The sequence below is a fragment of the Dasypus novemcinctus genome, chromosome 3 (genome assembly GCF_030445035.2).
Source record: "Dasypus novemcinctus isolate mDasNov1 chromosome 3, mDasNov1.1.hap2, whole genome shotgun sequence".
NCBI lineage: Eukaryota > Metazoa > Chordata > Mammalia > Cingulata > Dasypodidae > Dasypus > Dasypus novemcinctus.
Window position 1 is genome coordinate 32,043,468 of NC_080675.1, and position 288,358 is coordinate 32,331,825.

Below are 288,358 nucleotides of genomic sequence, written 5' to 3' on the forward strand. Positions count from 1 at the left end.
AAGCTGCCAACATATCCCTGGGATTCTTGGGATCCTCCAGTACTCTCATTATGTGTGTAATTCTTTTCATTATATGATGCTGTTCCAATAAAATGTTTTTTTTAAAAAAAACATTATCTCATACAATAAGAAAGTGGAAATTTAATTTCCTCATCTGTAAAACAGGGATGACAGTTACTAGGGTTGCGATGAGAATTAGAGGGGTAAATACCTAGGAGGGCACCTCCTACAGTGTCCATCACATAAAGGTGTTACTCTCCCCCTCTCTGTCCCCATCCTCATGTCCTATTCCCAGCACTGAGAATTTAATGACAAAATGGCAGAGTGGGATGACTGTTGTGGAGAAGTCATTACCCAGCCAAGGTCTTCCCAGTTCCCACTGGAAGGAATACAGTCAAGTAAAGAGCCTGAAAGAAGCAAATACGTAGCTTTTCTGTGGAAGGACAGAAAAAGGTGGGGGTGGAGGGGGAAAAAGAAGTGGAAATCACCATTATCCTTAATCATTACATGGTGCATTAGAATAATATGATTATTCAGTGGTATTCCAATTAGACCTAATGAAGAATAATGGGTTTGAGAGAAGGCCTGGAGCATATATAGTTTATGTGGGGTACATATTCCCAGAGCAGGAAAGCACTAGGACCCCACAGCAGGACTGCAGGTTCAGAGGCTGGAACAGATGCAACCTGGGCCAGCTGGGGTCCAACTCTGACTCCTGACATGCTGGGTTGGCACAACTGGTTCCTGGGGGAGCCGTGTCTACTCAGTGCATTAAAGAACTGACCATCCTTGGCAGGTGAGGGGGGGCTAGCAGAGGAGACCCGATTGCCTACATGGTTGGGAACTCAGCACCCTTCACCATGCTTGAAGGCCAAGCCTGCCAAGTGGCCGTTAAGCCAGATTCCTGGTTACCAGTGTGGTGGCCAGTCTCCCTCCCTCCCTCCTGGGTAAGAGAGGGTATAATGGTTAATTTTATGTTTCAACCTGATGTCCAGTTTTTTGGTTAAATGCTGGCCTAGTTTTTACTGTGGAGGTATTTCATAGATTGTAAGTGGGCTTCACCCAATCAGATGGTGGCCTTAACAGTGAACTCCAGGGATCGGAAGGAATTTTGCCTCAAGATTATACCTCCACTCCTTCCTAAATTTCAAGCTGAAGGAATTTGGATTAAAGAATTCAACATCACTCTTACCAAAACTCTCAGCCTCCAGCCTGCCCTACAAATTTGGACTTGCCAGCCCTGACAATCACATAAGCCAATTCATTATAATAAATCTTTGTATATGTGTATTTGTATGTGTTTGTGTATTTATGTGTCTGTGTGTACGTATATGTTCATATATTTATGCGTGTGTCTGTGTATGTATGTATATGTACTATGCATATGTTTGTGTATGTATATGTGTATGTGTATATACACATATCCTTTTGGTTCTGTTTCTTTGGAGAACCCTGACTAATAGGGGATTAGTTAGGGTATGTCACCAGGTGCAGTAACCTAGACCAGGAAGAAGGAACTAATATAATTTAGATTAGGTCCTTAGAGTCATATGGGTTGGATGGGCTGTCAGTTGGGACAGCCTAGGTTATGCAGGTTAAAAAGAAAATCTCAGAGGTATAGTATAACAAAGCTTATTCCTCATTTGTCCTGCATGTTATTTACAGGTCAACTGGGGCTCTACTCGGTGGTGGTGTTGCTGAAACAGCCACCATCTGGATTATTGCAGACTGTCACAGCAAAGGGAAAGAGAGTTCTGGCAATTAAACACTTCAGTCTGGAAGTGTTACTTGTTACTTGCACTCAACACATTGATTAGCACAATGACATGGCCCCCATCTAACCACAAGGGGGGGCAGGAAGTGCAGTCCTTCTATGTGCCCAGCATGGGCCCAAGCCCATGTGGCATGACCTTGCCCAGGCCTGTGGCCATCATCTACTCAATTATCAAACATTTGCTGAGGGCCTATTCTCAGTCCATCAGTGAGGGAGGGAGCGAAAAGGGGTGGCAAGGTCTTCAGCTTCCAAAGCCCAGCCCTGTCTAGTGCTCTGGTTTGGCTGAAGGAGATGAAGCCAAGGATGGAGCAGCCAGCACAGGAGCCAGCAGCCTTTCTGGCTTGTCCTCTCTACCCTTAGGCCCTTACTTCCAGTGGTCTGTGGCTCCATGTCCAACTTCAGTCCCAAAGCTGATACAAAGTCTTCCCACCTGGGAATGACAAATGGGAGCCAGGAGCTAGGGCCCAGGGGCTACCATGCAAAAAATAAAAAAACAAAACAAAACAAAAAACCCACAAAGACACAAAAAATAACAAGATACAAAGATGACTATGTCACAATCCCTACTCTCAAAGACCGTATAGACTCATGTTGCAGATAAACAAGTAAACGAACAATTAGAACCTATCACGGTACATGTTATGACTAAGCAAAAACAATTGCTGTGGGTTCATAAAACCCAGACCCAGAAGTCTGGATATACTTCGTGAAGGAGGTGATGTTTGAGTGGATCCTGCAGGTTGAAGAGGAGTGAGGCAGGAGAAGAAGAGAAGAATAAAATATTTCTGCTGTGTAGGGTATGAAATTCAAGTGGTAAAAGATAAGGCTGGAGAGGTGAGCAGGGGCCAGGTCGTGAAAGGTCTTGTATGCTATTCTAAGGACTTTAGATTTTATCCTACGAGCAGGAGGACATCATCAAGGGAAGAGCTGCATTTTAGAAATATTCATTGGTTGTTGTATAAAAAAATCACTTAGATGAGGCAAGCCTAGAGATAGGCAGGACAGTTGGAATATTGTGGCAGACAGCAATTCAGGTGATAGATACAGGTGACTTGACCAGGCAGGGGAATGGGAATGAACGGCAGTGGACAGGAGGTGATACTAAGCTACCTACCCAGTGGACAGGATTGGTTGACCAGTTGGACAGGGGAAGCATAATGCAAAGAAAGGGCTAGATTTAGTGTCATGTTTTGTTTCTGGGACAGTCTGCTCTGTGTTGACTGCTTTAATTATTTTCCAGGTTGAGGCAAAGTATAAAACAATCATTCAGTCAGTCAACACTTTCTATTTATTGGCTCTGGGCAGACTCACAGGATCCAACGTGAGCATGACCCAACCTGTGTCCTGGAGTAGCTCTTGCTCTCAATGTAGACTCCTAGCGCAGCTGAGGAGGGACAGGGATGCTTGAGAAGGGGAGAGTGGAAGAGGAGGAGAGGACTCCAGGTTTCTCTTACAGAAATCTTGCCCTGCTTCATTTATTCCAGCCCCACTTTCATAAAGTTCACCATGTCCTTGTCCCACCTATGTTATTCATTTAATATTTTTATTTAAACCAACTCATGTTTTAGACTATGACCTAAGCAAAACATCTGTGCAGTCAATAGGTTTGGGCATGTTAGTTTTTCTAATAACCATTGAAATAAATGCTCTTACTACAAAATAAAACTAAGAAAAATTTAAAATGTCCAAGCACCATCAAAAGTCATCTCACAATCTAACTTTGAAGAACACTGTCCTGCAAGGAAGGGCCTAGATAAGCCTAAAACTGGGTTCCTTTGAAGATTTGCTTTATAAGTGGCCAGATGACTTCCTTCATCATTATTAAACTCAAATCCTTTTAGCAAAGATGATGCCCCTGACCTCGCCTCCTGCTCAAATTCCTTTCTCTCCAGCTGCCCAAGGCTTTACATACTCAACGATATTCTTGTTAAGAGCCTCCTCTGGGCAAGAGAGGCTCACTCTGCCAAGCACGTGGAGAGCACCCAATGACTACTTCCTTGCTGACTTGCTGGATCTGATTGGACAAACAGCACTGGGTCAACAGCAACTGCTAAGGTTATGTGAGCTGCTGATTATGGGGCCCCCACCTGCCAGGAGGGGCAGCATTGTGCAGGTCTGGGCACGGGCACAGAGGAATTCACTTGATGCGAAATGCCAGGAATTGTTAAAGCACATGGCATTCTCTGGGGGGGCCTCAGAGGTCTCTTGGAATTCCCCTGAGGGGGTCTCTGGTGGATGGATATGTGCCTTTTTCTCTCAGGAAGCAGGCAGTGAGCTCAGCAAGGGCATTCCCTGTTTTTTCACTAAAGCCTCCCCAGTTAGGCAGCAGCTTCAAGGACAAGCTTACCCATGTTCTAGACAGATGCTTCCTGATCCTGGAGTCAGGGCTCTAAAAGAGCTTTATCTAGGGTAAGTATCAGAAATAAACCCTGAGGAAAGGTGATTTTTGTTACTGCCAGACCAACAGCGGTGAGGGGCAATCAGACCTCAGGAAGGGCAGGAACCTGGCAGCTCTGAGGAGCTCAGCAGCCTACCTACAGCCCCGCGGGGGGCTGCCGTCCTGGCTCATTGGCAGGTCCTGGCCCCGCCCCTTGTGCGTTACAGCCTCACAAGGACCAAGTGAAAAGGGATTGGAGAAGAGGGGTGTGCTATCAAAGAGCAAAGGGATGCTAGACGTGAGGGAAAACCCTCAGGGGTCCACTCATTGTCACACAAGGAATAACAAAATGAGAAAATTGGAAGATAACTCAAGTTCATTCATTCAACCCAACAATTTAGGGATAAGGAAATCAAGACCCCAAGAACTTCAATGACTTGCTCTGGGTCCCCAGTTCGTTATTGGCAAAGCTGGGCCCTAAATCCAGGCAGATTCCCAGCGTTCTGAGCAGAACGTCTTCTACCTCCACACTCTCTATGGACAAAGCAAGGAAATATGAGACAGTCAAGTCTCTGGAATCTTCTCGTTGTCCCTGATAGGTGTATTTCAGCTTCTTTATGCTTAAAGCATAACTTTACCATTTTAGGGCCCCATGAAAGAGGGTGGGACAAAACCTCCTAAACGCAAATGGAAGCCAGTCCCATCCAGCTGACCCTTGGCAGAGAAGGGGGTCAGTGGAGTCACAGGAGACCGCTATTGTTCCGGGGAGGAGATGTGGAGGGAGACAGCTGGCTCAGGTTGACTTCCTCCCCCTCACAGACCCCAGGGTACCTGTCTCCCCCCAGTTTCAGAAGACACTCCAAGGAAGATGAATTGGGCTGTTGACTCTGAGCAGGAGGGGACGGAGAGCCTGCGCCTCTTCCGAAAGCTGGGCCCTGCCTGGTGCCTGTGTCTTGCAATATGCCAGCTTCATTGCTCTGACAGCATGAAGGATGTTTGGTTTTGTTCCCAGCACTGTTACCATCTATCATGCTCTTGTAAAAGCTGGCACCCTCTGACTGTTCCCCTCTCCTTCTCCCTCTCTCCCAATCTCAACTGCAGCCAAACTCCCCATTTTACCTGCTCCCCCAGTCACTGAGGGGCATCCTCTTGTATTTGCCCCAGAGGAAATTCTTTTGTACTGGTTCCCAGAAGCCCAAGGGACACTCAATTGAATTCATCTCAGTAAATGATGGCTGAGCAGTTCCACCGAGCCAAGTACTGTGCCTGGGGCTGAGGGCCATGAAGCACAAGTAGGACAAGAGCATCCCTTCAAGGACCTCACACGGAAATAACTACAAAGACCCAGGAAGGTGGTGTTAAAGGCAAAAACACAGGCATGCCCGAGAGTTAGGGAGACGTGAACCACAAGTTTGGAAAGGCTGGGACAGGCAGCAGTGCTGTGCTTTGAGAGACCAGCCTCGGTTGGATGGAGGATGGTGGAAGGGAGAAGGCATGAGTAAGTGACTAGGGGATGAAACAATGAAAGAATCAAACATCTTTAAAAAAAAATAGTTTGAGACCAGGAAGAGATAAAATCATAGCTGGAAGAGGGAGTTACCATATTTGAGCTGGTTTGAAAGTGAAAGAGCAGTATCTAGTGAAATGGGCAAGGCTGAACGTACGGGAGATGTGAAATAATTGATGAAGCAAAGTCCCAAAAGGGGAGTCCAGCCAGGAAGAAGGATTGACTGTGCAGTGAAATCAAAACAAAATGAAATGATAACAAAAATTGAGGGGGGAATTTGAGGTAAAGGGAAGCTAAGTTGATCCCACTTTCTCAGTGAACCAGGAAGTGAAGTCACCTGTTGAGCATAGTTAAGGTTTTAGACCTTTAAAATATTGGAAGTTGGAATACCCTTTAGGAACTACAGAGAATTAAAAGGGCTAACTAGCAGATTGAGACCACTGCTGATATTCAGTCTCACCCCAGGGCCTTTGCACATGCAGTTTCCTCTGGAACACACTGCTGCCCACTCTTTTTGTAGTTAGCATTTTCTCATCTTTTAAATCTCAGCTTAAATGTCACCTCCTCATGGGGGCTGTATTAGTCAGTCAAAGGGGTGCTGATGCAAAATACCAGAAATTGGTTGGTTTTCATAAAGGGTATTTATTTGGGGTAGGAGCTTACAGATGCCAGTCCATAAAGCATAAGTTACTTCCCACACCAAAGTCTATTTTCACGTGTTGGAGCAAGTTGGGTGCCAATGGCTATGAGGTTTCAGCCTTCCTGGGGTCCTCCCTTCCAGGGTCTTGCTTCTCTTTGGGTTCAGGGTTCCTCACTTCCCAGAGCTTGCTTCCTCCTGCACTCAGAGTTCCTCTCTTCCTAGGGCTGGCTTCTCTTTCCTCTGTGTGCTTACTTCCCAGGGCTCCAGCGTAAGTCTTCAGCATCAAACTCCAACATCAAAAACCCTCAACTCTGTCCTTTGCCATGTCTTTTATCACCACCAAGGGGTGGGGACTCAACGCCCTAACGATGTGGCCCAATCAAAGTCCTAATCATAACTTAATCATGCCCAGGTACAGACCAGATTACAAATATAATCCAATATCTATTTTTGGAATTCATAACCACATCAAACTGCTACAGGGCTCTTGCCCAATAATTCCATCCAAAGTAGGTTTCCCCCTGCCCCCACCCCATGATTCTCTATCTCAACTCCTTCTTTATTCCTTCATAGCACTTAAGCTTATAATTACTTGGTTCCTTTTTCTTTCTGTCTACCCAAGTAGTATGTAAACTTTAGGAACCAGATCTTTCTTGCCTACTTTCCTGTGTCCTCAGTGTATAGCCAAGGGCCAGGCAGAGAGCAGAGACTCAGTGAATACTTGCTGAGCACAGAAATGAATATTATTGAATAGCATGTGTTTGAATGGAGTGATTCAGCCAGGCTGAGCAGTTTTCCCCAGGGCTGGGGACTGCAGGAGGTCTCCAGAAGAAGGTTGACTATACTAGGAATTCAGAGTCCTAGGGAGAATTTATTGAAATGTTTGACAACAGGGAAGCTAGAGGAAAGCTAAGGCTGGGAAGGGGAATGCCGGCCCAGGCAACCATGGAGGTTCACAGCTCTCAGGTGCCTTCAAGAGAGAATTTGCTTTTCTGCAGCAAGGGGAGCAGTCAGCTGCCAGCCTCCAGCTGCAGGGCCTTTGGGACCTGCCACGTAGTTTGGGTTAAGGCCACTGTCTTCCCAGGCAGCCCTAGCCAATGACTTAGCACTGTGGGCACCTGGCCATTTTTCCCAAATGTGAGGCTTCCCTAATGGACTATCTGCTCCACAGCTCCCTGTTCAGTTGGCCAAGACTTCGCCAGTTCAGGTCTTCCAGGGAGCAGAGGTTGAGATGGAATTAGGAGAGCAAGAAGTTTGTTTGGTGTGGAAGTGGGGAGGATCCCGTGAAAGATGAACTGTGGGGGAGCAGGACTGGGCAGGGAGAGCCCAAGTCGCAGCCTGAAGCTCTCTCTGCCCAATACTGCTTTCCCCCCTTTTACATTTCACGGGGGTTAACCCCCCAATAAACCGCTTGCTTCCTCACTCCATCTCAGCACCTGCTTACAGATAGAACCAAACGGACCCACTGGCAAACAGAGAGCTGTGTTTAGAACCAAGAACAGACCCCACAAAACTGCAGCCCAGCTGAGAGATGGGAAGATGGGAGGTTTCCTTACCCATTCATTCCATCAGTATTTATCACCTATGGAAACTGCAGCGTTTGCAGTCTTGGTGGTAAGTTTCCAGGCGGCACTGAGGGTGGGAGTGGGGGGGGGGGGCGGGGAGGATGGTTTGCTATAGTGAGCTGGAGTAGGATGATGAAAGCAGGAGCAGCAGGAGGGCTGAAAGGAGTCACCAGCGTTGACATCCCCGGAGAACCATCTGATCTTGCCTGGTGGCTGCACTCTTCTTGGGAAGTCACAAAGAACTGTGACTGGTCACCGCTGGACTCTGCTTCTCTCCATCCTCAACCCCTGGGGAGAAGCAGGGACTTGGGCACAATCACATCAGCAGTGTCAATACCCCAGGAAGATGGGCTCCTCAATGAAACTGAAGGAAACTGGTGAGTCAAGATCTTGTCTTTGAATCTCCACAGTGAGTTGGGCCTCTCCTGTGTACTGGGTAAGCTGCTGGGAACAAGCGAGCTGGAGAAGCACTGTCCCTGGAAGGCAAGACCTGGATGGGAAATAAGTGCATATTTACAAGAAAGCCCCTTCCTTCCCCTTCTTGCTTCTGGAACCTTGTATTATTTGACACATAAAGTTGCCCTTATTACAAATGGGTGGAGCACCCAGAATTTGTAGCCATACCTCAGAAATTATCCCCTTCCTGTTGGTTGGATTATTAATTTAATTCAGGGGATCAAATGCGATTTCCGTAGAAGTTGCTACTGCTTGCTTAAAATGGTCTTCAGAGATGTGCCCTCGCCTACAGCAACGCTTCTGAAGGCAGCTGCAGGTCAAACTTAGCACACTGGAGGCATCCAGACGACATCCAGACAGATGGCTGCTCAGAGCTTCGGAGAAGGTTCCACTGATTACCTGAAAATAAGAAGGATTGTATTTGTCTTTACTCTTGATTGGCAAATGGCTTGTTTTTAATGCTCAAAAGCACGAAGTGCTGTCCTACTCATCAGTTTCCCTAAAGTGATTTTTTTCTATAACTTATGGCATTTGCCAACAAATTTCTAGACTATTATAGGAGTATGTTTGATTGTCAGGAGTCTACGTGGGCATAGACCACGCTCCTCAGGCTGAGAGACTCACCTAGGTTTCCACATTCAGAAGGTAGCCAGGTGAGGCTGGTGAGTCCAGACCAAAGTTGATGCCCAGGAAATAACCAGAAGACAGTCTGAGATCTCAGGACAGCAGAGCACTGGAGTGCCGGGCTCCATTTCTGAAAGGTTGTGGGCAGAAGAAAGGGAAGTCTCGTTCTGTGTGGCTGCAGAGGGCAGAAACGGGGATAGGGTAGGATGGGTAGAAATGAAAGGAAAGCAGAGGGGTGGGCTTAGCCCATGAACCAACGTTTTAATGATTAGGTATGTACAAAAAATGGAATGGATTGTCCAGGGTGCATGGTTGCCAGAAGTAGTAAATAAAAAGGCAGTGCACCCAGTTAAATTCGAATTTCAGATAAACAATGAATACTTTGTAGTGTAAGTATATTCCAAATGTTGCACTGGGTTATGTGTTACCTGAAATTCCAATTGAACTGGGTATCCTGTATTTTATCTGGAAATCCTACCCATGTGAGAAGTTTTTGTCACTGAAGGTGTATACAAGCCCAGTCTGGAAAACCACCATATTGCACGGTGATTGATTGAGATATCAGATGGCAGGCTTGGGTTTTAAGAGTCTTCCCTTCTCCCACCACCTCCTCTCCCTTTTGTCTGACCAGGGATTTGATTTCATCACTTTCCCTGGGACAGAGTGTTCAGGCAAGAGATATCCTTGCTCATGGGAGAAAGCTTTTAATTCTCTGTCCCTGAGCCCAGCAGCTCTTAGCTTAGAGCTCTGTCCTACGGTCATCTACAGCAACAGCCGCATCTGCACTGAGGAGCAGGCAGCCCGAGGGAGGGGGAGGCACAGCGCAGATGCCTGAGCTCCTTACCCTCCCAGGCGCAGGTGCCTGGGCTCCCATGCAGACCTACCCCAGCCCCCGGGGCCTGGCGCTCTCCTCACCGCCCCTTAGCCAGCGTCTCGTGGGTGGCGAGCTGTCACCGCCCTGTGCTGCTCCCTTGGCCTGCCACCACCACCCCCACCCTCGATTAGAGGATCGAGTGACTTACAGGGGCTCCTCTTCCCAGGGTCGGCATTTGCATAGGGTGATGGATGCTGCGGTGTCATCTAAACACATCCACACTTTGCATTTTAAACAAAGCAATTTCCAGAGGAAGCTGGTGGAGCTTTGCCTCCTTCCAGGAATATTTTCTCAGAGTGAAATTCTCTCCTTTTGGCCAGTACTTTCCACATCTGCCCTAGGTCCCTCTCCACTCCTGGCCCCTTGCCCGGAGCCTTTCTCCCCAACCCTCTCCTCCCCTCCCCCCACACAGGTAGGGACCCCGGTCTGGAGCAAGGTATTGCAGGATTGAGCATAGGAAAAAGAAGGCCATAGGACCCTGGCCAGGGCCAGACATGGACCACCTTCTTCTGTCCTGAGACTGGTATCCCACACTTCACCCCACCCCCAACCTGTAGGGTGACCTTAGCCATGACCAGCCTCTTAGGAACACCACCAGGTATCCCTAGCCTCCCCCACCCACCAAGGTGCAAGCCAAGTGGATCGAATCACATACCTCAAAAGACACCGTCAAGTTTTAATGTGTTGTTTCTCTGGGCTTGAACCCATTTGTAGAAAGGACCTTGGGGAATGTTAGCACTGAAGTTACACACTCATTTGTAAAGGGGGTTTCAAAGAGCCTATTTACAGGAGGTCAAGTCAATCAGGGAGGGCCTTAATCCAAATGGCTCAAGTCCTTATCAGGAGAGACAATCTAGAGAGAGACACAGATGACCGCGCAGGTGAAGAAGAAGACAGAAGAGAAGCCTTGTGAGGGAGGCAGGACCAAGGAACCCGAGGAGGACTGCAAGCCAGCTCCAGAATGCCCCGTGCTTTGGGAGAAAGCATAGCCTGTTGAGACATTGATTTTGGACTTTTAGCCTCCAAAAACATGAGATGGTCAATTCCTTTCTTTAAGTCAACCAGTTAGTGGTATTTGTCATAGCTGCCCTGGCAAACTAAGATGTCCCCTAACATCCTTCCTGGTTTGTCTTGGAACAAAGGCCTCCTATGAGACCAGGCATGTCATTTAAAAGAAAGGTCGGGGGGGGGGGGGGTAGAACAGATGCTTGTTGAGTGCTTACTCTGTGCCTGATCCTTTAGATTTTTAGTCTGAAATATGGTGTGGCCACAACGAGAACAGACTTTAATCAAAGCCATTTAGATCTATGTGACTTTGAACAAGTTGATTAACTTTTCTGAGCTATAGACTTCCATAAAATCAAGGCTGGGGCATTTATGTCAAGCACTTGTAAGGAACAAGTGGGGTAATATGTGTCCAGTGTCTGGGATATAGCAAGCTCCCACTAAATGTTACCTGTGACCATCATCACCAGATATGATTGGCTCCATCCTGCAGAAAGAGACTCGAGGTGCTTGCCCCATGACCACACTGTGAGTCAGCAGCAGAACAGGGACTTCTGAGCTTGTGCTCCTCCCTGTGGAAGACAGAAAGCTTGACCTACTGTGTCCAGGTGGAAGAGACAGATCTGATCATGTCACTCTCCTGCTTAAAACTCTGCTAGGCAAGAATAAGAACAGACATCTCCACACCAATCATAGAGGCAATTGCCAAAAAGATGATATCAAACCAAGTGCCCATCAACTGATGAACAGATAAACAAAATGTGGTATATACATATGATGGAATGTATGATGGAATAGCTGTAAGAAGAAATGAAGTCCTGATGCATGTGACAACATGAATGAACCTTGAGGATATTATGTTGAGTGAAATAAGCCAGGCACATAAGGACAAATCTTGTATGATCTCAGTACTATGAACTAGCTAGCTATGTTAGCTATGAGCAAACTCATGGACTTAATGTCTAGAATATAGGTTGCCTGGAAAAAGAATGAAGGGGTGAATGGGGAGCTGATGTTTAATTTGTGCAGAATTTATAATAAGGTTAATTGTAAGTGTTTGGAAATGGATAGAGGTGATAGTAGCACATTATTGTGAGTATGCTTAACAGTGTTGAATTGGGTGTGAATGTGGTTGGAAGGGGAAGTTTAGGTTCATGTGTGTCACTGAAAGGAGAGCTAGAGGATAAAGCAAGGGACTATATAATACAGCAAACCCTGTGGTGGACAATGACTATGGTTAATAGTACAAATATAAGAATGCTCTTTCAGGAACTATAACAAAATATGCCACTATTACAAGGTGTTAATAATAGGGTCATATACAGTGAAAAAATATACCGAATGCAAACTATGGACTATAGTTAATGGTAATGTTTTAATATTCTTTCATCACTTGTAACAAAGGTATCACACCAATGCTAAGTGTCAGCAATAGGTGGATATAATGGGTCTGGAGTATTTTGTTTTGTTTTGAAAAATAAAAATGTTCTAAAATTGGGGAAGATGGTGTTGGATTAGGCAGACAAGGTTCAGCTCTCTCACAAAAACAGTGGAGAAAGAGCCAAAAGCTGCCCACGGGACCTGCTTTGGAAGTCAGCTGACCAGGACAGTGCTTCACAACTCCCAGGAGGGTGAGAGACAGAGAGACAAAGAGGCAGAAACAACAAACTGAGTTACTAAACCTCCTGGCTGCCAGGAAGGGTTCCATCCCCCACCCCCAACATATTAAAGGTGGGCTGATGTAAGACCCCTGGTTCATTGCAGTCGACTGAGAGGAGAGCAGACAACTTCTTCCCTGTCACCTGTTCCAAGGGAAAAGGGAGGGGGAACTGGGGGCTTTTCTTCAGGGAATTTGGCCGGCAGAACTGCTTTGAATCTTGGCTCCAGACCAGACCAAAACAAAAGAAATCCAAGAGATAAACCTCTGTGGAAAGGTGTGCCAATGAGCATCATCTACTGGCCAGTCCAGAAATTGAATGGACAAAAACTGCAATCGGGTCTCTCTGTTCCCTAACTTCTGGGAGAAAATCTGTACCCCATTAGTGAGTCCCTGGCACAATTTTGATATCTTAAACTGGGAAACTTTAAAAACTTAGGGTAAGTTGAACCAAATATCAAAGATGAGCTGTGAAAAAATAATAGCAATAAGCAAGAGAAAGAAATTGGTCATTAGAGTAAATTCATCAACATATTTAGATGCCTAGACATCAGCAAAAAATTACAAGCCATGCTAGGAAACAGGAAGAGATGGTCCAGCCAAAGGAACAAACTAAATATCCTGAGATAAAAGATTTAAAACAGTTAGTCAATGATAATCATATAACTCTTCTAAATCAATTTAATTGATTAAAAGAATTGAAAGAAATTGAAAGAATTGAAAAGAATTAAAAGAATTGAAAGAAAATATAAAGAAATAAAGGTTATTAAGAAGACACTGAGTGAGCATGAAGAACAATTTGAAACCCTGCAAAGAAAAGTAACAGATCTTATGGAAACAAAAGACACGTTGGATGAGATTAAAAATACATTAGAGGCATATAAGAGTATTGTTCAAAGACAGGATTAGTGATTTTGAAAACTGAACATCTGAACTCGAAAAGACAGGAGAACAGAAAAAGAAGAGAATGGAAAAAAAGGAACAGAGTCTCAGGGAATTGAATGACAACATGAGCTGCAAAAACATACGCATTATTGGTGTCCCAGAAGGAGAAGAAAAGGGAAAAGAGGCAGAAAGAATATTTGAGGAAATAATGACTGAAAACTTCCCTACACTTATGAAAGACATAAATATAAATATTGCACCCCAAACAGAATATATCTGAATAGACCTATCCCAAGACATCTACTCTTCAGAATGACAAATATCAGAGATAAAGAGAAGATTTTTAAAGCACCAAGAGAAAAGCAAAGCATCACATACAAGGGGACCTCGATAAGATTAAGTGCTGCCCTCTCATCAGAAACCATGAAGGAGAGAAGAAAGTGGTATGATGTATTTAAGATATTGAAAGAGGAAAACCACCAGTCAAGAATTCTGTATCTGGCAAAGCTGTCCTTCAAAATTGAAGGGGGATTCAAAGTCTTCACAGACAAACAAAAACTGATAGAATATGTTACCAGAACACCAGAATTACAAGGGAGATAGTAAAGGGAGTGCTGCAGCCTGAAAGGAAAAAACAAGGGTGAGAGACTTGGATAAGAGCTTAGAAATGAATATTATTAGGAAGGGTAAATTAAAGGTTAAAAAGACAATAGTGTGATTTGACAACAGAAAGTCAAAGTCAAAATGGATGAAGTAAGTAATGCCTTTACAGCTTGAACTCCTCAAATAAAAGACATAGACTGATAGAATGGATTTAAAAATATGAACCATCTATATGTTGTCTACAAGAGACTTTTCTCAGATGTAAGGACACAACCAGGTTAAAAGTAAAAGTTCGGAAAAAGAGATTTCGGTTTTCATGGAAATAGTAACCAAAAAATGAACTGGAATAGTGATACTAATTTTGGACAAAATAGATTTTAAAGGTAAAACTGTTATAAAGGATGATGAAGGTCATATATATTAATATAAGGGACAATTCAGCAAGAAGAAATAACTATACTAAATATTTATGCACCTAACCTCCATGCCCCAAAATACATGAGGCACACACTGGCAAAGCTGAAGGGAGAAATAGATGTCTCTACAATAATTGTTGGTGACTTCAATACACCACTTTCAGTATTGGAATCAGAGAGCTTGAATAATATAGTAAGTGAATTAGACTTAAAAGACATCTAGAGAGCACTGCACCCCCAAAAGAGCAGGATATGTATTCTTTTCTTGGTTCCTTCTCCAAGATAGAGCATACAGTGGGTCACAAGAAAAGTCTCAATAAATTTAAAAGATTGAAATTATACAAAACACTTTCTCTTATCATAACAAAATGAAACTAGAAATCAACAATGGATGGAAAAAGGGAAAATTCAGATATATATGGATATTAAATAACACACTCTTAAATAATTAGTGGATCAAAGAAGAAATTGCAAGAAAATTCAGCAAATATCTTGAGATGAATGATAATGAGAACACAATGTACCGAAACCTATAGGACACCACAAAGGCAGTGTTAAGAGGGAAATTAGATAAAAAACAGCAAACCAATCCTAAATCAAGCTGAAGGAAAGAAATAATAAAGATCAGAACAGAAATAAATGAAATTGAGAACAACAACAAAAAAAAAAAAAACAGAGAAAATCAACAAAACTGAAAATTGGTTCTTTGAGAAGATCAACAAAATTGACAAACCCTTAGCTAGACTGACAAAGAAAAAAGAGAGAAGATGAAAAAAATAAAATCAGAAATGAGAGGGAGGCATTACTACTGACCCTGCAGAAATAAGAGGGATCATAAGAGGATACTAGGAACAAATGTATGCCCCAAAAAACTAGAAAATGTAGGCGAGATGGACAAATACCTAGCAACACACAAACCACCAACACTGACACTAGAAGAAATAGGAGACCTTAACAAACCAATCACAAATGAAGATATTAAAACAGTCATCAAAACCTCCCAAAGATGAAAAAAAAAGCCCAGGACCAGATGGCTTCACAGGTGAATTCTACCAATCATTCAAAGACAAGCTAATACAGATCTTGCTCAAGCTCTTCAAAAAAGAATGCTACCAAACACATTCTACAAAGAGTTTCATCCTAATACCAAAACCCAATACAAATACTATGAAAAAAGAAAATTACAAACCAATCTCTCTCATGTATACAGATGCAAAAATCCTCAACAAAAAATTTGCAAAAAGAATCCAAAAGCACATTAAAAGAATTATACACTGGGAAGTGGATGTGGCTCAACTGATAGAGCTTCTGTCTACCTTATAGGAAGTCCAGGGTTCAATACCGAGGGTCTCCTGGCCCATGTGGCAAACTAGCTCATGTGTAGTGCTGCTGCATGCAAGGAGTGCAGCCCTGCGCAGGAGTGCAGCCCACCCAGGAGTGGTCCTGCCCACACGGAGAGCTGATGAAGCAAAATGATGCAACAAAAAGAGACACAGAAAGGAAACAATATGAGACACAATGAACTAGGGAGCTGAGGTGGAACAAGAGAATAATCACTCTCTCCCACCTGGAAGGTCCCAGGATGGGTTCCTGGAACTGCGTAATGAGAATACAACAGACACAGAAGAACACACAAGGAATGAACACAGAGAACAGACAATGGGGGTGGGGTGGGGGGGAGAAATTTAAAATATATATATATATATATTAAAAAAAGAAAAAAGAATTATACACCATGTTCAAATGGGTTTTATCCCAGGTATGCAAGGTGGTTCAACACAAGAAAATCAATTAGTGTAATAAACCACATTGATAAAATAAAGAAGAAAAATCATATAATCCTCTCTATTGATTCAGAAAAGGCATTTGACAAAACAGAACACCTTTTCTTCATAAAAAATCCCCAAAAGATAGTAATAGAAGGAAACTTTCTCAATGTGGTAAAGTGCATATATGAAAAACCTACAGCTAGCATTGTACTCAATGGTGAAAGACTGAAAGCTTTCCAGCTGAGATCAGGAATAAGACAAGGATGCCCAACGTCACCATTATTATTCAATATTGTGCTAGAAGTTCTAGTTAGAGCAATTAGGCTACACAAAGAAATAAAAGGCACCCAAGAAGAAGTAAAACTTTCATTATTCATTGATGACATGATCCTATATCTAGAAAAACATGAAAAATCCACTGCAAAACTACTAGAATTAATAGACGAGCTCAGCAAAGTGGCAGGATACAAGATTAATATGCAAAAATAAATAGTGTTTCTATACACTACTTATACACAATCTAAGGAGGAAATCAGAAAAAAAAAGTCATTGTTAATAGCAATCAAATATTTAGTAATAAATTTAACCAAAGACATAAAGGATCTGTATTCAGAAAACTACAAAACATTGCTTAAAGAAACCAAAGAAGGCTTAAAACAAATGGAGGATATTCCATGTTCATGGATTGGGAGACTAATTTTTTTTTCCCAGAAATTGAAAAGCCAATAATCAAATTTATTTGGAAGGGTAAGGAGCCCTGAATAGTCAAAACTGTCTTGAGAAAGAAGAACAAAATCTGAGGACTCTCGCTTCCTGACTTTAAAGCATATTACTTAATTATAGTGGTGAAAACAGTGTGGTACTCACATAAGGACAGACAGATTGACCAATGGAACTGAACTGAGAACCTGGAAATCGACCCTCACATCTACAGTCAAGTGATTTTTGACAAGGCTGTTAAGCCCACTCAGCTGGGCCAGAGCAGTCTATTCAAAAATTGGTGCTGGAAGAACTGGATAGCCATACTAGAAGAAAGAGGACCCCTGTCTCACACCTTATACAAAAATTAACTCAAAATGGGTCAAGGGCCTAAATATAAAAACAAAAACCATAAAACTTCTGGAAGAAAATGGAGGAAAACATCTTCATGATCTTGTTGTAGGTGGTAGTTTCTTAAACCGTACACCCAAATCATGAGCAACAAAAGGAAAAATAGGTAAATGGGACCTCCTCAAAATTCAAAACTTTTGCACCTCAAAGGACTTTGTCAAAAGGGTGAAAAGGCAGCCAATTCAATGGGAGAAACTATTTGGCAATCTCATATCTGATAAGGGTTTAATATCCACGATATATAAGGAAAGCATACAATTCAACAATAAAAAGACAAACTATTCAATTGAAAAATGGGCAAAATTCTTGAAAAAACAACTGTCTAAAGAAGAAATACAAATGGCAAAGAAATACATGGAAAAATGTTCAACATCAACTAGCTATTAGGGAAATGCAAATCAAAACTACAATGAGTTCACACCTATTAGACTGGTCACAACTAAAAAGTTGGAAAACTGTGTATGTTGGGGAGGATGTGGAGAGATAGGAACACTTATTCACTGTTGGTGGGAATGAAGAATAGTGCAGTCACTGAGGAGGACTGTTTGGCAGTTCCTAAGGAAGTTGAATATAGACTTGTCATGGGACCCAGCAATTCAATTGCTAGGTATGTACTCAGAAGAACTGAGAGCAGTAACACAAATAGACATCTGCATGCCGATGTTCACAGTAGCATTACTCATGATAGCTAAAATTTGGAAACAACCCAGGTGCCCATCAACTGAGGAACGGATAAACAAATCATGGAGTATACACATGATGGAATATTATCCAGCGGTAAGAAGAAATGAAGTCATAAAACATACGACCACATGGATGAATCTTGAGGACATTATATTGAGGGAAGCAAACCAGACACAAAAGGAGAAATATTGTATGATTGTACTAGTATGAACTAAATGCATTATGTGAAATATAAATATATTATGTGAAATATGAATACAGGTTAAATTGCATATATAAGATCATTTTTCTTGAAGTTGAACAAATGTAGGGTAATATTACAAAATGTTAATATCAGACCAGAAAATAAACCACATTATACTAAGTGAAGGAAACCAGACACAGAGTACTATATATTGTATGATTCCATTTATATAAAATGTAAATATAAATCAATTTATAAAGATAAAATTAGATTAGTGGTATATAGATCTGGGGAGCGAATGCTAAGGTGTGTGGCATCTTTCTTTTTGGAGTAATGAAATTGTGCTAAAGTTTTTGAGATGATGAATATACAACATTGTGATTATAATAAAAGCCATTGATTATACACTTTGGATAGGTCATATGGTATGTGGCTATATCTCAATAAAACTGCTTAATAAACAAATAAATAACTGTGCAAGAATAGCCAGAAATAGCAGCTAAGTACAGCAGGGGAAATATGGAGAGATTGAGAGGTAAAGAATTTTCTTTGTTTTTCTGGTTTTTTTTGTTTATTATTATAATTATTGTAATAATGACTGAAATGATGAACGCACAACCATGTGATTATACCAAATACCATTGATGGTACACTTTGGATGAATTGTATGTTTTATTAATATGCATCAATAAAATTGATTTTTTTTAATGTTCTAAAATTGATTGTGGTGATGAATATGCAGTTCTCTGATTATCCTGAGAACCATCCATTGTGCACCTCCTGGAAGGATTGGATGGTGTGTGGATATATGCCAATAAAACTCCTTAAAAACAACAACAACAAAACAGACAAAGCCTCTGCCAGGGTTTCCCATTGCTCTTGGGAAGGAGAGCAGTGTCCTCAACACCGCGGACAAAGCCCTGCACAGTCTGGCCCCACCCTTGTGCAGCCTCTTCTTCTTCACACTTGGTCACCAATCAGATCGGTCCTCTACCAATTTCCTGAGCAAGCCTGGGGCATATCAGCATCTCTCTTGTGTTCTCTGTCTCTGTTTCTCTCTCTCATTTTAAGGCAGCTATTTTCTCTTCCCAAAACTCTCTCCCAGCCTAGCTCCTCTCCTTCAGGTCAACCTGCTTCCTCAGGGACGTCTTTGTGGACAGCGCTTCCCCCTCGTCACCACCACTACGAGCCAGGTTGCCCTGTCACATGCTCCCCTGCAGTGCGGAAACTAAGCCATCTAAGACAGACACTCGTAAAGCACTAACTCCTCGTCTATCTTCCCTGCTAGACTATGAGATCCCACCACACTGCCCCTCATCCAGCCCTGTGCCAGCTGACGCAGGATGAGAAAAAGAGAAGCCACCAAAATGACCAGAATCAGGCAGGGTGGACAGGATTTGCTTTTCCAGATCTTTGCTGAAATGAGACTTTAAACAACTGCCAGCCGTGAGCCTCATGGTGGGTCTGCCAAAGGGCTCATCCTGGTGCTGTGGAACCACCGTTTGCATGGCCAAGCCACCGGGCCGGGACAGGGCTGATCTCTTGGAATTCCAGGTGGCATCTGAGACAAAATAAAATACATGAGGTGGTGGTGTTTTCAGTCTCCTTTGGCTGCCCCCACCCCCAAATCCTCTGCTAAATTAGAGTCATTTCTTACTGGATCCGTTTCTGACCCATCTTTAAGCTGTGCAGAGAAATGGAAAGGATTGAGAGAGGCTAAGTTGACGTAGATAATAAAGAAGGGAATCAGGGACGGAAGGGAAGAGAAGAGAGGGGGCCTGAGAGGTCTGACGGGGAAAGCTGGGGCTGGTTTGGAAAACCAGGAGAGAGATTTTCAGCAGCAGCCATTATGTGGGTGAGAGAAATGAAGAAAGAGGTTTCTAATGAACTTTTTTAAAAAGAGAATTTGTAGATTTGCAGAAAAATCATGCAGAAAATACCCCCATATACCCCCCTGCCATACATTCAGTTTTCCTTATTAACACTTTGCAGTAGTACGCTAATTTTGTTACAATTGATGAAATAACATTACTTTAATTATACTATTATAATTATAGTCTATAGTTTACATTAGAGGTCACTGTTTATGTTGTACAGTCCTATGGTTTTTTAATAAAAATTTTATTCTAGTAACACATACATGACCTAAAATTTTGCCCCTTTAACCACATTCAAGTATACAATTCAGTGGCGTAAGTTACATTCACAATGTTGTGCTACCATCACCACCACCCATTAACAAAACATTTCCATCATCTCAAACCCTTAATTCCCTATCTACCCAAGCCCCTGGTAAACTATTCTAGTTTCTGACTCTAGATTCGCTTGTTCTAATTATTTCATATCAATGTGAGACCACACATATTTATAATTTGTGTCAGGCTTATTTCATTCAGCATGGTATTTTCAAGGTTCATCCACATTGTTCAATGTATCAGGACTTCATTCCTTTCCTATGGCTGAATGATATTCCTCTGAATGTTTACCTATTCATCATTTGATGGACATGGGTTGCTTCCATCTTTGGGCGACTGTAAATAATGCTGCTGTGAAAATTGGTGTGCAAATAAATGTTCAAGACTCTGCTTTCAACTCCTTTGGGTATATACTTAGACACATGGGAGCAGGTGGGGCTCAAGTGGTTGAGTGCCTGCTTCCCACACGGGAGGTCTTGGGTTTGGTCCCTGGTACCTCCCCAAAACAAAAAAAGACAACAAGCAAACAAACGAAAAAACCAACTCAGGGGAGCCAATGTGGCTCGGTGGTTAAGTGCTGGCTTCCCACATATGAGGTTCCGGAGTCAATGCCCCAATCCCAGTACCTAAAAAGAAAAAAAAAAAAAAAGGAAGAAGAAAAGAAGTGTGATTGTGGTAATTCTTTACTTAACTTCCTAAGGAAACTGCCAAACTGCTTTCCACAGCAGCTGTTCCATTTTACATTCCCACCAATAATGAACAAGTGTTCCAATTTCTCCATATCTTGTTTAACACTTGATATTTTCCATTTGTTTAATAGTAGCCATTCTAGTGGGTGTGAAATGGTACCTCATTATGGTTTTCATGAGCATTTTCCTTTTTTTTTTTTTAAGATTTATTTATTTATTTATTTATTTATTTATTTATTTATTTATTTATTTAACTCCCCCACTCCCCCGGTTGTCTGTTCTCTGTGTCTATTTGCTGTGTCTTGTTTCTTTGTCCGCTTCTGTTGTCGTCAGCAGCACAGGAAGTGTGGGCGGCGCCATTCCTTGGCAGGCTGCTCCCTCCTTCGCGCTGGGCGGCTCTCCTTACGGGCGCACTCCTTGCGTGTGGGGCTCCCCTACGTGGGGACACCCCTGCGTGGCAGGGCACTCCTTGCGCACATCAGCACTGCGCATGGGCCAGCTCCACACGGGTCAAGGAGGCCCGGGGTTTGAACCGCGGACCTCCCATGTGGTAGACAGACGCCCTAACCACTGGGCCAAGTCCGTTTCCCTCATGAGCATTTTCTTGTTGGCTAATGATGTTGAGCATCTTTTCATGTGCTTATTGGCCATTTTTGTATCTTCTTTGGGGAAATACCTATACGAATCTTTTGCCCATTTTTAAATTGTTTTGTCTGTCTTTCTGTTGTTGAGTTGTAAGAGTATATATTATATAATTATATATAATATATATTCTGGATGTTAAACCTTGGTGAGATGGATGATTTCCAAATATTTTCTCTTTTTCTGTAGATTGTCTTTTTTTCTTTCATGGTGAAGATCCTTTGATGGACAAAAGGTTTTAAATTTGATGAAATCCCATTTATCTATCTATCTATCTGCCTATCTATCTATCTATAATTTAAGTTGTGAATTTACAAAACAGCCATGCATAATGTGTTGCTTGTGGTTTTGGAGTAAATTCTAAGACACCATTGCCTAACACAAGTTCTACGTTTTCTTCTAGGTATTTTATAGTCCTGGTTCCTATATTTAGGTTTTGATCATTTTGAGCTAATTTTTGAACATGAGGTAGGGGTTCTATTCCATTCTTTTGCATATGGATAGCCAGTTTTCCCAGCACCATTTGTTGAAGAGACTATTTTTTGGACATGGCACCCTTGTCAAAATTCAATTGGCCATAGATATAAAGGTTTATTTCTGAACTCTTAGTTCAATTCCATTGATCTACATGTCTGTCTTTATGCAAGTACCTTGCTGTTTTGACCTCTGTAGCTTTGTAATAAGTTTTTTTATTATCTTTTTTTTTAAAGATACATAGGTCACACAAAATGTTACATTAAAAAATATAGGAGGTTCCCATATACTTCACTCCCTACACCCCCCACTGCTCCCACATCAACAACTTCTTTCATTAGTGTGATACATTCATTGCATTTGATGAGTACATTTTGGAGCACTGCTACACAGCATGGATTATAGTTTATGTTGTAATAAACACTCTCTCCGAGTTCGTTCAGTGGGTAATGGCAGGATATATAATGTCCTGCATCTGTCCCTGAAATATCATTCAGGACAATTCCAAGTCCTGAAAATGCCCCAATATCACCTCTTTCTCCCTCTCCCTGCCTTTAGCAACTCCCATGGCCACTATCTCCACATCAATGATATAATTTCTTCCATTGCTAGAATGGAATTCTATAGTAGAATACCAGTAAGTCCACTCTAATCTGTATTTTATTCCTCCATCCTAAGCTCCCTGGGATGGCATGTCCCCTCCACCTCTAAATTGAGAGGGGGCTTAGATCCCACAGGGCTGATGGATTTTCCTGCTTGCAGCTGTAGACTCGTTCAGTTTCCTGGTGTGGTTGTTGACTATCCTCATCTCCCTGTTAGCTGACCTGGGTAATTCCAACGAACGAGAGAGCAGGTGTTGCAACGCTGCTGACGCTCAGGGCCCAGCTGGCACATAGACAGTCCAGAGATTCAAATCTCCTGAGCATACACCAACCCCAGCACCAACCACAGATTCAGTAAAAGTGACAGAAGAGGCATGTGTAGAGAGGTCACATCTGAGTCCAATTCCATCACATTCAGAAGGACAAATTCCAAAGTAGGGCCCACTGAAAAGGCACTGAACTCCAGAGCCATGTCATGACCGTAGGACCTGGGTGTCTCTGTAGCCCTTAGGAGCAGGGGTGCTCCTTGGCTGTCTCTGAGATCCTGCTGAGACATGCGTAAGCATGACCCCTCCAATGACCTCCCAACCCATTTTGAAATCTTTTAACCATATAAACTTATTTGTCTTTACCATTTCCCCTTTTTATTCAAGGTATTTTTCTAGTTGCATCACTGTAATAAGTTTTAAAGTCAGAAAGTTTAGGATTCCTCTTCTTTTTCAAGGTGGTTTTGGCTATTTAGGACCACTTGCACTTTCTTATAAGTTTTTTACATTTCTGCAAAGAAGGCTGTTGGAATTTTCTTTGGGATTGCATTGACTCTGTAAACCACTTTGAGTTGAATAGACATTTCAACAATTTTTAGTCTTCCAATCCATGAACAGGGAATATCCTCCTATTTATTTAGGTCTTCTTTGATCTCTTTCAGCAGCGTTTTACAGTTTTTCATGTGCATGACCTTTATATAGTTTATTCCTAGGTATTTATTCTTTTAGTTGCTATTGTAAATAGATTTTTTCTTGATTTCCTCTTCAGATTTTTCATTCCCATTGTGTAGAAACCCAACCGATTTTTGCATGTTGATTTTATGCCCTGCCACTTTGCTGAATACATCCACTAATTCTAGTAGCTTTGTTGTGGAATTTTCAGGATTTTCTCTGTAAGATCATGTTATCTGCAAATAAGAAAAGTTTTATTTCTTCCTTTCCAATTTGCTTGCTTTTCATTTTTTCCCATTGCCTAATTGTTCTGGCAAGAACTTCCAGTACAATGTTGAATAACTTCCAGTAAAATTTTAAATAATAGTGGGCATCCTTGTCTTGTTCCTAATCTTAGAGGGAAAGCTTTCTGTCTTTTACCTTAGAATATGATGTTAGCTATGGATTTTTCATATATGCCCTTTATCATGTTGAGGAAGTTTCCTTCTCTTCCTAGTTTTCTGAGGGTTTTTATTTAAGAAGCGGTGCTGGATTTCGTCAAATGCCTTTACCATGTCAATTAAGATGATCATGTGCTTTTTCTTTTCCATTGTTCTGTTGAAGTGTTAGTGTATTACATTAATTGATTTTCTGAAGTTGACCCACACTCGGGAAGTGAACTTGGCCCAGTGGTTAGGGCATCCGTGTACCACATGGGAGGTCCGCGATTCAAACCCCGGGCCTCCTTGACCCGTGTGGAGCTGGACCCTGCGCAGTGCTGATGCGTGCAAGGAGTACCGTGCATGCAGGGGTGTCCCCACGTAGGGGAGCCCCATGCACAAGGAGTGCGCCCTGTAAGGAGAGCCGCCCAGCGCAAAAGAAAGTGCAGCCTGCCCAGGAATGGCGCCGCACACACGGAGAGCTGACACAACAACAAGATGATGCAACAAAAAGAAACAAAGATTCCTGTGCTGCTGACAACAACAGAAGTGGGCAAAGAAGAACAGCAAACAGACACAGAGAACAGACAACGGGGGGGGGGGGGGGAAGGAGAGAGAAATAAATAAATCTTAAAAAAAAAAAAGTTGACCCACATTTACAAACCTGGGATAAATTCCACTTGATCATGGTATATACATCTCAATGTGCTGTTAGATTCAGTTTGCTAGTATTTTGTTGAGGATTTTTGCATCTCTATTCATAAGGGATATATTGGTCTAGTCTTTTCTTGTGATATCTTTATCTGGCTTAATAGTAGGATGATGGGGCCTCACAGACTAAGTTATAAGTGTTCCCTTCTCTTCAAATTTTTGAAAGCGTTTGAGCAGGATTGGTTAATTCTTAGAATGTTTGGTAAAATTCCTTAGTGAAGCTATCTGGTCCTGGGCTGTTCTTTGTGTAGGAGGTTTGTTGTTTTTTTTTTAATTTTTTTAAAAGATTTTTTTTATTTATTTCTCTCCCTTTCCCCCCTCCCCGCAGTTGTCTGCTCTCTGTGTCCATTCACTGTGTGCTCTTCTGTGTCCACTTGTATTCTTGTCAGCGGCACCAGGAATCTGTGTCTCTTTTTGTTGCGTCATCTTGCTGCGTCAGCTCTCTGTATGGGCGGTGCCACTCCTGGGCAGGCTGGACTGCCTTTTGCGCTGGGCAGCTCTCCTTACAGGGTACACTCCTTGAGCATGGGGCTCCCCTATGCAGGGTGCACCTCTGCGTGGCATGGCACTCCTTGCGTGCCTCAGCACTGCGCGTGGGCCAGCTCACCACACGGGTCAGGGGGCCCTGGGTTTGAACCCTGGACCTCCCATATGTTAGGTGGATGCTCTATCCATTGAGTCAAGGCCACTTCCCTGTGGGAGGTTTTGATTACTAAAGCAATAGCTTTACTTGTTATTGGTCTGTTTAGATCTTCTTGAGTCTGTGTAAGTAGTTTGTGAGTTTCTAGGAATTAGTGCATTCCATCTAGGATATCTAATTTGTTGGCATACAGTTGTTCATAATATCCTTTTAAAAGCCTTTTCATTTCTGTGGTATCAGTAGTAATGTCCCCCTTTTTGTTTCTAGTTTTAGCTATTTGTGCCCTCTCTCTTCTTTCCTTTGTCACTCTAACTAAACATTTGCTAAATTTATTGATCTTTTCAAAGAACCAATTTTTGGTTTTGTCTATATATTATTTTTTTATACTTTATATCATTATCTCCATTCTAAGCTTTGTTAGTTCCTTCCTTGTGCTAGCTTTGGGTTAATTTGCCCTTCTTTTTCTAGGTCTACGAGTTTTGAGTTTAGGGATCTGAGTTGAGATCTTTTTTCTTTTTTGATGTAAGCATTTAAAGCTATAAATTTCCCTTTCGATACTGCCTTTGCTGCATCCATAGGTTTTGTATGTTGTGTTTTTGTTTTAATTCACCTCAAGGTATTATTACCTAATTTCTCTTATGATTTCTTCTTTGATCCATTGGTTTTTAAAGAGCATATGGATTAATAATCACGTATTTGCAAATTTTCCAGTTCTTTCTTAATTATTGATTTCTAGCTTTGTTCCACTATGGTCAGAGAAGATACATTGTACGATTTTGGTATTTTTTAATTTATTGAGGTTTGTTTTGTTACCTAACATATGGTCTATCCTGGAGAATAACCCATGTGCATTAGAGAAGAATGTGTATTCAGCTGCTATTGGTAGAAGTGCTCTATCTATGTTTGTAGGTTGAATTGGTTTACAGTATTATTTGTCTTCTGTTGGTTTACAGTATTATTTGTCTTCTATCTCCTGTCTAGATTCTCTATCCATTATTGAAAGTGGTATATTGAAGTATCTTACTGTTATTAAAGAACCATCTATTTTCCCCTTCAAATCTGTCAACATTTGCTTCATATATTTTGGGATTCTGCTGTTAGGTGTATATGTATTTATAATTGTAATGTGTTCTTGTTGAATTGACTCCTTTATCAGTATATAGTGAACTTTTTGTCCCTCATAATGGTTTTTGACTCAAAATCTATTTTATCTGATATCAGTGTAATTAGCCCAGCTCTCTTTTAGTTACTTTTTGCATGGTGTATTTTTTCCATCCTTTCACTGTCAACCTATTTGTGTCTTCGAATTTAAGGTAAGCGTCTTGTAAATACATATGGTTGAGTCATGCTTTTTTATCCATTCTACCAATCTCTGCCTTTTGACTGGAGAGTTTAATTCATTTATAATTAAGTAACTACTGACAATCCAAAACTTTCTTCTGCCATTTTGCTATTTTCTGTTAGTATTATATCATTTTTTTCTCTTATTTCTTCCATTAATGCCACTTTTACTTCTTTTTTTCAAGTATACCATTTTAAGTCCCTTTTCATTAGCTTCCATGTATCTTGTTCAAGTATTTTCTTTTGGTTACCATGGGGTTTACATTTAACATCCTTAAATCTATAACAATCATGTTTGATTTAATACCAATTTAACTCAAATAGTAAACACATATACTGTGCCTCTATCCTTCTGTCCCCCCACCTTTTTGTTGTACTTGTTAATATTTGTATCTTTATACATTGTACATCCAAAACTATAGGTTAATCATAACTTTTCAAAATCAATTTGCATTTTAGAAACTGTAATAAGTAAAAAGTGCAGGTATATACCAAAAAGCACAATACCATAGTCCTGATAGTTATAATTACCCATATGGTTACCTCTGCCACTTTTATCCACTCTCTAGAGTGTCCTTTCCTTTCAGTCTAAAAGACTCCCTTTAGCATTGCTTGTAGGGCAGGTCTAGTAGTAATGGATTAACTCAGCTTTTGTTTATCTCAGAACGTATTGGAAACTGAGGCACAGTGGTCTCACAAGGAGAGAAGTGCTGTTTCCAAGGCTATGCTTGCTCCCTAAGGAATGTTTTAATTAAGAGTTCCTGGCAAACAGGATGAAGCTGTTAAAGGCTCAAAGAAAAGATGAGCACATACCTTTTGCAGTAAATAGAACACTTAGACTTTGTACCTTGAGATAAGATTTTTTGAGTTCCTTAGTAATGCTAATAGTTAATTGCCTGTTGCTGCTTGTTGTCATGTAGAGGTAGACTGTATGTTGCTGCTTGTTGTCATGTAGACTGGGGTATATAGAGAGCCCCTTGTAAACAATAAAGTTGTCTGATGAGTTTCTACTCGCAGACCCCTGATCCCAGCTCTCTCTCTTTCTTTCATTCCCGATACCCTTTGGGCCCAAATATCCAAGAGGAATGTCTTAGTTTTTCCCTCATTTTTGAAAGACATCCTTGCCAGATATAAAATTCTTGTTCAACAATTGTTTTCTTTCAGCACTTTAAATATTTTGTCCCACTGTCTTCTTCCCTCTGTGGTTTCTAATGAGAAATCAACACTTAATCTTACTGGGAATCTCTTATATATAGTATGTTGCTTTTCTCTTGCAGTTTTCACAGCTCCTTCCCTGTCTTTGGCACTTGATAGTTTGAGTACTATATGTCTGGGCATGATTCTCTTCGAGTTTATCCACTTGGAGTTTGTTGGGAATCTTGAATGTTTATATTCATATGTTAAATTTAGGAAGTTTACTGCCATTATTTCTGTGAGCATTCCTTCTGGGATTCCCAGAACGTATATATTGGTACACTTGATGGTGTCCTACTGTTCTCCAGGTTGTCTGTACCTTAAGTTTATATCCAGCTAGTAATAGGACTGAGATTTCCTCCTTTTGTACCAGGAGGTAACAAAAAGCAAATAAACAAATGCAAAAACACCTTTCACTGTCTTTGCAAATTGGCTTTCACTGTCCTGTGCCCTCCTTCAGAGTTTAGCTCTCTTATCAAGGAGATTAGCCCTGCAAATGCGAATGTGAAGTGCAAGGTCCTCTCTGTCTTTTCTGATCCCATGTCTTGTCCTGGGTTTGTGCTTGCTCCTGGTTTTGGGAAATTTTCCCCATTTACAGATATTGGAATGCCCCCTCTGCTCCTTATAAAATAGACTCTTCCCTCCAACACTTCTGGGAACTCTATTGTGTTTCTTACAGCTGGTAATCCTTTGTCCCAGGTCACTTTGACTTACTTGTTTCTTATACTGCTTTAGTTGTCTGCAAGCTGCTTCTGCTTGTATGGCAAGTATTGGGAGAGTGAGTCAGAGATGAGTCTCCTGGTTCTGTTTTCAGGCTGCCACCCAATAGATTGGTATGTACAGGCATCTCAGTATGCATATAGGGGTTACTCTGCTCTGTCTGTAACAGGGCCAGAGACCTACAATAGGACCAAGGGCTGACTCCACAGCATGCCAGGGAGAAGGTGCAGCAAGATCATCAGGAGCTTCTCCTACCATTTTTAAAGCTGGGTTTTCTTGATTTGGCACTCATCCAGTTACTGCAATGCTTTAACTGCTTTGGGGATTTTTGAGGAAGACTTGGCTTTACCAGTTTTTGCTAGTTATTCACAGATTCAGTGGGGGGACAATACCCTGGAGTGCCTTATGTCACAATCTTTTGCTCCAGCTCTGATGAAATTTTACCATGCAGAAATAATTTATTATCCCACTGGTGGTGTTAATAATGCCAGAATTAAAGATGTGGTCACTTTCAGTTATTTTGTGCTTGCTAGACTGCTGTTTCTTTGAAAGTGACTGGCCAATCATTGAATGGGGCATTGGGGCTTTACCTGGGACATGTATTTAATTAGGTGCCCTGAGGAGAGTGGATCAGGGTGGAAGTGCAGTGCCTGTGAGGGGTGGGTCATTCTCAAGTCTTCCTGGGTCAGCCAAGGAGTGTACTGGCCACCTTCATTACACCCACCTCCTGTCCTAATCTTGCTCCAAGCTTGGTCATGGGGGCCTGTCCAATCCATCTGTGGGAGGAGGATGTGGAGGCTCTGGTTGTCCCTCTTCCCCAAAGAGGAAGTGGAGAGACCCCTAGGCACCCAAGTGAGAGCCCAGTGACTGTGACTTGCCTTGGGCCAGTAGCTGTTGCAATGGAGTCTTTGTAGAGATGGGCTAGGCACTCAGGCTGACAAGTGTGGATGCCTGCAGAAGGGAGACCAGTTTTCTGGATAAAGTAAGTAGGGAAAAGATCTCAAAAGACCCCTGACTCTCCTCCTTTAGAGAAGGAGACTTGGCTTCTGACCATCAGATACTGAGTGTGGAATGCCTAAACCCCAGGTTTCCCTGCCCATCTCAGGTTAAGGATGGATGTATTAGGAGAAAAACGCTTGCATGGAGCAGAAACATAAAGACAGTCAAGGGCTAGGGCTCCTGGGGGTGAGGAAGAGGAGGATATAGAGTCACCTTCACTCTTAGCTCCCTTTAACGGGGAGCACACAGGCCTGCCACGGAGGGATCCCTCCTACCACACATGAAACCACAAATACTGTCTTGCTTCACAAAACCGAAAGTTAACACATAAAAGGAAACCAGGTCTTGGCCTCACCATAAGAAACGGAAGGACCAGAACACTCTCTCCTTGGACCTATAGGTTGAGTTTGAACAGGAACCATGTATGTAGAATGTGGGGGTTAGGTAGTGGTGGTAACTGGTTGTGGGAAGAGTTTGGTATTGGGAGTAGAGACACCCAAATTCTGTTCCCTGGAAACCTGGGTGAAACACAGGGGCCCTTGTAGAAGAATGGCTTCAGTTTTTCCTTGATAATATCCAGAGCACACCTAAATCAGAGTTTCTCAATCCCAGCACTATTGACATTTGGGTCACATAATCCTTCATTGTGTGGGGATGCCCTGGGCATTGTAGGATGTTTAGCAGTAACCGTCATCTCTACCCACTAGATGCCCAAATGCCTCTAGACATGGCTAATATCTCCCGGGGTGGCAGAGTCTTCCCCAGTTGAGAACCTGTGGTCTAAATCAGGTCAAGTCCAGTCCAGAGTGCTTTCCAGCACCCACACTGTTTTCTGAAATCAAGGATAAGGTGATAGTTCTAATTCTTTCATTAAGGCTCTTTTTCCCCCAGAAGCAGCTCCCTTTAGGTTCATTTCTCTCAACCATCAAATAATGACATTAAAAGGTGATTATTGGGGACCAGGTGTAGCCCTGTGGTTGAGCGCCTGATTCCTATGTACAAAGTCCCAGGTTCAATCTCCAGTACCTCCTAAAAAAAAAAAAGTAATTACTAAGATCCTTCTGCTCTAAAAATCTGTGTTTCTAAGATGCATTTTACTTGCTGCCTTTGAAGTTAGGTAGATTACAAGGGAGGGTATTGACGGGATATGAGAAAGAATTCCCAGCTTGTAAAGATCACCAGAACTAACATCTGGTATTGAGGGGAACTCATTCCTTGTTTCCTATTTAGCTGATCGTCCAGCCTTCCTGTGATTCCCCTCGGATGTCCAATAGCCATCTCAAACTTAACATGGTTGATTCTCCCACCTGGCCCCCAAACTTGTCTACCGTCGGTCTTTTCCATCTTATTGAATGACAACCCTCTTTTAGTTGCTGAGACTGAAAACATTGGAATCACCCATGTCTCCTTTCTCATATCCCACATCCCATCCATCAGCAAAATCCTGGTGGAGGTCCAGAATGCAACCACTCGCTAACACCTGCGTTCTGACAGCCTTGGTCCAAGCCTGATCACCTCACCTAGATGGTCTTCTAGTTGGTCTTCCTGCTTTCACCCTTGCCCTACAGTGTTGTCAACACAACAGCCAAAAGATGCCTGTTGAAATGTGTTATCACATTCTTTCTTTACTCAAAACCCTCCACTGGCTCCCCGCTTATACTGGCTCACATCCCCTACATGATCTGCCCACTCCCCTTTATTCCACCTCAGCCACTCTTGTTTCCTCATGTTCACTGTACACACCAGACACTCTCCCACCTCAGGGCCTTTGCACTGGCCAGTCTCTCTGCTTGGAGAGCTTTTCCTCCAGACTCCACAGGACTAATCCCCTTACTTTCTTCAGCTTGTTGTTCAATGTGATGTTCTCATTGAGGCTGATCTGCCCATGCCTTTTAAGATTATATCCACCATCACCCCCACATTCCTGATCCCCCACTCCTTGCTTTTCCCCTTCATGGAACTGATCACATTCTAATAAACTATATACTTATTTGTTTATAGTGTTTATGGTTATTGTCTCTCTCTTCTTTCCACTAGAGTGTGGGCTCCATTAAGACAAGGATTTACAAACCCTCTGTAAATATTTGTCAAGTGAATAAATAAAGGAATGACCCTTAGTTCTTTGTGTGCTTACCCTCTTTGAAACTTCACTTCTTTTTCTAACAAAAGGAGAGAACATTTTGAGAAAGAATGACAAGAAATGAATGAGCAATAAGTCTGAAAAAAAGTTATTAGCTAGTCTGATCACAGTTATCTATAAGAATGGAAGTTTCAGAGAAAATCCTAAAAACAGATAATCCAAGAAATAGTTCTACTTTGTTTGCATTACATGATGTTATGGTTGACTTTCTTCCCAAATTAGTTTTTCTTAAGGTAGCGATATGAATACCAGCTGGGTGTGTGCATATGTACACATGCATCAAATGTAGTAAAGATGAACTGGGAAATAAAAATAATCCCCAAACTGGATATTTTCATGTCATGCATTAGACTTGCTGGGTGTTGAGTACAACCATGTGATTCTTATCTTATTTTCCAGGATCTTTAGGAAGTTTATTAACAGCTTGTCAAAAGTTGACCAGACCCTGAGCTATCCATGCATGTGGGTTCTGAGGCATCATAGTTTGCTGGCTGGCTCCTAGACTTTCAGCCCATTCCTATACTCTTGTGTACCAGTTAGGCTGTTGGGTGGGGTTGGTGCCACCCTTAGCTGGTCACAGTGATTTGTTATGGGATAGGCACAAAAAGTCACAGAATGAAGCTCAGAAACTTTCCGTGGTTACAGGAAGCGCTCTCCATCTCTCTTCCTAGGATGTGAAATAAAAATCTGGTAACCTTCTTGCTCCTAAGAGGCTAGCCTGAGGACAAAGACAGCAAATCAGAGGGAGGACCTGAGAATCAGAGGAGAGCCATTGACTTTGTGAACCTCTGGATCAAACCCTGCCTGAAGCCTGACCCACTTCTGCCCTTCACATATATCCAAGGCAATAAACCAGGTCAGTATAAACTGGGGGTCTCCTTCTTGTAACAGAAGGCATTCTGATATAGTCCTCTTTGGTCTCTCTCAGTCCCTCACCATCTGGTTCTCACTCATCCTGCGTCCTGGGGCATGTGGCGTCTGCACTGCCACGCGCTGCATGCATGCACACATGCATTTCAAATCCTAAGGCAACGACTTGTTTTGGTTCATTGTTTTGAATGTGTAGCTGATGCTCCATTTCTCTGGTTATTTGTAAAAATAAGAGCATCTCATGATTAATATTAAAAAGTATAAAGCACCAGGGGAGATTTTCCGACCTGCATTGCACTCAAGTTGCATTCTTGAGCTTGGCTATTCAGTACACTTTAAAACCTTGTACAGCTCATCTGAATCCCCAGAGAACTCTGAGCCGGGTTTGTTCTCCAGATAGCCTCTCCTAGCATCAGTCTGAGACCTGAGGGTAACGCCCGTCCAGGGCACACAGAGCCCAGAAAGAGAATGTACCACGAAACTCTCCAGTCAGCCTTTCCTGATTTATTAGATTCCAGATACACAGGACGAGGATAGAAGAACGCTAGGGCATCTGATTTACATAGGGGTCTTTGGGAGAACATATATGGAGGCAGGACTATGTACAGGTGAGATGCTGCCACAAGGGACTGCCATTTGAAAAAATATATACATCTTAAGAAGCCATTCCAGCCACACTATCATTATTAGAAAATAAAACCATCTCTCCACATAATGCTTTTCTTTGGTGCTGTTCCGTGGGCACGAGTTCCGGGCCTTCGGTTTCCGAGGTCTGCTGCCCTTCACTTCCCCACCTGTACTGGGGGAGGGAAGGGTGGCCGCGGACACGGGGTCCAGGTTCCTCCAAGGCCCACCTGTGGCCTCCCCACCGACGCCCTGCTCTGGTCTCGAGCTTATTACTTTATCCTTCAGTTGTGCCCTGGGCAAGAATTGAAGTTTCCTGTATGCAAACACCGGGAGACACCATAAAGGTTCCCTGTGCCAAACCAGTCCCGAAGCTTTAGGAAGGATGGGGATGAGGCGACCAAACAACACCCAGCCAATACCATTTCTCCATGGTGGGATTTCCAGATTTTATTCTTGGTTGGTTTCAAATGACCTGTATCATATCATGAGCGTGTGAGGGAGAAGGGCTGTTTCCTCTTTACAGGTTTTCCAGGAACGGCAGATTTCGGGGTAAACTTGAGTTCTGTTCTGTCTGGGGGTGGAGAGGGGGGAATGGGGACAACAGGCTCCCTTCACCGTTTCCCACTAAGCTGTCAGTCTCCCTCCCACCCCAGAGGCCCCTCGTCTGGCCAGGCTGCCAACCAAGAAGTTAGCCCCTGGGATTTCTTTCTGAATGTCTGACGGCTCCATCAAGCACAAGGGGCTTCCTCCTTGGATGGAGCTCCCCGCCTTCCTGTTGCAATGGGGCTTTCTCAGCGTAAAGGCAGCTTCACCTCATTGGCACCAAGCCGTCAGGACCTTCCCTGTCTCCGTCCGAAGGGGGCCACAATTCTGGGGCCCTACAGGAGCCCCAGGTGCAGCGAGGCCAGGCCATCGTGTGGAGAGACCACCCACCCACTCTGATCCTGACTGAGCTGGCCCCTGCCACAGGGTTAGCCAGAGATGCCTTTTCCTAGAAAAGAACGCAAGCGCCAGTTGTGGGCAAGCCCCTGCCTGGACTGGCTGGCAGCCAGGGTGCTCGCGGCTGGGCAGGGCGCGGTCTGCAGGGAGCGGGGCACGGGGCGAGGAGATGCGCACCCCCCCTCCCATCGACTGCCTCCTCTTGCCGGCAAGGCCACAGTGAAGAGGCCAGGGGGTGCCCCCAGGCCAGACCCGAAGTTGGCTCCCTGGGAGGTCTCTCCAGTTCGGAGCCTTAGGGCCCCACCCCTCAGAGGTCGCCCAGGTTCCTTGATGCCGAGGAGGAGCCTTTCCCTTGCAAGGGTGTCCTGGATCAGGGATGCCCCTGACCTTGGTGGGGGCTGCCCGGAGAGCTAGGGGATGAAGCATTGGTATTAGAGTCCGTGTGGATGTGGTGAACGTCTCAGGCCTCAGCTGTCCCCCAGGCAGAGGGAAGCAACACGCTTCACTGGGCTGCGAGGTCTCTGGAGCCTGGGAACTCTGTATGCGAGAACATCCAAGAGCCGCCCTGCAGCTGCCGGGGCCCAGCAAGCCCGCCTGCGTGGGAGGGCCCGGCCCGGCCCAGCACCGCAGTGCAGGAGGACGCGTTGCTGGGGGGTGGAGAGACGGGGAGGCAGGAGCCACCAGCAGCTGTTTCCGATGGAAAAGCCGTGGATCGGGGCTTCGGGCCGCCCGTGGGTACATGGTGCTCCCGGCCCGTGCTCGCGTGCCGGGGCAAGAGCTGTCTGCCCTTGCAGGGTGGGTTAAACAGGGTGTGGACCAGGGACTCCCCAGAAAAGGTGTCGCAGGTGGGACTGCTCTGATGCCTGCTCTAGCAGTGGAGCGGAAGGGGCATGCTCCGCCCCCATCATGGCTCAAAACCTCTTCATCCCAGAGTGATCCTCCAAGCCAGGGGTTCTTAACCAGGGTCCGTGAGCTTGAATTGAAATTCAAAAAAAACATTGTTCTCGTGGGGACGTGTTGGTGCAGGTGTGAGATGTTTATTAAATAATACACAGTAGAGTGTGGGCTTAGGAAGGGGTCCGTGGTTTTCACCTGTTGGCAAAGGGGTCCATAGAGTAAAAGAGGTTAAGCACCCCTGCTAAGCCATCCTTGAGCCACCCACGAGCACGGGGCTGGGTGTTCAAGGCCGCCTCCAGCAGGTGAAAGCTGACTTCACAGCCACTCAGAGCTGAGGTGACCAATGGTCCCAGTTTGGAGGGACTCGGGTGTTTCCCAGCACGTGAGACTGTCAGTGCTATAGCCAGGAGGGTCCTGGGCAAACGGGGCTGGCCTTACACCACAGCCAGGAGGTCTGTGGAGGTGCTGCCACAGAGCCCGGCCTGCTCAGTGCACCCCGGGGAGCTGAGCTAGAGCCAGCACCTCAGCCCAAGGGGCTTAAGAGGCACCCCTCCTGGTGGCACTGCTGGGCTCAGCCTTCTGGAATGCAGGAAAGGGGTGTCTCTGGATCAACTGCCCCTGGAAGCCGGGATGGATCAGCCAGGGTGGTGACCCACACTAGGCTCTGCCTCTTCAGGGCGCCCCTGTCTCTGGCTCGTCTCGGCTTCTGGGCCTTTCTGTGCTCAGCAGAGACTGGGTTGGGCCTCACTCCCTCCTGCCCTCATCCCCCCAGGACTGCCGGCCAAGAACTGGGGTTCCCACAGTGCCCTCAGATGGAGCCGTGCACCTGAGCACCCCCCACTGCCCTCAGGCCCACCTGGTCTGACTCTGCCCTTCAGGCGGCTGGGGGGTGGGGGGTAGGTGGCAGAAGGAGCAGCAGAAGGAGGGGTGCTGGGGAGAAAACGGAGCCTGGACCCTGCTCTTCTCTGAGCCAGTGCTGTTCCCTTCTGAAGACCCTGAAGTCACCTTTGCTGGCTGAGCCCAGGAGTGAGCTCTGAGGTAGGGGCAGGAAGCAGCAAGGGGGCTCCTGGCGGGGAGAAGAGGACAGGTGAGCACTGGTGCAGGTGGCAACTTGCAGGAGGGTGTGTGCCTAGGGGTGCTCAGGAGGACACGTGAGCCCTGGCTGGGAGCTGAGAAGACAGAGGGAGGGAGGGAGCCAGTGGACAGTGACCTCGGAGCAGGTGGGCCCTCTGCATGACAGATGCCGTCGCTCACGGGCACCTGCCCTCTGGGAAAGGAAAACCTCCAGGTGGTACCGAACCTGAGCTTGCCGGAGTCCTGAGCCCTGAGCACGGCCCGCCCTGGCCGTGGATGGAAGGCGGGAGGTGGGAGTTAGGAGATGCACATGCTGCCTCTTGGTGGTTTGGTGGGGGAAAGGGCGTGCTTCCTCCAGCGGTCTCCAGTCCCAGCGGGGTTAGCCCTGGCCCAGGCCTCCACACTGCCCGTGGACAGGGAAAAACATACCAAAGAAAAAGCAGGTTACACCTGAGCCCCGTGCCCTGCCCTCCCACACCTACCGCCCCCGGGAGTCTGCACACATGTGACTGGGAGGCGAGGCCCCTCTCCCTGCTCGTAGCCACGAGACAGGGGGTGAAGGTCGAGGCTGGTGGCCGTGGAGCTGTCGGGGGCGGTCCGTCCGTCCGTCTGTGGGTGGGAGCCGGTCTGGGTGCCGGGCCATCAGACCTTGGCCTCGAGCATCTCCAGGAAGAGTTTGTGCATGGGCACCTTGCCCTGCAGTTTGATGCTGTAGAAGTGCTGCACGGCCTTGGCGGCTGTCTGTCGCAGCAGCGGCAGCGTGAGCAGCAGCTTGCCCGTCCTCCGTGGCTCCTCGTGGCGCTGGCTCAGCTCGTAGTCCTGCAGCGCCTCGTGCAGCAGGTCCTGCAGCTTCTGGACGGCCTCCAGGTCCTCGATGTACATGGAGTCTGCGGGCACGAGTGCAAGCGTTAGTGTGGAGGCGGGGTGCTGCGGGCCCCGGGGTCCCCACCCTTCTTTGGATCCAGGGCGGGCGGTGCTGCGTTCAAAATCTTCATTTCACAGAGAGGAAAAGAGAAGCTCAGAGAGGTACCCCTGCCAGCCCGAGGTCACAGAGGCTGACGACAGAGCCGGGGCTCAGACAGGCGTCTAGGGAGGACATTTCCTGACAAACTGCCAAGAGGTGGCAGCAGAGACCCCAGAAGGCTTGAACATGAGCAGGCCCTGAGGTCACCCAGGAGGGGCAGGTGGATGCTGGAACCAGACTGCCCAATGGGAGTCTTGCCTTCCTCAGTGGTTAGCTGTGTGGCTATAAGCAATTTTTTCACTTCTCTGTGCCTCATTTTCCTCATTTGTGAAAGTGGATAATAGCTCTACCTACCTCAGGGGTTAAAAGAGTCACGTGCTTGGAATACTGCTTGGCACAAAGTGCCTGGCTAGTAGCAGCAGCAGCAGCAGCACCACCACCACTGCCATCATCACCACCATCACCACCACCATCATCATCACCACCGTCACCACCATCACCACCACTACCATCCTCATCCTCATCACCACTACCACCATCACCACTACCAGCACCATCATCATCGCCATCACCGTCACCACCACCACCACCACGACCCCCATCACCACCACCACCACCATCCTCATCACCACCATCGCCATCATCATCGTCACCATCACTGTCACCACCATCACCACCACAACCCCCACCACTGCCACCACCACCACCATCACTACTACCACCACCTCCACCACTACCATCATCATCATCACCACCGTCACAACCCCCACCACTGCCACCACCACCACCATCATCCTCGTCACCACTACCACCATCACCACTATCATCATCGCCATCACCGTCACCACCATCACCCACCACCACCATCCTCATCCTCATCACCACTACCACCACCATCGTCATCGCCACCACCACTACCACCACCCACCACCCCCATCACTCCCACCACCACCACCACCACCACCACGACCCCCATCACCACCACCACCACCATCCTCATCCTCATCACCACCACCACCACCATCGTCATCGCCATCACCACTACCACCACCACCACCCCCATCACTCCCACCACCACCCCAAACACTGCTACCACCACTACCATCATCACCACCACCACCACCATCCTCATCCTCATCACCACCACCACCACCATCGTCATCGCCATCACCACTACCACCACCATCCTCATCCTCGTCACCACCACCACCACCATCCTCATCCTCATCACCACCACCACCACCATCCTCATCCTCATCACCACCACCACGACCCCCATCACCCACCACCACCATCCTCATCCTCATCACCACCACCACCACCATCCTCATCCTCGTCACCACCACCACCATCATCTCTACTGCTGCTGCTGCTGCTACCAGCATCACCTCCTCATACCTTCAGTGCAATCACTAATGTTACACAGTGCTGGTTAAGGTACAGACCCAGATAAAAGACCTCAGCTTGTGTCTGTGTGTCAGTGGTGAGATAGAATGGCTAGACATAGGGCGTGGTATGGAGGGAGCCATTGGGAGGACTCTGAAATCTTAAGGAGGGCTTTGACTCAGGCCATAAATAGAAAAGCTCAAAAGAAATCTATTTAGGGAGCAGAGGTGGCTCCAGCAGTTGAGTACCCGCCTCCCACATGGGAGGTCCCGAGTTCAGTCCCCAGTGCCTCCTACAGGAAACAAGCAAACAACAAAAAGCAAGCCACAAACAACAATGAGCAAGCAACGAGCAAATAACAAGCAAACAGATGAAGGAGCCAACACAGGGAGTTGCTATGTGGCTCAGTGGTTGAGTGCCAGCCTCCCGCATATAAGGGGTCCTGGGTTCAATCCCCGGTCCCAGTACCTCAAAAAAAAAAAAAAAACAAACCTATGTAAATATCAGAGGGGCAGGGAGTTGCCAGCTAAGGGCTGGGTTACAATGAAGTCAGAGCCTAGAACCCACTCCCTGGCTTGGGGGAATATAGTCATAGGCCACTACCCCAAACTGCATGGCTCTATGACACACACCCCCTCCCCAAAGCCAGGAGAACTGGGACACATGGGTATAGAGTGAACTTGCAGCTGTGGGGTGGGTCCCTAAAGAAAGCTGGGTGAGTTTACTGAACTCTTCAGAAATGTAGGGCCAATTCCTATGCCTGGCAGGTTGGTCTGGACCCCCTGCCCCGGGCAGCAGCTGGCTGGCCCAGTGACTTCTCCTGACTTTCTTGGGGCTACACCTGGCCTGCACCTCTTTTTCTCTGGAAGACAGCAGCAGAACGGGGTAGATAAGCTCTGGGGTCTTGGCAGCTGTGTGACCTTGGCCAGATTACTTAGCCTCTCTGAGGTCATTTCCTCTTCCGTAAAATGGGTCCAAGAAGGGTATATACCTCTTAACGTGGCGGTGAGGATTAAAGGAAATAGATTCCCTGGCACTTGGCAAGCTCCTACAAAATGTTAGGTATTATTCTCATTATTATGGGGCTCAGACTGGGAACAGTGCCCTTGCAGGGCTGGTGTCACTGGCCCCATACCCAAGTCTCCTCCCCACTTTTTCTGCTTTCTGACACCAAGGACTCCTGCTTTGCCAGTTGGATACGGAGCACGGCTCCATGCCTACACTCTTAGCACTTACACGGCACTAACCAAAAATGCAGCCTGGTCTGTGCAAGGCCCAGAACTGGCCATCCAAACTCCCTGCCTCCTGCTTGCCCCCTCTCCCATCCTCCCACCCTCCCCCGCCTCCCAGGGAGGCCAAAATTGGCAGCTGCCTTCAACTAAAAATGAAATAAATAACACTGCAAGATTAATTTCTTTGCAATCCATCAGCGAGTCTGTATCGATGGCATTGATAAAACTGTTAATTACAAAATCAATGGCTATGAATTTTTCTGCTGTCAGGGAGCCTTGAGAAGGCCGGGAACCAGGGTGAAAGACGGCCAGCAGGCTCCCGGGTGGCTGTGGTCGGGGCCACAGCCTGTCTCTGGGTGCTTGCTCTTCGGCCTAGCGTCAGCCCCTGGGCCACGGACGGCCCCATGCGTGGCTGAGTCGACATGCCCACCCACTCAGCCTCGGCAGTGGCACCCACAGTGGCCCTGGGGGCTCTCAATTGTCTCCTTCCTCCCACCCCCTCTCCTCCAGCCAACGCACTCTCTACTGCTGCCTCTGATATTTCCCATCTTGCTTCTTGGCACAGGTCACTCCTCCACAACCTCTTATGGCTCCCCTCTATTGCCCCTGGTACGGTCCAATCCTGGGTCAGCCCTGGAGCCTCCGACCTGATCCCAAGCTGCTTTTCTCGGCCTTACCTCCCAACAGGCTTGTCCTTCCCCCAGGCCCTTGATAGCTCTGCTGTGAACTCTTAGGCTCTCTCCACCTGTCCTCCTGAAAGGCTCTGTGCTTTAAGGGCCACTCGGATTCTATCTCCCCTCCTTGAAACACCCTGAGCCGTTCACCCGAGCCCCCCTTATATGGCAGCTCAAGCTCTGCCTTGCAGGTTGTGTTCATGCTCTGCTCACATCTTATCTCCCCCACTGGACGGAGGGCTGCCTGAGGGTGGAGGCTGCATCCAACCAGCCCCATGTCCCAGGCCCCCAGCACGATGCCTGGCATCGCTGCACAGAAACCCTGCAAGCTGGGTGGCCTTGAGCACCCAGTGCCAAGCCTTGGGCCCAGGGTCTTACAGGCGTTATTTTATATCTCTCTTTGTAATGAGCTGTTATGCTCCCAATTTGACAGATAAGGAGGTTAAGGGTCAGAGAGGTTATGTTGCCTGACACTCAGCAAGTAGGTAGCAGAAGCAGAATTTTAACCCGGGTCTAATCAATTTCAAAGGACAGGCTTTAGTGGGTGCTACTCAAGGCATGGCGTGCAGCTCTGTTTGCTACTGTCTGTGATAAGATAGGTACAGAAATTGAGAGTATGCATTTAGAAACGTTGCAGCCATTGGACAGAATAAATTACATGCCTGGGGAATCTAATCTTTTAAAAACTGGGCTTGTTTTCTACCTGTGTTTTTAATTTCATTTTTCTAATTCATTTTTACTGTACTTTACAAAGTGGTCGGTTCGTGATGGGTCGGAAGTTTTTTAAAAATTTAAAAACTGGTTCTTCATTACAAGTCCTTCGAAAAGCGCTACTTTGCACCATGATCTGAAAAGCGTGAATCAGCCGGCAGGGTAGGGCTGGCCTTGTAAGGGGCGCTGCTGGGCCGGGAAGGGCGCGTTCGCCACAGGCCTGGCTCTCCGGAATAGGAGACGTGACTGCTCTGCAGGCAGTGTCCACCCTCCAACTCGAATCGCCACTGGGAAAAGAAGTCCGAGTTCCTGGAACCTCGGCCTCCGTGATGGAGCGTGCCCTCGGGCCAAGTGTGATGTGATGGGTTCACATCAGGTCACCAAACCGTCAACCCTCAGGCGAGTGTGTACGTGTGCACATCAGCAGGAGTGCATCGAAGTGCATGCATGAGTGTGCGTGAGGGTACGAGCGTGTACAAGTGAGCGACAGTGAGAGTGTATGAGGGTGTATGTGGGTGTGTGCATAAAGGTATGAGTGTGTTTGTGTGAGGTGTGTGCGTGTGTCATGAACGTGTGCAATCCAGGAAGACCGGCGGGTTGAGCTGAAGAGCCACCCGGCAGCCGCTGCCGGTTTGCGTGGAGGGGCGCAGTGGGGCCAGCCAGGTGGAGCTCAGCGGTCATACTCCTCTCTCTACATGGTGAGCTGTCTGGTAGAACAAAACTGAGAACATGAGCTCCCAGGCCTGGCCAGCCTTGCGGGTCCCCCCTTCCCAGCTCTTCGCTCCCCTCCCTGGCTTCCTCCATGTTAAAGGCTTTTCCTCTCCTCTCCCCATCAGAAACCCAAACCTTCTCTGCAGGTCAGGTGCCCCAGGGGCAGAGCCCGAGACAGGGCTGTGGGAACGTGGGGTCTGCCGGGCAGGCAGGCCAGGCCTGGAGCTCTGGCCCCGCCTCTGGTTCGCCTGTGGGGGTCCTTCCAGGGCTGAAGGCACAGAGGAGGGGACGGAGTCCCTGCCACCCCCCACCGTCCCAGCACCGCAGCTGGGGTTATTGTCTGGAGAAGAGGGCACCCTGAGCTGAGACGGCAAAACTCAGCAGCCGGGGGGTGGGGATGCAAGTTCAGGCCATCTGAGTGGGGTGTCAATACTCTCTACACCAGGGGTTTTTAACAAGAGGTCCGTGAGGTTGACTTAAATTAAAAGAAAAAAAATTATTCTTGTGGGGACGTGTTGGTGAAGGTGATGTATTTACTAAATAATACACAGTAGAGTGTGGACTCAGGAAGGGGTCTGTGGTTTTCACCTGACTGGCAAAACAGGTGGAACAAAACAGGTCAAGAACCCCTGCTCTATACTCTCAAAGAAGCCGTTTGTGAGGGGACCAAACGTTCTGGTTTGCCAGAGACTCAGGAGTTTCTTGGGCCATGGGGGTTTCAGTGCTAAAAGCAGGACAGTGCCGGGAAAATGGGAAGGGTGGCCTCCCTGTCTTTATCGTCTCCATCTGGGAATCAGCTCTCCCTCTTCCACAGGAGGTGAACACTTTTCCTGTAATATAATACTGATGAGAATAATTAGTATTAACTGGACATATCCTGTAGGCCAGGACTGGGCTAAGTGCTTTGCCTTCAGTAGCTCATTTCATCCTCACAAAAGTCCCTTGAGGAGGTACAGGTACATCCCCATTTTACACACACAGACACAAAACTAAGGACAGTTGGCCAATTTGCCCAAGGCTGCACTGCCAGCAAGCCTCAGAGCCAGAATTTGAACTTGAGTCCTAACTGCAGACCTGAGTAATCAACTCTACCACACCCCACCCTGCAGCAGAATTATGCGTGCATTCAAGACTTCAGGGTCTTTTGGACAAGGGCCTCCTCCTCCTGCATCCCCTAGCACTCAGCACCGTTCCCAGTGTAGAGTAGATGCCCTCTATGTGTAGACATGGATTAATTCAACTCGTTCACCGACATCACCTGAGGCCCAATCCCTCTCCCCAGGTCATCCAGCCAGAAACTGATAGGCCCTAAGGAATCAGGGTGAGTCCCTGTTTTAACGCCAGACTAAACAACTCAGTTGGGGAGGTTTTCTCTTGTGTGCCGGAGCAATTTTGGTTGGGAGATTCAAGGAGCAGAGATACAAGCTCGAGTTGATTTTGGAATCAGGGGACCTTGGTTCAAGTCCCAGCTCTGACACTTTTTACTTGTGTGACCCCGAGCAATTTGCTTCACCTTTCCCAACCTCAGTTCCCACACCTGTAAAACACGGTCAAAATAACAGAACTTGGCTCAGGAGAGCTGTTCGTAAGAATTAAATAAGTCCAAAACTAACGAGGATTAGGTACTTACATGCCAGGCACGTTGTAAACACAGTATGATTATAAACCAATAAATCCCTTCAATAATCTCTGGGGGCAGGGACTGCTTATTGTCCCCATTTTTACTGATGAAGAAACTGAGGCACAGACTGACGCAGTTAGCCCGAGCACCACTAAGTGGCTGGAGCAGGATTTGGTCCTCTGCAGCCTGGCTCCAATGTGCTGGCCTGCATCTCAAGGACTCCCCGTCTTGCCCTGTAAGTGGAGGGCTTGGGAAATGCTCAACCAGCGCCAGCTGTCCCCACCATCTCGCAGAACCCTCGTTTGGTGGCAAGGAGCTCCATCTTTATCCAGCTGGCCCCAGAGCCGTGCCCCCCAAGTGCCCACACCTGCCCTTACCTGAGTTGGCCAGGGCCAGGGCCTTGAGCGTCACGAACTCCTCCTTCTCCACCTTGAGCTTCTTGTACCTGCGCACCAGCTGCAGGATGGCCCGGTAGAGCTCGAGCAGCCCGGCGAGGCGCGAGTGCTCCTCGTCCATGATGTAGTCCTCGGCGTACACCAGCTTGTCGTCGTAGGGCAGCGAGCGGTACACGATGCCCAGGATGAGGATCTCCATCCAGGCGCTCTGCAGCAGGCTCATCTGGTCCCCCAGCGAGAGGTTCGAGAAGCCTGCGGGACGAGGGGACAGGGAGGTCGGCAGGGGTCTCGGGGACGGGTCGGGCGCTTCCCCGGGGCTGACTCGAGGGCGGGGGTGGTCCCGGGCATCTCTGCGGCCTGCCCGGGTGCCCCTCCCGGTTTCAGCTCATGGCCCTTCCCTTGGTGAAGGAGTCAGACATGGATTTCACAGGATAGATGGACACAACAAGAGCTCAGCCAGGGCTGGCAGTTGTTGTTACTCATTGGCGCTATGGTAGTTTGCAAATGCCTGTTGAGGCGTTTGGATTAATTAAATGCATTGGTAAATTAAGGAGTTCTTGAATTCATAGCAGGATCAAGAGGTGGCAGTAGAGGGTCCCTTCCACTCTGGGGAGTCTCTAGGCCCCGCAGCCACCCCCTTCCCTGTCAAAACAAGGGAGGCCCCGTGTTTTAATTGACACTCGGACCTTGACGCAGAGTCTCAGCTGTGCTCAGACTCATGGGCCACCCAGGAACGAGGGCTCAGCTGTTTCTGGCAGACACAGGTCCCAGTGACACCAGCCTGGGGCTGCTCAGCGCTCGAGTCCTGGCATCAGGGGGCCCTCTCTGAGAGCCCTGGCACTCCAGGTGTCAGACCCCCTTTGCCTGGGCCGTCACTCTGCACCTAACGTTCAGCAGCCGGGCATTCTGTGAGCTCAGAAGCATGCCCCGCCTTGCTGGTGAGAAAGAGGCGACCCCCTAGAGGAAGGAGGCCGCGGCTGGGGACAGATCCAGACTTATGGCACTGTCTTGTCCATGTGCCCTGGAGAGTTCCTGGGTTTCTATCCCGACTGCCCATTTACCAGCTGGGAAAGTGGCACAGCTTCTCACACCTCAGCTTCCTCATCTATGAAATGGGTATAAGAGTAGTGCTTGCTTCAGAAAGAGGCTGTGAGTCTAAATGAGACAATGAGGCTAAATGAGAACATACAAGGCATATACTGGGCTCTTACTGTTATTATTAATGATGAGTTAAAGTCTTCATAAGTAAGATGAGAATTAGATTCTGGAATTGCATCATATATGCACTTAGGCAAAATCAATGAACATCTTTATGTACAAGAAACAAAAAGGGAAAGATGCACAGAGAGAAGGAAAGGAGAAAGGGATGCCAAGAGGGAGAGTAAGAGGGAGGGAAAGAATAAATTTTCAGGCATCAAGGCCACTGAACACAAGACAGTAACTTCATCAGGGGTTCAACCAGAAACTCAGTGATTGGTTCCAACATCTGGGTGTATTGAAAGAAGGAAGTGTATTCACAAAATCATTTGTACCTTACATCATGGGCAACTAAGGAGATTTTTTACAGGTAATTTTGCCTGTTTAGGACTTTTTCCTCCATTTGCTGACATAACCTCACCCTGCCTGGATGCAGCTTGATGGTGCACCTGCCTCAAGGGGGTGTTCAACAAATCTGGCAATTGTGGTGGCCCTATGCGTCCCTTTGCCAGAGATGCTATGACAAATACCACACACTGGGGGTGGCTCTAGAGCAGGAATTGATTGGCATGCAGTCTTTGGAGGCTAGAAGCCCAAAATCAAGGTGTCGCCCAGGCCATACTTTCTGCCTCAAAGTCTGTAGCTTTCGGGTGCTGGCTCGCCAGGCCATTGGGGTTCCTCGGCTTGCATCGCTGCCCCGGTCACCTGCTGACTCTGTCACTCCTTGAGCCTGCTCTTCCGAGTCCCGCCGCCTCTGGCTTCTTCCTGTGGCTATCTCCTGCTGACTACTCTGGCTTCTTCCTGTGGCTGTCTCCTGCTGACTGCGTCCAAATTCCCTCTTTACAAGGCTTCCCTCTCTTTATAAGGCCTCCAGTCATGTGGATTAAGGTCCCCCTTGAGTCTGCTGGGCCACACCTAAATAGGACCTTGAAGATCCTATTCACCAATGAGTCCACACCTCAACTGATAATACATCTCCAAAAGTCCTATTTATAGACGGTTTCAGGAGACTTGGACAAAGTCAGAGTGAGCCACAGGAAGACGTGAGAAGTCGAAGGAAACCAGACCAGCCACAAGGAGACTCGCCTTGTGTGGCAGGCGGAGAGGTAAGCCAAGGAACCCCAAGGATTGCAGCAGGCCAGCGCAGAGCGCTGTGGACTCCAAGAAAAAGCCTAGTGTGAACAACACCTTGCCTTTGGATTTCGAGCCTCTGCAACTGTGAGCCAATAAATTCCTGTTACGTTAGCCCATGTGTTATTTGTCACAGCAGCCTGGCAGACTGAGACACCTGAGACATTACTGGCACTCGACTGGCACCACCCTGACCATCTCTGAACAAGCCTGGAGGTCTGGGGTGGTACTGAGCTCCTGGACTGGCCGGTCTCTCGGCTTCCGTGGAGTCTACCCCACCTCTCATTTTGGTGCCCTGTCCCTAACCGTTTCCACCTGGTGCAGGACAGTTCAACCCCTGGGGCTAATTCCCCTTCGCTCGGCAGCTGCCCTTTACCAGGAGCTTCCTCCTAGTCTGATCATCACGGCTCCCAGGTCCCATCTGGGCAGCCTGGGCCTTGGATCACCCACCACGTGGCTGCTGGGGGATCAACAAAGAGCTGGAACAATTATACCGACACGCCGGGGGCCAGGCTTTGATTGATGTGCCATCCCTGGGGAGCGGCCACGACACAAGGCAGTCAGGTGTGTGCGCGTGTGCGTTCTCGTCCTGATTCCAGCCATAGGAGAGGGGGTGTGGCTGCCAGCGGTGGCCGCTGGGGCCGGGAGGCAGTCACAGATAGATAGAAATGGACATCCAATTTCCCTTATCAGCTTCTGAGTAGGAGACGTTAATTAACAGATACCAATCAGCTGGCACATGAGGGTGTGTATATGGAGGGACGTGTTGGCCTGGACTGGGGAGTGGGGTCTCAAAGCAGACAGACTGGGGGGGGAAGATGTAGGAGGTGGACAGGGGAGAAATTAGTAGACAATTGGACTGGAAGGTGCCAGAGAGGGAGGTTGAAGAATTAAGTTTCTAAAAATGCAAGAGGAAAAGACCCCTGTGAAGTTCATCATGCAGACATGATCTTTAGATGAATGTTACCAGGATGCTTCTGCCTTTCATTCATTTGGCAAACATTTACTGAGTACCTGCTCAGTGCCAGGCCCTGTGTTAAGGCGCTGGGAATGGAACAGTAAGCTGGAAGGTTACTGCACGATGTATGAACTGCTTACCCTTCCTATGCACTGAGCTCTCGGAAGCATGGACGCTGTGCTGTCCATCAAACCCTCCACTGCCCCGTACCATGCCTGGTGCAAAGAAGGTGCCCCAGAAAATTTGGCAGCTCAAAGAACTGAATGTGCAAATGCCACCCAGCCTTGTCCCTGGGGCCAAAGAAAATATGCCAAAAGAGTCTGATTGGTTCCTCTTGGTCATTTGGACTCAAGTTTGGCTTGGCCCACTTTTTGCCTCTTATTTGTGTCTATAAGAGACTTAGAAAGTTTTGTGCCACAGTCCCAGGATGTACCTGTGAGATCTGTGCCAGGACCTCTGTGCCAGGGTGGTTTGAATCACGACATGGCCTCGGATTTCCTCCTCGAGCATCTTCAGAAAGAACTAGAACTAGCTTTGAAAATTCAAATATATGCTTCAAATAGTGTACATCATGTTTATAGTCTGCTTCATTTTTCGCAAGGAAAGGAAGGGAATATTTGATATTTTCTAATATTTTAAATAGTTCAAATGTTTTCAAATATCTGAAATAAAAGAAACACTAGAAGGAGAAATGAGATATAAAAAGGTTACCTCTAGGAAGTAAGAGGGGGAGGGAACAGAGATGGACACAAGACTTTGTGTATATATTTTTGTCTAGTTTTGCCTAAGATGCATGAAAATAAAACCAAGTCAAAAGTAAAATACAAGAGGGAAGCAGATTTGGCTCAACAGATAGGGCATCTGCCTACACATGGGAGGTCCAGGGTACAAACCCAGGGCCTCCTGACCCTTGTGATGAGCTGGCCCATGCACAGCGCTGATGCGCGCAAGGAGTGCTGTGCCATGAAGGGGTGTCCCTGTGTAGGGGAGCTCCACATGCAAGGAGTGTGCCCCATAAGGAGAGCCACCCAGCGCGAAAAAAAAGTGCAGCCTGCCCAGAAGTGGCGCTGTATACACGAAGAGCTGACGAAGAGCTGATGTGGCAAGATGACGCAGACACAAACTCCCGGTGCCACTGACAAGAATACAAGTGGACACAGAAGAACACACAGCAAATGGACACAGAGAGCAGACAATGGGGGTGGAAGGAAGAGAAATAAATAAAAAATATATCTTTTAAAAAAAATTTTTAAAAGTAAAATACAAGAGGGAGCTGATGTGACTCAGTGGTTGAGTGCCAGCTTCCCACACACAAGATCCCGGGTTTAATTCCCAGCCCCAGTACCTCAAAAAAAAAAAAAAAAGTACAATACAAAGCATGCTCCCTTCAACTTTGCAATTCCACTGCTAAGAATTTCTCCCCCAAACAAAAGTATGCATAAATACACAAAGATAAAAGCGTGTTTGTTCAATCACTGTAGTGACTCAAAGCAGGAAACAACCTAAATGTAATTAATGTAATTCATGTATATATTACATAATGCAATTGATATCACTCCTAGTTGCACGCATGGCACACTTAGAAGCCAAAGAAGAGCCACACAGAGCTTTCATGTGGATGTGAGAAGATATCCAAGGGCGAGGGGACTTAACGGTTATGAGAACAGATGCCAGGGCCAGGTAGTCTATTACAACCCCAGCTCTGCCGATCCCTGGCTGTGTGTAACCCCGGGCAAGTCAAACCTCTCTGTGCCTCATTTTTCTCATCTGTAAAATGTAATAAAAACAGTTCTTAGGATTAACTGAGTTAGTGTGCACAGAACTTAGGACACTACTTAACAGATGGTGAGTGCTATTGCTTCACATAATTAAATGAAAAAAGCGGAAAAAGCAGGGCTATAATATGATCTCATGGGGGGCAGAAAGAAAGAAGGCACACCCCCACACAAAGGTTTGTACATACACAGGGAATTCTCAGAAGGACACTTTAGAAAGTTAGGATGATGCTTCCTTCTGGGGAAGGGGAGTGGGGAGTTAGGAAGTCTTAATTTCCGTTCCTCTGCCATACCTGCCACCTTTACCTGGAGCATATACTTTTAAAAATTCAAAGCCAAAACAAAGGAGCCAGGATACTTCCCTGTCCTTTAGGAAAATACTCCTCACTGTTTTTCTGTGATGGGCTGAGTCCCCTTCCCTGAGGGGCCCTTAGGGTGGGATGGGGGTAGCTGGGAGAGGCTGGGGTGTGGCCGGCAGCCCGGCTGAGCCCGTGCCATAGCCCCTCGGGTTTCAGATGCCCACGCCGGCTGCTGTAGTCCAGCACCAGCGTCTCGCACCTTGAGATCTGCTGCCCCAGGAAAGTTGCTTTATCTGCACCAACTCATCTAATAACATTCAGGCTCTTCCCAAGCCCCCCAGCCCCCAGTGATGTGGCAGCACAAGCACCTTTAAAAAAAAAAAAGCATATAATTTGTGGCAAGTGGAGTTCATAATCTGTTAATTTATTATCGTTTCTGTCGACCTGGAGGGCCATTAGCAGAGGTAATAAAGGGAGATGTAATTATAGGATCTGAGGCCACTCCAGACACAGCTGCTGTCACTCGGCAGCCCATATTTCATCCGACGCTGGTGTCCTTCTCTCCCCAGTGTGAACCAGACGGTGGTTACCTGGGCGCGGGGCCTGCCGAGGGACCCCCTAGTGAGGTGGGCTCTGGGGGTCCGCGAAGGGGCCGTGCAAATGTCAGCCGGCAGCCAAGGTGAGGGCGACTCCCCGGGGACCCGGCAAGAAAAGCCGCTCCCGATGGGGGTAGCCTCCAGGCTACCTGGGGAGGGAGGATAACAGACTAATAACACTGTGAGGCTGCAATTCATTAAGTGATACCCACTGCCTATTAGGGGTGCCTGGCTCCTGTTCTGATCTCTCAGGGGAATAAGAAGCTGAACGGGAAAGACTTGGGCTTGCCCGCTGGGAAAACAATACTTGCAAAATTCAACTCAAGGTAAAAACCTGGCACTGGGGGCAGGGCAGGTTCAGACTGACTGGAACAAGCAAGTGGCTGCTACTCGGGAGCAAATCCCACTCTGCACCAAGCTCCCGGTGGAGCTCAGGCATATGCAAGTGTCCCGCGTGTTCACAAATAGGGGCAAAAGGCAGTGGAGTCCTGGGACATAAGCGTGCCTTCTAGTGACCCACGCTGCTGGCTAAGCTGGTCTCCTGGGCCCCTGAATGAATGTGCCAACTGCTGTGCTGCAACACGAGAAGTTGGGTTTTCAGTGTTTCACTGCCCATTCATTTTTTTTTAAAGGTTTATTTTTATTTATTTCTCCCCCCCCCCCCCCGCCCCCCCCCCCCCCCCCCCCCCCCCCCGCCACCAGTTGTCTGCTCTCTGTGTCCATTCGCTGTGTGTTCTTCTGTGTCTGCTTGTATTCTTGTCGGCGACACTGGGATACTGCGTCTTTTTTTGTTGCGTAATCTTGCTGCCTCAGCTCTCTGTGTGTGCGGCACCATTCCTGGTCAGGCTGCACTTTTTTTTTGCACTGGGCGAGTCTTCTTATGGGGTGCACTCCTTGCATGTGGGGCTTCCCTATTTAGGGGACACCCCTGTGTGGCACGGCACTCCTTGAGCGCATCAGCACTGCGCATGGGCCAGCTCCACACAGGTCAAGGATACCCTAGGTTTGAACCCTGAACCTCCCATGTGGTAGACGGACGCTCTATCAGGTAAGCCAAATCCACTTCCCTGTCCATCCATTCTGAAGGCTTCACTCACGTTCTGTGTTCGCCCCATACAGCCCATGGAGGCCCTTCTGCCTCTGAACTTGCTGTCTTTTTTTTTTCTAAAGGCAGTACCGGGGACTGAACCTGGCACTTTGTATATGGGAAGCAGGCACTCAAACCACTGAGCTACATGTGCTTCCCATGAACTTGCTGTATGCTAAAGATCTGCCTTGTCATGCATGAGATACAGGAGGGAGGAGATGGCTGGGGGAAGAGGTGAAACACAACTGGCTGTGGGTTGGTGGTGACAGAAGCTGGCGCTGGGTATAGGGGTTCATTAAACTGTCTACTTGTGTATGTGTTTGAAGCTTTCCCTAATAAAGTTTGTTTTTTTAAATATCCATCTTCTTCCCAAATGGGATCCTCGGGGCAAAAATTATGTAATTCTTGGTATCAGCCACAATTCCCAGCAAGAGTCCTTGTACACAGTGAGTGCTCAAGTAATGCATACAAAGGCAAGTGTGAAGGGCTCTCTCCAAGCCAGGCACTGGGCTGGAGGCTGCAGGATGTTGAAGTAATTAATACATGGTAGGAAGGCAGCCCGGGCTCCTCCTCAGGGCCTACTCCTGAGCAGTCAGAAGTGGCCAATTCATCTTCCTACCAGTCCAGAAACCAGATGGTCTAGAGCCAACGAGAGTCCAGGGGACGGCCCCCACGTGCAGCCTCCCTTCCCAAGCGGCCCTCATTCGCTCCCTCTCAGGCTCTCTCTCTGAAAGGGCTACTGAGCCAGTCTTGGGATAAGGTTTCCATCTAATCTGAGATGGGATTAAGTTGATTAGTTTAAAAATATCAGGCACTTGATTTGTCATTGCCCTTAATATGAAGTTTAGATGCAGTGGCAGGAGGCTCTACTAATTAATTTTATCTTAAACACTGGAAGGTCAGGCCCAAATAATTCAGTATGCAGATTTATGCAAAAGAGGCAAATTAGCACTGGAGACAGACAAATGAGCCCCTATATTTATTTTTTAATCAAAAAGAATTCAGCTTTGGACAAGGAGAAATGATGATATGAGAAGAGGCTTTTATTGCAATTAACAATGTCAACAACCGTGGTTAAGAGTCTCTGCCATTTATCAAGCGCTCACTCCTTGCGGGCGCTGGACTCAGTGGGTTCCATCCTCCCAGCAATTGTGTGGGGTAGAGGGGACTCTGTTAAGACTCCCATTTTACAGACCAGGACACTAAAGTTCAGAAAAACAACATACCTTGCACAAGGCCAGTAAGGGCAGAACTGGGATGGGAATGCAGGTCTGCCTGATTCCGCCGAAGTCGGTGCCCTTGGCCATCACTTGGCTCCACCACAGGTGGGGATGGAGCTGGGAGGTGGGAAGGCACAGGGGTGAATGGGTGCAGAGAGACAGAGCCCGTGGGTCTCATCCCATTCCCTGGATGTGTGGCGAGGCTGGGGGAGTGGGAGAAGGGGGCAGTGTCCTCCGGGACCGCCAGCAGCCGCTCCTGAGCCATTGCTGGGATGCAGAATCTGCTCGCCCCAGAACCGGAGTGTGCGATGGTGGGTGGGGGCGGGGGCGGGGTGGCTGTACCTGATTTGGCCCCGGGTTAGTGGAGCAATCCAGGCTGAGGTGTCTTAAGCAGTGGCCTGACCCCGCATCTGTGCTGAACCAGCACTGGGCAAATTCAGAAACTCCTGAGTGTCTAATCCCAAGAGGCTGAGCTCCTTAGTAAGGACACACCAGCCCAGATCCGCAGCGAGCCCACCCGAGTCGGAATCGGAATCGCAGAGGCCACCGGGAGCTCCCAGCAGAGGGAATTCCAGGCTTCCTGCCAGCGAAGGGCCAGCCAGCACCGGCGCTACGCCGCGGGTCTCTCTGTGAACCCCCCTCCCCAGGAAGGCTCCGCCTGGGAGCTGTGCCACAAGCTCTTACAGACATGGAAGGACTTTCCTTCCAGCTCACCTCAATCACCTGTGGGCTTGGCGTCTAAACGGCAGGAACCCTTTGTTGCATAATCATGCGTGCCATACCTGTCTTTCAGAGCCAGTGACAAACAAGCAAAAGGTCTACAGACAAGATAAACTGCCCCATGTCCCATGGCTAGTAAGAATTCGAGTCCATGGTGGGTCATTACCAGGACTACAGGGGTCTCTAACACACACGATGAGCCAAGGTGTTAGAACCTTAAGGGAGGTAAAGAGTAAATGGGGGAAGCGGACGTGGCTCAACTGATAGAGGGTCCAGGGTTCGATACCCAGGGCTTCACGACCTGTGTGGAGAGCTGGCCCACGTGCATAGCTGCCGCGCACAAGGAGTGCCGTGCCACGCAGGGGTGTCCCCTGTGTAGGGATGCCCCACGTGCAAGGAGTGTGCACTGCAAGGAGAGCCAGCCCACATGAAAAAAGCGCAGCCCGCTCAGGAGTGGCGCCGCACATACGGAGAGCTGACGCAGCAAGATGATGTAACAAAAAAGAGGCGCAGTTTCCTGGTGCCACTGAGGGTGCAAGAGGACAGAGAAGAACACACAGTGAGTGGACAAAGAGAGCAGACAAAGGGGGTGGCAGGAAGGGGAGAGAAATAAATAAAATAAATCTTTAAATAAAAAAAAATACAAGTGGTCTGACATCAAGGCAAGCACTTAAAAAAAAAAAAAAAAGAGTAAATGGCACCAAGCTTTCGGAAGTTCCTAATATGTGTGTAATGCAGAATAAGTAGGGGTTGGTGGCTACGAAAATAAAAATAGAAACTAGCTCACACTGCTCCCAGAATCAGAAAGGCCAAAAGAAGGGATCTGGGGCCACATGCAATGAAGAGAAGGCCACATTGCCTCAAACACATTACATATACTTTGTGTTCCAGAAATGTTCATCAAATCACAGAACCCAAATAAAGAGACCTTCCTTAGAGATCAGACAAGGGGCAAGAGTGAGCAAGTACTTGGTGCTAGCTCGGGTCAGGCACCAAATGTTTATACCAGCATGCTCATTTCAGCTGCACATCAAACTATCCCCATTTTACCCGGAGATCAGGTCACCCACTCAGGGACACACTGCTGGGAGGTTGCAGGTGCAAAATTTGAATCTTATCTGCTCTATTCTACCTGCCTAATGTGAAGAAAGAGAGTCAATCCTTTGTCCGTGTTGTTTTCTAGCCTAATTCCAATAAAGTCTGCAAAAAAAAGATCCTCCTCTTTCACCTTCAAAGTTCAAGGAACTTGGTTCTTTCATTATTACCTATTACAGATCCAATCATAATAGCCCCTTCTAAAGTGGTAACACGTTTCAGACAGCCCTCCCACCCCAGTCCACTTCCACACTTCATAAACACTACGGGATCTTTCCAACATCTACTCTCCTCGATTCTCACAAGAAGGGAAGAGAGCCCCGAGGAAAAACAGGCTTGTCAAGACTTCCAGGCACCCTGGGTGCCAGGCTCCCATTCATCAGAACCACGGCCACTGAGCAGGCAGTGGGGAGACTGGCTGGGGGCCCCTGGCCACACTCTCCCCTGTTCCTACATGTCTCACCTGGGATGTGTTTGGCCCATCCAATGATGACTACGAGTTCCCTGTCCGCCAGGTCGCAGAGCGTTGTCAGGGCCTTGATGTCCCCCTCAGGCATGCCAGGGGGAGGCATGGCATAGAGCTTGTCCGGCTCGGCCACCAAAAGGTATGAGACAATCTTGGTCACTGCAAGGACCAAAGAAGGAAAGGTAAATGCCTTCAGGTCAGGGGTACAGCCCAGGATGGTCAAAGAATTAGTCAGGTTCCAAAGTCCCCCCAGAAAGGTCAAATGTGCCCCCCTTTCCGATTCCACAAAGTTGCAGGCAGAAGTGATTTGGGCTGTTGAAAAATATTGCCTCTCCATGGGAAGTTACCAGATAAATTCTCCTAGGAGGATACTGCAGAGCAACTTTGGGTGAGTGGTGAGGGGGGAATGTTCTGGGTGTCAGGGCCTGTGGCTTCCATGCTTCATCTGGAGCACATTCTGTATGGAAAGGCATTCTGAAATGAAGCCTCAAATATCCCATATGGGTGCCTGGTGCTGATGTCATCTCTGCAAGATCCACAGCATCCCATAACCCAGCAGTGGGGAGATGGCATTTCCCCTAGCAATGCCAGATGTCCCAGGTATGGATTTTGGGAAAAGTACATGGACTGCCCTGGCACTTACATGGCTTTTTAGCAGGTGGAGAAATCTGTAAGCTCAAGTATGGGCTGCTCTCTGAGTCCAGCCGTCGCTTGTACTTCTGGCGACCTCCACGCACTCGGTCAAGACGCACACCTATTGGGGAGGAAAGGGAAAAGGTCTCAAGAGTTGTTAAACACCAGTGGTACCCAACCTGACTTTTATATTTCAAAAGTGGCTAAGTTCTTAGCCTACTATTATATATTTCATAAGAGTTACCTCCTGAAAGCCTCCTTGTTGCACAAATGAGGCTTCTCTCTAAGTCAAACTCAGCATATAAATGTACTACTTTCTCCCCACCCCCCATCCCCAGCGCGTGACATGACTCTAGGGGATGAGCCTCCCTGGCACCAAGGGATTATTACCAAGTGCCAACTATTGATGCATTTGGAAAAAGACCTTGACCAAAAGAGGGAAATATTAAATACAAATGAGTTTTTATGGCTAAGAGATTTCAAAGTGAGTAGGGAGGTCATTCCAGAGGTTATGCTTAGGCACATCTCAGCAGCAGGATCTCATTGACTGCCACAGTAAACAGTGCATCAAGCAGCAGGACTTTCAAGGTCTCTAGAAATATCTAGACACTATAGGCAGGGCAGACAATCTCAGGAATTTGGCACCTTGTCAGTGGGCCTTACCTTGGAATATATATTCCCCGATGTTACAGAGTTAGACTCATTTCTAATTTCCTTACATATGACTCTTTTGCCCTTTTATTTGAACCTATAATTAGCACTATACGCATTAAACATATGTCCCAAAGACTTAAATCTTCTAGCTGTTCATATGCTAGTTGCGCCCTGAATTAGAGTTACACCTCCTACTCTCCAGTTCACTGGACTTGCCCAGGACAACTAACAAAAGGATGATAACGAACAATGTCCATTCCCAAAGTCAGAGAGTATCTACAACTGCAAGCAAGGCTGTTCCATCCATCAGCCCCATGGGATCTAAGCCCCTTCTCAATCAGAAACAGAGCGGGCATCACCATCCCAAAATCCTTACGACTGAGGAATGAACAAACATAAGGGGCGAATGCAAATATGGACTAAAGTAGACTTATTATTGTTCTAGGAATGGAAGAACTTGTATCATTGATATAAAGGCAGTGGCCACTAGAGGTTCTGGGGGGAGGGCGAGGGAAGAACAGGTATAACATGGGGCATTTTGGGGACATTGAAATTGTCCTGCATAACATTACAATGACAGATACAGCCATTATATATTTTATCAAAACCTGTAAAACTGTGCGGTGCTAAGTGTAAACCATAATGTAAACTATAGTCCACAGTTGGTAGCAATGCTTCAATATGTGTTCATCAATTGTAACAAATGTACTACACTAATGAAAGATGTTGTTAATGGGAGAAAGTGAGGGAGGGGAGGGAGGGGGGTATTTGGAAGTCCCCTATAATTTTAATGTAAACTTTATGTAATCCAAAGTGTCTTAAAAATAAAAAAAAAATTTTCTTAAATGACTAAGTTTTTCAGGGCTGAGCCCAGCAGGTCTTTTCTAGCTGCCCCATGCCAGTCTCAAGCCAGGTGGCCGGATGTTCCTAAAACACTGGTACAGTCATGGCCCATCACAGTTGTTCCAGGCCTGGTCCTGCCTCTCTGGATTCAGCACCCTCATGAAATCCATCCCAAGCACCCTTCAGCCCTTGAGTCTCTATGTTTCCAAAAGGAAAAGCACAATAAAAGCACTCCATCAAAGTGTTGGGAGAAGTACCATTGTTTTAGATTTACTTTGAATCCAGGGAGGATTGAGTGATCTTGTCCAGAGAAAAAAGGAGTCTATGCCATTGACAGGCACTTTGAAAGTGCAAAAACAAGGATTTTCAAATTTCTCATGTAAGAAGCATCTGGGCAAGTGCTCATTGAAAATGGCCATTTCTGGGAGAGCAGAGGCACAAGATGGTGGAGTAGGAAGTTTTACAAATCACTTCCACTGCTAGAAAAGTGAAAAGGCTGGAAAAAGAGCCTAGGATTAACTAGTCAGTAACTCTGGAACCAGAATGGACACTTAGAACAACTACAGTCTGCCAAGAGTTCCTAAGTGAAAACAACCCAGTGACCAGCCCTGTTACTCAGTCCCATGACAGCAGGTGCTGAAACAGCTGTGGCTGCAGCCACATCGTCTGGATTCTGGGAGTGAGTGGCTAGGGTCAGGACTCATAGAGGAAATCTCCTCCTCTAAATATCGGGGTTGAGCAATCCTTGACCAATGTGGAAGCTGGCCTCAGTTTGACCCTCTGGGCAGCAATGCTTCCAACCCCATAGTAGTTTCTCCCAGTACTTAAAGACCTGGCACACCTTCTCATTGGTTGGGTTTCTTTTTTCTCTTTCTTGTGTTATTTGGTCTGCTGGATTCCTGAGAGCCCAGCACTGACACTAGCCTCAGTTTCTCTTAGAAGTAGCATCTTCTGGCCTTACACCAGCATCTACAGGGACATAAAGAGCCAATGCATCTCTTTCCTTTTTTTTTTTTTTTTTTTTGTTGCTTTTGGTTGTGTTGGGTTCCCATCCTTCCCTCTCTGTTTTGTATATCTGGGTCTGGCAGATCCCTGAGGGATGAGCAGGGAGGCTGGCTAAGGTTTTGACCTCAAAAGCAGCAGTTTCTGGCTTCCCACTAGCATAAACAAGAGATTTGGAGAGGCAGTGCATTTCATGACTTCTTCATTTTTTGTTTCCTTTTATGTATGTGTGTGTGTGTGTGTGTGTGTGGTGGGATGTTTTGTATGTTGGTTAGTATTTATTTTTATTTTTTCCTCTCCATTTCCTTCTTTTTTCTTCTTCTTGTTCTTAGTTTGGTGGATTGGAGAGTAGGCAAACTAGATTTCCAGAATGACTACAACATAATTTTCAGAATCACCAGCTCAACAAAAAACATTATAAATCATACAAGGAGACAGGAATGTACGGCCCACTCAATATAATGGAAAATATTCTGGAAGTATAGTCTTTGGGATATAGTCAAAGTTCAAATAGGATCAAGGAACTAAAGGGAAGCATGGACAAAAAACTAAACAAGATCAGGGAAACAATATATGAATGAAATGAAAATTTTAATAATGAGGTAGAAATTATAAAGAAGAACCAAATGGAAATTCTGGAATTCAAAAGTTTAATAACTAAAGTGAAAAATTCAGTAGAGGGGTTCAAGAACAGATTGGAGGAAGCAGAAGAAAGGATCAGTGAACTGGAAGACAAAACAATTGAAATTGCCTAGGCTGAGGAGCAGAAAAAGAAAAGGAATGAAGAAGAAGAAGAAAAAAAAAGAACAGAGCCTGAGAAATCTGTGGAATACTATCAAGTGTACCAATATATGTATCACAGGAGTTTCAGAAGGAGAAGAAAGAGATAAAGGTCCAGAAACAATATGTGAAGAAAGAATGGCAGAAAATTTTCCAAATCTCATGCAAGATATGAACATACAAATCTAAGATACTTAACAAATACCAAGCAGGATGAACCCAAACTGATCCATTCTGTCTGAGACACATTATGACCAAATTGACCAATGCCAAGACCAAATTCAGAATCTTAAAAACAGTAAAGGAAGTGATGTGTCAGATATAAGGTATCCTTAATAAGATTAACATCTGATTTCTCAACTGAAACCTTGGGGCCAGAAGATAGTGGGAGGACATATTTAAAGTGCTGAGTGAGAAAAAACCTGTTACCCAAGAATAACATAACTGGCAAAGTCATCCTTCAAAAATGAAGGAGAGGGAAGCAGATGTGGCTCAAACTCAGGTGCCCACAAACCACATGGGAAGTCCTGGGTTTGGTTCCCTGTGCCTCCTAAAAAAAAAAAGAAAGAAGTTGAACAGACACAGAGAGCACACAAAGAACAGAGAGCAGGCAGTGAGCACAAACAACAAGGGTGGGGAATAAATAAAGATAAAACTTTTTAAAAAAAGGAGAAATTAAGACATTTCTAGACAAACAAAAACTGAGGGAGTTTGTTACTGTTAGACTGGCCTTACAGGAAATGCTAAAGGGAGTCCTCCATGTTGAAAGGAAAGGACCTTAGAGAGTATCTTGATGTTTGATGAAGAAATAAATATCTCTGGTTCAAATAAGAATATGAGGAAATAAGTACGCCAACTTTTTTCTTATATGTAATGCAGTCTTTTCCTCCTTATAAGGCTGCAAATTCAAAATCATGAAAAACAAGTGCAAATCTTTATTACTGGGCACACAATACATAAAATGTAATTTGTGCAATGAAGAACCTAAGGGGAAAGGATTGAGGGGCATAGTTACTGTGTATGTTCAGGTTGTTGAAGTCAAGTTGGAATCAACAAACTAAATTCTAAAAGATTTAGTTTGTTAAATGTCATCCCATGGTCTATAAAGAAAATATCTAATAAATCTACACAAAAGAAAAGGATAAGTGATTCAAATGGCTCATTATAAAAGATCATCTAAACAAAAAGGAAGGCAATAATAGAGGAAAGGAGGGACAAAAAAAGGCATGATTTTATAAAATCTATTAGCTAAATGGCAGAAGTAAATTTTGCCTTCTCAATAATTTCTCTTAATGTAAATGGATTAAACTTTCCAATCAAAAGGCAGAGATTGGCAGAATGGATAAAGAAACATGACCCAACTATATACTGTTTACTAGAGATATATTTCAGATCTGTAGATAAAAATAGGTTGAGGGGAGCGGATGGGGCTCAAGCCATTAAGCACCTGCTTCCCACCTGGGAAGTCCGGGTTTGCTCTCTCCTAAAAAAAAAAAAAAAAAAAAAAAAAGGTTGAAAGTGAAATGATGGAAAAAACACTCCATTCAAATAGTAATCAATGGGAAGCAGAGGTGGCTCCCGTCTACTATATGGGAGGTCCTGGGTTTGGTTCCTGGGGCCTCCTGGATGAAGGTGAGTTGGCCCACACGGAGAGTTGATACAATAAGATGGTGCAACAAAAAAGAAACACAGAGCAAAAGACAATGAGAGACATAACAAACCAGGGAGCTGAGGTGGCTCAAGCAATTGAGTGCCTCTCTCCCATGTCAGAAGATCCCAGGATTGGTTCCCGGTGCCTCTTAAAGAGAAGATGAGATGAGAAAACAAGCAGACACAGAAGAATGCAAAGAGAATGGATACAGAGTGCATACAGCAAGTGCAAGCAGTGGTGGTGGTGGTGGTGGTGGTAATAAATAAAATAAATAAATCTTAAAAAACAATAATCAAGGGGATCAAAGGGTGCTGATGTGGCTCAGTGGTTGAGCACCAGCTTCCCACATAGAGAGGTCCCACGTTCAATCCCTTACCCTGATACCTCAAAAACACAAAATGAAACATGTAATGGGATATTATTCAGCCATGAACAGGAATGCAGTTCTGATACATGCAACAACAAGGATGAACTTTGAAGATATAATGTTGAGTAAAAACGCCAGATACGAAAGAACAAATATTGTATGATCTCACTGATATGAAATAATTAGAATAAACAAACTCAAGGTCAGAAACAAGAATATAGGTTGCCTGGGGAGAGGATAGGGATAGAGAATAGGGAGTTAAGGCTTAAAATGTACAGAGTTCCTATGTGGAATGAGGAAAATGTTTTCGTAATAAGTGGTGGTGATGGTAGCACAACATTGTAAGTACAATTAGTAGCCCTAAATTATATATCTGAATGTGGTTAAAAGGGTAAATATTAAGTTGTATACATGGTAACGGAATAATTTTTTTTTAATCCATGAAACTGCACTATACTAGTGAATCCTTAAGTTAAACCATGGGTGACAGTTAATAGTACAATTACAAAAATGTGCTATCATCAATTTTCACAAATGTACCACACCAATGCAATGTGTTAAAATAGGGTGGGGTATATGGGGAACCTGAATTATATGTTACTGTTCATAAGCCCACAATTTCACCATAAATTTTTTTTAAGAGAGCAGAGATGTGGGAAACAGATGTGGTTCAATCAACTGGGCTCCCATCTACCATACAGGAGGTCCAGGGTTCAATGCCCAGGGCCTCCTCGTGAGGGCCCACGTGGAGTGCCGACCCACTCAGGAATGCGGCCCCACACAGGAGTGCTGCCCTGCGCAGGAGTGCCGGCCAACGTGGAGAACTGGTGCAGCAAGATGACACAAAAGACACAGAGGAGAGAAAAATAAGAAGACATAGTAAACAGGAAGCTGAGGTGGTACAAGAGAGTAATTGCCTCTCTCCCACTCCAGAAGGTCCCAGGATTGATTCCTGGAGCCACCCAAAGAGAGTACAAGCAGACACAGAAGAATCCACAGTGAATGGACACAGAAAGCAGACAATGAGGAGAATGGGGGGGGGGTGGATAAATAAAATAAATCTTTTTTTAAAAAAAGAGCAGAGATGGCTATATTAATATATTAATATCAGACAAAACAGACTAAGTCAAAAACTGTTACAAGAGACAAAGCACATTATATATTGACAACAGGGTCAATTCAACAAGATGACTTAACAATTATAAACATACATACACCTAATAAGAGAGTCCCAAATTTATGAAGCAAACATACACAGATTTGAAGGGAGAAAGAGACAGTTCTATAATAATAGTTGGAGATTTCAATATACCACTTTCAACACTGGATAAAACATCTAAACAGAAGGTCAATAAGGAAATAGAGGACCTGAACAATACTACAAACCAGCTAGATCTAACCAACCTATACAGAACACGACACCAACACGAGCAGAACACAAATTATTTGCAAGTGCATATAACACTACACCAACACGAGTAGAACACAAATTATTTGCAAGTGCATATGGATCATTCTCTATAATGGATCATAGGCTGGGGTACAAGAGAAGTCTAAATAAATTTTTAAATATTGAGATCATAAAATGAAACCTCTCTGACCACAGTAGAATGAAGCTAGAAATCAATTAGAGAAAGAAAACTGAAAATCGTACATATGTGAGAAAATTAAAGTCTGCTCTTAAACAACCAATGGGTTAAAGAAGAAATTACAAGAGAAATTAGAAAATACTTAGATTCAATGACATAACATACCAAAACTTCTGAGATATAGCAGAGGCAGTGCTCAAAGGGAAATTTATAACTATGAAAGCATATATTAAAAAAGAAGTATGTCACTATAAAACCATTGTGACGAGTAATAGAAGACATTTTAGCATTGAGGAGGAGAAAGTGGCCATAGCAGTTGCTGAGGGCAGGGAGAAGGAAGATGAGATATGATGTGGGGGCATTCTTGGGATTTTGAGTTGTCCTTAATGATATTGAAGGGTCAGATGCAGGACTTTATATATCCTGCCATAATCCACAGAAAGTACTGGGGGAGAGTGCAAACTACAGGGTAAACTATTATCTGTCTAGTGCAGCAGTGCCCCAAAATGTGTTCACCGAGTGCGATGAGTGTGCCACAATGATGAGGGAGGTTGTTGGTGTGGGAGGAGTGGGGGGAGGGGAGGAGTATATGGGAACCTCTTATATATTTTAGTGTAACATTTTTTGTGTGATGTATCTATCTTCAAAAAAATACAATTTACAAAAATGATTGTGGTGGGGGGGGTGGGGAGTGGGCTATATGGGAACCTCTTATGTTTTTTGTTTTTTTATGTTTTTTAATGTAACATTCCTTGTGATCTATTAACTTTAAAATAAAGGAAAAAAATGAAATATATCAAATCATTAACTTTACATCTTGTGGTACTAGAAAAATAAGAGCAAAGTAAACACAAAGTTAGCAGAAGAAAGTATTTAAGATTATGGCAGAGATAAATGAAATAAAGAGTAGAAAAACAATTGAAAGAATAAACAAAACAAAAAGTTGGCTCTTTGAGGGGGAAAACCAATAAAATTGATAAAACCTTTAGCTAGACTAACAAAGAAAAAAGAGAAAAAATATCAGTAACTAAAATCAGAAAGAAAAATAGTTCTATCACTTCTGACCTTACAGAAATAAAAAGGATTATAAGGCATTATGAACAATTGTATGTCAATAAACTAGATAATATAGAAAAAAATGGAAAAATTCCTAGAAATACAATTATCCAAACTGACTCAAGAAGAAATAGAAAACATCAACAAATCTATAACAAGTATAGAGACTGAATCTATTTTAAAAAAAAAAAAACTTTTACTAAAGAAAAAGTCTACGATAAGATGGATTCACTGGTGAATTCTACCAAACATTTAAATAAGAATGAATACCAATCCTTCTCAAATGCTTCCACAGAATTCAAGAGGAGAGAACGCTTCCTAATTCATTCTATAAGGCCAGCATTACTCTGATACCAAATCTGGTAAAGACATCACATGAAAATTTCCCTTATACTATAGATGAAAAAATCCTTAACAAAATACCAGCAAACTGAATCCAACAGCATATTAAAAAGATTATACACCATGACCAAGTGCCATTCACCCCAGGAATGTCAGCGTGGTTCAACATACAAAAATCAATCAATGTAATGCACTACACAAATAGAATAAAGGGGGGGAAACACATGATCATCTCAATAGAGGCAGAAAAGGCATTCAACAAAATCCAGCACCATTTCTTGGGGGAAAAAAAAAACTCATAAAAGTGGGAATATTTTTCAATATGATAAAAGCCAGTTATGAAAAACCTATAGCTAACATCATACCCAATGGTGAAAGATTTAAAGCTTTCCCCCTGAGATCAGCAATAAGACAAGGAGACCTACTTTCTCTACTACTGTCCAATACTGTACTAGAAGTTCTTGCCAGAGCAATCAGGCAAGAAGAAGAGGCAAGAAGTATCTTCAAATTGTAAAGAAAGAAGTAAAGCTATTTCTATTTGTAGGTGACATGACCTTAAATTTAGAAAACCCAAAGGAATTCACAAAAAAACTATTAGAGATAATAAATGACTTCAGCAAAGTAGCCGGGTTCAGGATCAACAAACAAACAAAAATTAAGACAGAGTGGATATAAATAAATTGCCCTATATTTAAACAAACAAACAAAACAGTTATATTCCTAAATACTAGCATGAAAAAATTGAAGGTGAAATTAAGAAAACAATTCAATTTACAATATCGCTTAAAAGAATAAAATATCTAGGAATAAATTTAACTAAGGATACAAAACACTTGTATAATGAAAACTACAAAACAATGCTGAAAATAATTAAATGCCTAAATAAATGACAAGACATATCATGTCCATTTAAAGAGTTAATATTGTTAAGATGTCAATATTACCCAAAGCAATATACAAATTCAGTACAATCCCTATCAAAATTCCAGCAATCTTTTTACAGAAATGGAAAAATGGATCCTCAAATTTATATGGAAATGCAAAGGACCTTGAATAGGACTCATACTGCCCAATTTCAAATCGTATTACAAAGCGACAATAACCAAAACAGTGTACTTTGGATTAATTGTATGCTTTATTAATGTGTGTCAATAAAAGTGATTTCTTTAAAAAACAAAACAGTTTAGCACCAGCACAAAAACAGACAAATAGTTCAGTGAAACAGAATTGAGTCCAGAAATAGATCCACACATCTAAGACCAATTGATTTTTGACAGGTGTGTTAAATTCACACAGTGAAGAAAGAATAATCTCTTCAACAAAGGTGCTGGGAAAACTGGATATCCACATAGAGAAGAATGAAGTTAGACCCCTACCTCACACCACACACAAAAATCAACTCAATATTTTTTATGTAACTTTTCTCTAATCTAAAACTTCTTTAAAAATAAAGTTTAAAAAAATTATCTTAACATGGATCAAGGGTCTAAATGTAAGAGCTAAAACTATAAAACTCTTAAAAGATAACAGAGGGGCAAATCTTCATGACCTGAGATTTGGCAATGGATTCTTAGATATGACACCAAAAACACAAGCAACAAAAGAAACAATAGATAAATTTGATCTCATCAAAATTTAAAAACTGGTGCACTATATAAAATTATTTAAAAAGCGAAAAAATAACCCAAGGAATGGGAGAAAATAGTTTCAAACCATGTATCAGATAAGAATTTACTATGCAGAATATATAAAGAATACACAATTCAACAAAAAGACAAACAACCCAATTTAAAAATAAGAACAGGACCTAAATCAATATTTCTTCAAAGAGATATAATTGACCAATAAACACATGAAAAGATAAGTCAACATCATTAATCATTAGGGAAATACAAATTAAAGCCACAATGAGATACTACTTCATACCCATCAGGATTTTTATTATTTAAGAAATGGAAAATAAGTGTTGGAGAGGAGGTGAAGAAATTGGAACTATAGTGCCTTGTTGGTGGGAATGTAAAATGGTGCAGCCACTGTGGAAACCAATATGGTGGGTTCCTCAAAAAGTCAAATATAGAACTACCATTTGACCTGACAATTTCACTTCTCACTAAATACCCAAAGAGAATGAAACAGGGTCTCAAACAAACACTTGTACACCAATGTGTATGGTAGCATTATTCACAATAATCAAAAGCTGAAAACAACCCAAGTGTCTGAAAAAAATGAATGAATAAACTGGAAACAGTTTCTATTGGGTTTTTCTTATTTGGCCATAAGAAAAAGCGGACTTGGCCCAATGGATAGGGCATCCGCCTACCACATGGGAGGTCCGCGCTTCAAACCCCGGGCCTCCTTGACCCGGCCCATGCGCACAAGGAGTGCCATGCCACGCAGGGGTGTCCCCAGTAGGGGAGCCCCACTCGCAAGGAGTGTGCCCCGTAAGAAGAGCCCCCCCAGCGCAAAAGAGAGTGCAGCCTGCCCAGGAATGGAGCCGCACACACGGAGAGCTGACACAACAAGATGATGCAACAAAAAGAAACACAGATACCCGGTGCCACCGATAAGGATAGAAGCGGTCACAGAAGAACACCCAGTGAATGGACACAGAGAGCAGACAACTGGGAACTGGGGGCGGGGGGAGGGGGGAGGAGAATAAAAAATAAAAAATAAAAAAATTTTAAAATCTTTAAAAAAAAGAAAAAGCAAACAGTTGAAACATGCTGCAATATGAAAGAACCTTGAAAACATTAATGTTCAGTGAAACAAGCAAGACACATAAGGACAAAAAATTGTATGGTATCACTTCATTAGAGATGACAAGAAATAGCAAATTCATGAAGAAAGCAAGCAGATTAGAGCATTCTGATAAGGTGCTGACTCACATTTGCTCCCCCACCTCAGTACTCCTGACTGACCAATCCAAGCCCCTTCACTGAGGAGAGAAGGCACAGGCAAACACAGGAAGGAAAATTCCTCCCCTGAAGGATTTTTGGGGGAAGAATTCCTTTTTGGGGGAGTTTTCTTGGCCCCACCGTGACAGAGCTCCACAGTAGACCACCCCTGCCTACTACGGGAGGTGAGCCACATGGCCACCACGCTCTGCTGCCCCTCAGAAGGCTGGCAAGAAATGTCAATTTCTCTCAGAAACGATGGTGAGGACCTCCATTTACTGAGCACCTACTTTGTGCCAGGGCCTTCCTGTACTCTTGAGACTTCACTGACCTTCTCTCCCAGAAGCCAGTCTAAGGAGCTCGCCCTCCCACACGTCTGCCTGACCCCAGGCAGCTGTTAACCAGAGAAGGAACTGTCCAACAGAAATAAAACGGCGCTCATTCCCTCAGAAAGGCGAGATGGGCAGCTGCTGCCACTGCTGCAGGCTCCATCTGATATGTCCGCTGTCCTCATGAGAGTTCAGGGAAGATCTGATGTCCTCAGGACTGGACGTGCCTCCCCCTTCCCTCCCTGCGTGCGTGGGTGGAACCTCACGTGCTGCTCTAGCACACTGGGTGTCCCCTCCTGATGAGGCACCCCAAAGGCCAGGGGCTGAGCATGGGCCTGCTCCAGGGTCTTTTATGGGACTGGAAGCAGTTTCTATTGGGTGCTTAGGGAATGGGAGCTGTTATTACTATTATTATTAGTAGTAGTATTACTCTTCCCATACTGTGTCCAACTTTCAGGCAAGTCATGTTAATGAATGTAATGATCACAGCATTTATTGAGTACTTTCTGCATGTATGACTCTACTTAATCTACAGAATAACTTTAGAAAGCAGATGCTAGTATCCCCATTTCACAGATAAGAAAAACCAATGTGCTGGGAGATTCAGTAATTTGTCTTTGGTCACACAGCTAATAGAAAGCCATTGCCCAAGCTCTTTGCTATTCCAGGATATGACCTCCCGATGCAGGTACAGGCTCTCCTTTAAATGTTCTCCTCCAGATCTTCACAGCATAGTGGCCAATAGCTCCAATCATTAAGTATATCAATTTTGAAGTTATTGGGGGAAAAAAGCAGCCTGTTGGGTTTAATTAGACAGGGTAGCAGACATATTTGCTTGCTTCCCCTCTGCTTTGCCAAGCCTTATTCTATGCACCAGCCCATAATCACTCCAGTCCAAGAGACCCAAAGGTGAAGATCCCAGGCCCGTCTGTGCCTCTTCTGGGTTATTTCATCTGGTAAGGAAGAGAAGGCAATGATCTTACCAGCTGTGCTCACTGCATACGATGTGGTTTTGGTGACACACCGATGATGTAACTGTGGGAAATGCTTGGTAAACTGGGAAGCGGGTCCAGTAGGTGGGGGGTGGTTCTACTCTCAACGCCACTCCACAGTTTGGCATCTACCTGCACTTCACATGCCACAACACTTAACTGGGTTCTTAGAGGACTGGGCCCATGAACCCCCACCCCAAGGTGAGGGCAATGCCATCCAGACGTGCCACAGATTTTGCCAATGACCGTTTGGGGGCTTGGCACGGGAGGAGGCAAGGTCCGTGTGCTTCCCATCCCTGGGGTTGGGAAAATGTGGCCTTAAGATGTGGCCCCTCATCCTGGCCAACACAATCAGGATTTTGTTTGTGGAAGCAAAGGGGGCTAGCAAGCCCTGGTGGCCAGGGGTGGTCACATGATCTGCTTCTGACCAATGGGGTGAGAGGGGAAAGCCCCAGGGGAGGGGAGGGGCTGCTGGGAATGGCTTTGCTCGTCTGAAAAAAGAAACAGGTGTGAATGGTGCGCTCCTTCTCCCATTCTCCTCCCCTGCCATGGCCAGCTGTGTCAGCCCCGTTGAGACCACAAGGCAATCAGGCAAAGTCCCCAAAGGACACCAGAGCAGAGAGACAGAAAGAGCCTGATTGTTTCTAGAGCATTGGCTAAGATCAAGGGTAGAAGGAGCCTGAGCCTTTGGTGATACGGCTGGGAGAAGCCTGTGCCAGGCCGGCAGCCGCCCATCCGCAGCCTTCTTGTGAGGTTGGGAATCAAACTCATTTATTGACGCTTGAGCCACCAGCAGTCAGGTTCTCTGAAACTTGCTGCAGAAAGCAATTTTCACTGATCCAATGGGTAATTGCTTTTTAAATTAGGATGCTTATAAGTCTTACAAACTCCCAGGTAGAACAAAACATGAAATCAAGAGTTGCCTTATTATTTGTGTTCTTATATTAGAAAAATATTTTTAAAAGTAGACAAGAAGCACATTAAAATACTAATTAATTAATTTACAATTAATGTCTGGGATTATTAGATTGTATCATTTTATGGATACTTTCTGGATTTAAAAAGCATAATAATACTCAACTTCTGTAATAAATACACATGCTTTGTTTTAGTCACAGTTCAACATTTAATCCCTTTATGTGAGTAGGCCGAAATTTTTATATTCCAAATGGACCATGAATAAAAAAAGATTGATAATCCCTGAAATACATGACCCTGTGCGGACTGAGTCCTTGAGCTGAGCCCCCGATGGTATAGAGAGCCGGCGTCTTTCTTGGCCAACATGACGTACCCCCTAAGTCTCGTCAGTACAATTGTAATCACGAGCTCACATTTACTGATCAGTTAGCATGTACTGGCTCCTGCTCTAAGCACTGTATGTTTATTATTCCATTTAGGGCTGGCAAGAACCCTGTGAGGGAGGTTCAGTTACGACCCCACTTTACAGATGAGAAAAGTGAGGTTAAGATAGGTGGAATGGGGAAACGGACTTTGGCCCAGTGGTTAGGGCGTCCGTCTACCACATGGGAGGTCCGCAGTTCAAGCCCCGGGCCTCCTTGACCCGCGTGGAGCTGGCCCATGCGCAGTGCTGATGCGCGCAGGGAGTGCCGTGCCACACAGGGGTGTCCCCGCCGTAGGGGAGCCCCACGCGCAAGGAGTGCGCCCATAAGGAGAGCCGCCCAGCGCGAAGGAGGGAGCAGCCTGCTGAGGAATGGCGCCGCCCACACTTCCCGTGCTGCTGACGACAACAGAAGCGGACAAAGAAACAAGACGCAGCAAAAAGACACAGAAAACAGACAACCGGGGGAGGGGAGGGGAATTAAATAAATAAAAATAAATCTTTAAAAAAAAAAAAAAAGATAGGTGGAGTGACTTGTCCATGGTCACACAGTAGGAATGCAAGTCTGACAGCAGAGCCCAGGCTCTCAACCAGCCTGGCATCCCGCCTCCCTCAAAGTGACAAGAAGAGTCCCTAGGGTAGGGGACAAGCAGCCAAGAGACCCCGAACCAGGGCCCCAAGTGCACACCTCATGGTGCCGCCGTTCTGGCCAGCTGGGACGCAGTGGAAAGGGCCTCCGCACCGCCGCAGGAGGGTCCTGCCCGGAGCCTGTGGGAGAGCCACAGGTAGGTGGTCTGCAGAAGACCCCTGCTACGGATCCACGCGCCGGGGCCAGCAGCAGCATGCTTCCCAGGGGGCGGGCTGGATGTTCTTTGCGGGCACTGCGGTTCCACGCTCGCCCAGGGACCCTTGCCTTCTGGCTTCCAATCAGGTCGACTGCTGGGAGGCATGGGCAGAAGACCCCAGAACAGGGAAGTGGCCTGGACAGAGGTCTATGCCTCTAAGGCAAGAGAAGAAGACTACCCTAAGGTAGACCTGACGCTATCTCTAGCAAGCAAGTTTCTCATCTCTCTGTGCCTCAGTTCCTGCATCTCTAAAATGAAGCCAGGCAATGGATTTGGCCCAGTGGTTAGGGAGTCCGTCTACCACATGGGAGGTCCGCAGTTCAAACCCCGGTCCTCCTTGACCCGTGTGGAGCTGGCCAAGTGCATTGCTGATGCGCCCAAGGAGTGCCGTGCCATGCAGGGGTGTCCCCCGCGTAGGGGAGCCCCACACGCAAGGAGTGCGCCCAGTAAGGAGAGCCGCCCAGCGCGAAAGAAAGTGCAGCCTGCCCAGAAATGGCGCCGCACACGGAGAACTGACACAAGATGACGCAACAAAAAGAAACACAGATTCCCGTGCTGCTGACAACAGAGGCAGACAAAAAAGACACAGCAAAATAGACACAGAGAACAGACAACCGGGGTGATATAAAAAAAAATGAAGCTAATAATAGAACCTATCTTTATAGGACTATTGTGAGGATTAAATGAACAAAAGCTCATAACACATTTAAAACGGTAGATAGCACATAATATTACTAGTACTAAAAATACTTCACCTTTCTCAGATTAGTGGAATTAAATAACAAAATTTGTGATATATGTGCTTGGTACACAGTAGGCACTCAATTCTTTTCATCTGTCCCCATCAAAGCTGGTAGATTCTAGCTTGAACTGTGCCCATTTACTTCATAAGAGAGAAACTCATCCGCAGTTAGAGCTACTACGGGTCAAGTGCTTAAGAAAAAAACAAAACAAAACAAAACCCTCAAGGAACTAAGGTTCAGAGAGGTTAAGTATTGCGCCTAGGGTCACACAGTACCCACGCGAGTCTACCCTATTCCAAAGCAGGTGTTCTCCTGAATATGCTAACAGGGTCGAGTGGCCGTCTCTGTCCAACCCGAGGACAGAGGACCTGCCCCGTGTAGTGGTACCCCACCTCCTAGACGCAGCATCAGGCTGGTGCCCTGAGCCTGCAGGTCCAGTCCCACTTCCCAGCTCAGGCACAGGAAATAGCACAGAGGCGGTGGAGCCATGCGGGGGGCAGAAACTCCTTGGAAGGAAGTGAGCGAGGCTCTCCACATCTCTCCAGGCCACGCAGGATCTGCTGACATCCCAGATCCACCCCTGCAGGCATGTCCCAGGCACCCCAAGCCAGCTGCTGCCAGGCTCTGGGCCGGGAATGCACTTGCTGACTTGATAAGATCAGGCTTCTGACTTTTTTCTTAATGGAAGTCAAATAATTCCTGCTCCCCTCCCTCCAACTCCCTCCTTTCTTCCAGTTTTCCCTCTCTCAGCTGGACAGATCCCAGTCTCTCGGAAATAAAGCCAGCCGAGTGTGCGGGGGCAGCAGCACTGGGTGGCAGTTTAAGTTTCTTTTAGAGCCAGGAACTAAACAGAGCCAGCAAAGCTCTGCAAGGCGTGGCCCTGCACGTGGCCCCGGGCCTGCCCCAGGCCCTTTTCTCTACCCACAGGAGAGGCTCAGAGCAGGCAGAAGGCTCGAAAGTTCTGAGCTGTCGTCTCCTTCCACCTCTTTGCAGAGCTGATGCTCCCATCCCAGGGCAGGCTCCCTCCTGACAGCCAAGGTTTTCATAGTCCAGACCCTTCTCTTCCCCTTACCCAGAAATCCCACCCCCCAATTCAACACCCTTAGCTTAATAATATCAGCATGGCCACATGTGTGCACTGCTTCATGGTTTACAAAGCTTTTTTCAGACCCGTATTTCATTTGATCTGCATATCAGTGTTGGGGATGAGGGTAGAATACATGATTATTTTCACTCCCATCTGAGAACAGAGGATCAGAAAGGTCAGGCGACTTGCCCAGGGTCACACAGCCAGGGAATGTCAGAGGGAGATCTATAGATCTCCAAGTCCTACCCCCTTTGCCCTAAACTTGAGACAGATAGCCCGTGTGATCATCAGAATCCCCTGGAAAGCCTCCAACAACACAGATGTTGAGAACTTACCCTCAGGGGTTCTGAGTCAGTAGGCCAGGGGTAATGTCCACAAATCTATATTTTCCAAAAGACTCCTCTGGGGACTCTGATTACCTGCCTATTGTCTTTAACACTTTCACCTGACTCTGTTCTTCCCAGGGGACTTGGGAAATGACTCTCTGCCCATACGTTCTTCCACACTATAGTAGACCTACCTCCAGAGGGAGGACAAAACTGGCGAAAGGTGGCCTGGGTGCCCCCACCCCCACGTGCCCTCCGAGATGCTCGTCCACATCCCCTGCAAATGCTGGGCTTTCTCCAGCCCCCTGTCCTGGGGAGTTTCTTTGTGGCAGGTGAGCGGGCCTTTTTGCCTCAGACACCATGACTATTTTTGGCTGCCTTTGACCCCGGTTACACACCGTATCGGTGAAGAGTGGCTCAGGCCTGACTCTCTGAAGACCCAGGGAGAGTCTCGTGGGTGGAGAAGCACACACACCGCCTAAGTTCCGGGGCCAGTGCCAGTGCTCTGCGGGCTGGGGGCACCAGGTGGGGAAGATGGTAATGAGGGACGAGCAGGGGCCAGCGCCCGCCCCTGGCGTGCTGCTGGTTAGAGAGGTGTCCGCACTCATGCTGCCTGCTCCTCTGGCCCCTTCTCACCCAGGGCACCAAGTCCCCAGTCCCAAGGACACTTCTACAAGCCTGTGCTATCCCTGATTCTCAGACACCAAGAAGTGTCCCGAAACGGTACACCCCACAGGGAAAAATCTATTTCAGCCCAGCCTTCCCTCCTGTCCTGTCCTCTCTCTCTCCCATTTGAGGAAGGGCTAAGGGCTTTGCTATGGGCCAGGGCATCTTCACTGAAGCTGGAATGGGCTTGTTAGGAGAACCCACAGGACTGGAGAGGCTCAATTCTACCCAGCTTTGTCACTTAGATCACTTAAATTCAGTTAGACCAGATCAGGCTTACTAGTCTGGGGCAGACATTGCTGATCAGTTACAGCACTCTCACTGGTTGATCCCACACACTAAAAAGCCCTTTCAGTGGCGCATCCACCCAACAGCTGACAGTCCAGCTAAAAACAACTTGCCATCCTCAGGCAGAATGCTTCCTGAGGTCCTGTCTAGTTCTAGAATTTTAACTCTGCAGTGACAGATGCTGATCTGGCTTTAGAGACCTCTGGGTGGGTGTCAGGAGGTCTGTGAAGCTCCCAAAATTGTCAGCAAAATTTCATGTGTATGTACTTGTGTATGTTTTTCAGTCGTTTTCATTGAATCTTCCAAAGGATTTGCGCCTCTACATCTAGAACAATTTTGCTAAAGGCTGCTGGAATAAACAAATGAGTGAAGCAAATAAATAAGATAATTTCAGAGTGGGAGATGTTCAGTGAGGAAGTAAACACGGGGGCGTTTCTGAGATGACATTTCAGTTGTGATTGGAAGGATGTGAAGGAGCCAGCCATGGGAAGAGCATTCCAGGCAAGGGAACAGTAGCAAAGAGTCTGTCATGTTCGAAAGTCAAAAATAAGCCAGTGTGGCTGGAGCAGGGGATAAGGGCGAGGGGACAGGAGAGGAACAGCAGATGATACTGGAGAGGCAGGGCTGGGTCATGCAGCGTCAGGTCTCGAAAACTAGGGTTAAGTGTTTGCACTTGAGTGATGGCAAGCCAATGAAAGATGCAAGCAGGACAGAATCTTATCAGTGCTTTAAAAAGATCACTTTGGGGAAACGGACTTTGGCCCAGTGGTTAGGGCGTCCGTCTACCATATGGGAGGTCCGCGGTTCAAACCCCGGGCCTCCTTGACCCGTGTGGAGCTGGCCATGCGCAGTGCTGATGCGCGCAAGGAGTGCCGTGCCACGCAAGGGTGTCCCCCGCGTGGGGGAGCCCCACGCGCAAGGAGTGTGCCCGTGAGGAAAGCCGCCCAGCGTGAAAAGAAAGAGCAGCCTGCCCAGGAATGGCGCCGCCCACACTTCCCGTGCCGCTGACGACAACAGAAGCGGACAAAGAAACAAGACGCAGCAAAAAGACACCAAGAACAGACAACCAGGGGAGGGGGGGAAATTAAATAAATAAATAAATCTTTAAAAAAAAAAAAAAAGATCACTTTGGCTGCTACAGGGGTTGGGTTGAATAGGACCAAGAGTGGAATCAGAAATTCAGTTAGGAAATTGTTGCAATGGTCCAAGGAAAGAGATGCTGCTTCCTAGGGCTGGGGTCATAGCCCCGAGATGAAGAAAAGTGGGAGGATCATCAGACAAGGAGTGAAGGATAACTTTCCAGGTTGCGCTTTAAGCAACAGGTAAACAGTGGCGCCATTCCTAAGATGGGGAAGATGGAGAGTGGTGGATGGAGGGTGGTACAAATCTACAGTGCCTCAGTAAGGGGCCTGAGTGGAGATGCCAGGATGGCAGCTGGATACTGGAGTCTAAAACTCAGGCTGGAGGTCTAAGATTGAGAGTTATCTGCATCTAGCCGTGGGTCTAGAAGAGAATATCCACAGGATGTAGGTAGACAAGAATACCCAGTTCCAATCTTAAATGACTCCAAAATGTAAAGAAAGAGGAAGAGTCTTCAAAGGAGACTAATATGCATGGTCAGAGAAGGAAAAAAACTAGGCCAGTGTGCTCTAAGAAAAACAAAGAAAAAGGGGTTCAGGGAGGATTGGTCGACTGTTTTTGAATCCTGCTGAGAGGCTGAGCAAACTGAATCTTGACAAGTACTGGGTTTGGCAACTCAGAAGCTGCAGAGGGCCTTGACACGTGCAGTTTTAGGGTGTAGTCAGGATCGAAGCCCATCTGGAGTGGGCTGAGGGATACCAGCTCATTGCATCTAAAATCAACTCCAAGGGGGATGAAAGACCTAAATATGTAAAGCAGAGTAAAAAACCATTTTCACACCATCAGGTTAGGATTTTTAAAGACAAGACATAGAAGCACAAACTATAAAGTGAAAGAGTGATAAATTCAATTTATTAAAATTACTACCTTCTGTTCATCAAAAGACAGCATAAAGAGAAGGAAAAAGCAAGCAAACAAGGTGTTTGTAACACGAACAACTGAAAAAAGACTACTATGTTGAATAAAGAACATCTACAGTCAATGGCAAAAAAATAAATGAAATAGGAAAAAGGCACCTCATGGAAGATGAAGGCCAAGTGGCTAATGAACATATGAAATCTGCTTATCTCATAGGTGAGAAAATGCATGCTAAGGTCATAATGAAATACCACTTTATACGACCTGGCAAAAATCAAAAAGAGTTGGTGGGATGGGAAGTGGATGTGGCTTAAGCAATCGGGCACCCGCCTACCACATGAGATGTCCTGGCTTCGGTTTCTGATGCCTCCTAAAGAAGACAAGCAAAACAGGGAGCTGACATGACAAGATGATACAACGAGATGATGCAATGAAGAGACAATGAGGAAACACAATCAGAGACAACAAGCAGGGAGCAGAGGTAGCTCAGGGAGCAGAGGTGGCTCAAAGCGATTAGGCTCCTCCCTCCCACATGGGAGATCTCAGGTTCAGTTCCTGGTGCTTCCTAAAAAGAAGACGAGCATACAACGAACAGACACAGAAAGCGGACAGTAAGAGGAAACAATGTGAGGGGGGAGATAAATAAATAAAAATAAATCTTAAAAAAAAAAAAAAGAGTTGGTGGGGATATGGAGCAACCAGAACAACATGTAAACACTGGTGGGAAAGCATAAATCAGTCAGCACAAGCAAATCAAAGAGAGTCTGACACCATCTCATACAGTTGAGGATGCATCCAGCTGCTACTTCTACTCCAAGGCTTTTAAGTTCTTGCACATGTGCTCCAGGAAACGTGCACAGAATTATCTGTAGTAGCAAATAAGGCCCATCAACAGTACAAAGGATAAACAATCTCCACTAAACTCATACAGTGATACCATGCAGGCAGGAGTCAGCAAATGATGGCCCAGGGGCCAAATCAGCCCTCTCCTGTCTTTCTAAACAGTTTTATTGGAACACAGCCATGTTCATCCATTTACATATTGTCTGTTACCGCTTTCCTACTGCCACAGCAGAGTCAGGAGTGGTAACAGAAACTGTGTGGCCCCAAAGCCTCAAATATTTGCTCTCTGGCTGACCTCCAATATACAGGAATGAAAATGAATGAATTACAGCACTATGCAACAAGAAGCATTAATCTCAGGAATATTGACTAAAATATTCAAGATGCAGAGAAATACGTAGAGTAAAATTTCATTTAAAATGAAAACACACAATATCATTAGAGATATAAACATATGGTAAATCTCTAAAGAAAGACAAGGGGAAAACAATGCAAACTCCAGGATAGTGGTTACCTCTGGAGGGTGTAGAAAAGGGAAAGAAATTGGGGAGGGAGGCAGTGAAACTGCAAAGATAATGCTAATTTTCCTTTTCATATACCGAGCAGAGGACATCAGCAGTCTTCATACTTTACATACATTTTTCGTAAACACCAATTCTTGTCCCCTGAAATATATTGTTCCATTTTTCTGTACTACCAGAGTTTTAGCTGAGCAGACAGCTTCCCAGCTAAGGGCTGGACTTCCCAGATTCCCCTCCTGAAAGCTGTGGCCACACGACTAGATTCCACCAAAGGGCTGCGAGTGAAAAGAATGTGCGCCACATCCCAGTCCTGCCCTTCAAGTGGTTGGGCCAAGACTTCCTTCCTTCTTCCTACTGTAGATTCACAAGTGAAAGCCACATGCTGAGAAAGAGCCCAGGAGCCCCTGCCAACTCTGGGACTGTCACAAGAGACAGAACTAAACTTCTGTTTTTGTTAGGAAGGGGGTTTTCTTTGTTATAGAAGCTTAGCCTTACCCTAATATAAGAGACCATAAATATTGTCCTGGATTTACTCAATGTTTACTTTTTAAGGAAATTTTAGAAAAAGAGTTGGATGGCATAAGGAGGTGATTATTGCAGGTGCTGTCAACTCTTTGGACAGCCAGGACAGACAGCAGCGTCTGGGTGAAGGGATGAAATACAGGCACGGTGTCGTCTTTGTGTTTCCTTAGCTTTGTTTTGTTACCTCAGCTAAGATATGGCCCAACCCAATCAAGACGGGTCTTAACCCCGTGACTGGAGTCCTTTATAAGTGGAATTAAACTCAGGAAGTGAGAGGCTGGACATGACAGAACTGGAGGAGAAGGGAGGGGCCCGGAGAGGCCGCCATGTGCGTTGCCATGCGACAGAGGAGCCCAGGACCAAGGATCACCAGAGCCAGCCCCAGAACGCCAGCCTTTGGGGAGAAAGCATCACCTTAATGAGGCCTTGTTCAGCCCTTCTCTTGGTCTCAAAACTGTGAGCAAATAAATTTGCATCACTTAAGCTGACCCACTGACTGCATTGAGCAGCCAAGGAAACTAAAACAGTACCGTAAGAATGAAATAATAAAAAAGGAGGAGGGAGGATTCAGAGGCCAGGGGGGGAGAATGGTTGTTGATAGGAGCAGAAATCTCTCCATTCTAACAAGAGGGAAGACACAGCCATAAACACTTAAGTACATACACTTGTGGCTTTGATGGTAGGAAGGTAAAGAATCTCACACCGGAAATATGAAGAAAGAAAATATGAAGCAGTATGAAGTCAGCCAAGGAATGGGGAGAATGGCTACGGGAAATTCAAAATTGCCTTCTGGACCACATAAGAAAATCACCTAGGGAGTGGGTATAGCTCAGTGGTTGAGTGCCTGCTTCCCATGTACAAGGTCCCAGGTTCGATCCCTGGTTCTTCCTTAAAAAAAAAAAAAAAGAAAACCAATTTTATAACACGATGAAGAATAACTATCTCAAACCAATGACCAACATCATACTTGGTGTGGTACAACTCTAGGGACTTTCCCTGAAGAGTCAGGAGCAAGATGAAAATGGCCACGGTTATGACTTCCATTTTGCAGAGGAGGAAAAGAGAGGCTCAGAGAGATTTAAGTGACTTGCCCTAGTTGCTAAGCGGCAAAGTTGAGGTTTCACCAGGTCCACATGACTCTTCAATGTTGAGACACTGAAAGCTCCCCAGTGAACAGGAATACAGATTCAGCACAGATAAGACCATCTCCTGTGCATTCATTCAGTCAACGTTCAATATCTCCCCAGCCTGGGGTCGACGTGCTTGGGTGGCCCGAGGCCTCAGGGCATGTGGGAAGATCTCACGAGCTGTTCCATGTGTGTATAAGAAAGAGTGGAAGGGAAGCAGGAGGGGGGATACTGACGTACATCAGAGTTCCTGGGTTGGAGCTGTCATTCCAAAGCTATTCTCTGAAGTGCTAGTGCGTTTCAGAACCCTAATGTATTTTGGAAAAAGAAAAGCATTTTTAAAGGCAAGTCATCTCTCATTCTCTTTCTTCATTCACAGGGCCAGAAAAGTGGTATTTCTGGCATGGGCTAGAGGCAGAATACTCTATAAATACAAAGCCATTAAATCCCATGCAGCAGGAACCTGATCAGGGCCTCCTTTTAATTTCCTGACATGAGCTGGCCACTAACCCAATTATCCAGAATCCCTGGAGGAGGCCTCCGCCTTCCCAACAAGCACAAAGACAGAGAGAGTGCATATTGCATGGATGTCAGCCCAGCTTTCACTGAAATCAAATATCTTTTAGAAAACACCGGGGAAAGGAAGGTAGGGGCTGAGGGGAAGGAGATGGAGCGGGGCTGGGAGCTGGGGGCTGGAGTGCCGTGAAGTGAGGTGCAGGGAAGCGGGGGTCTGCAGAGGCTGTCTGGGGAGAGTTGCTGAAACCTTACAGCTGTCTTGAAGACTAGGGGAGCACCCCAAGAAACGCAGCAAAGGGGTGCCTGGGTTCTTCTGGCTTTGCAGCCACGTCTGTCCATATTCTCGCCAGGCTGGGAAGCCCACCAACCTGGGGAGCTTTTCCACCTTCTTCCTAGAGGTACCTCTCATCCTGAGTTTAGAATGAGAGATGCCACCTTCTAAGATCCTCACCTTCAAATCCATGAAGAAGACTAGGGCATCTGGACACCAGTGTGCCTCACCTAACATGACGGGCAGGCTGCTGCAAAGTCAAGTGCAACTAAGACTATCTTTGGATCACAAAATATGTTTGTTCCAAAACTGATTGTGGTGGTGAGTGCACAACTCAGTGACTGTACTGAGAGTCATCGATTGTACACTTTGGGTTGACTGTATGGTGTGTGAATGAAACTGTTTTAATAAAAAAGATTTTTAAAATTTAAAAATACAGAGAGAAAATAAGTAAATGGGAGCAGACGTAGATCAAGTAGTTGAGTGCCTGCTTCCCATGTACGAGGTCCCAGATTCAATCCCTATACCTCCTAAAAACAAAACAAAGAAACAAAAATAACAACGCTCACTGGCATATGGATGTAGCTCAGTGGTTGAGCACCAGCTTCCCATGTAGTATGAGGTCCTGGGTTCGAACCCCAATACCTCCTTAAAAATATATATGTTAACATACCCAGAAAGCTGACCTCTTTTAAAGCAATCCCACAGTGGATGTCACCTGAGGAATTGTCCCACATGGTCACCGCCTTGACCTGGGAAGTAGGGCAGGCATCAACATCCCTGTGTTACAGATGTAGAAACGGAGGCAGGGATGGAGGGGGTGAGGTGTTAAGAGAGAAACAATATTACCCAGCAAGAACACCTCAGAACCAGGGGTGAACGCAGGGCACCAACTCCTAACTCCAGATTTGTTCACAGCATTATATTTTATAAAGAGAATGATCATATTTTCCCTGAAAATGCCGATTTTTACTCACTAGATTTGCCTAAAGCAGGACAGACCTTTAGACACTGCCTTCCTCCCACACCCTACTGTGGCTGTCGAAGGAGAGGGCAAGGGTGGGCCCCCATTGGGCGTATCTAGTAGGGTCTGGTCCCTGAGTCTACAGCGACCCCAAGGGAGAGGGGAGCCGGGGAAGATGCGTGTCTGACCTTTCCCCCCGAATCAGGATGCCGTGCCTCATTATTTTACTTGAGAAAGGAAAAATTATGAAGGACCTCTAGAGCTGCTGGATAGACGAGGGAAAGCAGCTTCCGGCCGTGTAGGTGAGGTGGCGTAAGAGGGAAGAGAGCATTCACGGTCTCTCCTTCCCCGGCCTTCCCACCCACGCTGTGACCCCCCGGCCCCCCGCGCCTGGCCCCAGTGCCTGAGGCCCACTGTGAGACCAGGAAGGGAGAGCAGCCTCAGGGAAGGTAGAAGTTGTCCTCTCAGAGTCAAGTTGTCCTCTCAGAGTCAAGCTGAGGAGGAAGAGGGGAGGGAGGCACGGAGCCGGGCTGGTCCCGGGGGTCTAGGCCCCGCAAGCGGAGGAGGGGAGGGGACACCCAAACAAAAGCAGGAGCCACAGCAGCTGCCAAGAGCCCCCGCCTGGCAGGGACCCAGGCTCCTGAATGCCACGCGCTCCTCCTGAGGGGACCAGTCCCCATGGAGCTTCAGATCCCAGGATCTCTCTCCAGGCTCTGTGGGGACACAGACTAAATGGAGGCGCTCTGCTTTGTCAGCGCCCGCCCGGGGGGCCTTTGTGTGGTCTTTCCCCCTTTGGATTTGGAACTGCCAGCACAGCGGGGGCGGGGGAGCGCTGCTCTGGTGGCTGTTCCTTCGTCCTGGAGTCTGAGCTCTGTAAAGGGCCTCCTCAGGCTGCGCCGCAGGAAGAACAGGAAGTTTACCTCAGCACATCCACCAGCTCCAGCCAAGGGCCTCAGAGCCCGCCCAGGCTTTCACCCTGAGGCGGAGCAGCCACAGGACTAATGACAGCCGGCTGTGGTGAACAGGAATGTCCTGGGTCAAAAACAACGCCCCCCACCCCGCTGAGGCAGGTTTCCTCTGACAGAGAGCCCCCAGAACCCCACACCGGTCACCCCAGGACACGCAGCACCCGCCACGCTCCTCTCAAAAGGGGCCCGCGGGGTACCGGAGCTGCTGCTGCCTAAGGACTGTGCGCTGGGCAACCTGCTTCCCTCCTTCAGTGTATTCTCTTCATTTCACCCTTTCTGGGGGGGTCATTAGAAAGTATCGCCACTGGGCAGCCCCCAAAGCAGGGGTGCTTAACCTTTTTTGTTCCACGGACCCCTTTTCCAGTCAGGTGAAAACCATAACCCCTTACTAAATCCACACTATACTGTGTATTATTTAATAAATATATCACACCCGCACCAACAGGTCCCCACAAGAATCATGTGTTTTTCAATTCAAGCTCACTGACCCCTTGTTAAGAACCCCTGCCCTAAAGGGACTTTCTGTCATTGTTGCAAGGAGGCCCAGGTCCAACTGCCCCCCACAAAGCAGGGTGGGGCTGGGGGAGGGAGGGTCCTCTCACCCCAGTCCTCCAGGCCCAGTTTCGTCAGCCTTAAATTTACATTTTACATTCTGGCATATGGACGGCAATAAGGCATCCTTCTGCCCCAGTTCTTCATGTGCTGAAGTCTGACCTGGGTCCTCACATCCCAGTTTCTGAGAACTCCATTCTCACGGACTTTAAGGAATACCTCCAAAGTTTAAGCAGCCCTCAGGTTCCCAGGGACATGCAGAAAGGAAAATCATGAGATAGGAGCTTAAGGAATATTTCCGTGGGACTGTGCCTCAGTTTCCTCATCTGTGAACACCAGGATGCACTGGAGGAGCAGAAAGAGCCTGGCCTAGGAGTCGGCAGACTTAGTTCAGCCACTAGCTTGGCCAGCATTCAAGGGGTCCTCCCCTGCACAGAGGTAAGACCAAAATTGAGTCCAGTCAAAATGAACCTTAAATTTCCTTATGAAGGGACCAGAATAGAGATCGGCATACAGCCTTCTAGCAGGTCCAGTAAAGTCCATTTCGCTCTGGACAAGAGGGAAACTTGTTTCTTCAGTTGATTCCCCAACGCAGTAACTGGCATTTGTCTAATTGTGAGTGGCCCCACAAGGGATTAAATGGAGCCACTAATGAAAATGTGTTTTAAAGGCCAAAGTACTATGGCCAAAGGAAGAGCTTCCAGAGCTTCTGTTTACAAGAGCAGAAGCAAAGCCGAGCAGGGATGAAGAGGGGGAGGCAGACTGGGACGGAGGACCGGAGCGCTCTGGTTTCCAGAGCACATGAAGGCCTAAGCTGTCCTTCTGACGAAGCACCTTACGCTGAGGCCATCAACCCCTGGGTGGGCTTGGAGGGGGTGGGAGGAGTCCCTGGGGCTGCTAAAGGCTGTGGCGGGGGCTTCAGGAAGCCCACTTCCCAGCCTCCCTCCTTCCAATAAGGGCCTTCGTTACAGACCTGTCCCCCGCCCTCTTCCAGAAGCTCCTAATCGCCTCCCCACAATTGCGTTCCTGCTTCCTCCATTTCCAGAAGGATCCCAGGGCCCAGAAGCATAAAAACTAAATTGTAAGAATTTCTTCAGGCTCTGCTTGAAACCTGGGGAAGGGGAGAAAATACACACATGCACACACTCATATACAGACACGCACAATCCCCGTCACAAAAATGGTACCCAACAAGGTTCATAAAATGAGCAGATAGGCGGGGAAGGTGTGGAAGGAGAAGGCCTAGAACAACGCTGTCCAACAGCAACGTACTGGCAGCTAAAGACGTCATCTTACACTTTCTAGTAGCAGCCACATGACAAAAGGTAAAAAAATAAACATGTGATACTAATTTCATACTGTATTTTATCTAACCCGACATATTCAGAGTATTATCATTTACATGTCACCATTGTTTTAAAATTATAATTGCAATGTTTTTACACTTGTCCTTCTAGTAAATCTTTCAACTCCTGCGGGCATTTTACAGTCAGGGCACATTTCAATGGGCACTAACTACATTTCAGGTCTCAACAGTCACATGTGGCTCATGGCCACCATATGGGACTGTGTAGCTCTAGAAGAAAAAGAAGCAAAAGGGAGAGAAAAGAGAGAGAAGTGAGAAGATGGGGAGGGCAGGTGGCAGGGAGGGGGGCAGCATTCCCAAGGTGAGGGCTCCATCTGCCCGCTAGGATACCAAGGCCTGCTATTCGTGGGTAGAGAGTCTGTTATTTACCATTCTGAGCCTTAAGGTCTTTGCCTTTTCCCCCCTAAACCCTAGGAGGGCCCAGTATCTCAAGCCTATCCCTCCCCAGGGGAGAGGGGGATCGTCCCAGAAGGAGGGCCCTCCCCAGAGCACCAGGCTCGCTTTCCTGGGCCCAGGCTAGCTTGGGGAACTCTCAACTCCTGCCTTCCTGACTCCACATCTCTCCTGAAGCAGGAGAGCTACGTGGGAGCTGTCAGCTCAAGACATGTTTGCCGGGTGTGTGAAATGGGGAAGAGGATCATGTCAGGGCGGGGTCCGGACCTGGGATCCACAGCGTGTGGCATAGCCTCGCTCCCAAAAGAGAAGGGCCCGGCTGGGGCCAGGCCTGGCAGGGCGCGGGGCCTCTTACCTTCCTTCAGCATGCCCACCTTGAGGCATTTCATAAAGCGGCAGGCCTGGCAGGACTTGCGCCTCCGTTTCGTGATCTCACACTCGTTGGTGGCCGGGCAGCTGTACTCGATGTTCCCTGCAACCAGACACGGAGAGGGCTGTCAGGTGCTGTCGCAGGGCTCGCCTGCTGGCCGGCTCCCAGCACGGAGAGGGATTACCCCGCAGGCCTGCAATTCCCCACACCTGGAGGTTCCCAAAGTAGGTGCTCTGATGCGCTTGATGCGCTTTCAAACCCTCTTACACAGAGAGAGCCCAATTCCACAGGTGTGGGTGGGCCAGGCAGAAACTGGGGAGGTCACCCCTGGGCCAGGACCTCAAAACCCACTTAGCAAATGAGTAAAGCACTTGAACAGACATTTTTCCAAAGAGAATATACAAATTGGCCAATAAGTTTATGAAAGGATGCTTAACATCATTAGCCACTAGGGAAAAGTTAAATCAAAACCACAGTGAGCTACCACGTCACTCCCACAAGGGTGGCTGTTATGTGAAAAAATGGAAAATAACAAGTGTTACTGAGGATGGGACAATTGGAACACCAGTGCATTGTTGGTGGGGATGGGAGTGTAAAATGGTACAGCTATTGTGGAAAGCAACATGGCAGTTTCTCAAAAAGTTAAATATAACCTGGCAATTGCTCTTCTAGGTATACACAAAGAGTGAAAACAGGGACTCAAGCAGACACTTGTACACCACTGTGGAAACAGGTAAGTGTCCATCAACAGACAAATGGATAAACAAGTTGTGGTACATACACACAGTGGAAAACTGTTCAGCCATAAGAAGAGATGGAGTTCTGAGGCATGCTGCAACATCGAGGAACCTTAAAAACATTTTACTGAGTGAAATAAGCCAGACACATAGGATAAATATTGTTATGATGTCACTTTCATGGGATAACTGGAAATAGCAAATTCACAGGGACAGAAAATAGATTAAAGATTACCAGAGGATGGAGGGAAGGGGGAAGGGATAGTTTTGCTTGGTGGGTATAGAGTGTTTATAAATAAAAATTAATAATAATAATAATAATAACTCTCACTGCATGGGCAGTTCTTCCCAGGAAGAGAACAGACCCTGTACTGGCCAGAACACATCAGTGCAGACCACTGGCCCCTCCGGCCTCTGGGTGAGTGCTCGCAACAGCTCAGTAAGGGTGCTACCCTTAATGCCCATTTTTCCTTGTGAGGAAACTGAGGCACACAGAGGTTGATGTCCAGGGCACCGTAGAGTTCCACAAGGTCATTTTCTCTCTCCCTCTCAAGTCTGGCTGCCCCACCTCCTGCAGGGAGGGGGTCTGCAGGCAATCCAACATGTTGAGTAGGGGGTGATGGAGGGGGGAAGGGATAGAGAGTCTGTGTCTCTCCCCCTCCAGCCCCTTATCTTATCCTAACCATTTCTGATGTCTTCTGGCTTGTGCAGCTTCTTGGGAAAGAATTTGAATATTCACATAAGTGTGGTCAAAGATAAACAGGCAGAAGGGAAGAAAATGCACATAAACCAATTCACCCAGGTTTTTACCTTGGCTTAGAAGGCTCTATAGGATTTGCCCCCTCCCCCACCCCCACCCCCACCCCCACCCCAAAGCCTCAACATGCCTGATTTCTTCCACTTCTCAGTCCTACATAATTTATCAGTTCTCAGGACTCAGTGCTCTCGCAGGCTTCCAGGCTTTTGTTGCTTAGCACAAGCCCACTGCACTCCCTCTACCCTTTGCCTAGCCTTGAGGAAAGCTCCATGCCCTCCTCGGTGCCAACTACCCCCGACCCCCCTCACCTGAGTTGCACTGTCTGTCTCCTCTCTGTACCAAGGGCTTGGCACACAGTAGGCGCTCAATCTACAGTGAGGTAACAATCACCAAGTGCTTCTTATGAAGCAGCTACAGTATGCATTACATAAACTGAATCTTTAATTTACCCAACAACCCTGGAGGTAAATACTTTTACCTCCGTTGTATAGATGAGAAAGGTGAGGCAGAGTCCAGGAAGTGGTGGAGCAGAGACTTGACCTGGGCAGGCTGGCTCATGTCGGCATGAGCTTCTAGGGCCCAGGGTATGGAGCTGCCCTGGGAGGCCACGTCAGTGTCGACCTCTCACGGGTCCTGGTCTCAGCGGTACAGCCAGCCTGCTCTCCCCCTGGGGCTGCTGCACAGAGCACAGGTCAAAAGCGACTGCCGTTTGGCCCTGCCCTCCCCCATGAACGAGAGGACGAGCAGCTTCCCCCCAGCAACGTTCTTGACCCTTCGGGATTGTGTGTGCGTGTGTGTACGCGTGTGGGCGCGTGCGTGTGAGCGAGAGTTCTAATCTTATTTCTTTATTTTTGGCCCTTTCAATTTGTTTTATGGTCTCAGAGGCTGGCTGCCAGCAAAGCCAGGCTGGTGGCCTTGCCTTGTAATTTCCGTAAGTGCTTCCTTGATAAAGTGGTGAGATTAATTCATCAGAATTCCTGGGGTCTCTTGAGGGCAGTCGAGGCGAGCTCAGAAGCAAAGAGGGTGTAGGCACCTGTGACCTGTGGCACAAGCACAAACACTCATGCCGCTGAAGTGTGGCAGGAACGGGCTGGGCTCCCACAGGACACGGGCATAGCCATGGGTGAACGGAAGTTCAGGGGCCTTACCTGGGAGTGTGTGCAGTGAAGACATGTGCAGACTCCACTTTGGGCAAGTCACCTAAACTCTCTGCACCTAAGTTTCCTCATCTGGAACATGGGTACATAAGGCTGTGCAGATTCAGTGACAGAAAGCACATAACAGGCTCAGAGAAGCAATAATCAAGGCTACGATGCTTCTTATTACATCCAGGCAGGGCTGCCTGGGGCACATGCAGCCAGAGGACACCAGAAATCTTTTCTAGATGTCAGATCTGAGGTTAGTCACCCAGTCTGACATTTACAGGTATTAAAATCAGCCTCCCAGGAAGCGGATGTGGCTCAAGCAATTGAGCTCCCGCTTACCACATGGGAGGTCCCGGGTTTGGTTCCCAGTGCCTCCTGGAGAAGACAAGAAAGACAGCAAGCTGACGTGACAGGCAGGTGTGGTGAGCTGATGCAACAAGATGATGCAACAAGGAGAAAAACATAATGAGACACACAACAAAGCAGGGAACAGAGGTGGCTCAAGTGATTAGGTGCTTCCCACCCACACTGGACATCCCGGGTTCGGCTCCAAGCGCCTCCTAGAAAAAAAAACAAAGAAGACGAACAGACACAGAAAGTGCAAACAATGAGGTGGGTAGGGAGAAATAAATAAATAAATCTTGAAAAAAAAATGACCTCCCACAGCTAGATCACAGAGTCAAAGTTGGTTGTGTCTCTCGGAGGGAGGTGAAAATGCCCAGAACTTGGTTTTCTGTGTGGTCTCAAGGCTGAGCGGAAACTGCCACAGAGAGGAGAGGCTCCAGGAGGTTGACTGTGGCAAGCTCACTGCCCTCTGCCAACTCCCTTTGGTCCTGGGTTGCCCCAGGTGAAGGAAGTCCCAGGGACACCCCCATCAGCTGCCATGAACAGCTGGCCTGGGCTCCAGAATGGGGGCTGCTGGCTTTAGAGGAATAGTTTTGGGGGAGCCTGTGGGCTCAGAGGCAGGACTGAAATCTGGTCTCAGGCAATAAGTTCAACATCTGAGTCTGAGTGGGTGCCATTTTCAGTCACTGGCGAAAGAGATTGATATTATCTATCTAAAGATTGGCAGGCACTTGGTTCCACTCCCTTAATTATCTCACTCCTGGAAGACAAAGACCATCCCTTCCACCTGTGTCCTCCACTGTCCTCAGCTGTCTGCCCTTCCTGCCTCCTTACACACCAGCTGGCTGGCCTCTTCCATGCCACTGGCTTCAGTAGCATGCACTTGGCAATGATCTGCAGCAAGAGCCACCACCCATGCCTCACACCCTTAAATTCCCACTTGCATGTTCCCTGAGGTCCTCACTTCATCAAACTGAACTCATCCTTACCCATCTGGCTATAGTCCTTATCACAGTGAAGGGACCACTAGCCACCCATAATAAGCTGAGGCGGCAGCCTGGATACTTCCTTCTCCTTTACTCCAAATGTCCTTTCCATCCTGCTTCCTTGATAGTCCCTCCCCCTTCCCCCTCTGCCACTGCTCTAGTGCTGATATTCATCATCCCTTGCCTCACCTATAAAATTTCCCTTTCACATGGATCCTCCACCCTGCCCCTGGAGGAACTTGTGCAGAATTCAGTGGACTTCTGTTACATCATGGCAGACTCAACACTCCAATCCTTCCACAGGCCTCCCCAAAAGCCCCCTAACTGGCTACACAGGAGTGATAAGAGCTGTCTCAGAACAGAGGAGGTGGAAACCTAGTAGCTAAAGAGGGGGCTACAGATAAGAAATAAGCCATTTGTACTGCAGATCCTCAGAAAGCCTCAGGCACTGACTGAGGTCTCCAGGCAGAACGGAAGACTGAGGCATGGCGCTGAAAACAGCATCTGGTGGAAACCTTATTTAAGGAATGCTTAGCTACCAGATCTCCAGGCCCACTGCACATGGTTACCAAGTATCCCTCCACAACCCACACAAGAGGAAGCCAATTTAATATCTTGGGAAATAGAACAAGTGAGGTTCTGGGCTCTGGGACTTAGGCTCAGCTGAGGGCAGAAGGGAAACTGAGGCTGAAAACGGTGATTGAATATTGCATATCAAGCCACGAGACCACCCAGCCTCATCCCCTGAGCCTGTTCTCAGAACCCCAGCAGCCAGATGGTACCCCCAACCCAAAGACCAGAAAATAATCCAACGGAAAGCCCATGCCTGTCTGACCTCCTTCCCATAGTGCACACACACATAAACACACACACACAAACACACTGCTTCCCATAAGCTTTTTCAGCCCTCTTTTGTATTTAAGACAAGGATTACCATACATTTAAGGAAAGCCTTCAACAAGACTAATTAAAAAAAAAAAAAAAAGCAGGAAAAGTAAGTGAGAGGAAACCATGGCAAAGAAAGCAGAAATGAGCCTCAAAAAAAAAAAGCAATAATCATTATAATGGCAAATAGAGAAGAAAAATACACATTCATGAAACAACAACAGCATGCCATTAAAAAGTAAAATGCAACTCAGAAATTAAAAATATAAAGGCCATAATAATTTTTAAAAAGGAGCTGGAAGAGGACCTACTCTAGAATAGAACAAAGAGACAAAGAGATGGGCAATAAGCTAGGAAAGATATTTAAAAATTAGAAGATGGATCCAGGAAGTCCAATATGCAACCAATAGGAGTTTTTAAAAAAGAAAACCACGGAGAACAAAGTTATTACAAAGGGAAGGAGGAAGGGAGGAAGAGAAGGAAGGTGGGAGAAAGGAGAGAAGAAGAGAATGAAAAAGAGGAAGAGAGAAGGAAGGAAGGGAGGGGGGAAAGAGAGGAAGGAAAGGAAGGGAGAGGGAGGGATAAGAGGAGCAAGGGGAGGAGGAAAGAAAGTATCTCAGACCTAAAGAGTTTCCAGACCAAATAACTGCTGAAATGTCAGGAGAATGAATGGGAAGATTGGATGGATGGACGGACGGACGGATGGATGGATACACCTAGACAACATTTTAGAGACGGAAGAACAGATCAGTGGTTGGGACTTTGGGATGGCCTGTTCTATACCTTGCCTATGGTGGTGCTTCCATGACTCTTCACAGTGATAAAGTTGCACAGACCCAAATACACACATGCACAAATGAGGGCACATTAAACTGGTAAAATCTGAATAAGGTCTGTGGGTTGTATCCACATTGATTTCTGGTGGTGATATTATCCTCTGCAGTTAAGCAACATGTTACCATTGGGAGAAACATGGGAGAGCATGGGCTCTCTCTGCATTACTTCTCACAATTGCATGTGAATCTACAATAATCTCAAAACAAAGTTAAAAATAATCATAAATAAAAACGAAAAGACCACGAACCACACACTAGGTTTCTATCATGAAATTCCAATCCCTGGAGATAAAGATCCTAAAAAATTTCAGAGAGAAAAATAGGCCAAATACAAGAATCAAGAATAAGATAACCAACCATACATAAAACTGCAAGGGAAAGAACACATATATGCACACACATCCCTCACATACATACTTGCTGTTGCCTTCTCTTTCTACTTAGCACTGACTGAATACCATCTGACATATGATATACTTCGCTCATTTATCTTGTTTATTGTCTGCTTTTCTCACTAGTTTCCTTAGCACCTACAATGGTGTCTGGAAGAAGAGTAAGCTTTCAATATATATTTTCTCAATGCATGAATCAAAGTTCTTGTTAGCAGCACTAGAAGGTAGAAGATATTGCAGCAAGGACATACAGATTCTGAGAGAAAATTATTTTCCACTAGAATTCTATATGAAGTCAAGACATGAATCTAATTTAAGTGTTGAAGGGTTGAATAAAGACATTTCCACACATACAAGTTATCAACAATTTTACCTCTCCTGAACCTCTCCAGCATGCCTCTGGAGCTTGTGTCTTTCACCCCGCCAAAGACTAAAACAAAAAGGAAGAAGAGGTAGGATCCATAAAACAGGAAATCCAACCCAGAAGAGTCAAGAAGATTTCAAAGAAGAATTGGCAATAGGCAAATACGTTTAAGCAAAATTTGTAATATAACCCTATTGGGGGGCAATGCGAAGATGGAAAGTGTGTGTGTGTGTGTGTGTGTGTGTGTGTGTGTGTGTGTGTTAGGATGGGTTGTCTAATTGGAGCTAATTCTCAGTGTTAACTAATAGGAAGCCAAGAAATAATGTCAGGGAAATGGCTATGGCTCAAGCAATTGGGCTCCTGATTAGCATATGGGGAGGCCCCGGGTTCCATTTCTAGGGCCTCCTGGTGAAGGCAAGCTGGCCTGCATCACGGGGAGCTGGTGACCGGCATTCTAGAGAGCTGATACACTGCGTCTTGGAGAGCGGGCACAGCAAGATGACACAACAAAGGGAGATGAATGGACAGAGAGCAGACAGCGAGTGCAAAACAGCAAGCAGGAGAAATAAATGTTAAAAAAAATTTGATAAGTCAATAAAATAGCTATACAACTATACTATTAGAAACTAAGAAGATATGTGCCAGAACAGGGGTTCTTAACCTTTTTTGTTCCACTGATCCCTTTGCCAGTTCCATAAAAACCACAGAATACTACTGTAATTTATTGCATATATTTATAAATGAAGGAAATGCTAGATTTCAGTCAGAGGTCAGAGAAAATAGATATAATAAGTTGATTTTTTTCAATTCAAGCTCACAGAACCCCTGAAATCTTTCTAAACTCCTGGTTAAGAACTCCTGTGCTAGAAGGACGATTCTTTAAACGGTTAACTCTGAATTGGGGTGGAAGAAGAGGAAACGAGCAGGCCCAGGGACTGTTATGTTTCATTAGAATATTTATATTTTTACTACATGTTTTAAACTGTGTGTACACATTGTTTTGATAGGAGTTCAGGTTATTTTAAAATTTAAGTTTCAGAAATTCTCCAACTGCTCCCCATTGTGTAGAAAATGAAATCTAAACTCCACTGCAAAGCCTACTAGGTGGGCCCCTTATGATGTGGCCACCTATCAAAAGTGACCCTGGACACCCAGCAAGATGGTGGCATAGTAAGGAGCTCCTAGAGTCAGCTCCTGCTACAGGGCAGTTAGTAATCACCCAGAGCTCTCTGGAGCTAGCTGAAGCACCTGTTTGGGTACTCCAGGAGACCAGAAGAGCATTGTCTCATCCTTGAAGGAATGGAAGGAGGACACTGCCCATCTGCAGAGAAGACTCGTAAGTAGAGCGCTCCATGCCCTGGAGGCCAGTGCCCATCCTGCACTGGAGGCACAAGCCACCTCAGGAGCTGTTCTACAGCTAGAATTGAAAGCTCTGCTTTCCAAAAATAGGGGAGGAAGAGATGGTTGGGCACCAACTGTAGCTACTGATTATGCTAAAGCATAATCCTAAGAAGAGCTAAGCTTCGAACATGTCCAAGTCAGAAAGAGGCCGGTAGCCACCATCTTAGCTCCACTCCTGGCACGAGAGGAAATGGGGAGGACTGAGACTCACAGTACTGGTAGGGACCAGCTTCTTTCCATCCAGGTCAGATGGCAACTCTAGCCTAAGCCCCAGCCCCAACCCCAACTCCAGCAGGGAGGAAGCTGGAGGGACCTGTGCCAGCCTCTCTGGGAAAGTACCAGTCAAGCTGCAGAGGCCAGTGATTATCCCACTTTGGCAGGGCAAGCCGCCCCAGGAGCTATTCTGTGGCTGGAATTGGAAGTTCCAGTTCTTAGAAACAGGGGATGAGGAGACAGCTGGCCACTGATTTGGCTACTAATTAGTAGACTTGGCTGGCTAAGGTATAACCCTAGGAACAGCTGGAGTGTGAATCTGTCCAAGTCGTAAAAGAGATCAGTGGCCGCCATTTTGACTCCACCCCCAGCGTGAGGGAAGCCAGGCTAACCAAAAATCACAGTGCAGGTAGGATCAGATTTCTTTCACCCAGATTGGCCTGCAGCCCTAGGCTAGGCTTCAGCCCCGCCTCTGTCAGGGAGGAGGCTGGCAGGCCCTGCACCAGCCCATCCAGGTAACTGCAGGTACCTTTGGCTGGCCGAGACTGAATAATCGGAAGTCTTCTAGGACAACTGTGGTCATCTTGGACCCTCACTGGACAGATTGCTGCCCACACCTACAGCTCCATCCCCACCCCAGGCAGGGATGAAAGGGGCATGAAGCTTCATCAGTCTCCTTGGGCAACTACAGTGTAGGCCTGCACAACTTGGATTATTCCAAACAGCATGACTGTGTCCTACCCCTGGCAAAGGGGAAAGTTGGGAGAAGCTTCATTGGTCCCTGGGGCAATGAGGGCAGCTTGAGCCTCCACAGTTTACAGCACCAACTATACACTTGTCTCCTACTGCGCAACCAGCAAAGGAAGAAGGGACAGGAAACCCTAAACTAAAGAGGAAAACTACAACCAGAATACATACTCTAGTAAGTCAGATACCAAGACACCAACAAAAAATTACAATCCACACCAAAAAACAGGAAGCTATGGCCCAGTTAAAGGAACAAGATGACATAAAGGAGTTGAGCCAACTAATCATAGATGTTCAAACAAATCTCCTTAGTAAATTCAATGAGATGGCTAAAGAGATTAAGGATATTAAGAAGATATTATATGAGCACAAAGAAGAATTTGAAAGCATACAAAGAAAAATAGGAGATCTTATGGGAATGAAAGGTGCAATAAATGAAATTTTAAAAACACTGGAGGGAAGCAGACTTGGCCCAAGAGATAGGGCATCCGCCTACCACATGGGAGGTCTGCAGTTCAAACCCCAGGCCTCCTTGACCCGTGTGGAGCTGGCCCATGCGCAGTGCTGATGCGCACAAGGAGTGCCCTGCCACGCAGGGGTGTCTCCTGCATAGGGGAGCCCCACGTGCAAGGATTGCACCCCATAAGGGGAGCTGCCCAGCACAAGAAAGTTCAGCCTGCCCAGGAGTGGCGACCCCACACACAGAGAGCTGACACAGGGAGATGATGCAACAAGAACAGACACAGATTCTTGGTGCCGCTGACAACAATACAACAATGGAAGCGGTCACAGAAGAATGTGCAGCGAAAAGACAGAGAGCAGACAACTGGGTTGCAGGGGAGGGAAGGGGAGAGAAATAAATAAAAAATAAATCTTTTAGAACAAACAAAAAAACATTGGAATCATATAATAGGTTTGAGGAGGCAGAAGAAGGGATTGCTGAGCTTGAAGAAATGGCTTCTGAAAGTGAACATACAAAAGAACAGATGATGAAAATAATGGAAAAAATTGAACAAGGTCTCAGGGAACTAAATGACAGCAAAAGATGTGCAAATATATGTGTCACGGGTGTCCCAGAAGGAGAAGAGAAGGGAAGGGAAAAGGGACAGAAGGAATATTTGAAGAAATAATGGTAGAAAAGTTCCCAACCCTATTGAAGGACATAGATACCCATGTCCAAGAAGCCACAACTTACTCCCATCTGAAAAAATCCAAATAGACCAACTCCAAGACATGTACTAATCAGAATGTCAAATGCCAAAGACAAAGAGAGAATTCTGAGAGCAGCAAGAGAAAAGCAATGCATAACATATAAAGATACCCAATAAAATTAAGTGCTGATTTCTCACCAGAAACTATGGAGGCAAGAAGACAATGGTCTGATATATTTAAGATACTACAAGAGAAAAACTTCCAGCCAAGAATCTTATATCTGGTAGGACTGTCTTCAGAAATGAGGGCGAGTTTAGAATATTCACAGATAAACAGAAACTGAGAGAATTTCTAACCAAGAGACCAGATTTTCAGGAAATTCTAAATGGTGTGCTAGAGCCTGAAAAGAAAAGATAGGAGTGAGAGGCCTGGAATAGAGTCTAGAAATGAAGATTATATCAATAAAAGTAACTTAAAAGTGTCAAAAGAGTGGTGTAAATAAAATATGACAGATAAAACTCAAAAAGGAATAAACTTAACCAAGTTTAAGTAAAATAAACTTAACAAGTTGTAAAGTACTTGTGTCCAGAAAACTGCCACTGAATGTTAAAAGAAATCAAAAAAGGCCTGAATAACTGGAAGATCATTCCATGCTCACGGATTCGAAGACTAAATATCATTAAATGTCAATTCTACTCAAATTGATATACAGATTCAATGCAATCCTTATAAAAATTCCACCAGCATTTTTAAAAATTGAAAACAAAATTACCAAATTTATTTGGAAGGGTAAGGGGTCCTGAATAGCCAGAAACATCTTAAAAAGGAAAAGCAAATCCTCATCTCCAGATTTTAAATCATATTACCTAGCTATAGTGGTAAAAACAGCATGGTACTGTCATAAAGACAGAAACATAGACCAATGGGACCAAACTGATGGTTCAGAAACAGACCCTCACATGTATGTCAAGTGACTTTTGACTAGCCTGTCAAACCCACACAGCTTGAGAAGAACAGTCCATTCAATGAATGGTGCCTACAGAACTGGATATCCATAGCCCCCAAAAAAGGAAAGAGGACCGCTTTCTCACACCTTTTCCAAAAATTGACTCAAAATGGATCAAAAACCTAAAAATAAAAGCAAGAACCATAATCTAGAAGAAATTATAGGAAAATATCTTCAAGACCTGGTGGTAAGAGGTGGATTCTTAAAGGAGATAATAGGATGACTGACATGGACTACTGATGTTTAATATATGTAGAAGTTTTAATTAGTTTTACTGTAAAAGTGTGGAAATGTATAGAGTGGATGGTAACAAACGGTGAGTAACAACTAGTTTATAAATGGGGATGTGGCTGAAAATGGCAGTCTAGGTATTTAAATGCCAATTGACAGAATGCTAGAAAATTATCTAGGAACTGAATAGCACAGTAAACCAAGAGGTGGATGAGAATTATGGTTGAGGCACAGATGCAAGAGTGTCCTTTGTGAGCTAGAGCAAATGTATATCACTACTCCAGGATAGTGGGAATGTGGAGAAGCATGGGAAAAATACAACTGGAGTGACCTTAGAACTGTGGTTAGCAGTAATAATATAATATTCTTGCATCTACGCCAAAGATGTACTGTGTTGATAATGGAGCAGTATGGAAAACGTGTGCCAAATGTACACTATGGACATGGTAACAATCAGATGATATTATTTTATCTGTAACAAATATTCCACCACAGTGTCATCTGTTGATAAAGGGGTGTTGTTTAGAATTCTGTACATGTGCATGATTGTTTTATAAGTTTACAACTTCTGTCATAAAAAATATACATTTAAAAAAAATAATAGGGTGGGTTGGGGGAAAAATAGACCAAATGTAAGATAAGGACTATAATTAGTAGTAAGATTTTGACAATATTCTTTCATAATTTGTAACAAACGTCTCATAACAATGCAAAGTATCGGTGCAGGGTTGATGTATGGGACTCCTGTATAATGTTATGCATATTTGCTTTGTATGTTCACAACTTTTACTATACACTTATAGTTTAAGTATGTCCATAAATAAAAGATATAAAGATAATAATAGGGTGGGTTGGGGGAAAATACTTTGGTTAGCAGTAATATTTAGACAATGCGCTTTAATTATTAGTTAGAAATGTTTAACAATAATGCAAGGTATTGGTGGTAGGGTGAGTTATGAGAGTCCTGTATGATGTTATATATGTTTGTTTCATAAGTTCACAACGATTATGTTTATGTACATTTATGTATGAGTGATATACTTAAGTATATCTTTTCACTTGTAGTCCCCCAGTTTGTAGGTTCCAGGAACCAGAACTACCAGTAAGTAGTTCATGGATCACATGGACCTTAAAGGAGTTCTCTCACACCTCCTTATGCTTAACAACCCCCCACTCATCTTCCTAACACTCTGCAATTCATCCCCTTCAAGACCCCGCTCTCCTGTGCCTTCTTCCCTTCTGCCCTAGGCAGGCTTACAAGCTCCTTCCCCTTTGCTCCCACGAGGCCTCATCCACCCCTCCCCACACACATATTATATCTGCTTAGGGTTCCAGAAGCAGGATTTTGCATATAGTTCTTCCTACTGAACTGTGTGTTTATTGGGGATAGAGACTGCCATGTCTTTCATCTTTATATCTCAAGCATAGTGCCTGGCACATGATTAAATAGCTGTTGAATGGATCAAAGTGAATGAATTGAAAGCAAGGATGCCCACCCAGAGATCCCTGGAATTCCGAATGAACTCTGAATTATCAAATGCAATAACCTCCTCTTGATCCTTCTCCCAACCATAACCACCTCTTGAAATAGACTCCTCTGTTACTTCATCTCTCTTCTCCCTTCTCCCTTCTCCCTTGAAGGGATGCTTGACCCCATTTATATTTATTTCATGGATTCTAAGATGCTTCGATAGTAAGATGCATCACTATTCTATGTATTTCCAAGAGAGAAAATTTAAAAGGCTGCAAATTAAATTATGACTGTGCTCCCTTGTCACTGTCATTTTCATATTTTCTTATTAAAGACTTATTTAAAGATTTGATCATTTGGCATTCTTGTGCATATAGGAAAGAGAAACTGGGAGAAAAATAAATTGGTTAAAATAGTGAATCATTTTTTGTTCAAAGTCATAGTTTTCATGTTTTTGCACAGTATCTTCCTCTCTGCTAACAAGAGAGTTGATGATGCTGCACTTTTAAGTGTTGTCTCCAGGATTTCCTTCCAGGCCACTGACCCCTCTTCTGCAAGTTTTGATGCACATGTGAGGGCAATGACAGCCACTGTACAACTGCCTGGCCAACAATAACTGACACGCAGCCCAATTCAGAGATGCTAAAATGGGGGGAAATGTGCATCTTAGAACTGATGAAATATGGTGCTTCTCTGTCTCCTTTGAAAGCTCCTCATACTCCCCTTCCTTTCACCAGGACCCCTTCTCCCTATGCCTCGTCCCCTCTCATTCTGATGAGGTTTTCCTAGAATAGCATTCTCAGGTTTTCAAACTTGAGCATACATCATGCTCACCTGGAGGGGTTATGAAAACAGATTGCTAGACTCTGTCCCCCCGGTCTCGGATTCAGTAGATCTGCAGGGGGAGCCAAAATTGCATTTCTAACAAACTCTCAGGTGAAGCATGTGCTACTGGTCCCAGGACTACACTTTGAGAACCATTGCCCTAGAAGATCACATTAGAAGCCAAACTCCACTCAAATTCCATTCCTGCGCTCTACACCTGTTAACCAATCAAACTGAACATGTCCAAACCTTTATTATCCCAATCCACCTCCTCTTCCCCACTCTCCCACTCCTCACGTCCAGCAAAACTCTTTCTTCTGGGTTTCTTTTCCCCTAATGACCTTACCATCTCCCTAGTAGCCCAAGTTAGAAATCTGAATCTTCGTTCCCTCTCCACAATCTAATCACTATACTCTTATTACTGAATCCACTTTCAGAAGCTTCTCAAGCCTAACTTTTTCTTTTAATTCCTCTGCCACTGCCATGGTTTGGATGCCCCTAACTTTGTTGACTAGAGCTCTAAACTGCACTATTAAAATTGCCTCAGGAGTGGATGTGGCTGAAGCAGTTGAGCGCTTACCTCCCACACGGTGCCTCCAGTGCCTCCTAAAGAAGACAAACAAACAATGAGCAGACAACAAGCACAAATGACGAGCAAAAACAACAAACAGACAAGGGAGTTACAGGGGAGGAGGACTGGCCCAACTTGTCTCCCAGCTCATCTTCCCTATTGCCAGAATTATCTTGCTGAAAGAAGATCTGATTCCTTATTCAAGAATCTTCAATGGCTTTCTGTTGCCAAGGATAAATAATAATGACAGGATTTATTTCATGGTTATCATGTGCCAGGCACTAAGCAAAACACTTTACCTGCACTGTCTGATTTACTTCCTCCAACAATACTCTGGTATAGGAACTATGTGTTAATCCCATTTTACTGAAAAGGAAATTAAGGCTCAGAAAAAGGACGTAACCTGCCCAAGATGACACAGCTAAGAAATTCTAAAGTTGGGATTCTAAGCCAGGTTAAACCAGCCCCAAATCTTAAATATTACTCCATGCTCTTTCTTAACACAACCTCAGAAGCCCTTTGTAATCTAGCCCCTCACTCTTTTCCAGCCTAAAACTTTCCTGAGCAAAGCACAGAAAACCCCACCAGGCCCTCAATCCCACTATTTTTTTCCTGTCAACCGTGTTCACTGCCAAGTCCTGCTGCAGTGACCCTTGTCCTGGGAATCCCTCCGAGCCTCTCAGACCCCACTGCCTTGCTGTGTACTTAGCAAACCGCCCCCTGGACTGTGCGTGCCTCCAGAAGAGGAATTGGGATTTGTTTTTCCTTGCACTTCTGGAGAACCCTACAGAGAGCAAACGTTTTGTGGGTTTAATCAACTCTTCTTGTATAGACCAGGACCCTGAGGCCCGGGGCTCTAAGAGCCTGCCCAAGTTTGGCAGGCCAGCAAGGGGCAGGGCTGGACCAGCACATGCTCCTCACTCCCACTCACTCCACTTTGTCTCTGCCTGGCTGCTTAGGTCCCCAGGGATCTGGCCATTCTCTAGGACAAAAGGCCTGGAGGCGGGCCCAGGCTCGGGTAACCCATCAATCATCCCCTGCCCCTCTCCTTCGGGAGTTTCCTTCAAGCCTGCACCTGGGCCCCTGGTGAACGATGCAGCAAGTGGTGCCAGGGCTTCTTTCTCACCTGCTTCTCCTTGTCATTAAGTCACAGACCCAGAGCTGCTCGAGGGGCCGCCCAATGCACTGGAAAGGGTGCAGGCTGTGTCACAGTCTGCAGTCCCTGCCCTTCGTCCTTCGTTGTTTATTAGCCAAGGGCTTCCATTCCGCCAAGAAGATCCAAGTGCCACAGGTTCAGTAACCCTGAGGCTGTGCCCAGCTTCTCTAGCCCCGTTTCCCTCCACTTGGTTCTCACCCCCTCCCTCGTCCTTTCTGGTCCTGAAAAACACAAACACACACACACACACACACACACACACACACACACACACACACACACACACACACACACACACACACACACACACACACACACACGGTTTCCTCTCCCTGGAATGCCATTCCCAGGCTTCCCTCACGTACTTTGGCTTCCCTCGAGTCCATCTCGGCCTTTCCTAACGGCTTTCTCTAAAGGAGACTTTTCCCTCCATCTGCATGGGTCTTACCAGCGGCTTTTATCCTTCCTCAAGCCCAGCACAATCCGTCATTCTGTCTCTATTTCCTATCATACTTATTGCCTGGCTGCCCCGACCAGGTGCAAGCCTCCCCGGGCAGGGGCCATTGCTCTAGCCCTGACTTCTGAGTACCAATGGTTGGTACTCAGTAAATATTCACCAAAGAACTGAACGAGTGCTTCACGAGCTCAACTCTAATGTAGGGGTTTTCCCCAAACACTGCCCTTTAGAAGGACACCGCTCCCTGAGTCTTGAGCAGGCTCCTACCTCGGGGGCTCCATCGATCACTCAACACTGAACAAAATACCACTTGGGAAGGCACGTGGCTGAGGGGGCCTCACTCAGTGCGAGTCGCCTGACTGGGCCAGTAACAAAGGGGGGCAAAGAAATTTAACACAAATCCAGGTATTCCCAGGACTAGGATCTCACCATTACAAATGTCAATGTCAAAAGCAACACAGTAACTGATACGCTGTGGGAATAACTATTGTAAATCTACTAGTAAAAAAGAATTGTCCTAGTGGTATAGGCAGTGCACTTGTGACCTGAAATAAAATTTGTAGGGAGAGCAGCATACATCTCCTCATAAAGTGCTGCATCTCACTTCACTAAGATGCAAGTGAAGACAGCATGTTGAAACCACATTGTGATTCAAAAAGTGACTCGAGGGAAGCAGACTTGGCCCAGTGGTTAGGGCGTCCTACCACATGGGAGGTCTGCAGTTCAAACCCCGGGCCTCCTTGACCCGTGTGATGAGCTGGCCCACGCGCAGTGCTGACGCGCACAAGGAATGCCGTGCTACACAAGGGTGTCCCCCGCGTAGGGGAGCCCCACACGCAAGGAGTGCGCCCCGTAAGGAGGGCCGCCCAGCGCAAAAGAAAGGGCAGCCTGCCTAAGAATGGCGCCACCCACACAGAGAGCTGACACCGCAAGATGACGCAACAAAAAGAAACACAGATTCCCATGCCGCTGACAACAACAGACACAGACAAAGGACACGCAGCAAATGGACACAGAGGACAGACAACTGGAGGGGGGGGGGGGTGTCGGGGGAAGGGGAGAAAAGTAAATAAAATATAAATCTTAAAAAAAAAAAAAAAAAAAAAAAAGTGACTCGAGAGAAGACCAAGAAAGTTTTATCAAAGATTCATGTGAAGAAAAGATGGATAAACCTTGCTACACAAAATGGGATTCAAAAACAATAGTTTCATGTAATGTGGTTTTAAATATGCAAGTATAACTAATACAAGTAAGTTCATATACTCCTTTTGTTTTTTTTTGGGTCGCAGAAGTGTCAGCAGGGGGCTGAAACCCCCAGCAGGGCACAAAGGCAGTGAGGCAGCCCCCAGGCCCTCTAGGGAGAAGAGCAGAAGAGGTGATGCCCCTGCAGCTCCTCCCAAGGCCAGCCCCTTCCCCAGGCTCCCAGGCCAGGGAGGGGGTTCTGAGGCAGTTGAGGCCCTACACCCCTGAACTGGGGCCAAAGTTCATGGGCAGGGCGTGTGTCACCCTAAGACATGGTACTCAGGCAGAAGTGCTCTTCCCACCTAGCAGCACCCCCAGGGTGATTGCTGGTCAAGGAGCCAGAGGCACACTTAAGACATCACCCACTCATATACTCCTATAAGCAGACTTTCGACTGTTCTATTTAGATGCCTATGTGATTTTTAAATATGTAGGTTCAACTAATATTAATAAATTAATATTATTGTAAGTAGACTTTTGACTGTTTTATTTAGACCCCCTAAAAGTTCACATATACAAATTGGCCAGTCATCTCTGGTTTGTCTCCACTGGGAAATGGGGGATCACTTTGTGTTGGGGATCCCCTTGTTTTCAGATGTATCAAGAACGTCCTAGGTGCCAGAAACTGGGTGAGGACGTGGGAGTCTCTGAAAATCAAGGTAAACATGATCCTGTCCCTCCTGGACTGTATAACCTACTTGGGGTTAGCTAGGTAACAGGCAACAGCACTGCTGTGTGACAAGTTATGACGCCAAGTAGTACACGGTTCTATGGGAGCATCTGGGCCAGGCACCTACCTACAGCCAACGGGAGTCAGAGAAGGCTTCCTGGAGCAACTTGAGACCTAGCAGGTAACAGAAGGGCTGTGGAGTGGGGGGCAGAGGAGAGGGCAGAGTATGTGCGAAGTCCAGAGGACGAAAGTGTGAGACTCGTTCTGGGAAGTGGAAAACAGAGCAGTCAGGCTGACCCAGGCACTCAAGACCTCCCAGAGGGCTCCTCAGGCACGTTCTGGAGCTTGGGTTTTATCCACAAGCCATACACAAGAGTGGCATGACCACGAGTGTGCTTAGAAGGGTTCCTCAGGGAGCACTGAAGGAGAGCAGTTAGAGGCAGAGGGGAGAGCAGTCAGGAAGCTGGTGTCGTCAGCAGTCAGTGGCCTGGACTGAGGCCAGGAGAAGGGACAGCAGCAGCGGGTCAAGAGTAGGGAGGAGGTACAACAAACAGGACTCAGGGCTGCTTGAATGTGGGATTTGGGGTGGAGGGTGGGCACCGTGGGCGGGAAGAAGAGGCAAGGAGAAGACCCAGTTTTCTGGCTTGAGTGGTGCAGGGGGACGATGGTTCATGGGACAGACGTGGCTTCTGTTTTAGACTGTGGCGTGCGGGGTGCAGTTGAAGCCATGGGCAGGGGATAAATGAGAAGGGAGACAGTGAGCAGGAAATGCGGGTTCAGAACTGAAAGGAAGAGGGTGTTGGAAGCCAAACGTTGAGGGCCTTTTTTTTTTAAAGGTTGGAAAGAATAGAGGTATTTAAATTATTCAAAAGCTGATAGGAAGGAGGACACTGCAGCTGGAAAGAAGGGGGAGATAAAGCAGAGATAACCAGTAAGAGTCCCAGAGAAGGTGGGAGGAGATGGAATTCAAAGCTTGAGAAGAGCTGAGCTGGCGACACCTCTACCAGCACCGAATGGGTAACAATAAATATTTGTGTAAGGGATGAATGAAAGATTCCAAAGCATGAGAAAACCTGGGTAGGTTAGGTGACAATGAGCTAAGGGAATTCCCACCTGAGGGTTTTTAGTTTTTCAGTGAACCAGGATGCAAAGTCATTTTTAAGAATGAGAGGCAGGGTGGAAGGGTCAAGATTTGGGGGTACAGCTTGGAGAAGGTCCTAGGATGCTTCCCAAAAGGCTGCCCCATGTGGTATTTATTTGCTCAGTACCACAGCCCAGAATCTGACAGTCGGTCCTTAAAGTCCAGAAGCCATAGAAAGGGGCTCCATTCTCAGGGGGCAGATTCATATCGCCCAGATTCAAGAGCCTGATGTACAGTCCCAGGGATCCTGGCTCACTCAAGCACAAGGAGAGGTTGATCTGCCACTCAGTCTGGTAGCCTGACTACCAAGTTCTCTCCACAGAAGACCTACTGGGAAACCAGATCAACAGCAGAAAGTTGTTAAAACAGATACACTGAATACTTAATCATGTCAGATGGTCTACAGACTAAGATTCCCTTTTCCTAGGGGTGGAGCCTCTGGCAAAGTTTGCCTTCTTTTTCCATGCCTCCAGGGCCAACCAATCCCAGGTTTGTTTTGTTTTTTATTTTGATATGCAACTACTTTCTGTCAGGTGGAGGGCAAGCTCCCCTGCTAGGAAGCCATTCTGCTTTCTGGGAAGGTGCCTTATCTGCCTCTTATCTTCATCTATTCTGCAGGAGCACAGCCACAAACCCTAGCACCAATAACAGCTCCCTTTCTTCGCACAGAATTGGGCAGAGCTGTAATAAAAACTTAAAATTCACTGTTGGGGATTGATTCTAAGGCCTGTGAGGGCAGCACCTGCCTAGTTCAATGCCCAGTGCAGGCATTGGCAACTTTTTGGTTTAAGGGCCAAAGAGTAAATATTTCAGGCTTTGCAGGCCAGATGGTCTGTTGTAGCAACAAAGCAGCCATCAGCAATGTGGTGGCTGTGTTCCTAAAAACTTGATTTGCGAAGCCAGGAGGTAGCCCCCAGGCCTTACAGCCTGTAGCTTCTGGGGGCAGTTACCACGGGGACCCTTTCTCTCCCGCTTCCCTCCAGCCCCTTAGTCCCAGCTTGGACTCAGTAACTGCTCCCTCGGTTCTTAGCTTTTCTCTGGGGTTGTCCAATTATAGGCATTTTTTTTCCTTCTGTATACTTGTCCTATTTTCCCAAATTTGCTATCATGATCACATCCAGAAACAACAAAAACAAAATATTTGTTAGAGCAAAAACCAAAGGGTTAAGAATCCGTTGCCCTTAAGAGTTTCCTTTTCCCTGTTTATATATAAACCTCTTTCTCTTATAAACCTGCAAATCCCCTTGCAAGTCAGAGAAGAGACAGGAGGAGCTCAGTTTTGACTGCACTCCATGCTGTTGTCATCTTTTGAATTCTGCGAAGAGATCATTATCCTATTCACGGTAGCAAATAATTAAGACTATTTACAGATCCTCTATGGGGACTCCACAGATGTGCTGAGAACACTTCCAGCTCTTGGGCCTTTGCTAGGAGTGCAGTAGATTTCTGAGTTTACACAGGCCTCTGCTTTCAGAAAATTTGATCCAGAACTCCCCAGTCTACTTAAGAACATACGGAAAGAAGAAAATGAGATTTCCTCCTAAAAAGCCTTTTTTTAAAAAAGTTGACCTCAAATCGTCTAAAACAATAACTTCATCAAGACCACTTCCCAATTTGGGGAAAAAAAACACTTATTTCAGTAACTTAAACTGGCTTAAACATTTTATGCTTATTAATAAAATAGTCAATGATTTGCATGAAAAACACTGGATTGGTGATTCTCAACCCTGGCTAAGGCAGACTTAGAGTTACCATGCAGTGCTTTTCAAATTTAGAGATCCCAGGGCTTGGCCCTGACTCGGAAATATGAAGCTGGCAACCCAGGATGTGTTCATCGTTATGTCCAGAGGCTAGCACAGTGCCTGATTCAATAAATATTTGCTGAAAGAAACTGGTAACACAGCTCCTTCTGGGGAAGGTATACAGAACCTGTGATCTGGAGTTCTAGGAAATTTTCCTTTTCACTATTTATTCTTTTGCACTTTTGAATTTTTACCATGATTTTTTAAAGAGTTCATTTCAAAAATAAATATATTATTATAACTAACATGGCTAAAATACTTTAAACCCTGTTAAGTCAAAGTAATAATTATACTGCTTTATTTAAATATATGCAGATTATAAATTTTGCTCTGTAGATAAAACAAAGTATATGTCTGTTGTTTTAATAAAAATATTTGCCATAAATGATTCTGTGAAAGTAGAAATAATAATTGCAAACATTTAGTTAGCACTAAGTGCCAGGCAATATCCCAAGCACTTTATGTGTATTAACACACGCTCTGTTGTGAGGCAGGGACGATATCATCTCACTTCACAGATGAGCAAACCGAAGGGCAGAGAAACTGAGGCAGCATGCTCAAGGTCATTCAGCTGGACGGAGCTGTCTGGCTCAGGAGCCCACGTGTTCAGCCACCATACCACACTGCCTCAACTATTACACAGAATTGGAAACAAATCCAATCCTACTGTCCTCAACTAGTTTAACAAATAGATTATCATCTGGAGAGGTTTCAACAAATAAATATTTGTCAAATGACTACGGAGAATCCTCCCAGGGGACCTCAGCCTGCTTCTTCCAAATTAAAGGTTGGGGGAGGGGGTGGCAGAGGGTCACTCTCTGGATAGCCAGGTAGGGTCCTGAATCAAAGGGAACCTGGACAGGGACAGAACAGAGGGCCCCTGGGTTTTCTCCAGCCCGGTTTTCAGTTTCTGTCCCAGTGGGAGGAGTCAGCTCAGCTCCTCTCCTGCTGTGAAAAGGGATTTGTCTACCTTATCTCCTGCACCCAGGAAGTGCTCAATTAATACTGCACTGAATGGAGCAGGCACCACTCCTGGGTCGTCTTCTCTCCGTGCAGGGCCCCCAAGCCCTGCACTTGATGCCAGCCCTGAGGGGTCGTTATCCCCTACCCGCCAGGGTTCTCCTACATGTTTATTATAGTGGCTCACTCCAGAACTCACTGAGCACCACCTGAAGCCAGAACCTCCCCAGCTGATATGCAAATACACTGAAAAAGGCCTAGAAGATAGGCAGACCCCAGGGAGGGGAGAGGCGGGGAGTGGTCGGGAGTGGTCAAGGAAAACTTTCCCTTCTTCTGTCTGACTCTTATTTACAATGAGAAAATATTCATGTTTCACTTGCGTAATTAAAAAAAAAAAAAAGGAGATAAAATAAGCAAGCAAAGGGCGTTTTGTACTTCAGCTGGTCTGGGGTCCCTGACCCAGTGATCTTTTTTTTAATTTTTCCCTCCCCAAAATAAGGTTTTTCAGGGACACACATTTCAACAGCGTTCCCCATGCCCGTGAGAGGCACACGCACGACGAGGCGTGCCGGTGGGTTTTCTTCAGCTGATACACAGGCCTGGGAGCAGGTGGGTCTTCCGGGGTGCGGTCTTGCCGTTCAGAGCCCTCGTCCGGAATCTCAGAATGAGAAACCCGCGGAGAAAGAAGCAGAGCCGCGGCTCGGCCTGCGCCTGCGCCGGCCCCGGCAGCTCCCGGCAGCACCCGGGCTTCCCGTCTGGCCCGCCCCCCGGCGCCCGGGCCGCCACGCACCTTGGATGGTCCTCTTGAAGAAGGCCTTGCAGGCCTCGCAGGAGGCCACGCCGTAGTGGTAGCCGGAGGCGATGTCCCCGCACACGAGGCACAGGCGCTTGGGGATGGCGTTGAGCATGTACTCGCACTTGATGGCCGAGTCCTCCAGGAGGCCGCCGGCGCAGTCCTCGTAGCCCTTGCGGCAGGGGGCGCCGCCCAGGCCCGCGCCGGCGAACATGGGCGGCGAGTCCAGGCCATTGGCGTGGGAGCCGAGCGCCAGGCCGAAGCCGCCGCTGGCGTCGGACGAGCCGCTCGGGCTGTGGTGGCTGAGCGCGTCGATGCCCGAGGACGGGCTGGACGGCTCAGTCTTGATGAAGGAGCCGCAGCTGGAGCCCAGGTGCCGGTCGTCCGCGGACATCCTGTTCAGCAGCCTGTGGACGGAGAGCGAGGGGAGTCAGCGCCCGGGAGGGTGCGGAGGGTGGGGTCCCGCACCTCAGGGCCGGGCGGGACGCTGGGTGGGGCTCCACTGTCCGGCCCCGGTGAGATACAGAGATGGCTGGAAAGGTCGACTGATCACAGAGCCGCACCGCCCGCAGCGAGTTCCTGGCTCTCCCCCCGGAACCTTCTGAGTCATCACAGAAACTATTTTTGATCAATAAAGTTCAGAGTAGGCACCCCCACATTTTGCAAATCACTGGTTTGAGGGGCACCAACCGATAACCCTTTATTCGGCCAAAATCCAAAATATTTGGCCAACCTTCTTAAGTTAATAGACGGTGGCTACAACTTAACTCTTCTGGCCTGGATGACTACAACCTGACAACCTATTGCACAGCCTTTGCCCAGGATGGTGCTGCCCCCGACCCTGGGGTGGGTACCAAGGAAGTCTGAGCTTGGAGCTTCACCACCCCCTCCCCATCCCACCATCACCAGTATGGGGTCCCCAAGAGCCAAGCAAGAGGGGCAGCTTGTGGCAAAGGCTGCGGCCAGCCCGCCTGGGTTCCTCCTCTGCCCCAGGCTTGACATCAGAAGCTTACCTGTGGCGTGACTGCCCGGCCTCCTCTCTCATTTAATCCCTTCCTAGCCTCTGAGCAGAACAGCTTCCACCAGCCCCCAAGAGATGGTCCCTCGATCCAGCGGCCTGAAGGGACCCCAGCCCCAACCCTCTGCAGCCCCTCTTCCCAGAACCATGCCCAGTGAGGTCACGGCTGGACAAGGTGTGTGTTCTGGGGGATCCCGGCCCACACTCGAGACTCGGGGGCCAGCCAGGACTGAGGTCCGCCGTCAAGAGACATGGGTTGGGTCCATCTGCCCCTGTCACTTCACTCTCAGAGCCTCTGCTAGGGGGTGGAGTAGATGCTAATGGCCGTGCCTGAGAAGCAGGTAAAAGGAAAGGGGGGAAGAGCATGGAGAACTGCCAAGGACTGCAGAAGTTCATGGAACATCCTCACTAATAGAAAGAGGACTCGTAGGAGGGAGGGTCTCAGTGCTAGAGGCCCCACCAGTCACCACGGGGCAAAGGAGCTGCCTTGTCACACCCCCAAAGCCCACCACCACGTCACAGGCCTCAACCACCACCCAGACTACCAATGGTGTCTGTAGAATCTTAAGATGGGGAGGGGTCTCCAACGTCATGGATTCCATCAACAATTTCAGTTAATGCAACTCCCAGGCAGTCATCCCATCTGCACTTGAACATGACTGGTGACGGGGAACTCATTACCTTCCTCCTAGTTCTAATCAGAAAGCGCTTTCGTGTTCTCTTCCCCTGAAGATCTCACCCATGTGTCCCAGTTCTGTCCTTCGGAGCCACCCAGAACATATCTGCACCCCTCTTCCCTGTCGGCGCTGCAAATGTTTTACTCTTTTATTCAATCACTCATTCAACAAAAGCATATATTGAACATGGGCTCTGTGCCAGAGCCTGAGCTGGATGCTGTGGGTACAAAGGTAAAGATACTTGGAAGGCTCCTACTCTCAAGATGTTTATCATCTATTGGAATGTAGTGTTTGGAGATGAGGCCCCTGCCCCAGTCTCTTCTCTTCCAAATGGAATGATCCCCCATCCCGAGACACTTACCTCTCCTGCAAGCCCCAACCCGCCCTTGCATGGCCAGAGACCCCCCTCCCAAGGGTCCTCACTTCAGGGTCTCCCCCGAGCCCTCCTGCATCTCTGGCTGGTGCCCTGCCATCGCCCTCGGCCCCCGCACTGCCCCCTCCCCCCTTAAACAATCCGGGGTGTCCGGTTTGTCCGCAGGAAATGCCCAGGTTCTGCCAACAGCCTTCCAGAATGTACTCCAGAGGCAAACCGTTCTGAGCAGGGACACGTGCACCTTTCCACATACAGGGCCGGCAGGGGAAAGCCAACCAGATGGTCTCTGGGTTTTGATGCCCAGCTGCTTGCCATCGTAGGCTGGCTGCCCACGGGACCCTCCCAGGCCTGCTGTGTCGTGCCCTGTTTGGTGAGAGGATCCTAGACCCCAGCCCTCCACCCTGCCCTGCCCCCAGGCTCAGGAACTCTGGGGAGATTTTAGGAGATACACTTGGCATAAACAGTAATTAGAGCAGCTGCTATTGTAAGAATGCATGATATCCTCCCTCCCCCCAACACACACACACACACACACACACAACATACACAGGAGCATTTGCCCGGACGGCAGTGGGCTGAGTTCTGCCCTCTCCAGCTTCACAGTGGAGGAAATGCGGGGCTAAGAGCTTACGCCACAAGCCTTGGTCTCTCCTCCCGCCCCTCGTCTAGATTCAGGAGAAGAGCACAAAGCATCCTACAGCCAGCTGCAGCCAAGCTGTGCCCCACCCCAGCCCCTGGCCAGAAACCCTGGGGCTGAGAAGGAAGCAAACTTGATCGTTCCAGTCAGAGCTGGCTCAGGACGTACTGTTAATTTGGTGCCTGAGTCCCAGCTGATGAGGGTTTAACGATTCCATCCCCTCAGCCTTCTCATTTCCACGTCATCTTTGTGACCATTATTTTGGTCCCACTGGAATCTCTTTTCCTGTACTGAGATTTCTAGAAATTCTGGCAGTGCCACGAGCTGCACTGGGGGTGTATGAGGTCGTGGCCTGGGATGGGAGGGAGGCCAGTCAACATGTTTTGGGGGCAACTATTATGTGCCAAGTGCTGGCCAGATAACAGTAACGTTAAGGGCACAGCATCCACCTTAAGTTGATACTCTCATAGGAATGACAGGCATTAGACATACAGACGTGTGCGGAGAGCTAAACGGGGTGTGGGATGCCGGGGGCTGCTCTCATTCATTCACTCATTCACCCATTTTACAGACTGTACGAAGACCCTCCGGGAGGCCACTGCTGCTTTTCTGTGCTTAAAGTTTCTCCCAAGGTCTTTGGTTCGTTTTGCACTCTCAGAGCTGCCCGCGCTGAGCAATGCTCGCGGCCATCCATCAGCCCCAGCCACCTGCTGGATGCCTGCCTTTGTACCACCGTATTCAATCCTCATAACCTAAGAGATATTATTTTCCCCACTCATCGGAAAAGCTTGTCCAGATACTTGAGTGAGAAGAGACAGTGGGTCTCAATGAGCCCAGGGCCAAGCTCTTGGCTTCAGAGTGCTCTGCCTCCCCCTATCAGGCCACAGAATCGCTGCCCAGGGCAGAGGTCTCAGCTCTACAGTCCTCTAAAAATGCAGGTCCCACCCATCTGCCTATGGCCACACAACCTCTGACTCACCCAGGAGCACCCAATCCCTGGGACCCGTAAAATGTGAGTCTAGAAATCTCTAGAGACAGAGAGAGACACAGCCTGGTTTTTGATGTCGCAAACAAGGAAGAGGGAAACCCTCCTGGAAACCTTCCCTCCCTGCTCTTCTGTTTGACCTTGAACTTTCAGGATGGCATTCATTCATTCATAGGCAAACTTTCAAGCGAAGACAGGAGGGAAAGAAGTCCAAGCAGAGGGCAGAGAAGAGGCTGGAGGAGTTGGAGGAGGGTAATGTGACAAGAATGGACCTAGATATGGGATGGGGCAATGGGTCATGTCCAGCTACAAAGTCAGGTAAAATAAGGAGGGACAGGTGCCCACTGCACTTCCCAGTCAGGAGGTGGCTGGGGCCCTTCACGGCTTGGTGGGGACGAATGCCATATGGCAATGCACGGAGGAGGTCGGGGGCAGGCCGCCCCCACGCAGCCCGTTCACTGTGCACACTGCGGTAGCCGTCCTGGGTTTGGGGGATGCCAAAGTGGGGAAGGAATGTTCCTGCCATTTTTGTCAATTTTCTTGGCTTCTTTGATGGGTGGGGTGAGGGGGCATTGTTTAAGAATGGAAGGAATTTTAGATATTTAAAAATTACAAACTTTCCATTTGCCTTGGGTCATCCAGGTCCCACCTACTAATGCAGCATAATTTACCAAGAGCTCCGGCTTTCTCTCTCCAAAGTGGATAATGAATTACATGGTTGCTTTCTTTCAAATGAGAATGGTAAAGAGTAAATCAAGGTGGAAAGATTGAAGATACAATATATGCTAGTCCCGTTTTCTCGAATTGGAGTCTGATAAGGTGATTGTTGAGCAGGTAGCTCCCTGGACCTGACCCCAACTCAACCAGATTTTGAGCAGGTATCCTTTCAGATGGGACCCAGGAATCTGCTTTTTTTTGTTTTGTCTCACCAGTTGTGATTCTCATGGGCACTAAATTCAAGTACCACTGGGATAACTAACAGACAGAGGGAACCTGGTGGGCTTTGGAAGGAATCGGGTGCAGGTAGAGAAATGAGCTTAAGCAGGAAGAGGCGAAGCTTGTGGGCAGCAGAGGGGAGAGTTTAAAAAGGGCCCCCTCCTCTGCCTCCCAGATCAGCCTCTACCGACGCTGTGAAGTAGGAGGTGGAGGGAGTGAAGGCTGAGTGAAGAGCGCAGGAGGTCCAGGCAAAGGAAGAAAGTTTGAAATAGCAACTATGGGAGGAAGGGAAAGCAGAAATCAGGGGCGCCATAACTTGCTCCCATCTTCCCCTGCAGCTCAGATCAGGTTTTTTTCAACCTCGGCACTACTGACACTTTGAGCCGAAAAATTCTTCCCCGTGCTTTGTAGGATGTGCAGCATGCTGCATTCCTGGCCTCGACCCACCCTAGTCCCTTCCCCCCAGATGAGACAAAAAAATGTCTCCAGACATTGCCGCATGACCCCTGGGGGACAGCACAAAGGGCATGGAGAGAATGAGTTGTGTAGTCGCTGGCTGGAGGGGAGGACAGCAGAGGAAGGGGCAAGGAAGCTAGAAGGACGGGGGTGGGTCGGGGCTGAGAATCAGGCACTTGGGCTTTCGAAAAGATGCAGAGCCTTGACACCAAGGTCCAGGATGTGGTCACGGAGTGGGTGGCCTAGACGGTGCCCAGAAAGAGTGTGGCCTGGGGACGGGCATGGGGGCAGCTGGCACGTGCACTCTGGGGAGGAGGGAGTCACGTCCAGCCCATCATCTGCGGTTGCTGGAACCCAGTTCCCAGCTGGATCGATGGCTATTGACTCTTTAAGAGGAGGGGACAGATGCCCCATCCAAGCAGCCTTTGAAAGAGCAATAGCCAGTGGTCGAAGCCCCTGGAGGCATCGTTTTCCCTTTGATCTGGAGCATAACTGGAGCTCTGCTACTGCTAACTCAATTTCACCGCCACCTGATTAAACAGGGGCTCCCTTCGGCATCCACCCAGCTTCACCCACTTCAGTGGGGGGCCCTGTTCCCTAGAGGGGCCAGACCTCCAGGGGCACCCAAGCTTCCCGGGGAAGGGGGTCTAACCTGCCTCTGCTGGACACCACCCAAACGAAGTGAGTTACAGGTTTCTCTAACCTGGGGACCAATGCAATTTTGTTTCCACCCTTGAATAGCGTCTCCGGAAGTTCTAAATGAAATCCAGGCTATTGAACTATTTTGCCAAGGACTTCCAGGAAAAAAAGAAACCCCAGGGTATCAGCAAGAGACAATTATAAAAACTTTTTTTTTTTAAGGTACCGGGGACCAGGGATTAAACCCAGGACCTCCTATTTGGGAAGCCGGTGCTCAACCATTGAGCCACCTTGGCTTGCCTGACTTGGTTTTCTCATTTGTTTTGCTTATTTGTTTTTGTTTTCCAGGAGGCACCAGGAACAGGGACCTCCTATGTGCGAGGCGAGCGCTCAACTGCTTGAGCCACATCTCCCAAATCCTAAATTCTTAAGGTAGAATCCTAGGGATCTGACTCCCTCTCGGAGGCCTGCAGGTGGGTGGTGGAAGGAAGGAGATAAGCTTCTCCATGGACAGAAGGACAGATGGACAGATGCACCCGGGGGGGAACTGGGATGGCCTGGCCCTATTAGCTTAGGGCTAGGCCTGCTCTCCTCCACAGGCAGAGTCCACCTGCCACACATAATAATCCAGGGCACATGCAGAGCGAGCGCCCCAGAGTCCTCCTTTTGCTTTGCTAGAGCCACCACGTGAAGGCAGAAGCAAGCAGCACGTACGGCTACAAGCTTGTGTCTGGACTCAGATGCGTCCGTTCTCCTGTACATTGGCCGTCGACTTTGAATAACAAGCACCCTTTCTGAGTCTCCAAGTCCCCAACTGTCCCTAGTGGGTTTGTTCCAGGGGAGAATGCGATCATGCAGGGGACGCCTTTACCACCGCGCTGGTGCCAAGCAGCTCCGTGAGTGCTAGCTGCTGCAGGGATTCTCCCCAGAAACCGCGTCCGGAAAATCCCTCAGCTGCCTGGTCTGTGGTTAAACCCAGCAAAGCCCTTCCCTCAGCCTAGCTCCCCAAATCTACAATGGAGGACAATTCCAAAGGGACTTGCCATTTACCAGGAGGGGAAGGAGATGGCTTGGCAGATTAAGAGGATAAACAGGGAAGCGGACTTGGCCCAGTGGTTAGGGCATCCGCCTACCACATGGGAGGTCCGCGGTTCAAACCCCAGGCCTCCTTGACCCGTGTGGAGCTGGCCCATGCGCAGTGCTGATGCACGCAAGGAGGGCCCTGCCATGCAGGGGTGTCCCCTGCTTAGGGGTGTCCCTTGCTTAGGGGAGCCCCACGGGCAAGGAGTGCACCCGTAAGGAGAGCCGCCCAGCGCGAAAGAAAGTGCAGCCTGCCCAGGAATGGCACCGCACACACGGAGAGCTGACACAGCAAGATGACGCAACAAGAAGAGACACAGATTCCCAGTGCCACTGATAAGGACAGAAGTGGTCACAAAAGAGCACGCAGCGAGTAGACACAGAGAGCAGACAACTGGGGGGGAAGGGGCGAGAAATAAATAAAAAATAAATCTTAAAAAAAAAGAGGATAAACAAACCTGAGACAGCTTCCACTCTACAGAAGAAAAATGGTCTCTGAATACTTGAAACTCTAGTGTGTGCTTAAATAATTAATTGGCTAACCAGGGGTCACCAAAGCTACTTCTCAAAGCAGATCCTCAGATCTGCAAGGTGTTTATTTGTCAGGAATCAGCTCCTCGGGCACCTGAAAGAGCACAGCTACACTTCCCCTTAAAAATCTACTGAAGAGGGAAACGGACTTTGGCCCAGTGGTTAGGGCGTCCGTCTACCATATGGGAGGTCCGCGTTCAAACCCCGGACCTCCTTGACCCGTGTGGAGCTCGCCATGCGCAGTGCTGATGCGCGCAAGGAGTGCTGTGCCACGCAAGGGTGTCCCCCGCGTGGGAGAGCCCCACGCGCAAGGAGTGCGCCTGTGAGGAGAGCCGCCCAGCGTGAAAAGAAAGAGCAGCCTGCCCAGGAATGGTGTCGCCCACACTTCCCGTGCCGCTGACGACAACAGAAGCGGACAAAGAAACAAGACGCAGCAAACAGACACCAAGAACAGACAACCAGGGGGGGGGGGGGAATTAAATAAATAAATAAATCTTTAAAAAAAAAAATCTACTGAAGAATGTGGCAATTCTTTTATAGGGGGCTGGATGGGCCGCACCACAGGGCTTGGTGTGAATTATTGTCAAGGGCTCAGCTTTCCAGTTGGGACGCAGATTCATGGTATTTGTTCTACGGAAGGAGGGAGGGAGGGAGAGCAAGTCATATATGGACCAATGATGAGAAGTGTCATGAACCGAGGATTATAATTAACCCAATTCTGTGTGTCCAAGATCCATTCATCATATATTTAAATTCTTAAACTCAAGTATGTCCTAATTCAAGCTGACCTTTCCCTTGAGTAGTCCAAATTGTTTATTTTAATAAATGGTGTTGTGTGTGGTTTTTTTTAAAAAAATCATTAATGTACAATTGAAACCTTGCATATGTCTCACTTTCAACTTTCAGTGGTTAGATCTACTTCTGGACAGACACACCAGGACAGCTGGAAGCATCAGCTCCTAAGTTCCCAGAGATCGTCTTGCCTACCCTGATGACTTCTCAGGTGAGGGAACCCAAGCCCCAAAAGTTGAGGGATGTGCTGGAAGCTACCAGCTAGAGAGCCAGGCTGCTCCGGGGACCAGCTGGGGGTTAGGGGCGCATGAGTGAGAGAACGGCCCAGGAGGTGGGCTGACCCGGGAGCAGCCCGCCGGCCACTCTCCATGCTGCTCCCAAGGCACCTTGCCCTGCGGTTTTCTCTGGTCTCCTCAGGAATACTCTCCTTCCCCTCCCGGTCCCTTCTTCCTCTTGGGGGCCCCTCTGCATCCCGCAGCTGCAAAATGACCCAATAGCACACCCGCTTCGGAGAGAACCCGCCTCCCCGTGGGCTGCTGGAACTCGGGGAAAAATCTGTAATTCAGCATCTTGCAGTTAGAAAGATTAGTCAAAACCAGGCTGATCCCGGACAACTGATTGAAATCTCGTTCCACACAAATTGCGGCATGGAAAATAATGATGGGTAATTAGTGCCTTTCAATCAGGGTTTTTATCCATGATTTTCCAGGCTGCATCCATCATAGTGTGACGAGAACGGCTCCGGCAAACCAGGAGGAGATGCGCTGGACGGGGTGGAGCTATACCCAGGGCCCAGTTCCCAAGCAAAGCCCAGAGCTCAGGTGCATGGGGGACGGTTGCTGCTGGCACATACTGTGACTCGGTGCAAACCAGGAAAAGGTGCCCCCTTTGGGGAGCCGATCTGAAATTTCAGCCCTCGCCTCGGTCCCCTCAACCGCGAGGTTGCAGGCAGGATACCCAGCTACCGCCTACTCTTACTTTAGCCCACTTGACCAGCTTTGGGCTCTGACCACCACGAAGGGGTGTGTTTAGGTGAGGACAGCACTAAAAAATGCATGATATTCCCTCAAAACACATCCAGTGTCCTTCCCTTCAGTGGCTATTGGGAAACTGACATCTGTAAATTCATCTTAACTCCTCTGTTATTTTCATCCTATACCAAGCAGTGATGTGGCATAAATGCCCCACCTACTGTCATCGGACAGACCGAGAAGCTTCCAAATAGCCTTTAATCCTCACGGGAGCCACGGTGCTGGGCCATATGACCTAAGTTTGACTTAGGGACTGCTTGGGTTTGAAAGCCAGACTTTCCCTTACAAGTTACTTAACCTTTCAGACCTCACTTTCCTCATCTGGAAAATGGGGATGATAATTATAGCACTCATCTCATCTCATCAGGTCGTCTTGAGGATTAGTGATTTAATATGTAAAATAACTTAAAACAGTGCCTGGTATACAATAAGTGCTCAATAAAAGTTAGCAGTTGTTATAGCATCCCCGTTGGGTAGATGAAGAAATGGCTTCCACTGACCTCAAGAGTTCAAGCCAGATGGTCTTCCCTCTCCTTCTGTCACTCCTCCATCCATGCTTCTACCCATCTCCCCATCTTGTCACATATTTGCATGCCTGTTCTTTGTCCTGGAACTTCCACCTAGAAAGTCCCTTTTCAGGCAAAGTGGCCCCTTATTCAGGCACCACTAGAGCTGACTTCCCATCACTAGCAGACACACAGCGCTGCAGGAATTGCTACGAGCTTACAGACCTCCACCCCACTGGCCCAGCTGATTGGCCCGGGGGCGTGCACCTGACACAAGCCGGGCCAATGAGTCTCTCCGATGAGATCTTTGCTATCAGGGCTGCCTCTCCAGGGACAGAAACTGTAAAATGGACAGCTCAAGGACTGAACAAGTGGTGGTCAATCGTAGCACAACATTATGAATGTAATGAACACCACTGACTTATATACTTGAAAGTGATTAAAACGGGAGGTAGTATGTTGTATATATGCTACCACAATAAACTAAAAATTACACAGGAGCTGAACATGGTCATACTTCCCACCAACATGCAGCAAGAAACAAGAATACACAACTCACCCCTCAAGACCTCCAGATGGCTGAAGCAGCTTCTTCCTCCCCTGTGAGCCCTCTAACCCCCAGGACCAACATTCCCACCTAGAATCATTCCTCCTTGCTCAGACTGTTGTCCTCCAATAGTCATCCATCTGGTCTGTCGACTCTTCTCTTAAAGATGGGCAACGAACTGAGCACAGTCCCCAGGGTAGTCCTGACCAGTGCAGAGCAGAGCAATGCAGAAAGCTCCCTTATCCCAGACACTATACCTTTGTTAGTGCAACCCAAGATGGAATCAGTGTTGAAGGAGCTTGACTCACACTGCTAACTTCCACTCTGCTCCTTGTATGGTCAGACATCTGTCTTTTCTGTATGCTGTTGCTGGGCCCCCTGTCCCACTCCCTGAGTGTATTCCCAGAGAGGATGATGACATCTACTCTCTAATCATGGCCATGAGCCTTTCCATTTGGGTTTATGCACAGCAGGGATAGCAGGAGGAACTTGAGCTCCCAGCATCCTTGTCACTTCTTGAACTCATTTTTTCCAGTCTTTTTGCCGATGGACAGTCCGGCAAATGCCCAGGAGATTTCTTAACTCAGGTGGACAGGTGGGGACTTGGCACATCAGCCATCTGGGAACCCATTTCTGACTTCTTTCATGATTCTAATAATGCCCATGCACAGAGGGCTTACTTCCTGTCTGGACTGTATGTGTTCATTATTGATTCTTCACAATCACTTGCTGACGTAAGTACATCTCTCTCCCATTTTGCAGATGTGGCAGGGATCACACAGCCAGAAAGTACTGGCGTGAGTTACGCTGCAAGGAGAAATGAGACACAACACTCCTCAGCTTCCCACAGCACTCCCGGTGACAGGCTGAGTCCTCACCCAGCTCGGAAGGATGGGGACCCCCACCTCTGCGATGCCTTCTCCTGCCCCTTCTCTCCTGTGGTCCCTGCCTTCCAGCCATACTGGGCTCCTGGCTGTCTCCTGATTACACTGACTGTTCACCCACCTTGGCATCTTTGCACCCAGGACAATGAGGGTAGGAGCTTTGTGTTTCCTGCCATACCCTAGTGTCTCGAACACTGCCAGGCACATAGTAGCTGTTCAATAAATATGGGTTGAATGAACAAATGAAGTGCATGAGGTCTGAGAGTTGGGTGAATGTGATGACCCACAGTCCAAACAGGGTAAGGGAAGGGATTTGGCTCAACTGATAGAGCGTCCACCTGCCATATTTGAGGTCCAATGTTCAAACCCAGCACCTCCTGACCCGTGTGGTGAGTTGGCCCATGTGCAGTGCTGAGGCACGCAAGGGGTGCCGTGACACACGGGTGTCCCCCACATAGGGGAGCCCCACGCGCAAGGAGTGCGCCCTGCAATGAGAGCCGCCCCATGTGAAAAAAAAGCGCAGCCTGCCCAGGAGTGGCGCCGCACACCTGGAGAGCTGACGCAGCAAGGTGACGCAACAGAAAAGAGACACAGATTCTTGGTGCCACTGACAAGAATGCAAGCGGACACAAGAACACACGGCGAATAATACAGAGCGCAGACAACAGGGAGAGGAGGAAGGGGGAGAGAAATAAATAATTAATTTTATTAAATTTTTAAAAAAGGGTTAAACCAGCCCCAAGGCCGGTGACAGCCACAGGCCTGGGTCACAGGCCAAGATGAGAGTCAGGGAGAAGGAACCAGCTTCTGGTGTCCAGAAGCAGACCCCACAGAGACCCGGGGTCCAAGAGACCCCGTCTAAAGTACCAGAGGATCAACCCTGCAATCGGTTCCCATCAAATCCTGCTAATCCTGGTTTAAAGACCTTGTGAATGATTTATGGATTTTTCTTACTTTTAAAAAAAAAATTTTAAAGCACCTAAAACCATGTGATGTGTTTTGGCAAGCAACTTGAGAAGCTAGACTGTAAGACCCAGTTATGGAAAAATCTGGTTTGAAAATGTTAAAAAAGATATTTTAACATATAGTAACAGAATAAAATTGTTTAAAAAATCCATGGACCTACACCACACAAATAGTGAGCCTTATGTTAAACCATGTTTTAGAGTTACTTTTACAATTATAAAAATGTACTATCGTCACTTGTAACAAACACTGCACACCAAGACAAGGCGTTCCTAATAGGGAGGCATATGAGAATCCTGTATATTATGCGTGACTGTTCTGTAAACCCACAACTTCTCTAATAAAGAAAATATAAAAAGATATATTAACACCAAAATAACTATAATTCACGAAAACTTGTGGGAAGTGGGGTTGGGGAAAAGTTGCTTGACTTCAGAGCCACCACCTCTGAATATGGCGGACACTGCCTCCCTGTGCAAGTGACAGGGGTCCACTGCACTCTGACTCTCTCAACAGGTGGCAACGCGGGGCCCTGGGCACGAGGGCTCTGGGCCCAGATGCCCTGGGTTTGAATCCCAAATTTGCCACTTACTATCTGTGCAACCAGGTACTTAACCTCCCTGTGCCTCAGTTTCCTCATCTGCAAAATAGGTAATATACTTCATAAAATGACAGGATAAACATAAAGCACCAAGAGCAATGACTGCACATAGTAAGTGCTAATTAAACGCTTGCCAGTACTGTCATCAGCCCCCAGAGGTCTTGGGAGCAGGCCCTTCCAGCCACAGCAAGGATGGTCCCTGGCCACTGGGGTCTCATCCACTCCTCTGTCAACTGGGTATAGGAAGAAAATGAGGAAAGTGATGTGCATGCTCACACTCTGGAAATGGGAAGCAGAGGTGGGGTTATTCCCAGGCTCCTTGGCCCTCCCCTGTCTGGGCTGCTGGGGGAGAAAGGGCTCAATTCTCCCCCCACCCGGTTTGCCCTTGGCAATGCTGTCACTTATCAAGCTGACTTCTCCAGATGGGACATTTTGACTATTGATCTGATAAATAAACAGCCTGCTGGCTCGATCAAAATGTTATTCTGCATTTCAATTACGGCTCACTCATGCAACCTTCCTCCCACCAAGATGCTGCTGGCAATGACGCCGGCCCTGCCACTGGCCTGAGAGGTGGGGACACTCCTGCCAGCACCGTGGGAGGGCAGAGCAGGTGGTGAGGACAGCTGCTCGTGGGGAGGCAGGGAGGAGGATGTGCAGAGGGAGAGCTGGGGGTGCAGGCAGGGAGGGCGGCAGCAGGGCCACCGTCCCCCTGCTACTGTCCTGCCTGCCAGGAGGGGCCCTGAGGCCGCAGGGGTGCCAGATTAGGACACGCCCAGCCAGCCTGGGCCCTCCTGGGCCTGAGCCGCCTGCACTTTCCTGCATCTCAGGTGCCACATCTGTAAACTGGATCCCAGAGAAGCGACCCTACTTCACCCCACTGGTAAGGAGAGGAGGAGAAAACATGCGGAAGCCCTTTGGGGGGTAAAAAATCCAGACATGGATGCTGCTGTATTATTTAACAGAATAATAATCCCAAATTTCTATTTTGTAAGCACTTACTCTGCACAAAGTACTTTATACACGTAAGGTTACTTAATCCTCAAAATCACTCTGGAAGATGGGGTGCTGATTTTAGCCCTATTTTTCAGATGGGAAAACCGAGGCTCATAGATGTTGACTCTCGGGGTCACACAGCTTCGTTGAAGAGCAAAGTCCTGAACTTCAGTCTGTCCTGGCACCATCACCCGGGGGTTTTGCCACCAGGCCTGTGCCCCCCACAAGACCAAAGACCACCTCCGGAGAAGCACGGTGACTCCAAACATGGTGACTTCTTTCCTCTCCTGGCCAGGCTGGCATTTAAAGGTCGGCAGGTGGGATTTTAGGAGCAGAAAAGAGACAGTCTGTCTTCCTCCAGGGGGGGCCAGAAGCTGCTGACAGCCCCATGCGAGGGTGACAGGCCTGAGCAGAAACTTCTACAGACCACTCCACACAGCGGTGTCCAGACGGCGGTCTAGAGCCCCAGGCCAGCCAGCAGGACCTGAAGAACCACAGGCTGGTCAGAGACCTGAAACCCGGGGCACACCTCGGAGAGGGGGGCAGGCGGGACAGGACAAGAGGAACTGCCGGGGCCCCGTCATGGGCAGAGCAGGAGGTGGTGCGAGTGCTTGCAAGCTCAGAACTTCCAAAGTTCAAAACTAGGTGGAATGGGAGCCCCAGTTTCAAGGGCATGGCAGCCATTGGTCCCAGGGGCCCCTTTTGGAGGAGGACTGCCCACCCCTTCCAAGCTCCATGCTGTGGTTATGCTGAGGGTAAATTGTGGCTATTTGGCCCAGTGCCAACATGAGTTTATCTTTGTCCTCACAGTGTACTGAACAAATGTGTTTCTCTCTTTCCCTCTCTTGCCCACACACCTTCACTCTAGAACAAGAGAGACCTACTCCTCCACCCACCTAGGACACTGGCCTCCCTGTCCCCACAATGCCAATAGTGGAACTGCAACTTCTTAGTTCACATTTAAGGTTGAATTAAAAAAAAAAAAAGAACGGAGTACAGGCTTCTGAGTTCTATTAAGTCCGGCAGTAAAAGCCCAGTGACGAACTGCTATGGCTTCTGCCCCCGTGCTGAGGCCGTGTGCCCAGGAGACGGGCACCTTGCCCTGCCTGGCCACAGTCGTGCTACGTCCCTCTCTGGAAAATGGGGACAATCTGCTAGAGAGGCCTGAAGACCAGAAACAGGAGGTAACAAAGTGGGTAAAGCTGGACCACTGATCCCAGGATCAACCGGCTGTGCACTGGGCAGCTGGACACCAATCCCAAGCGTCTTTGTTCATGCTGGTTTTATGGGTAACTCAAGGGTCAGGAAAGAAATCATGTAAAGGAAAAGAAATCCACATTCCAAAACGAAACCTCGCTCTAATTCAAAGGCCTGAGATCAACGTGACGTGTCAAGACTGGGAATCCATAACTCTCCAGGCCCCCTCACCAGTGTCCCTTCTGTCTTACAGGACCGATCCCTTCCATCCCAGGTTCCAGAGGGAGCAGGGCATCTCCTGCCCAAACGCACCCCAGAGCTGCCTGCCCCATCTGCCCGCCAGCTCAGGTCAGGCACCGAAAGGAGCAGCAGATCCGAACTAGATCCGAAGTCCCCTCTGCCACTTCTTCCCACTGTGATCTTGAGCAAGTTCTTTCCCATCTCTGAGCCTCAGCATCTTCCGCTCTAAAATGGGGATAACCAGTCTTGTTCCCTCACAGGGTTACTGTGAGGATCAAATTAGCATAGTATTGCTTGAAGTTTTGTAAACCATCTGCCTCCTGCAAAGCTGTCACAGGCTCGCTACCATCCCCACACTGGCATTTCACCCCCCGCTCCAGGAGAGGAAGTAAAATGTCCTCAGATGCCCATCCGCAGGATGAAGAGGAAACAGGAGCTCAGGGACACAGGCAAACCTCACCCCAGCTGGCCCTCGCCAGGCCCCGAAGTAAGTGCTCTCATCTGTACCGCACGGAGGATGGACAGCTCCCCTGCTCCACGCCGCCGCTCGGCAGGGAGGGGTAGAGCTGGGGTTTGAGGCCAGGTCCTGACTCCAGAGTTCTGGGCTCTACCTTTCACAGCTTCTCAACGTCACATTCCCAGACGGAAAAAGAGTTGAAAACTCCAAAAGCAGAACACCTGAGCAGCAGTCCTCAAAACTGTCAAGGTCATGACACTAAGGGAAGTCTGAGAAGCCGTCATAGACCAGAGAAGATGAAAGAGCACGACAGCTAACTGAATGTGGGGTTCTGGATTGGGTCCCAGAGCAGAAAAAGGATACTGGCGAGAAAATGAGTGAAATCTGAATAAAGCATGGCATTTTATATATACATAGTCATAGCAATGTACCAATGTCACTTTCTGAGTTGTGACACATGTACCACGGTGATGTACGTACGATACTAACAGAGAAAACTGGACAAGGGATAGACGGAAATTCTATGTGCTAACTCTAGAATTTGTCTGTAAATGCAAAAACTATTTGAACTAAAATTTTTTAAAAACTGAAGAATGAAAAAGGGTAAAAGCCCAACTCGGCCTCTCTAAGGGAGAGTGAGGCACCAACGTGACTCTCTGTTGACCTGTCCTTGGGGGGTGTCTGTGTGCGGGCATAGCCAGAGCTTGCTCGCATCCTGCTCTTCCTTACCTCTCCTCAGTACGCCCGGGTCCAACGGAATGCCCCGCCCCCGGCCCCCAAGTCATGATAAGGCCCTGCTGGTCACCAGGCATAAAGATGGCCAAACATCTGGAGCCAGTGATCTTATTTCTACAGGCAAAGCCTAAGGAAAATATTCCTCAGAAGCAAAAAGCCCAATGCTTGGAACACAGCCTAGAGTACTAACCTCAAAGGCACACAGGTACGCACACAAACCCCACGGGAAACAGCCTCAGTGTTGGTACCTAACGCCACAGCTGCTGGAGCAAACTGCAGTAGAAATTAGGAAAGGGAAGTAGAAGGCAATGGAGAAAGACACTGGGAATAAGATCCTGTCCCGGATACTTGCTGCCAAGCGCGTGTGACCTAGTACCCGCTGCCTTTCCAACCTCACTTCTCATTCTTCTCCCACGTTCCAGCCAAAGAAGCCTCCCTCCTCTTCCTCAAATAGGCCAAGCGCATTTCCACCTCAGGACCTTTGCATGGGCTGCCTCCTCTGCTTGGAATGCTCTTCCCCCAGAGATCCATCGGGCTCGCTCCCTACTCGGGCCAGTCTCTGCTGAGATGTCAGCTTCTCTATGACAACTCCAGTGCACACTCCATCTCGCTATCTTGTTTTATTTTCTTCCCAGTCCTTCTTAGTTCCCTACGCCAGTCCATGCCCTAGACAGTAAGCTCCATGAGAACAGGAACTTTTTGACTTATTGTTTTATCTTCAGAGCGAAGACACATAGTAGGTACTCAATAAATGCATGAATCAATGAATGAAATCCAGGAAAAAAAAGTGAATGCTGAAAGTAGAAAGTAGAAAATGGAATTTCACTGTGCTTACACTGTGCAAAAAAGATATACACAGAAAATGATGTGCAAAAATGAAAATCATTCAGATCTCAGTTCAAAGTCTACTTCTTCCACTCAATCGCTGTTTGACTTTAGACAAGCCACTTAACCTCTCCGTGCGTCAGATGTTTTGTCTGTAAAATTGTTATCACATCGTCTTTTCAGAGGGGCATTGTGAGGAATAAAGAGAAAATGAGAACACAGTACTTGGTGACTCCATAAATATCACTCCTCTCCACATACACACTCTGCACAAAAAAAATTTTTGGACTGAACCCAAATGTCATCCCTGCCCCCCCACCCCATAACTTTCCAGAGTTAGGGAACCCCTTGGAGACCCCGTTCTGTTTGAAGCATGCCCAAGTCATAGCCATCAGGAGCTTGCTGCTTGTCAGCCTCCCTCGCTGTCTTCTAGAAGGCAGCTCCGGCCTTGCTCCTGTGTGGAGTCCCACAGCTCCAGGCTACGTGCACCAGGCTGAGCTGCAGGACACACACGGACTCCCTTGTCTTCAACACAACCCGAAGAAGTCAGAACTATTACAACAGGCAGAGTGGGCTCTTAGTGGTTCTGAATGAAAAAAAAAAAAGAGTCACAGACAACAGCTGGGGGCTTACATGTAGAGCTTTCATAAAATATTAGGGTGGGAAGAGATCAGAAGACTCCTTGTGTCCAATCTCCCTTTTACAGATGAAGAAACGCAGCCTCAGAGAGGGCAAGGGCCTTAGCCCAGGTCACACAGCCAGCCCAGGCCAGGCACTGTACCTCTGGGTCACCAGCCCCATGCCCCAGGAGTCAGCAGGGGTCCTTTAATGGGTGAAGGTGCAGGCAGGGGGAGGAGAGGGTTACAGAGCATCCCCTTCCAATCAGTGATTATACTAATCAATCACCTCAATTAAATCTAGAATTCTAAAAAAAAAAAAAAGGAACAAACCAAAACAGCAGCAGAAAGTAATGACTAATAATCAAGTAAAATTGGATTATCTCGGTGCTGACTGGTTCGAATGGGTGGGGAAGTGAGAAAGTTCACTGGAGCAGGCAGAGAGGGAGAGCGCAAGCTCAGCAGCCTGGGGGATGCTGGGAAGCCGTGGAGGAGCCGCAGGTGAATTCCAAGGCCCGCTACGGCCAACACGACCAAACACGGAACTTTACCCTGTCTGGGCACGAGTCTAAGTGTGGTGCCCACACTAACTCAATCTTCACAGCAACCCTCGAAGAGCAGAGTGATTATGATGACCCCATTTTACGGACGGGAAAACTGAGGCTCAGAGAAGGCAAGTAATTTGACTAATGATGCCCCATGGCTGGGTTAGAACTAGGATTTGAACCCAGGTAGCCTAATGCCAGGTTTTGTTCTTAAACACACGCCATACACCTTCCTCCTGGGGGGTATTCCATGTCTAGGGTAGGAAATGCATTTCTCTCCTATGAAAAGCAGTCACTATGCCTTCATTTACTGACTTTCACTCACCACGAGTTACTGATACGTACATGACCCGGACCCTGCTCCTTACGCTAAGCCGCTTGTGGCAGGTACAAGTGAAAAGGTAGTGACAAAAGTGTCCAAAACGCTATGACAGGGACGCACGCACACATTCACGGAGGCCCTGAAGCACAGAGAAGGGGAGCCTGACCCTCCCTGGGGGAAGGGGATCCGGGAAGGCTGCGTGGAGGAGCGGGCTTCTGGGCTGGGTCCTCACGCACCTGTAGGTGTTAGCCAGGCCTACGGGCAGGGAGAGGGTGCTGAAGGGCATTCCGCGCCACGGGACCAGGCAGGCTGAACCCCAGAAGTGAGAAAGGGCAGCACGCCCTGGAAGCGGGGGAGGTCAGGGACGGGCGCGGGCTGCGGGCGCGGGGCAGGAGAGGAGGGCAGGGCGGCCGGGGAAATGCCTGGGGCTGAATTAAAGGGTTTGGCCCCTGGCACCTGTGCGGCGCAGTCCCTGGAACCCCGGGAGCGTGAGCCCCTGCAGGCTGCACCGCTGACACCCTCCATCCGGGCTCTGCGTGCCCAGCAGGGCGCATCACGCCCCACACCACTGCGGGGCCGCTGCCTCCACTAGAGGGGCGCCGCCAGCCCAGGCGCGCACCGCCCTGCTGCGTTACAAACTGCCTTCACAGGCCTCTTCTCGGCCAGCAAGTCCTGGAGCTTTCACCGACCAGGAAACTGAGCCTCAGAGGGGTGAAATGACCGTCACACGGCTGGCTTAGAACTCAAGGCCTTTTGCTTCACCGTCCAGTCGTGTTTTTTTTCTCCCACCGGCCCTTTCTTGGCAGTGCAAATGCATTAGGGAAGTTAGCTATTTGAAGGAACCCCACAGCTAATCCTTGTGCAAACGGAAAATCTTTAAGTAAAGCTAATAATCGTCCCTTAATCCAGCTGTTATATAATTCTGGATTTGACAGGACAGTATCAGGCCAAGGTATTCTAGTCCCTGTAAAACCTTTGTGGGGAGACGATGGGGTTGGCTAAGGAACTGGTTAAAAGGTGTAGCTTGTAGAAGGAGGGGTGGTTGGCAAGTGGCCAGGGGTACAGCCATGGGGAGGAGTCCCTGGAAGGAGAAGGGGAGAGGGGGGTTCACAGGTCCAAGGCACGTGTGTTCCAGCAGTCTGGCCAATGAGCCAATGCCTCACCACTTCCAGCAGAGACCGCGGGGTACCTAGAAGGAGGGAGAAGAGAGCTCAAGCCCTTTGGCCCCCACGAGACTGGAGCCACATTAGCCAGGTTGTTCTACATCTGGCAAACTCAGAGTACTAAGGAAAGGAGGTGGGCACATTTGCCAGAAAGGGAAACTGAGGAACGAAAGAGTGTGAAGCCAGTTGGTCTATCCCTTCCCTCCACCGGTAGACCACCCTGCTCCTCAAGCCTCCCAAACGGCTTGGACTGGATGCCTCTGTTCCCCAATCAGACTCCCTAGTTGATGATTAGGCCCCCCCTGGGGGGGGCAGCAGGGTCCATGGCTTATTCATCCTCGTGCCCCAGCAGGCAGCAGAGTGCCAAGTAAACAGCCGGTGCTCAGTAAATGTGTGCTGAGTGAATAACGGCCTCGGCAATGGAATTACAGTTGGTTCACTTTACAGAAATGAGATTCAGAACCAGGATAAAGGAGAACAAGGTCTTGATTTAAAGCTAGTAAAGAAAAGGGAAAAATGGAAAACCACATTTATCATGCATCTCTTTTATACCTGGCATGAGGCTAATTCCATTTAAAACACAAAGCCGTTTTATTATGCAAATAGCATTACATCTTTAATAATATTGGGTATTAATAGTCTAATACTATAAGAACAATACAATTCATATACTCCAGTTGAGGTCGCTTGCACAGAGAGGATGAGTAATGTATTAAAGTCTACAACAGTAATGCTAAGAGCTGCTTGCGCACTACTAACAGTAATGCTGGTATTTACTGAGAGCTCCCTGTGTGTCCCAGCATTCAGACCTTCCAATGGCCTTATGAGGTTGGGACTGTTATTCTCTTGAGTGAAGCGGGGCACTGATCCTAGGTTCTGATGCCCACATTCATCATGCATCACACACTGCCACCTGCACCCCCCCACACACACAGTAGCACCTACCTGGGAAGAGGGCAGGAGGAGGCCACCATGAGCGGGGAAGGACCCATTCTACTCACCGTCCCTCTCATGAACTGGCATCTAACAAAGGAGGCCCTAACGAAGATGCCCCTGGAAACTTCCATCCTGCTTTGCGGATGCTTGGTGTATACGTGGACGAAATGATAGCACAGGGGTGGACCCAGGAATAAGAGAGTTGGGGAAGTAAAATCCCAAGTCCTTCCTGTTTAGCTTTAAGCAACCCCCTCCCACCTTGGGAAGTGTTACCCCAGGAGGGGAGGGGATTCTGTAAAAAGATGCCAGGATTTAAAGCCAGACCGTCCACGGTTTGGATCCTGGCACTGCCACTTCCCAACTTGCACGTAATCAATATGAACCTTAATTTTCCCCTCCGTAAAATGGGACTACTCAGGCCCTTACAGGTTTCATGGAGGGATTAAGAAAGCTGTGCATGAATGGGCATGGGAAATCTGTAAAAAGATAGAAGAGCCACATGAAACTTGGCAACAGTGGTTACCTCTGCAGAGGCTATGGATCTGAGGATTAGGTGGAGAGTCATTGCCTGCTTCTCATGCATACTCTTTGTCTTTTTTTTAATTATACATGTGAATGTATTACTTTTTTTAAAAGATGATGAAAAAATGAAATATATGTAGGGGCTCAATAACTGGCAAATAATAGAATAACGAGTCCCTTAGAAGTTTGCCTCATTCTGCTGGAGTGGGTGAGACCATCAGAAACGCGAGCTCTTAGTAATCGTGGGTACAACTTGCGCCCAGGACCTGTGCAGAACGCCTTCCCACCACCTCCTTTCCCATCCCCCCGAGACTCCCTCCCCGAGGGAGCCCCCTCTGCTTGTTTGGCGAATATCTTCACAAACCAAATTAGGGACCCTGGCTCCCAGGGAGGTCCCCAAGCCCAGTTGCAAGATGCAGGGAATTAGATACCATCTCCTGCTCAAATCCGATTAGGCCCCACCCCACCCCCACCCCACATGCAAAAGCCCACCTTCTAATCAATTTTACAAAGGGCCCTCTGCAGATACACACTAATGGTATTGAGCTGAGATCTTTAAACCAAGTCTGCAAGAAGGCTGCAGAGATAAAATGTACATACTGTATTAAGGAGGGAGCCAGTGGCCAGGGCTCCTTTTCCTCAGGGAGATGGGGGAACACCCGGGGGGGGTGACAAACACAGGAACAGCAGCCGCCACTTCTTTCTCCTTCCAAACCCAACTCCCACCCCAACTCCTTCCCTGGAGCCCCCTCTATGTTAAGTTCAATTGCTTTAGCCAGGTTGAGGCTCTGCCATTTATGACGGGCAAGGCCTTGGGCACTGCCCTAACCTCCCTGTGCCTCAGGCTGTGCACCTGTAAAATGGGAGTGATAACAGTAAGTCTGGTCTGGAATGGGCTGGATGAGCTAATATATGTAATATGCTCAGAACAATGCCTGATTCTGGACTAGGTGCTCAATAAAAGTTATCTCTTACTTCACTGCTCTACACCTCCACTCACATCACATTTTTTGTCATCCCAAATATATTATGCCTTTCCCACCTCGGTGCTCTTTCATCTGTCAGTCATTTTACCTGGAATGCCTTCTTGCTTCCTAAAGGCGCTGTCCTGGGCCAGCTTCCCACTCCTTCCTGGATGCTCCCACAGCCTCTTGCTCATTCCACCGAGATGCCTCTGTGCCAGCACTGTGCACCTGGGGCTGTGCGTCATTCCACGTAGGGTACAGCTCCTTGAGGCCAGGGGCTGGCTTATTCATTTTTGCAAACTCATAGAAGGTGCTCAGTTAACTTTTGTGGCATGAACAAAGGAAGGAGCCAATGAGTGGGGCCAGATGGTCCCTGAGGCAACTATGTACCTGCTGTTTTGCACTTTTGGGGGGCAGAGGCCTGATGGCCAGCCCCTCAAACCTGCCTGGTGCCTCAGATGTCCCGAGTCTGGGGCCTGATTCCCGGTGCTTGCAGACGGCTGGTGCATGCGGCTTCCCTGCACTGTGGGCTGCTGGGTGTCTGCCCATGGCCTGGGCAGCCAGGCCCCTGCAGTCCAGTGTCAACAGCCAACTCTCAGCCAGCAGCTGGGCTAGAGGCAGGAGCCAATTAGGCCAGGAGGACCTGTCTCACTTTGAGGAAGTGAGGAAGTGGCTGCCTCCATCCACCCTGGCTCCGGGCAGCTCAACCTCCAGTGCCAGCCCCTCTCTGCCCCTTTCTGAGGTCACCAGATGGCAGCGTGGTGGCCCTGCCCTCCTCAGGGCACCCAGACCGACCCCTGTAAGATGGCACAGCCCCTATGCACACATAGGCAGTGTGAATGGGCCACGTGGCCCCGCTTGGCCTGGTAGGACTGGACCTGTGCGTGAGCAGCATGCGGCCAGGAGCTTCCCAAACCCTGGATCTCCTCTGGTCTGAAAAGAAGAACTGGGAAAATGAGATCGCCAGTGCAGAGGGTCCGCAAAAGCAGAGACAAGGGCCAGGGGATCTGGCCTGGTGGCTCTGCCAGATGCAGATCCATGGGAGGGTGGGCCCTCGGGTTCCCCACCCTCCTCCCCAGGCCCAGCTCTGGAAGCACTGGCTCCCGCAGCCCAGGTTCACACTGTGTTCCAGCTCCAGGCAGCCTGTGGGCTCTGGGTTTGTGTCCTGGTCTGCGAAGTGGAAGTACCGCAAGGCCTCCACGAGGCCTTCTCCAAGCATGGTCTGGAGACCTGCAGCATCAGGATCACCCGGGGGGTGGTTGGTTAAGCTCAGATCCCAGGGCTCTGTCCCAGACCAGCAATTCAAAAGCTCTGGATTATAATATGCTCTCCAAGTGACTTTTACCCACGGGGAAGAGCACGAACCAGTATTCTGTGAGTCATTTAGGGACCACGTACAAAGTCCTTTGGAAACAGAAAATGCAACCTGTGCCACTGGCACATTAGTTTCCCATTTGAACAGTACTTGTCTTCTCTCCTGATTCTTGCAACAGCCACCGGAGGCAGGCAGGGCAAAGCTTCCTTCATTTGCTCATTTCCTGAGCTTTATAATGCCTGGCACTTTCTAGGTGCCATAGAGGGAATCATGAAGAGCATGCAATCCCTGCCCTCAGGAAGCAGACAGACCACGCACAGGGAACAAATTAGCACACGACACGGGCCTCCTGCTAAGCCCTCATCCCTGCTTTACTTGTCTTCATACCATTAAGAGCTTCCTAACACTGCATCATATTATCAGAGGAAGATGGCACCTGTTTACCTAGGGTGGCATTTGAATACAGGCCTGAGAAGGTATCTGGGGAGTTAGGGGAGGGCGGACCCCCAGCAACAGGCACAAGGTCAAAGGCCCTTTTACAAACTCAACAATCTGAACATCGGAGAGAGAAGGGACTTGCCTGAGGTCACACAGCAGAGCAGAGTCCAAACCTAGCCCTGACGTTAGTCCCAGCCCCATCTGCCACTCTCAGTTGCATGGAGACCCCAGACTTCTCCAGTTGCACCTCTTTCCTATCTGTCCCCTCCTGCCCCTTTCCTACTCAGTAACTCCCCAGGGCTAGAGCTGGGTCAGTTTGTCCATTTGGCTCTGTTAGCACAGAGCCACAGGCTTCTGAATTTTTCCAGAGACCTTCAAATGTTTGAAATGTGAAAGAAAAAAAAAAAATCCATTCCCAAATATGAAAAGGAAAAATGCAAAATCAAAAATTTCCGAAGTTAATTGTCCATAAAGGATACCATGATGTGAACTTGCTGCATTAATAGTGCATTCATAGACACTTCATTACATTTGAAAATACCCTGTACGTTACAGTTTCTCTTTAGTAAGAATTTCTGAGAGGGGCTTGATGATTTCCAGAAAATCTTAACCTGTTTTAAATTCCACGAGTGATTTGCATCCAAATAATTTCAAATATTTGAATCCTTGCACACATTTTTTCACAGTAAAAATTGTATTCATGAGGCATTTGATAGTTTGCTGTGATACGGCTTTGCAACGAGCTTAAAACAGCCTCGGCTGGTGGTGGGGAGATTGCCTGTCCCTGGGCTAGGACGTGAGAGCAGCAGGAGCACGTGGCTCCCCACCAGGCTCGGCACACCAGGACGGGGCTCTCCTTGGAGCCTGAGCAGGAAGTGGCTGTGCAGCCCGACATAGAGGCCTGTCATAGACAGGCAGTGGGGGAGCTGGTGGGCAAGGAGGAGGCAGCGAGGTGGAGCACGTGGCCATTCCACGCCCCTCTATCTGCACGCCAAAGAGGAGGCAGGGCCAGCCCCAAGAGGCCACCCCACCCACCCCACCTGTGGCGGCGAAGGATCCCCGGATTGCTGCTCTTCAGGCACTAGCACACACAGGGTAGAATCAGGAGATGGCTGGACTTGATCACGGGAGGGAAGGAACCAGAGCGGAGGCCAGTGCCAAGGTCCCAGGGTTTCCACAGTGACACAGTGAAGCCGGAGAAGGGTTGGCAAAGAAAGGTTGAATCCTAAGGGTGGTTTCCTGACCTGACCACAACAGGCCACTGGCAGATTCTCGGCTTTGCCCATCTCCCTCCTGGACCTGTTTGCTTGACATTCTTCCATCCATCTCCCCCAAGGCCGCTAGAGCAACCTCTCCTGAGCATCCTGCCCTCTTCCGGCCACACCATGGACTCAGTGCCCAAGGGAAAGCTCCCAAACGACCTCACAAGGAAACCTACAGGGAGAGCGTCCCTGTTAGGGGCTCATCTGCCCTCTGGGCATGGGGCCTTCTTCAATTCTGGAACATACTTCCTCATGCTGTCAAACAGCTTCCAAGGTCCCAGGCTTAACCTCCCCTTCCACGTGAACAGGACGCACTGAGGCGAGACCAGAACGCCAGGACGCTGCTTTAGAGACAATCCGCCCAGAATGTCAGCATGCTGCTGGCTGTGTCCCCTTTCCAGGGGTTTACCTAGAGTATCACCGTCCCTCCTCCCCTCCACCTGCATCCCCCTCTGCCAGGGGAATGAATGACCTTTAGAGACAGCTCAGCAGCCACACACACACAATTAGTCTGGTTACTAGACCTTACTTAGCATCCCTAGGTTAGTGACCAACGTGGCCAACAAACCAACTCATACGCTTGGATCCAAATGACTTTCAAAACCATCACAATGGATGTTCAAGACGCTGGGCTGGAGCCGTTGCCAGAGATGATTAGGAGCCCTGTGTAGATGAGGGTGGGGGAAAGGAAAAGGAGGTAATAGTGAAGGAGGAAAATGAGGAGGAGGTGAGTGGGGCTACAACAGCTAACTGCAATTCCCTGAGGGCCTCTGCTAAAGGGGTTGCAGTTCATAGGAAAGTATAAATTCTAAGACATTTATTAAAAGATCACACCTAGTAGTCTGGCCAATATTTATTAGGTACCTCAAATTTCTAGACACTGTTCTGGGAGGAAACTGAGGTCCCTGGCCTCAGGCAGGTTTCATTCTAGTGGGAGATAGATGATTAACAAGAATATAATAATATAATTTATATACTATATTATATATTTTAAAAGTACTATGTATTATGCTGGAATGCAATATGTATGGTATGTGCACACTCACTGTGATGGTGAAATTCACTGTCAACTTGGCTAGATTATGGGGTCCAGTTGTTTGATCAAGCAGGCACTGGTCTGTGAGGGTAATCTGTAGATGGATTAGCATCTATAGTCAGTTGGTTGTATCTACATTCAACAAAGAAGACTGCCTCCAGCAATGAGGGGAGTATCCTTATCAAATCAGTTAGAGGTCTTAAAGGCAGATTTGAGGATTTTAGTAGTCAGAAAGAAGAATTTCTGGCTCTTCTTCAGCCAGCCAGCCTCTCCTGGGAAATACAACTTCACCTTCATCAGAGTTCCCAGCTTGTAGCCTGCCCTACAGAGTTTGGACCTGCCAGGTTTCAGAATCGCCTTTTTCAAAGTTTCTAGCTCGCAGCCTGCCCTATGGAATTTGGGCTTGCCAATCCCCACAGTCACTGGAGCCAATGCCTTTCATTAATCATACACACACACACACCTCCCCTGTTGGCGGTTCTGTTTCTCGGCAGATCCCTAACACACCATAAATGCAGATGCACTGCTCACAGGTACCTCTGTGCCAGGAACCAGGCCACTGGTGAGCACCAGCTGCTGAACAGAGACAGTCACACACACACACACACACACACACACACACACACGGGTCTCCTCCTCTATGGACCACCCTCAGGCAAAATAGGATACAACCAGACCTATCCAAGTCGTGCTGATTATTGGACCAGAAGGTCCTGCTCCCAATTGGCAACGTCTTGCTGCCCACCACCACCTCCGCTCGCCTGGCGCTCTCAGGGGGCCACCACAGGGTACCTGGCCATTCATGAACCAGGTGAAACGCAGACATGCGCAGGATCTGTCACCAGCAAGGCGGGACGATGGCTCAGAACATTCTGAGCCGACGTTCATCTGCCTGGAACAGAACCACAGTTTTCAAACACACAAATTCTCTCTTTCCTAACTGGCTTGATGCATCCTCCCCAATTTGCGCTTTTGCCATCAAAAAGCATTGTCAGTGAAGGACTTTCAGAGAAACTGTTCAATTTCAAACTACCTGCCTGGACAAGTCTCCCCACCATGGGAAGCAGAGTGGCATGGTAATGAAGAACATTATTCTCAGGCCCGGGTTCAAACCCCAACAGTCACAGAAACTCTCTGTTTCTATTTCCTTATCTGTAAAATGGGATATTGCTCCTAGTGCAAAAGATGATCAAAAAGATTAAATGAGATCATGCACGCGAAGTGCTTAGGCTGGAGCCAGTACTAAGTACCCAAGAAAAGCAGCCTAATGAAGAACCCTCAGAAAATTCTCTACTGGATCCTTTGATGTTTGGATGCAGTTTGACCACAAGAGTGCCTGAAAGTTTCAATATGCATAAAAGCCCTGATCCTGGACAGGCCACCTTCTTGCAGCCACATGGCAGAGCTGCCCAAAATGCCAAAAGAGAACGTTCTCGGAACCCGTGATGTCTAATGAGATGTCTCTAGGCCAGTGTTGCCCAAGGTATAGTCCATAGAACCCTGCTCCATGTAATTTTGATAGGTATTATGCTCGTTCTTTAAAAAAGGTGTGTGTGTGGGGGGGGGGAGGGACATACCATGGTCAAATAAATTAGGGAAAACCCTTGTGTAAACAAATTCAATAGGTTTCTTTACCACAGGACTTCTCAGAACCTTTAATACCTTAACATGCAATGAAAGCTTAAAGCAAAGACAGAGCTTTTGTATAGAATCGGTCACCGAAATCTATTTCCCCCTGAAATGCATCTTGCACTACCAAAGTTCCACGAATGCTTCAAGAAATGTGCATTAGCGTACCAGGGTTTAAGGGGGCTGTAGGCTTCTGCTCCCTCTCATTGCCCAGGAAAATGGGGGACTACCCCAGCCTATAAACCAGGATGCCCTCTGAAATATTATAATATTTCACCATGGTCCCCATTCATCATGGTCTCTTTAGCTTGAAGTCTTCTAGGCTGAAAAGATGGGAAAGGGGATAAAGAAGATGTGCTCTTTCATAAATGACAAGTCTCCCTTCAGGTTTTCCTTTTTTGTTCCCTTCCCCTTTGACACCAAGAGTTTACCACTTTGTACCCTCTCAGTACCTCTCAGGTACCTATTTAGGGCTGTGCTGGGCTAAACAATGGACTGGGCTTGAACAATGAACATGACAAAGGGTGAAAGGGATCTTTCTTTTGTGTCTGGCTTATTTCACTCAACATGATGTCTTCAGAGTTCATCCATGTTGTCGCATGTGTCAGAATCTCATTCCTTTCTACGGCTGACTAATATTCTCTTGTACATAGACAGGACATTTTGCTTATCCATTCATTGGTTGATGGGCACTTGGTTTGCTTCCATCTTTTGGCAATTGTGAATAATGTTGCTATGAAATCAATGTGCAAATAATTGTTCAAGTCCCTGCTTTCCATTCTTTTCAATTTTCACTGATATGAAATAATTAGAATAAGCAAACATAGAGCTAGAGAATACAAAGTAAAGGCTTAAACAGGGTTCCTATTTGGAATGATGAAAATGTTTTGGTAATGGATGGTGGTGACGGTAGCACAACATTGTGAACATAATTAGCATTGAAATATATATCTGCAGGTATTTAAAAGGGGAAATACTAGGTTGTATATATGGTAACAGAATAAAATTTTTTTAAAAATCCATGAACTACCCTACACTAACAGTGAATCTTAGGTTAAACCATGGACTATCGTTAATAGTACAATTACAAAAATGTGCTTTCATCAATTTTAACAAATGCCCTACACCAATGTAAGGTGATAATGATCGGGTAGTACATGGGAATCCTGTATTTTATGGATGGTGGTTCTGTAAACCTACAACTTCTCGAATAAAAAAACAAAAACGGAAAACAAAAAATACTACAAGATTCAAGTAGGAAAAAAAGGAGAGGGGGGTGTCTTTCTTCTCAGGTATGCACCTGGCAACACTCTACAAGGGACCTGAGCTCAGAAAGGAATCAGGGAGGTTGAGGACGGCCCTCTCCGTGGTGCCTGGCCAATCCAGAGAAGAGATCTATGTCTAGAGCTGGGAATCAGCTTCCTGCCCTCTGAGCAGCACAGAAGAGCATGGGGAAAGAGGGGGATTCCTGGCATGGGTGAAAGCCCCGCTTTGCAGGAACCTGCCCCTTGGAGGAGAGCAGGTGGTAACATTTGCTTCCTGTGTTCTGACTTTCTGCCCCCAGATTCTCTATAGAGCCTTGTGGTCTAGCTTGAGGACACCTGGTTTCTGGATTCTAGGCTAGTGGTTCCCAGTCTTTCAATCTCACAGGATAAACCCCCACTCTACCTCTGTCACACCCAAAATTGGGAACCAATGCTAGGTTGACTCTATTTTGTCAAGGAAGAACATTAAAGAAAAAAAGCACTTATTATAACCATCAATTCATAAAAAGAAAAGCCTTCTTTTCTTAGTTTAGGAAGGCCGTAACCACAGAATAAAGAACAGTCTTTAACTGCAATGAGTTCTTCAGGAAGGCTCACCATGCTGTTCTTTTATTTTTTTAAAGGAATTTTTTTAAAAAGATGTATTTATTTATTTCTCTCCCCTTCCCCCCACCGCCCCAGTTGTCTGTTCTCTGTGTCTATTTGCTGCGTCTTCTTTGTCTGCTTCTGTTGTTGTCAGTGGCACGGGAATCTGTGTTTCTCTTGCATCATCTTGTGTCAGTTCTCTGTGTGTGCAGTGCCATTCTTGGGCAGGCTGCACTTTCTTTTGCGCTGGGCGGCTCTCCTTACGGGGCGCACTCCTTGCGCGTGGGGCTCCCCTATGCAGGGGACACCCCTGCGTGGCACAGCACTCCTTGCATGCATGGGCCAGCTGCACACGGGTCAAGGAGGCCCGGGGTTTGAACCGCAGACCTCCCATGTGGTAGACGGATGCCCTAACCACTGGGCCAAGTCTGTTTCCCCACACTGGTCTTACTTTCTTCATTTTGCTCTGACCTGCACCTGTTCTCAGATTGATATATTTGAGATCCATCTGCCGCTGTTCAAAGTTTTCTGCCCCCATGCTCTGGCTATCTCCCCAGATTATATTCTCAGTTTGCTATTTCCTTATTAAAAACATCTAAGTCACTACATTTCCCAGAATGGTTTCTCTAGAAGCTTTCCCAGAAGCAAAAATGCCAGGGTATGGCAGTATAAGGCTGCCAGTAGTTCCAGTAGTTCATGGATTTAAGAAAAAAATTTATTCTTTTACCAGGCTAATTCTCAGGAGCAAATGATATACCAGGGACCAAGAGGCTGTGTGTGTCCCTTCTTTTGCCTCCAGCTAGACTGGCACAAGTTCCAGCTCATTTGGCCCTCCTGGCATAAGCAGCATGGGTTCTACTGGGTAATTTGCAGGTTTGGCTGATAAGATGAGAAAGTTATAGGCACCTTGCTGGGACCTTACTTATTCTGCATGGAGCAGGGCCTGGGCTCGACCCCTGGCTGCCACAATTACCTAAGTTCCCTGGATACCTGGAGGAGCCCCCACCAAGTGAGTTCCACGAAGTGGTGGCAGCTGGTCAGGAGCAGCAGGGTGTGACTATGATGTCAGGAGACCGGTTGTGACCAAGCGATATTTATACACCCCAGTGAGTGCTGTCCCCTTCAACGTGGTCACCTTGGGCATCTCTTCCCATTCCCAGTGATGCTTTCTTTGGCCAAGGCATTTTTGGAGCTCCTCTTGGGAACTGCCTTTAGAGCCAGATTATCTGAGAAACAGAGTCATAGTCTCACTTTTCTTTGTAATCAAAAACAGCTTTGCTCAGCTTTGTCACCCAGCTAATTCCCTAAACTTGCCTTCAAATGACCTTGGCTGCGTTAAAAATTAAATCCACCCCCAAAGGAAGAAGACTTGCCACCAGTGAGCATGCCCAAAGAAGGTGATAGAGATTCTGACGGCATGATCCGGGTAGCACCAGCCCCGTATGCGTTGCCTCCCAGGGACAAGGACATTTTTGTAAAATCCGATTCAAATCTAACCTTCGTCAGATATTTCATTTGACCTAACCCTCACATTTACCCAGTGAGCTAGTGCCTGTTATGCAGATGTGCAAAGTGGAGGCTCAGAACAAGATCGCAGAGCTACCAGAGGGGCCAGGCTAGGGTCTCAGACGCCGCCCCAGGAAGCTTCCTGTTGGAACAGACCAAACCACTGCACCTGTTTAAATGAAGGTATGTGCACTGATTTCAAAAAACAGCCAGTCAGCCAACAAAACATCCCAGCCTCCTTGCAGACACAACCCTTCCCCCCCCTACCTTTCCCTCCCAGGTGATCAGCATCTGCTATTTGGATGCACTGCAAAAAAGGCAGACCAGAGGCAGGGGACACCGAGGGACCTGGTGGTAACTTCGGTCCCCAACTTACTGAAGTCCACCAAGACACTCTGGAGCCTTAGGCTTCCCATCCGAAAATGAGAATTAGGATAATCCCTAACCCTAACCTAGACACTATATCCTTTTTATTCCCTCCTGCATAGCCTCAACACAGCAACAGAGGCTGAGTTATGTAAGATGCAGGATGGTGGCGGGCTTGAGCTTCGGAGCCAGACAGGCCCTGGCTGGAGTGGGAACCACTGCGTAGCAGCTGGGGGAAGTCCCTCAGCCCCTCCAGGCCTCAGTCCCATCGTCTGTAAGATGAGGATACGAGGAGTGGAAGAGCTTCAGCCTCCTAGGGTGACGCGAGGACTCGATGCGTTTCTAGTACCCGGAGTGAGATGCTTCATGCCTGCCACTCCCCCTACCCCGGGTTTACGCACACCCCTGACTGCCAAGCACAGTGCCTCGTAAGTCCTCTCCTCTGCAGCCCCCCTCAACTCCACCCTCCTCCCGCCCTCTGTCCTGTTCTAGGGAGACACAAATGGAATGGTGACCACATGGTCAGCAGCCAAGCGGAGACCACTCAGTTTCTTGGCCACCTTTGCTCTCAGATGGGGTAAACAATGCCACAAAGGAGAACCAAACAGTTTCAGGCTACTGAAAACGTAATCCACAGTGTGTCCAGCATAGAGGACCACGGAGGCGGATTTGGGTTCGAATCCCACCTTCGCCTTCTGTTGACTGTGACTTCGGGGATGCTACTTAACCTCTCTGAGCCGTGTTCTCATCTATATACTCAGGAAAATAAAAGAGCTCATTTTTTCCATAGTGATGAGAGTCAAAATCATAAAACAAGCAAAGCCCCCCAGTGAGATGATGCCCAGTGAAGCCCAACATGCTCCCAGCAGTAGGAAATGAAGGGGTTACTCAAAAGGGGTGAGGTGGACATCGGGGACCTCAACCCCCACTTTAACATTCCACTATACAGTTTAAATACCTCCTACGATGGGCCCCTCAGTACTCGGGAGGTAGTCCATTTCTGACTACCAAGAAGTCTCGTTAATCAAAAACCCTCTCTTTTGCCCAATATTATTTTGCCCTCAATAGTTCTGTTCTTAAATTACTCTTAAATCAGCAACCCTAGCCTTCTTGATTCAAAGAAAATATACGTGAACAAAGCCAAAATCCCTAGTGCCAAGGTCAAACTCCACACATGTGCTGACACCCTGGACGGGGTACCTGGCATCAGGCTACATTGTGTGGGAAGAGTCAGGCTCCAAGGAAGGAAACTCCGAGTCAGTAACTCCAGGAAGTTCTGAGCCTGACCTGGCCCCGTGGGACTGGCCTGCTGGGTATGGCGAAGAGGGTCTTATCCACTGGGCACTCCTGGGTCACTCTGAGAGTCCCCTCCCGAGACCGCCAGAGGACGGGCAGCCCCAGCCCCACTGGCAGCCGCTGGAGGCACACGGACCCCTGTGACCTTGAATCCGAAGGCCCTGCCAAAGGAATAACAAAGAGCAGTCACCCGACACAGCTCTCTGCGATGTGTCCCAACCTGGGGAATTGGTGCCAGACGACACGCAGAAAAGCCAGATGGTGTTTTCCAGGGTCGTGGTGCAGGAGGGAGGAGAGCCCAGGGCCCCTCTCCCTCTCACGTCCTTTCCCAAGTCAGCCCACGCCGGGCGGCTGGTGTGGGAGGACAGACGAGAGGCCGCGAAGGCGGATGATGAATGGTTTCCCGGGCAGGTCGGCGGCCTCGATCCCCAGCGGCTCCCGGCCTGGCTCGGTGAGGCGTGGAGTGGAGGAAGGACCTGGTGAGAGGCCAGCTCGGGCTACCCTGGGACAGCCCAGGCCAGGCAGGGCCAACCCCGGCCAACCCGGGCAGGGCCCACCGCTGACCCCCCAGGGCTGGAGCCACGCCTGTGGGTGGAAGCGCCTGGGGCTGCTGTGAGGGAGGGTCCCTGCTTAGAGGGGACACAGGTGGGGGGAGGGAGGCGGAGGGAGGCAGGGGCCAGGGCAAGGACAGAACCCAGTTTCTGGAGGTCTGTCTGTGCAGAGCAGTTGCTTAAGGCCGAGTCCTTTGTCATCCCTTCTTTCTGGATGTTTTTCTTAGGAGGGTTGTTAGTTTGCCTATAGTTGGCTTCCTTAACTTTCAAATTAAAATTGCTTTCATTATAAAATGCCTACCCATATAAGACAAAATGATAAAGTCAAACTCCCCCCTCCAACCCTGCACAATTCCAAGATTCCCAAACCCATTCCCCAGAGGTAATGTAAACGACCGTTTTTTTTGTTCTGGAACTTTCAGAAGTTTCCAAAGCATATGTCTAGTATTTGGAACTTTAAAAAAAAAAACATAAATGTTACTTTATTGTATATAGTCACCTGCTTTTTCCACTTAACTGTATGTTGCCTATATTTCCGTATCAACCCCGATGGATCTAGGAGGGCCTCTTTATAATACCAAAGCATTTCTTGGTTCCCCACATCATGATATCGATACCTTTCTTGTCCATTAGCTGGGGAAATACATAATAGACTCACCATTTAGCAATGTTTTACAATGAATTTGCATTTTTCTTTTCAATAAACACAGCAATGTTTACAGACCAATGCTTGGGATGCACCAGACTTTGTGAGGCCCTGACCGTGTCCCTGAATCTACCACAGGAGGGACCCCCCAAAGGATGAGGAGCCACAAGCCCACGCTCAGTTCGACTCCCCGTCTTGGCCAGGTCACTGGGGCTCCGGGGATCCCTGCCTTCCACCTGCACCACACACGCAAGGCCGGAATTAAAACCTTTTCACCCCGGGTCTACCGAGTGCAAAATGCTCTCCCACCTCTCAGTTCATGTTTTCACCACAAACCCCTGGGAGGAAAAGAAGATGAAGAAACGGGGCCTCAGAGATCCAGAGAGACCTGCTGAAGGTCACAGCTGGGAAGCATGAGAGATGGGCGCTGCTCAAGTGCCGGACTGCAGAGCCACTGCTCTTTCCACCACTCAGGCAAGAAAGGCAAAGGGAAGCATCCTGCTTCAATTCCCCGCAAGCCCCTCAGCCCTCCTCTCCCCAGTAAGAGAACACGGGTACCCTCTGCCCTCTCCACAGCCACTGCCTAAGTACCTAATTCCACAGCACTCACTCAAATTACTTACCCCCTCTGTGAAACGGGTATAATTACAGTAACCTCCCTTCCTTTACAGGGCTGAGGACTAAATCAGTTCGTAGATATGGTGCACTTAGAGCTTTGCCCAGCACAGAGTATTCAATGAATGTGAGTTTTCATCATTATTTCATGAGTTTATTTCATTCATCTCATGCATTCTCAAGGGCTGGGCACCTACCAGGCATAAAGCATTGTTAGGCAGTATTGAGGGACACCGAGAATATAAAAAAGGGATTTCCTCACCCTCAAAGTGCTTAGATTTTAGTCAGGCGGAAGAAAGGAAGGAAAATCACTTTTATTGAGCACCTATTACATGCCTGGTGCTATGCTAAGCAAGCATTTTGCAAGCATTATTTTATTAAATCCTTCAACAATGTTGTAAGGGAAGGATTACTATTCCCTTTTTTTTTTTTTTTCAGATGAAGCCAGCACGGGGAGGTTAAGTGACGCCCCTGAGGCTACCCAGCAAGGGAGGGCTAGAGTTCAGTTGAATTTCAGATCTGTCTTATAGCAAAGGCCCCACTCTTCCCGCCGCGCCACCTGGAGGTTGGATATTCCTGGAGGTGCATCAGTCTGGGTCCCTCCACCTCCGCCTTCTTCCTGGGAGCCCCTGAGCAGCCTCCTGGGCTTGGCCAGCTGTGTTTACCAGGGGTTCTAAACCTTTTTCGTTCCACAGACCCCTTTGCCAGTCAGGTGAAAACCACGGACCCCTCACTAAGTCTACACCACACTGTGTATAACTTAATAAATATATCACCCCCGCACCAACACGTCCCCACAAGAATTTTTTTTTTTTAATTTAAATTCAAGCTTATGGACCCTTTGTTAAGACTCACTGGTTTACACATGTGGGAAATATCGTTGCACCCTGGCCCTGAGCTCAGATCAGGGATGAGCAGTTAGAGCTGACTCTGGACACGGGCTGGGCTGGGGCGGCAGCAGGGCCAGGCATTCCGATTTCTGCACTAGCTCTGGGCACCAGGAAGACGGCGCGTGTGCTCTTTATTCTCAGGTGACTCACTTCTCCCCACCGTTCCCTCCACACGCCCATCGGGTGAGGGGCTGGCTGTCCACAACTGAGCTCCTGGCTGTGGTCACCAAGAGCAGAGAAGAGCTGAAGGGCACGGCCTAGGGAGAGAAGTGGGGAGGAGTCCCATGGCCTTTGAGGGGATCCCAGGGCACCCCCAGGGACCCTGAGGAGGAGGCCACCTGGCCCAGGGTGACCAGCTCATCTGTCATCTTCCTGGTTTCCATCTCAATCTCTAATTCTGTATTAGTCAGCCAAAGGTGTGTCGATGCAAAGTACCAGAAATCCGTTGGCTTTTATAAAGGGTACTTTTTGGTGGGTAAAAGCTTACAATGACCGGGCCATGGAGGCCAAACTCAACGTTCCATAAGAGGTGCTTTCTCACCAAAGTCAGCCGCCTCGTGTCGAAGCAAGACGGCGGGCGGTCTCTGCCGCGGTTCAGCCTTCCCCTCTGGGCTTCCTCTTCCTCTTGAGACGCCATGGGCCCAGTTTCCTCCCAATCTCAGCTGCAGGCTGGCACAGGGCTTGTCTCTCAGGGCTTCCTATATCAGTCTCCACTCTTTTTCCAAGGTCAACTGTAAGCTATCAGGCAAATGGCTCATTTCTCCCCAGGGCCCAGGATCAAAAACGGCAGCTCTCTCTCCTCCTGCGTGTCCTCTTGGGTGAGTGTATATCAGCTCACCGAGGTGGCAGGGACTCAACCTGCGTCCCACCTTCCTGAGGCTGAATCAGATTAACAGGTGACTTAATCGAGGGCCCCTCCACTGAATCCAATATAATCAAAGGGCATCACACTCAGAAGAACAGATTAGTTTACAAATGTAATCATTCTCTTTTTGGGATTCACAAAAATAATCCCAGACTGTCACAGATGACCAGCAGAACTGCAGGGCCAGAAAGCAAGCAAGAATATGGTAGGGGAAAAAAGAAAATAAGTGGCAGAAGTTAGTGAGAAATAAATTGTTTTGGCCCGGAATGGCCAAGAATACCTGTCACAGGTACAAGCTCTGGTCTCACCTGCATGGACAGGAGTTGGAATTACTACATAAATCTGGAATCCAAAGGGCTCCCCCTAAGAGGGCTGCAGCCTTGGAGGTCCCTGCCTGAGCCCACCTGAGCACCCCCAGAGCCTCCCGCCCTCCCAGGAGAGGCCTCTGACTTGGGAATCTGCTGTACACGGGCACCTGCTGCCTGCCACAGCCCACCCTTGGAAACACCAGCTTCACCCCCAGGCAGCCACCCACCCCTGACCGTCCCCTTGACCGGGGCCGAGCACCCCTTCTCCCGTGGGCAAGGCGGCCATGGGCCCTATTCTCTGGAACCATGCTGAGCCCTGGTAACTTTCTTCTTTGTAATAAGGCAATTCATGCAACATCTAAATATCATAAAAGGTGAAAAAAAATTAGATAAATACATTTACAGGCCAGAAAGAGATCCACTGTCGACCACGTGCAATTATTTTTATTACTCTCTCTGTCTTGTGAACAGATCTCACAGACAGCAAAGTCATGAGAGGGTGGGAGGGGTGGAGGGCGACTGGTGTGAGCAAGAATGACATCGCAGATGGGGCCGGCTGCTCGTCCAGCGGGAGGCACGTCCCGGGGCAACGTGAGCGCTTTGCTGAGGGGCCGACCTAGGGTCAGCCCCCCACCGCTTCCCCATGAAACCCCACACAGGCGCCTCCCCAGCAGGCCGCGTCAAGCTGGGCGGGCACAGAGGAAAACCGTGAGCCCAAAGTCAAGCCTGCCCGGTACTGGCCACGAAACCGCCTTAGGGTCCACGCAGGAAACCGGCCTGCGGCGCCGCCTCGCCCCGCGCGCCTGTGCAGAGTCCCTCGGAGGCGCTGACCACAGGTCCACGTTGCAGCTCAAACACGCTGGCCCCCCCAGAAGGCTCCTCTCCACCTAACGCTAACGGCTGCCAAGAGCGGCTGAGCCCAGGGAGCGGAGGGGGCGGCCCCGGCTTCGCTCTTCCTGGTTCATTCTCAGCCCGGGGAGCTGCCTCCCTGCAGGACGAGGCAGCGCCATCCACCCTGCAGACGCCCGTCCCGCCTGCATGTGAGGCGGCGCAGGGCCCAGCAGTAGGCCTGGGACCACGATCATGTGCTGGGAAAACACCAGGAGGGCTGGTCTGGACAGACCGGCATCCGTAGGAGAAAGAGGTGGACCCAGGGGGCACCTGGGGACTGAGCTATCCAGGCAGACTCGAGGTGCACCCAGGCTCTTCAGACGGGCCATTACATCACTTTGGGCCCTCTGGACCCCAGGCTCCTCCTCAGTGAAGTGGGGGTAGGACCCCTACCGAGGTGTTAAAGAGCAGAGATGAGGCACGGGAGCTCCGTGCACTGGGTCTGCAGCACGCCCCGCGCTGACCTAGCAGCTCCCTCCTTCCGCCCCGCTTGAGTGCCTCTAAGGAGCTAAGCTCCAGCACCCCTACAGCCCCACAGAGGCGCTTAGAGGCCAGTGACCATGGGACGCTCTCCCTCCAACCTGCCCCTGCCTGCCAGGGTCCCCGCTTGTCCCACACTCCACAAGGCACCTTGAGTCTGGGAGCACGGGGCCCTGGCGATGGCCCTGCTCCCACGGGCATCCCAAATCATCAGCAACAAGAGCAGGACTTCTGGGTGCCCCTCTCTGTCCCCTGCCTCCTGAGAGCACTGGGGACTCACTAAGAACTGCAGTTAAACAGAACAGAAAGCCTCCTGAAGAGTTACTGAGCTCTAAATTCAGCCTGGGGCTCCTCGCCCATTCCAGGCCCTGAACCCCTGGAACACTCACCCCCTCACCTCCCCACCATGCCTCAGAAAAAGTAGGTTCGTAGCTTATCTATTCCCTCAACGAGGCACTCTTGGGCAGTGAGCAACCTGTACAACTGTACAGGCAGTTGTACATATGCATTTTCTCAAAGCATATCCAAACTTGGACCGCACATTTACTAACTGTGCTGCATACCAGGTAGGTCCTTAAGGAATTCAGGGTAAAGGAAATACTCCCCTAGAGAGGTGAGAGGGAGGGGGTTAATTCTCAAGGCTACTCTTCCCTGGCAAGGCCACTCCCCAGGGCATTTCCCTGCAGACCAGGGCTTCAAAGAACAAAGTGAGACCTCACCGATTAGATGCACCTTCTGGCCTGTGAACCTGTGCAGCTGTAGCCATCACCTGGCACCTGAGCTCGTTTTGATTGGAAATGGGCTGGGCTGAGACCCGTCTATGTAGTCACTGGGCTGTGGGGCCCAATGTCAAGATTCTGAACCTGAAGCAATTTCCAGGTCTCTGCCGGGGGTGGAGGTGGGGGGGAACCTCCCCCCAGTGACCTATGTTGGCTAGGGCCCAAGGAAGCTGCCCTGGCCCTCCCCTGAGCCTCTGTTCCCAGGGGCTACAGACCAGACCCTCCGGCCTCTCTCTCAATGTCTACTTTCCTGTAGGATGCCAAGCAGGGACCTCATGGCCAATGGAGTGCCAACTCAAGCCACTGACAGCACATGCCTGATCTGAGAAAGGCTCAGGATATCCCCTCCACTCCCAAAGCCAGAGGGGCCCTGGCCTTCTGTGGGCTGGTGGCCTTGGCCGCACGTGCCAGTGTTTCCAGGGAGTAGCTGCTCCTCCCCGAATGGTCTTGGGCCCCAGCGCAGCCACACAGAGCCCCCTCCCTTCATCTGCAGCCTGCCTGTTCTTGGCACCTGCTCCGCCGCTCTCCAGGCCTCACCTCCACCCCCCTCACCCATTCAGCAGTGTTGACGGCAGCCCCTTCCTCAGAGACCCACAGGTGGATCCTCTCCTGGCATTCCTCCCTCCCCGCCCGGGCCTCTCCCCTGGGAGAATTAGCTTTTTCTGCTTTTAATTCCTCTAGTTAAACCCCAAGGGTGAGGGTCCAGCGGGGGAGAAACAATTAAGCTTACACCATCCAGCGCAAACCTACATTCCTGGGTCTGGGAAGGTCATCTGCCTCCATAGAGTTTGGGTAGGTTCACATCTGGATGCTTGTGAGGAAGAAATACTAAAAAGAGCTAATGTTTATGGAGCACTTACTGAATACCAGTCTCTGTGTTCAGTACTTTATGTTGATCAACTCTTTTCATCTTTTTAGCAAGCCAGTGAGGAAGACGAGGCACAGAGGTGCAGAGGAGACATCTGAGGCAGAGAAATGAAGTCATTTTTCCAGGGTCCCAGAGCTGGGATGTGATGGGGCCAGGCCCGGGAAGTAAATGCATAACAACTGGGAGAAGGGAGAAGTAGTGTGTGCTGATTCCCACAGTGTAAATAATCCCACCAAGGCTTCCAGCTACCCACGTGACCCCACTGACCGCAGAGCTGGAGGCACTTCATCCAATACTTGCCCCACACAGGTCCATCAGATGGAAAGAACTTCCAGATTCCTTCCTCTTTGTGCTACTGCTTTCCCCCATCTGCCTGTTGAGCTTCTATTTATCCTTTAAAACCCTTTGAGGGAAGCAGATTTGGCTCAACTGATAGAGCATCCGCCTGCCGCATGGGAGGTCCAGGGTTCAATACCCAAGGCCTCCTGACCCGTGTGGAGCTGGCCCACGCACAGCGCTGATGCGTGCAAGGAGTGCTGTGCCACGCAGGGGTGACCCCCTTGTAGGGGAGCCCCATGTGCAAGAAGTGCGCCTCACAGAGAGAGTCGCCCCACGCGAAAAGAGTGCAGCCTGTCCAGGGGTGGCGCCGCCCATGCAGAGAGCTGATGCAGCAAGATGATGCAACAAAGGGAGACACAGATTCCCAGTGCCGCTGACAGGAATAAAGCGGACACAGAAGAACACACAGCGAATGGACACAGAGAGCAGACAACAGGGGGGTGGGGGGAAGGGGAGAGAAATATAAATCTTTAAAAAAATTTTAAAAATAAAAAAATAAAAGCCTTTGAAACAGTAAAATGCAGTAAAATTTAGGAAGCAGTAAGTTTTGAGTATTTATTACTTTTGCTTTTAACATACATATTTGTCAATTTATATAATTTAACTTTTCATAATGGCTGTGTTTAACAATGGGCTCCCGAAATTCCTAAAAACCTTAACAACTGGCCCTCCCAGGCTGATCTGAGCCAGCTCCAGCATAGCACTGAGGCTCAGATTTATGTCAGTCATCCTGGAGATGAAGGTTTGCTTCCTAATCACTACATATCCCGCCGCCCACCTAGCACCCTTTTTCTAAAAAATTTGTTTTTCAGATGCACCCTTGATAATTGACAAGGGCAACAGATGCTGTCCACTTTTCCTATGGACTTCCTCCTCCTTCTTAAGCCCCCTGGGGCATCCCTTTAGCTTCTTGCAGCCTCCCTAGGCTAGCTAAAGCAGTATCTCTAGAGTACCCGACTCCAGGGCTCAGGTCTAAGTGAGAAAGATTAGCATCTCTTCAAATCCAACAGGCCACAGCCCAGTCCAAACCAGACACATGGGTTGGACAGCAGTTCCAAGGAGGGAGAGATTAATACCCCCGGGGGGGGGGGCGGTTCAGGACCACCGTCACAGAGAGGGTGACACCTGAGCAGGGTTTTAAAGGATAAAGAGAAGTTCAACAGGCAAAGCAAGAGCACAAATAGGAAGGAATCCATCTGAGGTGGATATTGAGGAAAACGTGTTCCAGACTCAGGAAGGAGAATGGACAATGAAGAGAGCGCAGGAAGAACTGGAGATGCCCTCCCTATCTTGGCGGGGGGTCTCTGTGTTGAGGGGTGAGACACAAGGAAGACGGGAGAAGCAGGTGTGGAGCGCAGCGCCGCATTCAATTCTGCAGGCTCTGGCATGAGGTGTCCCAGGCCCCAGGTCAGGCGCCAGAGCTGAGCACTGAAATTCCAACTGCGGTGCTTGGAAAAGGGATGGGAGAAGCTGGGGAGGGGCTGAGAACACTGGGGACAAAATACAGGCTGAGAAGAGAGGCAGTCGGCTTCAAAAGACACTCATGACGGACTCTGAGAGGCGCGTGGGCCAGACCGTGGCAGGCGGCCGTGGCAATTCTGACGTTCTTCCAGGCCGCTCTCTTTTGGGGCCTGATCTTCCCCTTCCACCTCCACCTAAACGTCACCTCCGTTGGACCTGCACAGCTAAGAAGGGCTGATCTCAGGGCTGGGGTTAGAAAGCTGAACTTTTGGATGCAATGCAGGATGGGCTGTGCCGGTCGTACCTCGGTCCTGGGAGGGTGAGACAGACAGAAAGGGCAGGTCAGAGCCCACGGAGGTGGTGGGCACGGGTGGGCTGGAAGTCTCGCTCCCAGTGGGGCCCTGTACACCATGGCAGTCAGGGTGTGTGGGCACAGGGCCAGGCGGCCTCTGCTGTGTGCCCTTGGGCAAATGGCTTAATGTCTCTGTACTTCAGTGTCCTTATCTGTCAATGGGGATGGTAACAGTACGACTTCATAGGGTTGTGCAGAAGCAAGGAGTTAACACACGCAACGTCTTAGGACAAAGCCTGGCACCTTGGCAGCACTCAATAAATGTCAATTATTGCGACCATTTCTATTGCTATTCTTAGTACAGTCGTCCACAGTTGGTTTTTAGATCTTCCATGCCCTCCCCCAAATCTTTTCTTCCAACAAATCCCAAAATGCTCCCCAGAGAGGTGACTTGGGGAACAGGATCTGAACGCCAACTGCGAGGCTCGGAAGATGGTGCAGCCGCATTGCCGCTACGCATCCAAAAGCCGGAGAGCTGTCCTGAGACTGAACGAGGCCTGAGCGCTTTCCAGCGTGCCTGGAGGTCGGGCCAGCCTCGGGGCAGCGCCCGTGAGGGTGTGCGTGGGCCTGTGTGTGCTGGGGGAGACAGGCATGCCACACCAGGGGGCAGCCGCAGGGCTAAAGAGCACCGAGCAGGGCTCAGAAAGGCGGTTCCTTCTGCAGCGGTGGTGGCAGCCGCCCCTGTGCTTCTGAAGGCTCTCCTGCGCGCGTCTTCCACTCCCCTTCCGCCCCGGAAGGTTGTGTCGCGGGGCTGTAACCCGTGAGGTGCAGTGTCACCGAGGGCCTGCAGGGGGCTCTAGAGCTCTTCCATTTCCCGTACCCTGGGCTGCGAGGGTGCCGGGCTTAAAACAATGGTGCTTACCGGGGCTGTGCAGCTAGGCTGCTCCAAGGGGTGAGGGAAGAGAAACTGGGGTTCGCAGGTTCCCTACTGGGGAGCCCCAGTTATCCACTCTCTCAACCGGCTGTTTCAGATGCAGGCCTCTTGCCCTCTCTGCTCCAACATCTAACACGGATTTGGATGGTTTCCCGCCTCCCTCCTGAAAAGAATCAGCCGCTGCTTTGGCCTCCAAGGTACCCCAGGGTTGTCTCCGGTTGCGGGGTCCAGCCCCTGAAGCCGAGGTCAGGCAAACATCCCGCAGAGACAGTTTCCAAAAAGACGGCTTATCCGGCTCCTACTTACGACAGAATCTAATCGCCTAGGAGCTGTGTTAGGAGACCTACTCAGGCAAACTTACTACCTAATGCTGGCTCTGTCAGTATACCGGGATGAGAGAAGTCATTCCACCCAACAACTCCTACAGGCATGACCAGCCTAAGGTAAAGACAGTCCTTTAAAAAAACAATTTGAAAACACATAATAGTTCTTTTGGGCTTAGTCAATAGCAGGAAAAATAAGGGAAGTATGGGGATTTTTTTGCTCTTTTTTGAGGCACTAGGGGTCAGGGATTGAACCTGGGACCTCATATGTTGGAAGCCAGCGCTCAACCACGGAGCCACATCGGCTCCCCTGAGTTGGTTTTATTGTTTGTTTGTTTGTTTTCACCAGTAACCAAACCCAGGACCTCCCATGTGGGAGGTAGCTCAACTGCTTGGGCCACATCTGCTGTCCGGAAGTGTGTTTTTTAATCAGAAACACACCCATGGGTAGGGGTGCCATATTTAGCAAATAACTGCATGGGACAAACTTACACTAAAAAAGTAGTTGCTGTTTATCTAAAAATATTTTTAAAATATAATAAAACTCAAGTTATACCAGGTGTTCTGTATTTAATAATGGCAACTCTACTCATGGCATCCAAGGATATAGAGATTCATTCAGAGGAAATTTCCTATTCATCACCCCCACTCCAAAACTTAATTCCTTCTCTAATCCGCTTATGTTACATATAGAAACCCAGGCCACACTGATCTCATTTAACAAAGTCATCTGGTTCAAGCCCCAGGATCTCACTGCCAGGGAGGACTCTCATTGTGTAACTTCCAAAAGCTAACATCAAAGAAAATTGATAATGACACATTTAATGCACACCTACTATGTGCCAGGCACTTGTGAATTACCTCGCTTTATCTTCACAACCTGCTGAGAGGTAGCAGACACTAAAAGTAGAATCTACAAGTCTAATTTCTGTCCTTCTTACAAAGGCATGTAAATTTCTGGTCAATTACTTCCCAGGAAGGAAAGGGGAGGGACACCAAGAAGGGCTCCATCCCATCCACAAATGGGTTTATTCATGATGCAATGCCTGTCTGTTGCTATTTGGTTATATGCCACTTACACATGAAACTGTCTTAATTTCAATGAATTATCACTGACTTCGGGTATGGGATAGTGGAAGAGCAGTGGGTGGGAAATCCACAAGGGCCATCAGTAAGCTGGCCTTACAACTAAGGAAGATGTGTTACACCTCGGGATAATAAACAACTCATTTGCCGTGAATAAAGGCACGTTCAAACCATCCCCAAACACCCGATGATAACGACACGCAGATTCCAAATGTTCTCGGTAAGAAAAAACACCCTTTCTCCTAATCCTTCTTAAACTCGACAAGACTGATTGGTTTTTATTATTCATGAATTAATTTTTTACTCAGGGTCCAACAAGGGAATTGAAGCTATAAAATTTCTCACCAATTGAGGGTGAGACCTGAGCAGCACAGTCAAACTCTTGCTTGGATTCTTTGGGCTTGGAATGTTCTGTTTGTTAAATCAGTTAATAATCAATTAATAACCCAAAGCTTTGTTTTGGTTCTTAGGGAAAAAAAAAGAGTAGGAACACGAGTCCGATTAGAAAGGAAGAAAAGAAAAATGCAGACAGCTGTAGAATCCTGGTATACTCTTAGGTGAAGCAGAGCTGCCTCCGATTTCCAAAGCACAAGCACCAAAAGGGATGGAGAGAGGAAATAGCAAAGGCAGGCTAATTTCAAAAGTAACTAGCAGGTGAGCAATGTCCACAGGTGAGCAGGTCCAGGGCTGGGAGTCAGCATGAAGATTTACAAGCAGGACCACGGGGTCCAGAGAGATCAGCTGCCCATCTCTCCTGCTCATCTCTGCCTCCAGGGTGCAGGTCGAGGTACCCAGTAGCAGGGGGCAGCGCCTGCAAGAAGCTGAATGGCCAAGAAAGTGATCAAGGGTGACTTTGCCTGTCTCTTCACATAGTTCTTTCCCCCAGATATTCATATATGCCAAGTCATAACCCCCTTGCCTGCAAACCTCTCTGAGAATGTGTCCAGGGTAACCAAGCCCACGGGGAAATGAAGACGTGAACACCGCATGGGCCACAGAAGCTCGTGGAAGTGTGGTCAGACTTGACACAGCATCGTCTACAGGAACCATTTCTCCCTTCTTAGTTCAAAGGCAAAACCCCTAGCCCCTCCGGGGGTGTGTCACTTAGCTATCACAGTACCATCCTCTGCAGGTCTGTTCAGATTCAGAGACCGGGCAGGTTTTGCACCCAGGTAAATTCAGACCCAAAGCTCCTGCATGTTTACATTTGTAGAAAGATATTTACATCCGGGGCCTCGGTCCAGCCAACCCAATGAGAAAACTTTGCACTTTGGGGGAAGAAAAAGCTGCAAGCTCTTAATACTTGTTTTCATAATTGTTATAACCCTCACATCATTGCTCTTTTTCCTGTTAAAGCAGAGCTCTTTCTGCCAAAGCTTGTTAGCTTGTCTGCTTAGGCAGACAGTGTCAACACACCCAAGAGAAAAATGACCAAGTGTAGGGCTAAAAGGAAAAGGATAAACACTGCACTCTGCACGTGGGCTGAAGAGATGTTTCCCACCAGAAGGGACTGTTTTCTGCTGATCAGCGAGGAAGGCGAAATCAAAAGCCTTCTACCAGCTCCTGTATGTTCTATCACCAAGACCCCAAATCAGGGCTCAAAGCATGAGGAGGTAAGCTGTAGGGAGAGATTTAACATTTGGTTTTGAATAAGGTTTGGGGTGTCGAAAGGTTTAGGGTTTCCCGATACTCTCCCCCTCCCACTACCTGCCACCTCCAGCCCCTGTCACCTTTCTCCTCGGGCCACAGACACAACCCACCTGGAAGGAACAGGAAGTCTGCACCTGCTTTGCTTCTCCCAAAACATCCGAGCAGGGCAGAGCAGGGACTAAGCGCCCTCACTGCTGAATCGGAGCGAGGCGGTCTCTGCAAGGCGTTCTGCTCTGGCACTTCACCTGACTAATTAGTGATGAGCACCTCAAAAGAGCCCACGCGCACTCACACACATTCTCACACACGCACCCCCACGCACAAAAGCAAGAAGGGATGAGAGGACAAGGGCGAACTAGGGCAAGCTGGAAAGAAAATAGAGAAATAACAAAGGAAGACAAAGGAAAATGCTAAAGTGTGAAACAAGAAAGAAATCTTGTACAAAACATCAACCTCACCTCCTCACTCCACCTTCCCCTATAGCATTTCCTTGTGGCTCTATTTCCTTGTTCTTTGCCCTTCAGAAATCAAGAACACATGAAAAGGCCAGTGATCCTCAAGACCCCTTTTTCAAATGTCTTTTTAAACACAGACCAGGTGAAAATACCGAAAACATAGACTGAAGGAAATATACTATTTTACAAATGAATAAAAGAGGAATAAAACAAAAGGCTAACTTATAAATCAAGTTAATTCGAACAATTTTTAAAAATCAGGTTAAAATAACACTGGAAACTCACAGTTTCCTAGATGGAGAAGCGTGACTCTAATTGGGCACTTTACATTCACATAATCCTAAAGGCAGTGTTTTTAGTAAACACAGACCGACAGGCATGAGGCTGATTGCTGCCGTAATTGGCAGGAGAGGACCCTGATATAATTTTAAATGAAAATTGATCATGTTTGAAACCAGAAGATAAAAATAAAACCTTGTCGGGAGTTTGTTTAACTGCCTTTTGACCTCTGGATAAAATGACATTGAGAAATAAAATAACATTATGCAGAAAACTCTTCCCAGGAATAGCCCAATCCCGGGAATGCTGGATGACAATACTGAAAAGAATATCTTAAAATGCAAAGGAACAGAGGGGAGAAATTAAAAAAAAAAACAAAAACACCACAAAAGGCAAGAAAACACACACACAAAAAACCTAAGACCAAAATGTGTATAGGCTAAAAAGCATAGCAAAATGAAGGTGGAAAAAATTACGTCTCTCATCCCAAGGAAAACTTTTGTTTTGGGTTTATACAGTTGTAACCCAAGCACAAACAATTCTGAATTGAAGATATTTAACCAACAGATTTTCTTTCTTACCTTGCCTTATTCTACACCGAAAAGTCCCACAGGCGGGGCAGATTAACCAGTATGCTTTTCCTTGATTTATAAAACATTTGACCCTTTAAGCTACAGACTGTTAAGGGCTGTTTCCAGGGAGAAAAGGGGAAGTCGGGCCTGGAACAGAATAGCCCAAATGCTCCTCGGAGTGCAGCCATCTGTTATCTAGAGAAGGGCACATCTCCTTTCTCTCCCTCTCAGGGTCTGCCCCAGCCCTACTGAGGCCAGAAAACCCGAGAGAGGCTCTTAAGGGCTGGACTTCTCACGACGGGCCAGGGACAGCTGACCCGCAGGTCCCTCCATGCTTCACGCGGCGGACAAACCCCAAAGCAATAGCGGTCCCCATTTGGACTGTGGCCACAGGCTGCGCTCGGTCCAAGGGGTAGAGCAGGCAGCAGGGGTTGTGTTTAAAAAGCAAAGCCCTGGGTCCACCACCACCCCTATCTTAAGGGGGAGTTACTACGGTAACACACAGGCGGAAGTACACACACAACCCACCACAGCTGAAACTCTTGGGAATGGAACCAGCTTTTGCGGATTTGGGGTTCAGAAATATCCTTTGCCCCCGAGGTTTACAGTAGCACAAACAGCCTTAAGCCTCTGCTTATAAATAAAGGGCCTGCTAAAATCCTTCCTGATTATAATCCCGATCAGCATAGAAAGGCACTCTAGCCGGGCAGATACGTGTACACTCAGACGAGAAAGAAAAAATGCACAGACCATGGTGCTTCCCTCTTTCCCAGTTTGTCAGGTTTTGGGGTGTCTTTTTGCTGGATGGTTGGCTGGGGGCTCTCTACTCCCAGAAACAAATTAAGCCCATGTTCCCTTATGCCCGGCCTCCGCGCACAGTGTCCGATGCCGTCCAGCTCTGCAGAGCTGCCCACAAGTTGTGTCCGCCGAGAAGGGGAAGGAGGTGGGTGAACACCAGCCCCTGCCCACAGAGACCCAGGAGCACGAGATGGAAGGAATCACACAGGACGCGGCCGCTCCGGGGCCCCGCTTTCTCCACCAAGGTCCCCAGAGCCATCGAACTGACCAGCCTGCACCACAGTCTTCCCCTCACGTCCATCCAGGGTAGCAGGGGAGGGAAGGCGGAAATATCCCAGAAAGGCCTGCCTCCCGGGGACCCCCGGCCACAAGAGGCAAGGCTCACTTGCCCAACAACCTAAGAAGAGACAACCCCCAGCTACTGACCTCTTTTCCACTCACTGCCCTGACCACCTCTTCCAGGAGGCTGCCTGGCCCGGCCGCCCGTTGCCCTCAGGACAGCTCTGCCCTCATCAGTGAAGGCAGGAGGCAGGCTGGCCCGGTGAGGGTTAATCTGGCAGGCTTGCCATGACAGGGGTCACCACGATGGAGAGATGTTGAGCATCCCAGCTCCCCAGAGCTGGCCTGCTAATTACATTTGCAATTATAAACACCACGGCCTCCCAATGCAGGGAGGGGGCCACCTCGGCCACGCCAGTGGGGACCCCCGGGCCAGATGAAGCCCACAGGCCCCCTCCTCCTGGGAATGACCACGTCTGTGGCTGCTTCCCAGAGGTCTGGGGCTGCTGGGACTGAGAAGGGGGAAAGGCGCCAGAGGTGAAGGCGGCCCAGGGTTCACCAGCGCTGACATCCCAAAGAGATCTCTTTTGCATCCCTGGAAATCAGCAGAGGACCTCAAGGGCACTCGGGCAGGAGGGATGGTCAAGAAGCCTCCAGCCTTAGAGTGGTCTGGTTGCATCCCATCCTTGACCTTCACGGCTTCCCCTGTTCTGCCGACGCTGCACTCCCAGCCCTCTCCCCAGCCCATGCACCCTCTGGGTGCTGTGGTGGCTGCAGAGGTTCAGCATTCAAGCCTAGCATTCCGCCCCCTCCCCCCCGACGGCAGCATTCAGTCAGGAGCCCCCAGACCCCGGGACAAAAGGAGCCCCAGTTCATTCTGGACAGGCTCCTGGTCAAGCAAGAAGAGGCACTTGGGAGTATCCCACTTGCAGAGAGGGATGGACAGAGACAAGACCACGGCCAGTAGGTGTGGGAGGGTAGCAGCTCGGAGGTGCTTCGGGGTGCAAATGCTTTACTTTGAAGGGGAGGATTATGGTTTTAAAACCTTTTATTTCTTCCCCTGAAATCAGAACCACAAAGAGGACTCCTCATTTTAAGGAAGTCACTGAAAGCATCTGGGAAGTCAAATTCTAGGCAGAGCTATGTCTAAAGCATCCTGTATCCTGCCTAACCATGTGCTGTCTCTTCAGTTCTCTTTGTGACTCCTGTACGCTCACACAACCAACTCCATGTCCCACCACCCAAGTTCCACCCCCAAATGCACAAACTCTGTCTCGCTCTTCTTCCACCAGCACTCCGCCTCCCCCACACACACACACACTCCCTTTGCTAAAATTGTGCAGATACTTCCATTCCCTGAGCACAACAGAAACAAGGCATCTTGGGGAGGACAGAGAAAGGAGACAAACTTTTACAAGTTTAGATGATCTTTAAAAACCATCTGGCAAAATGTCTGGTTATCAGGGACATGAATCAGGCGTTCAGGACAAAGTTACAAGGGCTTCGGGAGGTAGGGCCGGGGGCACGCTGAGAAGGCAGGGTTGTGACATGAAATCTCTATCACAGCCACTTCCCTTGCAGCGCTTTCCCCGAAAGTCTCCTCTCTCCGACTAAATGGAATATTTATTGATTACTCCCAATCAATAGAATGAAAAGGTTCCTGTTTGGTGGGCTAAGTTGTTTCTTCATTCTTTTTTTTTTTCCTTAAGAAACAGATCTTTTCAAATGCCCTAATTATTTGTAAAATAGAGGACTGTTTATAAACTAAAGGGAGTTGGGAAATTTAAAAAAAACACTCCAAGAGGAAATTTCCAGTTGGCATTAGGATCTCACTGAGCCGTAAAGGGCTTTTCCCAGGACTGGGACCTTCCAAGTTGACCTAATGTTTGCTTCTTGCTTCTCGCCCTCAGGCCTGAACAACTCCAGCCTCCTGTCACCCCATCCCCTTCCCCAGCAGCCCACACCCCCAGAAGGGTGGCAGGCACAGAAAGGTTTCTTTCCTAGAGCCCCTCCCTGGGAAAACCAAGACCGATGTGCTCGCTCTGATTTATTTTTAAATGTACCATTAAAAATTAATTCCCCCCTTTGTTTTCCTCTGGGTCACTGATTCTGAATTACCGCGTGGCATTTTTCCTACGTGTGAACCCACATATTTTACCTTCAGGACAGTTTGTTCTTTGTTTCTTTAACGACAGCATAGTGGTCATCGGACGGTGGGGAAGGCAGCCCCCCCCCACCCCGTTCACTGGGTTTTGTGCGGCGGATCTGCAGCCGGTCTGGCCAGGGACACGTCTGTACACAGGCACACGCGCCAGCACGCTCGCTCCCGCTCTGGCTGATTATATATGTACATAAAATATTGATTAGAAATGGTAATGGAGTCACCTACAGGATCGGCTACGGGAAAATGAAAACGGAAGAGAGAAAGGTAGGAAGGTACGGATCCCTCTCTGAGCGTGTGCATTCATTTCTCACCTGGGAACGCGAGGAGCATAACACTAAAGCATCAAAAAATGCTCTCTGTGCTGGTGGGCAAGAGGGAGGGCTGGACAGTTCTTTCTCTCGGGACTCTGGTCCCTGTGCCCTTGGGTCTTCTGAAGGCCAGGAATACTGATGAGTCCACCTGGGCTGAAACTGTGTCTACAGAGCACATGAACCCACCCATGTCGGTGTTCACCGATAGCGCTGGAGTGAATGGATTCACCCTTCTGTCCTTCCAACAAACCAAAGAACCCAGTCCTCCGCTTTGTTACTTGCCTACTGCTGGCTCGAAAGCTACATGTCACACAGCTCTGGGGTAGAGGTCAGGAAGATCCCTCTCCAAGACACTAGCCTCTGACCTCCACAGCTCAATCTTTGGAAATGATGTACGCCCCCAGCACAGCAAATGCAAGCCTTTGTGGGAAGGCACCTAATTTTTCCTGGGGCCAGCTCCCCAATGTGCAAGGCTGCAGCCCAGCAGCTCCTGGGCTCTGAGAATTGGCATATCCCAGAGAAGCTTAGTTCCTCAGTGAAGACAGCACATATTATTTCCGGTCGTTCCTGTGTCCCCATAGAATGAGAAGCTAATTCTTTGCAAAGAACCCAGGAAGCGTGGGGAATCCAAACCACTGCCAGGCATGGTTTATAAATGACGTCCTTCCCTGAGACCCAGGACTTCAGCTCCCTCATTCCCCCTCGCTGCTTGCCTGTCGTTCCCTTTTTGCCCATGTTTCTCCTCAAACCCAAACCAGGGGGGCCGTCAACTCGATAAATTGCCCAGCTGTTCAATGCTCTGTCTCTCCTTGCTTTCCTGGTCAACAGGACCAAAGAACATACTTCCCCCATACAAACGTTCATATTTACTGATGATGACTTGAGCCAGGGACAAACACATAGATACTTCAAGCCCAACTGAAGAGGTCACCTCTGAAGAGAGAGAGCCTAAATAATTTAAATGCCCAATATTTGTAGTACTTGGTAATTTTATGTGAGGAAACGGCGCACAGCATCAAAAATCGTCCTCGGCCTCTCTTAACCCACCACCCAGGTTTCTTTGGTGTCTCCCACTCTTGTTTTAGGAGGGAGCACTGCCCAGCACTAAACCGCAGCCACCACCCGGGACCCCAGCATCTATGCAAACTGGGATCAGTTTAACCTTTAAAGAGAATGAAAAGCCACTTTTTAAGCTGATAGATAGAATCCATTATAATTAAGTATTTTCCTCATCTCCTAAACCAGTCGCCTTCTTCCCACACTCTGTCCAAATAGTGGCCACTTCTAAAGGACCCTATGCCCAAGGAAATCCTAAAACTAGATCCCAAAAGGTCAGCATTGAAAGTCCTGTCATCAACATGAGACCCTGCTGTCCAGCGGCCTCCTGCCTCCCGCCGGTCCACGCGGTCTGCGCTGCCAAGGGGGCAACTGAGGCACACTTTTGGAACCCCCGCATTATCCAGCGTGTTTATTGAGGGAGGTCGTGGTTCTTGGGGGCGGGGTGGGGGGCGGAGAGGCTAAAAAAATGAAAGACTGATGGAGCGAGAGAAACTTTGACTTCAATAGTTTAGTTTGCTTCGGAAAAAAAGGAAGAAGAGCAAGAAGTTAAGCAAGAAAACTGTCGCTGAGAGCCGACAGTTTTCATTTTATTATTATTTTTTAAGCCTTCAGAGGGACAGCTCGGCGCGCACACACACTACGTACACCCAACACGCCGGGACCCGCCCGGGCCGCGGGGGGCGGTGGTGCGCGCGAGTGGAGACCTGGAGAGGTGAGGTGCGGCGGGGATGCCTGTGGCCACCGGTGGCCGGAGTGGGGCCCCGGAGAGCCCGCGCGGGACGCGCGAGCAGCCCTGCGCCCCTCGAGCGACTCGGGTTCCGCCGTCCCACTTGCCGCCGGCGCGCGGCCCGGGGCGGGAGCTGCGCGGTTTTCCGGAGTCCCGGCCCGCGGCTCACGCCCACGCCGCTCACACACGCTCCCGTCCCGCGCCGCCAGCGCCAAACCCGCCCGGAGCAGGGAAATCGCTCCCGCCCGGGGTCGCCTTGCTCAAAACTGCGAACCAACCTTGCCCCTGACGCAGCGTGCGGCCGGCCATCGCCCACACTTGGCGGGATTCGGGCTCCCCTCGTGGGGCGTGCGGAGCGCAGCTCGCCCGCGGGGCCACGCTGCCCGCACCCCGTGCGCGCCCTGGGCGCACACCACTGGGACCGCCCGGAGAGCGCAGGACTGGCCTCCGGCAGTTCCCCAACAGCCACGGCACGTTCGATTTCGCCTCCTGGCCGGGATCCTTTTTGGTCCCCAGGAAAGAAAGTCCGAGTCCGCGGAGAGGCTTTTCCCTTTTCCGGACGGGACATCCTTGAGACCACATCCCCGCACCTGCTCTGGGCTTGCTCTTCCCAGTCCACAGAAACTCAGACCTTTGCTCACCGCGGGGGGAAAAAATCAGAGAAGCTAGAGAAAGGCAGAGTGAGGGAGAAAGTGCTGCTTCTGCCTAAAAGTGAGGTTTGGTAAAAGGGGGTGCCGGAAAAGTTAGAGGCGGGTTTAGCCCTGAGAAGGAAGCACGGGAAATAGACGGCTTTCCCTGGCCCGAGTGCCCCCCGGGTTTGTTTTTTTTTTTCCACTTCAAGAATGCCTAGAAGAGGAACTGCCAACACCCAGGACAGAGGCAGCCGGACAGCAGAAGGACAGACAGACCGAAGAGCAGGGCACCTACTGGTTGTGGTAGCCGAGGGGGTCCGGGATGCAGAGTTCTGACACGTCCATCAGTCCCGTTTTAGCATTCCCAGGTGGTAGAGAAAGGCGGCGGGGAAATCACACGGAAGAGCGAGTGAAGGGCACGGGCGAGGTGCGCGTCCGGGCAGGGGCGGCACGGGGAGCGGGAGAAGGGTGAGTGGGGGGAAGCGGCCGCGGCCAGGGGAGAGAGGGAGGCAGAGAGCCGCGCGCGCACAGCCCAGAGCTCCCACTCATCCAGACACTCAGGCGGGCAGAGGGGACGGGGAGCCGTGGAGGAGGCTCGGGCACCCGAGACTTGGAGCCCACTAACCCTACTGTAGCTTTAAGGCTGGGAGACTGATGTATGGTTTGGCTCCTATTGGCTATCTCTCAGGGGCTGGACTTAAAGTGACAGAATCGAGCTGGGGTGGGGGGAGGGGGGGGAGCCAGAGCCACTTCAATGAAACGAGACGCACAAGAGAGGTCCCCACCTCCTCGGGAGTAGGGCCGGGTTGTGGAGCCACAAGGGCCTGCCCCTGGCCACTAAAGACCGCACAACAACAAAAAAGTCCAGCTGGCTGGTGGGCCTGGAGGGCAAAAGGTTTAAAACTGACACCCCTCCTCAGCCTGCCCCCTCCAAGCCTATCCTCTAACCCGCAGGCCTAACTGACTCATCTCTCAGCTTTTGGAATGGGTTTGTTGTCCAGATTGAAAATGAGTCGCATTCCTCCACGCAAGCACCCAGGAGAAGAGGCCAGGGCCTTAGAAATGTACCGCCTCACACCCTGTGCTTGGTGCACAAAAGAGCCAAGATTCAGAACAGCAGGTGAGGTACAGTGAGAGAGAATGGGAGAGAAGCAGCTTCCCTTCCCAGCTCGTCTCACCTGGGCCAGGCAGTTCTGAGCCACACTCACAGGGCTCCATGTGGGGTGTGTGTCTATAAAATGCTCTCTAGATGGAGAAAATGATGCTCTGTTCACTGGCAACTCTCAGGAATGTACCTGGGACACAGGCAGTAGCAAATAAATTCCTGTCTGCTTAGGAAAACACAACTGTGGTTAAAACAACCAACTTACCTGCCACCTTCCACTCGGGAGGCACAGGTAGTCACTTTCAGGTGCACACCTGGACCCCCAGCTACAAACACCCCTGCCTCCCTGTCGGCCATTCCCTTCACAAGCCCCGGGATTACGGGCTGCCACAGTACCCCAGCAGGCTGTAAGTCAAAGCCCCAGCCCTTCTGGGGCGTTTCGTCTTTTCATCTTTTGAGAAGTGCCAGCCACAGGGATAATAATCAATTTGATGATTCAAATGAATGTGTGTGGGGAGGGGAGGGTGTAAGTATAGAATTATTTAAAAGGGGGATAAAAAGCCCTCAGGAGAGACCACCACCTTATTCTTCTATATTCTGCAGAAGACAATGAGCAGTAGGGGGGAAGACATAATTTTATCATCAAAATAATGTCTAAATGGAGTGTAACTGCAGGCAGTGTTGAAGCACTTCAGGTATAAAAGCAAGAAGGTTCTGAAAACCCCAGGAGGAATCAGCCTGTCCGGGGAGGGGCTGGGGGAAACGGGCAGCAGGATCCCGGATGATATTTGAGTTGGATAAAGGTAAGCTTGTGCGGGCTGGGGAGCGGAGCTGAGATTTTTCTATGGGCTGAAGTGTAGGAACGCGTGGGATTCGCCGGGGCACAGGGCTCAGGAAAGCGTTTCAGATAGAGGTGGATGAAGATGTTTGCTTAGTGGCTGAACCCCCCGCAGCTCCAGAATTTTTTTCTTTTTAATCACATAGGCATTTGGCTACATTAGAGAGAAAAAGAGGGGTGTGGGGAGACTTTCTTTGAGCCTGACTCATAATGACCATCATCTCTTGCCAAACCTCAGGGACTGTTTTCTCTGCATTCTTTCTGGACCCCTAAAATCCATTCTCCAAGCACACAGGAGCCACAGAGCACTTTGTAAACTGCACCTCCAGTGTCCCCTTGCTGCTCTTAGGAAAGAGGCCCAAATCATTCCCAGAGACCATAAACCCTCATGTGACCATTTCCTGGGTATCCCATAGCATCCTGACCCATGCTGCCTTTCTCCTCAGCCCCAATCTTTGCACCTGCCATCTAGAACTTCCACGCTGTGCCAGAGCCCTCTGCTATTCACTTTGCTTCTGGCAGTTTATCACCATATACAATTATACATGTGCTGGTGTAGGAAATGCCTTTTCCCTCCCTACCTTACTAGACTGTCAGCTCCATGAGGGCAGGAGCCATGTCTGGTTTCATTCAATGGCAAATTCCCAGGGCCTACCCAAGCTGGGTAGAAAGCAGTTGCTCACTAAAGCTCTTGTTAACGACATGTTACACTCTAGCAGTTTGGAGCAGGGGTTCCTGAACCTGTTGAGGGATAGGCCAGCTCCTGCCAGGTTGCATAAGGATCCGTTGGTCCCTTGCTTTGTGTGGGTGGATCACTTTAAACTCTGGGAGATAAAGGGCTCTCCACAGCATGCAAATGAAAAGAAAGCTAATTCCACCATGGCTTCCAGCAGTGGAGTCAAAACCACTTGGGGCAAAAAGGGAAAGCAAGAGGTCTGTATTGGTTCCAAAGCTAGGCCAATGCTCTCACAAAAACAGTCTCTGCACCCAAGACCCAGGGATGAAGGTAACTGAAGGCCTTGCCTCTGGGCACTAGCTGATTGTCCTCCAGATGAGGAATGAGACCCTCCAGGACAAGACCGTGTCCTCAGACTCCCCCCTCAGTCTGTGCCTGCCCAGAGCTCTTTCTCCTTTCCCAGCCTGGCCAGTGTGAGAGTCTGGATCCTGCTAGAGAGGAGATGACGGTCAGGTGGCCGGGACATGCTGCTGGCATGATCCACCCTGGACATTGCAAGCTTCTCCAGAGGCTCTCCAGGCAAACCTGGCCGGGTCACACACTGTTCATGGGACCAGCCTTTCCCCAGCTGTCCTCAGCCAGCTCACAGAGGGTGGATTCCTTCCCAAAGCCAGGGTCAGGTTCCATGACTTTGGCTGGAGAGGCAGCAGCATGGACAGAGCGAAGGACTTAGCTCTGGCCCTGCCTACTCAGTGTGACCTTGCCAAAGTCATCTCTTCTCCAGAAAACAAAAGGCAGGTGTGGGGGAAGGGGGTTGGGAGGAGCTCTTGGGTTCCTTCATGCTTGAAATTCATTCGCCCAATCATGGTTTCATCCCTTCGCTGCTCACCTAGGACAGGTGCTACTGGTAATCCATCCCCCCTTTATCACCCCACACCCCAATACTGGCACCCCAAGAAGGGAAAGTCAGCCCAAAGGGGAAGGGGTGAAAGCTATTACACAGAGTAAATGAAAGTAGTTTGCTTAGTTTTTGTGACAAACTCCTTTAAATAGGTGTTTGTTGTATTTGCAGAATCTTCTAGCTGGGCAGAGTTCAGGAAATTATTTAGAACCATCATCAGAGTTTACAGATAAGGAAATGAAGTCACAGAGTGGTGACCTAACCCAAGGTCATATAACAAATCGCTGGCACAGCATGACATTTGTGGGCTCTGGATTTCCACTTATTCAACTCCTAAATCTTGGTAGACACACCTCTTCTCTCCCCCCACTTCCCCCACCCCATCCCCGTCCCAGCTCCTTCCTAAGGAATGTGAAACCAAACGAGAACAGTCCTAAGTAGCACCACTCCCCACACACTTCACCTGGTAGATGGTGGGACCATAGGTTTCTGTGTCCACATCCTTCCCCAAATGGTTTCCTGGACGATGGGGGAAGGAGTTGGGGGGGTGGCAGAGAGGAAGTCCTGATTGTTGGACTCTGATGTCTTGTCATTAGCAATGCCCCAGACCCAGGCACAGCCCAGCCCATTTGGTTCCCCAAACCCGTATTTCCCTAGCTAACAAAAAGCACCAAGTGTGTCGTGGATCTCGCTAAATGCAGGTCCACACCCAACCACCCTCTTCTCCCCACTTGGGCACTGGCTGCGTCTTCACAGTGGGCTGTCCTAATGCCTGCCCCTGGAACTGAAGGGCCATTCAAGGGGCCTTGTCATGGCCCATACAGCTGACCCCAGTGTGGCACCTCCTGCCAGCAATCTGGTAAAAATCTCTACTTTTAACTGAGCTTTGTCTTCCTAGTCTCAAAAGGCAGCCTCCTTTGATAGCAGCCACTTTGGCACAAAATAGGCTGCAGTAAGTAATGTTTCTCAGGTTCTTGAATTCCCACCCCCTCCCCTCCCCATGAGGTACTGATCTAGGATCCACAATGAGAGATGGCTTTTTTTTTTTTCATGTTTCAAGCCAGGTAACTTAGGAGGTGGAGCTGGTAGTTTCAGCTTGGAGTCCACGAGAGCAGAGAACTTCAAGACTTCTTTACTAAAAGATAAGACCCAACAGGAATTTTTTGAAAATCTGCCATATGCTACCTAATTCCAGGGAATGTGAGAACACGAGTCGTTGGGTTAACACGAGTCGTTGGGTTACACCATCCAAGTCCCCTCACCCTTATCCACTTTCCCTGAACCCGGGTTTCTAGGTGAGAACAATGCCTTGAGAAATGCACAAGATACGTAGCCACTTCTTACCACGAGCCCTGGAAGGAGAGGCTGCCTCCGTGGAATTGTCTGGATCCCAGTCCAAGCTTGTTTCTGTTCCACCCCACGGTGAGGGCCAGGGGAAACTAGTCCAGGAAGTGCCTCCATTGACAGTTGACAATGACTGGGGGGGGGCTTGGCCTGGACGGTGGTGATCCTGACCTGCGCATCTCTTAGAGCCAATGCTGATCAGGCCGGGGCTCCATGGACTCCAGGCTGGGGGAAATGCCACTGAGCACACACCTCTGTGGGCCTGCTCTCTTCTCACAGGCTTGCACTGGGGGTGCAGAGTTATATTCCTGAGTGGTGGTCAGCCGACTACCAGGCTATTGGCTGGCACACATCCCAAGAATCATAATTAACTGATAACACTAATACAGTATGAGTTTGTGCTCCCATAATAGTCTCCTGCTGACAGATAAATGCTGTGGAGACTTGATGGCTTTTCCTGAAGCTGTAATGGGCCATTATTGGGGCAAGGAGCCTCACGTCCTATTAACACTGCTGCCATGACACCAAAGATAAAATATGACAGAACATCTTGAGTGGATAAATGCTTGGGTTCCCTCCCACCCTCGCCACCGTCCATTTCACCATCCTGAATCTCCACCAGAGGACTTGAACTAATTACCAGGTATTTGAAAGCTCCATTTTTTTCCCCCAAGCCTCAGGATCCCATTCTCACCAACACAGCTGAAGAGCACATTAAAGTTCTCCATTTTACCCAAAAGATTCCTTCTTTCTGGAGGCCCTTGCAAGATGGCGGCTGGGGTGGGTAGGTTGGGGTATCAAAAGGGTGAGGCATTTTGCTCCATAGAAATAAAGACCTTTGTCCCTCCTAACCACAGGAGAATAGGAGCACATCGTGATTTTGTCCGCTTCTAAGTTTTTAGGGAGGAGAAAAGGATAGGAGGAGGAAAACAAAGAGAAGCTGAAGAAGGAAAGGGAGAAAAGAAGACTGCCTTAACTATACATGGTACTGACAAGGCATTGAACAACTTACTATTGAATAAATGAATGAATTGATCTGTTTAATTAAATATTTTCTACTAGAATGGATTGGTTTTTTTCTTATACCTTAGAAATTTGACCTTCCTTTTTTCTGTCATAGATTAATTTACCATCCAATTTCTTGTGACTTTTTCATCAATTTAAACATAAAATTTTGGTTCAAAGAGTGGTACCAACAGTTTGTTTATAGGGTGTTATTGTTGGTAAAAGGAAAGCTTCATTTTGGTTGACAATAATTTTAACTGCAAAACCCCATGGTCAACTCATGGCCACAGACAGAAGGAACCGTTTGCTTTGCAACCTCATAAATTATTTCTCCATTTACATTTCTGTTCTCAAGGATACTTATCTTGGGGAAGTCATGAAATGTATGAAATTTCTTTATAAATTAATTCTTACCACATGCAAAGTGTTGTCATTAAGTGGGAAGAAAGAAACATGTTGGCTGAGCCTTTCTCCCTAGTATCAATGACGTAAAATTCAAACCTGGGAGCATTCCAACATGTTTTTACTTCCAATGGCTCAATTAAGATAGAAACTTCATATTTAATTATTTTTCAAAATAAAATGCATTTTTTTGCTATAATATAAGATTGTGTGGAAAGAAAAAAGAACAGCAAATGCCCATAGATTTTAGGAAAAATCAAATGTTAGTGTTTTATAAACTGTCAAGTGCTATACCTACATAAAACATGATTAAGATGATAGCTTTTAACCAGGTACTTACATGAGAAAAGTACTTGCCAACCACTACCTGCACAGATGTATGGTGTAATTAAACTAAACCCATTGTGAACTCCCCACTGCTCTGAACGCTGTAATTATGAATGGGTCAGTACCAATTCCAGATGAAAGCTCGAGCTTTGTAGCAGAGCCATCCATAACATCTTTATTCTTCATAAACAAGTGGGAATGCAAAGCTTCAATAGATTTTCTGACCGAGGATGGACAAGAGACAAGACAAGGCATGAAGAGAAGGAACCAAAGAGAGTTTAGAAAAATGGGTAAAGGGCAGTCAATGATACAAGATTTAATATGGATAAACACAGGTAATACACTTGTCAGCAATGACCCTAGGCTGAGCCACAGACTGGAGGAGAGCTGGTTGGAGAGCAGTGATGCAGAGAGACACCTGGGGTCAGAACAGATAGCACATTAAACATGGGCATCCAGCTCCATGGCATGATAAACACTGCTTTGGGGTAATTCTACAAAGCCCAGCAGAGCAGGGAGCAGCAATAACTCCTCTTTACTCTGCTTTCCTGAAGGCACAGATGGAGTTTTACATTCAGCCCTAAGGGACTTGCTGCGAAAGCAAAGGAAGGGTGATATGGAAAGGCCTTGAAGAGAGGTGGAGAGGGTGTCAGAGGCCTTCTGGAGGTGTGGGGAGGGACAAACACAGGACAAGGAGGATGGGTTGCCCCTGCCCAATGAAGGACAAATATTTGCCTTGGATGCACACCTTAGGTACGGTCTCAAATTCCCTTGACTGGCTCCTTTTTTTCTCTTTCTGAGGCAGCACTCTGCTCAGGCTGCCTCTTCCTCCACTTCCAGTGTGTGAGCTCTGGCTTCCTGAGGGCCTAGATGGTGCAACCCAGAAGTTCAGGAGGGGAGCAGTAGCTATGCAACCCCCCACTTTCTTCTGCCATCTGGACAGTTTCTATTTATTAAACTTTCCAGAAGAGACATGCATGCCAGGTAGCCTGCTAAGTCTCTCTGAGACTGGCATGACATCATGTCACATGGCTCAGCATCTTTCCTTCCCTCACTTCCCCACTTATAGCACCCTCAGTTCTCTGGGCTTGTATCTCCCAAATGGTCAACATTTCAGTGCTTGCTTCAGGCTCTATTTGGGGAGGGGGGAGTGCTAAGACAAAGACTGAATCAGCAAATGGCTTAGGGCCACTGACTCTCAACTTAAAATATTTTATTATTTACCATCCCCCGATTTGATCAGGGGAGGGGACGCATAATGAGTGTGATGATTGATAGATCATTAGCTACTGTCACTACATGAGTTACAGACTCTTGAACATACTGTTTTGCAAAGGCCTGGATGCATCCTGTCCCACCCACCCACGTGCCCACTCTACTTTTGGTTCCTTTGCCAAGATGTTCAGGTGAAAAGTGTCAACTGACACCAACAAATAGGACCACCTGGCCTGATAGCCCTTCTCTTCACACTCCTCTCTTTTCCCTCCATACCTGGGGGGCCAAGCACATGTGCTCTCCCCTTTCCCTGGTTTTCTCTGGACTGAGCTAAGGTACTTCCTTGAGTGACCATCTTTTCCCCACGTGCACACGCATCCAACAGTAATTGTAAGTTCTTTAGGCGTCAAGCACCAGGAGATTCAAGTGACAGTGGCTTAGAGAATAGGAATCTATTATTGCACCCAAGGAGCATTCCAGAGACAGGTCATTTCATCTTTTTGCTCCGCCATCCTTACCATACTGGCTTTCACCTTCAGCTTGTTGCCTTGTGGTTGAAAGATGGCTCTTGTGACCCCGCAGGCATCGCTTTCTCACCCAGCTGTGTCCAAACCCAGGAAGAGGTTGTGCATATGTGTGTGTCCATGTTGATAGAAAGCTCAGTCGTATCACTGGTTTGTGTGTGTTTTGTTTGGATTTTATTCTGAAAGGGAGATCTTTCCCAGGAGTCCCCCACCCCAGTAAACTTATCCTCACGTCTTATTAACCAGAACCCAGTCATAGGCTTATCCCAAACCAATCACAGGCAAAGGAGAAATGCACCCTCATGATTGGTCTAAAATCAACTTTACTTCCTCATGCTAAGGGTGAGGCTCACTTTTTCTGAACGCATTGATGCTCAGTAATGAATAAATCTAGTCCTCTTAGAAGAAGGGGAAACGGCATTTGGTTTGGAACCAGCAGTGTCCTTAAGCAATGACAAAATAGCCAATGACAGCACAGTGATTGTAAAGACAAAGAAACAGGAGTTTCTTGACTCATGTCATTCTATGCAACCACTTGGGATTCTTTTTTGCATTTAAAATTTAGAACAGAGTAACAGTGAGAACTGCAAGGTGTGATTTGGTAAGCTCACATATTAGTTCATACATGACAAATTTTACTGAATTTGAATAATACCTTTAAAATAGAAATGTATTCTCCATTTTGCATTGTCTCTATGTATGTTTTAACTTAATTAACAAGTCAAGAAAATTATTATTATTATTAAAAATGAATTTGGGGAAGCGGCTGTGGCTCAATCAGTTGGGCTCCTGTCTACCATATGGGAGGCCCTGAGATCACGTCCCAGGGCCTCGTTGTGCAGGCAGGCTCGCCCACACGCTGCAGAGAGCCATTGGCTCAGGTACCATGGAGTGCCGCCCAGCCCTCAAGTGCCGCGGAGAGTCAACTCAGCAAGGTGATGCAATAAAAAGGGAGATAAGCGAAAACGCAGAAGAGTGCGCAGCAAATGGACACAGAGGGCAGACAGTAAACAAGCTGCAAGGAGGGGCGGATAAATAAAAAATACAGACACAGAACAACACACAGTGAATGGACACAGAGAGGAGACAGCACGCAAAAATCCGCAGGAGGGAAGGATTTAAAAAAATGAATTGTTATATAGAGGAGGGGGAATGTTAAAAAAAAAAAATACAAACATCTAATCCAAGTGTCAAATATGGGATATCCACCACTGGCCATGGCTCACTGCTTTCCTTTTACCCTTTGCTTTTGTCCCTTGTTACCCCCTAGCTCCATTGCAGGTCCTGAGAAACAGAAAAAGGCAACTCCCCACATTTCCCTCGGACTTTTTTTTTAAAGGAGGTACACAGGATTGAACAAGGACTTCGTACATGGGAAGCAGGTGCTCAGCCACTTGAGCTACATCTGCTTCCCTCCCTCAGATATGTTTAAGAAGAACTCATCCCCAAATAGATAGGCAGTAACCATCCCTAAGCCCCCGAACGTGTCCATAAATCTCCTCAGAATCTTCATTTCTCTATCAGCTCCATCTTCTTCTAATTGAATAATTCTGCATTTTATCAAATGCTAACAATAAAGATAGAAATACTCTTATTCAACAATAGGGGAGGTTTCTCTGTTTTGTCAATCCCTCACATTGTAGCATGTTTTACCCTTTTTTCATGGTACATGTGGAACACACATACAAGGTACTCAATAACCCAGACTCACTTCCCCAGGAGTGGAGGCATTTCATGAGAAAGCTATTATTTGCCGAGCCCCCACCCTGTTCTGCCATTTACCCCTAAAGCAGGGCAATCAAGCCTGCCTCACAACTGAAGTGGGTATCATCACTCTCATTTTATTAATTTAGGAGAAAGTTGAAGCTCTGAGGGTTCAAGGCCAGAAGACAAACTTGAATATGAACCCAAGTCTAGCTCACCCCAAAGCCTGTGCGACTGTCCATTCCACCATGTCACCTCAACAGAGTCCATGCCAACACTGCAACACATGACTAAGGGAGAGAAGTTTGTGGGATAGCCTGGGAACCTAGGCACAATGGATAACTGGGAAAACTGGGCATAGGTCCGAACAACCAACTGATAAGAGGACTTTAGGAACATAGGCTTTTAGGAAGCCTGTGGAGAAAGGGTATATCTCCACTATACTTGTATTTAGCAAGACGTGTCCATTCCTAATAAAGTTCTTTTACATTGGAATGAGGTGTGCTCTCAGTTCTGAAGGGAAAAAGCAAGAGAAGGAAGGTAATGTTGGAGAGGAAACCAGCTGAGTTTATGGAATGATGCTAAAGGGTAAATGTTAACCTTCTATGATTTGCAGAAGGTGAAAGGCAGCCGGAAGAAGAAGGAGGGAGTGACAAAAAGGAAGATGATCCACTGCCAAGCAAAATCTCCCCATTAAGGCCAGTTGGCTCGGTTGGAGCAGTTTCAAATGGGCAGCAATTCTGAAGCCAGCTGGCTGCGCTTGAATGGTTTCTGCAAACACACCAAGAAATTAGGTGGTCCTATAGAATAACTTCCCAATAAAATAAGGAGGCCTCATTACCTCATCTTCCTTCTCCTTACAATTTGAAAGCCCACAATAAGACCAAATAGGTGGTTTTATTTTACTCTTTCTTCCAAAATCAACCAATGCCCATTTTCCTTTATTTCTTGGATCCTAGGTAGCCTGGCTGTTCAGCTGAGGTGATTCGTTTCTTGTCTAGCTTCAAGGATGGGTTAATGGAAAGGCTTTGCAGAGACATAGTTTCTTTAGTAACTCTTCAATGATGAGCCAATTGGCTGGTCCTCAGGAGAAAGACTCACCTGCAAGTAGAATTGTGCACAGAAGTGTGCCTATCAGATCACAAAACATCGCTTTAAGCTAACATTAAAATTTTTAAGGACCAAAATATTCTTTTGAAATGAATCTGATAACAGAAACCTAACACATAAACCAGAAAAAAAAAAAGTGCTCTTCCAGCTTAGGAAAGTGGGAAAAGAGGAACACCCCCCCTTTCTCGGAGTCTCTCAGCCCCAAAGAAGCCGATGAACCATCAATACAGAACCCCTGGGCCTCCTGGAGCATGCTCTGAAAATCCAAATGGTGTCTCTAAAATCAGTGTTCTCTCAATAGCATCAAGAAATAAATAAATTGTTTAAAAAAGCATCTCCACTACAAACCAGACCAATCCTTAGGACACCATCTCCTCAGAAGGCCCTAGGGCCGTGGTAGGGGAAGCTGTGGTTAAAAGTTAGCCACCTGCTCAAACACCCCTGCTTCTTGTATCAATCTCCCTTGCTCTCCAGGGTAAGGTCAACCCCATTTAGGTGGCTGACCTTGCTGCATTCTTGTGGTAAGCAAGGACCAAACTCATCATAATGGGTAGTGTGGCTTGGTGGTTCTCAACAGGCATCCTGATGCACAGGTGGATTTCAAACCAGGTATGAAGTCAGTTACTAGGAATATTAGTATAGGTAAAGTACCAACATTTGTAAATGAAGTGCTCTTTCTCATTTAGTATTTAATTGCATTAAGTAGTATTTAATAATGGCACTTTCATTCACTTGCATGGGGCATGCTTTCTTGAGTGGGAATAAAAGAGGTGAATCAAGATATAGCTAATGCTTTGTGAATTACAAACAACACTCAGTTGCTGATGGGAGCATGTCTCCTAGAGGAAGCAGTCGAGAAGGACTGGAAGAGTTGGACAGAACTGACCCCAAATCCTCACAATGCCCTTCATCAGCTATGTGACCCTGGGGCAATATGTAACCTCTCTGTCCAGTTTCTGCATCTTTAGACGGTTTGCTACAGGGTGGTGTATAGAAGGCAACTTGTACAGTGCCTGGCCCAGACTACATGGTAAGCAGACACTGGTCCACCCTCTCCTTTCCTAGTCAGAGGTCCTGACCTCTACATGGGGAGGGGGAGCCCACCTCTCACAGTGATCTTCACCCCTGTGCACCCATCCATTTTCCACATTATGCCTAAACTTGGTAAGGCTCAGCATCCGAGCAGAGCAGGCCTGAGGCATCTTTAGCCAGTGGCTGAGCTTAATCACTATGAGTGCCAGTGTAAGTCCCATTCACGTGCTTCCTTCTCCATCCCAGAAGGAAAAGCAGCATCTTCCCAGTTGTGACTGGAGCCCAGGTGCTGAGGACCCAGCACCCTCTGCCCACCTTACTGTGAGGTCCCCAACCTATAACCCAGGTGTTGAAGTCCTGGCCTCATCATGGTGAGCTGTAGTTTGGTGAAATGTTAAGGCCAAGGCCACACAGTCAGGGCTACCCATGAGAGATGTCTGTGGGTCTCTTTTGCATCTTCACTGTGACTGGGACGTGGAGTGTTATGCCAACCTAAGACCTCACTGTTAACTGAGTCCTGCGGCAGGTGTAGAGAGAACTGCCATCCCCCTTTCCTGCAGTCTCCAAGCTTTCCTCCATCCTTGGAAATCCTCCCTTCTCCTACACACCTGTTAATAACTCTTGATAGTGCCCAGATAATTCTCAGAAGTATGTATGTTGTCCCTCACTCCCACCCTGTATCTTAATCTTGGAAGAAGAGACATTGATATTTAAAATTACAAATACCAGTCATTTCTGCCCCAAAGGACCTTTGGAGGAAATGGGGAGTCAAGGGTTATTTAACCTCCCACACATGAATCGCCTCACCTCACTGCTCTGGCAGAAGGGCTGACTATCTTGAGGTCCTCCCCACACCCCAATTCCACGTCTCAACACAGGACCTCTGCTCCTCAAGGGGCCTCCCAATGCAGCCACACCGGATGGCATCAGACAGCAGCCAAGACAGAGAGGAGTGTGAGTCCCTGACGCCACCGGTCTGGTGCTGGACAGCTGAGTCATGCGGGATGTGCAGGGACCACCTCCAATGTAGGATGGCCTCAATATAATGAGCGCAGAGACCACTTCTCGGTTGCGTCGTTTCACAAACCCATGACCAACAGTGTGAGTGAGCCTCCTGTCCGGTGTCTGCAGGAGGAGCCAGGTGGAAGCACCTCTGAGCGGGATGGACGCTGAGTGCACGGAAGGTGGCTTGCCATTTCAAAGCCCTTCCTGGATGTCGACTCATGGATCTTGCTAGCTCAAGAGCAGCAGCAGAGCAATGCCTTCCTGCTACCTGGGAAAGGGAATGAATAAAGTCACCCTCTATGTGACACTTCTGGGACTCTTCTTGGGGAGCAGGGGCAGTTGCAGAATAAAGATATTGAAAATTAATAGACATTTGGGGTTCAGGATGGAACAACCCAGAAAGGTCAATAGGAGCTTTCAGATATGGGACCAGTGAGGCTGAGCAGCAGCACGTCTTTATATTCAATGCTAGCTAACACCCAAGAGCCCCATGATAAAGCAGCCTGCGGAGCTGTAGACTTGGTGGGGTCCACCAACAACTATAACTGTGGTTTTAAAGAGAAAGGGTGACTTTCAGCCCCTTCTCCCCATATGGCCTCCTCTGCCCACAGGAGAGGGCAAGCTCCGTCCTTCTGTGAAGGAGAAAGGGACTAGGAAGTGCTGATCTGATTGGTCTGTGCCAGGACATTGGCTGGGCGTGGTCTACTAGGGGCAGGGCCACTGCATGCTAAATCTCTGCACACCTGCTCAGTGCTCTCTGGCTTCTTGGTTCCAGGGCTTCCTGGGCTGGGGGCAAAGGCAGCTTTTTCCTGCTCTTCCCCTTCTTCTGTCTGTTTCCATCTGCAACTGAGCAGGCCAGGGTCTGCTCCATGTATCTTGGAGTCACTGGGAAGAGAGCAGGAAGCAGGAAAAGTGCTGGGGGTTGACATGTCCACGCCCTAAGCCCTAGTCCTGGGGGTGTGAATCCATCGGTAAATGGGTCTCTGAAGAAGGGGTTAGTTAAGGTGAGGCCAAACTGAAGGAGAGTGGGTCTTCATCCAGTATGGCTTGAGTCCTCAGAAGGAGACGACTGAACAAGAGGAGTCGAAAAGCAGAGAAGACAACAGGGAGAGGCATGTGACAGAGGCAGAACCAGGACACAACAGATTTCGGAGAAAACATGGCCTGCCCATTCCTTGATGAGAGCCACTATATTCCCACGTTTAAGCCAAACCACCTGTGGTATTTGTTGTAGCAGCCCTGGCAAACTGAGACAAGGAGTAAGCCCTGTGATTTCAGTAGGAATCCCTATAAGAGTTCCCTGGCCATTGGGATGTGCTACACAGGACAGGACTGCTGCCCTTCTCCCAACGGGCTGGACACACAGAGGAGCTCGGCACCTCCCTGCCCACGACTGTGACAGCACAACAGGGATGCTGGCTGCCGATGGGGCATCCTCCACCTGCCACGTTCCTCAAGGAGAAGGGAGGGCGAGAAGGCTCTGGCCCAGGAGTGCCCACCTGGAGGCCTGAAAGCATGAGAGAACTCTCAGGCCACTAAAATCAGCAACATGACTCTAGCCTTATTTCCCTTTTCTTCTTATTTATTTTTTAATTATATGTGACCTATAGAAAAGCCAGGAAATAAAGAGAAGCAGAGTCCCGATGGCCCCCGATCCAGCTGCACCTGAAGACAAGGGTCTACCCCGGACATGGCAGATAAATGAGCCTTTGGGGCTTCTTGACTTGGATTTCTTACACGTCAGAGTTCCAGCAAATACAGCCTATGGTACTTGCTTCCTGGATCTTTTCCTGTACATAGTTTCTCTCTCTTTGAGAGAACCCCACAAATCCCATCCCTTTTCTAGGCTGCCCACCCAGACAGCCCTGGGTCCTTCCATGGGTGGCCCCAAGAGGAGGTGATCATGTGCCCACCAGGCTCTGTCAGGCCAGGGTGCAGGCTCTGGAGGCTGGCTTGGGCAAGCCACTCCCCTCTCTGGGCAATGAGGATAATGAGAGTATTGACTTCTGAGGGTAGTGGTAAGATAACAGATACACCGAGCAGGGTGCCTGGCACAGAGTAACTGTTCAGTAAGTGTTATTTTTTTTTCATCCCTATCAAGGCAATCACGTGTGTTGAAAGATACCATGCCAGTAGTTTTAATTTGTACATTTCCCCCCCATCCTCGAATGACTCTGCCTCTATGTCCCTTTCATATCCAGCAACACCAATATCAGTTTAGGCTAGAGATTTTGGAAGGCATTATAGGGCTCGTGGAAATCATTTCCTTCTGCACAGAGCATCATGCCCCACCATCACAGGCCTGACATCCTCTTGGATGACAGACTTATTATCATCAAGGCCTGACACTGGTTTCCATTTCCCAGAAAGAAGGCTATGTCTTGATATTCGTCAGCAATGGCCCTTCCCTACCACAGGGCTTGTGATTCTAGAGGGCTCTTTTAGGGTAGTCGTTCTCAAAGTGGGGCCCTCAGACCAGCAGCATCAGTGTTGCCAGCAAACTTGTAAGAAATGCCAATTCTCAGGCCCCAGTCCAGACCTGCTGAGTGCGGGCCAGCAATCTGTGTTTCACAAGCTCTCAAGGCATCCAGAAGGTTCTGATGCACACTCAAGTTTGGAAACCACTGATTTTGGGACTCGACAAATGTTAAATAAGTTCTTAAGTACTTTATCTTAAAGTCCATGTCTTTGACTTCAAATAATCCCAGAGAAAAGGACTGTTAAAAAACAGCCATTACTAATTTCTAATTATAGGGCTTTTTTTAAAAAAAAGATTTATTTATTTATTTAATTCCCCCCCCCCTCCCCTGGTTGTCTGTTCTTGGTGTCTATTTGCTGCATCTTGTTTCTTTGTCTGCTTCTGTTGTCGTCAGCAGCACGGGAAGTGTGGGCGGCGCCATTCCTGGGCAGGCTGCTCTTTCTTTCCACGCTGGGTGGCTCTCCTCACGGGGGAACTCCTTGTGTGTGGGGCTCCCCCACGCGGGGGACACCCTTGTGTGGCAGGGCACTCCTTGCGCGCATCAGCACTGCGCATGGCCAGCTCCACATGGGTCAAGGAGGCCCGGGGTTTGAACCGCGGCGGCCCTCCCATATGGTAGACGGACGCCCTAACCACTGGGCCAAAGTCCGTTTTCCTAATTACAGGGCATTTTAGGGAAAACAAACAAACCACTAACCACTGACTGTGCAGGCTGCAGCTCTCAGTGTGTCCTCCTAAGCTTGGTTGCTTGTCCTCTCCTTTCATTTCCCCCTCCTGCGAGATGGCTCCCCCATCTGTCTGCTCACTGTCTCTGCTCATTGTTTGCTCATTGTCTGCTCATTGGGTCCACTTGTTTTCTGCTTGTCTTCTTTAGGAGGCACAGGGAACCAAACCTGGGACCTCCCGTGTGGGAGGCAGGTGCCCAACTGTTTGAGCCACATCTGCTCCCCTCCTTTTTCTTTAACTTCATTTTTTCTTTTTTCAGCTTTTTATAGAAGCACAACCTATACACAGAAATACCCATATGTGTATAATTCATTGAATGTTCACAAAATGACCCTACCTATGTACCCAATACCCAGATCAAGAAATCACAAATTACCAGCACCCCAGGACCCCCCCCCATGTCCCTTTCTAATCACTATCCCTGTCCCCATTAATTTCATTTTTTAAAATTGGAGGAATATTTCAAACAAGAAAATTTCTTAAAGAAGACTTCCCATTCCCATCGCCTCACTTACACTGGCATTTTTTTGGTTTGGCTCTTTCATTTCAGCACATCTATTTTGTGTAGTTACGTAGTTTATGTAGAAATGAAGTCCAAATGCTTCCCACTGTTCCATACTCCTCGCTAGCATCATTTTACATGATCCCACATTATTCCATCACAACAAAGTGTTCATTATTTCTCCATTCCTCCGCATTCAGGCTTTTTCAAATCTTTCACTTCTGCAATGCACTTCTTTGCATCTAATGCTTCCTTTTCCTTCTCTGGAATTATGTCCTTATGATCAGTTATCAGAAATGAAATTAGGCACTGAGTCAAAGGGCCTGTGCCTTTGATTAGAGCTTTTCATTATTTCTGCTCTTTTTGAACAATGCCAATCCCATTTCATTTTGGGTAATACTTTCAAGCATTGCTTACCTGCATCCCCCTTGTGAGCTCAGACAAATACTTTTGGCAACATTGGGTGGGAGGGGTGTAAATTACACCCCACCTCCCATTAGGTGGGCTGCACCCGGGGAAGGGGCACAGGCAACCGCCCTCTGGGTGGCGCCTGTGGAGGGGTGGGTGGGGCTGGGGGGGGGTCAAGGAGAGAGTAAACCTTCTCTGACACAGGTAGCTCTCAGTGGCTGTCAAAGGGCCAACAAAGCCCTTTTCTCTCCTCAGAAGAGACGGGACACCTGGTGAAGGGGCGCAGAGAGAGACCCTCCGCAGGCCCCGAGAATGAGGCTGAGGGGCAGCTCACAGAAGGCGCCCGCGCTGATGTGCCGGTGCTGCTGCTCTCCACTGCCCAGGGGGCTCTCTTCTCCCCCTTGGAGGCTGGGCGGCCCCAAGGGGCTAGGGTGAGTCTGGGCTGGGCTCAGAGCTGGGATTGGCTGGTGCAGAGCCGGGCCTCAGCAGTTCTGGGGAAAAGGCACACCCGTGCTTGCTATTTGCGCTAGGCAGGCCTGCACCTCCATAGCCAAAAAGTCAGGCTGGGAGCAGAAGAAATCAGATTGGGGGATTTAAATGAAATCCTGGAGACAGTACAACGTTGTGGGAGAGAGAACAGGCTTTGGGGCTTGATTGCCTGGGGCGGTTGTATAAGCTGGGGCAAGTTGCTTAATTGTCTCTGTGCTTCAGTTTCCTTCTCTGTAAAATGTGGGGAAATATAGTCCCTACTCCATTAAGAGGACTCAACCAGCTAATGCACAGTAAACATTTACAAGAGCACACTTAATAAACCTACTTCTGTAGACACTTTGGGAACCAATACTTTGGCTCAAAGACACTCATCCAGGTGAGGTGCGCAGAGCATCATGCCCCATGATCATAGCTTCACTTCCTCTTGGATGACAGAGGGGTCTGCTCTTTCATGCCATCCCTGGGGAACACAGCAAATGCCCAGGAGAAATCTTGGCCCCTCCCGGATCCTTCCTGCCTATGGGTTCATGGATCCACTTATAATGAAGGGGAGAGGCTCTCTGGGGCAGGTCAAGTCAATACCAGCCACTGTTGAGATGTGGGGAACGATCAAGACCCAGTCTCCCCTTTGCTGGAGTCCAGTGAGGCCTCTGGCCTTCCCGGTGGCTGCAGAAGTGACTGGACCCGGAGTGACGGGAGAGAGCACGACCCCTCGGAAGGGGAGGGGGCAGCCGGGAGCTCAGTCGTGCTTTGACAAGGAAGATGCGGAAGCAGCACAGAATGACCGCCTCCTGCGCTAGGCACTTGGCCTCACACAGACTCCCATGGGGATATATTATCTCCATTTTGCAGAGGAGGAAACTGAGGCTCAGATAAACCAAGCAACTTGCCCAGCCCCGAGAAAGACCTGACCTTTCTCCTTAAGGAGCGAGCACTCGCACTGGGGAAACAGGACGGGCCTGGGAAATCCTTCAGAAGTTTCACTTTGGCCCCAAGCTGAGCGTTCAGGGCCAAGGCTCGGCTGGACGGCAGTGAGGGCAGCGCAGCCGAAACCCGCAGCCTCAGGGGGCCGTGGCGAGTTGGGCCAGGCCTTGAAGGTCCGGAAGCCCCAGAGCCGGGAGTGGGGAGGGAAGCAGGCCCTGTCATCAAAGGGAGAAGGGGGCCAGTGAAAGCGCTCCAGGGACCTCAGCAGAGAAAAACTGCATTCTGGGCCGTCGGCAGCCCCCAAAGAGCAGCCCCCTTAGCGCTGGGCAAGGTGCCAAAGCGGGAGGACAGCCCTCCCACCCCCAGGCGCTCCGCAGGTGGGGGGCTCTCCAGGACAGCCGCAGGCGCATGAGTGGGGCCGCAGAGCAAGGCAGCTTTTCTCACAGATACGACGGAGGGAGGAAAGCCATGGTCAAGGACGCCTCGGAAAGGGAAGCGTCCGAGCCGCGGGACGTGCCCACTGGGGACCCTCAGCGTTGCGGGGCCAAGCGCGGCGGGGGCTCGGCGCCGCTGGTTCCCCGCAGTGCGCCACCAGAGGGCGCGCTGGATCTCAGAGTGCGCCGAGCGCTCGGCCTCGGGGCTGCGGGCTGCGGGGTGCGCGCGTGTGGGCGGGTGTGCGCGAGTGGATGGTGCGCACCTGTGCGCGCTCGTGTGCACGCTTGGGGAGGAGGGAAAGAGGAGAACCTGCGTGCAGTGAAGCCAGCCCAGAGCTCGAAGGTCGGGGTTTTCCAAAGATAGAGCGCCCAGCAATAAGAACAGAGGATTTAGAAAAGTGACGTTCATAATAAACGAAACTTAACTACTACTCGCTATGCGCCACGACCCCAGGAGATGGATGCTATTGTTTTCCCCATTTTACAGGTGGTGAAACGGAGCCTTGGTGTGTGCCCCAGGTCACAAGGCTGGCAAGGGGCAGAGATTGGGAATTGAACCCCCAGTGTGTGGCTCCAGAGCCTGTGCCTGTTACTGGTGCCCTAGGATGATATCTCCCCAATAGCCATTCCCCTATCTCCCACCTGAGGGTAAATTACTTTCTCACTAGCAGACTGCTGGTTAAGACCCCTAAACCCTTCTCTGTAGAAGAAGTTGTGCCCACTTGGCAGGATGGCATCGCTCCAGCTGTCCAAAACCTCAGAGATTACACAAGAACCTCCCAAAGATTCAGATTTAACTTTCAGTGAACACTTACTATGCCAGGAATGGAGTTAATGCAATTACATAGGTTCTTATTAGAATACTCCCAATGGCATGTCAGTAATGTGTGCCTCTTCTTACTCCCACTTCACACATGAGGAATCAAGGTCAGGGATAAGTGATTTTCTTTGGGTCATGCCATTAAAACCTGACTCAGAGCGGGAGGGGTAGCAGACTTGGCCCAGTGGTTAGGGCGTCCATCTACCACATGGGAGGTCCGTGGTTCAAACCCCGGGCCTCCTTGACCCGTGTGGAGCTGGCCCATGCGCAGTGCTGATGCGCGCAAGGAGTGCCCTGCCATGCAGGGATGCCCCCACGTAGGGGAGCCCCACGCGCAAGGAGTGCGCCCCGTAAGGAGAGCCGCCCAGCACGAAAGAAAGTGCAGCCTGCCCAGGAATGGCGCCGCACACACGGAGAGCTGATGCAAGATGACGCAACAAAAAGAAACACAGATTCCCGTGCCGCTGACAACAACAGAAGCAGACAAAGAAGACGCAGCAAATAGACACAGAGAATAGACAACCGGTGGTGGGGGGAAGGGGAGAGAAATAAATAAATCTTTAAAAACAAACAAACAAACAAAACAAAACAAAAACACCTGACTCGGCTACCACCGCATCCATTCATTCACTCACTTGGCAAATATTCATGGAGCACCCTGTGCCAGGTAGTGTTCTGGGTGCTGGGGCCACTGCAGGGACGGGGAGAGATGAAAGCCCTTGCTTTCCTGGTACTCACATTCTTTATCAGCTATAGAGACTCCCCAGGGACATTAACCCAGTCCTTGTGTCTGTTTATAAGAAGAGGTCATGTGTGCTGAACAGAAAGGAAAATAAACTTTGTACAGAGGGTGACATATATGAGATACTATTCCAGACCTTCACCCAGAAGGTAGCAAGGCGGTTGCTTTAACTCTTTCCCATTAATGGGGAGGCACCTGGGCTCATCCATCACACTCTTTTTTCACACCACCCCACAGTGGTCAGGCCCAGGATATGTCCATGGCCATGCACTGGTACAAAGGTCACCAGCCCAAAAGGGGATCAGTCCCAAGACTGTTCTCAGCATCCCCATCCTCTACCTGCATGAACCAACCCGTGGTTACCAGGCAGGACATCAAAGGTGCATTTGGTTGGCAGAGGCAGGGCAGCCAGCAGGCAGGTATGCCCGCGGCCTGCACACTTCACCTGGCAGCCCCGGTTCTGCCAACCTCACTGAACACTGCCAGAGCCCTGTGTCGCTGACGGACTGCCCGTTGATTCCTGGAGAGGGGTGTGGGGTAAAGGGGGAAGCAGCGTCATGCCAGGCCATCCAGCTGTGTCCAGGTGGCCCACAACAGTGGCAGGCAGAGGTCGCCAGCCCTGTCGGGAGTCACACGTGGCCCAACCCCTCTCACTTCAACAGTCGTCCCACAAAGTGCTTCTCTACAGCTGTCGTGGTAAATGGCTCATCTGTGGGTGCCAGGTGCTAGGAGAGGGAATATTGAGTCACTTGGTTCAGAATATTCTGGTTTGGAAACGAACAGAGTGCCAAAGCCAAAAACTGGTATGGTCCAGTTCCTCATTGTGAAGCTGCAAATACCTAAGGATCTAGGGGTTTCTGCCATCCCAGGAGACTGGGGATCTCCTGGTTGGCCTCGAGAATGCCTCCAAAACCTCTTCAGTTCTCTGAAACTCTTCTGAGCCTACATGAAGCAAACGCTTCATGTCTCTAGGAAGACAACAAACTTTGAGAGAGTGGGGGCTATTCTGAAGCCCCTCGTGTCTAGCACAGTACCTTCCAGAGTCAGAGGAAGCTGGCACACTGGCCACCCTACCCCCAGCTTGAGGGAGATGTGCTTTGAGGGAGGATGTGCTTTAAGGAGAAGTATTAGGTTTCCTTCTGGATCATGCAGTCCAGCTTCTGAGGGTGGGAAGAGAGCAGAGGTTTGGGCAGATGTCTTATCTAGGAATGGAGAGAGCTCTTCTTCCTACCCCCACCTTCCTCCCTTCCTCCTTTTCTAGTCATTCACCATGAAATAAACCTTTCAGTGAGCACCTCCTCTGAGCCAGATATCCTTCTAAGTGTTGGGGATCCAGCAGTGAGGAAACAGACACAAAGTCCTGCCTTCATGAAATTTACATTCTAGTGGTGGTTGTCTTTATTTTTCCCTTTCAACAGCTCCTTTCTTTCCATTTTCCCTTACCACCCATCCAGCAATTAGCAATTCAGACAAACCCTAACTGGAAAGTCTAAATCTCATTCATTCATACTTTCAATCATCTGTCAGTTGAGAGCCTACTGTATACGTGCACCGTGGTAGGCATCTGGGTATTTATCTTCAACCACGCCTTCCTGGGCTAGGGGCAGCCTAAGAGAATTGCCAGTCCATCCCTCTGGGCCCCCAGAGGTCAGAGGGAACTCTTAACTGTCATTGAAAGAGTAATTGTGTATAGAATCTAAAGGAAAGCAGAAACTGCCAACATTAAGCCGTAGTGGAGCAAGTTTGGAGGACCATCGCGTGCTCGCGCTCCCTCCTCGTTATTATCCACCTACAACCCAGACCACGCCTTTCATGACCCGTGGTCCCCTCGGAAGCCTCTGGAGCCCCGCAGACCACAGAGGAAGCCGCGGCACGTGCCGGGTCCCCGTGGGAGCTTCCCCCCGCTGCAGCAGCCCACCGCCCCTGGCTGCCGCTGCCCCCGCCAGCCTTTGCCGTTTAATTAACTCTGCCCGGATGCGCTGACTCACTCGTTGGCTCCGTGACCCGCCTGGTCGCAGAGGACACCTCCTCAGACACAATTACATTTGAGGATGAAGCATTTCCTTTGGGCACAGAACAAGCCAGGGAAAGCTTTGCTGGGGGAGCGGAAGGGGGGCCGGTTTGGAGATGACTCACAGAGCAGGCCTTGAGGTTAATGGTTTCCCAAAGGGCAGGCGCTTCTCATTCAAATATTATGTGCCCGGCAGCCCTTATTGCACTGTGGGCGTTTCTCTGCTTGGAGGAGGGGAGAAAATGTGTGCACCTTCCCCGGCCAAAATGACATCAGCAAGGGGTGTGTGAGGCCCAGGCGAACGTAGCTGCACCGGCTAGGCTCAGAAGCCCTGAAGCCTCACGTGGCAAGCCCAGGCTCCTCGATCCATCTCCCGTGTCTATTTAGCACAGTCTATGTGCCTGATAAGACACAGCAGAAAGAGCGCACCGTCCTTCATTCCACCCCTCTCCCGCGCTGTAACATCCCTACGAGACAGGAACATTTGAGCCCCATTTTATGGATCAGGAAACTGAGGCTCCGAGAGGTATGACATGACCTGCTTTCTCAGGCAACACAATGCCTCTAAGAATGGAATTAGCCAAAGATGATCTTGAGTTCTCACACAGGGGGCTGGGAAAAACGGAAGCCTTGTCCCCTTTGGTTTTAAACAAACATGAAAAGAGGAGTAAGAAATCTATTGTGTCCCTGCTGGAAATAGCGTTCGAGTTGGAATAAACCCACTGGTCTTCTAGGCCCAGTTGCTTGCAAGTCTCCAGGGTCCAACAGTGTCAAACCCACGCTGGGGCTTGGTCCAGCCCTGCCCCGGGGGAAAGATCACTGCTGTTTCCTTTGCTGGAATCCAGCATCTCTGCTGAAATTGAAAAGAGGAATTTGCATTCTAATTATGATTTTCCCGGGTTTGTGCCACCTTCAAATAGTTATTGAAGGATACCAAAAAAGAAAGGAATTCAATGGGAAACATGGCACATATTTAGTTAAAAATGCACCCAGATACTTTTCTTATAGGGACGCATTCATCCATCCACCCCCACCCACCCATCCATCCATCCATTCAAATATGTCCTGACCAGATACCAGGGGCAGAGTGTAGAGTGAACTGGACGTGCGTGGGCCATGCCCTCAGGAAGCTCACAGTCTAATGCGTGCACAGGAAGTGATAAAGTTAATCCATACAAAAGGGCAAAAACCTAGTCAGGTCCCTCTGCCAGCCCTGAGCCCCGGGATCAGGGTTTAAGCTCCAGGGTGAGGATGAAAATCCATCAGAGCAGCGCCTGCCTGGGTGGAGGAGAGGAAGGCAGGGCAGCGGCCTTCGCAGTTTGGCTGGTGGCTCTGCTGGACGAGGAGGCTCCTTCTGAGCTGTTTGCTTGGAGCCTGGACCTCAAATGAGCTTAAAGGAGATGCCCTGGTCTTGAGGGCCCAGCGTTGCTGGAGTTGACTCCTGGCTCCATCATGGACGAGCTGTGCAACTTTGGACAAGTTACTTAACCCCTCTGAGTCTTGGGTTCTTGACCTGAAAGAGTTGTTGGGCAAATGGCTTGTGCGGGAGGGGGTGGGGGGGGTGGGGGGGGTGGCATTTAGCATCTATGATAACAGCCAAGAGCAGCGAGCCCTCCTGCATGCCAGGGGCGGTGCTAAGTGCTTTACACAAATTCTCATTTCATATCCTCCTCCTTTCTCTATGAATCATACACACACATTCATGCGTGTCTTTGACCCCATTTTACACACAAGGAAACCAAGACGGGGAGGCCTGTGACCCCCAGGGTCGCGGGGGGCGGGGGGCCTGGCTGGGTGTGAGCCGCGAGCTGGCGCTCGGCGCGCAGCCCTTCCCTCTGCCCACGCGCTCCGACCCAGCTGCACGGCCACTCAGCCTGCAGCCCGGGCCGGTCCTTACGGAATCCCGGCAAGAAGGCCCAAGCGGGACGGGGCAGCCCGGAGCCTGGCGGAGTCAAGTCCCTCCACGGCCGCTTCCGAGGCCACCAGACCCCTTGCGTGTTCCCAAGGCGGGCAGGGCAGGCGGGCGCGGGGGCTTGGCGGCGGCCTCGGGCGGCCCCGGCTCCGGGGCGGCGTGGGCTGAGCGTGCTGCGGGTGACGTTCTTCACAGCCGCGGGGCGACAGTAAATACGACGGCGGGGCTTGATTCATGAGGTCTGACAGGAAATCTATAGCATGTGGTGTCTATAATCCACACGCTACGACGTGGCAAAATAAAAGAACAACAGTCCAATTACAGAAGCCTGGGCGACCGCGGGCGCAGTCCTCGGAACTCTCGGGGCCTCGGCTGGGCCGGCGGGGTGGGGGTGCGGGGGTGGAGCTGGCCAGACGGCCAGGACAGATGCCCCCCCCCCCCCCCCCCCCCCGTGGAGATCAGGCCCCAGAGGCTGCAGCCCAGGGGAGGGGGCCGGGAAGGGAAGGAGTGGCCCGCTGGCTCGCGTTCCCAGGCTCCGCCAGCCCCCCCACCCCAGCACCTCAGCCCCCTGGGTGCCTCTGGCAGAGAAGAGCACTCAGCCAACCCCCGGCCTCTCTGCCTCCTGGCCATGAACCCAGAACCCAAGGGCATTTTCCTGGATGAGCCAGGGAGGGGCAGCCCCGGGGCGGGTCATTTCCCCGCCTGGCCTTTGGGGTTTGTGGAGAAGGCATTCGTCCAGGCAGCTCCGCCAGCTGGTCAGGGGTGCCACATTTTCCTGTTAGGGCGCCCAGCAGGGAGGGGCCAGTTTCCCTCCACCTGAAGGGCAGGATCTACGACTATCCCATCTCTTTAGCCTTGACAACAACCACGCACAGCAAATCCCTCCTAAGGTAAATGTGTGCAGAGCACCCGGTGGGCGAGAATCCGAGTCCTGGCACGGCACCACCCAGCTGGACCTCCCGGATCCCATTCAAGCCACCCTGTGACGCCTTCTTAATCCCGCAGCCAGCGCAAGTGTTTAAAAGCTCAAATCTAATAACACTTAACATTGTAGGTACATAATACATGCCAGGACCTTCTCTAAGTCCTTCACAAGAACAAAATGAATTTAATCCTCACAACAACATCCCATTTACCAATGAGGAAACTGAGCACAGAGAAGTTATGAAACATGCCCAAAGTCACACAGCTAGTAAGCGGTGCAGGCATGATTCACATCCAGGCAGTCTAATTCCAGAATCTATTCTATCGTCAATTACATTTTCCATTACTCCCTTACTTAAAACCATCCATTGGCTTCACATTGTACTTGGAATGAAATTAAAATTCTTTATATGACCTACAAGGCTGTGCCCGCTCTGTTTCTGATCTAACCTATGTGTCCACATTCCTTATAGCAGATGGCCACAAGTCCTTTATTCCTCTTCCCATAAGCAATGGAGTTTAATTCCTGTCCCCTAGAATCTGGGCTGTCCCTAATGCCTGGCTTAACCAATAGAATGAGGTGGAAGGGACACTGCAGGATGTCCAAGGCTAGGTCAGAAGAAGCCCTGCAGCTTGGAGCATGTGCTGCTGGAACCCAACCACCATGCTGTGAGGAAGCCCAAGCAGCCCCGGGGAGGGGCCCAAGTGAACAGGGAACAGAAGCCCCGACTGACAGCACCGCCCCCTCCAGCGGAGCAACCAGTCCACAGCCAGCACCCACTTCACAGACGTGTGAGTGAGCCATCTCGTAGGTGAGCCCTCCCGCTCTAGTCAAGTCACCCCAGCTAGGCACTGCGGGGAGCAGCCACAAACCATCCCCGCTGAGCCCTGCCCACGTCTCAAAATAAAGGAGTGCTGTTGTCTTAAGACAGTAAATGCGAGGGAGGTTGTTTCATACGTTTCAGAGCCAGACGGCCCTGACTTCAGAGTCCCCGTCCTCAACCCCTGCCTCTGGCCCTCGCACCCCAATTTAAAATCATCCAGTGACTTCACATCATACCCAGAATAAATTACCAAGTCCTTGCCGTGACCTCCCAGCCCCTGCCTGATCTGTCTCTCCAACTTCTCCTTGGACACCGTCCCCGTCAGTGGCCTGGTCCTGTTTCTGTTCCCCCTACATGCTGACGGCTCTTGACCCTTGTACGTGATGCCCCCTTCCCTGGGCTCTGGGAATGACAACATCATTCTTACCTTTTAGGTCTCACATCAAACATTCTCAGAGGCCTTCGCCGACGCCCTGTCTGGAAGGACCCCCTCCCATCACCCTGTTTATTCCCTTCATCACAGCTTATTCCACTTCGTAATGATCTCATTCTCCGTTGCCTCGCTCACCGCCCGTCTCCCACAAGAATAAGTGCCTTGAGAGCAGGAACTTGTCTATCAAACCCATTCCTGTCTATGCAACTAATACACGCACAGAATAAATTCAATATTAATGGGGAAAACGTTCACTCCCGTGACCTCAGGACCTGGCACAATGCCTGGCATGGAGTAGGTGCCCAACAAGTATTTTCTCCCTGAATAACCAAATGAATAGTAATAATAATCAAAGCGGTTACTAGTTATCGAGTCCTCACTCTGTACCAGGATATATGCTAGGTGATCCGCATCCAACAACCCTGTGGCATGAACTTAACTGCCCCCCTTTTAAAGATGAGGTGGACCGAATTCGAACCAGAACCCTTCGATTCCAAAGCCCACGTTCTCAACCTCACAGCCTCTCCCCGGCGAGTCTCTTCACTCATCTGAGCTTCAGTTTCCTCGCCTGGGTCGATGGGGGTAATAAAATCACCTCTCCCCCGGGGTGGCCAGGAGAGGGGCAGAGAATGCCAGTGGAGGCCTTGGTGATGTGAGTGTCCCGTGAAGGAGCAGGGCTCACCGACCCAGCGCCACTTCCCTTGCTTTGCCTGGGGCTTGCCCGGGGGCTCTGACCTAGTTCCCTGCCGCCTCCCCACCTGTGCTCAGCTGCTCCTCCTTCCTTGCCAGAACCTCATCTCTCCTGAAGGGTGTGTCCGGCTTAGAGAGGGTTTAAGGGAGCTCACGCCCCAGGAAGGCCTCCTTCCTGCGAACGCAGCCTGCCGCGGAGCCGAGCCCTTCACTATTCTTTAGCAGGTCTTGCATGTCAGCTCTGTCCCCCCACATACACCCTGAGATCTCCGGGTGAGACTTTCTTACCCTCCTCTGTGCACCCATCGCCACCTGCCCCCCAGCCTCCCAGCCTGGGGCTCTGAAAGTCCTCCGCGGGGTCCCCATCTGTGCTCAGGGTGGACCAGCCAGCACCTGGTCGGGCAATTTCAGACTCTTGCCTCCCAGAGCACCGCCCTCCAAGCCCACCCATCTCCCAGCTCAAGAGCTTTTGCTGTCTGGGGAAGAGGTGAGCCCAGGTTTGTCGAGAATTCTCATCCAGGGACATGCCGGGGCACTCCTAAGCCTGTGACTTAGAACTTCCTCACTTCCCCGCCTGGGTAAAGAACGCCAAACTAGGGAAGTGGATTTGGCTCACCTGATAGAGCTTCCGCCTACCACACGGGAGGTCCAGGGTTCAAACCCCAGGCCTCCTTGACCCATATGGAGCTGGCCCACATGCAGTGCTGATGCACGCTAGGAGTACCATGCCATGCAGGGGTGTCCCCTGCCTAGGAGAGCCCCACGTACAAGGAGTGCACTCCATAAGGAGAGCCACCCCCTGCAAAAAAAGTGCAAGCTGTCCAGGTGTGGCACCGTACACACGGAGAGCTGATGCAGCAAGATGATGCAACAAAAAGAGACACAGATTCCCGGTGCTGCTGACAAGAATACAAGCGGACACAGAAGAACACACAGCGAATGGACACAGAAAGCAGACAGCTAGGTGTGTGTGTGGGGGGGCAGAAATAAATAAATAAATCTTAAAAAAAATAAAGAACACCAAACTGACTATCAGAACTCAGTTCAAATTCTGGCTGAAAGTGGGTAGGTTCATGAACTTCTCTGAACAGGAATTAAGATACCTGCAAGGCTGTTTTGATAATTAGGTAAGATAAGGAACCCACGCTTAGTTGTTCCCCCACTTGAACCCCTGGGAACCTCGGGGCGCATTCCTTGGGGACTTGGCCTGAGACCCTGGAGGCCAGAAGTCTGAAGGCTTCAGCAATCACAAGAGAGATCCTGGCCCCTGAGCACAGGAGCAGGGCTCTGACGGTGGTGGGAGAGGCCCCATGGGCCAGTCCTGGGGGGTCAGAGGAGGGAGGGGCACAGTGAGGTGTGGCCTGGGAACCAGCATTGAGGCCCGGCCAAAAGGTGTGGATTTTGAAGTATCTCCCAAAGAGGTCAAAGGCGGTGGTTGGGAGGGATGGGGCCGGGCTGAGGACCAGCTGATGAAAAGCAGGGGCGGTGTCTACCAGGTGGCCAGAAGCCAGCCCAGGGCCACGCAGGCTTCTTCTGAGGGACCTCAGGTCTCCGTACAGAGGAGGGTGGAGCAGGGAGGTAGGCCCCGGAGGAAGAGAGGGAGAAGGAGAATCCAGGGAGAAGGGAAGCCTCCCTGCCAGGCGCTGGAGCACCCGGCTCGGAGCAGGGCCTGGGGCCACCCTTTCTTCCATCCTCCCTCCCTCCCTTCCTGTATAATTTATTGAGGTTAAATTCACATAGCCTAAGATTAACCACTTTAAAGGGCAGATCAGTGGCATTTAGTACATTCACAGTGTTGTGTGACCACCACCTCTATCTAGTTGTGTAAAAAATATTTCCACCCCTCCAAAGTAAAATCCTGTATCTGTTAAGTGGTTTCTCTCCCCATTCCCTCCTCCCTCCCAGCCCTGGAAGCCACCAGTCTGCACTGTCTCTGTGAATTTGCCTCTTCTGGATATTTCATGTAAGTGGAAAGCAGAATCATACAGTATCTGTCCCCTTGTGTCTGGATTCTTTCACTTGGCACAATGTTTTCGAGGTTCACCCATGTTGTAGCATGGAGCAGTGCCTCATCTCTTTTTACAGCCAAATAGTATTCCACCGTAGGGATAGACCGCCAGTTGCTTATCCATTCATCATCTGATGCACATTTGGACTGTTCCACCTTTGGGCTACTGGGAATAGTGTTGCCTTAAACATTTATGCACAAGGATTTGTTCGGGTACGTGTTTTCAGTTCTCTTGGGTATATACCTAGAAGTAGACCTGCCGGGTCATAAGGTAATTCCATGTTTAACTTTTTGAGGAACTGCCAAGCTGTTTCCCACAGCGGCTGCCCCATTTTGTGGAGCCCCCCCTTTCTAGATTAACCCACTGGGCAGCTAAGTGGGTGCAGGGCTGGGCCAGGGTGTGGTGTGAGGCCACGTTTCGGAGGGGTCACATTCCCTCTCCCACCCTGTGAGGGAGATACGGCTATACCTACTCAGCTGGTGAGAAACTGAGGCTCAGAGAGAACAACTGATTTTACTCAGTTCATAACAGAGAGAGCACTTTCCAATCCAGGTCAGACGCCAAAGCACAGGTCATGTCCTTCACCTCCCAAGACAGAGGTGACGACCTGCTGTTCTGCTCCCCATTTACACCCCGGAATGATCTTCCCAATGGCATGTCAGCAGAAAACTTACCCCAAACAGGTAGGAGACTTTGTCTTTTTTTTTTTTTAATCACTTAATCGTTTTTTAAATTTTTTAAATTAAATTGTCTTTTTTTAAGGTGCATAGATCACAAAAAATGTTACATTAAAAAATATAAGAGCTTCCCACATATCCCACCCTCATCCCCCACTCCTCCCTGAGACTTTCATCATCTCAACTGCTCCCCACTCCCTAAACAAAGCTGTTCACAGAATGGACAAGTAAGAGAGGACCAGCAGCGAAGGGGAGAACACGCCCGCCAGCACAGCCTTCACTTCCAAACTCGTGGCCACAAACATCCTAAGAGGTAGATGTGACCACCCTATTTGGCCATGAAGGCAACTGAGCCCAGAGAGATTAAGCCACCAGTCCAAGGTCAAGTAAACAGGCTGGCCCTTTCTACTATGCCATTAAAAAAACAAAACCAAAAAAAAACCTGAGCAAGACTGAAAATGAGAGCTAAAGGCAAGAAAAACGTGTGTGTCGGGTGCTTGGGCAGCGGCTGGGATCCTCACATCTGTCTGTCTACCGACCCAGAGGTTTTGATTTGGCAGCCCTGGGAGGGGCGTTACCTGGGGCTGCCTCCCTGCTCCCAGGTGTCCGGGTGTCCGAGGGACAGCAGCTCTTCCCAGGCTGCCTAGGAAGAACACTCTCCCCGGGTGAATGGCCACTCTCCTGGCCCTGCCGTCCTTTCCCTGCCTCCTGGGCCCCCCACCCTGCCCCCCAATTGTTATCTGTCAGTACACAGTAATTAGAGATGTGGCACGCTTGATAAAGATTGCTGCCTGCCCCGAGATGGAACTGCCCTCTCGGACGTGTCTAATTAAAGTCCTGATTGATAAGATGAAGAAATCCCACCCGGATGGACGTCTGCCGGCCTCTCCCCTCCTCTGCGAGCTCGGCCTCTTCATTAGGGGTGACGAGGGAGAAAGATACAAAGGACCCCAGGAAACACTCCTGCAGACCAATCAATATGTCCTTTCGTGCGACGTGACGGGGCTCGCTGCCCAGGCCTCCGCACGCTCCTGGGGCCGGAGGCAGCGGCGCGCTGGGAGAGCCCCCTGCCCCGGGTGCTCCCCTGCTCCAGCCTGCCGCTGCTCGGGGACCTGGGCCAACCGGGGAGAACGGCCACCTCCTGGCCCCTCCCCCGAGGGAACTGTGGACCCCCCCAGGGCTCCTCATGGAGCACACACATGTCCGCACAGCTGGCCCGGCCCCTCTCCCCCACTGTGCACACTCCACAACCTTGAGCTGCCCAGAGCTGCGTGGACAAGAACATGGCCATTTGAGGAGGACCCAAAGCCACGTGGGCGCCCCAGTGAGGTGCAGGTGGTAAAGGCGATGGCCAGCGTTCGTGGGCGCGCCCTCTGTCCCCGGCGCCCTGCTAAGTGCCTGAATGACCGCATTTCAGCCACACGACAAACCCTATCGGGTAGGTGCTGTTCTGGACCCCATTTTAGAAACAGGGACACTGAAGCACAGGGAAGAATGGTTACTTGCCCAAAGTCACAGAGCTGCAAGTGACCCCCGTCACCCCGATGCTACCCTTTTTGGAGGGGAGATGAGCAATGATATCCAACAGACTTTACCATTCTTGGATACAGTTATGTTATTTCAAAGTATCTTTTAAGGGCCTACAAAGATACATAATGAATGCATGACACTTGTCACTGGGGAGGAAGGGAGAAATGCAACTAGGAGGTGGGGCATTTGTGGATCCCTAACTTACCAGAACTGTGAATTCTGTTATTAAAACATGACCTATACAGCAACACATTATCAATGGTCAGATTTGGGTAGCAGGTACATACTACATCCTCTTAAACGGAAAGAAAAGACAAGTAAAGATTCCTAAAAGGAAAACAAAATAGGCTATGCCCCTCTCCAAACAGGGGAGAATATATGGGTTCTTAAAAGTCTGCTGCTGTTTTGTGGCTGCTCTGCCAAGGACAGGCAGCTGGGGCTGAGAAGACTCAGGTACCAGGTGAGAACACTTCAGAACTGACCCAGATGTAAGGAGCCCTCTTTGCAGTGTAACAGCTGATAAGGTTTGGGCAGAGCAAGCGCCCCTCCCGCCGTCCCAGCAGCCAGGGCCCATGCAGAGGTGCCAGCGGGGGGCAGAGGGGCTGGGCAGCCGCTGGGCCTGGCCCTGCCCTCCTCCAGCTGCCAGGGTGCCAGCTGCTCCTTCACGGCCACCCTGGGCCGGAGCCAGCCAGGCCCAGGGCTTGAGAGAATGACGCACTGCTGTACCAGCTAATAAATAGAAGTAATTTGATTAGCTTTCTCTAACTGGCGATAAGATCCTGACAAACCCTTTTTAATGCGTTTCTGGAGCAGGATGAAATTGTTTCATTCGGAGAGTAGGGCCCCCCGGGAGTCGCCTTGAAGCTCCTTTAGTGAGAGGTAAAAATATGCCAATCATTAATGAGGGGAGAATTACGGGAGACTTTAATGCAATCAGAAAGAGGAGCCCTGAGGCAGCTCGGGAATAAAACCTGCCCTTAAATCAGACAGAGGTGGCTGGAGGAAGGCTGGAAGCAGCAGCCTCGGCTCACCCACAGAGCAGAAGCCTCAGGCCCCATGGGCAAAAGGGCCTCGGCCCTGTGGCCGGGTCCCCCAGGACCCGCTGTCCGTAGGGCTGCCCCAGGCTGCGAGGCCATGTTCCTTAAAAGTGTCCACTAGGTAGAGTCCCCCTCGGCACAATGACCAGGATCTCAGGAGTTCCTAGAAAAATCCGTGCTTGCCTGAGCCTCCTTCCTGGGGCAGCTGTGGAAACAGGAATTTTGAAATGTCCTTTTCTGGAGCAAAGAGAAAGATCCTTTCCACGGTCAAGAATTCCAGGCGCTGGAGCTTCGGCCAGATGACCAGTCAAGCACGTGCACCCCCCATTCACCCCCTTCCCCCAGTTCCCAGAAAGCCCCATGGGCTCCACGCGGTGCCATGGAAGGCGGGAGGAGGCCACCGGGTGCGAGCGGATCTTTTTCTGGAACTCCCTTGGCCAAAGGTAGGGGTCAAAAATCAATTCCAGGAAAGCGGCCGTGGCTCAGCTGGGCTCCCGTCTACCATGTGGGAGGCCCTGGGTTCATGTCCCAGAGCCTCCTTGTGAAGGCAGGCTCGCCCATGCCCACGGAGAGCTGACAGCCCACGCGCCACAGAGAAGAGACAGCGAAAGAAAGGAACAAGGAGCAAGGGCCGGGGGGGGGGGGGGGGGGGAGTAAATCAATCAATCAATCTTTTTTTTTTTTTAATCCATTCCACATACCCTCTTGTGTATCCTGAGCCAAGCCAGGCAGCTGGAGGAGGCCGACTCCATGGCAAAAGTCCTCTGCCTCTTCCCAGCACCGTGTGCCTTCCTCTCTCACCGGGAAAGCCCCAGCAGAGTCTGGGCCGCTGAGAATGACTTTTGTCTCTCGCTGACACCTTCGTTCGGCGGCGCCCTTAGACCTTCACTCTCTCACTGCGTGTCTTCTTGGCTTCTCCTCATTTGCCAGATGCCAGCTACAGGCTTCCCTGCACCTAGGCCCACTCCTACCTCAGGGCCTTTGCACTCGCTGTGAGTCCCTCTGCCCGGAACGCTCTTCTCCTGAATTTTGCAGGGCTCTTTCTCTCACCTCCTTCTCTGCTTAACTGTTATGAGCGTCTGACACCCTTGTTTTATCTTTTTCCATGGCACGTACCTGTTTCATGCACTAGATGCACTTATTATCTTGTTTTATTTTGTCTGTTCTTCTCCCCACTAGATCATAAGATACGTGAGGCCAGGGACTTTTTCTGACCTGCTCACTACTGCATTCCCAGCACCCACAACAGGCTGGCCTGTACGTGTGGAATAAATGAGTAAAGGAAGAGCGAGCGGAGCCCCGGGGCGGCCTCACCCTGCAGCGAGCCGAGCCGGGGCCCTGGCAGTTACAGTCGTCCATCAGCAGCTGCCCTCTGCCCTCTCCCACTCCCACTCCTGCTCTGGGTGACCCGTGGAGAAACCAGGCTGGTGGTTTCTGCACCTCAAGGCAGAAGACCATGGAGAGGCGGGAGGGGTACGAGGGAAACAGGGCGGGCAGAGGGGCCTGGGCAGCCCGGCTATGAAGAGGATGGCGAAAGGGGCTAGGAGGGCAAGAGCCATCAGGGTCACGGCGGAGGGGTGGGCACAGACTGGAGGGGTCAGGGGCTATGCAGGGGCCTTTCTGCCCACCCATCTAAGACCACCCATCTGCCACCCAGGCCTCTGCTGGGCCATGTAAACCAGTGCTCAGGAAGTCAGCGTGGGGTGTGGAAAGCCTGGGCCGGGAGACTCCCTCGGCCACCACTTGGTCTTGAGCCCTCTGGGCCAGGCCCTTCCCATCCCTGGGCCCCAGTCCCCTTGGCCGAACCAAGAGAGGGGTGCAGGAAAGGGCCTCCAAGGGCCCTGTGACTCCTGGAGTGTGTGGCACACAGCCTGGATGTGCCAAGCAAGTTTCTGCAAATGGGGTGAAAATGGGTCTTTCTGACTTTTTACACAATAGGAGACAGCTGCAGGACGGCACAGTGTGCTTAGAAGCATAGACTCATGGCCAGACTGCCTGGGTTTATATCCCAGCTCGGCCTGCCTGTTATTTGCTGGGTTTATAGCCCAGCTCAGCCTGCCTGTTATTTGCTGCAAATTTGGACAAGTGACTTAACCTCTCTGTGCCTCATTTTCCTCTTTGGAAAAATGGATTGACTAATAGGACCAATTTCATGGGGTTGTTGTGAAGATTAGAGAAGAGATTGTATTTCCTACATTGGCAAAGTGCTGGGCATCTGACCCATAAAGAGCACTTTATACGATTGTTAATGTCTTACATGAGATCAGAGATAGCAGGGGACTTCCTGGCATGTGTCAGAAAAAGGCTCAACCTAAGAAACAGCCTCACAAACACAAGGCAAGGGGGAAGTGAGTAGCGCAGCCAGAGAATTAACCAACGGAAAGCCAACCAGCAGTAAGCATTTATTGAGCACCTGCCGTGTGCACGGCACAAGGGAAGCTATAAAAAGCATGGGGGGGCCTATTGATTTGTTTGATCTTCTCCACTCAACTATACACCCCATGAAGGCAGAGACCAGGTCTGTCTGGAGGAGACGGGATTCAAGCTCAGTCCTTGAGGACATCAGGAAGAAGGAGAACATCCCAGACCCGCTGAGTCTGAAGCGAGTTACCAGCAGGACGAGCAGGACCCAGGTGTGGACCAACACGGACCTAAGGCACCACTTCCAGCAAAGAGAGGCCAGCCCTGGAGGCTTCCCACCCCTGGCCAGGTGCAGACCGGAAGAAGGAAGGAGTCCAACCCTCGACAGCGGGGCGGGTAGAATCCTCTGGAACCTCCATTCCCACCTGGCCCCTCCTCAGCCACATGGTCTCCCTGGTTGAGGTCCAGTCAGAACCCCAAGGAGGACGTCAGCTCTCCACCCCCCCCCCACCGGCTGGCAGACGGACGCCCAAGTGCGTGTGAGTCCACCCACCTCCCGGGCAGCAGCCCCCTTTTGGGAGGGAGGGCACAGGCCGGCACAGCCGGGCACGGCCAGAGGCGGGGCTCACCGCAGACTCTCTCTGAAGCCAGGGGCTCGACTTGGTTCCAGGATGGGGAATGCCTGCTGGATGGGGAAGCCAGCCTCCACCCCCACAGACCCTTTTGGGGGGTGGGGGCAGCCGGCAGGGGCTGCCTTGCTGCAAATGACTCCCTTTGTCATTCTGTTTTGTTATGATTAAAAATGCATGTCGCCGGCGAGGCCCTGGAGTGGAACCCAGCTGAAAATTGAATCATTAATATTCCCCCTTCCAGCTGATGCCGCGGCACTTCCCAGGCAGCTGTGAGCGGGAGGCACGTAACAGTTTTGAAGTTGGAGCGAAATGGGGAAGGCCAAGGGGTGCGCTGGGCCCCCCGCCCAGGGCTGGGCCCCCCACCTCTTCAGTGGGTGGTCTCAGGCCCTATATTTCTCTTTCGAGGCTCTCAGGCTCTCGTTGCAGAGCTGAAAAGGAAACCAAGCCGTTCAGGGTGGATGCGATTGGCCCCCCACCTCTCCAGCCTCCCTGCTCCCCTTACAAGACCCTGCCCCAGCCCCTCTGGCCCTCCTGCTCTTCCTTCTGCTCTCTGTTTTGACCAATCTTCCTTCAGAGATTTATTATGCTCCTTTTTCTAATTCTTCTGAATAGCTAACATGTAGATAGCACTTTCTGTTTATGAACGTATTTAATTCTCACAACAATTCCAAGGGGTAGGATTCCATGACCACCCCATTTCGCAGATAAGGAAACAGAGGCACAGAGAGGTTCAGAACTTGCCCGAGGTCACACAGTTAGTAAGCAGCTCCAGAATTTGTGGTCCTAACCTCTAGACCTGTGCTGATGAATACGGTCACCATTGGCCACAGGTAGCTACTGCGCACTTGAAATGCAGCTATCCTGAACTGAGCCTTGATATGAGGAAAAGAATGTAAAATATTTCCGAAATGATTTTTATATTAATTATATGTTGACATGATAATATTTTGAGACGGTGGGTTAACTAAAATATATTATTAAAATTGATTTCACCTGTGTCTTCTGATTTTCTAAAACGGCTACTAAAATTTTAAAATTACCTATGTGGCTTGCATTCATGGCGCACGGTCGACGTCCACCGGGCAGGGCTGCTCTACATCGCAGAGATCTCACTTAGTCCTCTCCTTGCCACTCAAGTTGAGGCTTAAAAGTTACCTGCTGGAAGAGGCCCTCTCCATCCTCACACAGAGGCCGCCCCCTCTTCCTCTCATTTACCTGTTTAGCCTCTGTTCCTCCCACTAGGCATATATGAGGTGCTTTGTAAATCGTTGTTGAAAGGCTTTGTAGAATGATCTGTAAGTGAATTAAAAAAACAAGAACAAAAAACATGGCTTTTTGGTTTTCCTGGCTCTTACGCTACGATGAGAGCCAGGGACTGAAGCCAACTGTCCTTAGGAAGTCACCGCCGGGAGGTCCGTGACGGGATACTGTGCCTCCCAAACTCCGTTCCGTGGGCCAGATGGAGTCCAGCCCATCAGGGCCGGGGGCTCCTGGCCAGCACAGCCAAAGCACTGGGCAGTGGGGACCTGGAGCCAGCCTCTGCACCCAAAGGAGCAGGAAGAGGCAGGGCTGCAATGGAACCGGCTGGCCTCAGCATCCAGGCCACTGCCGCAGGGGGCACGATGCAGAACTCTCCCAGGCAGCCCCTCAGGCAAGGGCAGGCTGCTGTGTCCGCCCTTCGCCCCCAGCATCCTTCAATCAGGGAAACTCAGAGCCTCCCAAGTTCTGCCTCCTCCATCCCCCAGCAACTGTACTTTGCAGATGAGGGTGGAAAAAAGACAAGCACAAGGAGAGTGAGGCTCTGATACTCTGACTGCTCACCCCTGGCAGGACAGACAGCTGGCCCCAGACTGCCCCACTGTAGGGGGCACTGTAGGGGGAAAGCAAAGAAACCGACATGTAGAAGTCCTCCCAAGCCATGTCTTAACTCATGTAAGTCCCATTTTACAGATGAGGAAACCGAGGCACAGAGCGGTGGATGAACTGATGGAGCCTGGGTGTGGCCTCGGGTCTTCTGCTTGACCCACCTGGGGGGGTCACCACCACACGCCAGGGCCAGCGGGAACGCTGAGAGCTCAGAGACGCTGGGGGGCGCTGCTCAGGAATCCGTTCCTAGTGCTCCATGGCAACGCCCGCATGGTGGGGCTTGGGGGAGACAGGGAGGGGTCGGGAGAAGGAGTCCCCTCCCCCGGGGCTCTCCAGAAGGTCCCTGTTCCGGTCGGAGCCATTTCCCTCAAGGTCCAGGCTGGGTAAGGGCGGGGGCACCTGAGGGGTGGAGCCCCCAGGGCAGGGCGGGCCCCCACAGGCCCTCTTGCAGGAACTGCTATTATGACCGTTTGGGGGGCACCAGGGAGGAAGACAGGGTGGTCAGCCCGCCAGCCAGGCTCTCCTTGCCTTCCCAGATTCTCCCAGGAGCCCCCAGAAAAAAACTTCTCTTACTCTTAATCCCACTCCCGTGAGTGTGACCCCATTATATATAAATAGGACCTTTTGAAGATGGTATTTTTAGCCGGGATATGACCAACTGAGTCATTTAAAGTTCAGAGTGTCATAGGAAGCCACGGGGAAGAGCCGGAAGCCGGAAGCCAAGGGAACCCGGAAGCCGGGGAACCCGGAAGCCAAGGAACCCGGAAGGGGAAGGAGAGGCCATGGCCGCGTGATGGGAACGCGGAGGATCTCCGGGACGGGACGGCCGGCAGCCAGACCGCCCCCGACCCTGGGGCGCGGCGAGCCTGTAGCTGAGGCCCTGGTTTCGACTTGTGGCCTCTGAAACCGTGAGCTGACCGGTTCCTGTTGTTTAAAATACCCTTGTGTGGTATTTGTCCTAGCAGCCGGGAAACTAGGACGGCCCTGCCCACCCCAGCTGCCTCCTGCCCCGGCGCCGGGATTCACCTGAGGCCGTTGCCCACCGCACCCCTCGCCCTTCCTTCTCGAGGATCTATCTGTATTTCATTTCTGTATTTCATTTCCGATGTGGCTCAGCTGGAGTCCCAAACTCTCACAAAGCCACAACCCGCCGCCAGCTCCCTGCTTATTCAGATTCCTAGGCCCCTTGACTTCTGTGGCCAGAGATGCGTTGTCCAACCCTGTTCTCCGTGTACACTAGGATACAGCCGGGGGCCACAGGGGCCACCTCGTCCTCTTTTAGAGATGCAAACTGCCACCTCCGTAGTCCTGCTTCGGGCTGGAGGGTCTCTGAGTTGTCACCAATCTGCCAACAAAAGTGCAAGGCAGCTCTTTGGGCACTCTAACTGGCCACTGTGCTCAGGCTGGACGAAGTCACAGGGCAGGACTTCCTGGGCCTGCAGCCCTCGGGAAGACAGGCCTGGCTCGGGGCCCCCAGGCTTCTCCGGCTCCAGAGGACAACTCTGGCTTCCTAGAGCCCAGGGCCTCCTTCTGAACCCTGGGCTCCTCCCCGCATGGTGTAAATTCTGGACGCGGTGGCTGCTGCACAGGGCTGGCAAAGCAGCCATGCCACTCACCCGCAGAGGGAAGTGGGTGCAGAGCGAAGTGGGTGCAGAGCGAGAGATGAAGCATTCCCACCATTCGGAGAGCGGGGGAGCCAGCAGGGGCCTTGTTCATTGGCTCTCTGTTTCCCACCCCTTTGCCCCAGACCCTCACTCGCCCAGCCCAGCCCAGCCCAGCCCGGTCCTCAGCCACACTGAGTCCCTTCCCCCTTTCCTCCCTCCCTCCCCCAGCACCCCTCCCCAAGGACAAGCAAAGTTATTACAATAATGAATTAGCCAGCCCGCTTACTGCCGCCACTGGCGAAGACAATTATCCCCCTGCACATCCCTAGCTGCTGCTCCGCTCCCTCATAAAGACAGGCTTTGGGGGCCGCTTGGTGCTTTGATTGGAAATGAAGAGATTGCTAATTAGGGAACACCTGCTGGGACCGGGGCTGGCAGGAACAACGGCAGGACAGACTGAGCGACCATCTAAGGAGGTGTGCCCAGGGATGTGTGTGCCCAGGAGGGGCGAGGGTGGCGTGAGAGGAAAAAAAGAGCAGGTGCCACTGGAGCACCTCTGTGGTTTAACCCCACCCCTACCACCTCCACCCCCCAGCCGTAAACAAAACCCAGACATTTTATGGAGCTTTTCACCTTTTAAAGGATGCTCATTTGTGGGTGGTTATAATTCTACTTGTGTTTGCATAGGTGAGTGCCTGGCGAGTGATGTGCAGGGTTTGGGCAGTACACGGCCATCTCCAGCCTGGCCAGCCCGTGCTGGAGTGCATGGAATCTCCTAGCTCCTGCGGAGGGACAGGATAGGGAGCTGGTGCACAGAGGTGATCTGCCGGCATTGGGACAAAGCAAAATTAAACCCTAGATTAGTTTAATTATTTATTCTTGGCCTGACAACCAATCCCTCCACCTCACTCCTTCCTGGGCTCTGGGAAAACCATTTCATTGGTAGCCCATTTCCTAGAATGATAATCCAGTTTGACAACAGAGTTAGCAGGGCATGGTGGTCAAATAGGTACCCAGTTGCTTTTCCATTACAATTCCATACCTTACAATTCTGGCTGATTGGTCCGCCCTCTCATCCCACTCACCCCACATGGAGGGCCCTGCACCACCTGTGTTTATTGTCCTTGCTCCTTCTCCTAAATTGGATTCTGCAAAAATATGTCGAGCAGCTATTCTGTGCACTGAGGATTAAACACATGCACATACCACATGTGCGAGCAGCAGTTCCTCCCTCAAGAGATCCCAGCCCTAGAGGGGAAGACGGGCACAGAAACACCTAAAGGTGGCTCGGGGTAAATGTAGAAGGGGGCACGGAGTCCATCCGTGGTCCATGACCCCCACAAGAGGAGGTATCAGGGAAAGCTTGTCTGAGAGGGGAGAGCCTAGCAGAGTCGTGAAGGAATCTGTGTGCTTGGAGGCATGGGGACGGGGAGGGTCGTGGAGCAGTGGGAGATGTGGCTGGAGAGCTCAGCGGGGCCCTGGTTGTAGAGGAGTGGAGGCATTTACATCCGTGCACACCCCCTTGTTGTCAGCTCCCTGCTGCGCTTGTGCGGGGATTGAGGGTATCCCGAGGAGTCACTTAGGGGATGGATCCTGGATCCTGACTCAGGATTTAAGCAGCTTCCCATCCAGCACACCCCATTCCTTGGCCAGCTCTAGATGCTGCTTTTCTCTCCTCCATCTTCCTACACTTTACGTTTCTAAAACACACGAGTGCATTTCCCCCACAGAATGGAGAATTTATTAAAATGCACAAAAGTTATCCCAGCCATCCCTCAGCTCACCCCGGAAGGTGAGGATGCCCACAGGGTGCTGTGGCTCTGACCACAGACCTCAGCTTTTCCACCTGTAAAATGGGGGAGTATTCCTTACTTCCATGGGGTCTCCTGCACCTCTGGTATGCCGTAATTCCACAAAGCATTGTACACTGGTGAGATGGAAATGACAATACCTACTTGCTAGGTTGCCAAGGACAAGAAGGCACAACAGGAGTAAAACACCAAGAACCTGGTTTGAAGTGTGTGCTCAATAAGGTTGACTGTCCTCCTCCTTCATCATCATCATCATCACCACCATCCAAGCTGTATAGTTTACCATGGAGTCAGGTTAGAAAACCCACTACCTTGGTTAGTTTCCATGTCTCTTGTACAAGTCACCAATTGTCTGTTTTCAGAGCCGCCTGTACAATTCCCCCTTTGACCCGTGTGAGCACGGAGATCTGCTGAGGAGCTTGCAGACCTGTGCGAGGGAAGGGGAAAGGCTAACAGAGGCCACAAGGCAAAAGTCGACAGCTCACCCTGTCCCCACTTGGGTGCACGCGGGCAGCCAGGGGTGCAAGAGAAACGGCGTCTTGGCTGAGAATCCTTTGCCAACATGGTGAGCTGTTGGCTCAGGCTGGGGCAAGGTGCGCCACTGGTAGTGGACAATGGGCACTTGGCCTGGCGGCTGGGATGGACCCCTGCGAGAGACAGAAACACAAGTCTCCAAGGGCTGCAGGCATGGTCGTGAGGTCACTCAGCCCAGGCCTGGGCTCCCCCACCCCAGGCAGCTTCCAAAGGCTGGGGATGGTGTCCTGGAGACTGGGCTGGTGCTGGGCCCAGGCATGGCGCCTCCAGCAGATGCTCCACGGAGCCCTCCCCATGCCCAGGGAAGAGAAAAGTGCCAGGCGCTGGGAAGAGCTGCTGGCAGGAAGGTACGTTCTCCCCTGCCCTGTGCATAGCATCCTTTTGTGGACCTCACAAAAGGTAGACAAGGGGTGGGGAATCGTATGGCACCAAATGTCGTCCAAAGCACCTCTATCATCAGAAATTCTTGGGTCAGCAAGGTTTTAGATTAGACTACCATTGTTGCCATCAGAACTTTCCCAGTACATTCTGCTCCAGATAAACCTGAGTTTGCATGTTCACAAAAATCCCATGACCTCACTGCCCATGCACTTAGCCATATAACCAAAAGGAGAACAGAGCTCTGAGGCCAGCCCTGAACTAGTGCTTCATTGGGCCTCATCTCACTTAATCCTCAGAATGACCCCTCAGAATATCCCCTTTGCACCTATGAGAAAATGGTAGCATGAGGCAGATTCATTTGCCTTAGACCATAATAAGCAGCAGAGGCAGAATCTGAACGCAGATCTGCCCAAGGCCACTCCCTACACCATCATCAAGCCATCAGGTTCCCATGTGCATTTGTAGGTGACTTTGGCATGGGGACACCATTGGGTTCTGAATTTCTTTTTTAGTTTCAACAGTGCAGGGACACAGAGCTGGTGTTGAATCAACGCTTGTGAGTGGGATTCTGAGGGGTCTGTAAGAAGCTGCATTTTGGTGTATGGATCTCTTGTCAGGGCTGGCGATGGCTGCTGGACATACCGAATTGAGGTACTTTACTCTCGGACTTTCTGTCACTTGCGAAACTTCAGGGAAGAGATAACTTACTATAAACCTAGAGAAGCTGGAGGAAATGCCATAACAGATATGTGTCTAGATGGATGGATGAGAGGAGAGGATTGAGTTGGGTGGAGGGTCACGCAGGGAGAATCTTTAAGCCCTCGCAGACTAGGATAAGCTAGGCAACCTGGGGTCCCTGAGCCAGCCTGCCCTCAGGCCCTAACCCCAGTGTTCCTAGAGTTTGACATCCAAGCCCTTTTGTTTTAAGTGAAGCGATAACACAGGCTATGGAGGCAACCAGGACTGAGTGGAACTGATCTGGGAATACCCATACCTTCAACTGTATATTGGAGATACCACCTAGTTTAAGGGTTTGCCGTGGAGATGAGATGAAATACTGTACAAAGAACCTGGCCCAGTACTCTAAACATTGTCCTCCAGCAATACGAGTTTACTTTCTCACTTGTCTTCCTTGACACATCGCCTGTCCTTTGCCTTGACAAGGGCAGACAGGCTACAACCAGGTACAAACAAGCAAGGAACCCCTGCATTCCTTTTCCTCCAACTAATTTCAGGATTTCAAACTCCAAAAGAACAAGGACTGATCTTTCTGTATTTTCTCCAGGCAGAACTAGGCACACAGTCATTTACAATAAATGCTGCTTGGTAACAGGTAACGCCTCCAGAGCTTATCCTGGCCTCTTGCTAAAGGAAATCAAAGGCCAAAAGTCCCCCTGGCAAGAGAAGCAATAATAGTGGGCTCTTAATTCCATCAAAGGACCTGGAGGGAAGCCATCCTCTCTACAAGAGGAAGAGGCTCTTTCTTACTCTGTTTCCAGCTCCCTATAGAGTAAAAGCGTGAGGTAGGGAGTGAGTCTCTCCTCCCACGCCTTTGAAGAGCCTAACCAGCAGAGAGAGAGGTGTGACCCATGCTCTGGGCAGTAACTGTCTCCAGAAGCCCTGTCTCTGACACTTGGGATCTTTAATATGTGGGCTTCTGGTGCTTTTAATGGGCTTTTCCCTGAGCTTAGCTTGTAGAGCTCTGGAAGCTTGAAGTCAAATTCTAGAGAGACCTATAGGGAGATGGCCCAGGAAAGTCCCCTTTCTCATAAAATTTCTGTTGCAGAGGACATTGGTGCTCTGGTCACATCCTTCTTCCAGCTGGTGCACCCATCCCCAGCTGCTGGGAGTGTTGGCTTAACAGCTTATAGCTGCACGCTTCTCCTGAGAAGTATGTTTGGCCAATGGAGGCCCTTGGAACAATTGTCAGCCCCCAGGGACAATTGTCAGCCAATGGCTGATTGATATGGGGGTACAACTAGCCATCCTCTCTCGAGGTGGGACAAGGTGGTGTCACTTACCCTCGGGGTGGGATATGGTGGTGGTGTTAGAGCTCCCCATGGGATAGGATTGAGGCTTGACTTCAGCTGAACTCATATTCAGCTTAATCTTTGTTTAGATTCCTCCTTCATCCTATCTTGGGGTCCTCACTCCCTTATACATTTTCTCCAGATCTCTCCCTTAATACAGCTGTTACATAGAACCCCTGTCTCAGGCTCTGCTTTGAAGGAAACTGACCTAAGACACTGTCCTCCCCCACCTCTCAGAAGTCTTCCTCAAACAGCCAGTGTGCCAATGGAACACATATATATACAACGTCAATGTCAAAACATACCTAGAAGAGATGCTTGCATGCCTCCATCAGTTGAAGAGGCAATGAGTAACCAACAGCCTCATCCAGCCTGGGGGGGAATTCCGGCTTCTAAACCTGCCAAGGCCCCAGGAACCAGAGAGAGCATTCCTCTAGGTCACTGCAATCTGGAGAACCAGAACCTGGGTCAAGGTCACAACTTAGGAAGCCAGCAGGTCCTGAGTCCACCCTACTATCCTTCTACCACTCAGCTTGGGGTCCAGGCCTTCTCTGAATACAGCCAAGGTCACGTCAATCAAGCCTCCACTCCCACCCCCACCCCCCAGTGGAACTTTGATAGTCTCCCTAAGGAAAGAGGGAGACCAAGGATTGGAGACTGTGATGACTTCAAACCAGGCAGGAAATGAAGTTCCCAAGGAAAGTGAGTACTCCAGAGGCAGAAAATCTCCCCCATTGAATTGTCTCACCTCAGTGATCTGGCAGAAGTTTGCAAGGTGATGCTGTGGTTTAGGGAAAGGGGACGTGCTACACACGGGGAATTGGGGGATCTCTCGGTGACTGCTGAATCTCCACTAGCATTCATTGCACATAGACCAGCTGGGTGACTTCCTCCCGCCAACTCAGGGGGAGCCTGCAGGTTAGACAGGCCCCTGAGAGAAGGGAAGGCAGACACCCGGGGAACCTGTCTCCAGGGAAGGTCATGGACAGGGAGAGGATGAACACTTTGTCCCAAACAATGAGCACATGCTGGACTCCATCCAAGGTGGGGAGATATAACTCTCCTCGGGAATGTGATTAGCATTGCAAGAGCCAGGTGGGCGGACCAAGAGGAGATAAAGGTCACAGGAGGGTGGGCAAGGAATCCAGCTGCCTGCCGGAGGCTGTGACACCAGCGAGAGACCCCTCTTCCCTCCCCTCCCCCTCAGTCAGGGAACCAAGCGGCGGAGTTGAGGTCAGCACAGCCCACACGAGGGAAGAACACACATGACCGGAAGGAAGTTAGGATGATACTGATGACAAGAGGCGAGGGAGCACCAGTTTCAAAGCTGTCAAGAACATCAAACTCTCAGAAGACAGAGTCAAAACAGATGAAATGTGTAAAGAGCATGGTGGGGGAACAACAAAATGAAACATAGAGGGAATGAAAACATTGTCTCTAGCTTGATTGGAGGGAAGATATAAAGGCAGAGTGGAAAAGGTGACGGGGAAGGTGCAGGCAATAAAGCCAGAGAAAAAAGGAATGGAGCTCCAGAACAAGGACTCCACATCGCTGGAGCTTCTAAAGGCTACCCATTTTATCCACAGATTCATGGGTACCAGCTCCTCTAAAGGGATTGTTTTTTGTTAAAATTGTTTTATGGAAAAGCAAGGCGACCAAAAGTTGCAAAGGAGAGCTAAGGCTGAGGCTTATTTGATGGAAACCTCTGTGTTTCAGTATTTATAAGTACACAAGGACCTGGGGATTAAAAGCTAAAGTTTCAGGATCTGTCTTTCATAGAAGCTGGTTAAGGGGAACACTCTTTCCCAAGAAAATAAATAAAATGACGAAAACGTTGAAAATGTTGGACTGAGTTCAACATGCATGTAGAAGACACAGGCGGTACTCATGTGGCTTCGCCTGGAAGCCCGCTTGGGCTCAGCTCTGTTGTACACTGTGGGAGGCACATGCCTGACATCGGCCCAAGCCACTTAGGACATGGGTGATTTTTATTTTATTTTATTTTATTTTATTTTATTTTATTTTATTTTATTTTTTGACCTGGGTGATTTTAAGCTGGATACTTCACCTCAGAGCTTCAATGTCCTCTGGTGACTGCTGGGAATAGTAATGCCTACATCCTTCTGTCATGACGAGGGTCAAGTAAGATGAACTACGCCAAGCGCCCAGCATGTAACAGGCCCTCTACAATGCCTCTTTCCTTCCCCCACGCTCAGAAGAGTAGCTTCAGGAGTGAGACCATGAAGTCAAGAAACCAGGCCGGTGCTAAACAACAATGTACGAAAACAGCAAAGAAACGCCCCTAGAAAATGTAATGAGGAAGCACTATTAAGTGATGCCGTCAACACAAGGACAGATTATTGCTAGGGAGAAAAAGTGAAAACCTTCCCGATATGGAACAAAAGAAAAATGCTGAAAAATTATTAAGTCTTTAAATTCAGAATGCAATTCACCCCCAACATGAAAACTGCTAGCTAAAGATAATATGATATTTTAGGGTTAGAGAACAAAGCATGTCCCCAGGCTCAGTATGGAAATGACAGAGACCCAAGACCACCTGAACTGTGAAAGTCCAATTGTAAGGACCTTCTGGGAAATTTTGGAGGAGGACTTGGGAAGGCCTGAGATCAAGGCTTCAACATAAAAAGGAATTACTTTGTAAGTTTTATAAAACGGCAAAGACAGGAGTGAAAGTGGGCACAAGATAAAGAGACCCAAGAGAGTTATGGCCATGGCCGATGGGGTTAACTACCAGGGCAGATGGCCCCTCTTTGGAAATGGTGTGTATGTGTGATGAATCTGGACTCAGATGGGATCTCCCTTCATAAGACTTTCATGCTAATGTGCTGGAGGTGCAGTTAACGTTGGGATTTAAGATATATTTAGGGGATTTGAATCTCTGGACTGACAATGTGATAGCCAGGTCCTGAACCTCAACAGACTCCAGCACCTACAATCTGATTTATTGGACTTACCACACTCAGCTAAGATGGAGTTGAAGAAGGACAATCACTACACCATGGAGCCTAGAGTGATTACAACTGAAAATGGGAGGATTGCATCCAGCATCCATGTGGAATTTGAGCCTCCTCTTGACATAGAGGTGCAATGGACACAACCAATCCAATGTCCACATAGAAGAGGTGGTATTGGATTGAGAAAAATGGACATGGTGGACGATGGGTATGGGGAAAGGCAGGAAGAGATGAGAGGTGGAGGTGTCTTTGGGACATGGAGCTGCCCTGGATGGTGCTTCAGAGGCAATCACCGGACATTGTAAATCCTCACAGGGCCCACTGGATGGAATGGAGGAGAGTATGGGTCATGATGTGGACCATTGACTATGAGGTGCAGAGGTGCCCAAAGATGTACTTACCAAATCCAATGGATGTGTCATGATGATGGGAACGAGTGTTGTTGGGGGGGGAGAGGGGGGGGGGGGGAGCGGGGTTGAATGGGACCTCACATATATATTTTTGATGTAATATTATTACAAAGTCAATAAAAAAAATAAAAAAAAAAAGAAAGTGGGCACAAGGGATCAATAGCATGAGTTAAGGACTAATGGGACAATATCTTAGAAATAACAAATATGGTGAAAAGAATTGTCATTAGGTGATTAATGATAAAATCAAGGCCATTTAGTAAAAAATAAGAACGAAAAATATTTACAAGCAAGCACATAGGGATCCAGGTAATGGATAAGCGGTACTTTGTGCTCTGAGGTCTCTTTGTTTTGTTTCATCTGCAATGTTTTAAAATGAATGGAACATCGCCATCCCAGGGTCCTCAGGATGGAGGGATAAACTATGAATTAGAGTGGACTTACTGGTATTCTACTATAGAATTCCATTCTAGCAATGGAAGAAATTATATCATTGATGTGGAGGCAGTGGCCACAGGAGTTACTGAAGGCAGGGAGAGGGAAAAAGAGGTGTGATATTGGGGCGTTTTGGGGACCTGGAGTTATCCTGAATGATATTGCAGGGTCAGATGCAGGACATTATATATCCTGCCATAACCCACTGAATGGACTGGGGGAGAGTGTAAACAACAGTGTAAGCTATAATCCATGCTGTGTAGCAATGCTCCAAAATGTATTCATCAAATGCAATGAATTTACCACGCTAATGAAAGAACTTGTCGATGTGGGAGAAGTGGAGGGTGTGGGGAGTGGGATATATGGGAACCTCTTATATTTTTTAATGTAACTTTTTATGTGATCTATGTATCTTTAAAAGAAAAAATAAGACAATGAATAGAGTATGATAGAAAGGGGAACAAACAAACAAAACAGACAGTAGAATGGTCATAAAGAGAAGAAGGAATAATGGTTTGGAAATAACATTTATCATTCCTAAAAGGTGTTTTCAGTGGGTTTATTTAGGCAGCTCAATTTACATATTACTACTAAAAGATTTCCCAGTTCATGCCATGGCAGTGTGGACCCCCAGCCCCAAATTAATGAGGGAGGGTCTCGAGGATAGAAACCAAAGCCATTTAGTACAATCAACCAGGACTACAGTATTTCTGGCAACAGCCAAGTAGGTGCAGGGTGGGGGGAGACGGCCACTTATCTCATGTCTCTCATTTATGCACTCAAATGCATGTTGGGTGCCTGTTGTGTGCAAGCACTGTGCCGACTGTGGGGGGCGCAGTGCTTCCCCCAAAGTGTTCAGTTCTGGAGGGGAAACAGGCATGCTGGCAGTGGTGACACAAGAGGATCTCTGCCTGCATGGGGTGCAGGGGAATTTCAGGGCTGGAGCCAGAGGAGCACTTGGAGGTCATCGAGTCCACCCATCCCTTTGACAGATAAACAGAGGCAGAAAGAAATGAAGTGGCTCCTACAAACTCATCAGCCAGTGGCAGAGCCAGGGCTAAACTGGATCTTCTGGTAACAAATCTTAAGGCTTTCTCAATATACTGATATAAAAATCTGTTTTATTTCTGTAAACTGTTTGGCAGCCTCCACAACAGTGTGTATGTATATCAGTAGATTGTCATATTTCAAGGTAACAGTTTCCACACATTTTATTATAATGCATCAACTTGCCTTCCTTCTGCCCCTATTGCTCACCTTGTATGATCAGGCATATTCATTCCCAAAATAAGTGGGGAGTGTATCAAAGGACAGTATCAAGAAAGTGAAAAAACAACCTACCAAATGGGAGAAAGTACTTGGAAACCATGTATCCAATAAAGCTTAATATCCAGAATACATAAAGAACTGCTTCAACTCAACACAAAAAGACAATTTAGAAAGTGGGTAAAGGACTTGAATAGACATTTCTCCAAAAAAGATATACAGATGGCAAATAAGCACATGGAAAGATGCCCAACATCACTAAACATAACCATTAGGGAACTGCAAATCAAAACCACAATGAGATACCATTTTACACCCACTAGAATGGCTACCACTTAAAAAACAGAAAACGAGTGCTAGTGAGGATGTGGAGAAAGAGGAACCCTCATTCGTTGTTGGTGGAAATGCAAAATGGTGCAGCTGCTGAAGAAGACTGTTTGGTAATTCCTCAGAAAGTTAAGTATAGAATTGCCATATGACGAAGCAATCCCACTTCTAAGTATATATTCAAAAGAATTAAAAGCAGGAACTTAAACTGATGCCTGCACACCAGTGTTCATAGTGGCATTATTCACAAGAGCTGAAAGGTGGAAGCAACCCAAATGCTCATCAACAGAAGAATGGATAAATAAAATATGGCATAGCCATACAATAAAGTATGATTCAGCCATAAAAAGGAGTCAAGTTCTGACACATGCTACAACATGGATGAAACTTGAAGACATCATGTTGAGGGAAATAAGCCAGACACAAGGGGACAAATATTTTATGATCTCACTGGCATGAAATAATTAGAATAAGCAAATTCATAGAGTCATTTTCAATACAGTTTACCAGGGGTAAGGGTTGGTAATGTGGAGTTAATACCTCATTGGTACAGAGTTTCTCTTTGAGGTGGTGGAAAAGTTTTGGTGTTAGATAGCATTGAGGATAGCACAACATTGTGAGTGTATTTAACCCCACTGAACTGCATACTTGAAAATAGCTAAAATGATTAATTTTTTAGGTTAGCATCTCTTTAGTTAAAACAAAATTTTTTAAATTAGAGAAGTTATAGGTTTATAGAAAAATCATGTAAAACATTGCAACATTCCCAAATACTCTCCACCTATTATTAACACTTGGTATTTATGTGGCACCTTCCTTACAATGAGAGAATCTTATAACTGTGGTATTAACTATAGTCTATAGTTTTTACATTAGGGCATATTTTTTTCCAATATACCACCCTATTATTAACACCTTGCATTGACGTGTTAGATTTGTTAGAATTCATGAAAGAACATTTTTCTAATTCCACTAACTATAGTCCATTGTTTACAATAGGGTTTACCGTGTTGTAAGTCCTGTTTTATCTTTTAATTTTTATTCTAGTAGCATATATATGACCTAAAATTCCCCCCTTTTAACCACATTCACATATATAATTCAGTGCGGTTAATTACATTCACAATGTTGTGCTGCCATTATCACCTAAAATGATTACTTTCAGATTGTATATTTTTTACCACAGTAGAACTGTACAACACAAAGAGTGAACCCTAATGTAAATTATGGACTTTAGTTAATAATATAATAATAATAATGTTTCATCAATTTGTAATAAAGTTATCAAACTAATGCAAAAATGTTAATAATAGGGAAACCTGAGGAGGGGCATGGGAACTCTGTACTTTCTGCATGATTTTTTTGTAAACGTACAATTGTGCAATAGGAGAAGGAGGAGGAGGAGAAGGAGAAGAAGGAAGAGAAGAAAGAGGAGGAGGAGGAAGAGGAGGGGAAAAGAAGGGAAAGAAGGCCAGGGAAGAGTCCGCAAGAGCCAAAGCAGGTGGGTGCAGAGTGCGCTCTAGCAGGCATGGCCCCCTCCACTCCTGAAGCCCATGCAAATCTATGTCAGATCCTTAGGCCATGGGTGGGAATCTTTTCCGTGCTTTCAAATGTTATGTAAAGGGAATCCTCCTGTCCCTAGAATCCTTGTAAACTCCTCTCCCCTGTCAGTGCTGCTGACTGTCCAAATCCACCAAGCCTGCTCATCAGCCTGAAGGCGGCTCTGCTGTGAAGCTTCCACCACCAAGGGCAGAGCTCTGGGTGAAGATTCCGCAGGAGAAAGATGCCATTGCTCTCCTCCTGTTGCCCATGAGTAAAGCCTGGACTTTCGGGGACTATTATCCACTTGGTGATCTTTTCCCCTGGGTTAAAAGCAGTGCTTGGCTCCCTCTGGTTTCCCAAGGAATAACAGCAGATGGGCATCAGAAGGCAGAATTAACTCGAGTCATTGCATGGTGTGTTCTCAATTGAGCGCCCTAGAGTAAACAATGGTGACATATTCCTTTAAGATTTCACTTCAGTCTGAGACAGAAAAAGAAGAGGCTTGTGGATAGCTGACCACAAGACCCTTAACATGCACACAAACCCTTAATCTTGTAACAAACCCCTAACAGGCACATGTGAACGCAGGCTGGTCACAAGTCTGGAGTCACAACTTTCCCCTAAGAAAGTGATATCAGTTCTACAAGTCCCTTGAAACATATGAATCAGGCCCCCACGGAGGCACCAGAAATTGCCCTGTACCTATTCCCATTCTTCTTTCCTTGCACCATCAAACAAGTGGAAAACAAGCAATCTCCCCTTAGTTATGCTGTCCAAGGAAGAAGAATTGGCCCTCTGCAAAAAATACACTCCAGGGACTCCAAAACACTTATGGGCACAAAAGACTACCCATTTAAACCATTCCAACCTTCACACTTGGACTTAGCAGCCAGATATGCTAGGCCGTGGTGGGCAGATTTCCATGAGAGGTAAAATGCTTGGCCAAATCACCCCAAATCCCAGACAGACAACCGGAAGATGTGCATTTGGTTACTGGATATGCAAATGATGTCTCTCCATCCTTAAAGAAGACTCGCTTATGTAGCTGCCCTCTGCACAGGATTGTGGCGGCCGAGTGTGACTTTGAACCATCTCTGCAGGAGCACCTTCTGCTATCTTCATAGACTGTCCAGGGGGTGTTTGGGAGGACTATAGGGACTTTGCCAGTTTTGTCCCTCTTGGATTTTTTGGCATGAGACCCTGGAGAATTATTACAACAGCTAAAATGCCATCGACAACAGCTTTGAGAGGTTATTATCTGGCAGGCACTGTTCTAAGAACTTTCCATGGGTCTTTTTCAATTCTCATAACTCTATGAGGGAGGTGCTTTTATTTTCCCCATTTTATAGATGAGGAAACTGAGTGTGAAACAAAAAGGCTGGGAAAATGCCAAGGCTAAGGGGGGTGGGGATACAGACCCTGTAGTTTGGCTCTGAAGCCTGTTTAACTACTGTTTCATGGAGATTGCCATGCCTGGGGATATTTTAGTTGAAAACTAATTTTTCCAAGAATGCTTATCATCTGATTTGATTTTAGCATCACATCCATTTTGTGAGATACTCAGAAGAGATATCAGTTGCATTCAGCGGAAGAATTTAGGGTACAGAGAAGTTAAGGAGTTGCAAGGTCTCTCCAGGGGGTGACTCCCCTCCCAAATTCCAACTGTGTTTTATTTTGATGTGCCCAAGGACTTTGAGAGCAAACTTGAGGACCTGCCCTGGCTTGGGGCTTCTCCAGATATGTAGAAGCCTAGATGCGCCTTCTGGGGTGAACAGTTGCAAGGGGGAGAGTAATAAGACCATAGACATATAAAAATAGGCTCTCATAAAACAAAAACAAAAAAATAATATGCAGAATGTGGGTAGTTGCTTGTGGACAAATATTTCTGACCAGTTTTCCACTGACTTGCCAGATATGCTTATAGACGGGAAGGTGAGGAGAGAGGAACAGAGGAAAGTGATAGACAGTAGGGACCCACAGAAGATGGCAATGCCACGAAGCCTGGGCAAAGCCACATCTGGGCCCAAGGCTTTGGATTAAAGGGACACAGGCTGGCTGGTCGGTGGTTACTGGTTACGTTAGGAGCACAAAAACCAGGTCCACTATGACCAACAGTTCTAGAAATGCAAACTTTTAGAGCTGGGCAGACTTCAGGAATATCCCCCAATCTTCTCATTTTATGATTAAGGGAACTGAGGCCCCAAGTGTGTGAGCACCTTAATTACCACCCATCTTAGGGCCAGTCCTGGGCTAGACCCACCCAGAGCCGCCTCCTTCCACGGCACCAGGACACCTCCCTGTCTGTGGACGGAACAGCCCTCAACCTTGGGTCTTCCTCCAGTTGACTTTATTTTTCAACTTTGGATTTCAAAATAAAATTACAGTCACAGGGAATTGCAAAGACAATGTACAGGAAGGCCCCATGTACCTTTCATCCTGCCTCCCCCAGCTGACTTTTTACACACATAGTCCACAATTTTAATATAACATCAGGTTGACACGGGAGTGATAGGCCCTGCCCTGAGAGTAACTGAAGGGCAATGTGACCTTTCTTTCTTTCATCTTATCCCACCCCCTTCACTGCCATGAACCCTAACACACACACACACATAGCCTCATCAGCAATAATTTTACTCCTGAATATTGCTAGAAAGATCACGATGCCAAGCTAATCAATTGTCTCAGCCAGCCTCTAGGCCCCAGAGACGCCTAGACTTTTCATTGCTATCGTTTAACCCTCAGCAGCCCAAGGTTTTATCCTGGTCTTCCAAAAGAGAGCCAAAATACTGTACTGGGGGCGGTGGACTTGGCCCAGTGGTTAGGGCAACTGTCTTTCACATGGGAGGTCAAACTGCAGGCCTCCTTGACCCGTGTGGAGCTGGCCCATACGCAGTGCTGATGCACGCAAGGAGTGCTGTGCCATGCAAGGGTGTCCCCTGCGTAGGGGAGCCCCATGTGCAAGGAGTGCACCCCGTAAGGAGAGCCGCCCAGTGTGAAAGAAAGTGTAGCCTGCCCAGGAATGGCGCTGCACACACAGAGAGCTGACACAACAAGATGATGCAGCAAAAAGAAACACAGATTCCCATGCCGCTGGCAACAACAGAAGCGGACGAAGAAGACGCAGCAAATAGACACAGAGAACAGACAACCGGGGTGGGTGGGGGAAGGGGAGAGAAATAAATAAATAAATCTTTAAAAAAAAATACTGTACTGGGAAGAAACCTGTACCTAAAATCATGTTGTAACGTGACATCTTTCAAAAGACTTGTCTGTGCTAATGGAAGCAGACACTTTGGAAAACTTCAGAAGGAAGGTCTTCCTCTTACGTGCACCACGCAGGACCAGAGCGGTTAAAGCAAGAGGAGACCAAGGCTCTACAGAATTTGAACAGCCAGAGCGAGCAGGTCCAGCTTGGAAAGGGGAGAGGAGAGAGCACGACAAATGAGGGGACTATGCACAAGAGAGATACCAGTTTAGCAATTAAAGTTGACATCGACTTAGACAATGCTTCTTTACTGAACAGAATAAAAATCCTGGGAAGGTGTGTGCCTATGTGAATAAAAGACACCTCTTTTTTTTTTTTTTTTTAGATTATTTTTTCTGGACAGAGGCACATGAAAGCAGGAGGGATGGGCAGTGGCGAAAGGCTGGGGCAAGTGCCAGGATCAATGGATCATGAGCTGATGCCATTAAGGCCACTGGTCATTCGTAACTCCAATCACACCTCCCAACATTTGGGGATTAGAAGTGCCCCAGAGAGAAAATATTCGTTCAATTCCCTTAGTGCCCATGTACTCAACTCTGGCTATGTGCCAGGCACTGCACCAGGCACCAGGGAGTTTAAAGAGGAATACTGAGGAGACCAAAAGGCAGACAGTGATGACTCAGGTGTTTAATAGTGGCACCCGCCACCCGCTGGGGTAGGGGTGCAGAAGGGAGGGAGTGGTGAGAATACGGGGCGCTTAGTAAGTTTGGGTGACACCGTGATTCGCATCGTAGATCCCCTACCTCAGTAGGCTGATCAGTGGAGAAAAGGAGGAGAGGGGTACCCAGGAGTCCCCACGAGAGGACACCTTTGCAGGGACCCCGAGATTGCCCACTCAACTCTGGACTAACCTGGCAAGAGGTCATGGTAAGAGGAACAGGAGCCTGCTGCCCAGGAAATGTGGCCCCTTTGGTTTTCTAGCCAGGACAGTCCCATCTGTTCCACGGGCCAAGCCCAAACTGTGCTCTGAGAAGGTGGGGCGGACAGGATGCTGGAGGGACTCATGGACCCAAGGACAAACTGCCATTGGATGTGAACTGGGACCAAGAGAGTGGACAAAACTCTATTTCTATGGAGAGAGAAAAAAAAGGCAGACTTGGCCCTGAACCTCAGAACCCTGTCTGAAGCCCAGCTCGTGTCCTCTGCGTTCCCACAGTGGCTTAAAATCCCTAAACTCTCGATGTATTATTTCTCCTTAGCAGGATATGCTTATTAAAATAAAGTTCATGGAATAGAAAATAATAATGATATCTATATAATATGCTTAACTGTTGTTGTTTTTTCTTGATATCTTGGACTTTACTTTTCACAGTTGATTTTAAATAGTGACATCCCCTAAAACCCCCATTTTACCCCCAATCTGAATTTCTTTATAATCCATGTGGTCTTACCACCTGGACCTGTGCAGTTCACCTTCTAATTTCTTATGCCCTCTCAAATCCTATCCCTCCTTCAAAATAATAGATTAATGGATTAAAAATATCAATAACCCTAAATAAAAGGCAGGTAAAAATAAAGAAGCAAGAGAAGGAGTGTTCTAGTTTCCTAAAGGTCAAAATAAAAACGAGCTCAAATTGCCTCACTAAACATATGTGTGTGCCCATATTATTGTACTTTCATCAAGACAGATTTGCGGATAAAACTATTTTTTTATCCGAAAACGATCCAGACTTGTTTGCATTGTTTAATGCTTTCAAATTGTTGGAAAAATAATTTGCTTGGACCTCTGGTTTCCTAGTGGAATAGTTTGTCGGATGCTGCTGCTGAAAGTCCCACTGCCACAGACCACTGCTCTGCCACATTTTGAGAGTCCAGCCCTTCCAGGGAGGGATGCACTGCCCTCAGTGGTGTGTACAGATGTGACTGCTCCATGCTGAGGACATAGAGCACTAACGCTTAGGGTACTTACTCCATGCCATGCTCAGAGCCAAGCTCTTCCAAGCACCCTCTGAGGAAGGAGCTATCATCATCCCCATTTAACAGATGGGGAAACTGAGACCTTCAGGAGTTAAGTAGCTCAAGTCTTACAGCTTAGACTCAGTGGGACCAGGATTTGAAGCCAGGCTGTCTGATTCTATGCTGGTCACAAGAGGTGCCCGTTAGGGGGAGAGGCTGGGAGTGACCGACAGGAGCTGGGTTTACAACGGGGAACGAAACATCGTCCCGGCTCTTGTGGAGCTCCTGACCTAAGGAGGGGGACCCCAGAAGAGAACACTTACACCATCAGGGATGAAGGCAGTGGTGAAGGGAGAGCAGTTGGGGGCGTGGGGAGCCCTAAAGAAGAGAGCGATGCTGACCACCCAAAGAAGGCAGCACAGAATGTATGCAGGCATGTGATAATTGACACAAAAGGGCAAGGGTGAGAAGATTCCCAGGCCACTGAGCAAGGAGCACTAAGAAAGAAAATGCTGAAGGACCCTACATCTAGAAAGCTGGCCCTCTGCTGACTTCATGAAGCAGGGCTAAAAGCACCAAGTGAACGGAATAGAAACGACTCGCTTGGGTGGTGGCATCTGCAGAGTGTTCAGAGTCCCCCTGCCTCTGGGCTTGCCACCCTCCCTTTGCGAGCTGGAAAAGCAGACCTTGCTCTGGGAAAGCCAGGGCAGCCCATCCAGGCCGCCATATGGCACCGCCCTTCCCCTCTCCTTTTTCTGTACTCGAGAGAATGAGGGGAGAGAGAGGTCAGTCGCTGGCCTGAACCCTGGACTCCTGACATCAGCGTTGCCTTGACATTGCTCAACCTTGGCCAAGTTGCTCCTGGCTTTCTCTGGCTGAGGATCAGCGAGTTCTCGGCTTGCATTCTCCTGGGCTCGGTGACCAGGTATGCTATAAGGTCCTCGTGTACAAACAGGGTGCAGCAGGAGGTCCCAGGGATCTGGACCCAGCACCCATCAGAGGAGAAAGGGGCTCTTGAGAAGTGAATGACTCTGGAAGGGAAGGCTGAGAGCCCTTGGCTGTCCAGAGGCTCATGGAAGTGTAGATCCATTCTACCAGCTCGCCCAGGCAGCAAGGGTACTCTCTCCAGCTGCTGGTAAATTGAGCCATACTCCTGTCTCTATGCCCTCACCTCCAGATTGGAGGAGAATTGAATTGGGGAGTTGAAGGCCCCCAGGCCCCTCCAGGCCTTTGGTGAGCTGAGGATCCCGGTCTGCTGCGGGGTGGGGTGGGGGTGGGGTTTCTGAGCACATCAGCCGACTCCAGCTTCAGCGATTCTGCCACAGTTTCCATTTTCGCTTTGTGAAATGATTCCCCTCTCCCCAGCTCTGCCCTGCCTTCCACTTTGCCCAGAACTGAAGTTGTACAGCAGCTTGAAAATGCTGGTGGCTTCACTGGTTTAATTTTTTTCCATAGCAGCCCTGAGGGGTTTTAACTCTTTCCTCTTGCAGAAACCCTGCTTTTGGAGTTGAATGTTTAAACTCTCACTGGGAGACTCATAAATATTCGGAGTCACTCTCTCCCTCTCTGTTTGATTAGGAAATGAGCCTTTAACTCAATGTAATCCCCAAGCCATTAACAAAAAAGCCCTCAACAGCTCCACTATTAGAATTTCACTCTTAACCCGCTGAGGATTGAATTAGATTAACATAACTACCCACAATCTGAGTTTATTTTCTGTGCCAGATAGAAATGTGTTTTTCAGGAAAGGCGAGAAGGGGGAGGGAAGGGAGGAGGGAGGGAAAGAGCAGGATAATGAAATGTAAAAATAGAGATAAAATAAAGATGGACAGATAAACTGTAGAAGTGAAGTGATAGAAAGAGGTGTGCCTGGTCTTTGGTTTAAAAATCCTGCGAGGGAGCGGATGTAGCTCAAGGTGGTTGAGCACCTGCTTCCCATATAGGAGGCCCTGGGTTCAATCCTCGATACCTAAAAAAAAAAAATTCTAAGCTACCATTCTTTAATTTATGGAATATTTGGAGAGACTCCAGTTATGTAAAGGTGTTTGAATTAGGGGAGCACTTGCCAGGTATTTGTGATTCCTTCTTCCTGGAGATTGATGATCCTGCACCTGAGCCTGCTGGATTCCAAAGCACCTGCTCGTTGGACCTACCACCCCCAATTTGGGAAGAGGCTGAGGCTGGGTTTCCATGTGCTCAAGGGAGGGGTACACATAAAACCACAGTGCATGTACACAAGAGACTGCTCACTCACATTCAGTGAAATAAACAACGCCAAGGATGGAATGGGCTGGAATTTGCAGACATGAAGTCACAGACATCCCCGTGACCAATTGCAATTGAGAAATCAGCTTGGGAAAAAATGACTTTGCTCGGAGCTGAGTCCACATAAAATTAATTGTTCTTGAAGCAGAAACTAAGTAATCAGAGGCTGCCATATGCAAATGCATCGAAGTTTCCCCCCAACTGTGTCTGTATAACTGAACCCAAAGGGGAAAAGCCATGTCCTGTACGTTATGAAAGCCAGGCCCACCCATTGCACTGCCAGACAAGCCCTCGTCCCCTCCAAAAGCATCCACAGGTAGCCAAAGAAAGGGGCGGTTCTTACCTAAACATTTCAACAAATATTCTTCTCTGTTAATGCTAATGAGAACACAGGACTTGTTCAGGAATGCATGACTCCCTCCCACTGCATTTATTCACGGGTACAGGGCAGTTAGGCTCCAGCGTGCATGGTGGAGAGGGACAGAAAATGTTTGCTCTTGTATTAAAAGGTTAAAAAATGTCACCCTTTCTCACAAAAGCCATTGAGATCTGAAAGTTATAGGATAGTTCAGCTTTGCAAACAGCTGACTGCTCCGGTATCTGAATGCAATGTCTCAATCATTTGATTCACTTGAGCTTTAATTAACAATAACCCACCAATTCCCACTCCAGCATTATTGTGGGAAAACCATAGCAGGATATGTTTATCGAAATAGAGTCATGGAATAGAAAAAAATAATAAGCCTACATATATAATGTTTAACTCTTGGGGATTGCTTTCTTGATTTTTTTGGACTTTGCTTTCCATGGTAGATTTTAAACAGTGGCATTTCCACCATTTAAGATTAAACTCCTTTTCCTGGATTTCTCCACTGTGACTGTGATCTTATGGCCTGAACACTTGCAGTTTACCTTTTAATTTCTTATTCCCTTCAACCCCTCCTCCAAAATAATAAGTGAATGGATTAAGAATATCAATAATCCTAAACAGGATTCAGGTGAAAATAAAGAACCAAGAGAAGGAAAGTTCAAGTTTCATGAAGGTCAAAATAAAAGTGAGACCAAGTTGCCTCTCTAAACATATACATATCTCCATATATATACATACACATATACATACATACATATATATATATGTCCATATTATCTAACTTTCATCAAGTTAGATTTGCTGATAAAACTATTTTGGTTTTAGCCCCCAAACAATCCCAACTTATTTGCTTTGCCTAGTGCTCTTTAAATTGTGGAAAAACATTCTTTCTTAGGGTATTGCTCTCCCAAGCAAATCAAGAAGTATGCCTTAGCAATATAAAGACTATGGTAACCATAGCATTAGTAAACAGAAACAAGTATTATAAGACTTGTAAAATGAATGAGATCAATTTTTTAAGTTGCACATAATATGCATTAAGCACCATCACACAATTCTTTTCAAAACTCAAAGGGCTGCTCTTCCTTTGTGAATAACAGAAAGCCAATGTCCCCAAGTGCAGGGCTTTTAGTTTCTACGGGCCATCCTCCAGAAACTGAACTCGGAAAGGTCCCCCAGAAAGCCTGCGGCGCGCCGGGGGCGGGGACGGCCGGCCAACGCCGGGGGTGCCGCCTCCGCGAGCCGCGCGCTCTGCGCAGGGTCTGAAACGAGCACAGCTTCGACGAGGACCGTGAGCTAGAGTTTCCTCCACCGTGCAGGACGCAGAGCCCCACACACCTGACTTCGTTCCTTTCAGACTCTTCCTCCCCCGCCCCGCACCCCCGCCCCAATTCCCCTTTCGGGACGAAGAAAATGCAGCCAGAGAGTGAGCCCGCGAAAGCCTCGAAGGCAAGACAGGTCGTCCGCTCTCATCTCCACTTCTCAAAGCAAACTCGCTCCGCGGAGCAAAGACAAAAAAAAAAAAAAAAAGTCCTCTTCCTGGGGCTCGGTGGAAAAGCCTGGTCCTCGGGACTGTCGCTGTCACTCCCGGGCTGAGCCCGCACCTGCTGGGAACGCCCGGCACTACCTGCCCGTGCGCACGGGTCTCCCTCGGTCACCTTCCCCGCTCGCCCGACACTGGGGCTGCCCGCAGACCAAAGTTTTCACGCTGGGCGACACAGCCACCCCGCTGAGCCGCGAGGAAACTTTCCCTCGCCCTTTTGATTTACTTACTCGATCTCAGCGAAAATAAATACAAAGAAAAGGGCGCCTACGGACTCCAAATGCGCGCGGGTAACCATCCCACCCGCCGCGCCGGGTCCCTCTGACCTTCCCGCGCCCGGCTGAGAGAGGCAACGTTCTCCTCTCGGCCCCACAGAGATGCTTTGAGTGCTGAGAACCAGGAGGAGAGAACAGGCATGGGAAGATATTTTTATCCATTACAAAGAGAGAGAGAGAGAGAGAGAGGGAAGGGGCTGTTGGAAAATAGAGCTGGAAGGGACGGGCAGGGTCTGGGGAAAGCAGGGGAGAAGTTGAGTTACTTACATGCCCGGGGCTGGGGGAGGACAGGGCTGGCTGGACCCCTCAGGTGATTTGTGGCTCGGCTCCTCGGGCACCAGCTGACAGTCCCCTGTCTGTGTCTCTCTTTGTGACTAAGGACACAGTACTCCCAACCTATAAATAGATCCCGACTCTGTGATTGATATAACAGGCAGCTGACAAAAAAAAAAAAAAATCCTACAACCATAACCAGGTCTTTAACAAAACGGCCAAAAGCTCAGGGCTTCCAACTCTACCAAGCCCCATGCCGATGTTTCCACATCCACTGATGGGCCCAGGTAAGGGGGGAGGGGGGTGAAAAAATATAATAAAGGGGAGGAACTGGGGGGAGGGCAAAAACATAAAGGGCAAGTGTGAAAGACAATGACTTGAGAGGTGGTGGGGCCGTCATGGGGTCAGAGCCTCTGGGGGCTGGGCTGCAGAGGAGCTGGGGGAGTCCCTCCCCCCTCCCGGCAGGAGGGCCTGACCCCAGGAAGAAGGGGCCCCCAAAGCCTGAGCCAGTCGCCCTGTCAGGCTGGAGTCAAAGTCCTGACTTGGGAGCATTCGTCAGCTCAAGTGCTTTCCATGAAAGTTTCCATTCCTTCTGCCAAATCAGGAGGCAGGGAGAGAGCAGAGATTTCCTAGCTCAGGGGCCAAATAAACTTCTTGGGGGACCCACAGAGGTCCCGGAGGGAGTCAGAAATCTGTGCCGGATGCTCGCAGGGTCCCGTGGGCTCAGTCCCACCAGGGAAGGGGTTTTTGAAAGGCCAGGGAATGACATTCCCAACAGGACAAGTATGTGCCCCATTCTGAAAGGCTCTGGGGTGGCTGGGGTCTCTGAACCTTCCAGAAAGATATTCCAGGAGATCAAATGGTCTTACAGACGCTTCCTAGGAAGTGAGCCCCACTCTTCGGGATCCTGAGGGGTGTCTAAGAAGAACTGCCTGCCCCAGTTTCTGCCAAGTTTTTAGGAAGCTGGGCCACAGGGCAAAGTTTCCATCAGTTTGAAGTCATGGAAAAATGACAGCTGTAGGGGCTGAACAGCAGTTAGCCAGGTGAGCACCTGATCACCCCAGGACTCCTGTCCCGCCATCTGGCTTGGAGTGCACGGGGTCATCTGCCTTGATGTGCTGCATTGCTGGTGCCCAGTATTTTCAGCAGGCTTGCAGGTTCCCCCTGAAAGAGGGTCGTGTGTGGTAAAGAATAGGATTTGGTACTTCATAAGCCTAAACCTTCCTGCCCCTCTCCCCTCTTTTTAAATGAAGGTATCTTTCCTCCTGAGTCTAGATCTAAACCATCTCTCTCCAAGTTAATAAAAACTATGAGAATGGGATGATATCAAAACTGTTGAAGTAAAAAGCCAGTTTAATATGTAGCCCCTCAAATATTTCCGTGAGTAGCCTGCCATTGGAATAGAAACACCAACTGGGGAAAGAAGCTTATTCACCCTGAATTTCGGGGCTCCCACAGTTGGATAATATCCCACCTGATATTAGCAAGATCTTCCTAAATATTGACTGACTGATTGAATGAGTGAATGAATAAATGATGTCTAAGACACCTATCATTTTTTTTTTAATTTTTTTATTTTTTATTGACTTTGTAATAATATTACATTAAAAATATATATGTGAGGTCCCATTCAACCCCACCCCCCCACCCCCCCCTCTCCCCCACCCCCAATAACACTCGTTCCCATCATCATGACACATCCATTGGATTTGGTAAGTACATCTTTGGGCACCTCTGCACCTCATATACATTGGTTCACATCATGGCCCATACTCTCCTCTATTCCATCATGTAGGCCCTGTGAGGATTTACAATGTCCGGTGATTACCTCTGAAGCACCATCCAGGGCAGCTCCATGTCCCGAAGACGCCTCCACCTCTCATCTCTTCCTGCCTTTCCCCATACCCTTTGTCCATTATGTCCACTTTTCCCAATCCAATGCCACCTCTTCTATGTGGACACTGGATTGGTTGTGTCCATTGCACCTTTATGTAAGACACCTATCATTTAAGTCACTCCTGTGGACTGACACTATCTCTAGAATGTATTATAAGAGTGCCCCTAGGAAGGTACAGATTTTGTAATGGGCCTTTGGGCCAGTAATTTGAGTGGTGATTATCTACCCATTGTTTGGTCTGAGAACCACTGGGCTTCTGAGGCCACCAAGCCCTCCCCTTGAATTGAGCCTGGAGGCTGGCCACACATGGGGTTCTCGGCCAGTTTAGTTTTGGAAAAGTGAATAACCCTGCTTAGAGACAGGGTTCTGGAGAAACTTCTGAGCCAACAACCAGGGTTAGGGCCGCTTGGGCACACATTCCCTGTCAGGCAGGCTTCTTACCAGAGAACCCTTTCTCCTCTCTTGCAGACTTCACGATTTGCTCCCTCCTCAAATGCTCCAGCTGTGTCCCTTTGGATTTTGGCTGACTCCTCCCTGACTTCTGGCAGAAGCTCGGCCCCCTTTCTCAGGCATGAGTCTTTCTCTCCATGGCTGCAGCCTCTTCTAGAACATCCCACCTCTAGTCCAGCACCTTGTCTGTGGTGAGTGCTCCTCCTTTTTGACAAGCTGCAGTGTCTTGGTTGTGGTTTTTCACCTCCAGGTGGGTTTCTGACTCATTCCACAGTTACAACTCAGCAATCCCAACAGAGCCAAGCCCTGGATGGACCCCCTCTAAGCTGCCCCGGGGGTCTGCAGGGGCTTGCTGGTAGCCAGCAGGCATCTCTCTGGCCACACAGGGCTCCCTGGAAATGCTGGTCATCACTGGGAGAGACCACAGCCCTTAGCTTTCAGGAGGCTCCTAACTGCCTCAGTCTCTTGTCATAAGGTTTATCCAACTCAAGGGCCAGGCCGACTGGTCTACCCGGAGCAGAGCCACACACACACACACACACACACACACACATGCACGCACGCACGCACACATCCTGAACCTGCCTTACCTGACTCAACTCAGACTCCTTGGGTTGGAATCTTGCCTCTTCCACTTAACTTGTGGAAAACTTTGATCAAATTCCTTAACTTCTCTGTGCTTACTTTTCCTCATCTGCACCACGGAGCGTGTAAGTGCTACCTCCTAAGGATGACACGAGGACTAAATGCTGAGAACAGTGCCTGGCACAGGCGAGTGCTCGATAAACGCAACGGGCCTTATTATCAACTCACGTGGCACTCCACACTCATCCTGGAGGTGGCCCCTGTCCACCCCAGCCACAGTACTTAAGTTGGCTTTGGTTCTTTTCCAAAAACTAGAGGTGGCAGCAGAGCAAGTACCTAACCAGGAGAAGTGCCCGGACCTGTAGTGTCTGGCCAGAGGTCAGAGGTCAGAAAGAAACTTTTGGGGTGTTGGTGCGAGAGCCCAGAGGATCCTGTTCCTCTCCCCCTGACCATGCCTACCACTGAAACAGCCAGGTCCACAACACATACAGCCCTCCCTCAACTGCCTGCCGCCTTTCCCGAGTGTGCCAGGACGTGCCACTCTGTAGCCAGCCAGAACACGTTGTGGTTTTTTTTGACATTTTTAAATGACCAAAATACCACTACAACCCCAATTCTTTACCCCATGGCATCATGAGCTCTACCCACTCCTTCCCACGGCACCTCCGACTCCTCTGCGGCTTCTGAGTTCTCCTTCCTCCATGCGGATGAGCCTGTCCCGAGGGCAGGAGCCTCATTTTGCAGCACTCCTTGTCTGTGTGGTCCACCTGACCCTCAGCGCGTCTACCTCAGCCTCCTGTCCTTGCCTTAAGATTCTGTGACCTCATCTCAAGCACCGACTCTGCGCGCGCAGCTGCCATGTGCGTTTCCGCGTTACAACCTATGGTGGTGGTGGTGGGGGACGTTTAGTATCCCCTCATACAGAGGAAGTGACCGAGACTCGGAAACGTTGACTTTTCCCAAGGTGTTGCGCCTGGCATGAGATGGAGCAGAGTGTGTCCCCACGCAGGGGAGATGCCAGCAGAGGGAGGCCCCGGCAGTCCCTCCGTGCCTGCTCCTCCCCTTGCTCGGCACGTCCCGACTCCTTTGGGCCTGGCATTCATTAGTCCAGGCACAGCAAGGTGACTTTACACTGTTCACAGGGGCCACTGACGATCGCCCCCCTCGCCCCCACTGCGTATCCATTCATTTACCTTTCAGAGTTCCCAAACACGGAGGGGTGGCCAGGGACCCGCAGCCCAGGAGGAGCCTGCATTTGTTTTATCTGGAATGAAAAATCTATGTGCTTGGGGATAGACCAACATACAACACATCGGTGCAGCGGATCCATTCATCACCTCCCGCTGGGACACAGGAGACTGGGGGTGGCCGCCCTGGGCTGCCAACATGGACAGGCTGGCTTCAAAGACAAGGGCGAGGGCGTGCGGGGCACTGCCGGCCAGGGCCTGCCTTCTGGAGGACATTGTACAGGCAGGGGGCAGGGGGCACAGCTCAGTGCTGCTGTTCCCTTGCAAGGGAGGAGGAAGCAGGCAGGAAGGGCAGCAGGGCCCCCTCCAGGGATGCCCCCAAAAGGCTGTGCTCCCCATGAAGCATATGCCCAGCCCTCTTGACCAGGACCCCCCTTTGCCAGGAAACTCACCAGGCTCAGCGGTTGGCGACCTGTCTGCAACCCCCTCTGAGGGTCCTAAACCTTCTTAGGGGAAGGGGGTGGGTGCCAGAGCAGGAGGCCTAACGGGCGGCCAGGCCACCAGGTCAAAGGCCCAGCCTCCCCCTCTGAATTTATTCCGTTTTCTTACCCCGAGAACTTCCACCCTGCTGGTGGGAATGTAGTGTCCCTTAAACAATCTCCTGCCGCTGCAGTCCTGGCCTCACTGCCCTCCCTCCCTGTCTTGCCCAATTCCTGCTCCTTCTGTTCTTCACCGTCCAGCTCAAGTGCGACCCCCTCTGTGTCCTCCCAGAGCGCCCCCAACAACACTTCTCATCCAGGTCACCTAGCTCATCTCACTCTGCTTAGAATTGTGTGCTGTCTTCTCGGGTGTGTTTGTGTTAGGCTAGAACAAGGTTGTGACAATAGGATCGTTACCATTTAGTGAGCACCTACTGTGCGCGTGGTCCTGTGTAGAGCACCGACCTGATCTGCACTGCCTTATGTAATCCTTACCTAACAGGCGGGGACTATTTCCCCCATTTCACAGTCCAGGAAGCTGGCAGTGGAGAGGTCCTTGGTCAAGCCCAAGGTCACACAGTTGGGTCAGAGGTGGAGTCAGGATTTGAACTCCAGGCTGCCTGCCTTGAAAGCCCGTGCTCTTAGCCTCTGTTTGACCATCTCTGCCACGGCCTGGGCCTGCCTCCCCTGCCTGTGGCATGGGACTAGAGGAGGGGCATTTCCACCAATCGCCCAGCTGCAGGGTGACAATGGGCCTGCACTGCTGCGGGCACCCTTGGGTGCTCTTTCCAGGTCTGCTCTGGGCTGGTGTCTCCTCCTCCGTCTGAGTTAGGGCAACTGGGAGATTCCCCAGTTGTTGGATGGAATCTATGGGGCTGGTTAAATCTTCTGTTTGTCTTTCCTTGAGGACAGGGTTTCAGGCAGGAAGAGGAAGATGTGGGGCAAGGAAAGGAAGAGGAGGCTGAAGAGTCTGGAAAAAGTCTCAGAGCCGGGTGGCCCCAGAGCTCTTGCTGGCCACGGACCTTGCCGTCTCTTCCTAGTCTCGGTGGTTAAGCTCCCTCTGGCCTTGCATCTTCTTTTCTTAGAAATTGGGGCTAGCGATGCCTGATCCCAAACCTGGAAGGGGAGGATTGAAGATACCTCTACAATGCTGGGAAGTTCCAAGCATGTAATTAATCTATAATTTCTCAGAGTTAGCATTTCATATTCTTTGATGAAAAGCAACAGAAGCTGTCTCTGTCCACCTTGAGCAGAAAAAGAATTTGTTGAAATGATATCAGGTAGCCCCCAAAATCAAAGGAAAGACTAAAGAAACTAGGGTGGTTCTGGGGGCACAGTCACCAGGATAAACTCCAAGCAATTTCCTAACTCTGCTTCGTTATGCTCAAAGGCCAGTCCCCAGAAAAGACGAAAGGCTCAGCCTGGGTCACATGACCACACCCTGGGTGGTGGGAGGTGGGGGGACCCCTGAGGTTGATGGTCCCACCAAGACTGCACACAACAGGGGAGAAGTAATTCCTCCAGAATAAATTAGAGTGCTGTTACCAAAAGAAAGAAAGAGAGAGAAAGGAGGGGGGGAGGGAGGGAAGGAAGAAGAGGGGGTGGGAGGGATGGAGGGAGAGAGGAAATGGATGTTGGGTAACTACACTTTAAAAGTAAAAAATGTGTTAGGGATATGGATTTGCCATATTTAAAAAAAGACTCTGGAGGTCATGAGGCTCTTGGGGGACCTTCTATGGGTGCAGGCGTGGGACTCCTTAATCCCTGCTCACTGGGCTCACAGGTTGGACCAGCCAACCAGAGGAGAAGGTGGAGCGCATGGCCTAGCATAGGCACACCTAGGAGAGGGGCCAAGCCGGGCTGTGAGCGCCCACCTTGCCTTACGACTCTACAATTTGGAGGCACATCTTACAGGCCAGGGGTTCTTAACCAGGGGCCCATGGAAGGATTTCAGGGGTTCCATGAGCTTGAATTGAAAAAAAAATCAACTTATTATCTTTATTTTCTCTGACCTCTAACTGAAATCCAGCATTTCCTTCACTTATGAATGTATGCGATAAATAAATTACAGTCGTATTCATTTCGCCTGACTGGCAAAGGGGTCTGTGGAACAAGAGGTTAAGAACCCCTGTTACAGGCTGAAGTGATGAGCAATGTATTCGAAGCTTCACTGGCAGAAAAGAAGACACTGGGTTCTCACTCACGGGGCATATTTCCATGAACAGCATGAGGGACTCTGATGAAATGCTGTAGCAAGCTGAGAACACTGTCTTTATGGAGCTTACTTTCTAATGTAGATGAGACGGATCATAGAAAGACAGTGACCAAGCACTTAATGGAAAATACCTGGGTCACACTTTTGCCACCATCATCAAAACAGGTCTCCCAACAACTGTTCTAACTCTTACGTAGCAAGGTGGCCAGGAAGTTAGATCTGTCTCCTCTGCTTGCTGGGATGACATAATACTCCCAGCAATTTCCCCTGAGTTGTTTTAGCATCTGCTATGTGCCCAGAACTGTACTGGTGCCAGGAGGGCAGGCAGAGAGGGTGGTTATAGATATTCCTTCCTAACAAATGTGAGGTAGGCATTATTATTCTTACTTTAAAGAAAACTGAGGGTTAGAAAAGCTAAATAATGTGCTCAAGTTCACTCAGCCAGTAAGTGGCAGAGCTGGGATTTGAGCCCAACTCTCTGACTTCAAAGCCAGAACTATTTCCATGCTAGCCCATACATCTCACACCAAAGGAGCCAAGCCTGTGGACTTGCAGCAGCTAAATGGCAAGGGTCAGGGGAAAGTAGCTCTTTGAGTAGAAATTTACAGATGAACAATATCTTTCCAGGAGTTTCTGTAGTGGAAAGAGGAAGGAAGAAAAAGGAATAACTGGAGAAGTTTCTCCAAAAGGAAGTGCTTGCTGGAGGCAATTAGAGAGGAATTCTAACAATCATCTCACACCAGGACAGATGTGGCCACTGCCACAGGCGGGACTATTGGATCTGAAATGATCCACTTTCAGAAGCTGTGATGTTCCCCCAGCCTGGTGTGAGGGAGTGAGAGAGCAGGTCTAGGGTAAGGAAGTTTCAACCCCACCTCTCCTGGGGTCAAAATATCTCCTCTTCAACCTCTTTCTTCATTCAGTAAAATGCTGCTGTGACAGCCTAATAACCAGAATCTAACACAATCTTATGATAGATCTTGCTACTTTTCAGACACAATAAAGACATACCATTGAGAAGGGCTGAACTGGAAATGGATTCGAGAATCACCTTTACTCCAGCTGCGCTTGGGAGGCCAGGAGCAGATTAAGAAGAACTCCAAAGATTGTTCCATTATCCTTGATGTGTAAGTCAGAGAAGACTAGAGGAAGCAACTCCAAGTCATCCTCAGACCAGAGTAGGGTGGTGTCTAATTTAATGATCACATTGGGCAGAGAAAGCCAAACTGACTGCACTGGAAGTGATGACAGCAACAGGGGAGAGGCAAAGATAGGCGAAGAGAACGCATTCAAGGAGAAGTGCTTGAGAAGAAGCTAGCAGATGCTTAGACCTTTCTAGAACACGGTGCAGTGAAGCGACCTCCCTTTCCTACTCATCCAAATTTATCCATAGCTTTACCCATTCCTCCTTTCCCACATCTACCCTCCCTCCCCTTTTCAGATAAATCACTATTTTTCCTCCTGCCCAAAGTGAACAGCACCATCTGGGCCCTGCTTCCAGCTCATCAAGCATCCTCCAGGACTATTTTCTATCAATTCTCCCCTTGCTTGCCACTATCTTCAATCCTCTCCAATGACTTCTTCCACTAAAGTCATAAAAACTTTCAAGTCTCCTCCATTCTCAAATCAAAACAAAATTACATTCCACTGGGCCGCTCCTTTCCCTCAGTCTATTTCCCTTCACTATAAAATGTCACCCCTTGGACCATGGCTCTTGCTTTTAGATTCTTATTGAAGTCTTCCTCTTACATGTCACCATATTGATAACCAGTAATTGTGTCAAACTCAGTGTCCTCAAAACTCATCTTCTCCTATAAATTCACTCTTCTGCCTGTGTTCTTTTTCAATTAATGATCCCACCATCCTCCTGGTCCCCCAAACTGGGAACCTCCAAGTCATCCTTGACTCTTCCCCTTCTCCTGCCCTCCACACCTAACTAGCCACCACCACAATATGGCCAAACTTGAAACTTGAATTCATTCTCTCCTGTCTCATCTTAGGCTGTCACCTTCTCTTGCCTGGACCATAGGAAAAACCTCTTAATAGGTTACCCTGGCCTCAATCTCTTTCCTTTTCACACAACTATCCAAGGTATTGTTTGAAACACAAAGCTCACTGGATTAATTTTAATGTTTAAAAACCTCCAGTGACTCTCCATTTTCCATGGGATAAAATCAGGTCCTTAGCCTGACTCTAACCTTTATTTCACAACTCAATTCTAACCTCTATTTCTGGTCATATGTCTCACCATGCCCTGCTATATGGAATGTCTTGCTCCCCAACATTGTATACTTGTTCATGCCTCTGCCTGGGATCTCCCATTCAGCCTCTGAAATCCATCTCCAGTATCACCTCCTCTGGAAGTCTTTCTCTACTCCTTCAGCTATGCCCTCTTCTGAACCCCTACAGAATTGTGTGAAAACATTCTGCTGTAGCACTTACCACACAGTATTATAAATGTTTGTTCACATGTGGTCTCTGTGTTAGTCAGCCAAAGGGGTGCTGATGCAAAATACCAGAAATTGGTTGGTTTTCATAAAGGGTATTTATTTGGGGAGGAGCTGACAGATACCAGGCCATAAAGCATAAGGTACTTCCCTCACCAAAGTCTATTTTCACGTGTTGGAGCAAGATGGCTACTCACGGCTGTGAGGGTTCAGGCTTCCTGAGTTCCTCCCTTCCAGGGTCTTGCTTCTCTCTGGGTTCAGGGTTCCTTTCTTCCCAGGGCTTGCTTCTTCCTGGGCTCAGGGTTCCTCTCTTCCTAGGGCTGGCTTCTCTATCCTCTGTGAGCTTATTTCCCAGGGCTCCAGCTTAAGGCTTCAGCATCAAACTCCAACATCAAAATTCCAATATCAAAAGCCCTCAACTCTGTACCTTGCCATGCCTTTTGTCTGTGAGCCCCCACCCACTAAGGGGACTCAACGCCCTAATGACATGGCCCAATCAAATCCCCAATCATAACTCAATCATGCTCAGGTACAGATCAGATTACAAACATAATCCAATATCTACTTTTGGAATTCATAACCATGTCAGTCTCCAGCCCTGGGATATGAGGTACTAGAGGATGAGGACTTGCCCTTTTCATATTTATATCACCCTATGCCAACCAACGCCTATCCCAGTACCTGGTATTTACTAGGTGATCAAAAATGTTTGCCAAATGAATGAATGAAAGTTAATGAGTTAGAGAATATAGAGCAAGAGGGTGAAGAGTGAGGTAAGAGATCAGTATAGTGTGAGGGAGAAGTGGGCCACAGAGCTGCTGGCTGAGAAGGCTGTGCACTATACAGCTCCAGGGATGTGCCAATCACAACCTGTGCAGTTGTGTACAGAAGACAGACTTAGGAAGGCATCGACCCTCTTCCAGGAGAAATAGAACCAGCCAACTAATATCTGAGCAGGAAGAGAGTTTGAGAAAAAAGAACATAGTCAAGAATTACAGAAGGTGAGCCGGAGCAAGTTTGGTGGCCTCATTGGTTGCCTACCCAACAATCTTCTCCCACTGTTTTTCTTTGCTGGCTGGACCCATCATATAATGAAGAGCCTGAAAATATCCATTATTTCCCAGCCATCCTCACCATCAGGAGTTGGCATGTGTAGCAGTTTGATATTGCTTATGAATTCCAAAAATAGATATTGGATTATGTTTGTAAACTGGTCTGCCTGAGGTTTCACTTTTACTTGATTAAATTATGATTAGGGCTTTGATTGGGCCGTGTCAGTAGGGCATTGAGTTCCTGCACTTTGGTGGGTGGGGACTCACAGATAAAAGACATGGCAAGGACAGAGCTGGGAGGTTTTTTTGAGCTGGAGCCTGGGAAGTGAATACACAGGAGAAGAACACAGAGGAATAGAGACAGCTCCTCAGATACCACAGAAGCCCTGGGGAGAGAGACAGAGCCATTTGTCTGATAGTTTACAGCTGGCCTTGTGGAGAGAACACAGTGCATGAGTCCAGAGAGAAATGGAGCCCCTGGAAGAGTGGAACCCAAGAAGCCTGAACATCAGCAGCCATCTTGCCCCGACACATGGCAATAGACTTGGGTGAGGGAAATAACTTATGCTTTAAGGCCTGATAACTGTAAGCTTCTACCCCAAATAAATACCCTTTATAAAAACCAACAGATTTCTGGTATTTTGCATCAGCACCGCTTTGGCTGACTAATAGAGTATGTATCCCAGTCAGACCAATGAGACATGAGGGAAGTCTGCTGAGGGAGAAGTTGGGTAGGAAGGACAGTTGGCCGAGAGACATGGGAAAAGAGCGGTGGCAGCCATCTTGCAACTATGAAGAAAGGAGCTGGAAGAAGAAAAGCTAATATGCAGAGGATGGTGGAGTGTGACCATGGAAAAGGCATGGGTCCTTGATGGCATTAGTGATCTGCTGAACCAAGAAATCCACCCTGGAACCACCCACTTCTTGTTATTGGAGATGATACAGATTTTTATCATTTAGGTTGCTATTTTTTTTATGTGAATGGCATCTCAAAGCATTCTAACTGATGTATAAGTTATTGCAGGTGGTGCTAAACATGGCAACGAAAGCTGGGAGTCAGATAATTATTGTCAATTTGATGTAAATTAGCAGAAAAGCCCTCAGCCCACACAGGGTAAGAATTCCTAAAATGCAAACATTGGTAGAACAAGGTCAGTGGTGTGAATTCGATTTTGTATTTTCAGTAATTTCGTTTCTCTCTGACTGAAGTATGATATGTTGGCACCATCTCCCCTTAGCTATGATCCAAAACCCCCCTCCTCCAAATTGTTAGTTTTGAGGCCAAAAAAAGAGCCTGCATATGTTTGTAGCACTTTCCGAAATGACTTCTGCTTGGTTAAACCACAATACCCTCTTGGCAGATAGGACAGAGGCAAGGAAACAGCCAAGGGTCAAACGCAGCAATGACGTTCACACTGCCTCTGTCTCGGTGAGTTTTTGGAGAATGCCTTTTGCACCTGAGCACATCGTTTGTTCGGGAATTCTTCGAAGCACTCTTCAGTGTTAATTCATCTAATCCTCACAGCAATCCTATGAAGTAGAGGTTACCATGCCCATTTTACAGATGAGGAAACTGAAGCACAGGGAGGTCCTATATCTTCTTGGAAAGAAAGAAAAGAAGGAAAAGAGGGAGGGTGGGAGGGGGAGAGAGAGAGTAGTTTTGTTTATGAATCTGTGTCCCACCAGGAAAAGCCTTCAAGCTTTGGAAAGGAGTGAAGCAACTGCCTGTTTTGTTTCACCACCATGAAAGTCCTCTGCTGCCACCCTCCACTGGCTACTTCCAAGATATAAACTTTCCTAATTGGGCTCCCCTCCCAGTGTGACACACCAGGGCTGGGGGCACCACTCACTGCCAGGAGGACTGCACGAGGCATCCTTAATAAATAACCTGGAACTCCATCCTCTTCCCCCGTGTAGACTGCTTAGTATTTGCCTTCGGTACATTCAGAGGTAATTAAGTGACCGTGCACCCAGCCTACACGTCTCAGGAAAGAACCCTGACTTAAGTAAGACTAAAGTCAAGTCTTACTAATTTAAACAAATGGGGGAGGGATGGTGGAAAACCAGTAGGAACTGTGGCTTTCCTTTGAAAAGAAACACATTTTTTACATTTCTAGTACTTATAGTAAATCAAGCTAAACATTAATAGCAGCCAAATGGAGTTCTTGCTGAGTTTGTGTGAATGAATAAATAAAACTAATTTTAATTAGCTTAGCCCTTGTATACAAATACCTTCTATTAACACTCTTTTGAGAGTTTGTTGTTTGAAGGTGAAACATTCATTCATACATCCATTCACCCAAAAGGCATCACAGAGAATCATTACTGAGAACCTACTGTGTGCTTCTACATGCTCTGTGTTTGAAGCCTACGTAAAGATAGGGACAAGATTCAGAGGATGCCCTGGAGGAATGTGCAGATTAAAAAGAGGTAAATACGCAGAAAAATACATTATAATATAATCTATTAACATTAGAAATATATCCACAATGTACTAAGCAACCACATTCAAGGAACAAGTGACTCTCCCTAAGAGTAGGAAAAGGAGGCTTCATTGGAAAGATGCTATTTCAGCTGGATTTTGAAGGATGTATTAGAGTCCACGAAGAAAAGAAAAGGAGTAAAGTAAGGGTGGCCACAAAACAACAGCTGGAGTCAGCCAGGGGCCACATGATAGTGGTCCAAGGTGGCTACTCACCATTCGTGCATTTGTGCAGAGGTAAATTCCAGTCCTTGCTACAGCCCATGTATCACAAATTGTCCAAGTAGTTTTCAGTCAGTTGGTTTAATATGGAAAGCAATTTAATATAGAAGCATCTTTGGGAAGCAGACTTGGCCCAGGGGTTAGGGCGTCCGTCTACCACATGGGGGGTCTGCAGTTCAAACCCCGGGTCTCCTTGACCCGTGTGGAGCTGGCCCATGCGCAGTGCTGATGCGCGCAAGGAGTGCCGTGCCATGCAGGGGTGTTCCCCGCATAGGGGAGCCCCACGCGCAAGGAGTGCGCCCCGTAAGGAGAGCCGCCCAGCGCGAAAGAAAGTGCAGCCTGCCCAGGAATGGCGCCTCACACACGGAGAGCTGACACAACAAGATGATGCAACAAAAAGAAACACAGATTCCCATGCCGCTGACAATAACAGAAGCGGATGAAGAAGAAGATGCAGCAAATAGACACAGAGAACAGACAACTGGGGTGAGGGGGAAGGGGAGAAAATAAAATAAATCTTGAAAAAAAAAAAAAGAAACATCTTTAATATGAGGAAATGCAAAAGGTAAGAAACACTCATGTCCTTGCTACCAAAATGAACAAAATGTACTTCATGTCATTAACTAAAGATTAAAAAAAAAAAAAAAAGAAATAAAACGTTATGTCATTAAGACATTGACCCTGTCACCAGGGTTGTGTGTCACCTCTGGCAGCCCTTCCCTGACTGCCCTCTCCAGAGCAGGCCCCTCTCCTTCCTTTCCATTGGGACCTCTGCTTAGTTGCATCTCCCACTTGTCGAGTTGAATCATCCCCTACTGTAAGTCATCTCCATGAAAGAGCTCCCTTGGATGTCCACCATCAGTCCCTCCACACCTGACAACTACTAGATGCTCAATAAATATTTGCACAAGGAAGAAAGGGAGGGAGGGAGAGCAGGCTAATAGGTTAGTGTGAACTCTTCTAAGAGACAGAAACAGAGTCTTCAAATGAAGGGTCTTAGCGGAAGGGACAGCAGGGAGTTTAAGTCCGTGGATGCACAGCAAAAGCACAAGGCAGGCCCCGTGGGAGGCACAGGAAGACCCTGTCCTCAAGGGTCTCACCAAGGGGTGCCTGATGCTCCTAGGAGCTCGGCCCACCGTCTGGCCCCAGGATGGGGGCGGTGGTGCTGGCGGGGGTTGTTATCCGTTCTATTTGAGAAGTCTAGCCCCGTGTCAGGGCCAGGGCTGGCGACAAGGACACCGAAGCCCTGGTCAGACACCGTGGAGCAGAGGTGGCCGGGCTGGTGGCCGGGCTGGGCTGGGGCTGGGACTCCGCATCGTAACCAAGGAGACTGAGCAAGGTGAAAATGTTGCAGGCAAATAAAAGAAGCTGACCTTCAGGAAAGGAGACAAGTTACACATTAAGCCACGGAAGGGCAAGGGCAGAGCCTCCCCCACAGCAGGGCCTGGATTACCTGTGCTCGGCAGGGAGGAGAAAGTCTCCAGCTTTCAGGCACTGATGTTTCCCTTCCTTGTGCTCCTGGGATGAGGCCTTAGGGCTGGAGGTGACCCCTTACCCTGACTAACTCCCCTTTCCCTGCCCTACCCCACTGATGCCATTCATTGAACAAAGGTTTATTGAGCACCTACTATGAACAGGCATTGGGCTAAGGGACTAGGGACATAGAGATGAACAAGTCATCATCCTTATTCTCCAGGAGACAGATACGTAAAAAGGTAAAATACAGTACAGTGTAATAAACACCATATCAGAGGTAGGGCCAAGTGCCTTGGATGCCAGAGACCCCAGATTGGAGGAATTGAAAGAGAATTTTTAAGAAGGTGGGATATTTGAGCTGGGCTTTGAAGGCTAAAGAGGAGATTGCCAGGCACTAATATGGGGAAAGAGCCATTTTCCAAGTAGACAAAGAAGCGTAAAAGGTCCTGGGATGCCCAGAGAAGAGTGGGGAGGAGGGGTGGGTGTGGGGGAGGAAAGGGAAGAGCAGGAGTGGGTCACTGTGCCTATAATGATCAACCAGGCCCGGACCTTGCCTGGTGGGCTCCTTCTTTTTTCTTGATCGAAGCCGGTTTTAATTGTCTATGTTCACAAATTTGAAAGGTATTAATCTAATTGCCACTGGCTTCCCTGGTGGCCTCCTACTTGTCATTCAGATCTCAGCTTCATGGTCACCCACACGGAGAGGCCTTCCCTTGACATTGGCTTTGGGGTCTGTAACTTACTTTAAAAGACCTCAGCATGCAAGTGTGATATTATGTTTGTGCTACAAAGACTAAGCTATAAGTCAGGGGCTTTCAGTCAAGAGTGCACAGTGCAGGGTGAGGGCTTGGTAATTAGTGGGGACGCCCATTCACTAGAGCTTCTGCTATTTGTGTCTCGATCAACAAGCAACACTTTGCTAAGTAGCATAACGAATGCCAGAAATGAATTTTTATTGGTGAATTAGTGGCCCGTGAACTCTCATCTGATGTTAGAAATGAACACTCATGTGAAATTAAGGTTTTCAAGACACACATAACAGGAGGCTGTTTTTCCCTGGCCCCATAACCCTCTTCCCACCTGGGTTCAGCTGCATCTGAGGTGGATCCCAAGTAACAGCCTGACATTTTCCCACCTCAGTAACCTGGGTCTCTCTCTTTTCTGCCTGCCTTCTCCACCTTCTCCAGAACTTGCTCTGACTAAAGCTCGTACAAGTAGCAGAGTTAATGCCCCCAGGGGCCATCCTCATTCAATAGGAAATGGAAAAAATATCCTGGCCTTCCAGGCTTTTGTTGGAAAGATTCTGAGGGTTGCTCTATGTGGCATTTCAGAGGAACCCCTAGATAGGTTGAAGCTTAGCTGTCCACAGAAGTAACTCTCTCCTCAACACACCCACTGCTGTCTTTTCTCTCTTCCCTATTTCACTTTGTCTATTCCTTCATCAGTGCTCCCTGAAATCACCTTCTAAATAAAATAGATGCATCCAAGTTTTTGTCTCAAGGTCATCTTATGGGGAAACCCAAACCAAGACAGTAAGTGGACTAGCTCAAATGTTTTGGAAGCATCTATATGCACAGAGTGTAAGAGTCCAGAGAGGTCTGTAGTCTTTACCCATTGGGCTTGTTATCTAAGTCAAATCCCTAAATGGTTCTATAACTGGTTAGTCATGATTTCTGGAAGATTCTAGTAAGTGAGCTACAAGGGTAACAAGAATCCTGCCTCTGGAACCTTGGCGTTTGCCTTGAGTGAACCTTTCAAGCAAGGTATAGTTGGAGCATCTAAAAGAACAGAGATCTGGGATTTTCTTTAGTCTGCAGAACAGGTGATATGAACCATTTTTGTGCTTGCCATCTAGTAGAAATTTTTAGTTCACAAATATCTCTATGAGGGCATAATTTGGTCTGATATTTGCTTCTGTTATAAGATGGTAGGGAGTTGCTAACCATCATCCTCTTCAAACTTCTTTAGCCACTTCTATTATCAACCAAAAACATCCTTAGAGTTGCCATTGACAGCACCACCTAAAGTAGCCAACCACTAGCATTCGCATCTTAATTTCCCAAATGGCACTTATTGGTTTTGGTTTTTTTTTATTTATTTTTTGTTTATTTCTCTCCCCTTCCCCCACCCCCCGTTGTCTACTCTCTGTGTCTATTCACTGTGTGTACTTCTGTGTCTGCTTGCATTCTTGTAAGGAGCCACTGGGAATGTGTCTCTTTTTGTTGCATCATCTTGCTATGTCAGCTCTCCTTGCAGGGTGCACTCCTTGTGCATTGGACACCCCTACGCAGGGGACACCCCTGCATTGCATGGCACTCCTTGCACACGGCAGCACTGCATGTGGGCCAGCTCACCACACAGGCCAGGAGGCCCTCGGTATCAAACCCTGGACCTCCTATATGGTAGGCAGACCCTCTATCAGTTGAGCCACATCTGCTTCCCACACATATTGCTCTTTAAAATATTCTTCTTGTTTACCTGATTTTTTTTCTCTCTCTCACCATATCCTCTCCAACCCTGGTCTTCTCTAGAAGGTAAGTTCTATGTCTCATTGGTCTCTATCCCTGCCCTCAACCTGCAACAGTGCCTGGCAATTAGCAGGTGCTTAGCATATGTTCTGATAAAAGTTGAATAGTGATGGCAGGTGCATCGAAGCCAAATAGTGGAGGACCTTGTGTTCTAAGAAAGGGAGTTTGCACATTTCCCGTCAAAACTGTGATTCCTAGGATGTAGGGGCCATGGACACCTCTGGGAGTCTGACAAAAGCTCTGAGCCACTGTCCTCCCCAGAAAAAAAATGCACACATAACCATACACCTAAAACTGCTTGTGATTTCAGGAAATGTATAGTCCCAGGTTCAAATCCCCACTTCTAGTTATATGCAAATCAGAAAAGGCTTTTAAACAAATGCATGACACATTCAGCCTTACTTTTCCCTAAGGAGACAGCTCTAGCTGTCATATAATGGTGGAGAAGAAGAAAGCAAGAGACAGAAGACCAGTGGAAGGCTTCTGAGATGGGCCAAGAGAATGAGAGTACGGGTGTAGTTTTAGGCAGTGTTCAGGAATGGAGAGGAATGGGATATCGGGGGTAACATTTCTGGGATAGAATTGATAAGATTTGATCATTAACTAGTTGGTGGCAGTGAAAGAGAGGGAAGAAGCAATGTAGCTGTGAGAGCTCTGGCCTGGGAGCCTGGTGAGTGAGGATGACTTAATCCAAGCAGAGATGGGTGGGTCCTTTCCTGCAGGGAGGTGAAGGAGTAGCCTGGCCTCAGTGCTGAGTCATATCACAGACTTTGGCCTCCACCCAGGCTTCCTTGCAGTTCCTAGGAAACAGCTTACTCCGAAGGGCAGGGGGCGGGAGAGATGGAGTCTGTGTCCTGTCTTTCTGAAGATACTTGGCACCTGACTTCCCCCACCCCCCGCCCCATGCACGCACACCTAGACTCTTTGTTGGAGGAGTGAACCCTTCAGCAGTAAAATACAAGAAAAATATAAAAGCTGTACGATGAACAGGTCAACAACCTTAGTGTCTTCTTGAACATGTGTGGCCTAAAGCAGTCTGTGGCTCATACCATGTCTGCAACACCCTTGATAGAGCAGGTCCCTCCTCCTGGACGTTACACTTTCCTCATTTTCCTATACTTTATCTCCTGATGCTCCTTCCTGGTCATCTTTATTGTTTTTTTCTCATCTCCTAAACCTCTAAATGTTGGAGGAGGCTGGGCATCAGTGCTGATCCTCACCTTTTCTAACAACATTTCCTCTCTAGGTTCCATCTCCTCTAGTCTTATAGTTTTAAATACTATCTATATGCTGATGACTTCTAAATTTACATCTCCAGCTCAGCCCTCTCCCTTGAATTTCATACTTTCATATCCAATCATCGGATTCCACTTAATTGCCTAATGGACATTACAAATGATCATGTACAGAGCAGAGTCCCCACAATCCTCCGTCCTGCCCCCACCCCAATCCTACCCCTCTCATCTTAGCAAATGATTTTTCCATTCTTCCAGTTGCTCAGGCCAAAGCCCTTTGAGTTCAATTCTCAGGCCAAAACCCTAGGAGTATCCTTGACTCCCTTCTTTCTCACCCCATTTCCAATCCTTTTGATGCTGTCTTAGTTTCCTGGCTGCTACGACAAATACCACACAATGGGTTGGCTTAAACAATGGGAATTTATTGGCTCACAGTTTCAGGGTCTAAAAGGCTTTCTTCCTCCTGGGGTCAGTAGCATTCTGGGGCTGACTTGCCACAAAACTTGGGGACCTTGGTTTTCATCTCTGCTTCCTGTTACTGGCAATGTCCTCTCTTTTTCTGGCTTCTTGGTTCTCTTTATAAGTCACCAGTAACCTGGATTAAGATCTACCCTGCTTCAATAGGCCACACCGTAACTAAAAGTGACATCTTCAAGAGGCCCTATTTACCATGGGTTTATACCCACAGAAATATGGATTAAGAATGAGAACAGGCGGCGGAGCTGGCCCAGTGGTTAGGGCGTCCGTCTACCACATGGGAGGTCCGCGGTTCAAACCCCGGGCCTCCTCGACCCGTGTGGAGCTGGCCCATGCGCAGTGCTGATGCGCGCAAGGAGTGCTGCACCACGCAGAGGTGTCCCCCGCGTAGGGGAGCCCCACGCGCAAGGAGTGCGCCCCGTAAGGAGAGCCGCCCAGGACAAAAGAAAGTGCAGCCTGCCCAGGAATGGTGCCGCCCACACTTCCCGTGCCGCTGATGACAACAGAAGCGGACAAAGAAACAAGATGCAGCAAACTAGGGAAACGGACTTTGGCCCAGTGGTTAGGGCGTCCGTCTACCATATGGGAGGTCCCCGGTTCAAACCCCGGGCCTCCTTGACCCGTGTGGAGCTGGCCATGCGCAGCGCTGATGCGCGCAAGGAGTGCCGTGCCACGCAAGGGTGTCCCCCGCGTGGGGGAGCCCCACGTGCAAGGAGTGCGCCCGTGAGGAGAGCCGCCCAGCGTGAAAAGAAAGTGCAGCCTGCCCAGGAATGGCGCCACCCACACTTCCTGTGCCGCTGACGACAACAGAAGCGGACAAAGAAACAAAAGCAGACAAAGAAACAAGACGCAGCAAATAGACACCAAGAACAGACAACCAGGGGAGGGGGGGAAATTAAATAAATAAATAAATCTTTAAAAAAAAAAAAAGATGCAGCAAAATAGACACAGAGAACAGACAAGGGGGGGGGGGGCGGAATTAAATAAATAAATCTTTAAAAAAAAAAAAGAATGAGAACCCATGTTTGTTGGGGTGCCTACTTTAATCTACCACAGGCTATATGTTAGCACTTCCTCTTTTACACCCTGAACCAAGACCTTTCTCACCTAGATTATTGCCTTCTTTTTAAAAAATCAATTTTATTGAAATGACTTTATAAACCATACAAATCCATCTAAAGTGTATAATCAGTGGCATTTGGTATAATCACAGAGTTGTGCATTCATCAGATTATTGCCTTCTAACAATTCTCCTTGATTCTGCCATTGTCCTTTTTCTATCTTTTCACCACATAGCAGTGAACCTATTACATCGTGCATGTCCATCATGCCAACTTTGTGTGGCACTGTCCAATGGCTTGGAGTAAAAGCTGAAGTCCTTAAAATGACCTCCAAGGTCCTTCATCAACTGAACCCATTTCCTCTCTGACTCATTTCTACTACTCTCCCAGCACTCATTCTCTTCCAGCCACCTTGGCCTCCTCCTCGCTATTCCTTAAACATATGGGCTGTGCTCTTGCTTCTTGACTTTGCCGCTTACTATGCCATCTGCCTGGGAGTCTCCTACCCCAGATACCTACATGACTTTCTCACTTACCTCATTCAGATGAGATAGATTTTACCTGTCTATCCTATGTAAAATTACAAATCACTCTACTAAACATTTTCTATTCCCTTTTTGTGATTTATTTTTCCCTAATGCTTTTTAATATTTAATACAATATATAGTGTGCTGCATTATTTCCTTAATTGTCTCTCACATTAGATATAAGTACCACATATACAACAGATTTTGCTTTCTTAAAAATTGCTATATCCCCAACACTGAAACTGTGCCTAAAGCAGTCTTTGACTCACACCGTGTGCTGAACTACAGTAGAAACTTAATAAATGTTGCTCAGAAAATGTATTAATTCTAATCCTTGATCAGAGTCCAAACGACAACTTTAGAGATTGTAGAAAGAAAGAAGGCAATGCTATATTCTGCTTCTTGCTAGGATGGAGTAGCTTGTATCAGGCTAATGCTCCCACCAACAACAAAAGGAAAAGCTGGATAAAATACAAATCTCTGTTTGAGGACATTGGAAAACTTCTGAAATAAGGAAATGGAGGAGAGAGCCTTAAAAACATCTTAAACACCTGGTTAGAGCTGTTGGAAGGCACGTCCTACAAATAAGGAGCATCAGGGATTGACCAAACCTCAAAAAGCCTAAACCCAGATTTGAATCATTTCAGCCCTTGATTGGATTGGGGTTATCTTCCCTGCTTTATCTGCCTTCCAGGAGATAGAGTAAAACCTTTCTGGAGGGAGAAATCATTGTCCAGTGCCTCTACAATTGTCCGTACACAAATCTGGTATTGAATAAAATTTCCTGGTGCACAAAAGCATAAAACAAAGACAACAAAAACAGACAAAAGGATGACCCGGATATTAGCATTATTAGACTTGGACTTAAAAATAAATGTGATGAAAAGTTCAAGAAAGTAATTGATAAGATGGGAAATTTCACATGAGCATTAGAATCTATTTTTAAAATTGGAGATTCTACCACTGAAAAATACAATAATGAATTAACAACTCAACACATGGACTCAATAGCATAATGGACAAAAAGGAAGAGAGGATTATTTTATTGGAAAATAGGTCAGTAAAAAAAAAATCAGACGGAAGCACTGAGAGAACAACACAAAGTACAGGAAAAAAAGAAGAACAAAGAGGCTTGAGGCATGATGAAAAGTTCTAAAGTATATGTATTTGTAGTCCCAGAAGTTGAGAAGGGAGAAAATTAGGGGAAGCAACATTCCAATAAATAATTGTTTTTCTTTGTCTGAAAATTAAGGGCAAAAAAAAAGACATTTTCAGACAAAGAAAAACAATTATTTTGCTGCAACCAGACCCAAAGGAAAATAAATAAATAAATAAGTCAGTTCTTCTCAGGTAGAAGGAAAATGATTCCATATGTAAGCATGGAAATGCAGGAAAAAATTATGAGAAACAAGGGATATATATGCAGATAAATCTAAAAAGAATATTGAATTGAAAATCAATGGTAACTTAAAGAAGAAGCAGATAAAAACAGTAAGGATTCAGAAATTCTGCCAAGATAATTAAAAATTAAACTAACATATTTTAGACACTTCACCCAACAACTCCAAAATATACATTTTTTAAAATGCACATGAAATATCCATCTAAATTAACCTTAGGCTAAACTACAAAAGTAACTCTCAACAAATTTTAAGGGTTTGAAATAACTCAGAATATTTTCTCTGATTACTGTGTAATTAAGCTAGAAATCAATAACACAAGTATAACTAGGCAATCCTTAAATGTTTAGAAATTAAGTAAAACACTACTAAATAACCAATAAGTTTGAGCAAAAATTGCAATGGAAATAAGAAAATATTACTTACTCTATGATAACAAAAATATGATATATCAAAAATTATGAAGTTAGGAAGTGGGTGTAGCTCAGAGGTTGAGAGTACTTGCTTCACATGTATGAGGTCCCAGTTTCAATCCCTAGTACCTCCTAAAAAAAAATTATGAAGTCAATTTAAAACTGTGTAGAGGGGAAATTTATATCTCTAATTGTATATATTATAAAACAAGAAAGGTTCAAATGACCTAAGAATTCATCTGCAGAGTATAAAATTCAACAGCAAATTAAGCTAAAAAAAAAAATTGAAGGAAATAATAGAGATGAGAGTAGAAATTATTTCAGTATAAAACAAATATACATAATGAAAACTAACAAAGTAAAAAAAATTGGCTCTTGAAAGAGAATAAACAAACAAAAAAATGTCACTATCAGTAATAAAAAGGTAAACATTATTATAGAAACTACAGACTTTAAAAAGATAAGAGAATATTATAAATGAGTTTGTGCTGGTGTAGTTGAAAATTCTAATGAAATGGACAAATTCCTTTAAAAGTAAAACTTAAAATTGAAAATTGAAATTGAAATTCATAAGAAAAACTAGAATATCAGGATTGTTCTCATTATATATTGAAAAACTTAAGTCTGTAATTTTTAGGCTCTGATGGCTTCATTGGTAAATTCTTCCAAACATTTAGGGAAGAGATAACACCGATCTTACCTACACTCTTCCAGAGGATAGAAAAAGTGGGAACACTTCCCTACTTGTAATTTGGAGCCAGTATAATCTGGCCACCATAATCAGATACAAAATCTAAAAAAGAAATTATAAGAAAGGAAAATTACAGGCCAGTTGCCATCACAAATATAGATGTATAAAAAACCTTAAATGAAATATTAGCCAGTCAAACCCAGAATTATATAAAAAAGGAAAACACATCATAACAACCTAGGATTATTACAGGAAAAAAAGGTTGTTTTAATATTTTAAAAAACCAATGTAATTCACTTTATTTACAGAATAAAAGAGAGAAAACATATGACTACTTTAGTAGATGCAGAAAGAAACATTTGGTGAAATTCAACATCCATGATTTTAAAAAGAAAGCTCTTAGCAAACTAAGGGGGAAAAAAGGGGAACTTCCTTACATTAAAAATAGGTATCTGGGGAGCAGATGTGGCTCAAGCAATTGAGCACATGCCTCCCACATGGGAGGTCCCAGGTTCAGTTTCGGTGCCTCCTAAAGAAAAAACAAACAGACAACAAGTGAAAACAACAAGCAAAAACAACTAGCAAACAGAAGAGAGAGCCATCTTGGGGCAGGCAATAAACTTAGAGAACTGTTTTTTTAAAAGTAGATATCAACAAAACCTGTATCTATAGCAAAACTACATCTAAGGGCAAATTACTGTAAGCCTTTCCTCCCCCACAAAATTGGGTATGAGACAAGGATATCTGCTAAAACTACTTCTGTTTAACATAGTATTGGGGTACCAGCCAGAGCAGTAAGGCAAGAAAAAGAATTAAAAGGCATAAAAATTGGAAAAGAAGAAATAAAATCATCACTGTTTGCAGGCAACATGATTGTCTAGGTAGAAAATTATCCCCCAAAAATTTCAGATAAACTATTAGACTTAATAAGTAAATTTAGCAAGGTTACTGGATACCAAGATCAATACACAAAATCAATGTATCTCTATATACTAAACCCAAACAATTAGAAAATGTACTTTAAAAAAAGATGTCATTTATAATAGCATAAAAAATTACATACCTAAAGAATAAATATAGCAAAAGAAATGGAAAAAGTCTGTATGTAGAAAATCACAAAACATTATTGAGAATATATAAAGCCTAAATAAATGGAGGGATATACAATGTTCATGAATTGGAAGACTCACTATTGTAAAGAGGTCAGTTCTTTCTAAGTTGATCTATGGGTTCAATATAACCCCAATCAGATTCCCAGCAGATTTTATGAAGCTGCCAAATTGAGACTAAATTGTATATAGAAATGCAAAGGCCCAATAAGAGCCAAATAATCTGTGTAGAGAAACAAAATTTGAGGATTTATAATCAGATATTAAGAACTTCTATAAACTTTGGGAAACGGACTTGGCCCAGTGGTTAGGGCGTCCGTCTACCACATGGGAGATCCGTGGTTCAAACCCCGGGCCTCCTTGACCCGTGTGGAGCTGGCCCACGTGCAGTGCTGATGCGCGCAAGGAGTGCCGCGCCACGCAGGGGTGTCCCCCGCGTAGGGGAGCCCCATGCACAAGGAGTGCACCCATAAGGAGAGCCACCCAGCAAGAAAGAAAGTGCAGCCTGCCCAGGAATGGCGCCGCCCACACCTCCCTTGCCGCTGACGACAACAGAAGCGGACAAAGAAACAAGACAATAGACACAGAGAACAGACAACCGGGGGAGGGGGAGGGGGATTAAATAAATAAATCTTAAAAAAAAAAAAAAGAACTTCTATAAACTTTGGCTAATTAAGACAGTGATGTATTGGTGCAATCATAAAAAATAGACAGATGGAACAGAATAGAGAGTCAAGAAACAGAGCCACACACATACGATTACTTGATTTATGACACTGATGACACTGCAGTGAAGTGGGAAGTAGTTGCCTTTCCAACAAATGATACTGAGACAATTGGCTATCCATTCACAGAAGCCAATTCCAAGTGAAACTAAATATGAAGGGTAAAATAATAAAGCTCCTATAGGAAAATATAGGGGTAATATCTTCATGACCTTGGGATATGTAAAGATTTCCTAAATGAGTAATAGAAAATACTAACCAGAAAGAAAAATATTGGTAAGTTAGACACCATTAAGAGAGTGAAATAGAAAAAAAAATCAACCCAATAGTAATAATAATAAAATAATAATAAAAGAGAATGAAACGGCAAACACAGATTAGAATATGCTTGCAATACCCATATATGACAAAGAAAAATAACCAGAATGTATAAAGAACTCATATAAATCAGTAAGGAAAAAGTAGGTAACCTAATTTAAAATGAGCAAAAGACTTAAACAGGCACTTTACAGAAACTATCCTAATGGCCAATAAGCATATAAAAAGGTGGTCAATATCAGCTGTCACCAGGGAAATATATTTCAATATGCACCAGAATGGTTAAAATTAAAATTCATCAAGCTAGATACATATGATTTGTGTGTTTTCCTGTATGTACATTACAGTTCCAAAAAGCTAACTTCAAAAGTAACCACGTTATTTTTTAAATTTATTTTTATCAACTTTACTGATGTATAATTTACATCTGATAGAATACATCCATTCTAAGAGTATAGTTTGATGCATTTAGACCACGAGTCTGCAAATGGAGCAGATCCCTCAGCCTTACCCAGCCATGCCCATGTGTTTACCTATTGCTTAAGCCTGCTTTTACACTACAAGACCGAGTTGAGTGGTTACAACAGATACCATGTGGCTCTCAAAGTCTAAATCTACTGTCTGGCCCTTTAACGAAAAAAAAAATTGCTGATCGCTATACAAATGTTACAGATTTATAACCGCCATCACAGTCAAGACATAAATCATTCCCATCACCCCAAAAAAGCTTTCTTTGGCCACCCCATCCCTGACCCCAGGTGACCACTAATCTGGTTACTGGTACTCTAGAGTCATTTTGCCTTTTCCAGAATTTCATATAAATGGATATACTTGCTTGTTTCTGACTTAATTCTTTTCTTCTGTTAAATTGCATCCCATTTTGTGTAATGTTTTTGATATTCATCAATGTTGTTACATGTATCTGTAATTCATTCCTTTTTATTGCTGAGTAGTTTTCTGCTCTATTGTTATCCCATACTTTATTCACTAGTTGATGGGTATTTGGGGTTGTTTCCAGTTTTTAGCTGTTAGAATAAAAGCTGCTATGAATATTTACGTACAAGTCTTTGCAAGGACACGTTTTCATTTTTCTTGGGTGAATATCTAAAGTGGAGTTGTTGGGTTGTATGGTAAATGTATTTTTAACTCTATAGGAAACTGGTAACTATTTCTCAAAATAGTTAACCATTTTGCATTCTCACCAGCAATGTATGAGAGTTCCAATTTGTCCATACCCTCACCAATGTTTGGTATTGTCAAACATTTAAATTTTAGCCATTCTAATAAGCATGTGGTAGTATCTCACTGTGGTTTTAATTTTGCATTTTCCTGATGGTTAATAAATGGTATTATGCATCTTTTTTGTGCTTATTGGTCATTTGTAGATCTTCTTCTATCTGTTCAAATCTTTTGCACATTTTTTATCTTGAGTTGTTTCTTACTCAATACAAGTCCTCTGTGTGTGTGTGTGTGTGTGTGTGTTGAGAGAGAGAGAAGGAGAAAGAAAGAACGCTTTCTTCCAGTCCACGACTTGAATTTTCCTTTTCTTAATGGCATCTGTATTCATTTCTTATTGCTGCTATGACAAGTTACCACAAACTTAGTCATTTACAGCAACACAAACTTATTTCTTCACAGTTCTGTAAATCAGAAGTCCGTTTCACTGGGCTATAATCAAGGTGTCATCAGGGTAGTGCTCCTTCTGGAGCCCCTGCCTTTTCCCGTTTCTAGAGCTGCCTGCATTCCTTGGCTGGTGGCCTTCCACCATCCTCGAGGCCAACAATCACATCACTCCACTTCTGCTTTCAACCCGTCCAATCCCCTTCTCTGACTCCAAGCTTCCTGCCACCCTCTTGCAAGGACTTTTGTGATTCCGTTGGGCTAACCCAGCAATCCAGGATGATCTCCCCATCTCAAAATCCTTTACTTAATCACATCTGTAAAGTCCCATTTATCATAGAAAAGGACATATTTACAGGTTCCAGGGATTAGGAGGTGAATGTTTCTAAGGGACCATTATATTCAGCCTACTACAGTGTGTTTTCAGCAGGTGAAAGTCTTGGTCTATGACCCATTTTGAGCTCCTTTTTGTGTATGGTGTGAAGTAAGAATTGAGGTTAGTTGGTTTCTTTCCAAATGGATATCCAATTGTTCCAGGACCATTTGTTGAAAATACTGTCCTTTCCCCCACTGAAAGCTTTGACATATTTGTAGAAAATTAATTGACTGTATATGTCTGTGGGTCTACATTTGAACTGTTTATTCTCTTCTATTCATTAACATGCCTACCTTTATTGCGACTTTCTTTCTGTGGCTTTACAGTGACGCTTGAAATCTAGAAGCATAAATCCTCCAACGTTGCTCTTTTTCAAAATTGTTCAGGCTGTTCTGGGGCCTCTGCATTTATACATCAATTTTAGAATATGTTCATTGTTCCCTATTTTAAAAGGCTGTTGGGATTGCACTAAATCTATATATCAGTTTGGGAGGAACTGACACCTTTGGTTTATGTTATTTTTTAAAGGAATATTCCATTAATGATCTGAGGATCCTCATTGTGCTTGTATTCATAATAAATGACAATAGAATAAAAAATAGGTATAATTTATTGACCCTCAACCTTGTACAGGCACTCAGCACATACTACTTAACTTAATAAACCCAGCAACCCTGGGAGGTAGATAATATTATACCCATTTTTCAAAATTTACAGATGAAGACCCTGAGACTCAGAGAGGTTAAGTAACTTGCCCGGGGCCAGGATGTTAGCAAGGGGCAGAACAGGATTTGAAACTTGGGCTTGCTAACACCAACACCCTTCCCTTTTCTTCAAAACTACTATGAAATACAATACATTCCTCTCTTCCTGCCTCCTTCGGCCCCGACTTCGACCGCACCTGCCTGACTTCCTAGCTATGAGGACTTCAACACCTCTAAAGCCGAAAGGGACAGGGTAGAAATGAGCATTTAGGAAGCACCCACTCTGTGTGGCTGGTGCTGAGCTATTCATTTATGTATTGTGTCTCACTGGTCCTCCAGAGAGATACATATTCATACGTATCTCTGCACAATTGCACATATAGACACGCCTTCGCCATGAAGTCCCCCGAGACTAGGGCAGGCTCAGCCCCCCATCAACTCTAGCATGAAGGCAGGTGCAAGTCCACCTCCCCAGAGCCGGCCCTGGGCCTCAGCTCCCTTGCCTGGATCCTCCTTGCAGAAGAGGGTATGGATTTCCATCTTTGTTGAGTTCTTTGATCCTTGTCTCTGATTCCCAATAAATAAGCAAACTCGCACAAATTAGCCGAGATGAATCACAGAGGACCCATCTCTAAACGTGGGAAACCAGCACTGCTATTTTTAGGTAACCCACTTGCTCTGCTATCTCACCCCTCTGTGGATAGATTCCTCCTGCTCACACAGGGCTCGCTCCGAGGAAGCAGGTTTTTCCGGGACACTCTTTCATTCCCAGCCACTCTGGTGCATCTCCCCATTCTATGCCCTGGCAATGCCGTCCCCAGATCCTGAAGCCTAGATTCGGCTTTCCAAGGTCTGAGATCAATGGCAGCAGTGCCTTAATTCCAATCTACTTCTGTAGCAACACCTTCTGTATAAAATCTCCGCTCACTTAATTTTAAGAGGGCACTTGGTTACACACAGGGTAAAAGTCCTGGAAATACTGTCATCTTTCCCCCACACTTAGCATGGAATAATTAGACCCACCAGTGCTACAGTGGGTGTATGGTGCTATATAGAAATTACGGAAGTACTTAGAAGCAGGCTGGATGGGGTCCACAAAGACTCGTCCAAGCATTTACTGCTCCATCTGCAGATATCCACGGAATGCTCGTTACTAGGCCCCTGGCACAATACGAAGTGCAGGGGACGCACTGGTGAATAAGACACAGTCCTCAAGACGCCCACAGGCTAGTGTACAGGCTACAAATAGCTGTCTTAACAGCACGATGTGGCACTCCACAACAGAGCGCTTCGAGGAAAAGAAAACACACTAAAAACAGCACTCACCAGGAGGGAGACTTACCCCGGAGGGCAACGGGGCACCCTGTGGCCCAACTCTGCTGACAAGGAGAGGGTGGGGGAAGGCGGAGGGCCCGTCTTAGGAGAAGGCATGGCTGAGGGCCCCCTCACCTGCAGCTGACTCACCGGCTGTGTCTCCAGTGCAGGCCGAAAAAGGAAGGAGGCCAAGCCCAGGTGGGTGCTATAAAGGCGGCTGGGTGGTGGTGAGGCGGAACGGGTGAGGCCTCCTTGTGGGGTCCCTGCACATAGGATGGGTACTCCCCAGTTTTACATGGTTCAAGTTCAGTCTTGGCTAAAGACAAGGAATTTTGATGACCTCTCACGGTCACTGCCAACCCCCAGGTGTGGGCAGGAGGGGTGGTGGAGGTGCTGCCCCTCCTGCAGTACAGTCAAGGTTCCTGTGTGTGACATATCGAAAAATATGCCTGGAACTTCAGAGCAGAATTAGGGAACTTAGGCAGAGGAACAAGAAAGAAAAGAATATGTATTGTCTAAGGTGCATTGTCCATAGGGTAGCGGTTAAGGACGTGTGGGCCTGAAGTCAGGCAGACTTTGGGCTCAAAATTCAGCTTCGCCATTTCTTTTTTTATTTTATTTTTTATTCATTTTTTAAAAATATTACATTCAAAAACTATGAGGTCCCATTCAACCCCACCACTCCCCCCACAGCAACACTCTCTCCCATCATCATAACGCATCCGTTGCATTTGGTAAGTATATCTCTGAGCATCGCTGCACCTCATGGTCAATGGTCCACATCATAGCCCATACTCTCCCACGTTCCATCCCGTGGGCCCTGGGGGGATCTACAATGTCCGGTAATTGTCCCTGAAGCACCACCCAGGACAACTCCAAGTCCCGAAAATGCCTCCACATCTCATCTCTTCCTTCCATTCCCCGCACCCAGCAGCCACCATGGCCACTTTTCCCACACCAGTGCCACATTTTCTCTGTGGATCTTGGATTGGTTGTGTCCATTGCACATCTATGTCAAGAGGGGGCTTAGATTCCACATGGATACTGGATGCAATCCTCCTGCTTTCAGTTGTAGGCACTCTAGGCTCCATGGTGTGGTGGTTGACATTCTTCAACTCCATGTTAGCTGAGTGGGGTAAGTCCAATAAATCAGAGTGTAGGAGCTGAAGTCTGTTGAGGCTCAGGACCTGGCTATCACATTGTCAGGCCAGAGATTCAAATCCCCTAGATATATCTTAAACCCCAGCACCAACTACAATTCCAGTGAAGTAGCATGAAAGTCTTGTGAAAGGAGATACCATCTGTGTCCAGCTCCATCACGCAGAAACACAGCTCCAAAGAAGGGCCAACTGACATGGCAGTGAACCGCATCTGCCATGACCATAGAACCTGTGGGTCTCTGTAGCCCTCAAAAGAACCAATACCTGGGGTTGTATCTACTTTGTCTGTCTCTGAGACTCTGCTCAGGTGTGCATAAGGGCAATCCTTCTGACAACCTCCAGACTCTTTTTTAGAGACTCATAGCCATATAAACTCATTTCTCCTTTCCATTTCCCCCTTACATTAGGTCAAACAGCATTTTACACTCCTGTTATTATATGTAGACAGGGATAAAATCGGCTGTGTGACCTTGGGCAAGTTACTAAGCTTCTCTGAGCCCCAATCCCCTTATCTGTAAAAAAGAGCTAAAATACCTTTCCCATAGTTGTGTGTAAATGAGGCAAATGCATACCTCCTTACCTCTTGTCTTAAACTTATTGAGCAAAAAAATGAATGAAAGCCTTAGAAGGAGAAGTGCTTACACTTGGTAAGCACCCATCATCATTATTATCATCATCCAGATTTCCACCCCATCAACCCATGGGGTACCCCACTCATGGCTGGCCAGTAAGTGCCTGTACTGCCCACATTTTCAGCGCATTTGAAGAAAATGATGAAATACAAGCACAAGGGCAGGCCTTGGCCATGGGCTGTCTGCTAACAAGCACACTGCTTCTCTTCTGTCATCTCCCCTTTGGGTATGACAGAACGAGCAGAGAGGATGCCGGCCTCTTCCTGTCTCCTCTCTGTTCTTCTCCCCTCCTCCCCCTTTTATTTTGGCCCAGGAACGTGTCACTGGCATGTCAACAGCAGTGGGAAGTAACCTAATTAGTAGTTATTTGATAGACTGCCCACCCTCATGTCCCACTGGCAATCCAGCAGCCTTTTTCGGCAGACAGGAAAATATTTCCTTGCTAATTAATCTGAGCGCGGGGATTTGAGCTGGGACCAAGACAGGGAAATCCATCTCCACAAGCCTTGCTCAATTGCATCTGTTTCTCCCGCAATCATTTCCTTCCCTCAGACTCCCCCTGCTCCGACCCACCCCTCTCTGATCTCATCTTCTACCTTTATTAAAGTTGGTTCCCCTGACGATTCCTCCCCACCCCCTGGTGGTCCCGCTCATGAAGAGGCTGCTCTCTGAGGACTCGCATTGGGCTGGTTTTCCTCCGGCACCGGGCGCTTCCCAAGGCCAGGCAAGCTCCTGCTTGCTCCTCGGCTCGAGGTGGAAGAGACCCCGACGGCTCCTCCGTTCCTGCCCCCAGGCCCCATCAGACGGGCACGCACCGCACCGCAGCGCCCCCTGCCCCGCAATCCGCACTCCCAAACAAACGCAGACATCGCGCTGCCGGGTTAAATAAGGCTCAGCTTCTGTCCCTGGGCCCTGCCCTGGTCCTCTGTAGAATCGTCTGTGTGCGTCCTAAGAGGTTCTGAAGAAAGGGCAACCACGCACGTGATTTCCCGTTGCCTCCCCGCAGCTTCTGCCCAGGCCCTGCGGGCACAGGGGGCCGACTGGGGCTTGGGCCCCACTGGGCGTCCGAGAAGGAAGAGCCGTTCCAGGTAAGGTGACGGCGTCATTTCTGTTGGAAGAGCCGGGGATCAATTTGGAAAGAAAGCTGTCTTTACCCAATACTAACTTCTTAGACAAGCATGATTTCACATTCGCCTGTGTGTGTATGACAGGGAGAGAGAGGGCGGTATGAGTTGTAATGTAGCTGATGATCTAGTGCTTTTGCTTGCCCAGGATCCTCCCTTTTCTAGGAACTTGGCCCCACTGTTGTTTGGGGAACTCTCCCATCTCCAGTACGTAACGCCTTGGGGGTACTGGAAATCACATGACTCAAGCGAGGCCGATTGGACACTCTCCCTTTGGGAGGTGAGTCTTGAACCAGGTGCTTTAAAGACTGAAAACAGCCAAGAATACCCTTGTTTTCAGCTGTCCTAGCTTTTGGCCTTTCTGAGGTTTGGCCCTTCCTGGGAGCTCCTCTATCCTTCCAGTAAATTCCACATTTGCTTAAGTTAGCTCAGTTTCTGATGCTTGCAACCAGACAACCCCAGAACTGGGTAGGAGATGTTCTGGGACAGACTTCTTCCTTTGCCAGCCTCCCAGGGTTGTAGGAATTTTCTTTATTCAGGATTTGGCAATTTTAGGATGACATTGCAATGTAGAAGGCTGATGGTTAATACTCTTCCTTTCTTATCTTGTCCCTGAGTTTCTTCCTTCCCAGACTTTTTCTCAGAGAATTTGTCTACCTTCCTTGGGAACCACCGGTCATCCCTCAACACAGGAAGGGCCCTCACTCGTGGGCTCCGACCTTCCTGGCCCCAGGAAATGTCCGCAGACGGAGCTGATCATTCTGGAATAGAGGGGCAGGACTTGTTCAGATGGTCAGCGATGCTGAATCCACGCAAGTTTTAAAGGATCGCTGGAAGAGAAAAGGGGAGTTCTGTGATCAGCAGTGGATGTAGGTTCAGCTCCTTTTCAGGAGTTAAAACAGAGTAAGTGGCAAGGAGGTCAGCTACTTCATCTATGGACCCGTTAAAAGCAGGCACAAACATAGCTCCCCACAGGATACTGAGGTGCCAGGATAAGAGCCTAAATCCAACTTGACAATGGTAACATTTTCTCAATTACAAAGGCCTCTTGCCTTCCCCCTGAAGTGGTGGTTTCTAATTCGTGTGTAGCATTTGCTTTCTTTCCTACTCCTTCTGGGCCCTTCTATTTCATAAACCCACGGCAGTGGCCTTGAACGGTGGTTGACATTTGTTACTCAAAGACGAGCTCTGGAGTCTGCTAATTCTAACCTGAGAGAGTTTGCCAATTATCTCAGAGCTGAAGGAAATTATTCCTTAAAAAGGAAGAATAATGTCCAAATGACAACTTTATGTTGTCCCCGTTTTCAGAAGAAAGAGCAGAAGTCCGCTATTTAAAGAGCACAACAACTGGTTCAATTACTTTCCAGGGTTAGTGGAGTCAAACCTGGATTGCTTCCCTGTTGTAGGAAAAGGTCTACCAGCCCCTTAGGGAGCGCCATGTTGTGTACCCGTGAGGCTTCCCCAACCTTGAGGTATTTCTTGAGGACACGTTCAAGGATTATCCTCACCCAACAGACCCCTTTGACATCACAGTTCTTGCTAAAGGAGCGCTCTTTCCTCACCTACGAACTACCTAAAGAATGAAGCACTTTTATTTCACAACAATACAAGGTGTCTGTGGTGCAGGGATGTATGGGAGCCCTGTATGATGATATGCATGTTTGTTTCATAAGTTCACAACTGTTACTATGCACTTATTGTTTATGTGTGTTCATGTATGAATGGTATACCTCAATAACAAAAATTTTTAATGAAAAAAAAGAATCATGCACTTTTAGATTTAAAGAACGGATGTTTCCATGTTTCTCTAAGGCAGGGCAAAATTAATCGAAAAGGAGAAGAGACACTTTATAGGTGGTATTTGCAAATCTCTTTTCACCAGGACATTATCAGCCTGAACTTACATCTAAGTGACAAGCTGAGAAAGCCACACAAACTCACTTGCCCATTTCAGGCATGACTTAAGAACCCGAGTGGCTCTCCATCCCAAGGGATTCCTTCTGCGTCGTGGAGCAATGTGATTAAGACCATGGGCTTGGCGGCGGGCTTGGCCCAGTGGTTAGGGCGTCCGCCTACCACATGGGAGGTCCAGGGCTCAAACCCCAAGCCTCCTTGACCCGTGTGGAGCTGGCCCACGCACAGTGCTGATGCGCGCAAGGAGTGCCGTGCCACGCAGGGGTGTCCCTGTGTAGGGGAGCCCCACGCGCAAGGAGTGCGCCCCGTCAGGAGAGCCGCCCAGAGTGAAAGAAAGCGTAGCCTGCCCAGGAATGTCGCCGCACACATGGAGAGCTGACACAACAAGATGACACAACAAAAAGAAACACAGATTCCCATGCCACTGACAACAACAGAAGTGGACAAAGAAGACGCAGCAAATAGACACAGAAAACAGACAACCAGGGTGGGGGGGAGGGGAGAGAAATAAATAAATAAATCAAAAAAAAAAAAAAAAGACCATGGGCTCTAGGGTCCAAGTGCCAGGTTCAAATCCTGGCTTGGCTAATATTTGTTGTATTAGTTATCTATTGCTGCATAACAGATGATCCCCAAACTTAGCCGCTTAAGGCAGCACACACTTCTCATCTCACAGTTCCTGTGCATCTAGGAGCCAGCTAAGCTGGTCCCTCTGGCTCAGGTGTCCAACAGCGCTGCGCTCATTGCTCCACTGGGGAAGGCTTTGCTTCCAAACTCATTCACGTGGTCTTTGGCAGGATCTGGTTCCTCCAGCTGTTCACCAGAGGCCACCCTCAGTTCCTCGAGGGTCTGCATCAGAGCACACAAACTGAGAAGAGCTAGAGGGAGACAGGGGAGCGGGCGAGAAGTGACAGTCGTTTGTAACCTAATCTCTGAAGTGACATCCCCCCCTTTTGCCACATTCTACTCATGAGAAGCGAGCCTCTAGGGGAGAGGATTACACATGTCATGAGGGCCAGGAGCGGGGCTCCCTGAGGGCCGTCCTGGAGGCCACCCCCGCAGGAATCCTGTGACTTTGGCAGGTTAGCTATCCTTTTTGGTGCCTAAGCTTCCCTACCAGTAGAATGGGGGTGTCAATGATTCATAGCAATTAGCCTTCACCGATGCTGTGCGGACAAAATATCTGAATGCAGGCGAAGAACTTGAAACAGTGATTGGAAGAGTATGTCTTCGCTTGCCACAGGGCTGCCAAGATACCAGAAACAGGTTAGCTATTTTTTTTTTTTAAGATTTTTTAAAAAAATTTCTCTCCCCTTCCTCCCTCCCCCCTGCCCCGTTGTCTGCTCTCCATGTCTATTCACTGTGTGTTCTTCTGCGTCCACTTGTATTCTTGTCAGCGGCACCAGGAATCTGTGTCTCTTTTTGTTGCGTCATCTTGCTGCATCAGCTCTCCGTGTGTGTGGTGCCACTCCTGGGCAGGTTGTGCTTTTCTCATGTGGGGTGGCTGTCCTTGCGGGGTGCACTCCTTGCATGTGGGGCACCCCTACCCGGGGGGGAACCCCCCACATGGCATGGCACTCCTTGCACACAGCAGCACTGCGTGTGGGCCAGCTCACCACACAGGCCAAGAGGCCCTGGGTACCGAACCCTGGACCTCCTATATGGTAGGCGAACACTCTACCAGTTGAGCCACATCCACTTCCCTGGGTTGGCTTTTATAATGGGAAATTTATTAGGAGTAAAACCTTATATTTCAACACCGTGGAATGTCCAAATCAAGGTAAAAGCAGGAAAAAAAGGTAAAAGCAGAGATGCTTTCTTACCAAAGCCAGCTACCTGTTATCCTGGGGTCCTGCTGCATGGCGAAGATGGCCGCTGATCTCCTTTAGGTCCCTGCCTTCTCTAGAATCTACTGTCTTCCAGAGCTCAGCTGCAGGTAGCCAGGCTTAGGGTCTGTCTCTTTCTAGGCCTCCTCTCTTGGTCTTGGTGGCTCCACTTTCTTCCCCAGTTCAGCTGTGCGCTATTGGGCATGTGGCTCAACTCTTCAGCCTTGACCACTCTGTGCGCCCAGCCTCTTGGGGGGTTGGTGCTCTAGCTTTAGCTGCTAGTGATCCCCGAGTCCTCCCTCACATGGCAGGACCAAAATGGCAGCTACTTTCTCTCTGTGCTGTCTCTCTCTCTTTATTTTATTTTTTTTAAGATTTATTTTTTATTTATTTCTCTCCCCTTCCCCCCCCCCCCAAATTGTCAGCTCTCTGTGTCCATTCGCTGTGTGTTCTTCTGTGACCGCTTCTATCCTTATCAGCGGCATGGGAATCTGTGTTTCTTTTTGTTGCGTCATCTTGTTGTGTCAGCTCTCCGTGTGTGCGGTGCCATTCTTGGGCAGGTTGCACTTTCTTTCGCAATGGGTGGCTCTCCTTACAGGGTGCACTCCTTGTGCATAGGGCTCCCCTACGCAGGGACACCCCTGCGTGGCAGGGCACCCCTTGCATGCATCAGCACTGCGCATGGGCCAGCTGCACATGGGTCAAGAAGGCCCGGGGTTTGAACCTTGGGCCTCCCATGGGGTAGGCGGACGCCCTATCCATTGGGCCAAGGCTGCTTCCCTGTCTCTTTTGTCTCTGTTTATCTGGGACCCAGGGCTCACACCTCCCTGTAATAGGCCAATCAAAAGACCCCATGACCAGAGGTATCGATTAGTTCAAAACCATCAGCTTTCTCTTTTTGGAATTTATAAAAGAACTTCAAAGTGCCACAGTGTGTATTCGATACCTGTTAGCAATTACAAGTATTAGAGAGCAGAAGAAGTAATAGAGAGACTGGCTCCGAGGCCCTAGGTACAAGCTTGGTTTGCTGCTGCAGAAGACATTCCAGTGCGGCTGAGGATAAGGGCGAGGAGGAGGCGGTAAGCTGACTTGTCATCAGGATGGGTGATGCGACGGGCGGGGAAAGGAATCTCACAGCCGGGGCTACTCTGGATGGGATCTGGAATTTACGTTGATTTCATCAGAGGCACCTACATCCTGTCTAGTATTAGGAACTGTCCAAAGGGCCCTACACGCATTATCTCGTTTAATCTTCACAGCATCCATGTAAAGTAGGTAATGTTACTATCCCCAGTTTACAATCTATAAAATGGTTTTGAGATTCTAGCCTGCACCCATTAACCTGGGTGGCAAACTGGAGATTTATAGAATGTAAATCGAAGCTCAGAGAGGTTAAGAAACTTGCCTGGGGTCACACAGCTTGGAAGCATCAGATTAGGAAGTCAAACCCAGGTCTGAATGACTTGGACCCCAACCTGGCCTGCCCTGGGCTAACAGGCAGGGGACTGGGCAGAGAGCCAAAAGGAGAGAGCGAACTCACAGCGTCTCCATTCGCTTGCCACATCAAGTCTGGCTGCCCAGCCTCCGGGGTGTGGCGCGCACGTTCTCTGGCCTCTCCAGGTCTGCGTGTGCTGTTGTCCACCCTCCCCTCCCCTCCTGCCACCCAAGTATGGCCCTTGAAATGGCCCAGCTTCCAGACCGCCTGCCTCGCCCTTCTTCAACCCCTCGCACTGTCCTGCTCTTCATAGCAGGTGCAACATCTTTAGACGCTCGTTCTCCTCCTTTGGGTTTCTCAGTTGTCACAGTCTGATGCCACATGTTCTCAAAGTCACCTTTCCTCTCCGGCCTCACATTAAACCTTCCTTCGGATTATATTCCTATATCTTTAACTTGCAAGCGGCCTGGCCGACCCCTAATTCTCCAAACACCCCTAAGCCCCCCTCGCACCGTCTCATGCACCCCTTCGCTTCAGCACACCAGAGGGATGCCCATGCCCCGGAAAGAAGAATTTTCTCTGCCTCGGGGCCGGAATAGAAGGCCAAAGGCCCAGAAGAGGGACAAGAGAATGATGGAGAACGAGGTGTGGACGCCAGGGGAGAGACTGTGCTCCAGGGGGGTTATAAATTCCCCTCTAATTCCAAATAATTCCGATTACACGGATGAGTAGTTTTCAATCAGGAAGATAATCTCGGAGATAGATGGCAGGATAATTGTTCGCAGCGCCGACGTAAATATTGTGTCGTTTCTATTAATCTCTGCGAATCGGCTGTCAGAGGTGTCACTCATTCATCACAACAAATTAAAAATAAAATTTTAAGAGGGAAAATCATGCCTGGGGGTGGGGTGGCAGGGGCTGGAGCTGCGGCGGGAGCGATGAATAAGAAAGGGAGGTGCCACCAGCAAGCTGTTGCCAGAAATAAATTTGGCTTACCTATTTAATATATTTATTTATCAAAGCAAACGGTAGCCAGGGTTGTAGATCTCTATTAGCCTTCCCGTAGGAGTGTGCACCCGTGTGAGAGTGGGTATACGTGCACATGCGTTGGTGCAAGATACACTAGTGAGCCACAGGCGTGGGCTGCCCACCCCGCCCTGGGGTGAGACAGACCCCCCTGGACGGGTGGCAGGCCACCTGCGTCTGCACCCCTGGCCCCACCCAGCCGACGAGGGGACTGGGGGCCGGGTGGGCATCGGGCAGCAAGGCCCCTCTCACCGCTGTCTTGGTTTCCTAGGGCTGCTGAAACAAATGACCACAACTGATGGCGTAAAACAATGGACAGCGACTCTCCGTGGTTCTGAAGTCCACAAGCAAGGGGCGCCCATTCAAGCCTCTCTCCTAGGCCTGGCGGTTCCAGGCAATGCTTGGGGTTCCTTGGCTTGTAGCGGCGTCACCGCAGCCTTTGCCTCTGTCACCACGCGGTGCTCCCCCTGCCTCTCTGTCTGTGTCTCTGTTCTCTCTTCTAAGGAGAACACCAGCGATTGGATTAGGGCCCGCCCTAATGCATATGAGCTCATGTTACCATAACTGAACCCATCTACAAAGACCCTCTTTCCAATTAAAGTCACCTTCACAGACACTGGGGCTTAGACAGGCAAGATTCACAGGTGTGCCTCAGCTGTTCAATGGAAGCACAACTAAGGTCCTGAAAGAAATATCTCCCATATGGCCTTGTCAAAAGGGTATGATGTGACAAAGCAAATATTAAATTTTTTATATCCCATCCCTCCAACCTCCATCAAGGCCACTGTGTACAGTTGTGCAAGTTGTGTACTGCACTACTCTGGGGGGTACCACCATCTATGTGAACTGTGGAGCCTGGCATTTTGCAGTGCACCACTCCCATGAATATATGTGGCATGCCTTTCCACACACTTTCCATGATCTTCCAGTATAGTTACAACATAATTTTGGGTTTACAGCAATATTTAGTGTTTGCATGATTGTGATTGTTAGAGTTTCTATCTCACTAAGTTTGCAATAATTCACAAGCTTTGGCTCAGTTCTCTCTGACGTGCATTGAGGAGAGACAAGTCTCCCCATAAGCCTACATGTCTGAAAGCACGGCACTTCCCCAAAAGGTTGAACAAAGAAACCACGTGGAAACAGGAGTAAAGGGAGATAGAGACCTTCACTCCCTGCAGATCAAAGTGCCACCTGCTCCTCCAGCATTCCAAGAAAACATAACTCCCTAACCCACTACCCTCTAGCCATACAAGGGAAAATTTTCACCTCTAGGGCTTCCTGTTGGCCCCTACACCTCGCTGGGACCCTCAGCCCCTCCCACTGACTATTTCCCCACCCAGGAATGTACTGTGTAAATTCAAATCCCACCTTTCCAGAAGTGGGCTGAAGTCTCTATTCAGAGCCTTACCACGCCGGCGGGAGAGCTGAAGTCTATTCTTCAGATCCCCTCTGTTGAGAGAGTTTCCCAGTAAACTTTCTGCCTGCACTCAGTCTCCATGTCCCAGTGAGCACCCCCTTTTCTCCAACAATGATGAGGCAAAAATCTTTTGCCACTGAGCCAGGTAGTGTATCACAATTACGTTTTCTTTCTATACAAGCTTTTATTTACCCTCAGGTTAATAAATCTTTGTTTTCTCTTAATTTTCTATATTCCTCTTACAAATTCATTTCTAAACTCTGTCATAGTGTTTGTCTCTTTTTAATACATTCCTCACACAAGGTAATCTATTTAGTTCACCTACTTGGTGACATCCCTCCTGGATCTGTCTGCACCAATCTGGACTGATTGTGTCTAGACTTGCTTCCTAGCTGTCCTCCAGGGTTCTCTGACAACCATCAACACAATCATCTCCTTAAACTCTCCAGTGATGGATGCTTGTCTTCCCCTTTTTTGGCTTATTCCCACATTTTTTGATGGAGCACATCCTTCAGTTGTTTCCACAGGAAGCACACATGGGAGATAATTTTTTTAGACTTTTCATATCTGGAAATATCTTTATTCTACCTCACACTTGAATGACAATTTGGCTGGCTGGAAAGGCCAGGCTGAAATCATTTTTGTTAGAATTTTTTAAAGCCATTGCTTCCTATCTTCCAGTTTCCAATGCTGCAGTTGGAAAGCTCTTATAATTTTTGCTATGTTTCTTTGAGCACTTCCTTATGACCTATATTTTCTCTTTTTTAAAATATGGAGTTCTCTGAGTTTCTTGGATATGTGGCTTGGTGTCTTTCATGGATCTTAGAAAATTCTCAGCCATTATTTCTTCAAATATTTCTTATGCCCCTTTCTCTCTATTTCCTTTCTTCAGCAACCTCAGAAGTCGTATGCTCCAGATGGGGTAATTATAAAACTGAGGAGGCTCACCTGACCCACAAGGGCTTCGTGTAAGTCAAAAAAAAGAACTTTCTTGAGTTGAAGCACTGAGATGGGGGTTTGATGGTTGGAGTAATTATCGTTAATTACACTGACTAAGGGAGACGTTTTCTTGAAATGTCTGGTAAACCTTAGCTGTCTTTACATATTTATGAATGAAGCATTATAATACTAATTGGAAGCTCTGTGTTAATGGATAGGCCTTGCTGACTGGTGGAGTTCATTGTATGGTTATTTGGAGACAGTACCTGTAGGTCTTTTCCCTTGGTTTCATCAGTTTCCTCAGAGAACAAGCTTTCATTTTTCCCCAACTTGGGTTATATAAATCTGACTGCTAGAGCTTTGGCTGTCAAATGGGGAAGGGATATAAAGATATTAATTTTCAGTGTGCAGATCTTCACTTAATGCTCCTGTTTTTGATACGGGATCCCTTCCCTCAGCTATGCCTGGAGTCCTGAGTCTGGCGTCTGTCTGGCTCAATTTCTCTAGGAAGTAAATTTCTCTTCTTTGGCTGGGTAGTAGAGGGGAAATCAGCACCTAAGTGTCGGGAGGATATGGAAGTGTCTAACTGCTACTGTTACAAATTTAAATGATACTTCTGTGTTTAGTCCCATTTATCTGCTCCTTTCCAGGGCTCCCTGGTACCTCTGATACCTGAGTCTTTGGGAGTTCTTCCACATCTCCCAATCTTCTGGTCTCCACCCACACACCCCTACCTCCATCCTCATTCTCAATTTAGGCTTCAGCTTTCCTTCATATTCCAGGTTAGTAACTGTGTTTGTTTGTTTGTTTTTAAATATTAAATTGCTATCATAGTCTTTTCATTCTCTTTATCTGGATGTGCCCATGTCTTTTAGAATCCAATGACCATACTTTAAGCTAGTGTGGGGGAAGGACTGGTAATAAATACATGTGCTAAAGGGGAAGGACTGGTAATAAATACATGTGCTAAACTTAATTCTCTATCTCAACAGCCTTTTTATAATAAATATGTTTGTATATACCAAACGCCAATGTGGCAGAAAATGCTCTGGATTCACCCCTGTTTTCTCTTCTTAGGCACTCAGTGAGAATACACTTCCCAGACTCCTTTGTGGTTAGGTTTGGATCATGTAATTGAATTCTCTCTAATGGGAATGCAAGTATCAGTAAATTCTGGTCTTGTTTCCCCACCTCTCTCATCCTCAAGGATAAAGGAAAAGAACTCAGAGATAGCTGAGTGCATGGAGGAAGCAGCCCTGGATCCTTGAGTCCCCTTTGGAGGCAAATGACCTAACCCACATTGGACTGTGAGGTAAATGCAAAGGAAACCGATGTTGTGTTAAGCCCCTGAGATGTTTGGGTGTATCTGTTGCTGCATCATGACCTAGAACATCCTAACTAATACAACTTCTTTTTAAAGCATAGTTCAGTAAAAGCCAAGGGTGTACTCCCAAAAGATAGGAATAGCAGGGGAGGGGGCGTCCATGGCAAACAGTCCAAGTACATAAATGTTTGATAGTTCTGGCTTGACCCAGGGGTGCCGTTTCAAATATCCAGAGGAAATAACAAACTGTAAATGCTCCAGGCAGTTCTCTATAAGAATTACTTTTTGAAATCAAAGTTTTTGCAAAGAGTTGGCCCGTTAAATCTTTGGAATTATATTTCCTAGAAAGAATTTATAAAGCAGATATTGTTTCCAATTAAAGGTAGATGCATATGCTTTGAAAATGAGCCAGATGGGAGGTGGGATGAACATTCTCTTATGAAAATAAAGTTGTCTAACCAGTAATCTGGGCGTCTTGGAAACAGAAGACCAAAGAAGTCCTTCAAGCAGGGCCAAGGCAGTCTTTTTTTTTTTTTTTTTTTTTTACTTTAATTATTTTTTAATTATTTCAAATTCTTTTTAAGTTTTTGTATTTTATTTTTCATTTTAAAAACTGTCATTATTATTTTATTTTTTTATTTTTTTTTCTTTTTTTCTCCATTAATTCTTTTATTTTTTATTGACTTCGCAATAATACTACATTAAAAATATATATGTGAGGTCCCACTCAACCCCACCCCCCCACCCACCCCCCCCCGCCCCCCCAACAACACTCGTTCCCATCATCACGACACATCCACTGGACTTGGCAAGTACATCCCTGGGCACCTCTGCACCCCATACGCACTGGCTCACATCATGGCCCACACTCTCCTCCACTCCATCATGTAGGCCCTGCGAGGATCCACAACGTCCGGTGATCACCCCTGAAGCACCACCCAGGGCAGCCCCACGTCCCGAAGACGCCTCCACCTCTCATCTCCCCCTGCCCTTCCCCATACCCTTCGTCCATCACGTCCACCTTTCCCAATCCAACGCCACCTCCTCTATGTGGACACTGGACCGGTTGTGTCCATTGCACCTTCATGTCAAGAGGAGGCTCAGATTCCACCTGGATGCTGGATGCAATCCTCCCATTTTCAGCTGTAATCACTCTAGGCTCCATGGTGTGGTGGCTGTCCTTCTTCACCTCCATCTTAGCTGAGTGTGGTAAGTCCAACAAATCAGATTGTAGGTGCTGGAGTCCGTTGAGGCTCAGGATCTGGCTATCACATTGTCAGTCCAGAGATTCAAATCCCCTAAATATATCCCAAACCCCAACACCAACTGCACCTCCAGCACATTAGCATGAAAGTCTTATGAAGGGAGATCCCATCTGAGTCCAGATTCATCACACATAAACACCATTTCCAAAGAGGGGCCATCTGCCCTGGTAGTTAACCCCATCGGCCATGACCATAACTCCCATGGGTCTCTTTAGCCCTCAAAGGAACCAATATCTGGGGGTTGTATCTGCTTTATCTGTCTCTCTGACTCTGCTCAGTTGTGCATGAGGGCAAACCCTCTGCCAGCCTCCAGACTCTTCCCTAGAAACTCGTAGCCATATAAACTCATTTCTCCTTTCCATTTCCCCCTTACTTTAGGTCAAACAGCATTTTAAAGTCATGGTATTTTATGTAGACATGGATATTCTGCTGATCCGCATTGAACCTTCCGTATAAGGTTATTTTCCAGTTGCATCATCAGTTGGTAGTTGACAGTGGTCCCTCGTTGCCAGGGAGGCCCATCCCCGGGTGTCATGTCCCACGCTGGGGGGAAGGCACTGCACCCACATGCTGAGTTTGGCTTCGAGACTGGCCACATTCGAGTAACATGAAGGCTGACAGAAGGAAATTCCCAGGCACAAAGTTGCTCTAGGCCTTGTTATCATTCCGGGTTTATCAGCTCACAAGCATAGTCATTAGTATCAGGGGCTCACTGTTGAACCCTCACTCCCTCCCGGTCCCCACCACTGTACCTGGGAGACCGTCGCTGCTCCCCCAGGGACCACGACAGAGCACCACTGGCCAGGAACCCAGCACCCCCCCCCACTGTGGCTTTCAATCGTTGCCACTATGAGCATATCCAAACATTACCATGCACCCTGGACATATGCTCTGTACAGCTCCCTGTCAATCATATATCACCTGTCATTGGTATCCCACACCAGTATCCCTCCATTGCCATTGTTGAAACACTCTGTGATCCAGAACTCCCCGAAATTTGAAGCCCAATATAATGTCATGGTCCCTTACTAGGGAATTGGGCCAAGGCATTCTGCAAACAACAGTTTTAGAATTCCTCTAAGACAAAGAGCCAGGGAAGATGGAGGCCCCAGAGAGTGGACATCTGTGGTTTTATCTGCCCATCATTTATTCCCTCTTCCTCCAGTAAGAATCCCTTAATTTTCCATCAAGGAACCTCCCACCCTTCTCTTTCTGTCCATGTGAGTTCCGTGGGTCTGATCTCCCCCACCCACTGGCTCCCAGACATGCGACCCAGATCTGGCCAATCAGCTTGCTGTGTTCTCTAGGACACAGTGGTGGATTCAGGATGAGCATGAGATCTAAAAGTAGATCTTAGAAATTTTGCTGAAAATGTTGGGAAAGTATTGTGTTTTCCCTGGGACTGTTAAGCTGGATGAACAAGAGCCCCCAGCTACTGAAAACCAAATTGTCACCACGACGGAAGCTAGTTTCCTGGGAATGAAGCTAATCTAAAGTAAAGTAAAGCAGAGCCAAGAATGAGCCAGATTCAATCCCATTTGAACCTCCAGATTCAGACAAACGTACAACCCATTCCACCTCTAAATAGTTCTGCTATATATCCTTTTGGGTCTTGGCCAGCCTGGGTTATATTTCTGTACTTGCACTGGAAAGGGTCTTGGCTCATAGAAAGCTCTTCCAGCCCACCTGTGGCTCATAATAAACTCCAAAGACATTCCTGGATTCATAAATCAAAATGAAGAGCTGGAATAAGAAGGGGATTAGGAGCACTGGACACGACATGGACCCCACAGATTGCCCTCGCTGTCCCTCCAGCGTAACAACTCCCCTTAGTGTCAATAGCCGTGTAAGAACCACCTCTGCATTGGGCCTCTTGCGATTGTTTCAACCAGGCTCCTTGGCTTTCAGAGAGAACATACAGGAATGCATTATGGAAGTAGATTTTACAAATTCTACTTAGAACAGGGAGAAGTAGTGTCTTAAAGGCCCTCACACCCTATAATTTCACTGCTACTCATGTGTCTTGATATCTTTTTTTCTAAATCAAATAACTTTTATTGAAGGGGAAAAAAAACAAACAGGAGTAGCAGCAACAACTGCTATCATTAATTGAATGCTTACTCTGAATCAGGCCCCTTTATGCTCACAATGAACTTGTAGAGTAGGTATTATTATCCTTATTGTACAGATGCAGAAACAAGACTCAGTAGTTAAGTCACTTGCCCAAGGACTGTCAGGTAGTAAGAGGCACAATCAGGATTTTTAAAATAACCTTCTTGAAGTATAATTTACATACCATAAATATATCCATTTTAAATGTGCAGTCCAATGATTTTTAGTAAGTTTACATGGTTGTACCACCCTCACTTTCAAGCAGTTTTAGAACATTTCCATCCTTTTCTTTTTTTAGGAGGCATTGGGGATAGAACCCAGGACCTCATGCATGGGAAGCAGGCCCTCAACCACTGAGCTACATCCGCTCCCCCATGAGAGTTGGTTTTTTCCCACTTGTTTGTTTGAGCTACATCTGCTCCTCTCCATCCCTTTTAAAAGACCAGTTTCAGGCCCATTTGCAGTCACCCCCAACTCAGCCTCCTGAGCCCCAGGCAACCGCTAATGTAATTTTTGTATCTGTAGATTTGTCTTTTCTGGATGTTTCATATAAACAGAATTAGACAATATTTGGTCCTTTTATCTGACTTTTCTCACTTAGCATAAAGTTTTTGAGATTCATCTATGTTGTAGCATGTGTGAGTACGTCATCCTTTTTGCTGGCTAACTAGTAGTCCATTGTAGAGATAATACCACATTTTATTTATCCATTCAACAGTTGATGGACATTTGGGCTTTTCCCACTTTGGGGCTCTTGTGACTAAGCCTGCTATGAACATTCACATACATGTCATTGTGTGAACATATATTTTTATTTGGGGGGTAGATACCTAGGAGTGGAATTGCAGGGTCATAGTTAGGATTTGAGCCCAGGTCTTCTGACCATCAAACCTGAACTCACTGCCCCATGCTCCATCCCTCACACTTCCCTTAAAAAAGCTGTAAACACTTAGCCAGAATACTCCCTTCTACTCACCACTCTGCGCCTCCTGCGTAGGCAAATATGGTTTTCACTGGGTGAGACAAAGAGAAGGGCAGGCATTCACCCCAGAATGTGTGCTCTGATGCCGGGTCCACAGAGAAAGCCCCCCTCTTCAGGGGCCAGGCAGAGAGAAGACGGCTGCAGCTGAGGGGCTCGGGGCCCCGCACCCGTCCTCAGCCTCGCCAGGCCCCTGGGCTGTTTCAGCCACTTCGCCCCTTGCCCTCAGGCTACTCCTGGCCTCCTCCCCTGGTCAACGGGCAGAGTGATGATGTTTCCACCCAACACCTCCTCCCCTTCATGCCATCCAAATGGCAGTGACACTTTGAGGCAGGCCAAAACTGTGGGGGAGAGAATGGAGAGCTGACAGGCACCTGCTGTCAAGGGCTGTCAAAACCCCACTGACAAGAACTGTGCTTCTCAGGTCAGGTTCCAGACCAAGACTGCTGCTTTCCACGGGCAGTGCCCAGCGCTCGGTGGGGCCTCGGGTGAGCAGCCAGCATTGTCATCCCATGCTTGTCCTGTAGGGACGATCCAGGAGGTATAAGTGCCCGGTGTGCGGGTGAGAACAACAGGAAAGTCGGAAGCAGGAGGAGGGGAGGAAGGGGCAGCATGGACAAGGACTTGTCTGACTTCCCCACCAGGGTGTAAGCTTCATGGGATGTGTCTGACAGAGTGGGTGCTTAGCAAATGTTTGTTGAATGAATGATTATTGGGACAGCTTCAGGAAAAGCAAGTTCCAGCAAGTTCAGCCATTAACCCAATCAACCCAGCCAGCAATGCCCTGGCTTCAGGATAGGGTGTCTCTTCAGGGTGCCCAAACCATGGGAAGGTGGAGGGGAAGGTTTAGCTCCTGTGCAGACCCTAAGGAGAAAAGAGGGGTGCAGCCTGGGGCACCCTCAAAATCAGCACCTCTCTGCTGCCTAAGACAGGAGCCTGGGTGGCCTGAGAGCCTCTGGGCTCTCCCTTTCCTCCCCCATCCCCTCTGCCTCTCCTGGCCCGCAGCAGCTGGGCCATGCGTGCAGGAGCAGCCAACGATGCGGTGGGGAGGAGGCTCCATGCCCCCCCCCATCAGGGAACACTGGCCTGAGAAGCTGCTCACTGGGGGCAGGTGGGACATGCTAATGGCCACAAAAAGTCATCAGGAAAGAAAAGCAGAGATGATGAGGGTCTCTTATACTTTAGCTGCATTGCATTTTAGAATATCGTTTCCTCCCACTGATTCCAGCCCTAAAGTGTGTGGAAGTGTTTTAGAACTTCCTTTAGAACCTCTAGCTGTACGGAAAGTCCTCTAAATGAGACCGTAATGCAATTTACAAGGCCTCTCTGAGCCTCAGCTTCTTCGTATGTATAATGGGAACAGTAACACCTCCTGCCTCCAGCTGTGAGGGCTGAACGAGTTGACACTGATGAAGGACAGGCCAATGCCAGCACCCTCTGCTCCTGCCCCACAGGGCTCATCTCCTTTCTCCAGGAACCGAGGCCACGCTGCTCACCCTGCACCACCCTCCCACCCTACTCCATCCTCACCCAGGGTAGAGCGTACAGCTCGTGCTCCCGGGCATATGTGCTCCTCAGGGGCTCGGCCACCCGGCATCCTTTGCAGCAGTGCCATTGTTTGCTTTCAGGAACCCCACGCCCAAGCCCGTGATTAGTAGCAGGTGCTGAAGATGCTTGCGACACTGATGCTCGCGACTCCTTGGTGCTGAAGCTATAAATCAGAACCTCAGCTCTCCCCAAGAGGGCCCTCAAATCAGCCCTGATCGCCACCCAATCATGACTATTTTCACAGTTTCTCAGGTGCGTTCCGCTCGCTCCACTGTCATTAATGTGGGGAATAAATCTTGAAGACGACAGGCAACTCTCCCAGAACTCAAATAGTGTCTCTTCAAGTGATTCCGTGCTTATTTTTCAAGTAACAGTGAATGAGTATTTTCCCCGAATAGCAAGACTGAAAAAACGGAGGTATTGTGAAATCTATGAATACCCCTCCTTTCGGAGGGCCTTTGTCCCGCCATCAATTTGGGAGAAGATGTGGCTATTAGGAAGTCCTGTTTCACAAAGGGATGACGATTCCTGGCAATAAACTAAAACATTTTCCATTCCTCAAAACGATCCTAAATACAGGCATAATTTGTTTTATTGTGCTTTATGTTTTATTGCAGGTCACACATCTTACATTTTTTTACAAATTGAAGATTTGTGGTAACCCTGCATCAAGCATGTTTATTGGCACCGTTTCTCCAATAGCTTGTGCTCACTTCATGTCTCTGAGTCATATTTTGGTAATTTCAACTATATTTCAAGCTTTTTCATTATTATTGTATCTATTATGGTGATCTGTGCTCAGTGATCTTTGATGTGACTATTGTAATTGTTTCTTTTGTGGGGGGCGGGGCATGAACCATGCCCATAAAAGGTGGTGAATTTACCCATAAACCTTGTGTGTGTTCTGACTGTTCCACTGAACACCCGGTTTCTCCATCTCTCTCCCTCTCCTTGGGCCTTCCTATTCCCTGAGACAAAACAATATTGAAACTAGGCCAACCAATAACTCTACAATGGCCTCTAAGTGTACGAGTGAAAGGAAGAGTAGCACATCTCTCACTTTACATAAAAAGCTAGAAATGACTAAGCTTAGTGAGGCAAGAATGTCAAAAGCCAAGAGAGGCCAGACTAGGCCACTTATGCCAAACAGTTAGCCAAGTTGGGAATGCAAAGAAAAGTTCTTGAACTTTTGACCGATAAAAACGCAAAACAGTTTTATTGCTGATATGGAGAAAGTTTTAGTGGTCTGGATAGAAGATCAAACCAGCCACAATGTTCCCTTAAGCCAAAGCATAATCCAGAGCAAGGCTCTAACTCTTTTAAATTCTGTGAAGGCTGAGACAGGTAAGGAAGCTGCAGGAGTAAAGTTTGAAAGTAGCAGAGGTTGATTCATGAGGCTTAAGGAAAGAAGCCATTTATATAATATCGGAGTGCAAGGTGAAGCAGCAAGTGCTGATGTAGAAGCTGCAGCAAGTTATCCAGGAGATATAAGATCATTGATAAGGTGACTACACTAAACAAGAGATTTTCACTGTAGGCAAGATGGCCTTATATTGGAAGAAGATGCCATCGAGGATTTGCACAGCTAAAGAGAAGTGAATGCCTGGCTTTTTTTCAAAGGACAGATTGACTCTTGTTAGGGGCTAATGCAGTTGGTGACTTTAAATTGAAACCAATCTCATTTAGCATTCCAAAAATCCTAGGGCCCTTAAGGATTATGCTAAATCTACTCTTCCTGTGCTCTATAAATGGACCAATAAAGCCTGGATGACAGCACATCTACGTACAACATGCTTTCCCGAATACTTTAAACCCACTACTGAGAGCTACTGCTCAGAATAAAAAAATCCTTTCAAAATATGAACACTTACTGACAATGTACCTGGTCACCCAAGAGAGCTGATGGAGATGTACAACAAGATGAATGTTGTTTCCATGATTGCCAACACAATACCAACTCTGCAGCCCATGGATCAAGGAGCCATTTTGCCTTTCAAGTCCTATTATTGAAGAAATACATTTGTCTAAGCTATCACTGCTATAGAGAGGGATTCCTCTGATGGATCTGGGAAAAGTAAATTGAAAACCTTCAGGACAGGATTCATCATTCTAGATGCCATACAAACATTCTAGATGCCATTACAAACATTCTAGATGCCATTACAAACTCTTGGAAGGAGTTCACAACACCAACATTAACAGGAGTTTGAAAGAAGTTGATTTCAGCCTTCATGGATGACTTCGAGGGGTTAGACTTCAGTGGAGGAAGTAACAGCAAAAAGGGTAGAAATAACAAGAGAACTAGAATTAGAAGCGCAGCTTGAAGATGTGACCAAATTGCTGCAATCTCATGATAAAACTTGAATAGATGAGGAGTTGCTTCCTATGGATGAGCAAAGAAAGTGGTTTCTTGAGATGTAGTCTACTCCCAGTGAAGATCCCTGTGAACATGGTTGAAATGACAACAAAAGACTGAGAATATTACATAAACCCTGTTAATAAAGCAGTGGCAGGGTCTGAGAGGACTGACTCTCAGATTTTGAAAGTTCTACTAGGGATAAAATACTATCAAACACCATCTCATGCTACAGAGTAATCTTTTGTGACAGGAACAGTCAGTCAATGTGGCAAACTTCACTGTTGTTTTTAAGAAATTGCCACAGCCTCCCCAACCTTCAGCAACCACCGCCCTGATCAATCATCTGCCATCAGTATCAAGGCAAGACACTCCACCAACAAAAAGATTACCACTCACTGAAGGCTCAGATGATAGCATTTTTTAGCAATAAAGTATTTTTAATTAAGGTATATACATTGTTCCTTAGACATAACGTTATTGCACACTTAGTAGACTATGATATAGTATAAAACATAACTTTTATATATACTGGGAAATAAAAAAAATTCATGTGACTCACTTTATTGTAGTACTCACTTTATTGCAGTGGTCTGGGACTGGACCCATAATATCGCCAAGGTATGCCCGTACTGGAATGTGTCACTTTGTTGGCTGTCTACTATATAACCTCCATCCTGTTGCCATCTCAATATGGGAAATTCTCCTCCAGTGCCCTCTTGGGGGTAGAGAGTGCCTGCCCACCATTAGAGGGACTCCTCATTGGATAATTTCTTGGGGTGGGATGGCTTGTCAATCAAGAAGGGAAATGAAGAGCTCAATCCAAACAGTGAGCCGGAACATGACTCGAAATTGGCCAATCAGATATTCCCACCATGGAGCAAATGAGGAGAGGATGTAGGACACTTGGGTGCCCTATTCATCTTGGCACATATATTAATCTCAGCAGGGCCCAGGCCATTCAGGTCCTGCCTGAGTGACCTCTGCTGAAGCTCCTGCTACTCAGCCCTCAGAACTTTCCTGCTTGGTTCCAACCATTCCCAAGCCTGGTTTTCCTGCCTCTTAACAAGTTCGTGAGCCTTTGCTAGCCCTTTAGAAAATTCCCTTTTATTCATAAAAGAGACAGAGCCAATTTCTGTTGCTTGCCACTAAGAATCCTGCCTGATACAATTTACATTATAATAGCTATCATTTATTGGTACTTTCTGAATGTCAGATACTGTACCTCTTGTGGTATGGATGCAGGGCTGCAGCCAAACTTTGTATGAATTACAAAGGCACTCTGAGTGGAAAATTTGGAGAAGTTTCCCTCTCTGGCAGACTTATTACAAAAGACGCCCCTTCTTCCATGCTAACACAGTATCACACTGAGCCACAGGGCTTGGCAGCAGACACAGGTTGAGTGCCTTCAGGTATGAGCAACCTGTACAGTCCTACCTGGCAGCTCTAAAGTAATTCCTACTACTTTCCAAGGTAGTTGCTTTCAATATTTTATAGGAAACTAAGGCTCAGGGACATTAATTAACTTGTTTGTTTCATTCAGCTATGAAGTGGCAGAATCAGGATATGGACAAAATCTGCCTGACTCCAAAGTTTGCACTTCATACATTCTCCTACAGTGAGAGGAGAGGACATTGGAAATGGGCCTCACTGTTGGAGTTTGGGAAGTGGGCATGGACAAGGGAGACGAGCCATGGAAAGATGAAAGCCAGCCCTTCTGGTCACCAGCACACTGCTGACCAGCGCCCACGAACATTTATTCTGGGCTGTGTGACAGACACCAGAGTGGGCATTGGATGTGAATGTCCTATATCCATGGGAGCTTATCTTATAAGGTGCAAAGTCATGAACAGCCAAGTCTCCATCTCCCTGTTGCTCCTCTTTCCAATAGCAGCTGGAGTAAAGCCACATAAAATGCAACTTCCCTCTGACCCAGAAATTCCACTGCTAGGTATTAACCTAAGAGACATGAAAACACATGTTTATGAAAAGACTTATAGGCAAATGTTCATAGCAGTTTTATTCATAGTATCCAGAAAAGAAAAACAACTTAAACGTCTACTGTGGTGGTTTGGAACTATGTACCCTGGAAAAATGTGTTCTTAAACTTATTCCATTCCTGTGGGTATGGACCCATTGGAAGTAGGACCTTTTGGTGAGGTTACTTCAGTTAAGGTGTGACCCACCTCAGCCAGGATGGTTCTTAATCCTAATACTGGAACCCAATCCAGAAAGATAGAGAGAAAGCCACGGAGGAAGCAGCCAGAAGCTGAGCATCAACAGAACCCAGAAGAGAAGGGAGAGGCCAGGAGAGGCCGCCATGTGCATTGCCATGTGATAGAGGAGCCCAGGACCAAGGATCACCAGAGCCAGCCCCAGAACGCCAGTCTTCAGGAAGACAGCATAACCTTCCTGAGGCCTTGTTTTGGACTTCTCCTAACCCCAAAACCATGAGCCAATAAATTCTCATTGTTTAAGCCAACCCATTGCTGGTGTTTGCTTTAGCAACGAGGAAACTGGAATAGTCCACCAACTAAAATCGGATAAACAAATTGTGGTATATCCTTGCAATGAAATTCCACTCAGAAATAAAAAAAAAAGAACAGATACACACAACAGATAGGATGACGCTCAAAACATTAGGTGAGCAATAGAAGCCAGACACAAAGGACAACCTTAGCTTCTAGGGTTACTTTAACAAGAGTACCACAGACTTGGTAGCTTAAAACATCGGTCATTTATTGTCCTACAGTTCTATGAAATCAAGGTGTCGACAAGGCTGGTCTCCCTCTGAAACCTGCAGGAGAGAATCCTTCCTCGCCTCTCCCAGCTCCTGGTGGTTGGCTGGCCATCCTCGGTATTTCTCGGCTTGCAACTGGAGCACTTCAATCTCTGCTTACATCCTCACAAGGCTTTCTCTTCTCTTGGGTCTGTCTGTGTCTATGTACAAATTTCCCTCTTCTTAAAAGGACACTAGTCCTATTGGATTCATTGGGCCTCATCTTGACCAATCACATCTTCAAAAACCCAATTCCCAAACAGGATCATATGCACAAGACTGGGAGTGAGGACCAGAACATGTCTTTTAGGGGGTACACAATTCAACCATAACAGCGTGTGCTTCCATTTATGTGAAACCCAAAACCAAGCAAGCTAATCTAAGGTAGAGAAGGCAACCACTGGTTGTCTGTGGCAAGGTGGGGTTTGGAGATTGACTGGAAAGGGGAATAAGAGAACTTTCTGTGGTGATCGAAATGTTCTGTATCTTGTTTGGGGTGGCTGTTTTATGGATATGCACATGTATACACTGTCCTAATTCCTTGAACTGAACTCAAGATCTATACATTTTATTGTAAATAAATTATACCTCTTTTTTTTTTCTTAAATGTAAGTTAAAAAGAAAAGAAGAGTGAAGGCCAGCAGCTGTCCTCCAGGGTTTAGAATGCCACCTGGCTCTCCCTCCCTAACAGAAATGGCAGCCCCACAGGTGACACCTGGCACTCCCCAGACTGCTTTCCCCACTCAGGTAAATCCACTGATCCTCAGCTTCCAGCCTTATCACCCCTTCCCCTGGCTGGTGTTGGAATTATCTCTACAGGCCTCAAGCTGGGGAGAAAGTGACTAAAGAAACCTCACAACGTCCAAAGGAACTCCTTGGCTTGGGTTACGATTCTATTTCACTGCCCATCTGTTGGTCAGGACCTCGTGTCGACAGATGCAGGCCTGAAAGGTGAAGCAGGTGGCTCAGGTCTTCTGGCGCGGGCCGACGCTCTTGGCAACAGAAAGGTCTATTTGTCTTGGCCTACGTTGAAGAAGGTAGCTGAAATTCCAACTACCTGCCAAGAAGCATTCGATGAAGTATTTGGAATTTTAGAGAAGGAGCTTCCTCTTTGCTAAGAGGTCATGTAGTGTGGGAAAAAGAACAAGGACTTCAAGGCAGAGACTAGGGTTCAAATCCCAGCTCCACCACTTAACCAGCTGTGTGGCTGAGACAGGTGACAGCCTTTCTGAACTGCTTCCTCATCTACCAGTCGGGAATGATGCACACTTAGCCTGTCTTTTGGTGGGGGGTGTTGAGGAGGGAATATATGAAGTAAGTACTAAAAGCCCCTCTATTCCCAGCTAACCGCAAGGGTGTGCTGAGCATCCTTGCAAATGTTGTGCTGTTTGAGTTGCAGATTGAGTCATGTCCCCATAAGAAGCACAGTCAGTCTTCATCTGTGTTCTTGTGGGTGTGAGCCTATTTGTATATAGGACCTTTGCAGATGTTGTAATTAGCTCAGGGGTAGACTATTTGGAACTAGGCTCTTTGATGGTCCTATTTAAATGAGGCCAAATTGAATTAGGACTGGCCTTAGTCTATATGACCAGAGACCTAATAAGGAAAGGAAATCAAGGCAGAGACACATAGACAACTGAGCAGGATGGGTAGAAGCCAGGCGAAGCCATGTGACGGAGGCAGAGGTGCTAGCCAAGGATGCAAGGATGGAGGCAAGTCAGCACCAGACTGGGGGAGAGACCTTGATTTTGGACTTCTAGATTCCAAAACCATGAGACAATAAGTCCCTGTGTTTAAGCCAACCCATTGTGTGGCATCTGTCATAGCAGCCCTAACAAATTAGGACTGTTCATTTATGCAGACATATATTAATATGTTTGTGCAGAGGTGGCCTGTCTGTGCATGTATGTTTTCTTTGCATAGAGAATGAACAGGCACTCCTGCTCCTCTTTCTTTGGGTGTCAGGGTAAATGTCAATTCCTCAGAGAGACCTTCCCAGACCTCCACAATCTAAATTCAATGCCTCCTCCCTGTGTTCATTCTCAAACATGCTTATCCCAAATTATTATATATTCATTTGGATTCGCTTACCTTATGTCACCCTTCTCTCCTAAGCTGCTATTAATAGTTCTCCCAAAGTAAAGACTGTGTCTGTTTTATCTACTATTTTCGGTAAACACCTAACATGATGCATGTCAGAGTGAGTCTTCAATAAATACTTGTGAATGAACAAATTCATATCCATAGTTAAAATGGTTTGAAGTTAATTTCCCCACGTCTTAGTTTGCCAAAGCTGCTATGACAAGTATCATGCAATGGGGTGACTTAACAACAGGAATTTATTGGCTCACGGTTTTGAAGCTAGATGTCTACAATCAAGACATCAGCAAGACTTTTTATCCCCACAAAGACTGCAGCGCTGTTCCTTGGCTTCTGTTTCTGCCTCTGGTCACATGGCAATGCCCTCTCCATTCTGGCTTCTGTGACTGCCTGGTTCTTTATAATGCCTCCAGTAATCTCAATTAAGACTTCTTTCATTCAGTTGCACCTCACCTTCACTAAAATGCCATCTTCGAGAGGTCTTATTTACAATGGGTTCACACCCACAGGAATGTGGATTAAGATTAAGAACCTGCTTATGTTGGGGCGCATAATGCAATCTACCACACCCCAGTATTGCAGTCTCCCCAATCTCAGAACCTAGAATGTGATTAAACCCAATATGGAATTACATATTGTTAAATATATGAAATGTTTGTGCACAAATACCTGGGATTATAGACATTATCATTAAAGTGAAATGCACAGTACTTTATTCCAAGTTGGACTCCAACAATAAACTGGCATCTGGAGAAAGCATTTTCATTCCAACAACCTATACACAGAAGTGGCACATGCCCATAACAGAGCACACGCCATTTTTCTTTTAAAAATTCAAGAAATCATTTGTGATATCTTTAATGGATGTTAAATTAAATTAATACTATCAGCTTTTATCTTTGTGAGCAGTTTCCATTTTCAAAGTATTTTAAAGTAGTTCCGGGTCTGTGAAATCCAGTGATTTGAAATGGTCTGGCTTTCAGGGCTAAGTTGCATATTAATTTAAGCTAAACATGATTAGAAAGGAAATCTATCGCCAAATATATAGATAAATGCATTCCGCAATCAAAGGTGCATTTGGGATTATCAGTAGACATAGATTTTCATGCCAAGGGAGCCTCTAATTAATCTGAGGGGGATATAAATTACTCCAATTTTACTAGATGTTAAATTTTGACGGAAGTCGGCTTTTGAAGTTTCTACCCGATTCTATTAATCAGCAACTTCTCTTTCTTAAAGTCGTTCCTTATGACTCACTTCTGAGAAGCCTATTCCAAGCCCTCTTCAGGGAAAGTGAATTCAGATATGACCCTGACCCGGCCGCCCTGACCCCTCACCCCCAGGACACTGCACTGCTGAGTTTCATGCACAGGCCATCTCTCCTCACCAGGGCTTTGCTGTGGTTGGGGAGCCCCTCTCCAGCCAGGCTTCTCAGCCTTAAGTCAGAAATGCCGGACATGTTATTACTCTGAGCACTTAAGACTAGGACACTCTCCTGAGAACTTTTGGTAGATTATCTCAGCTCTGTGAAGTCGGTCTTTTTATCCCCAAAGATGCATAAAAAAAAACCCTGAAGCCCAGAGAGGTTAAATAACTTGCCCGAAGTCACACAGTAACTCGGCAACAAAGTGAGGCATACCACCCGCAGTCTGCTCTCCACAGCAATAAGCTGAGCGTTCTCTGAATGGAATGTTCTGTTCTAGTGGTTAGAAGTCTGGGAAGGTGACTGCAAAGGAGAAGAACAAAAAGAAGAAACTGAAGGAGCCAGACAGACTTGCCCTCACTTATTCATAGAGCAAACCTTGAGTCTTATTGGGGAGAAAAGGGAGAGAGCAGGAGAGATCCCAAGAAGAGACGCATCTGCCCCAGGCTAAGCCATGGGAAGGAAACTGCACCTACTATATCCACCAACCTGCATTTTTACATCCTTGCAGGTTTCCTTTCCCCACTCCCCACTCACCTCACCTCAGAATTCCTTGTTGACATAACCGTCTGCCCCAGCCTTGAGCCTTACCTACCTGCTCCCCTTCTCAGTCCCTGAGGCCTGGAGCACCTTGCAGGATGTCCAAGGTACCGCCAACTATCACCAACCTGTAACCTCCATAATTTGCCGAGTTTCTATGATAGTTTACCTCTGTGCCAGTTGTTGAGAAAGAAAGAAGCTAAACCCTGCCCAGAAGTTGAGAGCGACGTAGAGCGGAATAAAGGATGTCTATTTTGAAGTCAGACGGCTCAGCACTTAAATCTAGTTTCTGTTTACCAGCTACTTGACTCAACTTACCCTCCCTGAGCCTCTGTCTCTTTGTTGTGAAAATGAAAATAATAAACTCCACTTCTTGGGCTTAATGAATAAATCAAAAGAAGATGAACGGAAAAGCAGCGGGGATGCATATTCCTTGCTTTTCTTGTTCCTCTTCTCCTGATATCGCGCCTCAGTTCCCCTCTGGGGAACCTTCCCTCCCCCACTCTTCGTCTAGGCAGTTTGATTGGCTGGCACTACCTTCTGTCTCTGGGGTGAGCCAATCATCCAGGTCAGACCAATTGGCGTCTCAGTGATTGGTTCAATGGTGGGCACGTGACCCAGTCTGGGTCAATGAGAATTGGTCCCAGGACTTTTTCTGGAGCCAATAGGATAGACACTTTCTTCCCCCTGCAGCTGTCCAACTGGTAGAATATAAACTGGGAGCGGCAACAGCCATCTTGGGGCAATGCGGGGAGAGGCCCTTTGAGAATGATTTCAAGCCAGGAAAGAATGTAGAGGAGGGAGGGGGGGAGGGGGGGAGGGAAGTCCCTGACAAACTTGGAACAGCTGTAACAATTTGATCAACTCCCAACTTTTCAGATACAGGCGGTAATAAGTTTGCTCCTCGGCTTTATGCAGTACGAGTTGGTTGCATACCATTTGCTACCAAAAGAACCTTGACTGATATAGCTTGTCTTTTTTGCAATCTATAAGGAGAATCATAAATGGCAACTTTTTGATACTGGATATGAATAAATAAGAGTTCAGAGATGGAAGGGAACAGGGTGCTGATGTAGTCAAAAAGATTTTCAGGAAGGGAAAAAAAACCCTGGGTTGAGCTTTAAAGAATCACTAGGAGATGATAGAGGAAAGGATAAAGGCATCTAAATAGAAGGAACAACTCAGCTGGAACTATATGGGAGATAAGATAACTAATTAAACTAACCTAACCAGAGAATAGTGGAGAGAGAAAAGGAAGACTGAATAAATATTGAGGGGTTGGATTACAGAAGGGCTTAAAGTCCAGACTGAGGAGGTTGGAATTTACATTGTAAATGACGAGAGTCCATTACGGGTCTTAGGGTAGGGGACTGAAAGCCAGAAGGTGATGTTTGAGGAAAGATAGCTATCTACAGGACAGGGAGGGACCAGAGTCAGGGACTCCAGCTCTGAAATATGAACGTCTCACTGGGAAGTGTAATGAGAAAGAGGTGGCCTATCTGGATGCTTGAGACAAGATCCCACTTCTAGGTAAAGGAACCGTCTCAGTGGGTGGTACGGAGGTTGGTGGAAAACTTCGGGGTTAAAGTTGGTAAGAGGCTCAATTGGCTAATGCTGTCTGCACTTCCCTTGTGAGTCTCTTCTCCTTAGAGGCCCAGCTGAACACCACTGTCACTGCCAAACGCATCCAGCCAACCCACTCCATCGTCGTTGCCCCCACCCAATGCCAATCTCTTCCCAGCTCCACTAACCTCCATGGTCTTTCTGAGCATGCCTGTTGCAGATGTTGAGGTCTTACCATTTCAACAAAACACGTCTGGATGCAAAGCAACTTCCAACCCAGGAGCAAAGTGAAACCTTCCTCCTCCCACCCTCCCACAGTCTTCTGTGTTGGCAAATCCACAGAAACCAGCAATGAGACCCTTTCATCCAACCAATATTTACTGAGCACCTATTAGGTGCCAAGCACTGTGATAGGCACTGGGAACACAGAGAGGAAATTAAGATAAGAAGCAGGTGGGAGTTTCTTTCCTGAATATAAGACTTCATATAAGGCGGGAGTAATTAAGATAGTGTGGAAGTGGCACAAGGATAAGCCAACAGAGCAATGGAACAAAATAGAATCCAGGAATAGACCCACACAGGCAGGTCCCTTGATTGACAGCCAAAGCAACACAGCAGAGCAGTAGGGAAAGGATGATCTTTTGAATAAATGGGGCTGGATCAATTTGATATCTAAATGGAAAACAAAAACAAAAAAAGAAATATGACCCCTTCCTCACAACATGCACAAAAATCAGTGCCAGAGGGCTTGTAGATCTGTAGAGAAAGGCAAAACAATAAAGCCTCTGGAGGATAAAAAAACAAGACCCAAAATACTACCCATTAAAGGATCAATACATTTGACTTCATTAAAATTAAGAACTTTGATTCATCAAAAAATACTGTGAAGAGAGTGAAAAGCAAGCAACAGAGTAAGAAGTATTTGCCAAACATGTAACCAGCAAAGGGCTTGTATTTAAACAGATAATCCTCCAAAATCTTTTTTTTTTTAAAGCCAAACACACAAAAAAGAAAAATGGGCAAGAAACTTGAACAGGCACTCAAAAGAGGAGGCCAAACAGTCAAAAAATATATGAAAATGTTGACTTCACTACTAATCAGGGGGATGCAAATTAAGATCAGAATGAGACATGGGAAATTTTTAAAACCAATTAATTTTATTGATACATATCAATAAAGCATACAATTCATCAAAAAAAAAAAAAAAAGATCACATAAGAAGCCACTACCTACCTGAAATCCGGACAATCCCTGGTATTAGCAAAATGTGAAGCAGCAGGGACTCTCCTACACTGCTGGTGGAAGAATAAATTTGTAGAACCAAAGGTGAATGGATAAATGTGCTTTGATCCAGAGATTCCACTCCTAAATCTATACCCAAGAGAAATATGTATATACCACCACCAAGAGACATGGACAAAAACGTGGTCACACTCTTCATCATATCCCGTAGCCAGAATGATCAAATTTCCAGCGACAACAGAGTAGGTAATTTGTTGTAGTGTTCCTACAATGGAGTGCTAAGGAGAGATGAAGACAAATTAGGCACAGCTACGCACAACCACATGGATGCATCTCCTAAACATAAAGCTGAACGGAAGAGGCCAGGCACAAAGATAATCTGTGTTATGATCCCGTGTGGATCCAGTTTGGAAACAGCCAAGCTAACTGCAGTGCCAGAGGTCAGGGGCCTTGCTGCTTGGGAGGGAGGCGAGGGACCCACCGAGAGGAGAGGCTGGAAGGTTCCCGGGACGGGGAGCAGGGCTGGCAACGTCTGGGCGGTGGGTACACTGATGTTTGTTTTATAAGAATTCATGCTCTTGGCACTTCATGGTCTGTACATTTTTCTGTATACGTGCTATACTTTACAGTATAAAATGTTTCTTCGATAAGGCTGCGGTCCTGCCACCGGCTGACACGCGTGCTGGGAAGCCAACAAGAGGCGATGGCGGCCGTGAGGGGAAGGCTGCGAGGAGCCGGCCTGCTCGGCCTCCGCCCCAGTTGCCGCAGCCTGGCCGCGCCGCAAGCTCCTCGAGCGCCACCGGCCAGCTTGCCCTCCGGACAGACCGGGGACGTCAGCCGCAGCTGCCTCCGGGGTTGTTGTGAGCATTATATGAGCACTTGCGGTAAAGCAGCTAGAGCATACCTCATATGTAGTTATCCGTCAATTTTTAGTTAGCTATTACTACCACCCTACTAGTACCACCATTACGAGTACCACCACCACTAGTATCACCACTACTTCTGCTACCACCACCAGTATGACACTACTGCTTTACCAACACTGCCACCACGCTACTAATGCCACCGCTACCAGGACTACCACTCTTAGTACCACCACTGTTACTCCCACCACTGCGAGTACCACCTCTACCAGCAGCATCATTGCTTGTTCCACCACCACGAGTATCACCATTACTATAACCACCACCACCAGTACTACATCACTACTTTACCAACACTCCCACCACCACTGCTAGTGCCACCATTACTAGTACTACCACTCTTAGTACCACCACTACTAGTACTACCACTGTGGTTAGCACTACTGCTAGTCTGGGCACAGGAGCACAAGGAGGGCACACGACCCACACGAGAGGCAGTCGAGCCCCCTGCGTCGGCTCTGCCGCCTCCGCCCTGCGCTCCAGCCAGCTAGCGTGCCCGGGCAGGGGGAGGAGGAAGGCACTGGTTCCTTTCCCTTCTCCTCCCCCAGGGTCCTTGACCAGCCATAGCAACCAAATCTCAACCAGACTTTCTTCAGAATCAGGCCAGGGAAACACGAGAATCGTGACTAACACCTGAGTCATCTCACCACACCAAAGCCCTGTGTGCAGTAGGTGCTCAATAAATGCTTATTGAATGAATGTAAAAAAGGAGGATGAGAATAAATGAGCAAATGACTCAAGCGAATGAATGTGTGAGCAAGTGAGCAAAGCAAACTGAAAAGAGGGGGCAGAGACCCAAGGACAATACATAGCAGCGGAGCAGCAGCAGTCCTTGAGCCATTTCCCTTTCCTTCCTGGTGACCAGCCTTGGTCCTTGCCTGTTCCTCTTCCTGCTCAACCCTCTGTCCACCTGGGCTAGGGGTCATGCCGTGATCTGCTGAGCCGCCTACTGCTCGGATGACAACGTGAGGGAGTCGCTATTTATCTTTGTTACAGCTGCAAGTGTCCGAGAGAAAAAACAGCTTCAAAGATCACATCTGTTGGGATAACCTATTGATTTGTGTCACGTTTCTCCCAATCCCCATTTTATTGTTGTTCAAGACAGGGTCAGGGTAGGTCGAAAATAACTCTTTCCAATGGAGCCAGCAGACTGAGGAATTCTAAATTCTCTAAAAGGCGTGGGCCCGGGACGTAAGGGAAGACGGAGGCGTCCTGACACCAAACTGCTGACAGTGGGGAGGGAGGGTCAGATGAGGTCTGTGACACATAGTTCTAGGGACGAAAAAACTTAACTGCAAAGACAGGGTGGATTACACTTTAGTATCGACACCTTTTTAGAAGATTTTTAAAAATTAGTTCTTCCTACTGGCCAAACCAGTTTGCTGAATAACCATTAACCAGCTATTCCATGATCAATGAAAGGGAAGGGACTTCCAATTTATGAATGCCTACTGTTTGGCAGATCATCTGTCAGATACTTCATCTGTAGCAGGTTCCTCAAACTCTAACCAAATCCAAGTACTGCCTGTTTTGGTAAATAAAGTTTTATTGGAACACAGACGCCCATTCATTTTTGTATTGTCTGTGGCAGTTTTGCTACAATGGTTGAGTTGAGTGGTGGCAGCAGAGACTGTGTGGGCTTTGCACTATCTGGCCCTTTGCACAACAGGTTTGCCAACTCCTGATCTATAGGAACTTATTTGATTTTCACACCCCCATTTTCCATAGGGAGTCTTTAACTCCAAGGGTTAAGTAACTTGCTCAGGAGTTGATTCAAGATGGTGCTGGGATTTGAATACAGATCTGCTTGATGCCAAAAATGTTTCCCCAACTGTAACCTGCTTTTCAAAGGAGAAGATACCATGATCACTCCTTTTTTTTTTTTTAATCACATTTTTTTGTCTTTATTTTTTTAATGTTACATTCAAAAAATATGAGGTCCCCATATACCCCCCACCCCCCCTCCCCCTCCCCCTATAACAACAACCTCCTCCATCATCATGAGACATTCATTGCACTTGCTGAATACATCTCTGAGCACCGCTGCACCTCATGGTCAATGGTCCACACCATAGCCCACACTCTCCCACAGTCCACCCAGTGGGCCATGGGAGGACATACAATGTCTGGTAACTGTCCCTGCAGCACCACCCAGGACAACTCCAACCCCCGAAAATGCCCCCACATCACATCTCTTCCTCCCACTCCCTACCCCCAGCAGCCACCATGGCCACTCTCTCCACACCAATGCTACATTTTCTTCAATGATCACTCTTAATAACACTGAACATACCTACGAAAGTCAGTTTTGTCCCAAAGACTGTTCAAACCCCACTGTTTCCCTGGCTGAGTAGTTCTGAAGTTAAGGAAGCCATCACCCCAGGTTTGGAAACCTCTTGGCTCTACTGAGATTTCAGGGTAATGCCATTTGTCATTAAGAGAGTTAACCTACAGTCCATTTCACCTTGATAGCTCCTACCTTCTCCTTGGTCTTGACCAATGCTGGCCAGTTGGATGGGGACAAATATGAACCCTCTCTTACCAGAGGCTAAGCAGAGGCCTGAAAAGGCAATGACAAGCATAATCAATAGCCATTTGGGACAAGCAGGGAAAAACCCAAGCCTTCCACCTGTTTGTCTTTCACACACTCCCTCTCCTGGAAATAGGGTCATTCCCTAAGGCGCTGGGCACTGTTGATATAATCTTCAGGTTGGGAGAAGTGGGAAGTTGTAGGCATTATTCAGAATTCAATGATTTCCACATAACCTCTCATTTTCTGAGTAACTCAGATGAAAGAAACTCACTGTGGTCAGAATGGAATGAGGAAATATGCCGCTGCTTGATTTCAGGAGAAAAGAGTTACTAAGTGGGGGTGAAAAGGTCTTGCAAGAGAATCCTATCTCTTCCCAACTGAAGAAATAAAACCCCATTAGCTGCTGTGGGTGCACACCGCCAGGTCAAAACGGGCGCTGGGCCCAGGCAGAGGCACCTCAGGGGTTAACCAGGGCTATTTATTCACAGGTTAAGGAGGCAAACTCCAGACTGCACCAGGCGGTGCTGAGGAGACGCTGAGCGGAGCTAACAAGACGCTCTCTCTAGCGGCCTTCTGGGCGATTACTCCCGAGCACCCAGCCATACCAAAATCAATAAACAATTTCAGCGCAGCCCAGGGAACTTTGCCACACTTAATAAAAGTCTCCAGCTGCAGTTATGGCTTCATTTCACCTTAACGTCTTCTTTAACTGTCCCTTCTTTTCAAGATCAATTAGAGGTACATGCAAAGAGAATGAAGAAATACGCACGTGCCAGCGTGCACACACAAACAAGGTAAGCGAACAAGGTCAAAACTAGCTGTGGGCTCTCACCACCCCACTCAAAACTTCCACTTTAACGTGACCAACAGTGAATACGTTTGGGGCGTGCCTGGGGAAGTGGAACTGGGTTTAGGGGAAAGGAAATTGAGGGAGGTGAGAGGTTGGTTCCACATGGCCATATCTCTTCCTCTCTGAAAATCAAAATTCTGATTTTCAGAGTATACCTTAAGGGACGGATAGAGAAAAAGAGAGGAAACGAGGTCACAATAGCTTAATGTTGTTGTTAGTACTTCAAATTAAAGAGTTGAGAGACATTGGCCTGGGATAGGGACCCTGGAGGGAGGAGAAGAGAAACAGCCGCATCTGTTACCTAAAATGATGGGTGCCGTTGGATGGTTCGGGTTTGTGTGTTCAATTATCTCATATGCATTAGAAGCCCATCAAAATATTGGCTCTGGATCTGGGACTAGTGCTTGCCTTACTGACCTGTTATATCAGTCACATTCCAGGCCTGACTGGATATGTTGCAAAATGAAAAGAAAACCTGTTTGTTTTTTAAAATGGTCCCGCTGTGTTTTCCATTCTATACATGTGAAGGTTCGTTATATATGCATGCCACTATGGGCGCAAAGCTTTTCCTCTCACTTTAGAAAATTACTAGGCTCTGTGAGATGAACTGCTCACCCTTTTAGGAAGTCAATAACACTAATTAATTCATCATCTTTCTTGGATTCTTTGCCATTAAAGTGTGGTTAGGAACAAGTAGAAATCTCTATCTGCAAGAACATGAAGATAAAGACCCTTTATATAGCAAATGCACTTTACAAAACCAAAAGGAGTCACGCAGCTGACAGGAATAGAGGTGGTCAGATGAAACGGTAGAGATAGGACATTCAGATGATATAGAAATTTCCCTTTCTCCAACTTAACTCTAGAACAGTGAGGATCCAAGGGCAAATCAAGTGCACCACCGTCCTACTGCTAGAAAAGCCCTTTGGGGGGAAGAGAATGTGGCTCAGAGAATGTGGCTCAGTTGCTTAATTGTTGAACTCTCCTTTCCTTTGCCATTGGGTATGTGAAGTGTACTCAGGCATGGTAAGAAGTCTTTACCAAAGGCCTTTACTCCCAGAACCCTCTCTGCCTCAAAGCATCAGTACATCAGTGCTGGCTCTGAGCTACGGTCCATCTCCAGTTTTCTGAGGACTTGACTCCATCATCGTGACAGCAGCCCCCTCTACTTAATTCTCTGCCCTCTTTACTCCCAACTCCAAATATCCTCATTCCCACCTGCCCTTCCAGTAAACTCTCACCTCACCAAGTGTGTCTTTCACCCAAGCTCTGGGAGACCCAGGCCATTTGGGAGGGCAGAAGATATCAGAGTAGTAATTATAGTCAAGCTCATATTTTCCCCCTGACAATATAGTAGTTCCAGTTTCATGGGGAGGGGGGGCGGGGAGAAGGAGGGGTATGATTGTGAGATATCTGACAACTTCTAATGCCATTACAATAGGTTGGGATGTTAAAAAGAAAAGGCATTTGGTAGGGCATTCTTTAGCAGTTAAGCATCTAAAGAATAAGACATACCAGCCACAGAAATAAAGTAGACTTTCTGAATTTGTCCATTTTTGTTCCAAAAACCAAACTAGGTATGTCAACAAGTCAATTACAGAGCTGTCCACGCACTAGGTATTTTCTCGGTTTTCCCGTGACCTTGTTTGCTTACCGTGTGCGGCGACAGGTTCATGACACCTAGTTAACACATTAGGTAGGAAATCCTAAACCTACTGGTAGCTAATATAGAATAAGCCACGGGTACACTTACCTTTCTAAAACTCAGTCAATAAGCATGCTTGTAAAAAGATTCCACAGAATGAAGACTGATCTGCAGTTTGGGTGGAAAAGCACAACTACAAAGGTGTGTGTTCTTGTGCCTCACTCGTGCCTCTGTCTATTCAGTATTTTCATGGTGAGCACAGGGGGTGGCTCATGTCTAATTCTGTCTTTTGATGTCCTGCGGGAGCTCAGGATGTGCAACTATCTTTATAAGCAAACTTCAGAAGCAGAGAAACACTCGTTTAAAGAAATAATCAACTGGGAATCTGGTTAGAGTAATGATTAGCGACTGAGGCCTAAGAAAGGCAAAGCGGAGATTAATACAAAATGTATTAGGCCGCTAAAAATGAGAGGCAATTGGACACCTGGGTATTTGAAGACTTCCTTTATTTTGAGAAATACACAAGACTTGCAAGATGACAAACAAAGGTGATTCAAATGGTATAAATCGCCAAATTCATAGAAAACAAGATCTGAACTTTATGCGTTTTCTGATCTCCGTGTGGTTCTGTATAGCACACGGAGCTTTGAAATATATATTTGGAACCAGGCAACATACATAGAAACCGACCTCAGCTATAAATCAGTCCCTGACTTCCTGATCACTTATTCAGGAAATTACTCGAAAATTAAAGGTAGATGTAAGTCATAACCGGTGTTTGAAAATCTTTCTGTAGTAAAAGAGAGGACTAGAACCAACCGGGTAACGTTCTGACCTTGCCTTTCCCAACCCAGGCCCCCTCCGCCCGCAGCCCTCCCCCACCCTCAGTTGCAGCTAAACACACAGCAGCTCACATCTGGGCCGTCACCTCGGCTAGTACTTCACTCTCCGTGCTTGCTCCTTCAGGCCTTGCCCTTTTAACTCATCCCACACAACCCAAGCCCTGGAGGAAGACTTAAACTTCTGTGCGAGGAGGGAGAGGGCCTCAATTTCTGTTGTCCTCTAGTAAGATAGGACTCTGATTCTCAGCAGCGCCTGCATCCCCCTGCCGAGCCCGAAACAAGGACAAAAGCACGAGTCCTATCTTGGCTCATCAGGGCAAAGCGTGAGCCTCTGCAAAGGCTTGGAGGGTTTCCACATGACGAAGGGGATCTTACTAGTAACCTCCTAAGAAATTGTGAAATTTCGTAGTCGTAATGTTAGCACATTCGCAGGGGCCGCCAGCAGGAGTGGCCGCTCTGCAGAATTCCTCCCGGCCAGGCTTGTGCAAAGTCCAGATTCCCACAAAAATGGAAGGGACAGGTTGCTACCAGTGCACCATCAAGGCTGTGCTGGGTCTGTCAGCGCTTCTGATAGTTATTCTTTCCTTTAAATTCTTAGTTACCAATGTCAAGTTAGGTTGTTCTGAGTCCTGCAGTGTTTGCCGATGCATATATATATATGCAATATGCATACTGGAGCCTGTGTTTTTCCAATTACTTAAACACCTGCCTCTGTTATTCCAACGTGAATCGTTTGTACCTTTTGTGATAAAGTATCTATTCATGACCCTCCTACACAATTTCCTTGTACAGAGATCTTGACGGCAATCACAGAGTTATTTTTCTTTCCACTAGAAACTGGGAACAAGTAGGTGGTTAGCCAAAATCATAGACTCCGGACCTTTCTGTAAGTATATGGAATCCCAAATATCAACAGTTTAATATCAGAGATTTAACATCTGTGGGAAATTATAATCTATGTGGAAAGTTTATAATTATGATCCCTTAGTGGCATCAAATTTTCCCATTAAGCCAGTCAGGATTGAAGCAAATTGCATTACTTATTTTAGAGTCCTTCTGTGGTTTAAAAAAATCTCCCAAGTCCATAATGTTTTCTTTTATAGAAATCTGAGATTTTTTCCTAGATTTGGGAGACAGTTCACAGAGCATCTGTGTAAATATCACTTTGCAAACAAAGTCCTTTTAAAGGTTGAATGAGGAAAAGCGTTCAGGAAAAGGTAGTTTGTTGAACACAAAAATGAATCTCAGAAAATCAATACCACATCTAAGAACCTTGGCCCGGCCGCTTATGTTGGATTGTTCTCACACTGAAAATTTCATTCTTTGCTCCAAGCATCCTAAAATGGTTCATCTGTCCCCATTCCAGCACTGTGGAAGGAAGATAACCCCTTTCTCCATTAACACCTCTTCCTTTATAAAGGCTTGCTTCCCTTTTGTCAAGTGACACACAAAAAAGGGAAGTTGTAGTAGAACTCAGACAAGGGCACCTGAAACGCCCCTGTGGATGAAGCCATTGCTGACCCAAATCACAGGTGGGAATCGGGGTGCAGAGCCCGCCTCCTCCACCAAAGCTCAACGGGGTTTTGAATGAAGGAGATGTCTGGTTGAGAGACTCAGATAGAGTCTCATGAAGAAGGCGGCTTTAGAGATAGGACTTGTAGGATGCAAAAATTTTAAAAGGTGGACATGGTAGCTGGGGAACAATTTCAGGCTGGTGGGCAGAGGTATGAGAGTCTGAGGAGTGCCCAAGGGAAGCAGATTGTCCAGTTGGGTCTGTTTAGGGACACTGTGAGAGGTGACATAGGAGGAGGCTCTTGGTCACCTGGCTGAGCGATAAGCACTTTATTTGAGGTAATGAAGAGTGTCCCAGGAGCAGAGTCTTGGCAATGGGGATGTAAAGGTTTGTCTTATGCTAAATTATTAGTTATCTACAAACATACCTCAGAGATAGTGCAGGTTTAGTTCCAGACCACTGCAATTAAGCGAAAACCACAATAATGCTAGTCGCATAAATTCTTTGGTCTCCCAGTGCATATGAAAGATATGTTTATACTATCCTGAGCCTATTAATTGTAGCATAGCATTATGTCTGAAAAAAAAGTGTACATACCTTAATTAAAATGTGCCACATTATCTCTTTGATTGCAGTACAAGGTGTTTCCCCCACGTGAGAACTACGGGAAAATCCAGTAGTAATCATTATAAAAAGTGCATGCTCACAAAGTCTAAATTTTTGCTTCCTTGTGACTCCAATATGACCTGCTCTAATCCTTGCCTAGCCAGATTTTGGTTTGGATTCAAAAGACAAAACCC

The 288,358-nt window shown here is 47.8% G+C and overlaps 1 protein-coding gene across 2 annotated transcripts; it reads right to left on the reverse strand.

Moving 5' to 3' along the window:
• Positions 1-34,105: 34,105 nt before the first annotated feature.
• Positions 34,106-219,663, reverse strand: ESRRB (estrogen related receptor beta). Of its 2 annotated transcripts, none has more exons than XM_012523338.4 (7): positions 159,028-159,354; positions 105,599-106,008; positions 83,302-83,418; positions 55,123-55,233; positions 54,477-54,638; positions 43,918-44,187; positions 34,106-37,128 (listed from the first exon to the last, which is right to left on the reverse strand). In XM_012523338.4, exons 1-7 carry the CDS (start codon positions 159,075-159,077, stop codon positions 36,884-36,886), a joined length of 1,365 nt encoding a protein of 454 aa, XP_012378792.1. In that variant the 5' UTR covers positions 159,078-159,354; the 3' UTR covers positions 34,106-36,883. The 2 variants fall into 2 exon arrangements, with proteins under 2 accessions (XP_012378792.1, XP_004453628.1); XM_004453571.5 differs by lacking the exon at positions 159,028-159,354 and adding an exon at positions 219,550-219,663 and having other exon boundaries at positions 36,524-37,128.
• Positions 219,664-288,358: the final 68,695 nt, after the last annotated feature.

Coding starts and splice junctions, on each gene's coding strand:
- ESRRB (XM_012523338.4), bottom strand. CDS start 159,077: ATGGACGTGTCAGAACTCTGCATCCCGGACCCCCTCGGCTACCACAAC. Junction 106,009..159,027: donor CCCCTCGGCTACCACAACCA/GTAGGTGCCCTG, acceptor CTCCGTCCACAG/GCTGCTGAACAGGATGTCCG. Junction 44,188..54,476: donor ATGGGCCAAACACATCCCAG/GTGAGACATGTA, acceptor CTCGTCCCGCAG/GCTTCTCGAACCTCTCGCTG.